The sequence below is a fragment of the Myotis daubentonii genome, chromosome 1 (assembly GCF_963259705.1).
Source record: "Myotis daubentonii chromosome 1, mMyoDau2.1, whole genome shotgun sequence".
In the NCBI taxonomy this organism is placed as follows: Eukaryota; Metazoa; Chordata; class Mammalia; order Chiroptera; family Vespertilionidae; genus Myotis; species Myotis daubentonii.
This window is the reverse complement of record NC_081840.1, coordinates 52495017-52706138: the sequence shown is the minus strand read 5'-3', so window position 1 is coordinate 52706138 and position 211122 is coordinate 52495017. Positions and strand designations below refer to the sequence as shown.

The 211122-nt window shown below is 47.1% G+C and overlaps 2 protein-coding genes across 5 annotated transcripts; one reads left to right on the top strand and one right to left on the bottom strand.

The window, feature by feature from the left end:
- Window positions 1–8053: 8053 nt before the first annotated feature.
- Window positions 8054–8482, bottom strand: LOC132211905 (small ribosomal subunit protein eS24-like). The gene has a single exon (XM_059657074.1). It carries the CDS (start codon window positions 8480–8482, stop codon window positions 8054–8056), a length of 429 nt encoding a protein of 142 aa, XP_059513057.1.
- A 9680-nt stretch (window positions 8483–18162) lies between these two features.
- CGNL1 (cingulin like 1) lies at window positions 18163–173058 on the top strand. 4 transcript variants are annotated; one of them, XM_059700025.1, is made up of 19 exons: window positions 18163–18312; window positions 77896–79497; window positions 80470–80564; window positions 82349–82454; window positions 85368–85469; window positions 86049–86197; window positions 87323–87458; window positions 96125–96337; window positions 140396–140599; window positions 141432–141536; window positions 146474–146626; window positions 147028–147198; window positions 151204–151365; window positions 154299–154388; window positions 166558–166641; window positions 167286–167410; window positions 168357–168465; window positions 168879–169042; window positions 170124–173058. In XM_059700025.1, exons 2-19 carry the CDS (start codon window positions 77911–77913, stop codon window positions 170251–170253), a joined length of 3885 nt encoding a protein of 1294 aa, XP_059556008.1. In that variant the 5' UTR covers window positions 18163–18312; window positions 77896–77910; the 3' UTR covers window positions 170254–173058. The 4 variants fall into 4 exon arrangements, with proteins under 4 accessions (XP_059556008.1, XP_059555999.1, XP_059556026.1 ...); XM_059700016.1 differs by having other exon boundaries at window positions 18180–18316; XM_059700033.1 differs by lacking the exon at window positions 18163–18312 and adding an exon at window positions 75457–75548.
- Window positions 173059–211122: the final 38064 nt, after the last annotated feature.

Here is a 211122-nt window from a genome sequence, read left to right as displayed (position 1 = left end):
TGCCAGAAAGAAAGGAAGTGCTCAAAAAATGATGGGGACATGTCCAGAGATCACAGGAGCCAACTTGAAAGAGCTCTCAGCAGCCAAAAGGGGGGAACTTGAGCAACAAAATAAATAACAATAACAGTGAGTCATGACCTGTAGAATAAAATGAATATTTTACTATGAAAGAAGCCAGATCCCCAAAGCTACATATTGCATGCATCCACTTACAGGACATTCTGGAGAAGGCGAAACTACTGGGATGGAAAGCAGATCAGTGGTTGTCGGAAGCAGGGGGTGCGGGGAGGGGTTGATCCGAAGGAGCAGAGGGAATTTTGGGGGCCATGTGACTGTTCTGTTTCATGACTGTGGTGGTAGATACATTTGTCATACCCTTAGAATTGCAGACTCTGAAGAGTGAATTGTACCATATGTAAATTTTTTTTAAAAAAAGCAGGATATGTATTCCCCAAATAGAATACAACTTTTTGCAAATGAAGCCAATACAGATGAATAACTTCACACTGAAGGGGGTGGGGAAGAAAAGAATTAACCTGAGTATCTCAGGAAAATTGGGATTTTTCACTTGACACTGTCAGGCTAAAGGCAAAAGGAATGTACACCCATACTGCACTCCTGGTAAATTTGCTGCTCACAGGGGCATGGGTTAGTAGATCTGAAACAAACGACTTTATGTGCATACAGTATGAGGGCTGAACCAACAAGTAAATATATTCATTCCTGGCCTTGGGCAGGGAAAATACAAGAAGAGCCTAGAGCAGTGGGTCTCAACCTTGGCTGCACATTAGAATCACCTGGGAATCTTTTTAAAATCCTGATTTCTGGGCCTCATCTCGGAGAACCACTGGCCTAGAGCATCCTGAGGCTCCAGAAAGTAAGGAAGTGCTCAAAACAGGTGGGAATAGCCCTAGCCAGTTTGGCTCAGTGGATAGAGTGTCAGCCTGAGGACCAAAGGGTTCATTCTGGCCAAGGGCACCTACCACCGGGCCCTCGTTAGGTCAGGGCTCATGCAGGAGGCAACCAATCCATGTGTTTCTCTCCCATCGATGTTTCTCTCTGTCTTTCCCTCTCTCTTCTACTCTCCCTAAAAATTAATGGGAAAAATTTCCTTTTTGTTTATTTGTTAATCCTGGGGTGAGGATTAACAACAACAACAACAAAAAACAAAAACAAAAGCAAACTAACGAACAAACAAAAACAACAGGTGGGAACACGTTAAAAGGGCATGGGCACCAACCTGAAAGTGCTCCCAATGGCCAAAGCTGGAACAGTTTGTGTAACAAAATAAATAATGAGCCCTAGCTGGTTTGGCTCAGTGGATAGAGCGTAGGCCTGCAGATTGAAGGGTCTCCGGTTTGATTCCAGTCAAGGGCACATGCTTGGATTGTGGGCTTGATTCCCAGTGGGGGGGCGTGTAGGAGGCAGCCAATCAATGATTCTCATCATTGATGTTTCTCTCTCTCTCTCTCTCACTTCCTCTCTGAAATCAATAAAAATATATTTTAAAAAATAAATAAATAATACTAGCATTGGATTATAACCCACAGAATAAAATAAGTATATATAAGTTCATACTCATATAAACAAACAAATGGATAAATAACTCTTCTGTACAGAGAATTTAAATTAATATATGAGGGACTTGCATAAAATTGATTAATTAATTAATGAGGGGAACAAAAAATCACCATTAGACAAACATCACAGTAAACGTTATTGCTGACGCCATCCACTAATGGATGTTAAAATTAATGGGCAACATTTGAGGTAAAACAGGATATTTTTCTTTTTGTATTTTAAATTTTTTATTTATTGGTTTATTAGAGAGAGAGAGAGAGAGAGAGAGAGATTTATTTGTTGCTCCTCTTATATATGCATTTATTGTATGTGCTCTGACCGAGGATTGGACTTGCAACCTTGGCATAACAGGACGATGCTCTAACCAACTGAGCAGCCCAGCCAGGGTGAAACAGGATATTCTCTATAGCTTCAAAGTAGCTCCCCAAGATATTTATTAACTACAAAATGAAAAACAGTAACTTTATAGTGGAGATATCCAGCAGACACCATCTTAACCACGTGATCAAGTTTAACATCATAATAAGACATTACAGCATAATATCCCCCTGACCTGATGCACTGAGGGCTCATTTCCTTTGTGCTATTCCTGGCAAAAATGCATCACCCAAAATGAGGATATTCTACATAATAACTGACCAGTACTCTTCAAAAGTGTCAAAATCATGAAAGTTACTTCTGGCCAAGTAGCTCAATTGGTAAGAGCGTCATCCCTGCATGCCAAAGTTGTGGGTTGGATCTCCAGTCAGGGCATATACAAGAAGCAACCAATGAATACATATATTGGAGAGAGAGAGCACGCACAACTTATTTATTCATTCATCCATTAGTGGACAATTAAGTTGTTTCCTTACCTTGGCTATTATATATTATGTTGCAATGAACATGGGAATACAGTTATCTCTTTGAATCCTGATTTCATTTCCTTTAAATAATACCCATAAATGGGATTGCTAGAAAATAATGGTAGTTCTATTTTTAATTTTTTGAGGAATCGCCATACTGTTTTCCAGAATAACAGAGGCTGCACCAATTAACATTTCCACCAACAGTGCACAAGGTCTTTTCTCCACAGCCTCACCAACAATTGTTAATTTCTTGTCTTTTCAATGATAACCATTCTAAAAGGTGTGAGGTGATAATTAACTCATTGTGCCTTTGATTTTTGTTTCCCTGATGACTACCGATGTTAAGCACCTTTCCATGTAACTGCTGGCCATCTGTATGTCTTCTTTGGAAAAATGTCCATTCAGGTCCTCTGTCCTTTTTTAATTAGATTGTCGTTGCAATTTTGTTCCTTTTTTTCTTTTCTTTTCTTTTCTTTTTTTTTTTGCTACTGGGTTGTACGAGTTCCTCATATATTTTGGATATTAACCCCTTATCAGATATATGGTCTGCAAATATTTCATCCCATTCTGTAGGCTGCCTTTTCATTTTGTTGATAGTTCCTTTTGCTGTGCAGAAGCCTTTTAGTTTGATGTAGTCCTACTATTGATTTTTGCTTTCATTGCTTGTGATGTTGGTGTCATATCCAAAAAGTAATTGCTAAGACCAATGCCAAGGGGCGTTATCCATATGTTTTCTTCTAGGCGTTTTATGATTTCAGATTTTACATTCAAGTCTTTAATCCATTTCAAATTATTTTTTGTGAGTGATGTAAGAGAAGAGTCCATCTTTATTCTTCTGCATGTGATTATTCCATTTCCCCAGAACTGTTTTTATAGTGACTGTCCTTTCCCAAGGAGTATTCTTCAATTCCTTATCAAATATTAGTTATTAATTAAGATATCAAGTATTGTCCTGTTCTTGTTTCATAGCTTACTCTTCTTGGGTTATGAATACCACCCCTTATTTTCCACGGAGGGTTTTAGGAATACATAGTATATGTATTTTAGTTCTTTCATAATGTTATCTACATTCCTACCAGCATGAGTGAGTTCATTAGTTCACTCTCTTTCATGTCCCAGGACTGACTCATGTGGTGTCCTTTTGTCTGAGAGCTCTGTTTGCAGGGGCGTCTTCCTCTTCACTGGTGGGTGGTTTCCTGGTGGCACATTCTTTAAATCAGATCTTTGGTTAATGGCCCAATGGTCCTGTCTGGTCAGAGACTACGTTCTGGCTACTGGGTGTGAGTGAGTTTCCAGTCATGCAAATGCCCCTGTGTCATTCTCCTGGGGTTAGAACCAGAACCAGGTGTGTTTCTGGTTCTAACTCTAAGCAAGTTATATTAGTCCCTATTCTTGCACAGAGAGCTTGGGCTCCAGCCCTGGTGTCGCGCCCAGGGCTCCCAGTGTAACCTGGCACCGCCCTGAGGGAGGTGCCCAGGGCTCCCAGTGTAACCTGGCACCGCCCTGAGGGAGGTGCCCAGGGCTCCCAGTGTAACCTGGCACCGCCCTGAGGGAGGTGCCCAGGGCTCCCAGTGTAACCTGGCACCGCCCTGAGGGAGGTGCCCAGGGCTCCCAGTGTAACCTGGCACCGCCCTGAGGGAGGTGCCCAGGGCTCCCAGTGTAACCTGGCACCGCCCTGAGGGAGGTGCCCAGGGCTCTTGTTCTCAAGCAGCGCAGGAGCCTTCCCCCAGCTCACAGCTGGCCTCAGCTCTCTGTGAGTTCTCCGTGGCAGCATCAGCTACAGCTTTCCATTCTATTTGGGGGCTTTTATTTTTCATTTATTTCTGTGTTTGTATTGGGAGGGAGTGGTTTCAGTCTGAGCTCACTCGGCCATCTTCATTTAACAGGTCTGAGTTACTTTTATGATGAACAACAAATCTGCTTTCTAAAACAAACATGTAAACAAGAGCGGGCGCCACAGGCACGTGCTGTATCGCAGTGAGTAAACACACAGGTTCTGGAGTCAGACAGATCTGGGTTTGAATCCTGGCCCTGCCACAACCTCGGGAAAATTATATAATCTCCGTGTTCCACTTTCCTCCTCCCACAGTGGGCATATCGCCTGGGCCAGCGTCGTGAGCAAATGAGATAGTGATGCGTAGGGAGCCCCAGCACAGTGTCTGGCACATAGAAGCTCCTCCCTCCTCCACTTCCCAGGTCTGCCCGGATTAAAACAGTTATCAGAACCAGGCAGAAGAGATCACGCCGGCATTTTTATTACTGGTGGAGTTTTGGAGAACAATGGGAATATTAGGTAATGGATACCTTTCCAAAAAGTGACGCCTCACATCATCATTAATTCCACTTTCAACAAATTGTGTTATAATATTCAGGTCTATAGACAATAGATCCTCACTTATCATCGGTAGGTTTTGTGGCTTTAACGGAAACAACATATAATGTAACCAAATTTACCATAGGCTAATTTATATAAACAAGAGTTAAATTCCCACAGCACCTCGTCAGTGTTATAACAAAACGACCTTATTTGAGCACCTACTGTAATTTGTTACCACATGCATCATTGCTGCTTCCCCAATAATTAATTGAATAAGAAAAAAAATGTCAAAATATGTCGGTTGCTTTTGGAAATTTTGTAAAATGAGTTTGCTGTTTGTTGGTGTGGGTTTTATCTCCTGGCTGAGGGAGCTGTGAATGGTAGGGACCAGGTAAGACTGGAGGAAAGCATGTCTAGGTGAGACTTACATAATGTTAAGTGTTATGTGACTTTGTGAATTTCTCCCCCCGCCACCCCCCACCGCCATGGGGCTGGACCACAAGGCAGAAACACACTTTTATTGCAAAACAAGGACCTTCGAGTCACCAGGCCAGCAGACCTGGTCTCTTCTCTGACACTGGGAGTTGGAATCTGGTCCCTTCTTGGTCCTCTAGACCTTAACCCCATTTCTATTGGGACTTTGAGTAGGACGGTGGGTCAGTGTGTGTTGAGGGGACAGGAGAGGTTTTCAACATGGTTATATAATCTGTCCGAGGGTCCCCATGTGTCCCAGCTTACTTGGTTCCCAGCTCTGTGTGCATAGCTGCACAATGGGGGTATATCTGTATTGGGGAGAATTTGGGGATCAGGGTGCTTGGAAGGGGTCCTTGAAGGCTGAAGGTGCGAAGGCCAGGGTGTGACTGTCTCAGCGGGAAGATATCTGGGAGTCAGGACGAGACCATGTGTGAGCTGGCTGTGTGGCCCAGTGGTTGGGAGAGTATGGCTGGTGAGTCACATGCCTGTGTAATGGTGTGGCCCCTCGGGGGCTGAGGACAGTCTCTCTGTGAGGCGACATGGCGCAGGAAGGTGCATGTCCCCTGCCCCAGGCTCCTAGAGACGGTGGTGCTGTTTAAGTGTGATGAGTGGAGAGGACTTGTGGGCCGTGAATACCGTGGCTGTTTTGGTGGCAGCTGAACTCCCACGCACGGGTTGTGAGTCCAGGGGACTTACGTTGTATGCAAGTTGGTGGGTTATCTGGGCATGTGGTTATGATTCCAGAAAGACTAAGTTTATGTCTATAGAAAGCTTGCGTAGCTGAGTTGCCTTGTGGTTGTGTATGGGTGTGTGATTCAGTGAGTGTGGCCCTGTGGACGAGTATCTGTGACTGACTCTCAAAAACAATGACATTGCCCTAACCGGTTTGGCTCAGTGGATAGAGCGTCGGCCTGTGGACTAAAAGGTCCCAGGTTCGATTCCAGTCAAGGGCATGTACCTGGGTTGCGGGCACATCCCCAGTAGGGGTGTGCAGGAGGCAGCTAATTGATGTTTCTGTTTCTAATTCTCTATCCCTCTCTCTTCCTATCTGTAAAAAAACAACAACAAAAAACAATAAAATATATTTAAAAACAAACAACAACAAAAAACACAATGACATGGGTGTGAATGTGGTTTCCTGTAGACTTATGACTCTGGACACAGCCATGTCCAGGCCCCAGGTCGAGCTGCTACCTCCCAATACCCTCTCCTTCATTTGTTCCACGCGATGGGGTGGGGTGGGGTGGAGGTCAGCGGGGCCGAACTTGCAGCTGGAAGGTTGGGGGGTGCTGAAAAGGCCGCTGACAGCTGGAGACCCACGGCACCCCCTGGGCACAGCTCTTCAGGGAGAAGTTGTGAATTTCTTTTCTTAACACAGATAATTAACTTGTAATATTTTATAAAGTAAGACCCAGGCTCAAATTTTGTCCATTACTTGGTGCCTGTATTAGCCACACACTTAAACATGTACCCATGCTCACAATTTAGATTTCCATCAGCTGGAACACAACCAGAAAACTCTTTTTAAATAAATAGAAATCATCTCCTCTTTTCTATTTTTGCCATATGCGCGCGCGCGCGCACACACACACACACACACACACACACACGATCAAAACCACAAACACACTGTTTTGGTGGTCTCCCCCCCCCCGCCCCCCCCCCCCCCGCCCGCCTTCAGTGATCTGGACCCAGGGTCTCTTTAGTCTGTTTAATTGTGGTAAAAGCTACAAACATACAACTTACCATTGTTCACTATTTTTAAGTGTACAGCTCAGAGGCATTAAGTACGTTCACATTGTTTGTTCAACCATCGCCAACATCCATCTCCAGAAAACTTTAACTAAACTATAGCTTTGGAAGCTATCAATTTTGTTAAGGATCTCTCATTCAAATCGTAACAGTTGAAGAAAGAAATGCTGCTCTCAGCTGCTGTGTTTCAGAAGTAATAGAGTGTCCCCTTTAAAAAACCTCTTCCTGTTTTGTCATTCCTTGCAAATCCCTAGCAATGTTGCTTTATGAAAACAAAATTTAAAATAGAAAATGAATACTTTGTCCCCTGCTGGTATAGAACAACCAAAGTTTATAACAAGGTGACTATGTTATAGCCCTCTGAGCTCATTAAAACTACATGCTTCCTGCTGTGTTCTGTCTTTGGGACAGGTGTGTAATGAAGATGGATGGTGTGTGACCCTAAGAGCCCCCTTACCAGAGAGTATCCTGGCCAAATTCTGTTTGTTACATTTTAATGTTATTTGATATGTTCCTTAGCACCATACTTCTTCGCTGTCTACATAACATCAAATGTAAGTCACCTTCCTTCCCCAAGTGCTTGAACCGTTGTTAGATCATTAAGGAAGTTATAATTATTCTGTGATGTCTGAATTTTATTGTTGACTGCATAGATCTCTTCCTGGTGTTAAGTGTGAGTATTAAGGCCCTGAAACATAAATCAAATTAAGTTGGTGGGAGTTCTCGTTCTGTCTCCTATACTTTCTAAAAGTTTGGTAATGCTACACAACTATGCCTGGCCATGAGAGCGTGGTGCCCAGAGCTCCGTTCTCCTTCTGGGGCTTAAGAATATTGTAAAGTGGGTATGCATTGCCCAGGATCCAGAGAAAGGGCATTTGCAAAATCTCTGGCATGAATGGGCATCCCCCTCCGAGGTAGTCACCAGGCAAAGGGCTGACTTCAGAGGGAGGGAAGAGAGACCCCTGGCACGTTTGGGGCAGGCTGGCATGGAGCTGCCTAGCTCCGTGGTGCTCCCTTAAGTCCTCACAGTATTTTTTTTAAGTTCTTAGTTTATTAATCCTCTCATGAAAAACTTGCACACTCACCATGGATAAAAGCACTGAAGATCTTCACTCCTTTTTGCAACACCAACATCGGCCTTTGCAGTCCGTCTGCCTTTCTTCATCCTGCTCTTGCGTTCCTTTGGTGGTTTTCTTGAGGCCTTCTCAGACACGCCATGTCCTGCAGGCCCACGTTTAAGTTCATTTTTTCGTGCGTAAGCCAAGGAATCATAAATCATGCCAAAGCCAGTGGTCTTGCCACCGCCAAAATGGGTTCTGAATCCAAACACAAAGATGACATCTGCTGCGATCGCGTACATTTTGGCTAGTTTCCCCCGAATTTCTGCCGTGGGTACTGTTGCCATCCCAAGGTGAAGGACGTCAAAGACCATTTGCTTCCGCTGGAGTAGTCTGTGGGTCATGGGCTTCTTGGTCCAGGGAGTTACACTGGCGCCCATGATGGTGGCCATACTTCAAGCAGCCAGGGAGGAAAGGACTCTTTTCTGGTTCCCCAGAATAAATCCCGCACGTAAGCCCCACATTTCCCAAACGGTTTGGTCTGGGCCTGGAGACCCCCAAGCCCAAGGCCTTTGACACAACCTGTCGGAGATTCCGTTCTTTTCTGCTTTCCACCCTGTCCCTCTTGCCTCCAGGTTACAAGCAAACAGCAGGGGCTTGAAAAGGAGCCAGAGAGCAGGAAGGGGGGCCTTTTGGTTAATACTGCGAAACACTGTCCCTATGGTGATGGGAAGAGAGTGGATTTTCTCCAATAGGATACACTCACCCTTGGAAAGCTGATCTGCAGAACAGTGGTCCCTTTCCAGGCTCAGGATAGTCTCCTTAAAAAAAAATGCAGTAAAAGGACTTGCTATTGAAAAACTTAAGATCTTATGAGAAATATATTATTAGAGCCAGATCACAATCTCGGCGGCACGTTAGAATCGCCTGGGAGAACTTCTAAAATGCCAAGCGCAGGACACCAGGGCCCACCTCTAGCGACTCTGATTTAATTGGCCTGGAGGGGGCCACACGCAGAGCTAGTTTTCAAAGTTTCCTAAGTCTTCAGGGCAGGGCCGGAAGCCCTCAGCACATAAACAGGACCGGCGCACCCATTAGACTCGGCACAGAGCCCGCACCCATGATTCCTTCAGGGGCCCACAAAAATGTGTAATTTATTGTAAAAGCAGAGGGGAAATGCATACTTGGGTGGAAGAGCATGTTTTACTACATATTTACTACATAAACATACATTTATGCTGATGTATTTGTAAATTATAATTTTTAATATATTTGTATGGAGGAAGCAACCACCACACAGAAGCGCCCGGGGCCCACAGAAGTCACCATGCGGTATGAGAGGGACCAGTGTGAGAGGCGTCTCTGGATGTCCCCACTACAATGACTGTTCACTTTAGGAGAGCGCACTGAAGTACATCCGCAATGTCTGCACCTGCATTGGCAGCCACGATGCCCACATTCACTTCCCTTCATCGTGCCTGTTCATGCCAGGTGCTTTGGAGTGGTCTCTACTCATTCTCAACGAGCTGCCTGGAGGTTTTGCTGTGCTGCCTGTGATGGCCTGCGAGGAGTTTTGAGTGTTTGGTCTTCTGGTTAAAGACCCAGCGCCACCTTTGATTCGGAGCTGCCGATCCGGTTCCTGTGGTTTTCAGAGGCAGCGTGGGTTGAAGGCCTCGGACGGAGGAAAGCAGCGTTGGCCCTGAGCGAGAGGCCCTGCCGGTGTGGGGCTCTCTGCCTGGCCATGCGGGCCTCTGACGCTCAGCTCGGCTCCTGCCCGGCCCCTCCTGAGGGCAGAGATTCCTAAGGCTGAGTTACATAAACCTGTGCTTTCTTTCCTAACCCGTATCCATAATTTAAAAGTCATTTTCCCCATGTTGGCACAGACTCTGGGATTCTCATGGTCAGGGCAAGGTCTGTGGACAATGATCGCCGTGTCCTTGAATTTCGCCGAGGGCACTGGGGCTGGGAGGGATTGACGTGAGGGGAGGGAACGTGGGAAGACACCCCTGATGCCTTTTGGTTGGCCACCCTGTGCTTCCCCAGCAGAGCTCTGGCTCCCACAGACGCCAGAGCAGTGGAGGCTGCTCCCTACCTATTCATAAAGGATTGGGTCTCGGACAAGTTGTGTGGGTTTTCTGAGCCTCAACTCCCTTATCTGTAAGATGGAGATAAGAGCATCAACCTCCCGGGTTGTTTTGAAAATTAAAGCATTGAATGTGGCTCGGTTGGTTGGAGCTTACACCAAAACGCTGCGGTTTGGTTCCTGGTCAGGGCAAATGCCTAGGTTGTGGGTTCGATCCCCGGGCGAGGTGCTTACGTGTGGCAGCTGATCAATATTTTTCTGTCTCTCTTTCTCTCCCCTCCTCTCTCTCTGAAAACTCAATAAAAACATGTCCTTGGGCGAAAATTGAAAAAAAAACCCTACAAACAAAACATTGAATGTGAGGTTCCTCAAATTGCCCACGAAGTCCACATTCCTGCTGTAATTGCTGGCACCTTGACCCTAGGCCTGAAGGCAGAGGGAATCGCCAGTTTGAAGACCTCAACCTGCTCTTGAGTAGACAAGTTCCCAAGCCCTAAGTGTTAGGAATATAAATTGTATCCATTTCTGCAAGATAAACTAAATTCTCGTTCTCATTATTTCACCGAATAGTCCCAGCGTGCTACTTTTGCTTTAGACATATCCAAGAAAAATGTGTTCTGGAAGGAGCAACCCCTCGTCAGAAGACTCTGGCAGTCCTGCATGAACAAAAATGCAGCATTTAAAACATGGGATCTGGGTGTCAGGTCTCATCCATGACCCCGTTGTTCTGAATACAGTCTGAGAATGTGGCCCTCAAGATGGCTTAGACCATCTATGAGCAAATAATTCAACCCCCAAATGGTTAATTAATTTGCTACAGAGAAAATGTAGCCCCAGAGTCAAAATTTAAAATTTTTTTTAAAAGGTTTTGTTTTTAATCTTGGAATTTGAGCTATCCTGACTTTGGCCAAAGATGATAGAAAAGGCTTTTATATCCTGGAGTTGTTTCAACATAACGAGGGACGCTTTGGGGATAATATTGAACAAATGCATCTTTGTTGAATTCGTATCCGTTGGTGGTTTGGGGATGACTGAGGAGACAGGGATTGTAAACTTGTGCTGTTTCTAGAAAATTCCTCCCTTGGCCGTTTGGCTGAGCATTGCCATTTCTCCTCTTGTTTTTCAGCCTCCAGACAGACAGGCCAAGCTTCCAGGAAGTCCAGCCTTACTTGCATCCAACTGGCCCACAGAAAGTACATAAAAGCCTTTGACTCTGCTGGGTCCCTCCAAAGCTGCCCTTCACTCCTCCGGTTTTTAACCTAGTGTGCAGTTGGTACACCTGTGGGGAAGTCTGTGGGCCCTCGTGCCTCACAGCAAATCCTGGGAGGGCAGTATGGAGTCAGTCTCAAGTTTTGATTGCTTTTTTCCCCACTGAGAAACTTCACTCCTCTTTCAACATTTCCAACGACACGATAGGGTTGCCCTACCTATAAAGCAAAGAGAACATAAAGGAAGAGGCCCTGGCTGGGTAGCTCAGTTGGTTAGAGCATCCTCCCGATACACCAAGGAGGCAGGTTCAATCCCTAGTCAAGGCACACGCAAGAATCAACCCGTGGATGCATGAATAAGTGGAACAACAAATGGATGTGTTCCCCCCCCCCCTCTCAAATCAACAAATAGAAATTTTAAAAAAATGATAAAGTGGTAGTGTCTCTAATTTCCTGTCTCCCACAGAATAAGAATGTTAATGGTACACTTGGCTTCATTACCTTCCTCCACACTAGTCACAAACACATTTGTTTTTCCAAAGGCTACTGAGGACCTTTACATAGTAATTAGGCTCCACCTCTTCCCTGTGAGGTGCATGATTATCACTTCCCTTTCCAGACTCCGGGATCCAGGCCACGGGGAGCTTAGGTTACTAGTCCAAGGTCTTGGGCAAGTCTTTGTTACAACTCAGATAGGTTGAGCCATTCCCTGGCCTGGACACGAGACCGGAGCTCAGAACCTGTTCTCAGTGGCATGTTCTGATGACGCCTGTGTGCACTGATGAGATTGTGTTTGTTCATTCATTCATCAAACATTTACTGGCCTCCGGCTCTGTGCTCGTGGCTAGAGGAGCTGCCAGCTGCCATCTGCTGTGGGAGGCAGGGCCTGGGGGAGCCTTACGCACTGTGAGAGCCCGGGCAATGGACACGTGTAGCTGCCAGGACAGTTCCATGCAAACTCGGCATCGCTTAGGGCTGACAGCTTCCCAGCTTGAGGGAGCACTGCAGTATGGAAGCCGGGGTGGGGAGTGTAACGCCGGGGCCTCCATGCTGGAGCCTTGGGGAACTCCTCCGGCCCCGTCCTGTAGGTTGTCAGTCCTGGGGAGCGTCCGGCAGCTTCTCCAGAGGCCCCTTTGCACACAGCGGCAATCTCAGTGACACACCCTAATCATGGCTTCCGTCTTCCCTGTCTCAGGCTTCCTGTTCCCTCTCCTGCGTCCAGGGGTTCCCCAGCTACATGCGCCACCTGCCCGAGTTCCCTCTCGGGCTTACCGCCAGGGCGACCCCAGCTAAGGCAGCCTCTTCCAAAGGCTCCAACCAACAGACCTCTTTCCAGGGGCCCTTCCCAACCCCATACTTCTCCCCAAGCCCACTTCTCCACTTCAACCAGGTGAAGCACGGTGCTGTTTTTGGCTTTGTTCACTGCCTCCCGGTTCCTGTCTTGTGTGTCTGACTACACCTTCCCCGAATGCCCTTCTGCTCCAGCAGTTACCGGTGGTCACGGCAGCCTCACAGTGTGGGCCACAGGAAGTGTCCACGGCGCAGCTTCCCCCTGTGGCCCCTGCCGTGTTCTGCACCCTGCGATGGCTTGTATGTCACGGACGCCATAGCATTTCTCTGAGTATTTCTGCATCACGTATTCCACGCACACAAAATCTAGTGGAGAAAAGAGGTGATTTTTTTTATCTACTCTTCCTCCTGAAAATTTCTCTTCTGGCAAGTTGTTGTAATTGACAAAAAATAATAATAAATAAAAAAATCTTCCTACAGGCTCAGTAACAGCAGCCAAGGGAGGAAACTGATATTGAATAAAAATAAAAAAGAAATGTGTTTCAAAATTTTAGAAGCTCTGCCTGGGGGGGGGGGGGGGGGGGTTACTTTAGGCCCAGGCTGAAGCAGCTTGAGCTTGAGCATGCATTTTGACACTAACTGCAGCAAAAGCAGTTTCTCTGATAAACTAATCTCCCCTCTGCTCTCTTCTTGCCCCCAAAGACTCTCCTTATTTATTTTTTAATATGTTTTTATTGATTTTAGAGAGAGAGAAAGAGAGAGGAATAAATAGAGAGAAACATCCATCAGCTGTTTCCTGCACACCCCACACTAGGAACAAGCCCGCAACCTGGCCATGCGCCCTGCCTGGGAATCAAACCGTGACCTCCATCCAGGTTCATAGGTCGATGCTCAACCACTGAGCCACGTCAGCCAGGCCCAAGTGAATACTTTCTATGCTCCTTGTGTAAGGGTCTGAGGGAGAAGCAGATTAGTGATGTCGGGCCTTCCTGCTGCCTCCCACAGGCCTTTCTCCTCTCTCAGCTGGTGCCCTCCGCTTCCTCAGCCCAAAGTGAGGACACTTCCCTCTGCTCTGCTCTTCTGGCACCTGGTCCAGCCCTCATGCTCCTTGGCCTAGGCTTGGATGCTGCCCACATCTGGCCCTCCACGGCCCAATCCCCCTCCACTCCCCCCTGCATACCCACTGACAATGCCATCATTACCTCACCCCCTTCAGCAGCTCTCCTTTATTTCTTAAATATGTTTCAAACAAACCATCCCAAGCCATCAGCCTGGAAACCTCAGCTGTGTCTTTACCTTCTCCAGTCCCTCACTGCACACATTTGGTCCTCAAGTCCTAGGGGAACTTTTTGGAACTTTCTTACTTCCCTGTCCCTCTGTGCTGCAATCCCCCCTCATCAGTTTGCGGGTTCCTGGGCCGTAGGTTTCTGCCGTCCCGGTCTCCAGGGCCCTTACGTGCCCTCTGTAAGGTGCAGGTGCCGTTCCGGCCGCTTTGAGGTGTCCAAGTATTACTGTTTGGTTCGTTTGAGCACCCTCACTTTGGTATTAGATGCCTTTTCCACCATCTGGCCCCATCTCCTTTTCTAGTATGCACCCATGACCCCCTCCAGGCAGCCTCCATTCAGGAAAGACCATCCTCTGAACACTGTCTCTGTTAGGGTCGCCTAAGGAGGAACACACAAGGCCAAAAGTGGTAAAGGCTTATACATTTATTAGGTTATCTGCATATCAGGTGGGTTGAGCCCCCAAATGGCACCAGTTCCCAGGGATGGGGAGTCCGAGGTTTTAAAGGACTCGAAGTGGGCTTTTTCAGCAGGGAACTCTCTGGGCGGGTCCAGATCCTAGGAAGGTCCAGAGGGGAAATGGTCTTAGCAAGTGGAATGTGGTCTAAGCGAAAGGGAATGTCGGTTGTGAAGTGGCCTAAAGGTCAGTTCCCAGGGGAAGGGGGGTTATTGATTCAATTATTATTATTATTTAAATATATTTTTATTGATTTCAGAGAGGAAGGGAGAAGGAGAGCGAGAGATAGAAACATCAATGATGAGAGAGAATCATTACTTGGCTGCCTCCTGCACACCCCCTACTGGGGACCGAGTTGCAACCCTTGACTGGAATAGAACCCAGGACCTTTCAGTCTGCAAGCCAACACTATATGCACTGAGCCAAACTGGCTAGGGCTCGATTCAATTATTTGAAAAAAGACCTAATAGTCACCTTAAATGTCCCCCTGAACACACCAGCACCTACATCCACTATTTCTAGAATAGTTTGTCCGCTTCCTCTAAAAAGACTCCTTTGACCATTACTGCCTCCCTTGGATTCTTAAGTAATATCACCCCCCTCCCCCCATCACTATTCCTTTAAAAAATTTGATTTTTTTGTTTATTATTGAGGTATAATTGACATATAACAGTTTCAGATGTACAACATAATGATACAATATTTGTATATATTGTAAAATGATCCCCATAGTTAGCATCCATTACAAAGATCTTTTGTTTCTTGTGATGAGAACTTTTCAGTTCTCTCTTAACAACTCTCAAATATGCAATAAAACATTATTAACTGTGGTCACCATGCTGTACATCACATACTCATGACTTACTTACTTTAAACTGGAAGTTTGTACCTTTTGACCTCCTTCACCCGTTTCTCCTACCCCCATCCTCTGGCAGCCACTAATCTGTTCTCTGTATCGATGAGCTTTTATTGTTTGTTTGTTTTTTAGATTCCACATATACATGAGATCATATGGTATTTGTCTTTCTTGTCTGACTTATTTCACTTACCATAATACTCTCAATGTCTAATCATGTCCCAAATGGCAAGATTTCCTTTCTTTTAATGGCTGAATAATATTCCATTATAGTATTCCATTCTTTTTTTTTTTTTAAACTAACAACAATTGGGTTTATTCGGGAATAACAGAGGAATTGCAATTTGAGAAATGCATGCGGTAGCAAGCTACAGGAGAATCCATTGAGGCTTTGGTGGGGAGAGGGGCTGTATTTATGGGCAAGGAGAACAAAGACGAGGAATTCCAGGCAGAGTCCAAGCATATTCCATTCTTTATCCATTCATCCATTGATGGACACTCAGGTTGCTTCCTTATCTTGGCTATCGTAAGTAATGCTGCAATGAACATGGGGGTGCACATATATTTTTTGAGTTAGTGTTTTGCTTTCTCTGGATAAGTATCAGAAGTGGAATTGCTGGATCATATGAAAGTTCTATTTTCAATGTTTTTAGGAACCTCCATACTGGTTTTCATAGTGATTGCACCAATTTACTAGTACATTCCCACCAAACAGTGCACAAGGCTCCCTTTTCTCTGCAGCCTCCCTAACACTGTTACTTTTCTGGTCTTTGGTAATAGCCATTCTAATGGGCGTGAGGTGATATCTCACTGTGGTTTCCATTTGCACTTCCCTGGTGATTAGTGATGTTTAGCACCCTTTCACGTACTTGTTGGCCACCTGTATGTCTTCTTTGGAAAATATCCACTCCAGTCCTCTGCCCATTTTTAAATTGGAGCATTTGTTTTTTGACATTGAGTTGTATGAGTTCTTTATATAATTTGTATATTAATCCTTTTGCAGATATATGATTTGCAAATATTTTCTCCCTTTCACTATTATGTTTTAAAGTCTTTACATTGTTATTTTAAGTTATTGAATTTTCAAATGTCTATTTCATTCACTCAGTGGGCAAACATTTACTTATTAAGTACAGGTTATGTGACATTTCCATATGTTATATGCTGGGGTCCAACTCCAGCAAGTTCAGGGGTCCCCAAAGGTGTAGACGGAGTCGGCGAAGAAGGAACGACACAGAGGCAGCGTTCAGTTGATCAGCAGCCTAGCCAGGATCTCTAGCCAAGTTCTGGTCAGGATCTCCAGCGAAGTTCTGGTTAGGCTCTCCAGCCAGGTTCTGTGTCCATGTTCTCTTGCTAGGTTCTCCAGCCAGGTTCCCCAGGTTCCCCAGCCAGGTTTGGTCACCAGATTCTGTAGCCAGGTTCTTCAGCCAGGTTCTGGCTAGGTTCTCCAACCAAGTTCTGTAGCCAGGTCCTGTTCAGGATCTTTTGCCAGGTTCAGTCACCAGGTTCTAGTCAGGTTCTCTTGCCATGTTCTATCCAGGTTCTGTAGCCAGGTTCTGTCTCTAGGTTTTTTGTCAGGTTCTCTCGCTAGGTTCTGTGTCTAGGTTCTGTGGCCAGTTTCTGTCCAGGATCTTTTGCCATGTTCTCTCCAGCGAAGTTCTTCTGTCTCTAGGTTCTGTGTAGGTTCTGTGTCTAGGTTCTGTGTGTAGGTTCTGTGTCTAGGTTCTGTGTGTAGGTTCTGTGTCTAGGTTCTGTCTAGGTTCTGTGTCCTGTTGTCTTGTTACATCTGTATTTATACCAGTTGATTCCAATCCTATCAATCTCTATTCCAAAGGTTAGGGCGTTTCTTATCTCCATTCCAGGGAGTAAAGATTATGTATCTTAAGCATGATTGTTCGTAGTTAAAGTGATTAACTACCCGCCTGGCACTTAGTTAAGGGGTTTTATTCCCCCCCTAGCTTCAGGGGGAAATCCCTACCTGGGGAAACAACCTTTCTCGGAGAGGTGATCTTGGTTAAAACACATAGCGCCAAGAAGGTGAGCAAACATATTAAGAACAGTATGCCATATATGCCAGGTCCCTTGAAACAGCAAGGATGGACCGGCTCCTGGCAGTTATATATTTTTCAGGCAATCTTCACAACATGGTGGGATAGGTATCCTGATCTCCATTTCACACATGAAAAGAAAACGTTTTTTTCTTGCACAAGCTCTGACAGCGGGTCAGCGGTATCCTGCTGTTTCCATTGGAATGGGCCTAACCCAGATACCAGGAATCTGGCTTCTACTCCCAGCTCCCACTGCCATCAGCGATGTGGCCTTGGGCCCCTCACTCCCTGCCTTCCTAACAGGCACAGGCATTGATTACCATTAGACTGTAGGTGGCGACTGGAACTCTGTACCTCTCCACCAGTGTAGACATAATAGGTGCTCAATAAGTATTTGTAGATTTGATTGCGGTAGAGGAAAAGCTATACCTTAAGTTTCTCACTAGTTGGGGAGAAAAAGTCTGCACGGAAGGGTAAGGCAAAAACTGGGCTCAGAGGCTGTGGGGGTGGGACAAGGGGGTGGGGTGCGCCATAGGGAAAGCTTCCCGGAGAAGGGGAATTTGGCAAGGCGGGCTTGGAGGAGAAAAACACCCGCGGATGGCGGGGAGGGGTCGGTGGAGGACATTCCGATCTGGGAAAGGGCGAGGACAAAGGGGTGCTGGAGAGGAGTGTGAGGCCTGAGTGTGGGGGGGAGAAGTGCTGGCGAGGGGCGGAGGGAGGCGCGCGGGCCAGCCCGGGAGGGTGCTGGAGGGTGCCCGAGGGGCGCGGGGCGGGGGCGGGGCGCGGGGAGCGGCGGCCAGCGGAGGGCCGGGCGGGCGGCAGGAGGGCGTGGGGCGGACTGCCCGGGAAGGGGCGTCGGGCGCCTCCCTACCCTCTTCGGGCGGCGAGGCCGGCGGCCGCTGGGGCGGGTCTGGCCCCGCCCGGCCCCCTGCCCCTCCTCCCCGGGGCGGGCGGCGGGGGCGTGGCCGGCGGCCAGGGCCTCCCGGCGGCGCGGCGGCCCCTGCACTCGGCCGGGCTGTGCTGGCTGCGGCAGGAGCGGGACCCGGTGGCTGCGGCGGTAGGTGAGCCAACGCGGGAGCCGGGGTGGGGGTGGGAGGGTTGGGGGGCTGCGCCCACTGGGACCCGAGGGGCGAGGTGTCTCCGAGGGCCACGCGCCTGGGGAGGCTCGGGCTGTGCCAGGTGCGCCGCGCTCAGCCCGCGTCTCCCGGAGCAGCGCAGCGCCCGCCGCAGGCGCGGGTCCCGGCTGGGAGGTGCGCTCCTGGCGCCCGCAGCGCCCCGCCGGGAGGCGTGCGGAACACGTGGCGGGGGTTCGGGCGGCACCGCGGCGGGGCTGGGGGTAGGAGGAGGCTCTCCGCGCCTCCCTCCAGTGCGGAGGGATTGGCAGCCTTCGCACCCCTACCTGTACCCGCGGGCCCGAGTGACAGCTAGGAGGAAGCCGCGGTTCCGCCGGGAGCCACACGGAGCGCCCAGCCCCTGTCCTGCCCTGTTTCATTTCATGTCCCGGGTGCCCGTCCAGACCGTCCCTGGAAAAGCAAGGGCTGGTGGCCGCCCCTCTCCCTGGCCTGCCCGGCCCCGGCAGGTAGACCCCGAGCGCCCGCCTCACTTGCAGCAATAGCCTAGCTTTCCCAGGGACTTTTCCAAGTTGCATCACTGTTTGGCCTGTAGACAGGTGCTTGGCTGTCACATTGGAGTTAGTTACACGGAATTTTAGAAACCTTTGTACAGATGTGTGTACCTCCTCCCCCCAAGGAAGCATCGCCTTTCCGACTCGGCTCAGACACGTTGGGGATTCTTTGGGGGCCTCGGTTCTCAGACTTGGCTGCGCATCTAGTGAGTTCTTACAGATACTGGTGTCTAGGTCCCATCTCTAGAACCCGGACTCAGGTGGGCTGGGGCGCAGCCCGGGCAATGGCATTCACAAAGCCAGGTGGTTGTAAGGCGCCGCCACCTTTGAGCAGCTCTGCCCCGGGGCTTGCTCCCACAGTCACTTCCTGAACTGCTAGAGGTCAGTCCCCAAGCAGGACTCATCGCGGGCACTTCTCTCACTTTCCCTCCCTTCATACTTGGTCCCTGAAAACCACCCTGATGGGGCATCTTGGCTCTGTCATGCACTGGACAGCCTGCTGGCTGGGGCCTCCCAACCTGAGACCACAGAGGGTGCTGGTCCCTGGAGTTCCCTTTGTTTCTACTCTCTGTTTACAGTAAACGTAGGCGCCTGGGCATTGTCTGCCCAGGTGGCGCGAGTGTGGGGATTGAAGCCATGAAGTCCTTGGGAGGGTCAAGGTGATCACACGGGGTTGTCTTATTCGGAGAAAACCAAGTAAGAGTTGACATGTCCTATTTGGAAAGGATTTCAGATTAAACGGAGGAAATGTACTTCAGGAATCCAGCTTTTGGAGACCCTCTGCCACCGATAATGATTTTGCATAAATGTGGAGGGTTTTCCTTCAAGAAAGCAAGCTCACAAGATCCGTAAGGCGGATATTGTGTCAAGGTGGGCGCATTTGTGGCTAAGCTTTATTCCCAATGGTTGATCACACCCAGCAGATATAACACAGTGTATGTTTCTTTTTGATAGACTAACTCCATGGTCGGCAAACTAAGCCTTAGGAGTACCCTAATTAAGTTAATAACAGTGTACCTACCTATATAGTTTAAGTTTAAAAATTTTGGCTCTCAAAAGAATTTCCATCGTTGTACTGTTGATATTTGGCTCTGTTGACTAATGAGTTTGCCGACCACTGGACTAACTTGAGCTTGGGACTTAGTGCCTCACAGTAAGTAGGTGGCACCTCTGAGGTGAGACTTCAGCCACTTTTCAGATGATCTCAAACATGGTAGTGAAATAAGATTAAGAAAAAAATTGAACACACACACGCACACATACACACACACACATATATAATTTGATTATATATTTTATTAAGAAACTGTGTTTTCCGTGTCAGTGCTATTATTGTGACAGTCTCTTGGAGTCTTGGTTAGCTTACTGCTGTACCCAAGTACGATGTTTGTATTAGACTCCCACCTGGGCGTTGCCACTGGCCACCAATCATTGGATTTAACTTTCCTTCGGTGGGGCCTCCATATCGCATTGTTATTAGTACGTGGGATGATGTACTTTCAGAGGAATGCCGTCCAGAGGGGGGAGCATTGTGTTCATTTCTAGCCCCTAGCATGAGGCAAAAGAATATTCACTTTTCTTGAAAAATAAAAATCGTGGAGTTGGCTTTTCTCTTTTCCCAGCTTCGGCTGCCATGCCCTGCTCCTATGGCTGTATCCAGTTGCTGGGAGTGGGGCCACTGTCGAGCCCTCTTAATTGTCTTGGCTTGAGAATGGAGGTTATGTGGAGTGCATGCTCTCACAGGGTGGCCCCTGACCCCAGCCCTCAACCTTTGGGGAACAAGACCATATGGAAAGTGTTTTCCTGTGTCCCCTGCCCCCGCCCCCCCCACCCCCAGGCCAACAAAATGAAACTATGTTATTAGCTTGCTAATTTTGTCTCCATTTTGGGGAAAAATCTTTATTTGAGGTTGCTATTGAACTCTTGGTGTCTGAAAAGTTGCACCCGAACAGCAATAGTCACGCTATGGATATAATAGTACATTTTGGAAAGAAAGGAAGAAAAAGTGTATGTAGCTATGGGCCTAAAAAGATTTATTGGAACATTTCCCTCTCTGGGGTAGCAGCTCTAAACTTCTAAAGTGATTAGACGAATGTAAGTGAAGAAAAATAAAAGTTAGGGCCTCTAGCAGCAGTTCTCAACCTGTGGGTCGCGACCCCTTTGGCGTTCGAACGATCCTTTCACAGGGGTCTCCTAAGACCATCCTGCGTATCAGATATTTACATTACGATTCATAACAGTAGAACATTACAGTTATGAAGTAGCAACGAAAATAATTTTATGGTTGGGTCACAACATGAGGAACTGTATTTAAAGGGCCAGAAGGTTGAGAACCACTTATTTAGAAGAAGGGAAGACAGCATTCAGAAGAGCGAGCTTTGATTCCTGTTAAGACTAGACTGTCCTATTGGCTTCCTTTTTTTCCTTCTAGTAGAGACAGTTAATATGTTGTACAAACGGGTGGTTCAAGAAATTTAATGGCCTCCTTAACTCCCTCTCCCCTCGAAACCCATTTCTTTAAGAGATGCTATTGACCTTTTAAAAAAACACACACAACTGATATTGTGCTTTTCCTTTCTGTCCCTCCTCTGACCCTGGCACTAAAGGGCATTGAAATGGCTGAGAGGTTGGCATCACAGGAGAAAAACAAAGTTCAAGGGCAATTGAAAATTGAGTAATTTTCCCTGAATGACCAAGCGCTTACTTTATTCTGTCATGTGACATTGCTCTTATCAAGAGACAAGTTGTGACATGAAAACCCTGAAAAAGGGGGTGGGGGTGGGGATGGGAATAGCACCAGGGTCGTCTTGCTTTCACTTGGGGTGAGCTCATTGGCGTTTTCAGCCAAACACCCAGATTCCAGCACCCCTCCCCCGTACCTTCCTCCTTAGTGCACTGTTATCTCCCAAACCGCTATTCCTGGGAGAGGGACTGCCTCATTTTAAATCCACACTAAGTTTTTGTTGTTTCATTTCTTTATTCACTCATTTAGCAAGTTCTTACAAAGTCCCCACTCCTACCAGAGCTCTGCATTCCTCCAGGACTTCTTGGGAAACAGGGTAACAGTCCCTGACCTTCCGAGCTTGCAGTTGGGTGGGTTACGGTACTTTGAGAAACTCAGAATAAAGATGAGCACAGAGAACTGTGGGGGTAGCCGGGTACCCCCTGGCTAGCCGCCCCTGGATAGATACCTACTCAGTTCATTGGTGCAAGAAAAACTTCACTTCAGTTTGAGTTAGGATTTATATTAAGTCCCTCCAAGTTTTACATGACTGGTTTCAGATACTTTTCTGACAGAGGAGAGAGAAGGGTGCAGCCACTGATCACTCCAAGAAGTGGGGAGTGAAGAAAGATTCAGGCAGATGGATTTTGCTCAAGGGGTATGCACTTAACCAAGTTGTGCAAGGGTCTCTTCCCGGGGGGTGGGAAACTGGTGGAGAATGTGGCTGGATCTGTTTTTGGCAAACGGTAACTGGCAAAATAAGTTATGAGTTAGCAGGGGCGGACATTCGCTCTCTATCCTACTGTTGTCACTTCAGCTCAGGTTTCCTTGGAAAGACTGAAAACTGGACTTCACACTGTTTTTCCCTTGGGAGGGTGGTTTCCAAATAGCTAAGCCATAGGGCTAATCACCCAGGGTTAGATGAGTTGTTACCCTTTGTTTATTGACTGCCTTCCAAGTGCCAGGCAGTATGCTCAGCGCCTGCCTCCCATTCTCTGAATCCGAGTGCTCCTGAGAGGCAGGTGGCAGTGGCCTCACTTTACAGATGAGGAAACTGAGGCTCAAAGACAAACCGGATCTTGTGGCAGCTCACAGCTCAGAAGTGGCAGGGTTGAGGGATAAGAGAGCTTGGGTCTGTCTGAATGAAAAGCTGAGTTCTTCCACTGCTCCTTATTCCTCTTCAGCAGAGTTGATTGAGAAATTGAATTTTCAGTGCCTCAGGTCTGGGTTCACTTACTGTTTTCCTCTACTTGACGATGTGGGCTTGTCATCCCAAGGGAAATTTTATGAAATCCCACTTTTCATTTATTTATTTATTTACTTACTTATTTGATTGATTGATTTCAGAGAGGAAGGGAGAGGGAGAGAGAGATAGAAACATCAATGATGAGGGAGAATCATTGATTGGCTGCCTCCTGCATGCCCCCTACTGGGGATGGAGCCCATAGCCTGGGCATGTGCCCTTGACTGGAATCGAACCTGGGACCCTTCAGTCTGCAGGTGGATGCTCTATTCACAGAGCCAAACCAGCTAGGGCTGTTTTTTGTTGTTGTTGTTTTGTTTTGTTTTAATTGAGAGTGTAGATTAAGCTGTTCAGAAAGGCTCTGAATGGATCCCAAATCCTAGGTTAGAGAGACATTATCTCCATATTTCTTCAAGCTCTGCAAACCTCTAAGTTTCTGTAGGTAATTGGTTGTTGGGTAAGTGATTAAAAACAAAATTCACTGTTGAACATGGTGGAGCAAATCCACGCTGTGCACATCCAGTTCCTATTTATGGGGTACTTGAGACAAAAACAAAACTGCGCTGCATAGTAATTACCGCAAGCTCTTAAAATTACAGGTGGGAAGGCCTCACAGGCTGAGTGAGCTATAATTAGCCAGGATGAGTTTAAGGCAGGCTCTCCGAGTGCGTGTTCCTTACTACGGTGGGCTCACTCACCTGAGAAGGGTCAGCGCCAGGGAACATTTCCAAGGGACTCTGTGGAGGGTCGTCATGGAGTTGGAGTGTTTGGGATTAGAGCACTGAGTGTTTGTCCTGAGTGGGGACTATGCCAGTGTCTTTGTTCGTAGGGTGGCATATATTCCCAGCCACCCAGTCACAGGGATCCCTGCTGCCTTAGGTAGAGTCCATAATGGTTAGGGCTGTGGATTTTTAGTTGTTTTTTTGTGTTGTTTTGTTTTGTTTTTTTGTCTATGAAGGCCCTTTATTATTAACAATCTTTCACTGTTGCTTATCTCTTTGGTGGAGGATTGAGACCAGATGACCAAGACTTGCTGGTTTTGACTTCAATAATTTTCTTGGCTTTTACATCTGACTTCCCCTGACTCTCTATCCTTGTATTTTATAGCATTTGAAACAGCACTCTTTTCCTTTGAAAATGTGTGGTCCATTCAGGGAAGAGGACCTACTGGGTCCAGGACCCCTCCCGGGGATCCTGTGGCACTGGCGTTAGTCTGGTTTTCCAGGTGGGGGCCCTGGTGAGGTTCCAGCCCAGGCTAAGTGGGAGTTTGGGACTTCCAGCTCAGAGTTTCAGACTCTAAATAGCTGCTGTCTTTTGATTTTATTACAAAGGAAAAAGAAATGACCTGGTTTTGAAGTCACAAAGAGGTTCTAGTATATCTTAGGAGCTATCGTTGAGCTTCATTGTAGCTGAATTAATAGCTTAAAAAATAATATTTGATTCTTCACCATTTTTGCCTGTGCGACTTTTATTCTCCTTATTAAAAACAGTGACTTGCTCAGCATTACACAGCGGCAGCTGAAAAGTTGGTCAGCTTCTCTCCTTGCCCTAATCAAATATCAAAAACCTGGAAAGTTTGCTGAGAGTGGTGATTACAGTGAAAGCTTTAGGAGTTGGGGAGGAACTGATAGAGAAAGAATGAAGGGAGAGATAACAGGGAGAATAGTTTGCAAAGGGACTGCAGGGTGGAGTTTACCAAACTTAAGATTTCTTTGACTTGTGAGTTTCAGGTTTGGGGCTTGAGTACCTTTGTTCCAGTTGCAGCCAGTTCAGCTCAGCTCTGTCTGCACTGCCCTGGGCCATCTGCAAGGTTTTTTATTTTTATTTTTTTGGTGGAGGGTAGGGGGATGGGTGAGTGGGTGGATGGTAGGGTGAGGTGTAGGGTGGGCGAGAGGAAATAGAGTGCGTGGGATGGGATTACTGCTTACCTGGGTCTTCATGTCCATTCTGCTCAGGGCATGACCACCTGGCACTACAGGTCTGGGCACCTGCAATGAGTCCAGCTTTCTGGGTGTGAGGCAGCTGGGTGGCGTACAAAAAAATGAGAGAGAGAGAGAGAGAGAGAGGGAGAGAGAGAGAGAAATCCTCGAGGGCACTTCCTCCAGCCCTGCTGAGAGATTTAACCTAGCGACTCTGTGGGATAAGTACCATGATGAACCCATGTTACAGGCGAGGGGAAAAGGCCATGAGGACACTGGGTAGCTTGTCAGAGTTGTGCAGCTACTGAGTGGTAGGATCCCAGGGTTCAAACTTGTCTGGCCCCAAGCTGCGCTGTTAACGACTTAGCTGGCTCTCTGCACCGGAGCTCTGGTGCTGGGCTGGCTCTTCATTCATTCTCTCAGTTCACCCACTCATTCATTTCTTCCCCAGGTTATTATTGACTGCTTGTCAGTGCCTGTATCTCGGCAGTTAGAACCCCATCGGTGCCCTTTGGTGCAGGTCTGGACTCCCCCACATCTGCAAACCTAGCAGAGGACGAGCTCTCCACTGCCCTTGTTTCCCTGGGTCTAGCAGAAAGGAGGTGCTCAGCAAAGCTGAAGGATGGAAGCCCGCTGGCCTTTTGAAACTGGACATGCTTGTATTTCGTCTAGCTGTCTTTCTCTGGCTGCCACAGAGATTTCTAAACAGCAAAACGACCAGTGCTAAGAAGGCCGACCGTGGGGGGAATGTTTCACAAAAACAATCAGATAATTCTTGATAAAGTATGTTTTCAAAAGTGCATTTCAAGTTCTCATGGCCAGTGTGTGTTTGTGTTTAATGCGTTTATTATGTGAAGGGCTCGCCGACCCCCAGCCTGCAGATTATTGTGAGGAAAGGAGTCCTTTCAGACTTCCAGGCATTGTGGGGCCTGCTTTTGCCAGCAGAGCCAGCAGGGCATGCTTTCTTTGGAGTTAAGGACCACACGTCATTGGAGGGTTCCAGCACCCGCCCTCCATTTCCTAGGGCCAGGTGCCGTGTAACGTTGAAATACACCACCTGGTAGAAACCAGTAGTTCTCTCTCGTGTTCTCATTCTTTCTTCCCGCCATCTCACCTACTCGGATTAGAAGCCATGTTTGTCCAGCACTAGCGTGGGGCAGGTTCCTCTTCCTTTTCGGGTTTGTTTCCTCATCTGTAAAGTGGGGATGTAGTGCTTATTATAGAGTATTGGGCCACACCTCTGGCAGAGTCTAGTGGCTCTCACTGGGGGACACATTCTTGGTTGTCATGCCTGAGGGTGGTGGCTACTGGCATCTCGTTGGTGGAGGCCAGGAAAGCTGCTTACAGTGTGCAAGGCAGCCCCACAGCAAACAGTCTAGCCCTAGTGCCAACAGTGCCAAGACCGAGGGCCCGGCTGTGGGACCTGGAACAGTGCTGGCTGTTTTTAACATCTTTCATCTAATGGAGCTGTTGGCCAGTGACAAAGGGCCCTCCTTTCTTAAGTAGAATGTGTGTGTGTGTGTGTGTGTGTGTGTGTGTGTGTGTGTGTAAGGAATTTAACTTTTTATTGGTGCTTCTGGATTACCCCACAGGTGTCCCTGCCGCTGGGAAGAGCTACTTTCCTCTCCTAGGAAAGCTCCTTAACTTCATTTGTAATTGCTTGCATCTATTTACATATAACTAACACATGCAATTTACATATAAATAACTTATATGCTAAACAAATCCCTTAACATCTCATGGTATTTAAACCTGACTCCTCAGGCAGAAGGCGGAGTGGGGCTCTGGAGAAGAAGCCTGAGGCCGGTTACATACTGTGAAGCTTGCTTCTCTCCTGGGTAAAAGGACAAGTAATCACATCACCCTCCTATCTTATGTTGTTCCCAGGACTAAATTCAGCAAAGCTGCCCACGGGAAATTAACTCTGTGTGCACGAGGATAGCTCTACGGGTGTGAAGGGATACTGTGCTTCCTAAGGTGTGTCTTTTGAATGTGTGTTTTAGAGAAGCCTGTTTATAAGTGGCCACATACTGAATGCCACTAAAGAAGGATCAGTGTTCAGCAGACAAAGGGTATCCTCTTGTGGGCAGAGTAGTCAACTGGCCCAGAGGACATTCCCGCTGCTTCGGAGGAGGGAGGAGGAGCGTGGGTGTAGCCACTGGCCACCTTACCTCCGTGTATCCTCTGGCTTTTCCTTTGTGTGTGACCCCGGGCAAGCTCCTTGACCTCTTCACACTTTGGCTTTCTCACCTGTAGAATGAGGCCAATGGTGACAGTACTGCCTCCCTGAGGTCAGGTGTGGGGGAAGTGATGTGTCCTTGGGAAGCTCAGCTTAATCAAGGAGTTGTTATTAGTAAAATAATATTATTTATTACTTTGGCCTACAGAATACACTGAGTGGCCAGATTATTATGACCACCTGACATTTGTAGGCAAATTAGCTATAATTTTGCGCTGAAGTTGCTAGAGGGCCAGACCATTATAAATAGGGAAGCAGGTTGGATACATCTATATCCCACGTTCAAAGATATATATACATCTATATCCCACGTTCAAAGGCTGTTAAATTGCATTGTTTACCCATATCTTCAGAAAAAAAAAATCACTTCTACTGTCGTGGTAAACAACCTGCTTCCCTATTTATAATGGTCTGGCCCTCTAGCAACTTCAGCGCAAAATTATAGCTAATTTGCCTACAAATGTCAGGTGGTCATAATAATCTGGCCACTCAGTGTATATGTTTTTACTCAGGTGAGGAAGGGATTGCTCCTGGGTTAGGGGCTGAGAAAGGATTTTTCTGGAGTTCCTGGTATCAGGAATTTTTTTTAAAATTGCGTTTAAAATATAGATGACATAAAGTCAACAGTTTAACCAATTTGAAATGTACAGTTCAGTGGCATTAAGTACATTCACTGCGTTGTACAACCATCATCACTATCAAGTTCCAGAACCCTTCATCATCTCAGAGGAAACCTGCACCCATCCCATGGTCACTTCACATCCCTCCCTCTCCCGGGCCCTGGCACCCACCAGTCTCCTTTCTGTCTCTGGAATGGACTGACCTGGATATTTTACATACAGTGGAATCACACAGTATGTTCCTTTTTGTATCTGGCTTCCTTCACAGTGTAATGTTTTCCAGAGTCATCTCTGTGTTATAGCAGGTAGCAGCACCATTCATCCAAGCCTCAGCTTCCTCTGGCCTGTGGTCCCATGTTATGCCTTGTTTTCAGGCTTGAAAATGCCTTCATTTATTTTGGTCCTTTGTGGCCAGCCTTATTTTTTCCACTTTTCCCATCCAGTGATGCTACTGACCCTTGAAGTGAATATTGGAATGAAGCTCTCCCGCCAGGTCCTTGGTGCTGCCGGGGAGTAGGTCTTACTCAGTGTTTTATTTCTGCTGAAGAATCAGCGGCAGGATCACATGCAGGGGCCTTGAGTCGTGCTTCTTTTCCCCAGGACAGCCAGCCAGCGTGGCAGGTTTTAAAAACAAGTGTCTGGAAAACACCCACAGGCCCCTCATTTCTCGGTTTAAAAGCTTTCCACAATGAGAAGTGGCCCTCAATTAAGTCGTTTAATAAAAACCTCCCTCTGTTTTAAAGCATTCTTGGGAAGTGTTTACATTTAACGCCACCACGGGCTTCTAAATGAGGAGCTGTGGAGTGAGTGATCCTTAACCTGTGACTTTAATAAGATGCTTTGCTTTGGATTTCCAGGTGGAGGCCTGGGCCAGATTTGTAGCTTGTCATTGATGCAGACAATCTTGACCCTCCCCTCTCCCCTCCCCCAGCCACTCCTGGTAGAAGATTCAGAGAGGCCCAAAGGTCTTAGAGATGTAAACTAGCTGTTTGGGGAGAGACTACACTGAAAGAGGTGATGCCTCCCTCCCTAGCAGCTCCCCCTCATTCTGGCCTTAGTAACAGGGTGGGGGCCTTGGTAAGAAGAGATGGAAGCATTTAGGAGAGCAGCATGGGCTTCTGAGCTGCTGGGTCCTGCTGGAGGCCAGGCCTGAGCTTTCGCCAGGATGTGGAACTTTCTTGTGCTCCGGAGGCTGAGGGCCCTGAGGTGAGGAGGCTCTACTTTTGCTGTGATTTTGGAGGTGAGTAGGCCTCACAAGAGGAAGCAGGATGTTGGCAGCTTAACGGGGTTTGCTGAGGGAAACGGCAGGCTTTGTTGTAGAAAAGCTGAGTCTTGAAATAAAGGATGCTGCAGGACGGCCGTCCTTTGTGCCGCTTTCCTGGGGATCCTAGCCCGAGCGAGGACAGGAGGGCAGGAAGGAACCCAGAGTCACTGGCAAGATTGGGATTTACAGACAGGCTGCCCGGTCTGGCTGTTCTCGGTCCAAGTCCTGGCTCCCTGAAGGGGCAGCAGTTACCCAGGGCATGTCCTCTAATGTTATAGTTCATGCTAGAGGCCCGATGCACGAAATTCTTGCAAGAGTAGGCCTTCCTTCCCCAGGCTGCCAGCACTGGCTTCCCTCTGGCACTTGGGACCCTGGTTTCCCTCGCAGAGGGAGGCCCCGCCCACCTGCCACAGGCCGAGGGTTGGTGGCCTGAGCCTCCTTCTGTGGGGCGATCATGGGGTGATGGCCGGACCCCTGACCAGTTGCACTGCACCTGCCTTGGCTGGCCTGGTGCTAGTGGGTGTCATAGCATTGTCCTGGATGGTCGTCCAGATGGTTGTTCCGCAGTTTGGCCGTTGGGTCGATTTGTTTATTATGTTTTTATTATATAGGATTATATAGGATGTCTAAAGTGCTTAGAACAATGTCTGCTTGGGAGGGTGTGTATGTATGCCATCTCATTATTCTGACACTTCACTTTTGTGAATTCCCAGCAGGAATCATTAGAACCACTCCTTGTTTTCAGAGCTAATCCACATCTATACCCCATAGGTTTGGGAAAGGCTGATATCACTGGACCTTAAAAATACATGACACAGAGATGGAGAAGTCATATTTGATGAGTCTATTAATGTTCTCTGAGGGAGAAGATAAATGTGGGAAGAAGGGAAAACCAGTGGATATAATTTGTTTAGACTTTTAAAAGACCTTTGCAAAGACTGTGTGCCAAAGGTCATTAAGTGTTTGAGCCTCCAACAGCTCTCTGTGTGGGGGTGAGTGTAAGAAGCAATATGGCCGAAATCCATCTTCTGAATTGTCTCAAAAGTTCTTTTTATCTTTTTTTTTTATAAATATATTTTATTGATTTTTTTTAATAGTTGATATAAGTAGCATTTCTTTTTTTAAAACATATTTTTTAATTAAATCTTTATTGTTCAGATTATTACATTTGTTCCTCTTTTTTCCCCCCATAACTCCCCTCCTCCCAGTTCCCGCCCCACCCTCCGCCCTCACTCCCCACCCACTGTCCTCTTCCATAGGTGCACGATTTTTGTCCAGACTCTTTCCACATCTCCCACACCCCTTTCCCCCACAAGAATAGTCAGTCCATTCCCTTTCTATGTCCCTGATTCTATTATGATCACCAGATTATTTGTTCACTTGATTCTTAGATTCACTTGTTGATAGATGCATATTTGTTGTTCATAATTTGTATCTTTACCTTTTTCTTCTTCTTCCTCTTCTTAAAGAATACCTTTCAGCATTTCAAATAATACTGGTTTGGTGGTGATGAATTCCTTTAGCTTTTCCTTATCTGTGAAGCTCTTTATCTGACCTTCCATTCTGAATGATAGCTTTGCTGGATAAAGTAATCTTTAGGTTCTTGGTATTCATCACTTTGAATATTTCTTGCCATTCCCTTCTGGCTTGCAAAGTTTCTGTTGAGAAATCAGCTGACAGTCGTATGGGTATTCCCTTGTAGGTAACTGAGTTTCTTTCTCTTGCTGCTTTTAAGATTCTCTCTTTGTCTTTTGCTCTTGGCATTTTAAGGATGATGTGTCTTGGTGTGGTCCTCTTTGGATTCCTTTTGTTTGGGGTTCTCTGTGCTTCCTGGACTTGTAAGTCTATTTCATTCACCAGGTAGGGGAAGTTTTTTGTCATTATTTCTTCAAATAGGTTTTCAATATCTTGCTCTCTCTCTTCTTCTGGCACCCCTATAATTCTGATGTTGGTACGCTTGAAGCTGTCCCAGAGGCTCCTTACACTATCTTCGTATTTTCGGATTCTTTTTTCATTTTGCTTTTCCAGTTGGGTGTTTTTGCTTCTTCGCGTTTTGAATCTTTGACTTGATTCTTGCGCTCCTCTGGTCTGCTGTTGGGTGTCTGTATAATCTTTATTTCAGTCAGTGTATGCTTAATTTCTAGTTGGTTCTTTATCATAACATCGAGGGTCTCATTAGATTTCTTGAGGATCTCACTACATTTATCGGCGGTCTCACCAGTCTTTTCGAGGGCCTTCCTAAGTTTATCGGCAGCTTCTAGACAGTTCTTGAGAGACCTTAAAAGTGTGGTTTTGAGCTCTATATCTTCCATTTCTGACATTTGCGCCCTGTTTCTTTGTCTCCGCATTTTTTTATCTTTTCTTGGTGCACCCCCTAGTGGTCTTTGTGCGCAGTCTTGTAGTTAAGCCTTGATTGTTGTCGGTAATACCAGGGGTGATTTGACCTCCAGGCTAACTGGCTATGAGAGTCAGCTGTGTCTGCAGTGGGAGAGCTTCTGTGCTGGATCTCTCGGGCGGTGCTAATCTAGCCTTTGCCTGAGGCTATCCGGCAAATGGTTCTGCACAGGGCTTGGGCAGGGCGGGTCCCCTGGGATCTACAGGGCGGGCGGAGCGAGCAGTTATGGCTGCTCTCAGTTCCGTCCCTAGGGTCTCTGCCTCTCAGAGTCCCAGCAACTGCTGCAAACCTTGGAGAGAAAGCTGCCTTCGAGTTCCGACCAAAGCCAGACAGTCCCGCTTCTCCCGTTTGAGTCTGGGTCCCTAGAGACTCGCCTGGATCTGGAGCTCAGAGTCTGAAACTCCCTCCTGATTGAAAACAACAACCGCGCCCTCCGCCGCCAGCCCGCTCCGCTCGCACTCCGCACCTGAGTATTTCACTTCAGCACTGTGCCTCCTCTGAGTCTGGGTATGATATTCTCTTTCCTCCTAGTTGTAGAATTTCCACTCAGCCAGCCTTCCTGTGGTTCTGGATGATGTCTGTTCTGTCCTTTAGTTATATCTCTGAAGTGGTTGTTCGAGGCAGCAATCTCCGGTGTTAACCTATGCCACCATCTTGGTTTCTCCTCTTTTATTGACTTTTTATAGAGAGGAAGGGAGAGAGATAGAGAGTTAGAAGTATCGATGAGAGAGAAACATCCATCAGCTGCCTCCTGCACATCTCCTACCGGGGATGTGCCCGCAACCCAGGTACATGCCCTTGACCGGAATCGAACCTGGGACCTTTCAGTCCGCAGGCCGACGCTCTATCCGCTGAGCCAAACCAGTTTCGGCAGTTCTTTTTATCTTAAAAAAAAATAATTTCTGGTTCCTAACTGTCTTTTAAGTAAATAGTATATTTGTAGCAGGACGTAAATTCCACCACCAGTCAATATAATTCCACCATTAGACAATACCTGTGGAGATGCTGAATTTTATCCCTTCTGCAATTTGACCGAGGACAATAAATGAATGAATGCATGAATGAAATGAAATGAATGGAAGCTCTGTCGACAGAGATCTCTCTCCCCCAGTAGGATTTAGGAAGCTTGGAGTTTTGCTAGAGTAAAAGGACACATGCAGGAGTAGGTTGCCTTTGTAGCTTCATTTTGCTCAGCTCCCTGTGGGCCTCACACGGTGTCTCATATGTAGGAGTGCTCTGTGTGTGTTTCAACAATGAATGAATTATGAGCTCTTTAAAATAGACATGAGCCAAAACCGGTTTGGCTCAGTGGATAGAGCGTCGGCTTGCAGACTGAAGGGTCCCAGGTTCGATTCCGGTCAAGGGCATGTACCTGGGCTGTGGGCACATCCCCAGTAGGAGATGTGCGGGAGGCAGCTGATCGATGTTTCTCTCTCGATGTTTCTAACTATCTTTCTCCCTTCCTCTCTGTACTCTGTAAAAAATCAATTAAATATATTTAAAAATAAATAAATAAAATAGACATGAATATTTTATTATTGCATGTCTATTATGTGCCAGGCAAACTTACCTTTGTATTTGCTCTTACGACGTTGGCATTATTTTTTTGCTGTATAATACTGCTGGGTAACAAATGATCCCAAATCTCATTGCTTAACAACCATTTATTTTCCCACTTGCTCATCTGTTGGTTGGGAATGGTTAGGTTGACTTAGGCTGGGCCAGGCTGGACTACAGGCTTCTGTTTGGCTTCAGGTCTCTTTCCCATGTGCTTATCCTGGGACCCAGGCTGAAGGGGCGTCAGTTACCTAGAGCATGCTCATCTCCTGGCAGATCACAGTAGCATAGGAGGGCAAAACCTCTTAAGGCTTTAGCTCATAACCGCTGTATTGTCATTTCTGCAGACATTCCACTGGCCAATGTGAATCACATGGCCAACCTCAGTGTCAGTGAGGTGGGGCAGTATAGTTGGGCCATTCTAGTGGGAGGTACTGTAAGGTCACATGGCAAAGAAGGTGGACATACAACCCCATTATAGGGGACTGAGGCCCTGGGAACAGGGCTTCAATCCACCACAGCGGTAGAGAATGAATAAGAGAAAAGAGGGAAGAGTGGGCCAAACCAGCCTTTTGGGAGCTTGTTAAACCTAGGCCATCTGGTAGCGCCTAGGCCTTAGTAGGACTGTAAATTAGCCTGGCATGGCCTGACCCTTGGCCGGCCGAATGTCCTGTGTATTCATTCGCTGTGATGGTGCTTCTGGGGGACTGTTCATCGGCGGGAGGAGCAGGGCGATGGGCTGGGTTTTCTTCTGGTTAGCAGCCGTGACCTGACATGCTGCCCACTGTGGTGGCAGCAGAGTGACAGGCAGAGAGCAAAGTGGACAAAGAGGGCCAGAGTATCCCGGGAGGCCAAGGGCTTGGCTTACCCTTCACACGGTCACCTCTTAGGGTCGGTCTTTGGGAAGTCAGTGTAAATCTCACCTTTAATAGTCAGCGACAGTTTATCATCAGGACCGTCACGCACCCTGTCCCCATCTTTATTAGGATCCTGGGCCTTAGTTTCCAGAGCTCTGCTGTCATATCTGAAGAAACAGGCCTTGGGAAGTTCATGCCTTCTCTTCAGCCACCCCCCTCAGATCCAAACTAGGTCGCCCAGTTCCCAGGGCTTGTTTTTCCACACGTTCCAGCCCCAGCCCAGGCAGAGTGTGACTGAAGGCGTCCCGGCCTGTGGGGACGGGCCTCTTCCTGAGGGAGCCAAGTGAGCCTTTGGCCGCACTGTGGTGCCTCGGGGGGAGCAGAAGGGACCTCTCTGCAATGTGCCCTTTTAGTGAGGACTGCTAGACTCCGAGGAAGAGAAGGCTCTGGCCAGTAAGTAAAAATGCACTGAAAATCGATGGAGACGAAACTCCATGAAGCTCAGGGTGGGAGGGAGGAGCAGACACTCTCACATGCTCTGGGGGGCAGGGGGTGGGGGTGGGGGGCGTTATACATCCCCTGGACTTCTTTTTGGAGAGCAGTTTGGCAGTAGGGATATTTCACCTGCAGATAACCAGAACCCAGTGAAAAGTGATTTCAGTAGTAAGGACATTTATTACCTCATGTCAACCAGAGTCCAATGTTAGGGCAGTTTGGGAGTTAATTAATGGAATACGACATGCTTCTCCTCGTAGCTCTTTGCCAGGCTCGGTGTTTGATATTAGTGCTCAAGCTTGTCTCATGGTGCCTGTGTGGTTGCAGCTTCTCCAACTCATATCCTCACTCCCAGTGATGATGGACACCTTCACCAGGAGAGCCTGGAGAACTTTCATGCCCTTGAGGCATCAGACCCACACGTAGACCAGTGACTGGCGTGGGGAGATGGGGCTTCCATAGCTCACGTAGGTCACTCTGGGGCCTCGATAAGGGCCCAGCCTTCCCTGCAGTGCGTGGGCACTGGGAGGGGGGACAGTCCTGGGGCTTTGCGGGTTGGGGGGAGGGGCAGTGGCTATAGGTGGCCACTGGTGGTGTCAGTCACAGCTTTATCTTTCAGAATCAAGAATGTACATAACAGCCCTTAGTTAGGAAGTTATCTTTTTTTTTTTTTTTTTTTTTTTTTAGGAAGTTATCTTACAAATACACCTGTACAAGTGTGGTGGCTCACATACAAAGGTATTTATTGCAGCATTATAATAGCAAACTACTGGCAATAACCTAAATATCTCTCAGTAGAGAGCAGTTAAGTAAATTAAGGTACAAGCATAATGTGGAATTGGGCAAATCTGTAAATATTGATAAAGAAAAAATTTAAAATTATACTATTAAGTTTTTTTTAAAGCAAAATACAAATCAGTACATATTCTGAGATCTCATTTTTGTTCAAAAAATGTTTTAATTCTTGATTATAAATATAAATTTCTGGAAGATGTCCCAAAAAATGTGGTTATTTGGGCTGTGGGCATTGGTGATGTGGTTGGGAGGGATGTTTTCTTTTTCACTTCATGCCCTTCTTGACTGTTTAAATTTTATAGGAATCACGGTATGTATTACCTTTATGATAAAAAGGAAAAAAAAAGATATTTTATTACTGTGTGGGCAGGGGCTTAAGGAGAGGAAACCGGGCCCTCTGTGTGCCTTCTCAGAAGCATGCGTGGAAGGGGATGGGAGTGCCATTTCGCTGTGTGATGTCAACTTGAGGGGAGGTTGTGGAAGGAAGAGTGTCCAGGAGTGAAATAAGGTCAACGCCATTTTCCATCTCTTGGTACTCGGCACCGTTTCTTACACATGATGGAGTCAGGTACACATTTGAGGAATGAATGGCTGGATCAGTCAAGATCCAGAGCAACTTAATGAAGTGCCCAAACCAAACCAAGCAGCTCAAGTCGGCAAGAAAGTAGGTTCTGTGGGAAATTTATGTTGCAAATGAAATATGGCTGCTGTTTCCTACTTTTTCCTTGAGCTCCCAGAATCTAATTCATTGCTGGGAATCAGTGCAGCATGCAATTTTCTGTTCATCATCCATCTCACACCGAAGGCTACTGTGCCAGGTTCTGGATCACAAAGCTGAACAAGGTTATACAACTAAGGGTAAGAGCAAAGACAGGAGCCACCATCTGTGTTAGCTGTGTTTGCATGTGACTTCAAGGGAGAGGTACCTGGAAGTCCTAAAGCTGTTAAGGATAGAATGAACAAGGTTTTTATTATTATTATTATTTTAGCAAAATAAGGTTCTTTGATACCTGGTCTAATCAGAAAATTGTTCTTAATTATGCCACTCTGATAATAGGGAAAAACCCCGGTTAACAGTAGTGAGTAGGGATTTTTGGCCAGGGTTGGTAGAAAAGTATGAATCTGCCGATTGGCAAAAAGAATTTTCTGTAGTAGTATTTTCAAACATAATTCTCTTCTGCATAGAAAAGCAAAGGCATATGAGTAGTAAAAAGCCTTCTTATTAGAGAGGGTGGGGGAAAGGGAAGGAGGGTGCTACCCTTGTGTTGAGCTGATATTCTTCATAATTCCTTTGCTTGAGGGTTCTCTCTTTCTGAGTTTGATTCTTGTAAATCAAAGAAAGAATGGTGTGACTGACATTTCCATTGAGTCGCTTTTAACTTTCATATCGTTGGGTTTTAGCATTTAGCTCGTCTGTAATGGCTACCGGATGCCCACTCTATTCAGACGATGATATTCTTGAGCTAATGGGTAAGATCATTTCCTTTGGAACAAAATGAAAAGCTTTTTGTGCTCACAATTGGAGGAAAATATAAAATTTTAGTAGGCCTCCTCTGCAGGTTGAAAAGAGTCCATGTTTGAACACCATCCACTTTGCAGCTCAGCTGTGCCGGGGACAGGCTCCAACGTGTTTTCACAATGGGTCCTTAGAAATATTTCAAAAAAGAGTAATAGATCGTTGATACTTTTTACTCTAGAGTGATTTAAATTATGAGAGAGGGAGAGAGAGAGAGAAGAAAAAGGAAGAGGAGAAGGAGGAAGAGGAAAAGGAGGAGGAGGAGGGAGGGAGGGAAGGCAGGAGGGAGCGTTTGTATGTGTGCATGTGTATACATACATACATAAAACTAAATATTCTTGTTCATGTGACATAATCTTAGTACACATCCTCCTCTGGTTTCTAGGTACTCTCTTCTATATCTGCAAAATATGTGATTATAATTTTAGACATATTCTGCATCTACATCAGGAAATATAATAAAAATAAGTAATAACACTAATATAGTACTCAATAGGGCTTGGCTCTGTTTTAAGCACTTAATATTTATTAACTTATTTAGTCCTTATAATAACCCTATTATTATCCCAATTAACAATTGGGGAAACCAAAACGGAGAGAGATTAAAGAACTTGCCTAGGATGATATAGCTAGTAAGTGCTGGGTCTGTGTTCAAGTCCAGACAGTCTGTCTTTCTTTAGTTGAAAGCAAATTAAAATTTAATTGAAATAAAAATTTATGAGACATGAGTCATTCCTAAAGCTGCAGGTTAATCTTGAAAATTGGAGATTATTCTATCAGTGTGTATAGTATGTCATTTAACTGAAATAGGCTTATAAAACCTGAATTCCTTGTTTCATGACCAATATCCTAAATTGCTTTCCATAGCAAGCATATACATTAAAAATTATTTTAGATATAAATCTGAAATACATGAAAGGGCAGTCAATTTAGCCAGTCCGCATGAAAAACTTTTCACAGAGCTTTTCTTGTCTCCTCTCTTTCCTTCGGGAAGAAAGATGAGCTCTTTCAGTTCCCAAATGACTCCTCAATTTAAAATGAATTATTCCACCAGAATAAAATATTCTTTCTCCTCTTGCAGCAAAAGCGGCTACTGCTTTCAGAAGCTAACATCATTTTTCTTCTCAATAGTCTGTGATTAATCCTGATGCCTGACTCTGGCCAGTTTCCATTCTTTGAAAACTCAGCAGCAACAAAACTAGTGATTTTCCCTTCTCCTTGAAATAAGTGCTGTAGCTGGTGTTCTACAGACTTCTGTGCGCCCAGGTCACAGCCCGCACTTCGGGCCTCGAGAGATAGATAACAACAAGAGCTGGGGAGAAAGCTTAGCGTGAGTACTCACTGCCCGGCATCCAAGAAGACCTCAGGGGTCCCTGCCCCCGCTTCTGCTGCTATTGCTATGCATTGTGTGTCTGCCCTGTGCTGGGTTTTGTGGTAAACACTACCTGCATTGCCTAATTTAATTCTTATCACATTTCCATCAAGTCAGGGATGTTTTTGTTTTTATCCCCATTTACTGATGTAGTAAAGGGAAGCTTAGAGAGGTTAAGAAATTTGCCCAAGGCCATACAGCTAGGAAGTTGTTAGAGCTGTTGTGCAAACCCAGCTTTTTTTTTTTTTAAGTAGAAAGGTGAAGAAATTATAAGTGTACAGAATCTTTCAGAAGTTTTTTGTGCTTCCTCCCAGTTCTATTCCTCAGCAAAGATAACCATCACCCTTTTTCTACCACTATAGGTGAATTTTGACTGTTCTTGAACTTCATTAAATAATATAATCATATTCATATAGAACATACCCTTTAGCACCAGGTTTGTTTGTTTTTTCATTCAGCATTATGTCTGAAATTCATCTATTGATGTGTATGTAGCAGTAACTTGTTCTTTTTCATTGCTAAATATGTTGCTAAATTTATTATTGTCTATTTTATAAGTACTAGAGGCCCGGTGCATGAAATTTGTGCATGGAGGGAGGGAGTCCCTCAGCCTGGCCTGCACCGTCTCCAATCTGGAACCCCTCAGGGGATGTCCGACTGCCCTCTTGCAATCCGGGACCTCTGGCTCCTAACTACTCGCCTGTCTGCCTGTCTGATCACCCCTAACTGCCTCTGCCTGCTGGCCTGATCACCCCCTCACTGCTCCCCTCCTGGCTGATTGCCCCCTAACTTCCCTCCCCTGCCAGCCTGATTGCCCCCAATTGCCCTCCCCTACTGGCCTGATCGCCCCTAACTGCCCTCCCCTGCTGGCCTGATCACCCCTAACTGCCACTGCCTGCCTGCCTGCCTGGTTGCCCCTAACCGCCCTCCCCTGATGGCCTTGTTGCCCCTAACTGCCCTCCCCTGCCGGCCTGGTTGCCCTTAACTGCTCTCCCCTGCCGACCTGGTTGCCCCTAACAGACTCTGCCTCGGCTCCTGCAACCATGGCTTTGTCCAGAAGGATGTCCAGAAGATGTCTGGTCTAATTAGCATATTATCCTTTTATTAGTATAGATACCTTGCTAATCGAGTAACTACTATTGATGGACTTTTGATTGTTTGTAGTTATTGGCTGTTATTAATAGTGATACATTTTTGTATATGCATGTAAATTCTTTGGGTATATATCTAGGAGCAGAAGTGCCTGGGTAGTTATATATGTGGAGTTGTGGTCAATATTGTGAAACAGTTTTCCAGAGTGGTATGTGAGTTTCATTGGTTCCAGTGTCAACATTTGGTATTGTGTGTCATCTTCATTCAGTTATTTAGTGAGTGTATAGTGGAACTGTGTTGTATCAAACTTGGTTTGACTCAACAGCTGTTTATTGCAAAACATTTGGAAAATACAGGAAGTGTAAAATGAAAATTAGAAACTGTTTTCAATTCTGTGATCAAGATATACAGTCATGCCACATCATGGCTTGGTCAACGATGGACCACATATACAGTGGTGGTCCCATAAGATTATAATGGAACTGAAAGATTCCTATAACCTAGTGACATTGTAGCGAGCTGTGGAAATGTGGTAGCGCAATGCATTACTCTGTGTTTGTAGTGATGCTGGTGTAAACAAACCCACTGCATAGCCAGCTGTATAAAAGTAGAGCATATACAATTATATCTATATATATAAAAGCCTAAGTGACTGTTACAATGGAACAACCAGAATGACCGATTGCTATGACATGCACTGACCAACAGGGGGCAGATGCTCAATGCAGGAGCTGCCCCCAGCCCACAGGCTCTGATTGCCAATGGGACTTGCTGGCCAACCACCTGGTCCCTACCCCCGGCTGGGCCCCTGGGCTGGGATGGGGAACTGGGGTGGGTAGTGGTGGATGCAGGCAGTGAGGGAAGGAGGGGGGAGGGAGGCGGGGAACTGTGTGGTGGCAGCGCATGGACGGCAAGGGAAGGCGGGGAATCTGATTGGCCCTGATCATGGCAGTGGTTGGCCCCTCCCCCTGGTCAGCAGGCCCCGATCACTGGCCAGGCCTAGGGACCCCACCCTGCATGAATTTCGTGCACCGGGCCTCTAGTGTAGTACATAATACTTGATAATAATAATAACTGACTATGTTACTGGTTTATGTGTTTACTATACTAGCTATTATTTAGTGTACTCTTTCTATTTATAAAAAAGTTTGCTATAAACGGTATGCCATTTTATGTTGGCAGTAGGTTCATACATACATCTCATGTTTACTACATCTCTTGATTGCATTATTTCTCTTGTGCTTGATTTAATCTCATGTTGTTTTGTACAGAAACATGCTGTACAGGCACATAGCCTAGGAGCAAAGGGCCAGACCATATAGCCTAGGTGTGGAGCAGGCTGTACTATCTAGGTTTGGGTTAGTACACACCGTGATGTTCACACAATGACAAAATCACCTACTGATGCCTTTTTCTGAATGTGTCTCTGTTGTTAAGTGGCTCATAACTGTATAGCTGTTAATATTTGGGTGTATTTCCTTTCCTCCTCACAGCATGTATGTATGTATATATATGCTAAATACAAAATTGGAGTTGTTTCATGCAAGAACGATACTGTTAAAGGGGGTATTTTGGGTGCCCATGTAATGACATAGGAAAGCAATGAGTGGAATGCCCAGGAATCGTCTTAGCGATATTATATGTGTGCATTGTATTGCTGTTTTCCTATTATGTTTGGCGGCAGAAGGAAAGAGGGGAGGAAGTCAGCGTTTATTGTGCTGCCGCCATGCCCGGGCACTGTGGTGCCGGGAAGCGATACACCCTTCCAGAGCAGACTGGGGCGCCGTGTGAAAGTGTAGCCTATGGCAGCCAGATACGTGCAGCATGTTTGAAAAATAAGTCTGTTTCACACGGAGTAACCGAGCCTGTTGGAAAACGGCTTGCATCATAGTGTAAATTGAGTTTCATTAAATTGGTGGTTGTTTGCCCAGGTGTGAAGGCACACATTCCTCTATTGTTTTAACCCACTTGAACATTAACACTTTGAATGGAGAATACTTCATTACTTAGTGCATAGGCTTCACATTTTAAAACAATTGCCCTGTTTCCTTCAAATGCATTCAATCCAGTTGCTGGTTGTTCAACATTGATTCTAATCTCAAAATCCTAAGTGTAGTCTATATTTGAGTACTTGGCATTATTGGCTGAATATTCGTGACAATCAGTAGAGATCTCTTGGTTTTCTCTTAAGACCAGAGGGTACGGGATTTTTGTATTGAGGATTGTTGACCTAGGTAAAGTTCTCTCATGAGTATAAGTTAATTTTGTGTGTGTGTGCATTACTTTTAAGAATAATGAATATTGAATCTAATGGCTTTTAAAAAGAAAAACCAGAATTCATGAAACCTAATTCAGTAAATACAACCTAAGTAAAAACAGTAGCTTAGTTATATAACACTAGGGGCCCGGTGCACGAAATTCGTGCACTGGGTGTGTGTGTGTGCCGGGGGGGAGTGTCCCTCAGCCCAGCCTGCCCCCTCTCACATACTGGGAGCCCTCAGGTGTTGACCCCCATCACCCTCCAATCGCAGGATCGGCCCCTTGCCCAGGCCTGACGCCTCTGACAGAGGCGTCAGGCCTGGGCAGGGGACCCTCATTTCCCCCCATCACTGGTTCTGCCCCCAGCCCAGGCCTGATGCCTCTGGCCCAGGCATCAGGCCTGGGCAGGGGACCCCCATCACCCTCTGATCACCTGATCAGCCCCTTGCCTAGGCCTGACACCTCCGCCAGAGGTGTCAGGCTTGGACAGGGGACCCCCATCTCCCCCCGATCACTGGCTCTGGCCCCCGCCCAGGCCTGAGGCCTCTGGCCCAGGAATCATGACTGGGCAGGGGACCCCCATCTCCCTCTGATCGCTTGCTCCACCCCCCGCCCAAGCCTGAAGCCTCTGACCCAGGCTTCAGGCCTGGGCAAGGGGACCATCATATCCCCCGAATCCCCGGCTCAGCCCCCCGCCCAGGCCTGATGCCTCGGCCAGAGGAGTTGACCCTCATCACCCTCCGATCACCAATCACCGGATCGGCCCCTTGACCAGGCCTGAGGCCTCCGGCAGAGGTGTCAGGCCTGGGCAGGGGACCCACAGCTCCCCGCGGTTGCAGGCTCCGCCCCTGCCCAGGCCTAACACCTCTGGCCTAGGCGTCCGGCTCGGGCAGCGGGGACCCGCAGCTGAAGTGGCCCTGTGATCGTGGGCTCCGCTTTAGGCCCAGGCAAGGGACCCCTAGCTCCCGGGACTGCCAGCTTCGACCGTGCCCAGCTCCCATCGCTGGCTCCACCCCTACTTCCTGCTATCACTGGCCAGGGCGGCAAAGGAGCCTGATTCTCTGATCATGGCTGGGGGGCAGGGCAAAGGCAGCCCCAGGGCCGCCTTTGCCCTGCCCCCCAGCTCTTAGCTCCCCCCTGGGTTTCCGATCACTGTCAGTGGCAGGGGGCTTCTTCCTGCTTTCCCTTTTGCCTCCTTGCATTGTGCCTACATATGCAAATTAACCGCCATCTTGTTGGCAGTTAACTGCCAATCTTAGTTGGCAGTTAACTGCCAATCATAGTTGGCAGTTAACTGCCAATCATAGTTGGCAGTTAATTTGCATATAGCCCTGATTAGCCAATGAAAAGGGTATCGTTGTACGCCAATTAGCATTTTTCTCTTTTATTAGTGTAGATGTTGGGCAATTGGATATTTCATATTAATTCATTTTTTTTGTGTGATTTCTGAAATTTCTTCAAGTGGTAAGATACATGTATGTACTCTACTTTTATATAACTGACTATGCAGTGGGTAGGGACACATTTCCTAGACACTGAATAAAATTGACCATTTTCGTTCTTATTGATCTTACTTGTCATGTGGAGATACCTTTAGAGGCTCTGGGTGCGCAGATCCCCTTGTTCCTCGTGAAATAGTTGTGGAAATTGCTGTGCCTATGATTCTTGTGGCCGCTTTCTGTAGTTCTTCTGTCAGCGGCTCCCACAGCAGCTCACACTCTGTGTCATTGCTTCCACGTCGCTTTGGGTTAGGAATTGTGACTTCTGACTGTGCAGGTTGTGGGAAGGAAGAAAAGGAAGAAGGAAGCGGATGTAGAATTGGGTTACGTGTTGGGTGCTGGGTTTGAGACAGCCTGCTGCCTAAAAAGGAAACCACGGGCTCCCCAGCATCACTGTTTTACGTGTTCAATGGCCAGTTCAGCCTCCACTGATTTTTTTTCTATTATAATAGTAACTTGTTTGAAATCAAAACTGAAACACTATGGAAATGTGTGATGTGAGTTGAAAGCATCCTATTTTGTCACCTCCAGTCATACTTACTCTTCAAGAAGCTGGTAAACTTTTTTTTTTTTTTTATAAGTAACTATAGAAATGAGACTACACAATAACTACATACATTATTTTGATACTTAAAAAAAAAAAGTATCTTGATACTTTCCATGGTCGTGTGTATATAAATCTTATTTTTTAAAATGGCTTCCTGGTTTTCCACAATGTGGTTTTATCATAATTTAGCTAACCTCTTATTAATAGACATTTGAGGTATTATAAATACTTTGTATGTAGTCTTTATGCACTTAGCAGTGTATTTGTATAATTCTTCTGAGTATGGTTAATTATTAGAATTAAACTGCTGGGTTAGATGGTGTGCACATTTTAAATTTTATATTGTCTGCAGTAAATGTGCCCATTTCACTTTTGTCCTTCACCCTTATAAAGGCCATTTATCCGTATTTCCTGGTGTTTTCAAAGCACAAACTGGGAGTCAGAAGTGTCAGAGGAGGCATTTTGGAGCTTCAGTTTTTAGTCAAATGAGAGAACTTTATTTTCTGGGTATAAGAGGCAAGAAGGAGGAGAAATGGGTTCATCTTTGTCAAGATGAGAGACATTCAGGGCCCAGAGAAGGAGTAGAATAAATAGAAAGAAGAAGACAGCAGGGAAAATGCTGGTCTTCTGCCAGAAGCCATCCCTCCATGCCCTTTGGTCTGGGCATGAGGCAGGTTCTGGCCTGGCCCCAGAGTCTTCCTTAACTCTTGTCACCCTCCTCACCATTTCAGGATGACCTGCATGAGTAACCACGGGGAACGGGAACTCTCCTATTTCCATGAAGATATCAATCACTGTTCTTAATTTTTAGCAACAGAAACTAACCCTGGCAGATCTAAGTGGAGAGAATATACTGGCTGGGAAGACATTGTAAGGCTCACAGGATTTCTAGAAGGTGGGAGCCAGGCTGTGGCAATGGGCAGGAATGGAGGGAAGTGGGGGGGTCCCACCTCAGGCACCCTCTGATTAGGCCATGCCACAGGGGCCAGGCTGAGGCTGGCACTCAGGTCCGCTCCCTAGCTGCTGGAGGGGCAGAGGTGAGACATGGGCCTTTCCATTCCTGCTGGTTGATGGTGGAGCCTGCCTCACTCGGGGACTCGTAGGAATGGTGGGGGTTCCCCAACACAGGAAGGGATTGCGTTCAGATACTGACTGAAATACCCATCATCTCCAGCCTCCCTCCCTGGGATCTTTGCGATCTCAGAGGAGGGGGAGATAGATGTAGAGATAGACCTACAGATCCATGCACACGTACATATTTGTTTTAAAATCACCCCTCAAGCACCCCACTTTAGGTGGCTTTGCAGCACCCAGAAGCACACTGTCTGAAGGTGCTGGGTCTAACTGCTGGGGTTGGGATTCTGCCGGCGGTTGAACATGTGTGCTGGTGGCGAGGTGAGTGTCATTTCCTTAGAGATTGGATCTAGCCTGGAAACTAACACTCTTGTGCAGGAAGACCTGGGTAGGATGATTGGATGGTCTGATTATTTGTGTTTGGGAATCTGCAAGCCCAAATTCAAATTTCCCAGAGAGGTGATTTCAGGAAAGAGAGGCCTGGATTATGGGTGAAATGACCTGGGTTCTCGTTCTAGTTTCACCTAACAACTAAGAGGGACCCTGGACAAGTCCCATGACTGTTCCTGTTTCCCCATATTTGAAATGAGAGTTTGGGTGAAGTCACGGTTTGTGAACCAGGTCATCCACCAGAAGAATTACCTGGGTTGCGTGTGTGTGTGTGTGTGCACGTGTGCGCATGCAGAATTTTAGGCCTCACCCCTAAACCATTTGTCAGACTTTCCAAAGTGGGCCTCAGGAATTTGTATTTTTAAAAAGCTCCCAGGTGATTCCAGCGGAGCCACAGTCCTAAGGAGGCCTAAGAAATGTTACCAGCTTTGTTTCATGAAATATGAAATATGTTCAACTCAAAGGTAGATAGTTTGGGAAAATTGGTGTTATAACTTATTCAAAACACCTTCAACTTAATGAAGTTTTTAGTTGTGTCTAAAGAATACTGTCATTTGAGCCTTCATCCCTTAATACTTTTTTCCCCCAAATATATTTTTATTGATTTCAGAGAGAGGAAAGAAGAGAGAGAGAGAGAGAGAAACATTCATGATGAGAGAGCATCATGGATCGGCTGCCTCCTGCACGCCCTCCACTGGGAATTGAGCCCGCAACCCAGGCATGTGCCCTGACTGGGAATCCAACTGTGACCTCCTGGTTCATAGGCCAACGCTCAACCACTGAGCCATACCGGTCGAGCGTCAATACTTTTTTTTTTTTTCCGTACTAGCAGCTCTTCTGATCTTAGGGAGAGCTCCAAATTGCCTCATCCTGCATTGTCTTTCATGCATTCTGTTGGCAAGATTGCTCCTTCCTGTCTTCTCCTTCAGTAACCAAAAGCCTAATTTTTTTCGTTTTGAGGGTGCAGCAATGTGCAAAGATAAGCGACTCTATATTTCAACCTCTCTTTCACCTGGATAGGGGCCAGTGACGTAAGCTCTAGACAATGAAAGGTGAGTGTTAAGTGTGGGCTTGTGGGGACGCCCCAGGGACCGACTTGTACGGACAATGCTTTTGCTCTGTCTTCCTACGTACCGCTTGGAACATGGACATGACGGCTGAGGCCCAGCGGCCACCTAGGTCATGAGGTAACCGTGCAGATGGAAGTCATGCTCTAAGCAGGTGGAGCTCAAAGCAGGAGCCTGGATCCCCAGTGGCCATGGAGCCACAATACCAGCCCTCCACTGCTTACCTCCATACTTCCTTCTTACTGTTGGAGCCAAAGTTATTTTGTGTTTTCCAACATCTGCAGCTGAACTTAACCTACCCGATACCCTTGCTGTGTTTTCCACCCCATCTTGAAGGTGGCTTGTCCATAGTAGGTGCTTGGTAAGTGTTTGACAAGTTTAATGCCCAGTGGCTTTGTGGTGGGGAGTTTAAAGGCTCCAACTGCTCTGACCTCTGTCCTTCCTGCCTTCGATTACATTTCTCACAGGGACCTTTTGTTTTTCCTATTCCAACTGCCAGGAAGGTATTTCTTAGTCCTTTGTTCAGGGCTTGAAGGCTACAGGCGCAAATATTTTACAAGGCAAGTGGGCAGTAGGCCTTTGAGATCCCAGCTGCTTGCACGCACTATTTCAAATGAAAATCTAAGGGGGGCTGGGCACTCTTTCTGAACCTTCTCAAGAAAGTGGAGGTGGAGGCTCGAATGATGTCAGACAAGCCCACTATGGAATCCTGTGCTTTCATGTGGAGGCTGTGCTTTCCACAGCACCTGCCAGCAGCTTGATGTCAGGGGCGTCTTTGGAGAGTTAAGGAGCCTTGGTTGCCAGCTATGGACAAGGGGTCTGCCTTCTCAGTGGCAACCTGGAGGTGGTCTTGGCCGGCCTGCCTGTCCCTGACTCATGCTGAGCCCCGTCGGCCAGGCTGACACGCCCCTCGTTGGGGCCCAGGACAACATGCTGGTTTCCTGGAAGCATTTAGGCTAAGACTCTGCCTCTCAGAAAATGATACTGTGTTTGAAAGTATGCACTAATGGGAGTGTGTTTAAAACTTTTTCTCCCTTAAGAGGAAGCCCTTTTCAAGAGAAGACGGGGTTAAAGAAAAGCCATCCCAAACAAAAAGCAAAACCTGGGTGGTGAGTTAACTCTTCACGGATCCCAAGGAGTTTATTTCAAAAATAGGTTTCATCGACTGCAGGGCTTTGGGTGGCCGGCCCCTGTGTGCACTTGAAAAGCAGAGGGCAGTGGTGGACCCACACCCCGTTGTGGGGAAAATATGAATTCCGTAGCAAACCCCAGTGGCTCAGGAGTGTTTGCTTGTCCTGGAAATAATTACAGAAATGCGCAATCCTTGAAAGGTAACATCTGGCGGCACGGAGACAAGCTGGCACATACTCAACCTAAATAGATGGAGGTGACGCTGTGCAGAAGGAAAGGAGGGGCCTGAGAAAAGGGCCAGTGAGTTTCAGTGCCCACGTCCAGAGACACCCCTGCCCTGTCCGGGGCTTGACTTTTCCCCTGCGGGTTACTCTTGTCTTTGTACTGCCCGGATGCCCAGCCCAGAGCCCAGTCGCCTGCCGCCTCCCCTTCCGAGGCTCCCGTGGAGGAAACGGGACCTCCCACAGCACCGGTGGGAGCCCAGAGCCAAGCTGTGCTTGCTGTCCAGGGAGTGTCCTGGGCCAGTGCTGGGCGGTCAGCCTGGATTTGCCATCTGCTTCCAGTGCAATTCCAGGTGTTGATTTAGATCGTTGAATGTCTCTGCCCCTCAGTGCCTCCTCAAGGCAGCCATGCGCTGCTTCTTACTCACCCCGCCCAGACCTGGGTGCTCACAGCACGGCCAGGCAGTAGCTTTTCTTTCCCTTCTTACTGCCCAGGGAGGAGGGCCCAGCTTTGGGCCTCTCAAAACCCCAGGGCAAATCCCTTTTTCTCCTCTGCAATTTTGCATCTGGTCACAAAAGCAGAACCGCATCTTCATGGATTTATGACCGGGGAGGTTTTTTTGCCTTCTTTCTTTTATCATAGCATACGAGGCATTTTCAAGTGGAGAATACAGTTCTGATGAATCCAGTGAACCTGTCGTGGGTTTTCTGAAATCCAGTTTCTAGGAAAAGCTATGGTAATAACATCGTGACGGAGCTTACTGAAAACATGGGCCTTTAGAGCACGTTTTTGCAGAGGATGCATTTCACATGAGATGTGTTCTGAGGCAGTTCTGTTCAGGTGTTTTGCAGCCTCTGGCTGTGCTTTTGCAGGGCCCCGAGGCAACATTTTTAAAGGCTGGAGTTTGGCTTCTTTTGGCCTCCTCAGCGTTTGAGCACTGCAGGAAGACCACATTTCTTCTCCAGTCCAGAGGCCGTAGATAGATCCCTGGAGGAACGCAGGAGGAGCTTTGAATAAATAGTCATTAGCATAACATGGACAAAGTCCTGTTAATCACATTGGGTGGGCACTCACGTTGGCGCTCCCTCGCTCCTTGGGATGTGAGGGGTTGGTTAAAAGAGCGAGAGCCCTTGGAGCCCTAAGTCCCCTGAAGTTCCACTTGCGTGCTGTGCAGTCTTGGACAGAAAAATCCCTTGCCCTCTCTGAGCCTCAGTTTCCTTACCTGTAAAATGACACCGCCCGCTCGGTGACTTTTTATGTGAATCCATAAAGGCACGTGGTGTGGATGCTTTCTAAACTGTAAAGTGCTCGCCTGGCTGGCATGCCTCAGGGGTTGTGCCTCCACCTATGAACCAGGAGGTCACAGTTCGATTCCTGGTCAGGGCACTGCCCGGGTTGTGGGCTCAATCCCCAGTAGGGGATGTGCAGGAAGCAGCAGATCAGTGATTCTCTCTCATCATTGATGTTTCTATCCCTCTCTCCCTTCTTCTCTGAAACCAATAAAAATATATTTAAAAAAATAAAAAGGATTTTCTTTAAAAAATGCTGTAGAGTGCTTAGAAATATTAGTTATCAAGATGATGGTCCTTTTTCCACTGTCGCCATTCCACCATTGACAGAGGCGACATCACCATCACTGCTCCCCACTCCCTGGCGTGGACATTGTCTCTCTCACACGTGTGCAGTGTGTCGTGTGTCGTGCCCTTCCTGTGCTGCTTTCTGTGCTGGCCCTGATTTGGCAGCTGGGACCTTTACGTTTCCTGCTCTCAGGTAGTTTTTCTCTTTCCCTGTCTTCGTATTCTGACTCTGTCTAGGCTCCTGTTTTCTCTAGCATTCTTTGCCTTGTCATTGGCAATCGTCAGCTCTTTCCTATTTTTTAAGGGAGTGTGGGGGGGAGGGGCCGACTCTGTTCTGCTGATGAAGGGCTGGGAACCCCTGAGAAAGGGACCCACTAGCCTGACTTTTTCTGTGCTCCCTCCACGTTCCCCTCTCCCCCAGGGTTCTGAGAAGATAGGAAAGCTCTTAGAAGGTGTTGGCCATTTTTAACCCTGTGGGGCTACAACTCACATTTAATACAAATGCTTTTTATTCATTCATTCATTCAATACAGATCTTTACCAAGTGCCCACTCTGCCAGGCCCTACATTACCCCCAAGGATACGGCAGTATTCTCAGAGGAAGGGTAGCACAGCAAAGGTCCCACTGGTGGCAGCTTGTACTGCAGTGGGGAGACCTAGTGGAGGAGAGGCCAGTAAACACACCAGGGCATGTCGGGGGCGATAAGAGCTCAGGGAAGATGCGGTGGATTGTGAAGGAGGGTGGGGGTGGTAGCGAATCCTGCTTAATGGGGGAGGTCTTTTCTATGAGAAGGCCAACGAGTTGAGACCTGAAGGAAAGTTTGGAGTGTGGCTGCCTGGGGGAAGGGCTTTGGGAAAAGCGGCCCCGCCCCAAGGCACTGGCTATAAGGGGGCAGGAGGGTGTTTTGGGGATCGCAATGAGGCCAGTGTAGCTGGAGGGGAGTAAAGGGAGAGGTCTGAGTGGGGGTGATGGTGGGGGGGGGGCAGAGCATGCTGGCTCTTGCAGGCATCTTGAGGATTTTATTGTGATGGGAGTGGGAAGCCAATGAAGGGTGTTGAGAAGTGGGGAGGCAGGCAGCCCAGTTAGGAGCCTAGTGCAGTAGCCAGGCCTTCCTGTGGAATTTGTTCTGCAGTCATTACAGGTGGCCAAGGCTCAGTGATGTGGAAGAGCAGGTCGGAGGAGGCCAGGCCCCGAGGGCGGGAGCGCAAAGCCGGAGCGAGCACCTCAGGAATCCAGACGCCTGCCTGGTCCAGAGGGTCCTCATTTAAAAAATGTGTTTTAAACTGTCACTTCTAAAGCTGATTTTGGCTCAGCTTCTATATGGAGTTTCTTTCTTTTTTTAAAAAAAAATTAAACTCACATGAAAATGCTTTGTAAATCCAAAACATTATTAGAATGTATACTGACCTACTGGCCAGAGCTACCCATAGTTCTGGGCTCAGAAAACATTCTGAAACAAATATTTTTTCTTGCATTTATTTATCAAAACATTAACTGAGTGCTTACCAAATGGTAACCTAATTCTTACTGTACTGGTTGATACTAGAATTTATGCCTGGTCAGTTCACAGGCCACTTGGGAGGTTGGGTCATCTGTCTCTTTGGAATGCGTTTTCCTGTTATCTGACGTGGGTAGAATTGGTAACTGTTGAATCACTTGGTTGTTGCTGGCAGAGCCCGGTCATTAGCCGCTGCTCTTGGGAGTGGACTTCCAAGTGGCTCTCTGTGTACGTGAGGAGTGTCAGGGCAGCTGCCATGGCAGCGAGCACTGCATTTTAGTGTTCACAGGAGGTCTTGAGTCACTTGCTGTAACTTTCCTGATGTGTGTGTCTATTCTTTTTTTCTTTGTTTTTGGAAAATATGATGAAAAAAAGATTCCTCATCCCCTTTGTTTACTGAGTTGCTTCGAGTCTTACCATCCTCCCAAAATCTTTAAAGAAATAACTGAAAAGTAGGCCCAGTGTGGGTGAGATTTCTTATCAGAAGCTCATTAGGGTAACATGGAGTCTTTTTGCTCCTGAAAACAAAAGGTCCACTTTTGATGATATTTAAATTGAGTTCAGAAAAGGGGGTTCTGTCATTTTGTTCCATGTCTGAAAGTATTATTATTCTGTTTAGTATCTTCAAAGACATGGGGTGAGAGGGTGGGGTGGGGGGGAAGTTAAGGGAGTTAGGTGACCTGGTGAAATTAAATTTCTGCATCCTGTCCTGTTGAAACCTTTCAGCAAGGGGATGCTCAGAAAGAAAAGAGTCCATCCTAAGAAGTGGCTCCCAAAAGCAACTGGGAACACACCCTCCTGTATGTTTATTTTGGAAAAGGGAAAATAGAGCTCAGTTTCCTGGGGCTGAGCATCAGGGCCGATGACCACAGACATTCATAAGGTGAAATCATTTCCTTTGATAGCGACCTTTGCCCCGCGTGCCTCCGCCGAGGCGAAGCTTTTCTCAGATGTGCGTGGCCCGGTTGTTCCCCTTGGACTCACAGAGCCGATTATTGAGACAAGGTTTGGGCAGTCTTCCCAGAGCCAGCCCTCTGGAGAATCTGCACTTTTCCAGGCTCGGAGTCTCCTTTAGAATTTGAGCTTATCTTCTTTTTTAAAAAAACATATTTGCATTGATTTCTGAGAGGAGAGATAGAAACATTAATGATGACACAGAATCATCTATTGGCTGCCTCCTGCACAGCCCCCACTGGGGATTGAGCTGCAACCTGGGCATGTGCCCTGACCAGAATCGAACCGTGACCTCCTGGATCATAGGTCGACGTTCAGCCTTGAGCCACACCAGCCCCACTGAGTTATCTTCTACCAGAACCAGGAGACCTGACTCGGCAAAGCTGCCATTCACGCATTCTTTTATTGGACCAGTGGTGCTCTCACCAGAGAGCCAAGACCAGATCTGGGTGTCCTTGCCCTCGGGGACCTTACAGGTTAGCTCTTCTGACATTGCTGCCATGTGCTGTTCAGCTCTCACTAGTTTTCTCCATTCTCTGATTTGATGTGGGTGTGGACTCAGTTTCTATATGGAGTTTCTTGCTTTTTTAAAATAATAATTTTGTTTTTTTACTTATTGTTCTTAAAGAGAGAGAGGAAGGGAGAATGAGAAACATCAATTTATTGTTGCACTTGTTGATGCATTCACTGGTTGATTCTTGTGTGTGGCCTGACCAGGGATCGAACCAGCAACTTCGGTGTATTGGGACAATGCTCTGACCAACTGAGCCACCGGGCCAGGGCTATATGGCATTTCTTAAAATCTTGTAATACCTCCCAGAGAGCCGTCATGGTGCTTTTCCACCTCTTTCCTAGTCTTGAACTGTTATATATTTTAAGCCATGAGTATTGAGTGCTCCTTGGAAAATTCCATCATGGCTCATACTTTCCGAGCTCACTGTCAGTTGCCCCACTAGTGTTCACAGCCTTTTCATTGACATCCCCAGGTTTCCTTTGGGACGGGTTTGGGTTGACTTCCTTCCTCAGCCATGAGGGCAACCAGCCAATGGCGGTTTTGAGTTTATATTGGGATCAGCCTGATGGCAGGGGTGTACCTTCTCCAGACTCCCATTCATTTCTGGTCCCCACGGGAGTCCCGACAGCAGTGGATGCCAGTGGGTGGACGGACACTCTCATGGCCGAGGCAGGCTAGAACTGCCTCGCTCAATCGAGAGACTTTAATTCCCAGGTTAGTGTTCCGTACAGAGAAAAACGAAGGAGATGATCTGGAGATACTTTGTTCTTTGGTTGTTCTGTTATCCTTTTCCCTCCTAAAGACTCTTCCTGGTCCTTCTCACCCCGGTGTGTCTTATCTTTGGTGTGATGGTCATGATGTTTTTTCTCTGTATGTAAATGGATGGTAGTTACCAAGTAAACATGAGATGGAATCTGACGCTCAGATTTGGAAGAACCTGCCTTTATTGAGGGGCTGACACTGGAGTCTCTTTTCAAACCTGCCTCCTAATGGGCAGTCCCTCTCACCCCAGCATTCCTCCACTGATGGGGGACTCACTGTCTTATGAAACAACCCAGTTTATCTTCAGGCATCGCTAAGTGTTAGAACTCCCCCCGTAACCCTTCCCCCCCACTCCCAATCCCCACCCCTTAGATTGAACTGGAATTTGTCTCCCTAGCACATCCACTCATTGTTCCTTGTTCTAACCTTTGGATCCACACAGAGCAAAATTGATCCCCTTTTCACATGACAGCCCTTCTGGCATTTATACTTGATGACAGTTCATCGCGTTCTTAGCCCCATTCCTCTCCCTCTGTACCCGCTGTCTTCTCGTAGCTTCTCAGTCCTGAAACCATCCTGGTCACTCTTTTCTTAAACCAGGCTCTTGCTGATCAACCCCCCAGCAGAGGAGATTCCCTAAATCACCAGGGAGGGAGCCTGAGAGCACCAAACAGCGGGACTCATTTGGTTAATGTGGCTGCTGGGCTGGTGGCCTCCTTGTTCTCAGGACTCCCAGTATGCCCCCCGAGGCTGTGTGCCTGGGTGAAAAGACACACTTCTGAAATAGTTGGGGGAGTTGTTCTTGATTTCAGGGGAGTCTACAGTATGACTCACTGCCCTGCCTGCTGACTCTGGAGATATAATTTCCAAAAGTCACAGTGGTCTTTGACAAGCATCTCACAGTGAACTTATCAATGGTGATCCCCAAGCCATTAAAAAAAAGAAAAAAGAAAAAAAAAAGTTTTACTCTGTTCCTCACCCATCCTTCAGTCAAACAATGCATTCTTCAGGCCTTTCTTTCCCCTATTAAACTTCATTTTGTTAGATTTGACCCATGGATCCAGTCTGCTGATCTGTTCGGCTCCTTAACCCCCGCACAATGCACTGTTTCCAATTGGTTCAGGGCACCAGCATTAAGGTGAGAGAGACATGGGTGTAAATCCCATGTGCGGAACAGTGAAGTGTCTTCTGGGACAGTTGACAAAACAGATGAGTGGTGTCTTAGGAGACCCCAGGGCAGGCGGCAGCAGCCTCAGGAAATCAGAATGGGGAAGCCGGAAAAATGAAGGCATCTCATCTCTGCTTCTCTGAACATTTAAAACTTTTTTCTTTTTGGTTGGCTGACTTCCCCTGTCTGCTGATGGAGTAGGCAGAATAATGCTCTCTCCTCTCTCTCCAAATTAGATGTCCATACCCTAATTCTGCAGCCTGTGAGCATGTCACCTTACATGGCAAAAGGGGTGTGATTAAATGAGGACCTTGCGATGGGCAGGCTCTCCTGGGTTATCACAGGTCCTTACAAGGGAAGAGGGAGGCAGGATTTGGAGTCAGGGAGGGGACGTGAGGATGGAAGCAAAAGCAGAGAAGATGGTACACTGACTTTAAAAATCGGAGGCCTGGGCCAAGAGCTAAGACATGCAGGCAGCCTTTGGGAGCTGGAAAAGGCCCCTAAGGCCTCCAGAGGGAACTCAGTCTTGTCACCTCCTTGATTTTAGCCTCCTGAGGCTTGCGATTTCCATTACAGTAAAAATCTATGTGTTGCTTTAAGCCACTAAGTTGTGAATGCCTCTTCGCCTTAGCCTTCCTCCACAGGCCCGCCCTTCTGCAGTAATGAGCTCCCAGCCTCCTGTCTGCCCCACTCTGGAGGCCCTGTGATGTGTCCCTGCCTCCCACTCCCCTCAGCATCCTGGTCTGCCCTGGGCCTGACACAGTGTGGGGACTTGGTAAGTCTGTGGAGCCAAGGAGCCCAAGAGAAAGCTGGTGACGCCTTTCCGAAGCCCGCTGTGCGATTGCGGTTCCTTGGCCCCCCGCTCAGCAGCCCTGCCAGGACAGGAAAAGGCCAGTCCCTCGATTTTCTTTCGTGAACGGGCCTGTTTTTTCACCACGCTCAGAATCACTGCTCTGTGGCCTGTGTATGGTGAACCTACCCACTTTTGGAGACTGAAATAGAGCCATTTGTATACTTTTCAAATATCAGAGGTTAAATTGAACCCCCCACTGAAATGTTTTGATGCCTTCTATTTCTTTAATGACTACACTTGATGAAAAAGTGCTTCCACCTTCACGATCTCATTTATTCCCCATTGTGTCCCATGAAGTTTTCCTTGCGAGGATGGGAGTGGTGATGTCCAAGCTCTTGGCATGTTGGGCTGGACACCTGCCATCCCTTTTCCTGGGTCAGAGCTCAGGGTGGAGACTCGCCCAGTCTCACTTGTGTAGCTAGAAGACAGTTCTGTTCCCAGGGATGTTGGAACCACAGCTCACCACCTCTTCAGAGTTGTCAAGAACATTCCCTTGACAATTCCAAGGTAAAACTCTATTAAATAGTCATTCATTTAAATGTCTTTTCTGGACAGCTTCTTGAGGTTTGTTCTCCTTCTTATTAAGACGGCATCCTCTCATGACCTCCTCTGTCCCTGCTCTTAACATCACCTCTTTGCTGCCCAGGCCTGTAGCTGTCTTCCTTCTGGTTTGAATTGCTGCTCTGTGGCCTCTGTGTGGTGAACACAGCAGGTCTCCCAGATCAGCACCTGCTCTTGGAGGCACCTGCTGTCAGGTGTTCTGGGGCCCCCATCTCATGTCTCCTGCTGGGGTGCACATGGAGGTGCTCAGTTGCTGCTGGCTGGGTGCTGTCCTACCAGCCATGTCCTCAGCCTTCTTTCTCCTCGTCATCCTCTGCAGGTGGTCTCCAAACTACAAACCAGATGCGTTCCAAAGTTTATTTTGCAATTTGTTGATTGTTTGGAGCTAGTATACACCTTCCTGGGGATTCAGTGCATAAATGGTGGTTATGTTCCAGGTCCCCAACTATAACACCTGTTGCACCTGTTATGCAGCCAACTCTTGGGCTTGGAGTCAGATAGGCCTTGGTGACTTCTGGCTCTGCCACAGCTGTGGGGTGACCTAGGGCAAGTGATTCAAACCCCCTGAGCCTCAGTTGCCTGCAAAATAGTGGTAAGAAATACCTACCCGGTAGGATTGCTGAATAATATATAAAAAGTGCTTAGCTTTTTAAGTGATCAGTATTAGTTATTACTAATGCTAAAAGTGATTAGTATTTGTTATTGCTATACTATTAATTACTTATCTAGTCTGTTTAATAGCACCAGATACTTAATCATTATTTATACTGCCATTTCTGTGGCTAAACTGATTCCAAGGTAAAACTCTATTAGTCATTCATTCAGATGTCTTTTTTTTTTTCCTTCTGGCATTCTCAGATTGCTGGGGGTTGCCGGGGAGGAGTCTCTTTCCTTCCTTTATTCAGTTCATAAATAATTACATTATTTCAGGCATTCTCTGGAGCACTGGGGGCAAAATAGTGAGAAAACCAATATTGTCTCTGTTCTCATGGATCTTATGGTGGGGAAGACAGACATTAATTAAAATAAAAAATCATGGAAATGTGAAAATACAGCTACTTCGAGGAGTGGTGCTGGTAGAGGGCATGGGGAGGTGCTGCCCAGGATTTGATGGGCCTCTGGGTTGGATCTGTGCTGTTGGTGGCAGACACTGTCTTCAGCTGGGTGACTTGAGGCTTGGGCAGCACTGGGTTCAGATCAGGGCAGGAGTGGTGGTAGCTTGGGCTTCCGCAGGGGACCGTCCAAGGTGTCTAAGACAGTGGTCGGCAAACTCATTAGTCAGCAGAGCCAAATATCAACAGTTCAACGATTGAAATTTCTTTTGAGAGCCAAATTTTTTAAACTTAAACTATATAGGTAGGTACATTGTTATTAACTTAATTAGGGTACTCCTAAGGCTTAGGAAGAGCCACACTCAAGGGGCCAAAGAGTCGCATGTGGCTCGCGAGCCGCAGTTTGCCGACCACGGGTCTAAGACATTGGAGACACGAGCATTTGTAAGAGAGGAGCAGCTGGGAAGAGCGTTGCTGGGGAGGAAAGGAGACTTTCTGCTTTCCAGTCAGTGAGCTGAGTCTCAGGTGGTGCTTATTAAGGAATGTTTTAAGTGGGACGTTAACTCGGCCACTCCTTATATTCAACCCAAATAGCACCCTGTCCACGCTCCCTAAGGCCAAGCAAGGTTAATTAATATATTTCTCCCTCTAACTGCCTCCATCTCATCTCTCATTATTCACTCCTTTCTTGCTCTCATCTCTTTGTATTTCTCCGTGTTTCTCCTGTTTGATCTCTCCCATTCTGCTCTGCAACTAACTCAGCTCTTTCGTCTTTCATCTCGTTAGTGTTTCTCTCTTGGAGAAGGATTTTCTGTGACTCTGAGATGGAGGAGGAAGGGGGCAGAGTTCTGTCTTACCTAAGCAACATTGGGGTATCGGTTTTGCTTTAAGTTCCCATTTAAATTGTGCTTCTCAGGCAAAGGTGTATCTTGTACTTGCCCTGCTCTCTGCTTGCTCTGCTTCCACAAGGTGCAGTTTGCAAGCGTTTTAGTCATTTAGTTCTACTCTTTGGCTGGTGGGAAACTGTGCACAGCTCATAAATTATCACCGCGTGGAGCATATTCACACCTTGTTCAGTGCTTGGAGCTCGGGAACTGGCTGGCCATCTCCTTGGGTACCAGTGATGTGATGCTGTGCGGTCTCTGGGTCCAGGAAGACGGTTCACCCTGTTCTTCTTGGCAGAGGTATAATCCAGGAAACCCAGGAAAAGTGCTTAGAGCAGTGATGGCGAACCTTTTGAGCTCGGTGTGTCAGCATTTTGAAAAACCCTAACTTAACTCTGGTGCCGTGTCACATATAGAAATTTTTTGATATTTGCAACCATAGTAAAACAAAGACTTATATTTTTGATATTTATTTTATATATTTAAATGCCATTTAACAAAGAAAAATCAACCAAAAAAATGAGTTTGCGTGTCACCTCTGACATGCGTGTCATAGGTTCGCCATCACTGGCTTAGAACTAATCGAACAGGACTGTTTGCCCTGCGATCTGTTGAAGGACATGAGGATCTCCGTTCTGGCTGCCCAACAGGGAGGTAGAATGGGTCAGAAAATGGCAAGTGTTGGCTCTTCAGTGACCACACTGACCACAGTAGTGGGTTTGACTGCTGGCCTTTTAGAACAGTTACTTACAAAGACTTTATTTTAGAATAGCTTTAGATTTATGAGAAAATTGTCAATAGTTGAGAGAGCTCCCGTAAACCCCCACCTAGCTTCCTCTATTATTAACATCATCTGTTTGGTTTGTCAAGCTTAAGGCACAAATGTGGCAGATTATTTTTAGCTAGAGTCCACACTTTACTCGGTTTGCTTAGTTTTTATCTGAGGCCCCTTTCCTGGTCCAGGATTCTCTCCAGGAGGCCACCTCACATTTAGGCGTTGTGTCAGCTAAGGCCAGTGGTTCTCAACCCTCCTAATGCCGAGACCCTTTAATACAGTTCCTCATGTTGTGGTGACCCCCAACCATAAAAGTATTTTCGTTGCTACTTCATAACTGTAATTTTGCTACTGTTATGAATCGTAATGTAAATATCTGCTATTTGCATTACATTCTTACAGACTCTACTGATTTCCAGCGTTACTTAGATCATTACCTTTGTCCCTCATCCACTTCAGTTAGGTTGCTTCATATATTTGTAATAAAACAAGTGATTTATTTTCATTGTTACAAATCGAACATAATTAAAGCATAATGATTAATCACAAAAACAATATGTAATTATATATGTGTTTTCCGATGGTCTTAGGCGACCCCTGTGAAAAGGTCATTCGACCCCCAAAGGGGTCGCGACCCCCAGGTTGAGAACCGCTGGCTTAGGCTCCTCGTGGCTGTGACAGTGTCTGAGACTTTGCTTATTTTTGATGAGTTTGACTCATCAGGTATTTTACCGGATACCCCTCTGTTGGGATTTGTCTGATGTTTCTCTCATGATTACACTGGGGTTAGAGGTTTAGGGAGGAAGATCACAGAATAGTGCCATTTTCACCACAGTGTATACTATCAGTGTGACTTATCCCTGTTGATGTTGATCGTGATAAAGTATGGGCCTGGTCATGCTGTCAGGTTTCTCCACTGTGAACTTATTTTTTCCTCCTTTTGATACTGTCTTCCCTGGGAGGAAGTCACTGCACACAGCCTACACTTAGGGAGTGAGGAGTTACGCTCCCTTCCCTTCCTTTAGGGCAGACTATCTGAACCCATTATTTGGAATTCTTCTGTAACAGAGATTTGTCTGTTCTTCCCATTTGTGTATTTATTTAGTCATTTGCTCATATCAGTGTGCACTCGTAGATTTGTATTTTTAAACTTTGGGTGCTAATCCAATGCTACTTTACTTTGTTGCTCAGGGTATTCCAGCTTTGGTCATCAGGAGATCCATGTCTCTTTGACATATCTCCGTCACTGTGGGCTTGTGTCCCCCCCCCCCTCCCCCCCAGGCACTTCCTTACTTTCTAATACTACAAGATGCTCCACGCTCATCTTGTATATTTCCTGTCCCAGTCTGAGAATCTACCTTTTTTTTTCCAAGTGGCCCTAGTTCCTTTAATTAGAGAATTTATTGGAATTAAGAACCAAGATCTGAGCACTATGTGCGCTCATTGCTACTGGGGTATTGTTGCTACTAAGCTCTCTGGATGACAGAGCAAAGAAACAATGTGTATACTGTATATGTATAAATATTTAATCATGTGTATTTATATTAAGCTAAACATGAATTTATACTGATGTCCCCAACTCTAATCCATCAACGCGTGGATCATTCTAGCCTTCCTTGTCTGCATATCTATAACCTCCCACTCCCAACTGGCTCCTGCCATCCATTTACTTGTTTAATTCCAGTGTACAATCTGGTGGTTTCAGAATTGTTAACTGATCCCTATGGAAAGCATTTTTATCCACCACAGTAAAACACTTATGTATAGTTCCTTTTGCTCTGTTCTTACAGACTCTACTGATTTCCAGCGTTACTTAGATCATTACCTTTGTCCCTCACCCACTTCAGTTAGGTTGCTTCATATATTTGTAATGCAGTTAGATTCTTTTGGTCTGGTGGCTCTTTAAAAGAGAGAAATGGGAAGATGAAGACTCAGCCATCAGGGGACTGAGTTAGAAAAAGTTCGAACAATTAATTTTCATGTATCTATCAAGTGTTTGGTGGCTCAGTGCTGCTATATGACAGGATTCTTGTCATCGTTTCTTTCTCTGATTACTTTTTTTTTCCTGCTTATTTTTGTTCCTACCCATTTGCTATGGTCTGAATATTTTCGTGTCTTTCCCCCCCGCCCCCCCTTCAATGCAAATGCTGAAGTCCCAACCCTCATGTAATGGTATTGGGAGATGGGGCCTCTGGGAGGTAAGTAGGATTAGATTAGTCAGGAGGATGTTGTTCTCATGATGAGATTAGTGGCTTTAGAAGAAGAGAGCTCCTCCATGTACCTGCACCGAGAAAAGGCCATATGAGGACATAGTCAGAAGTCTGCCATCGGCAAGCCAGGACGAGAGCTCTCACCAGGCACTCAATCAGCCAGCCCCTTGATCTTGGATGGCCCACCTCCAGAACTGTGAGGAATTCCTGTTGTTGAAGCCACCTAGTCCATGTGTTTTATTGTGGCAGCCTGAGCTGTCTCAGACACCGTTATATGTGGAAGCAGGATAGGTACCCTGAGCTGTTGAGGAGCCCTTTCTTACACAACAAAGGGATCTCTCTTTCCTCCAAAGCATCTGGGGTAGGAGATGGGTCCAGGTGATGTTCTTAGTGGTGCATTTAGATACGAGAGCTCCAGGGTAAGGCCTCTCCTGGAACTACCTGAAGGTTATCTGATGGGACGCTTTGGGCAAAAATAAATGTTAGGATCGAGGGAATGTGTCTCAGTGGAAAGGTTATAATCACCTACTTGAAGAAAAACATAACCCCTTTCCTCAAACATGCAGCGTCTCTGTGAGAGCAGGAGGGCCTGGGTTCGAAAGCAGGCAGCACGCTGGGAAGGGTCGCCCAGTGCACTCATGGTTGGAGCTGGATTCGAGTCCTGGCCCTTCAGTGCTGTGGGCTGGGTAACAGCGTGTGCTCTGTGTGGGCTGGGGCCCATAGTCGGGTCCTGCCTGAGATGGTGGATGTGGAAGCATTTTAGAAACCATGACCTCACACTCTGGAAGTGAGTGATTGTTCAAGGTCAGTAAAAGGTAGTGGCTTTCTTGATGCAGATTTTCTCTTAGGTGCTGATTGTGGGTTTTTAATGTTTCTCTTGTCATTGTTTAGTGTTTTCAGTTTTCTTACATCATGGTGTCTTCTCCCTACAGCTGTCTGCTCACTTCCTGCAAGGAGAGAAGTCCTAGTCCCTTTCTTTCACTGATGTAGGGAAAGAAAAGAAGCCTGAAGCTTGAGAGAAATGTGTGGCCCTAGATTAAAAAAAAACCCCAACAAAAAACCCTTAACTTCCAGGGAGGGACTTCCTTTCATTGTCTCCCTTTTATGTTTCTTCCTTTTCCTTTTCAGTTTTTTCTCTTTTCTTTGTAGTGATTTTTTTTTTTCATGTTCAGGTTTTTGTGTGTTGTTTTTTTTTTTTTTTAAAGAAAATTACTTTTATTGTCTGTTTCATTTCACAACTGGGCACCTGCCTTGACAGGACTGTCTGCTTCCTGCTGCCTAGGGACAGTCAGAGAGTATGGGGTGAGTTTGTCCAGGGCTTCCACCGTGATTTCCATGGCTCTGACTCAGAGAAAGCTCCTGTCGGAAAGACCTACCGAGGAAAACAAATCGCTCTTTGGTTTTAATATAAGATCTTTTCAAACTGAGCCTCTGGGAGAAACAAGATATTTAGGTATTCTGTCTTTTTTTTTGCAATTTTTTTCTATGTGGTCATCAGTTAACGATCCCAATTAAAGTGTATGTGTTAATGTTCAACGTTAGGCTAATGTCCAGAGGTTAGGTTGAACATTGCAGTTCAGAGTAGGTTAATATTCAATATACAAGCATTTAGAAGACTACTTGGTACATAGTACCTGTATTTAAGAGTTAATTACATTGCTGTTATTATTGCAAATGAAAGAATTGCTCCATGTTGCTTGTTGTGCGATGATAAGACAAAGAAGGGGGACCGAATGTCAGTTTTGGGTGTGGGTGCAGAAAAGTTAGCTGGAACTGTCGTTTTGTTATTACTGCAGGAGAAGTAGTGATGGGGATGGGAATGGATCCCAGAGCTGAGGTTTGGGTTTAAAAACTGGGAACTAGAGTGCTCGAAAGTGGCTCATCTTACAGAAGTCACAGATGGGTTAGAGCAGGGGTCCTCAAACTTTTTAAACAGGGGGCCAGTTCACTGTCCCTCAGACCGTTGGAGGGCCGGACTATAGTTTAAAAAAAAACTATGAACAAATTCCTATGCACACTGCACATATCTTATTTTGAAGTAAAAAACAAAACAAAATGGGAACAAATACAATATTTGTATTTGCATGTGGCCCGCGGGCCGTAGTTTGAGGACCCCTGGGTTAGAGGGTCTCTGAAAGCCTTTCTACCTTTAGAAGGTGATTCTCTGTAGTTTCCCTTCTACCTAGAGTGGGATGGGTGTGGGTTGGGTGAGCATTAATAGGTCAAGGGGTTCTGTAGAGGAGAAGGAAAGGAGTGAGTTCTTTCTTTCCTTTTTTTTTTTTTTTTTTAAGAAAATTGATTATTTGAGAGATGAGAGAGAGAGGGAAAGAGAGAGAGAGAAACATCGGTTTGTTGTTCCACTCACTTATGCATTCATTGGTTGATTCTTGTACGTGCCCTGACCAGGGATTGAACCTGCAACCTTGGCGTATTGGATTGACGCTCTAACCAACTGAACTACTTGGCCAGGGAGTTCTTTTTTTCTGAGTTGGGTTCTTTTGCCAGTGTCCTTTCTGTTTTTCACATTGAAAAAAAGGTATTTCCGTGTGCTTCTGCAAGTGGCCTTAATTAAACATAGGCCATACCTCTTCAGCTGCTCTTGGTACACCTTGCAGTGGTTCTCAACCTTCCTAATGCCACGACCCTTTAATACAGTTCCTCATGTTGTGGTGACCCCCAACCATAAAATTATTTTCGTTGCTACTTCATAACTGTAATTTTGCTACTGTTATGAATCATAATGTAAATATCTGATATGCAGGATGTATTTTCATTGTTCGCGACCCACAGGTTGAGAACCGCTGCTAGAAGCTCAAGTGCAATTCAGGACAATAGGCAACTGCCAGAGAGAGAGAGAGAAAAGTAAGATTACATAAAATCAGGTAGGGTCTGGCTCACAATGCTTTGAACATGAATACCAGGCTATGCGTTTTCATCTGCACCCTCCCCACCCCCACTCCTGCAAACACACCCTGGGAAGAAGAGAACATACAGCAGAGATTTAGGGTGCAGGTGGGATCTAAGTTCTCCATGACTGCCTTTATTTTACTGTTTTAATTTCTGTAATAATTAACATTCCTTGAAAGTTGCTTTCCTTCCATTCCTTTTTTAAAAATAATTTTTATTGATTTCAGAGAGGAAGGATGAGAGATAGAGAGATAGAAACATCAATGATGAGAGAGAATCATTGTTTGGATGCCTCCTGCATGCCCCCTACTGGGGCGGGGGGGATTGAGCCCGCAACCTGAGCATGTGCCCATGGCCGGAATTGAGCCTGGGACCCTCTATTCCATAGACCGATGATCTATCCACTGAGCCAAACCGGCTAGGGCTCTTTTGTTAGCCCACTCTGGTTGGACTCATGCCTCCTCTCCAGTGACAAAGTTCTTGTCAAGGTCACCTTTGATCACCATTCTTCCCAATACAATGAATGGTCTCTCCCTAGTCTTCATCTGCTTCGAAGCTGTGTTTGGCTTATTTGACCGCTCTTTCCTTCCTTTTTAAAACACCAGCTTTTCTTGGCTTCTAGGCAACCACCACACTCTTCTGGTTCCTCCCATCCCACCAGCTGCTCCTTCCCAGTCGTCTCTGCCTGCTTCTTCTCTTGTTGACTTCTCAGTGGTAGAGTGCTAGGTTTTACTAGTAGACCCTCCTGGGGCATCGTTGAATGCAGGGAATGATTCAGAGGGTCTGGGTGGGGCCTAAGGTTTTGCATTTCCATCAAGCTTCCAGGTGATGCTGTTTGGCTGGTCCATGGAGCACACGGTGCAGCAAGGCATTGGAGCTCTGCCCTCAGCTTCTCCAGATGAATTACTTCCTGCTTTAAAGAACCTCGTGACTTTTATTGGTGACTTCCCAGCCCACTTGGGATGAGACCCAGAGTCCTTATGTTACCAGGAAGGGCACCTGGCACTGAGCGGGTCTGCCTAGTGCTAGCCGGTAGTGGGGTTCTTGACTTCATGTGGGGAAAGATTTCACAACACAGGTCTCGGTAACTGAGAGGATGTTTATTAAAGCTGGGGACAGTGAAACCAGGAAGGGCCTAGGAGAGAAGGAGCAACAGGAGAGGGAGTAGGTGGGGAAATGAGCCTAGGCCGGGCTGCTTTGGCTCACTAAGAAGTCAGGGAAAAGGGGGTCTTGGGGACAGGTTCAGGGGTTAGGCCGAGATGAGCTAGCATTGCTCCCTGGTTGCAAGTCTCCTAAGGGTCCTTCGAGTTAGGGAGGTGTGCCTGTTGGGAAAGGAAAGGGGGAAAGGAAAGGCCAGGCGTGCTCCTGGGAGGGAGAGTTCGCGCTGGGACCTTCATTTTGAGGGTTTTTAAAGTTGGGAGTTTAGGGGAGGTTTAGGGAAGGAGGGCAACAGAGGATTCATTAGTTTGATGCTGATGTCCCAAAGTGAGATTTATGCCCTCAGCGTCATTGTGCTGGGGTGTGGTTGGCACAAGTGGCACTAACTGGATTTCTGCTGTCTGTCTCCCTGAGTCGGGTGACTTAAGCTATTTACCTTCTGGTTGGGGAGGAGAGATGCAAACCATTTACTCTCAATGTCCTTGGTTTCGTGACGATTGAATTTATTAGATGGCTGCAAACTGCTTGGCCATTTAACTGTCTGTCTCAGTTTCCCTCTTCCACTTGTCCTGGCTTTCTAGCCTGTCTCACTGAGGTCCACAGGCTCCATGCTTTGGTTCCTGCCCACTGCTCTGCCCTCCGCTTCCCCTGCTCCTCTCCCACTTGTTCTGGCAGAGTTGGCTTTCTTGCTGGCTCTCCCACTTGCCTAGCAGGAGCTCCAGACTTGCTGTTCTCTTTATCTGGTGCACAGCTTGCAACGATCTCATCATCTCTTTCACATCGCACGCTCCCTCCTCAGAGAGGCCTTCCTTGACCACTGTGTCTAACAGACCACCACCGCCACCTCCACCTTGTTCTCTCCTTACCCTGCTTCATTTTCTTTAGAGCAGTCGTCACTGTGGGGGTCACTTGTTTGTTATCTTTCTCTCCCCACTAGAGTGTATGTTCTTTAGGAGCAGGCCTGGCTCTGTAACTGCTGAAGAAGAGGGCCTGGAATGGCGGTAGGCTCTCAGTAAGAACTGGTTAGTGGTTAAATAAAGCATTAGTATCAGCATATCCCGAGTGAGCTGGATGACCGCTGGTCACTACCACTCCTTTCCAGTGCCATGTTTAAATGGTTTGGGTTTCAGGTTATATTGTAATACTTTAATTTTCATGGACTGTTGGAGAAGAACTGAGATGGATTGGACACATAAGTGAGACCATCACACCATGTGAAGACCCAGCATTTTTAGGGCAGACTGCACGCATGAAGGTGTTGTAGGTGTTTGAATAAAAAAGGCTGCAGAAAATTGCACTAGGTATTTGGGTGCAATGAACTCATGAGGATCTGCACTGTAGTGGTAGGTGTCTTCCTGTTCACACCACGCATGGTGACTTAGTTCAGCAAACTTAACATCCTGCATATTAACTTCATGTTGTGAATTTGATTTGTATTGGTTTTGTAATTGTATCTGCATTTAATGTGCAGATTTGTTTTGACTTTATGGTACCATAAAACTATAATAGCTTTATATTTGTACACTATGTGAACGCTAATGGTCTTTGAGAATTTTTTTCTTTAAAGGCACCTGTACATTATACAAACTTGTGAGAAAACTAAAATAGCAATTAATCAGTATTGAAGATGTGGCTGAGGACAGGGACACTTAGGACTAGGTCTTAATTTCTCAAAGGGCTAGTGAAAAGCTATTTCTAATAAAATAAGGAGAGTATAGGCTCTGAGTGGGCTATTACATTTTAGTATGCTTTCAAGACAGTAAAATTTTTAAATGTCTGTATTCATCTATATATATAAAAGGCTAATATGCTAAGTGTCCGACCATCCAACTGGTCACTATGACATGCACTGACCACCAGGGGGCAGACGCTCAATGCAGGAGTTGCCATGATGTGCACTGGTCATTTACAGAGAAGCCGCACTGCAGACCTGGCACCCACAAAGCAACACTCGGCTTTCCCCAAGTGAGACACAGGCCCCGCCACCACCACGGAGCTACAGCCCACCAAATCACAGTCGACACTGCCGAGACCCCGTGGCGCAAAATGCAGCCCACAGTCCAGCCCAGCCCGGAAACGGTGGCTGTGGGTGCCGAGTAATGATGTCACATAGCAACGCCCGGCATCCTCTCCCTAATGATGACTAGCCTCCTTGTAGTTTCTTCAGCTCAGGTACAGGACTTGCTTTATAGCTAGGTGCAAACATTTCACACTTTAATCAAATGTCTGTGAAGTGTTTTCCCATGCCTCATCTCATTTGATCCTCACAGAAGTCCTGGAGTAGGTAGATAGGAGACTCGGTGGAATCCTATTTTCGTTAGCTGGAAAACAGAGATTTGCCCCTACTGAAAAGAAGTAAGAAATGGGGGACCTTGCAAATGACTTCAGGTTTTCTCACTGCGCAGAATATAGTCAAACACTGCTGTAGTTAAATATTTTACCCTTTGTTCTCCCTGTGTGATCTACAGTAATAATCTGCTTCATGTTGATATTTATTGCTGTGCTGCTGACAAAGAGACATTGGGGTGCTTCACTGGGCTGGAAAAATTTTAGCTAAATCAGAAAGCAGGTCTAATTAAGCAAGTTTACCTATATCTATAAAGCTCTCGCTGGCACCAATCGCACGTATGTGTTTCAATCTGTCATTTTTGATCATGAATTTGGTTGACACTTCTGTTATAGAGAAAGGGCGAATAGGGATATTAAAATGTTTCTTCTAATTAATTTCCTTTCAGTGTGCACGAATCCATGCACTGGGCCACTAGTTTGAATATAAAAGAATATATTGACAAACTCTTAAAGGCTGAAATACTTTTGTTTGTTTACATAACTGAAACTTTTGTTTCAGATTACTGACTCAACTTCTGATTATTGAAAAACATCATGAATTGTGAAACTTTCTTACTGGAGAAATCTGTGTAAACTAAAGATATTTAAATATACAATAAAAATAATGGAGTTGATGGCCTTTACCCATCAATGCCAGGGCCGGGGTAGAGGAAGGTATGCAGGTGGAAGCTTCCAATCTGACTTTTGCGCCAGGCCCTTCTGCTGACCTCTGACCCTTGGGAAGGGATTTGCATTTGGGAAATGGGGCCCAAGACCGGAGAGAAGTTCTTGCTTTGAAAGAAGATTTGAATGGTTGTTCCTCACACATTTCATTTGAACATAAGTATTAGTTTACATCCTGTTCACTTCTGTCACAGTCCCTTTGGGCTTCTCTAACAAAATACCACAGACTGGGAGGCTTAGAAACAACATAAATTAATTTCTCACAGTTCTGGAGGCTGAAAGTTTAAGGTTAAGGCACATGCATGTGGTGTCCTGGTGAGGCCCTCTTCCAGGTTCATAGTGTATCTTCACATCTCGGGAGAGACTAGGGATCCCTGTGCAGTCTCTTGTATAAGAGCACTAATCCTATTCCTGAGGACTCCACCTTCATGAGCTGCACAGCTCCCAAAGGCCACCTCCTAATATTATTATCTTCAGGAGTGAGGACTTGGGAGCTATGAATTTTGGGGACTCAAACGTTCAGAACATAGCAACTCCCAAGTATAATTTTAGGCTGTCATACTAATGAGCCCAGCTATGTGGAAGTGTGAAACCAGGAAGACTGGGACTGAAGACAGGAGCAGCTGTGAAGGTGGGGTTGGGTCGTAGTGATTTAGGAAAGGAGAAAGGAACCCAAGAATATCAGGAATGCTTGGATTATCTGGTCTTGGCCAGGTAGCTCAGTTCGTTAGAGGGTTGTCCTGATACACCAAGGTTGTGGGTTTGATTCCAAGTCAGGGCACATACAAGAATCAACCAATGAATGCATGGGTTAGGTGGAACAACACATCCATGTTTCTCTCTCAAATCTTAAATCAATAAGTAAAAATTTAAAAAAGAAGAAGAAATACTTGGACAATTTAAAAGTATGGTCCTTTCTTCAATTACCTGAGCTCCTGGCAACAACAAGATGCAACATGTTTGGTGTGACTTAGGAGTTGGGATTGTCCCCCTCCTCCTGCTGTCCATCTAGAATTCTGGGTTGGAAGATTGAAGTGGGGAATAAGGACCCTGGTGTAATCCAGCTTTGGGGATAATAACTGTCCTGAACAACAGACATGAATTCACACATGTGGGAATCTGCTAGGTTTCTATTTTAGGAGGTTTAATTAAAAAAATTTTGGGGCCCTGACCAGTTTGGCTCAGTGGATAGAGCGTTGGCCTGCCGACTCAAGGGTCCTGGGTTCGATTCCGGTCAAAGGCATGTTGTACCTTGGTTGTGGGCACATCCCCAGTGGGGGATGTGCAGGAGGCAGCTGATCGATGTTTCTCTCTCATCGATGTTTCTAAGTCTCTATCCCTCTCCCTTCCTCTCTGTAAAAAATCAATAAAATATATTAAAAAAAAAATTTTTTGGGGGGGGGGGAGTGACACCACAGCTCGTTTTTTTATGTTTTTTCTTTTTTTTTTAACAGCTACACTGTATGATTTCAGTAGGTTTCTGTGGATGGTTCCAGATACCTGTCATTTATAGCACAGTCTTTCTGGATCTCATGCAAAGAGCTGAGACATTTCTGAGAGTTGGTTGATTGTGAATTGATGTCTGCAGGGAGGTGGGAAGGCTGCACACCAGCATGGAGCCTGCCCAGTGGCTCTGGATTTGGCCAACTTTGCTCTTGACGCTCACTCCTGCAGTGTTTTCCATGATAAGGACAAAAACAGACACGTTTCCCTGGTTTGATCTTGTTTTCAGTGACTAAGAAGAGATGTTTTGCAGACGGCATAACGTATTCCAGAGGAGGATGTTTAGCTTTGGCGTTCACTTTGCAGAAATCCTCTTTGAGGAGGTGCCGGGAATGCACGACTGACATTGTTGGGATTCCACAGTGTCCCTTTCCTCCCTGTAGGACTGATAACCCGGGGCCTGTTTTCTACTTTTGGAGCACACACATCTTGTGAACGTGGTGCTGGAGGTGGGAAGAAAAGCCACAATGGCAAAAATACCCTTGGGTGAGGATTAAAAATAAATAAATAAACAAACAAATAATCACACACACACACACACACACACACACACACACACACACACACACACACCCGAGCCACAGTGATGCTGACGGTCAGGTTCTAGTGTCTAAACAGTGATCCATTTTCCTACTGGAGGGTGGGCAGAGAAGATTTGTTATGAAAACCTTGACTTTAAAAAATAAATACTCATGATTTTTACTTTCATTTAAGATAATGTATTTTTTTCTTATTTTGGGATTTCACAAACAAATAACTTTTTGCAGCTTCAGTTGTTTCTATGTGCGGATCTCTCAGATCTGCTTGTATATTGAGCAGGAAGCTCTTTGTTGAGTTAAGGCTGTTCAAATTGTTAAAACCAAGGGGATCCCCTCACACTGCCATTCCTCTGATGTCATTCTTTTGAAAAAAAATATATATATATTATTTATTTATTGGTTTCAAAGAGGAAGGGAGAGGGAGAGAGAGATAGAAACATCAGTGATGAGAATCATTGATCAGCCGCCTTCTGCATGCCCCACACTGGGGATCAAGCCCACAACCTGAGCATATGCCCTGACTGAGAATTGAACAGTGACCTCCTGGTTCATAGGTTGACACTCAACCGTTGAGCCACTTCAACTGGACTGACCCTTTCTTTAATTCAGATTTTAAAAGGGGATTCAGAGAGCTATGTGCCTAGAACATAGTTTATGAGTTCATCCATTCACTCATTCGCTCAGCGCCTGTGGGTGCAGGACACCTCTGGGTGCTGGGACATGGCGAGGAGGAAGACTCCCTGTGGAGTGACAGTTGCTAAGACCTGTCAGAGCTGCCTTCCTGGCTAGCCAGTGCAGTGGGACACAGTGACGTGTTTTGGTCCCAGCCCTCCCAGTGAACATGCCAGGTTAACTGTACCAGATACTGTGAAAGCAGAACAATGAAAACATGGTCCCTGCTCAAGAAGGAACTTGGGTCTTGGGAACAGAAGGTCTGCCTCTGACTCCTGGGGCCGCCCGAGCCTGGTGAGACCTTGGGGAAACTGACACCACTCAGAGTTCACACATCTCTAGGGGGGAGCAAATAGGATCCCTCATGCAGGGGGGCTGCGAGGATCCTGCCAGCCCTGGGAATATAGGGAAAGCACCCACTGGTTGCACCGTGGAGGAACGCTGTACATGTCTGACTCAGAATCAGTTGTAAAAACGTAAACTGTGGCTCTTGGGACAAAACTGGAAAGCCATGCTATGCTGTGTAGAGCTGACTGTGCAGAGCTGACTGTGTACTGGAATGCCAAAGCCAGAGACTGCTGGAGGAGGTGAGCCTGGAAGAAAGAACAGGATTTTCACATCTGAAGGGAGATCATTTTATTACTGGGGGAAAGAAGTGGAAAGTAGGGGTCATACAAACAGTGTGAAGACAGAAGCTTCTCTTACCAGCAATCTGCAAAATGTTCTCATCCATGCCCTGGTGGGTGTTGCTCAGGGATTAGAACATCGACCTGTGCACCGAAGGGTTGCAGGTTAGATTCCTGGTCAAAGGGCAGGGACCTGGGCTGCAAGTTCAATTCCCCAGCCGCGATCGGAACGCATGCAGGAGGCAACCAACTGATGTGTCTTTCTCACATTGATGTTTCTCTCTCGTCTCTCCTTTCCTTCCCTTCCACTCTCTTTAAAAATCAATGGAAAAAATATCCTCGGGTGAGGGTTAACAACAACAATCAAGTGTTCCCTTCCTCGTGGTGGCCAGATAGAATTGTGCTAATGTCAACAGTGAGAATGCGAGCATAAGATGTTCCCTGAGTTTGAAGGGTTTTCAGTGCTCAAAGTGGACCGTAACATAATGAACGACAAAACTGAGAAGTCTGAGAAGACCTCACTGGTTTTAGGAGGTATTTTACTTTCTTGGCCATTTTGGCTTCAGCACAGGTAGGTTTGGGCAAGTATCAGGATGCATGTCAGGGGTGCAGACAGGCTTTATTTTGTGTCTACACTGACTGGTTGGGATGGAAGGCAAAGGCGCCATGTTGAGGATTCTGAAGCTAGGTTGGGCTTAGGGAGAAAGTGCAGTGATAAAATCAGCCTGCATTGATATGTTTAGGGCTTGGATTCCATAAGGTACAGCACAAATGTCACGAATCTGTTCTCTGGTTAAGATATCTTTCTGGGTACCTGGCAACATTAAGACACGCATGTATTTGGTCAACAATTATTTATTAAATTTCCGCTGGACACAGCACTGTACTTTAACTTTAGACTCTTAGCCCTCTGGTTTCTTAATTAGTTAATAAGAGATTTCAGGATGTTGATAGTTAATGCTGTTTGGTTAACCACTGGGGTTTTTTGCCTCTGTCTCAGAAGTATTTGAAAACATTTTATGATCAGAGTCAGCTTTCTTGTGGCCATAAATAACACATTGAATCTCCTTCATTTATCATTTCCTGCTTTTTATTTAGCAGACGATATATACCTGATTTAATTTTTCCAAGTACCTTTTGAAGTCATCATCAATAATCTGACTGTTGAGATAGGAAAATACTGAGAAATTAAAGAACAATGTGCCTGATTTGACCCCAGTCAAATGGCAGGCGTGTTTCCCGCCCCTGCGCCTGGCTGTGTGCTCCATCACTTGTCTGCAGGACTGCAGACCTCTGCATCTCAGCTCTGCAGTAAGTTCTGGTGGGAGAACTTTCAGAAGTTATTTCAAGGGCAACAGGTGAAAAAGAACGGATCACATTTTCTAAGCATTTTGTGGACCTGAATTCTGTACTTTTTCAGAGACTATGTGGAATATAAAATACCAGTCACTGAATTTTAAGATTAAAGTTGGGAATATATTAACACCAGTAAAAAACAAAACAAACAAACAAAAACAAAACCGGAGTGGGATCAAAACCAGCAAAAGTGGAACAGAGACTGATGTGGTGGGAGACCCTCTATGGCAGTGGTTCTCAACCTTGGCTGCACATTAGAATCACCTGGGAATCTTTTAAAAATCCTGATTTCTGGGGCTCATCCTCTGGAAATTCTGTTTCTTTGTTATGGGGTGAGGCCACAACATTAGTAACAAAGAAACAGAATTTCCGGAGGATGAGGCCCAGAAATCAGGATTTTAAAAAGATTCCCAGGTGATTCTAATGTGCAGCCAAGGTGATTCTAATGTGCAGCCAAGGTTGAGAACCACTGCTCTAGAGGTATTAACTTGTGTGTATCATCTTGACCTGCAGTGGCTCCTCTCTGACCGAGACAGTCAATGCATCCCACTCTGGGGAAATAACTCCTTGGTTGGTGGCTCCTTTCTTATTTCCTGGAATTAAGCTCAAGGCTGCACTGAGGCTCATTAGCTCCCCATTTCTGCTTAGATGCTCTTTTAAACAACGTGTGTGATAAACTAGAACTATTCATTCCAAGCCGACATGCACGGAGACCCTCCCCGGTTCCAGGTGCCATGCTGGTGCCGGGGCCGGCCTACCGGGCAGGTGCGGACTGTTGTCCTCAGGAGGGAGAGCAAGCCCTGGCGGAGTGGTTTCCAGTTGCCCAGGTGCATGTCTGTCGCAGCCATGAGGGCCTCTGGAATTGCTGGGGAACATGCTTCCAGGTCCTGGAGGTGCCATGGGAACCAGAGTGGATGTGTAGCCCAACATTGTGACTAATCTCTGTGCTCAGCTGATAATGTGTGATGCCCAGAGAGAGGCCGTGTTTCTATCCAAGAGCTAAGCTCTTTGTTCTTTCTCATAAACACACTCATTGATCTCACTAACTAAAGCAATTATCTTCATTTAGCGATCTTTTCCAAAAGCATTATTTCCACTCCAAAACACCACTTTTATTTGCCAAGTGCCACAGTGTTACATCCTGGCAATGGGTCAGCATGTACTGCCAAATTATGTAAGCCCTTGGTTGGGTTTAGTCCTGGCTGAGCAAGAGTGTCTGGGGAGTGCAAGCTGGTGAGGTGACCCTGTGGCTGAAAACGGAGAACAGCTGTCCTTACCTTCATTCATTAGCTCGGTGTTTACACTGTGATTGGGAAGGAAATCCACGTTTGCCTAAGACACCAGTCCCCAGCTGAGAAATGTCATACTGTGAAAATGTTGGATTGAGGTTTGTTGTCAAGGAAATATAAACTGTGGACATTTCATGAAATTCAAACATGCGGATTAATTTGCTAACAGGGAGCTAAGATTGCAGTAAACCACACTGGCCTTATTCAAAGATTGAAATGTAATTAGTGTTGACTGTAGTGGCAGCAGCTAATGAAAAGGACTATAAAACCCTAGAAAAGAATTTTATTAATAAAAATTAGAAGAAATTTTTTTCATAGAAAAGTCAGCCTCACTGTAAGAAGAGATTATTGGTGAGTAAAATGACCTCATTTAGTAAATACCATCAAAAAAAGACATCACAGGGAATGAACTTGTTTGTATAGGTGCTCTTCTGTTAAAGAACATTTTTTTGGGGGGGAAACTTTAATGAATGGAGACGCTTCTGGAGACCCAGAATGAAACATGCCCACGTGGCAGGGAACCAGGATCAGGACCCACCAGCCCCTTGTTTCGTCCGTCATGCATTGCTTCCTCTGCCCAAGGCACCCCCGCTGCTCTTGCTCAGTATTGAAGTGTGTCATACATATTATTGGCCTCGTCAAGCTAAATGTTAGCTCTCTCCTTTTCAAATATCCCACTCAAAAGACAGTAAAGGAATAAAAGCTAAACCTGCAAAGACAAAGAATGGCAGTGGGGACTTAGAGGAGAGCTCTGAAGCATATGGAGGAGTGGTGGCTGATTAGCGGAGTGATGGATGCCTCAGCCTACAGTGTGGCTGTGTAGAGGTGAGGGAGTTGGCCTGCAGAACTGCTGAGAGGCTGCAAAGGCACTGGCTACTTAGAAGGCAGGGGGAGGGGCCAACATTCAGGAACTTAAGAGACATGAGAACTGGAGCAGCGCCTCCTCCCACCTTAGATGTCTGGCTTCCACCTTTCCCACCCCTCCCACCCCAGAGCAGACTGGAGGTCTGTTCTCTGGAGAAACTGAAGTGGAATTATGTTGGAAGGGGGTGTGAGTGACTGAAAACAGGGGACGGAGAGCTGGGACCTCTATGCTTGTCCCCTGCCCTGTTCCATTATGCCAGCAGCCATGCCTGTGTACCTGCAACAAGGGATGGGAAGCCTCTTTTCTTGACAAATTGAACAGTTCTGGAAAAAAATGCCCCAGATACTGAAATGTATGGGCCCCTCAGTGAACAGCTTGGCACCGTTTTCTTATAATACTTGAAGCTCACCACGGATAACTCCTCCATGCATATAGAGCCTTCAATCTGCTTTTAGTACTTTGCTCTTAAATAGGACCAGCAGCTAAGGATCTGAGTCATATTAGGGAGGCCCCAACACGACAGACATGGACCAAAACAAACCAGAAAAGAGAAACTTTGTAGAAAATGGAGATGGTGCAGACAGCAGAGAAAAATGTGTTTTTTGAAAAGAGTTATAGCAGAAAGAGAGAAGCGATTTAATGTCTAACATGAGAATAGCACTTATGAAAGAGAATTAGTGATAGTGGAAATAACATTAAATACTTGGATTAAAGAAAACACAGTGAATATATATTTCTCCAAAAGTAGAACAAAAATTGGAGTTGAAAAGTAGATGATATAGAAATGCGAAAAGTTGAAATTCAGTCTAATGACTAATATATTAGATGCAAAGATAAAAACAAAATCAATGGTTCTCTGAACATCATAGAAATAAATACAAGAACATTTCATAGAACTAAAGACTAGTAAGTATCTAACAGTTGTGATGCAGCTGATGAAAGGATTTAAGGATAGAGATACAGAAAACAAGACAAGTAAAAATAGCAATGACTTATTAAGTCTAGAAAAGTTAAAGTTTTATAAGAAAGAAAAGATGACCAGAGTCTACAGTGTGGCTCCTTGGTGAACAATGTGTATGTAGTCGTGATACTATAAAGAGCTGGTTCTTGATTTTATTATTGGGAAGCTAGCAGAATGAGAAATTCATATGTATGTTGTATTATTTACCACATGTAAAACTGGTAAATTAAGAAAGAGGCACAGTACCTAGCAACATGGACGTAAGTACTAGAAGAAACAGCTATACTGTGCAATTGGTTTCCTCTGGAGAATGTGATTGGGATGGGGGAAGTGGAGAGTAAAGGTGTTCATTATATTTCATTTTGCTGGGCTGGCTTTAGCTCAGCGGTTCCTTCGCATACAGAGCTTTCTATATTTCATTTTGCTGTGATTACAAAATAAATTTATTTTAAAATGTAACTGATAACCAGTGAAAATGAAAGTAGGCATAATGAAATAATTGGAATCTGTGAGATAATGACAAATTTTGCAGGTGAAAGTACCTCTCGGAGTCATTCCTATCTGTAAAATAGGTGATGATGTCTAATATGTTTTACATTTAAAAGGATAATCGCCAAGCAATACTGACAGCATCATGCTAGTAGTAGGAGACACATGTAGCCAGGAGGACCCAAGACAAATCAGAAAGACAATATAAGTAAGGATGAGCCATAGCTAAATTAAATAATTGGTAAGGTTGTATTAATGGCTGTATTTTGAATGCCAGGCCTTAAAAAAGAGACTATACCCAGCAGCATCCATTCGACACTGACAAAAATTACCCATATGTATGCCTACAAAGGAAACTTTAATACATTTATTTTTGTTAATCCTCACTCGAAGATACTTTTTCTATCGATTTTAAAGAGAGTGGAAGGAAGGGAGGGGTGGGGGTGGGGGGTAGAGGGAGAGAGAGAGAGAGAGAGAGAGAGAGAGAGGGACATTGGTTGCCTCCCACATGCGCCCCAACCAGGGCCGGAGAGCAACACTCTAACCACTGAGTCACGCCAGCCAGTGCGGTTTAATACTTATTAAAGGAAGAAATAATGGACTTTATTATCTGACTACAGTGCAAGTGGAAATGCACAAAATATAGAAATAAAGGCCCTCCAAGCCAAAACAACACAACAAACCTGCTAGATATGAAAAAACTTTCTCAAAAACAACTCCTGTGTCAAAGACAAAATCAAAACCACAAATTGAAACCATCTAGAAAATAATAATGGAAACATTACTCTGGTGGAGAGCTGCTTTGCCAGTGTCCATTCTTTTCTCTCTTCTTACTAACAGAATATTGATTTTGTTGAGAGTCTCTGACCAGCTAAAAACCCTCTTCACAGGCCTCCTTTTAGTCAGCGGAACTTGGGGGGAGGGCGTGGCTATATGATTAAGGTCTCACCAATAAGATGCAAGGGATTATAGATGGGCGGGGCTTCCAGCAGAGCTTAAAATGAAGGTTGACTGAGCTGTCTAATAGGCCTTTGCATATGTGATACTGGATTAGTCATTCTGTAATCAGAAGGTGTCAATACACCTAAAGGTAGATGAGCGCAAAGATAAAGGTGTTCCTCCAGAATATCCAGGGATCCATTCATCCCAGCCTGGACTTTCTACCTCTTAGGGGAAAAAAATTCTAACCCTTAAGTCGCTATTTTGGGTCTCTTTGTTAGTAGGAACCAACAAAATTCCTGACACACTCACATATCACAATTTATGGAATGTAATTAAAGAATGAAAAGAAACAAATGAAGCATGCCAATCAATAAATTGGAAACAGAAACAACAAAATAAAGGAAAGCAGAAAGAAATGAGGCTCAAAGTGGAACTCGATAAATTAGAAAAACGAAAAAAAGAGGCTAAATCTAAGAGCTAGTTCTTTCGGGAAAACAATAATTTAAAAGATATATAGACATATATATTTACCTGCATAATCAAGAAATAGGTGAAGAAAGCACAAGTAAACAAAACTAGATCATGAAAAATATAGAGATGAAATGATTTATACTTTGCAACACTGTGCAAATAACTTTGAAAATGTGGATCAAATAGGCCATTTTCTTGGTAAACATGCTATGAGATTGACTCCAGTATAGAAAAAGAGACTCAAAGAGACTAGTAACATTGAAAAACATGAGACAGCCTTGACCTGAGACCAGTTCTTACTGCTCTTCTGGCATCTCCTTTGCTGTTGGATTTTTCAGTGCGAGGGAAGTGGATTTCTGGTGAGACCTCCAGTGTGGCACGCTGGTATTGGGGTGCAGCCTCTGGCAAGGGTGGCCACACACCAGATAGGTGAAGGCAGTGATTCTTGGCATTAGGACCCATCCCAAAATAAAGAGCTCCGAGTCTCCCGTTTTTTTTAAATGACATTTTCCAGATCAATATGCTACTCGATCTTTTTTAGTAAGAAAAAAAAATCATTGAAATTGTTTTCAAAATATTCCTTAAGGTTTCAAATGTTTCAAACGGTCTATCCAAATAAATAGTGGTAAAGATTTCAAAGCAGGATTATGCATTGAAAAGGTGGAGAGGGTTGTTTTGACAGAAAAACTAATGGTATAGGAAGAAAGAAAAATGGTGAGCATCGGAACACTATTAATTAAGTTCATGGAAAAATACCTTGTTTTCACATGCTGGTAACTGGAATATCCCTACTGGTTAAAAATAAATAGCATGAAGTGTGAGGAAACCAGTTAAGGGGGAAAAAAAATGAAGCAACCAGAACAGCCGGTCATCTAGAAAGAGAATCATGAAGTTATGCCAAAGACTTCAGATCATTACACCAAGTCATCCACCCCGAGGCCAGGGTTTAAGCCCTGTGTTGACAAACACCGTGGTCGCGTGAGCCCGGGGGCATCCAGAAAGACCTGCTTGGACAAGCATTTGGTTCTGGAAGTTTCCTTGCTGTTTAAAGTGTATTGTTTTCTCTGAACTTTGAAGTTTCCCCACATAATCTTCATGAATTCTAACGTAATGTCCTCTTTTACCCCATCTTTCCCTGGTAGTGGGAGCAGTGAACCATGGAGCTGTACTTTGGTGAATATCAACACGTGCAGCAGGAATACGGTGTCCACCTGAGGCTCGCCAGTGATGAAACCAAGAAGTTGAGGAATTCCCAGCACCCTAAGGCAGGCTCCTACGGGGTCAGTATTCGGGTACAGGGGATCGATGGCCACCCCTACATAGTCCTGAACAACACGGAGCGCTGCCTGCCAGGCACACCTTTTTCTGAAAACGGGCCATCGTTTCCACCGCCAGTGATAAATGACCTGACTGTGCATCCCAGCAACGGGGCTGGACTAGAGGAGGACAGTGCGGACGAGCTGCCCTTTCCAGAAAACCCGTATGCCCCACCCAGCTCAGGGAGAACCCCAAAGCAACCCTCTCTCTTTGAGGGCAAGCATGGAGCTCTAGAATGCAAAGAGGGGCCCGGGAAGCCATCGCAGGTGCTGAACTTTCAGAGGCATCCCGAGCTTTTGCAGCCCTACGACCCTGAGAAGAATGAGTTGAGCTTACACAACCACCAACCTGCGCAGAGTAACTGGCTACAGACCCTAACAGAAGAAGGCACCAACAGTAAGAAGGGCTGGACTTACTTTTCCAAACCCAGTCGTTCCCAGCCCGCCAGCCCTCCTCTGGAAGAGCTGGCCAAGTCCAACGTGACGGCCATTCGCCTATGCAGCTCGGTGGTCATCGATGACCCCAAGAAGCAGACCTCCTTGTGCGTGAATGTGCAGAGCTGCGCCAAGCAGGGGCCGCCGGCGGCGGAGGCCCCCTCCCCGGGCGGGAGGCCCCCACCTGCCCTCGGCCCGCACCCGCACCCCGAAGCCAAGAAAGCCAGGCCGGATGTGCTTCCCTTCCGGCGCCAAGACTCCGCGGGTGCCGTCCTGGACGGAGCGCGCTCCCGGAGGTCCTCCTCCACGTCCACGACGCCCACCTCGGCCAACTCCTTGTACCGCTTTTTACTGGACGACCAGGAATGTGCCCTCCACGCTGACAATGTGAATCGGCATGAAAACAGAAGGTATATCCCCTTCTTGCCAGGAACCGGGCGGGATATCGATACGGGATCGATGCCTGGCGTGGATCAGTTGATCGAAAAATTCGACCAAAAACCTGGGCTGCAGAGAAGGGGCAGGTCTGGGAGGCGAAACAGAATCCACCCCGAAGACAGGAAGAGGTCCCGGAGCGTGGACAGCGCCTTTCCCTTCGGCCTCCAGGGGAACTCGGAGTACCTGACCGAGTTCAGCAGGAACCTGGGCAAGTCCAGCGAGCACCTCCTGCGCCCCTCGCAGGTGTGTCCGCAGCGGCCACAGGCCCCGGAGCACCACCGCGGGAGACAGAGCCCGGGGCACGCCTCCGCCAAGCCGCAGGGGGCCCACCCCAGGCCTCCCCAGCAGAGCAGAGATGGGAAAGCTCTGGAAAGCAAAGGTGGCCAGGAAAGTACCCCGGCGCGTGCATCCTCCCTCCCAGCGCAGAAAAAGGAGGAGGAAATCAAAACGGCCACTGCTACGCTGATGTTACAGAACCGCGGGCGAGCGGCGTCGCCTGACTCTGGTGCCAAGAAGATTTCTGTGAAGACATTTGGGTCCACCTCAAATACCCAGGTAAGACTAGGGTGTCTTTTTCCCCTCCCTTTTTAATTCCTGCAGCCTCATGCTACAGGAGGCTAGAGCAATATATACCTGCATCTGAAGTGGGTGATTGCACATAGATTTTTTAAAAAATATTTTGTATTGTATTTTTTAGAGAGAGAAAGGGAGGGGGGCGAGGGAGAGAGAGAAACATCGATGTGATGTGACAGGAAACCTGGCCATGTGCCCTGACTGGGAATGGAACAGGCAACCTTTCAGTGCATCAATTAACTGAGCCACATGGGCCAGGGCACACGTGGATTTTAAAAAGTTTTTCCTAAAGATATGGCCTACTGCTGATTGTATGGTTTTCTAAGTTAATTCAAGTACAGTTAGATTTCCATTGGGGTCTTGTCTATAAAGTAATTTGTCAAACACTACAGAGAGGTTCGCCTTTACCTTTTGTATGGTTGTGAAATCAGAAAGTAGGTGGAATGTGTTTCCACACAGAGGTTGGGTGCTTAGGTTTGTGTAGATGTGTTAATTATCCTCATGAATTTGAGTGACTGGGCTAATTTCTGGCCTGAGAAAGTAGGTTAATCCTAATTTAAGCTTAACCCTAGTGATGGAATTTATTTAAGTGGTACATTTAGTGTTTTGCTAGACACAATAAAAACATTAATGATAATGATAAAAATGATAATAAGGTTCGTAAGTGTCAGGCACTATTTGTTATATGTTATAGGATGGGCACCAACCCTGTGAAGGCAAGTCCTATTAACCTCAATTTACAGGTGAGAAAATTGAGGTGAGGAAGTTAAGTAACTTGCTCCAGGTTACAGAGCTACTTACCAAGTGCTAGAGCCAGCTGTAATGAGGATCCTTACCTGAGGAATCACTTTTGGAAAGGAGGAATGTGTTTGGAAGCTCCTGCGTCCGGGTTTCGCCTCCTGCCTGGAAACACCGTCTCAGTCTCCAGGGATCTAATGACGCCCTCTGTTCCAGGCCACGCCGGACCTGTTAAAAGGCCAGCAGGAGCTCACGCAGCAAACCAACGAGGAGACGGCCAAGCAGATCCTCTACAATTACCTCAAGGAAGGGTCAGTGCCTTTCCTTAAAGGAGCACAGTACTGTCATTTCTGTGGGGCTCTTCGTTTCCTTTTCTGGGGCCTTCTGCTTTGCCCCCTCCCTCCCCGCCCTGTGTGAGCCATTGGAGGGTTAAGATTCAATGGCTGGAGCTTTCACAACAGCATTCATTTAAATCTTGGGTGGTGGGAAGTGAAGATCAGGCAAGGGGAGTATAGGGAGTGATATTGTACTTTAAAAATTGAATGTATTTTAAAAAATGACTACACTGAATTTGTTGTTAAAAAAACAAAAGACAGGAAGGATGTCTGTTGTCCAGTTTTGAATGAAGTCTGTTGTTACCTTACTTCCAATCACCCCTTATTATTAGAAGTTACAAATAAAAACACCTCCTTCCCTCCCCAGAGTTGACATTGGCCAGGAGCCCCTGCTTCCAGTATTTTTAAAAGCACGTATGAGTCACTTAAAAACAGTGCTTGCCACATACTTATCTTGGAGGTTGAGTGTGCGTAATCTGGTTTCACTCCTTACTCAGATACCGATGGCGCTGGAATTCCAGGTCAGGAATTCGAGGTTCCTGTTTCAGTTCTCTCATCAGATGTGATTAAAAAGAGAAAAAGCGTTACAGTCTGACATGACTGGAAGTCACGTGGCAAATACTCACTGGTATCAAAACACTGTGTTTTTTGTATTGAGCCTTACAATTATTTGTCAGTAATAGTAGACCTGACAAAGTGGTCAGGCTCAAACTATAAGATAAGGGCTCTTTTGGAATTAAAAAACAACAGTAACCAAAAAGATACTTTTATTCTTCTAGCTAAGAGCTAGTTATCAGTGCCTCCCTGTGAAGGGTTTTACCATGTTAAGGTTAAAGTAGAAGAACTTTTGATTTTTAAAATTCTCTAAATTTTTTTATATATATTTCTATTCATTTCAGAGAGGAAGGGAGTGGGAGAGAGAGATAGAAACATCAATGATGAGAGAGAATCATTGATTGGCTGCCTCCTGCAGGACCTCCACTGGGGATCGAGCCCGCAACCTGGGCATATGCCCTGACCAGGAATCGAACCGGTGACCTCTTGGTTCCTGGGTCGACGCTCAACCGCTGAGCTACACCCGGCTGGGCTCTCTAAATTATTATTATTTCTTTTTGTTCATGATCTGAGACAGACTTTAGTGGGAGGCACCTATTTAAGGAAACTTATTAAAAAACTATTTTTTCCCCTAATTGTCAGGTATGTGTGATAGAAGATGTGGTTGAGGTTAATAAGACTTGAGGCAATCATTACCTGTCAAAGTCTAGACAGAGGACTGCTGTGTTGATAGTCTTGGCTTGGGGATTTGTGTTTTTAGACATAGGCTAATCAAGTTAAAGATCACTGCAAATCATTCTTAAGCATAAGATTTAAAAGTAAAAATGTATGTGCGTGTGAGACACACACAGAGGAGAAATTCCTTGTTGGAATGAATGTAATTCATTTGAATCAAACAGCAAATTACTACATTTTCACTGGATGTGTTCTCCAAGCTCATTTAGAATGTTGCTATGTCTCTTTCACATTTGAAAGTGGGAACCTCTGCCTCAAATTGAATGGTAACGTAGGACAATTTATTTGACGAAAAAATACACCATCCACCCTGCTCATTTAACACTGGTTTTGTAAATTTTTGTAAAAACAAAACACACAAGCCTCTTACAATTTGTCTTCTTAAAGGGCTTGTCTGTGTGTCAGGGCACATAAAATATTCTAGGACCAGTGGTTTCCCCTCACTGTTGTTTTTCCTTTGCCTCTTCCAGAAGCACCGATAATGATGATGCCACTAAAAGGAAAGTCAACCTGGTCTTTGAGAAAATCCAGACTTTAAAGTCTCGAGCAGCAGGGAGCGCACAAGGAAGTCACCAAGTAAGTTGAAGTTTTGCATCTTGCAGAGGGCATTTAACACGGGGTGTGGCAGGCACATTGCTGTTTCTTCCGTCTGTACAATGGGTTATGGCACCAAGTGGGAAGTTTCCTGAGGAGTGAGCTGGATCTGAGATGGGAGATCTCGTTTTACATGTTATGAATTTATACTCTGCTTCTCTTTCTCAGAAAGGTTTTTAAGATATTTTATTTAAAAAAACCCCACACCAACATAATGGAATGAAACAAATTTAGAAAGAGGAAATAAGAATAGAAAGAATTAAGCAAGTTAATGGGTAGATTTCATAGGCAGATTTGAAAGGTTGGTGTGAACTGGCTTGGCCCCAAACTTTGGAACTTCAGAGAGTAAAAAATAAGAGAATAAGAACAAGAAACTAGGGAACAGAGGCAGGTGAAGCCAACCAGCATCGGTGGAAGGGAAAGGAAGGAGTGGAGTGGTGCCAAACTCTTTTAAAAAACTGTCCGTTTAACTGATTGTACTGAATTCGAGTTGGGACTTGGAGATTGCTTTTGTTAAAAAAGGATTGGTGTCATAATTGATTAACATCTGCTATATATCACACACACCTTGTACCCTGAAAGGAAGTAGCATTTAAGGGAGACGACTGAACACTTGTTCCTCCGTCCTACGCCACTGTGCATTGGGACCCATTTCTCTTCCCAGGGGAATTCTGCAAAGGCAGGAAAGAGAGGCTACCCAGAGGCAGGTGACAGGAAATGTGTCTATAGCTTCTTTTCAATGTTGGAAAAATTGGATAGAGGACATTTTTAGGCATCAACTACGACTTTTTCTCTACTGCTCAGTGTTCCCTTAGCACTCAGCTAACCATGACTGCTGCTCTCCATCAAATAGAGATATGTATGTATGTGTATATTTATGTGTATGGATGTGTGTATGCATAAATACACATATATACATATATACACACACATATACATACACACATACACACAGGAGTGGGCAAAAGTCAGTTTACAGTTGTTTGTATGGAAAATACAATAATAAATAATCATACAAGAATAAACTGTTGTATACTCATAATGTAAACCCACTTTTGCCCACCCCTGTATATAATATTTATTGTAGTACAAATATATTAACTGTTCCCACTGGGGAATTTTTAGATTATACACTTTGCTTCAGGAGTGCTATGTAGTTCTTAAAATTAGCTTGGGATTTTTTTGCTAAAAGTCTTAAATCTAAATTTTTACTCTGACTCTTACTTTTCATTTGCCTGCATATTCTTAGGGGGAATATATCCTTTGGTCTTTTTTGTTTTGACATGCTTTGGTCTTGATGTTAAGATTGTCATTGTGGGTCACAGACTAGGGGTATCAGGGTAGCCCTTCTGGAGTCACTAACACTAATGGTGTCTCAAAAGATTATAGAATTCTCTGAAAGAAGGGAAGGCAGGGCATTGTAGGCAGAGGGAATGGCACAAGCAAATATAAAATGGAAAGAGGCACGTGTTAGCTCTGTTTAGGGGATGGAGGTAATTTTGTGTAGCTGGAGCAGAGAGCACGTGGGGACGAAGCACCAGGTAGGAAAGACCTCAGAAATCGCATAAGAAGTTTCCGTTTCAGACTGAAGGTGATGGGCCACCACTGATGGGCTTTACACAGGAATGAGTAGCGCCATATTCCTAAGAATTCATTCCTGTTGTAGCTTTCTGAAAGAGGTGAGATTAGAGGAGGGGAGACCAGTTAAGAAGCACTGGGAATCAAGTGCGAGGTGGTGAGAAGGTGGACTAAGGCCCTTAGATTCTGGCTCTGATCGCAGTGCTCTGACGGCTTAATTGCCCATGTTTTCCTACTCCCTCCTCCTCCCTGTTATTTTCTGAATCTGCGTATTCGCTGGCAAAGGCCAGGTAAGTGGTTTTCTGTGAGGGAATGTAAGGCCCCTCTCCCATGTGGACTGAGACCATCCTGGGAAGCGACAGCAAAGCAGGCAGGGGTTCTGCTTGGGACGGAGCGCGTGCAGGTTCCCTCGTGGGTCAGGTTTAGCTTTCTAAAATGGATTGTTCTCATTGTATCTGAGAGAATTGGAAGTCCTGTGTTTTTGTTGACTGGGGGCTCTGGTTAACTTCACAGGAGTAAGTGAGGAAATACCTCTTTCCAGGTTCATCAGGCACAACTCACGCCTGGATTCAGATGCATGAGGGCCAAGCCACTGCCTTTTCCAGCTTTGATTCCTGCTTTTATCCCCCTTCCTCACCATGTAGTTTTCTAACCACTTTGCTATAGTTTTTTAGCCAAATCCTTTTGAGAACATCATCCTATTATTACATCCATGGAAGAAAAAAATGAGATCCATTAATATTCATACTCAATCAGAGATGTTTCCTAATAGCCTCTTTAATCAGATCCCTCTTCATTCTATCTCTCTCCATTATGGAAATGTGACATCTAAAAGAAGACAGCCAGTTTAGCCAGCTTACAGTTATTTACTGCTTGCATCCAGACATATACAGAGTGAGGGATAAAAATATCATTGATGGTGATGGAGCAGTAATTCCCAATCTAATGGAAAGTTTGTAATAGATTTTTACACAAAGGGCCTCAGGAACACAGAGACATGAGCTTTGGGTATTACTTTATGCAATAAATGAATCTTCACAAATACTTATTTTTTATCTTTTACATTGTTTTATTGGGTATAACTTACAGTAAATTTCACAAATCTTAACTGCATAGTTCAAATGCAAGCACCACCCAGATCAAGATACAGGGTACTCTCATCACCCCAGAAGGTTTCCTCGTGCCCCTTCTCTGTAGGGATCTACACTGGGATCTTAAGATTTTAGAGTTACTGCTCTGATTATATTTTGGGGGAAAGAGAATGAAAGTAAATCATCTCGAACATTTCAATGCATATATCTTTGCAATTAACTGTAGGCTTCTAACTCTTCGTCTGAAGTCAAAGATCTGTTGGAACAAAAAACCAAGCTGACCACAGAAGTGGCTGAACTTCAGAGACAGCTTCAGCTGGAAGTCAAGGTATCTGATTTTTCCTCAGTTATATTTTTCATTTCCTTCTTGACTGGTAAAGAATATTTTAAGTACCTTCGGATGCCCAAGTGAATTGAAAGCCAATATTCCGCCCCCCCCCCCCCAAAGAAACATTCCTCTCATCACAGAAGTAAATCCCTGTATATTTGGCTCCTACTGACCAAAGAACTTAAAACAACAACAACAACAAAAAACAACCCAAAGCATATAGCGACTGTTTGCTTTGACAGAGAAAAAGAATCACTATTGGATTCAGTCAGGCCAGTAGAAAACGAAATGCTTATAAAATATAGGAGCTGAGTAATTGAAATAGTACAATGAGATTTAGCTGTGTTTGTTTCTCTTTTAAAAGTATTACAACTCATTAAATATGTAATATTGCTTCTAGTTACACACAACTATGCCTTAATTAAGTAGTTTGATTAATAATTAATGACATCACTAATAATTAATCCTGTAAGTGCAAAGACATGGAGTCCATCAGAGTTTAGAAGGACGTATTGTAAAGTTTCAGCATAACATAAATGTATGGTGGAGGTACTCTAAAATCACATGTATTCATATTAGAATCAACAGAACATCAAAGAAGAGAGAGAGAGAATGAAAGCAAACTTAGAAGAGCTCCAGAGCCAACACGACCACAAGGAGAAAGAGAACTCGGCGCTGCAGCGGCGGCTGGAAGAGAGTGAGGGGGAGCTCCGCAAAAGCCTGGAGGAGTAAGTCCTGGGCCGAGGGCCTGTCCTTCCTGGCTCTTCATCTGATGTGGCCAGAACCTTTTTGTCCATTTAGTACTACCCGGTCTTCCAAATATTTACAGCGGCTGCCCCCTCTTCCTTTTCTCCCTGGTAAGCAGAAAGGTTAATAATTTTAAAATTCATACACCTTAAAGGATGTCTTGTAAAGTTTCAGCCCTTAGAGTGGGTCTATAGTAGGTAAGTGAGAAGCAGGGAACGCGGAGTGGTGATATCTCAGGACTGAGATTTCAAGGGGCCTGGGCCCAGCCTCCAAAAAGCACGTCACGAGACCTCCATAATCTCCCGCTTGTGGCTTCTATCCTGGATGGTGCTGGACTCTGTGACCTGTGTTTATATTTCTGTTGCATCTGCAGAGCTGGGCAGTCAAGCCTGGTGGCCGTGTCACTGTGGCCATGTCTTAAAATCTGTGCAAAAGAGATCTGAAACTGAGGTCGGAAAGGGTGCATTGCTAAGAAGCCCTGTGGACACGATGGAAACTTTAAGCGAAGGTTAGAGCAGGAGTGAAATCTGGAGGGAAATTCAAGAAAAATAGGACATTATGTAGTAAATGCATTTAATTGCCTTGGCAATTTTGATGGTGTAGTTTTTGCTTTTAAGACATTCTTAGAGGTTAATTTTAGAAAAGAAGTTGGTAAGAAAACAATCAGAAAGTTTAGGGGGTAGTAAAGACTTTACAGTATAACAAGGTAGAACCGTTGTGAATTTGATTTAGAGCAGAGGTTGGCAAACTTTTGTCAGATAGTAAATACTTTACAGTTTATGGGCCATATGGTCTTTGTTGGAACCTCTCAATTCTGCCATTGTATTGTGCAAATGACTGTAAGCAATACATAAAAGAATGAGCACTATATTCCAATAAAACTTTATTTATAAAAATGGGCAGTGGGCCAGATTGGCCCATAGGTCATAATTTGCTGACTCTTCTGGTCTACAGTCCTGTGAGGGGGGGCGGGGGATATGGAGGAGGGAGAGTGGGAGGCTTCTTGGGGCTTTAGATGACTCTGCTTGAGCATCTGGAGGTCTGCAGTCAGATGGGATGAACATCAGCAGAGCCCGAGGTCTGTCTGAGGGACTCCTTCTTGTCAGGCTGTTTCAGGTAAAGATGGAACGGGAACAGCACCAGACGGAGATCAGGGATCTCCAGGACCAGCTCTCGGAAATGCATGATGAACTGGACAGCGCCAAACGATCCGAGGACAGGGAGAAGGGGGCTCTGATTGAGGTAAGGGGCCGGTGGGGTCTGGTGACAAGGTAGGCCCCATCTGCCTGAAGAGGGTGAGATGGCGGAGGTGGGATGGGGACTGAGTACCCTGAGCCATATTCTGTTTTGTGCATTTACCACACCTGTGCCTGTGGTTAGATTCTGTAAGAGCATCGTATGTAATAGTTTTTAAACATTGTCTTAGGAAAACTTCCAACATACAGAAAAGTAGACAGGGTACTGCAGTAACTTCCACAGAGCTCCAACCCAGATCCAACAGTTGACAACATTTTGTGATATTATCTCCACTTATTCATCTGTCCATCCATTCATTCTTCTATTTTTTTCATGCATCAATTTATCCATCTTTGCTGAACTATTTCAAAGCAAATTATAGATAACACCATGCCTCATGCCTAAATTCTCAAGCACACATCTTTGAAAATTATGGAATTTTCTTACAACCACAATACTATTATAACACCTAAAAATTTAATAATTCCTATAATATATATAATATAACAAGAATTCTAATACCTGGGCCCTCATTCAAAATTTTCCGCTTGTCCTCCAGACATATTTTATGGTTGTATTCCCCCCACCTCCCAGCCAGGATCCAATCAAGAATCCCACATTGCTGTCACTGTTTTCATTTATCCCGGTACAGCACCCTTCCCCCTCATTCCCTACTGCCTGCTTTTCTCCTCCCATCCCATCCATCTTCTGAGGAGATTAGGCCAATGCCCCTCTGATTTGTCTGATTATTTCCTTATGGTGTCCATTATGGCGTTCCACTATCCCCTGTATTCTAGTAGATTTGTATTTAGATCTCTACACTAATAGATTTAGATTAAACTTGGGACAAAAATACTTTGTAAGTAATGCTATTTATGGGAAAGCATGGAAAATACATTAATGCCCATACAACACTTAGCACAGGTTAAGTTTTTGTTTAAGGCCCACAGGACTGTAAGCTCCAGAAGGGCAGGGTTGGTGATGGCTGGCTCAGCATTTTATCCCAGTGCTTGGTACATATAGCACTCAGTAAATATTTGGGGGTTGGTTGGATGGATCAGTTATGAGTTAGTAAGTGAATGGATGAATGAATCTGTTTGCTGTGACACAGGATGCCCATCTGGCCTCTGCCCATATTAGTATACCCCCTATTAAATATTTAGCTCTTATCAATCAGTGAGCAAATGGATAGATCAACTCTTTCCTCTGCTTAGCATTTGTTAATTATTATGGGGTTTTACAAAGACAGTTATTATTTTTTCCCTGAATTAGATTGCCATCTTGTTGAGATGTTAGATACACACATATAAAAGTGATTAGAGAGCAAGAATAGGTTTTGAACATCTACAGTTTTGGGGAGAGTGAGTCTAATTGAGAGTCACAAAAATACACAAGTGCCCATTTAGATGTTTTGATATTTGCTATAACATTATCATCTGCATTTTTGGCATAGTTTTGAAATTTATTTCCATAATAATCTTTGTTTTGTAGGAACAGTTCAAAAAATAAATGACACAATTTAGAACAAAGCTAAAAAAAAAAAATGAAATAAGAAAGGTACCTTGTTAGTACTGAATTTTTATTTTCTATTGCTTTCCCCCAGGGCTGAGTCTTTCTTTGACCCATTCTTGGGGTTAAAGTTGCTGGCTTTAGTTCCTTGTTAAGTCTCCTCTGTCAATTGTTTTCTCACCCTTTCCTTGTTTGGTTTTGAAGTAATTCCCCCGGAAGGATTTTGGGTCCTGCCCTTTAGAAGTAAGCCTCCCTCTTCCCCATGACTTGGCAGAGCTGAGCCCTGTGACCACACAGCACAGGGGTTCTCGTGAATGCGTTTTCACATGGTTACAGAGGGGAATCATTTCTCTTCTCCCCACACGTCTCCGTCTCTCTCTCTCTCTCTCTCTCTCTCTCTCTCTCTCTCTCTCTCTCTCTCTCTCTCGACCTTTTCTCCTGAGAAGGCTTTAGTCTTCTTTCCTACCACCTGGTATTTCTCTTTTTATCCAAGGATTTCTTAAAAGCCACCATATTCATGGTATTATACTGCTAATCATGGCTCTGTCTTTTTCTCAGAGACAAGGGTATTAGAATGCAGCTTTGAGCATGTGTGAATTTATCACTGAAATATTATTAAAACCACAAAATGAAATTTTAAAATGGGGGTGGGTGGGTTGGTGGAAAAATACTTATTTTCCTAACATCTTAACAACGATTTTTGTTTCTACATATTCTGTTTGCCTCCCTACCCATTGCTGGGTTTCATCCTGCCTATAATGTAGGGACAATTATAGTGTCCCTACAGTTTTGGCATCTGCTTTTAAAAGTTAATGTCAGAAACATTTTCCCTTGTTATACCTTATAGTCTTTATTTATATTTCATTTTTAAGGAGATCAACCACAATATATTTAATTATTCTCCTATGCTTAAATTATTTCTTTTTTTTAATTATGAGAAAATATGGTGAACATTTTTTACATGTATCCTTGTACTTTTTGGAAAAAATATCCTAAGGATAATTTCCCAGAAATGATGTCATTGTACAGTTTCTGGCTTTCAATAAAAATGGTAGCTTCACAAACAAAATTAAATAGAAGGTAAGACATTGCCATATCCCTTGTGTGGACACTTGACTGATTTGAAAAGGGAAAGATGTTATCTTAGCTATAGGGAAGTCCCTTAAGTTGCTGAATTTTCCCAGTAACTGAAACATATAATTGTTATTTTCCCTTTTCCATCTTACTCTTTGTCCTTTTAAATTCTTTATTTTAGCACATTTGACCTTGTTCTATTTTTGTCTCTATCTCTTTCTTCTAGACAGCTAAGTCAGTACCATTTCGTCTTTGCATCTTCCCCCATTTCATGCCAAGCAACAGAGCAAATGAATAAAGTGATTTCAGTATCAAAATTATTATTTAAAAAATATATATTTTATTGATTTTTTTACAGAGAGGAAGGGAGAAGGATAGAGAGCTGGAAACATCGATGAGAGAGAAACATCGATCAGGTGCCTCCTGCACGCCCCCTACTGGGGATGTGCCCACAACCAAGGTACATGCCCTTGACCTGAATCAAACCTGGGACCCTTCAGTCCACAGGCCGACGCTCTATCCACTGAGCCAAACCAGTCAGGGCTCAAAACTATTTTTAAAATGTTACCATTTTAGCCTAGCTGGCATGACTTAGTGGGTGAGCATTGATCGATGAACCAGGTTTGGTTCTCGGTCAGGGCACATGCCCGGGTTGCAGGTTCGATCCCCACTGTGGGGCCTGCAGGAGGCAGCCAATCAGTGATTCTCTCTCATCATTAATGTTTCTATCTTTCTCTCCCTCTCCCTTCCTCTCTGAAATCAATAAAAATATATTTTAAAAAATGTTACCATTTAAAAAAAGGCATATATTTGAAATGAGCTATCTGCTTCCTTGCTTCTTTATCAAAGAATATGATTTAATTAATTAAGTAGTTTACCGGTGAATTTGCAGTGGTCACCAGGGGGAGGCTATGCGCCTCAGTGTGGGTGACGTGTTTTCAGCACAGGCTGGTAATGAGAGACTGGGAAGGGGAACAGAGCACATCTTCTCTTAAAAATGTTCCTGACGTTGCTGGCTTCCTGGTTGTGTCTTTCCTGTAATGGGAGCTATAGCCTCTACTGCGGCCCTTCTGCAGGGTTAGTGAGGGCACAGCTGGCTCTGAACGTCAAGGTGGGGCTCTTTTCCTCTGGAAGATCATCCGCACTGTTTTAAACGCGTTTCCTTGGACTTGTCAGTGACATTTAAAGCATGATCATAAAATAGACTCCGTCTCCTTGTCACTTTCAGTTTCTTCTTCATCTCTTAATCAGAAGCGGCCTGGGGAATTTGATCACAGATTACAGTTGGGGCCAAGTTTTCCACGGCATTTGGCTTAGAACAGACTCTTAAACACAATGAACATTAAACACATTGTGGTATTGAACGATTGAAAGAGGCCGAGGGCCCTGTATTTCGTGAGATGCCCAATGCACAAGAACTTGCATGAAATCTCTTCTAATACGACTTGCCATTTTTTTCAATAACATTGGGTCCCGATGTGGAACCAGTAAAGTGACATTAAGGAAGAATACAGTAGTTATTAGTTTTTTTAAAGGAAGAAAGAAAGAGGAAAATCATCCTGTTTTCTCTGGATAAGCCATACAATTGACCAACAATAGCATGACTTTTTTTATTCTTAAACGACTGATGGTTTTGAAATTTTGTTTTTAACTCAAGTTACAAAAAATGATCATAGAACAAATTTTGTGCCACTTCTTTGTCCAAAAATGTGTTTTCCTCCATTCCGGGGGAAATGGGTACACATGCGCCGTCTTTCTAAGTGCCAGGGCAGTGGAATTTTCTAATTACTGACCGTCATCTTTGATGGGAGCCTGCAGTGCTGACAGCTGGGCCTCCCTCCAGCAGCCGCGTGTTTTATCCCCGGCCTTTGCCAACATGCAAGTCCTTTACGTACCAGTAAAATGTGCTGGTTGTGAAATTGTATTGATCTGGGGATAGGCTGTTCTCAGAAATATTACTGAACATTATAGGAATTTTAATAAAACAACTAAAAAAATTCATGTTTCTCACCAACCCTGTTACATTTTATAGGCCATCGTTCTGGAAAAAATTGCATACTTTTCTGTCAGCTACAGTCTTGATATAAAACCATTTACTCACCCTTTAATTGAACATGGGCCAGAGATAGGGCTCTTATAGAACCGTTGGGAAGCATTTGTGCAGAAGAGGGTTTAGATCAGTATTTTTCTCATTTTGACACGGAATGAGTAGGTGGCATGTGAGCTAGAGCGTGCAGTGGGCAAGTCAGTGGCTGCATTGGGCATTCTGGTGCGTGTGTGTCTTTGTGCACCTGTTGTCAGGACAGCTAGTCCCAGAGCGTACTTCCTTTTTCTCTCAATTTTGCTTCCTTCTTGTCTTTTTGGAAGTGCATGTGTCTTTGCTTTAGTTTGGAAATGTTTAGCACAAGTCTTCTTATGTAGTAAGTACTACACACAGCCAGCTTTTATAGTCTCCCGCACCCGCACACACACATGTATACATGGTTTTCATCTCCTGGCTGCTCTACTGTGTGCAACTGACCTAGGTTAGAATGCACTGATTGTGAGCGGCCAGTGTCTTCCCTTGTTTTCTTTGATTGGAGTCTGTAGAGAGGCATGTTCATTTCTAATGGGTGTTGATTTATGTTTTGAAGTTTACATGTTATCTCTCCATTCTTTGGCTTGATAGAATTGTCAGTCAAGCCTCTGAGGTGATGAAGTGATGTTTTTGAAATCTCCTGTGCTCTTTGCCTCTGCCCTGGAAAACGTCAAGTGCTCTAAGTGCTATGGTGAGGTGTAATCTGATTGGTTTCGTGCAGCACAGTCCACTTAAGCAGCAGCCCAGCCGCAGATAGCAGCTTGTGGGTGTAGCATAGACCAGAAAGCCGAGGTTCTTAGCATGCATTGGCGGCAGTGCACAAAAGGCAACTCAAAAACACAGACACATCCTGGAAAAGATAAGTGTGGGAAGAGGAACTGCCTTATCTCGAAAACAATTGAGAAACGTGTGAGAGTAAGAGCAGGAAACAGGGGTTAGATTCACAGGAGCTCGGATGCAGAGGCTGGCGGGAGGCTCCAGGAAGACCTTCCCGGAGCCAATAGCAGCAGTGATGGCGGCGTCTCTGCTGCCCCTGAGGAGGGGTGGGCGGTGGCAGCAGCAGGACTTGCCCTTTGATACATATCAGGACCAGGACGGCTTATATTGTCATAAGATTTCCTTCTGCTCTGTGTTTGGTGCTTTGGTGCAATGCAGCTCTACCCTGAGACTGCAGAGGTTCCCTTGGTTCCATGGATGTGCATGTCCTAAAGAAAAGGACAGAGATTCCATTGGCAGTTATACTTAAGTCAATAGGAGTATTTTTACCCCCTCACCAGTGACACTTCTTGAAAGTACCTTTTCTCTGAGGTCTCAGGTCCCCAGTACCAACCATTCTGGTATCTCTAGACTCCTGCTGTACTGTACATGTTAATTTATTTACATCCAGAACAGACACATTCCCGTATCATTGATCCATGCATCTAAGATATAGTAAATCAGATGCTGAATGTCTAACAGGAGATAAAAAATAAATATGTGGACTGCAAAGTAAAAGTGTTAAGTGCTGTGGTAAGTACAGCCAAAGTGAGATGGGTATTCAGGGAGGGCATTCAAGGAAGACTTCTTGGAGGAGGTCAATATTGTATGAGTCTTCAGAGATTTTTCTGCAAGGCAGAGGGAGTGGGACTGAGAAGGGCACTTCAGAAGGAGGAAGCCTTGTGGCTAATGTCATGGAGGCCACAGGTGAGAGACTAGATGTAGGGAGCAGTTGGTTGGCTATTGCAAATCACCTGGGTAGGAGGTAATGAGAGTCTAAATCAGGGAGGTGAGGGAAAGGATCAAAGATGTTACAGAACCAACTTTTTGTTGATGGGGGACAAGGATGAGGTTGGTCAGGTTGCTGCCAAGCTTCTGAGCACGTGGTGCCTTCACAAGAGTAATGAGCAAAGGAAGTGGAAAGGAAGGAATATAATAAAAAACACAAACCTATTGAATCTGAGGTGCCCTTGGGACAATCTAGCAGGTTATTGGAAGTGCAGGTCTGAATTCAGGTTAAGAATTGGAGGTAAAGCCCTGACTGGTTTGGCTCAGTGGATAGAGCGTCGGCCTTCGTACTGAAGGGTCCCAGGTTCGATTCCGGTCAAGGTCATGTACCTTGGTTGCGGGCCCATCTCCAGTAGGGGGTGTGCAGGAGGCAGCTGATCAATGTTTCTAACTCTATCCCTCTCCCTTCCTCTCTGTAAAAAAATCAATAAAATATACTTTAAAAAAAAAGAATTGGAGGTAAAGCTTTGGGAGTTATTTACATAGACTTAATAGTTGGAGAAAAATAGATGAACTTGCCAAAAAAAAAAATAGAATGGAAAGGTGCATTCTTGGGGATCATCTTAGCTTTGGGGAAGAGGGAGAGAATAGCCAGAAAAGATTGTCACAGAAAAAATGACCTGAGGGAAGAAAACAGGAGAGTATAGTGCAGGGGTGGGCAAACTTTTTGACTCGAGGGCCACAATGGGTTCTTAAACTGGACCGGAGGGCCGGAACAAAAGCATGGATGGAGTGTTTGTGTGAACTAATATAAATTCAAAGTAAACATCATTACATAAAAGGGTACGGTCTTTTTTTTCAATAGTTTTATTCTTTTCAAACCGGCTGGATCCGGCCCGCGGGCCGTAGTTTGCCCACGGCTGGTCTAGTGTCTTTGAACTGCAAGGCATAAGAAATTTTAAGGACACAGGTGGGGAGGATCAAAGAAGGTCAAGAAAAGTGAGGACTGAGAAGGGGCCATTGGATGGTGATTAAGAGGTCACTGTGACCTTGGAGGGGACAGTCTGGGTAGAGTAGGAACAAAAGCCATAGCGAGAGATCCAGGAGTGACTAGTAGTAAGGTGGTCAAGACACAGAGGCAGTGAACAGAAATTATACTTTCAGCAAGCTTGGTGGTAGCCCTGGCTGGCGTGGCTCCGTCGGTTGGAGTGTTGCCCCGTACCCTGAGAGGTCATGGTTCAGTTCCCGTCAGGACACATACCCAGGTTGCTGGTTTGATCTTTGTCAGGGTGCGTGCAGGAGGCAGCTGATCAGTTTCACTCTCACATCGATGTCTCTCTCTCCCCCCTCTCTCCTTCTCTCCCTCTCTTCCTTTCCCTTCTCTTTCTAAAATTAAAAACAGAAAAAAATATTTGGTGGTAAAACGTTTATATTTTTGTTTTTGTTTCTTTGCCCTTGGCTCAGAGGATTCTTGTGCCCTGAAGGAAAGGACATAGATGCCCAGAAACAGAAAGGAACAAAATGACAAGGGGAGGAAAGAGAGCTGATAGAGTAAGGACTTGGAGCGGGCTGGCAAGGGGCAGCTCGCTGCGAAGTGGCTTTGTTGTTGGGGAGAAGCTTGAAGTTCAAGAACTGGGAGAGCGGAAGCTGAGCTGGTCATGCCCAAGTCCCGCCACGGTTGAAGGAAGGGAGTCTGCAGGAGAGGGTGGGTTCTGAGCTTGGGGAGAGCCGAGCAGGTCTGGGGTGAAGATGGCAACGCAAAAGGAATGCCTGCTGAGCTGCTGGCAGACACCCTTGGGTTTAGGTAATGTGATTTGTAGTGGAACTTGTTGCCCCAGTTTTGTGACTCCTATGAACTTTGAGCAGCTTAGAGAAATGTGGAATCCTTTGCCCTGCTCAGGTGGAAGGGGACTGGGACAGGACTGGGATCGTGGGTTAAGGGTTCCAGTGGGGTGTGACGTCAGTGAGGGCAGCAAGCCATTAGCAAGGGCCACAGACCATGGCCCAGACATGAGGTGAGATGGAAAAGTCAGACATGTCCCCTCAAAGCAACGAAAATTATGTCCGTTTCCCTTTCTCCCTCAAATCTCCAGAAGGCTGAGCTTTCGTCAGATCAAGGGGAATGATGGCCTCTGAGGAGTGGGAGGGCAGGGGGAGGTGGTCCAGTCGGTGCGCAGTGCGAGGAGGGGAATGGGGAGGGACAGCGGGGTGATGGCCGCTCTTCTGAGTGGCCGAACTGGAGGAGAGAAGCGGGGCCGCTGGACATAGTGGCTCATCGGCACCTCCTGTTCACGCTCCCTCCCTTTAGGAACTCTTACAGGCCAAACGGGACCTTCAGGACCTGCTCATCGCCAAAGAGGAGCAGGAAGACCTCCTGAGGAAGCGGGAGCGGGAGCTCACCGCCCTGAAGGGAGCCCTGAAGGAAGAGGTTTCCAGTCACGACCAGGAGATGGAGAAGCTGAAGGAGCAGTACGACGCCGAGCTGCAGGCCCTGAGGGAGAGCGTGGAGGAAGCCGCCCAGGTGAGTCCCCACTGGCAGGTCAGCCATAGCGGGTGTCGGGATGGGCAAGAAAATGTGGCTTGGGAACAGAACAGGGCACAAGGTCTCCCACGCCAGTGCCAGTGGTCTTGCTTCCTGTTCGTTACAGAGCGAAACTTTCATCATGGAAATAGAGCTTACGCACAGAAAGTTCAACAGTGCTGCTGTTGACGACTTTGAGTCTGTAAACTTAGACATTGTTAAGGTCATTGTTTCAGCGCTATTGTACCGGGTGAGATTGGCGTGGTACGGTTCTGGAGCCCCTTGCAGAGCAGAGAGCTGCACCCTCTAGCTGTGCGGGGAGGTCACAGCGAGAGGGTGGTTTTGCTGAGGGCACAGCATGGCAGGAAGCACCCAGGTTTCTGGCATCCCTCCCCCCGCCCTCGCCTGTGCCTTCTGACGGGGAAGCCTTTTGTTAGACATTTCAGTTCTTTTCTCAGCACGGTTGTGAGAGGGTTAATTGACTGAATGGCCCAGACCCTGGCGAGATAATTTTTCTCCTAATTGAATTCTTGGCTCGTACAAATAGATTCTCCTAAATTATGTTGAAGTCTTCTGGTGTGGGCCTCATGTGGGCTGTTGAAGAAGAGAAAAAGCAAAGTTTTGAAGGGGAAAATGCTCTGAAATAATATGCCATCTTTAGGGAAAGAGGGGGATTACAGAGTATCATTTCTTTTAGAGTCTCTGCGATGTATAGGTCAGAGATGATGAAGAAAGAACTCCCCATACGGTTTGTTCATTGTGTGATGATTACAGTGACAGCTCAGAGCTGGTAGGCCCTCCCTCACTAAGCTCCATAGTGATTCACTGATTTTCAGTTATGGCACGGTAATTGCTAATGACAAGAAGTGAAAGATGGGTTTGTTTGTTATAACAAAAGTCTGGGACTGATTGCCTCCCACGTTCACCCCAAGTCTGTTTGGGGTTATTATAACTGAGGCAGTTACCAAAAAAAAGCCTCTTGTTGATTTGCCTATCTTAGATTCTTTGGACATACGGTTTAGTTTGAGGGAGAAAAGTGAAACTGATTGGATTTTCATTGCTTTGAGGTGGTGTTTATTTTTTTCCACCTCATTTTGATTCATGTGCTGCTTCATGGGGGACACGCCCATAGGCTACTGAGTAAAATGACTCTCCTTTGAGCCCGTCTTGTCTGTATCATCTTCAGACATTGCATCAAAGCTTGAGTTATCAAGGTGTATTCATCACAGGGCAGGGAGCTGGGGATGGCGTTAGGCATGTTTGTAGTGGTTTCACTATGAGGAAAATTAAACTGGTACCACACATGGGTCTCTCCCAGACATAAACGGGGATGGAAACATGGCAGGTGAAAGAGGATGTCTCTTTTGTATGAAGTTGAGATATTCTGTAGAGACGTAGGCTCTTGAATTTTGACCTTTTTGAAGGTCAGCATTGTTCATGGCACTTGCATTATGCCAGTTTAAGAGGGGTAACTGCATCGCCCCACATCAGTCTGTGAAAGAAACAGGCAAGTTAGCCAAGGTGTGTGCCATTGGCAGAGAATGTAGGGTTTCAGAGCAGCAGGAAGCGGCCACAAAGGGGTTCCCCTTAGCATCCAGTGGGGTGCGTGCCAGCAAGGTTCTTTGCCCCAGGTCATATTCTGCACTGCTGGCAGGTTCCTTCCCTGAAAGAACAAATCCGGTCATGTCAGCCTCTGCTTTAAACTGCCTTGGCTCCCATTGCCCCAGACTTAAGTTCAAACTTGTGAGCATGGTAGGCAATAGAAGTCCCTTCTTCTTAACCCCGTCTCCAGAAAGTTCCATATTCTTTTAGTCCTCTCACCTTCCCCTTTTCAACTTGAGCAACCTCTCTCGTCCTTCAAAACCCTCCCCAAATGTCCTCTCCTCTCTGAAGGTGCCCCAGGTACCTCCACTCCCCTTGGTGGAGTCAGGTACACCTTCCTCAGGGTTCCTGTTGCACCCTGGCTATTCCTCTACCATGAAGTATTAGTTTGCATCACACCAGATTGTAATTTATCATCTTGTCTGCTGCCTCTATGAGACTCTTAGTTTCTTAAGCACAGGGGCCTTTTTAAATTTATTTTTTAAATCATCACTTGAGTATATTTTTCCCATTGTTTTTCAGAGAGAGTAGAAGGGAGGGAGGGGAGAGAGAGAGAGAGAGAAAAAGAGAGAAAGTGAAACATCGATGTGAGAGAGACATATCAACTGATTGCCTCCCACACTCACCCCAACAACCCAGGTTCATGCCCTTGACTGGGAATCGAACCTGTGACCCTGCAGTACAAAGGCCAACACTCTAGCCACTGAGAACACCAGCCAGGGCACAGGGGTCATTTTTTATCCACTTTTTTTTTCTTAGACCAGAAGTGGCAAACTCAAGTACCTTGGGATCCAGACAGGGACATAAATGAGTGAAGCTCTGGGATTGTTGTTGGGGTGACAGTAGGGCACCGTGGGGACTGGGGCAGGCTGGAAAGTGCGTCCTTTGCTGGAGGGTCAGTTGCTTCTCTCCTACAGCTCAGAGTTGCCAGTGAAGGAATGTGGGGCCCATGTTGCTAGATCTCGCAATTTTTAAAGAGAAGCTGGATAGCTGGATGTTGATGTGAGATCTCCTGACTTTTAAGCAGGGCTTCAAATTAAAAAAAAAAAAAAAAAGTCACATAAAACACACACACACAAAAACACAACCCATCTGGCAGGTCGACAGCATGTGCTCTTTGTCTCTGGAGCTTAGCACAGTGCCCGGCCTATGGTCACATCTGTGCAACGTCTGACGAGTGAAAGTAAGTGGAGGACAGACTCCCCTGTAACCGGGTGTCGGGCCTGGTTGTGGTTCCTGCTGAATTCTGTCCGATGATGATGTGGGAGGTCTTGTAGGAAATCTGCTATTGCTCTGTGAATTTCTGTGCCTTGCTTTTGAGTTTCCCTGTAGTTTTTCTTAAAGAGGACAGTGATGATGTTTTTATACTTTAGTTTTTGCTTCTGAAGGTGGTTGCTGAACAACTGTGCCCGAAGCATATTTAATGGAGAAAGTTATGTTAATTTAGTGGACAGATGCTGCCTTTTTGTTACATTTGACATGCGAGTATTCTCTAATAGAATTTTAAGATGATTCTATTAACTTCTTGGAGGAGAGTGAATTGAATGTACTTTTTAAACTTGGTAGAGTTATTTCTTAAATCTGCACTAGCTTTACCTTTTTCCATCCCTGGGGAAGTACCCGCCCACTCACCGACATTGCATTGCAAAGTTTATTTCCTTGGTCATCCATTTTTCTAATTTTGCGGCTGCTCCAGGGCCTAAACACCCTAAAGTGCTATTTTATTGTCGTCAGATGACAAACATTTCATCCTGGCCTGAGCTTGAGCACTCAAAGTTTTAAATTACTAGAACAGTTGGTGAAGACTGTCAAAGTCTGTTAAGAACATTTTACAGGGATTCCAAGCAGGTCCTCTGTAAAAGTGGTTCTTGTAAACCCAAATGGCCTCACCTTTTTAAGAACAGACTAATTGCTCACCAGAGAAGTCCTGAGTGCCTGGGCTGTGGGCTTCCTGGTGTAGCAGAATGAATGGAACCCCCGCAGGCGGGAGAGGTGCCCATCAGGTGGCTACTTCCATCCCTTCCCAAGGAGATGCGGCAGCAGCTGGAGCCCATGTGCAGAAATGGAGTCAGTGGGGATGTGAGTGACTGCTCTGTGTGAGGACAGTGAAGACTGTCCATAGCTGTGGGCTTCCCTTTTTCATCCCCACCCCATCCGGTCTCAAACTCTTGTACAAAAGAGAAGCACATACTGTTTAGTGTTTTCAGGTTTCTCCGAGTAGAATAAGTTCAAATTCCGGCTCCTCCAGGAACTCCCCTGGTTCCCTCTTGGGCCATATAATTGCTGGACCTGGAATTGCTGGGAATTTTGTTCTTGGATTTCTCTTCCCTGTCATATTAAGGACTGTCATCGTTTTTTCCACTTGGCATCCACAATGTGCTTGACACGTCATAGGTGCTCAGAAAGTGTTTGTGGGTTAGAGGCATGAATAGGCCAAAGGGGAGATGCCTCTGAGTCCCCACCATCCCAAGGCCAGGCGTTAGACTGTTTTGGGGTCTTATTTATGAGTTAAAATGGTTTCTCATGAAAATGAACAAATCTTGTCTGTTGGGATCATAATGTTAATGTTGATCTTGGAAGGACTACTTTTGTGTCTAAAAGAAGCAAGCATTTTGAGGATGATAAATAAAAAAGCCACTGTATTTCTGTGTTGGGTCATAGGACTTCTGGGCCATGGGCATGTTCACAGTGCCTGCCATATAGCAATTAAGCAACAAATATCTCTTCAGTGAATGGATGAAGGGGAAGAGGAGGTAGGATGTGAGAGACAACATTTACCAATTTACTTGCTGAACAGTTGCCAAGTGCATAGCATTGTGCTAAGTCACGTGAGGGTTAGAAAGTTAAATCAGAATATCTGCCTCCCAGGAGACAAGGGGAGATGGGCAACACTGGAGCTGTTACAGAGGAGGAAAGAGCAGCGGCCCCCAGTGCAGTGGAGGGGAGTGCAGAAGGGGAGCTGTGCGCAGGAAGGAGGTGGTGGCAGGCAAGAAGGTTTCATGGAGGGGCGGGGCTCGGTTGGGCTGAGAAAGGTGAGTGGTATTTGGACCCGTGAGCATGGACACTGAGGACATTTTGGGTGCGAGCAGCGCCCTGCAGTTGGGAAAGGGAGGTGTGTGTCTGGGCTGGAGCCTTGTGAAGCAACAGCAGTTAAAGTGGTTCCAGAGTCAGAGGCAGGGACCCAGATCCAAGGCATGGCCCATGTTTGGATCCCAATTAAACAAACCAACTGTAAAAAACAAGACATACTTGAAATCATTGAGGTCATTTAAATATTTTTATTGTTATTGGTTTCAGAGAGGAAGGAAGAGGGGGAGAGGGAGATAGAAATATCAATGATGAGAGAGAATGCATGTCCCCTACCGGATCGAGCCCACAACCCAGGCATGTGCCCTCGACTGGAATCGAACCTGGGACCCTTCAGTCCATAGGACGACACTCTATCCGCTGAGCCAAACTGGCTAGGGAAGAGCACTGTGCTTGCTTGCATTAATGATATATTTGAGAAGCATCTAATAGCAGCCTGTGTTTACATGATGTGTTTACATACTGAGTCTCTGTGCTTTTATCTTGTTTTGCTTTTCATAGTGCACATTCTTTCTAGCATTACACCCATATTTTATGTGCTATGACCTTTGTAGGAATTTTATTCAAATTCAATAACGTTGAAACTTTTTCCCCCTCTAGAACTATTCAAATTATGGCTGTCCATTTGTGTTTCACCCAGCAATTTGGAAATGTCACTCAATCTTATGAACACGGATAGGTGCTTGGGTGTTCCTTTCCCACATGCCTTCTAGGTTTTTCCTTCCCTCTTTCCTGCCAACCTGTGAATGGCTTCTTCCAAAGCGTAAGGTCAGCAGAGGGGCGAGTGAAACCAGAGCTAATCTCAGGATCAACAGAATGGACTCCCTAACTACAAGGCTAATTCAGTGTAAAATCTCATTTCTGTCTTCTCCGAGGGAGCCAGGTTAGCGAGGGAAACTGTTTTTTAGAAAAATCCTAATTTCCTCAGCTTTTAAGCTTCATATAATCGATTTACTGTGAATGACAACTGTTGCGAGAGGGCGGAGCAGCCGGGTTTGCAGAGCAGGGCCCGGGAAAGGAAAACGCCCTTCTCCGCAGACTCAGGTGTGCCGGGAGGGGCACCGTGCTTTCTGTTGGCAAAAGTAAAATGGGGAAGATCCCACTTAAAAAGGGTCCCCTTCCTTTTATTTTTCTCTCTCTCACTCCCTCCCAACGACTGTCTTAATAATTGCAGCTTTTAATGTATCTTTTAGTGATTGTATCGCTCTTCTGCATGCTGTATTGATTTCAAGTAGCAAAATAAGAGGTGTGGTGCGATGTCCCATGATGTTCCTTTTGAGCCCTCCATCTAAGCCAGGGGAGGGGAACACTTTCTCTGCCAAGGGCTGTATGGATATTTATAACATAATTCGCGGGCCATACACAATTATCAACTTAAAAATTAGCCTGCTTTATTTGGTCGGACATTGATTTAATTCACCCCTCATGCCTTGGCAGGGCCGGGCTAAATGACTTCCTGGGCCTTATATGGCCCTCGGGTCGGACCCACCCTGGACCTAAGCCCTAGATGTGCCCTCATCAGCCTCTTCAGGGGCCAGGTGAACACTAAACAGCACATCCTTCCACCCCTCTCCTGGGCTTGGACCTGAGCTGCCCAGGTCACTTGCTGTGGGTTGTAGAAGAGTCCCATTCACTTCTCATCAAGTGTTTGAGTGTGGTCTCTAGCTTTGAGGCTCTTTTACGATCTTGTGGGGAGAAGACAGGCAAATATCACGACGATAAAGTTGAAGGCGCTGTGGTTGAGGCACGTGCAGGGTAGGAGCCCAGGAAAGCCTGACTGCTTCAGAAGACAGCGTCCAGGAGAGAAAGCACATCAGCGCTGTAACGACACCTGACGTGCCAAAATACCGAAGAATTAGAAATGTGGAAGATACTTACTTCTCCCAGAACTGCTTGAGAGTTTCTGGATTAGCAAACCTTGAACTTGCTATCTTTGTACTCAACTCCTTTTAGTAAATTCAGAGTTAATTAGAATTGCTAGGAAGTTTAAATAGTCTAGAGCAGTGGTTCTCAACCTTCCTAATGCTGCGACCCTTTAATACAGTTACTCATGTTGTGGTGACCCCAATTTCATTGTTACAAATTGAACATAATTAAAGCATAGTGATTAATCACAAAAACAATATGTAATTATATATGTGTTTTCCGATGGTCTTAGGTGACCCCTGTGAAAGGATCGTTCGACCCCCAAAGGGGTCACGACCCACAGGTTGAGAACCGCTGGTCTAGAGGCAAGACAAAGAAAGAAGGACGAGTTAAAATAGATTTCATTTATTCAGAAAACCTATTGGATTCCAGTTACAGCCAGGGTGCCCAGAGGGTAGGGCCTCGTAAAATGCAATATTTATGAGGAGGGACTCTCCTTTCCCGATTACGACTTTGAAAGGGCTCTCCTGGCCCTGCTCTTGTGACTTTAGATGCATAGATTTGGCTGTTGCTGTTCTGCGGGGAGCATCACAGGCAGGAGGAAGCGCTGATGACAAATAGCTTTAGGAAGAGTCCTCACGCAGGGATAGGCAGGTGGGACACTGGAAAATTTGTTTTTTTTTAAGTGTTTTTATTGAATTTAGAGAGAGAGGGAGGGAGATGGATAGATAGAAACATCGACGGGAGAGAAACATTGATCAGCTGCCTCCTGCACACCCCCTACTGGGGATTGAACCCACAACCCAGGCATGTGCCCTGACCAGGAATCGGACCATGACCTCCTGGTTCATGGGTCCATGCTCAACCACTGAGCCACACCAGGCACATCTGACGGTTTTGAGTGACAGTACCTTCGAGCCACATGAGCATGGTTAAGCAGGAGGGCATTTCCCTGCAGGCCCAATGGGAGGGGTGGTGGAGAGAGGGCTTTCAGGACACCCAGGGCGCTCAGATGATGCAGAAGTCACCGCCAATTCACATGCAGTATGAAGAGGAAATGGTGAAAGTTCACTGAGTGGAGAAGGAAATAAAAATCCTTGTCTTAGTGCCAGGAAGAGCAACAGAACAGCCTGGTCTAAAAGTCACGTTTTCTGTGCCTCCCCTGACACAGGCTCTACGCCTGCTGGGAGGAGGGAGGACAGTGTTTCCCCCTGGAATGACGAATGGCCAGGGGGCCAGGCTTAAATAACTCAGAGGATTTGACGTTCACTAGTCGGCATCAAGTCTTAGTTGTTAGGAATGGATTCTTGAGGCAATTTTTGGAATCTCCATCCTTGACTAGGTCATTTATAGTCATTCATTAACTAAGCAAATATCTATTGAGCATTTAATTTATGCCAGGCACTGTGCTGGGTTGTTGGGATAAATGGATCAATGGGGTAAGACAGTCGTTATTCAGTTAATCGCATGTATAACTGTGTCAGTTGTGATAGGAGGGAGGGAAGCTTCCTTGAGGAAAATGAGGATGGGGATCTGAAGGATGAATAGGAAACGACTAGATTTAAATGAAACCTCACAGAATGTTCCATGCAGAAGGAACAGCATGTGCAAAGGGCTTGTGGCAGGAAGGATTGTGGTCTCTTCAAGATGTTGCATGGAGGTCCGTAAGGCTGGTCTGTGAAAGGCAATGGTGTGAGATGAAGTAGAGAGGAAGGGCCCAGAGGTGGCAAGCATGGGGGACAGGGAACACATGAGCTGGAACAGCTCATGCAGGCCTGTCTGTACATCTTAGGGATTTTGTTCTTTTTTCTAAGAGCAATGGAAGTCATAAAAGACTTTTAAACGGTGTGTGTGTGTGACACAAGCAGATTTCTTCTGTGGAAAGTAATCTGCTCACAAGTAGGATGGAACGCCCTGGGATGGTTTGTTCATGCTGCCAGTTAGGAGGGAGGCGCGAGTTCTCTGAGGTCTTTTCAGCAATCCAGTTCCCCTTTAAAGGGTTGTTACCTGCCCCTCTGCAGAAGGTCCCACTTTGTTCACGAGGTTTTGCTCTTTGCTGAGTGCTGGAAATACCTTTAACCAATTTTGTAGAAGTTGAGAGAATAACCTATCTCCCCAAATGGAATAAATGTTCTGAGATCCGTGGACACCACCCAGAGTCCAGGGTGCAAGCTAGGCAGGAGCGATGGCCCCGCACTGAAGGCCGGTAACCTGATGCATTTCCAGGTGTGGCTATGGTCAACCCACAGGACTGGGCAGTGGAATGAGAACGAGAGGGGCTCTTTGAAATAGCTGAGGTCAATCGCGGTCACTGTAACATTGCAAATAGTTGAATCCTTAACGTATGGAAGGAAAACCGCTTTAATTGTATTATCAGACATCCTGTTCAATCCGTGTTACGTTTTCTCTGACCCTCTGTACTCTCTCTGCCCTCTGAACTCTGCCTGGCGACTGTTTTTCTAAAGACTTGCCAAGGTCGTTAAGTAGATTTCTGCTTGGTGGGAAAATCTGGCACTATCATGTGATCACTTTAAGCAGAAAATGGAACCTGTCATAAGCTCTAAATCCATTAGATAGGAAGCAGTGTGGAAACAGAAGTATCTACAATGTCAAAGCAAAATTAAGATCGATATATAGGCGTTTACGGGAGCCAGCCTCTGAGATGGCCCCTGCGACCCACTTCCTGGTGTTCTTGCTCCCTTGTAGTTCCTTCCCACGTTGAATAGGGTTGATCTGTGTGACCAATAGGAACTGGAGTGTGAATTCCAAGTGTGACTTCATAAAAGACATGTGGCTTCCTCCTTGTTTCCCTGCACAGAAATGTGTTCCCTGTCCCCTGTGCTCACCACCTCTGGGCCTTTGCTCTGTAGTCCCCTCCAATCTGGAATCTGGTGTGGTGCTACAAAGTAGAGGCTTGCCCTCAGAAGATAGGGGCCTGTTTCCATTGCTTACTAGCAGGGAGGACCTTTTGGGGGAGAACTGTATTTTATTTTTATTTATTTACATATCTGTTTATCCATCCATCCATCCATCCATCCATTCATCCATTGATTTTTAGAGTCAAAAGGAGGGAGGGGGGGGGGGAAGAGAGAGAGAAACATTGATGTGAAAGAGGCAACAATCAATTGTTTGCCTCTGGATGCAGGATTGAACCTGCAACCCAGGTACACACCCTTGACCAGGAATTGAACCTGGGACCCTTTGGTCTGTGGGCCGACTCTCTAACTACTGACCCACATTGACCAGGGCTGGAACTGTATTTTATTTTATTATTTTATTTATTTTATTTAATTTATTTTATTTATTTTATTTTATTTTATTTTATTTTATTTTATGGAGTAATAATGTACATAATTTTTTAAAAATTTAATTCTGTGTGCCAGTTGCCAAAATACCCCCAGTTCTCTCGCCTCTTTTCAATCCCAGCAGCTCCCTTGTGTGTTTTTTGGCAGATCCTCTCTGTCGGTGATTCTCAGCTGGGCGTGATTCTGCCCACTCACACTGGGAGACATGTGGCCTTGTGTGGAGACATTTTACATTGCCACACCTGGAGGAGAGGGGTGGCATCTAGTGGGTGGAAGCCGAGGATGCTGCTAAACATCTCACAATGAGCAGGGCACCCCCCTTCCCCCGTACTCCCCCAATGTTGCAAAACTGGGACCTATGTATACGTGTGTGTGTGTGTGTGTGTGTGTGTGTGTTCCTTCCTTTTTACACAAATGGCTGCTATCTGAGTTTAAACATAGTTGGTGAGCAATAGATAGAATGACTGAATAATTTTGGCAAACCACACCTGTGATTCCAGAATCCTCTTTTCTCAGTTGGGAAAATTACACCCATAGTACCTCTCTCCCAGGGTTGTACATGCTTTAGCCCAGTGGTCGGCAAACTCATTAGTCAACAGAGCCAAATATCAATAGTACAAGGATTGAAATTTCTTTTGAGAGCCTAATTTTTTAAACTTAAACTATATAGGTAGGTACATTGTTATTAACTTAATTAGGGTACTCCTAAGGCTTAGGAAGAGCCACACTCAAGGGGCCAAAGAGCCACATGTGGCTCGCGAGCCGCAGTTTGCAGACCACGGCTCTAGCCTCATCTGTCTTTTCTGACTTGCTCTTCTGTGTCCTCCTCCTGAAATTCTCTCTTCGTGTGGTCCAGCAGTTGATGTACTTTCTCCTCAAGATCCTCAGAGCCTTTTGCCCCTCCTCCACCAGCATTTGTTGTGTTTTGCTTTGCCTATAGGAGTTGTTTATGTAGCTTATGAAACACTGTGTGAGCCTGGGAGACAAGCTGGCCTGTGCCCTCCCACTGCCTCGTCCCGAGTCAGGCAGGACAGTTGATGCTGCTGGTAGGCACGCTGAGTGATGGCATCCAGGCTTGGCGAGGCTTTTACATGGCGGGGGAAGCAGAAATGCAAAAAGGGATGCCTTTGTTCCACGTAGGCGGGCCAGGAAAAGTGCCTGACAGGGGAGGAGGCTTGGATTGAGTCTTGGGAGCAGTGAGAGTTAGCGAGGTGACTGGGGTGGGAAAGGACATTTTAGATGAAGAACTTCAGAAGTCGGAGCATGGGACCTCTTGGATTGTTCTCTTCAGAGATTTTAGGGTGGCCATTTTCCTTATTCATTTGTGTATCCTTCGTAGTCTTACTCCAGGCAGTGCATAGGTTTGCATGTTCATGTCCTCATTCATTCAACAAGTATTTTTGAGTGCTTTCCGCATTTGTGGTACCGAAGTGATGATATAAGTGGATTTAGGCACATTGTTGGTGGCAGATGGATTGTAACAAAAACCATGAGAGTAGCCCTGGCCGGTGCAGCTCAGTTGTTTGGAGCGTCGTCCTGTACATCGAAAGGCTTGATTCTCTCTCTCTCTCCCTTCCTCTCTCTCTCAAAAAAAAAAAATCAATTCAAAAAAGCATTAAAAAAAACAACCACTATTAGAATAGTAGGTGGCTTCTGCAGTGATCAGGTGTGGTTTAGTGAGGTTTGAGCTACAGAGTAAGTCTTGTGAGTGTGTGCACATGGAAGGATTCTGGAACTGTGTGTAAGAATAAGTCAGGAACTCTTCCTGCCCCAGTGACCACTAGGGAACGGAACTCGTTTGAGCCGACATTATTAGGTTGGTTTCGAGAAAGATAAAATAAAGGGCAAGGGGTTTGCTCCGCAGGCCGGTTACAGCAGTGCTCACAGTGATGAATACAATGGTATTTTGTCAGTGGTGGATAGGAGTTGGGTGGGAGAGGTTTGTTCCTTTTCTAGGAAATTCCAGAGTCGTGGATCGACCTTATCCTTGGGGACTTCCAGACGAAGAGGAGAGTACGGCCAAGTGCACATATTTCTCCTTTTAACACTTCCCTTTTTGTTCTTCCTTTGTTTTATTTGTTAAATTTCTGCACATGTTTCTCAAGTGTGTGGTCCAGAGAGAAGAAATACTGGCTGAGTCTGGATTTAGGAAACTCTGAGTCCACTTTAGAAAAAAGGTCTGGACAGGCTTCAAAGCCTTTTTGGAACAAGACTGGGGGGTGGCATCAGCGATGGGTCCGAACGTCTGAGCAGATGTGGCACAGGAGGCTGTGAAAACTCTGTCTTTTCCATCCCCGAATTGTCCGGGAGCCCAGAGACGTCTGCTCTGCACCAGGGGACGTGTTGGCTCCATGACAGCACAGGGAAGACTTAGGTGCCAATTTAGTTGGAAAACGCGGAGTTCTTCGTGGCTTTGGAGCGAGAGCCAAGGCATTAAGAAGCCCTGGAAAATGGGCCGTGGGGCTGTCCTGTCGAGTCCATATGGAGAGGTCTTTTGAGCCAGTTGGGTGTGTAAATATGACCCTTCACTTGAGTTCAAGGTCAGGCCCACAGGGTTCTCCCTGCCTGGTCAGGCATTTGTCCGCTCCGTCGCTAAGCCTGTGACCTTGTGTGAGAAGATTCCACTGCTGCTTCGGTACTTGGTTTCTGCGACCTCAGGACGCCAGGCACCTACCCTGCCTGTTGGGCTTCCTCCTGCCCATCCTGCTGTGAACAGTGTCCGTGCAGCCGTTTCAGTGTCTGTCTTAGTGGCCCTTCCAGGCAGAAGCAGACGCTTGTGCTGTGTACCGTGAACTTCCCGCTGCCCAGCTGGGGAACAAACGTGGCTGGCAGGCGGCGAACTCTGTGGCTGATTTGGGCCCAGCTGAGAACCAGGGTTAATAATTTACTGTACCTCTGGGCACTCACCAGTGCTGACCTTGACAGAACCCTGGTAGAAATTAGTCAAGCCTGGCCTGGCATTTAGCTAACAGGATAACACGGCGCAAAAATAACTTCTTGTTGAGAGGTTAATCTCCTCTCCGAGTTTACAGTCGACGTTTGGATACATTTGGTGCTATTCGCATCCAGCAGTGGGGACCCGTTAGCGTATTCACAGTGTTCCTGAGACCGCAATGTCGCACAAGGTCAGGGGGCTGAGAACAAAAGCCACATTGATGGAGAAGCCCTGTAGGGGAGGCCGGAGAACAGCCTTTGGGCTTGTGAGTGTGGCAGGTGCAGAGGCCTCCCTGGGCTCTTTAGTTTGAAATTCATAGCTCTTTTTCTTGAGCAGTTCTGAATCTTTTACCCCTGGTGCTAAGAGAAGGCCAAACTGCTTAAACTTCCCAGTAAAGCCAGCAGCACTGCTGCCTTAGAAGGCCCTTTCATCCGAGGGGCTCACTCACGACAGAATTTGCTTTCACTTTTCCCTGAAATGAAACCAGCCCCAGGGCACTGAAGAAATCCAGATTGGAGTTCTGGTTAACTGTTGGATGAGCCTGGCCTGCCCACAGGGTGAGCCAAAGGTAGACGCTTCCTTATTAGGGAGGATCTAGAGCAGTGATGGCGAATGTATGACACGCGTGTCAGAGGTGACACGCGAACTAATTTTTTTGGTTGATTTTTCTTTGTTAAATGGCATTTAAATATACAAAATAAATATCAAAAATATAAGTCTTGCCGAAACCGGTTTGGCTCAGTGGATAGAGCGTCGGCCTGCAGACTGAAAGGTCCCAGGTTCTATTCCGGTCAGGGGCATGTACCTGGGTTGTGGGCATATCCCCAGTGGGAGATGTACAGGAGGCAGCTGATCGATGTTTCTCTCTCATCAATGTTTCTAACTCTCTATCTCTCTCCCTTCCTCTCTGTAAAAAATCAATAAAATATAAATATATATATATATATATATATATAAGTCTTCGTTTTACTGTGGTTGCAAATATAAAAAATGTCTATACGTGACACGGCACCAGAGTTAAGTTAGGGTTTTTCAAAATGCTGACACGCCGAGCTCAAAAGGTTTGCCATCACTGATCTAGTGTTAGGAACCAGTGCTCTCTGAAGTCCGAATGCAGTCACGTCCCTGTCAGGAGCTGTGCAGCCCAGCAGCTCCCTCCCTCCCCCAGCCCAGGTGCAGTGACTTGGCCAGAGATGGTTCACACACAGAGAATTTTAGGTTCCTGGTTAGTACTTTTGCCAGTACACTGGCCATCACTGTAATCCAGCCAACAAATACATGCTCTGTAAATACAGGTGTGCTTTGGGGGAAAGGCCGCTGGCTCAAGTTGGGAGGGGGTAGAGGATGGGACCATCACACAGAGCAAGCCGGAAAAAAAAAGAGAGGCAGAGAGGAAGGACAGGACCTGGGAGAGAGAGGGCTGGGGACTGGAACCAGTGCTCCGACACTGAAAAACAGCAGCATCCAAAACAGGCAAGAAGGACAGTAGCAGTTGGAAGTGTGGTGGATGGTGAGGGACACTGGAGGCAGGAGGGCAGGGTGGAAGGGGGTGTGGATAGGAAGTGGTGAAGCTGGAAGCATCACATAAAGTACAGAGGAGTCAGGAATTTGAGCCAAAGATCTAGAGCAGCGGTTCTCAACCTGTGAGTCGCGACCCCTTTGGCGGTCGAATGACCCTTTCACAGGGGTCGCCTAAGACCATCCTGCATATCAGATATTTACATGACGATTCATAACAGTAGCAACATTACAGTTATGAAGTAGCAACGGAAATAATTTCATGGTTGGGTCACAACATGAGAACTATATTTAAAGGGCCAGAAGGTTGAGAACCACTGATCTAGAAGGTAGAGGAAGAAAAGATGGCCCTGAGAGGCACAGGAGGGGCAGCAGAGATGGGGGGTCGGGGCGGGGAGCGGGGCGGGGGGGGGGGTTGGTAAAGCCATGGGCTGGAAGTAATGCCAGGTGTGAGATCTGCTCCTGGCATATTGACCCACACTTATCCCAGATAAAGAGCAGCCAGTGTTGGATTTATTGCAACATTAGAAATACATGGTACTAAATAAATGACTTTTTAAATAAAATGTGAAGTGTGAGAAACTAAAAGAAAAGAGCATAAATGCACCTTTTATCACCTGAGCGGGGTATTCTTTATGCCTCCTATTCCTAGGGATTCTCTGTCAGTAGCTTTCAGCATGGGTGTGAAAATATGCATTGAATTCAATGCTTAAAACTGTTACAAGTGCCATTTATTTGTGGGAAATAGGACCATAGTTCAATAAGACTCTTCTGGTCTTTGGGTAGGAGTTGGAAGAGACACCATTGGAAATAACATCAAAAGAATGATTTAAACCAGCGGTCGCCAACCTTTCGGACCTCACGGGCCACCAGTGGTCTGTGGACCACCGGTTGGTGACCGCTGATTTAAATAACTCAGGGATCATCTTGAGAATGAAACTAATATTCATTTAAAAAATGTATACTCTAGCCGAGAATTTGTATAACCTTCTGAGAGGAGATGGACACACTCTTGGTTCCCAGTGATCCCTCTGTGAGCTATGGACTCTGTGGGTCCAGGACCTGGGATCTCCTGCCCACTGGCCTGTCGCCATCTCCCTTCCTCTTGAAACCAACTTTCTTCGATATGTCTTTGGAGTTTTTCTATTACTCCCTCCAAATCATTCCTTGATAAACAGTATCTAGACACCAGATAAGCCAATATAATATGTTATTAGTTCTCATTTTTTTATTTCTTGGAATTTTCTTCATAGTCAACCATGTCATCTGCAATGTGGGATAGTATTATTTTCCCCTGTTTGATCTGTATGTCTTTGACTCTTTTCCCCCACCTTTTGCTGGCTGGAATTCCCAGTACTTTGTTGACTAAGAATGGTGAGAATGGACATCTTTGCCTATTCCTGATCTTTGGGGGAAACCATTCAATCTTTTATCATTAAATATACTATTAGTTGTAGATCTTTTGTTGGTGCTCTTTATTCAATTGAAGATGTTTTTCTCTAATTATGGTTTACTGGGAGGTGTTTTTTTTTGGTATTTTGTTTTTTTAAAAATCATGAACAAGTGTTGACTTTTGTCAAATGCTTTTTCTGTATCTATTGATATGATCATGTGATTTTTCTTCTAATTTTCAAATATTGAACCAGACTCTTGTATCCATAAAATAAACTCTTCTTGCTCATAGTGTATAATTATTTTTATATATTGCTGAATTCTACTTACTAATATTTTGTTAAGAATTTTCATGCCTATATTTATGAAAGATATTGGTCTTTTTTTGGTATTGTGTTTGTCTGGTTTTGGTATCAGGGTAATATTGACCTCATTAAACGAATTTAGAAACATATCTTCCTCTTCTGTTTTCTGGGAGAGATTGTGTAGGATTGATATTTATTCTTTAAATGCTTGGTAGAACTCTCCGGTGAAACGATCTAAGCCTGGAGATTTCATTTAAAAAATTTAAAAATAGGAATTCAATCTCCTTCATTGTTATAGGACTATTTAAATTATTTGTTTCATGTTGGTAAGTTGTGGAGGATTGTGCTTTTTGAAGAATTGGTTCATGCCATCTTAGTTGTCAGATTTACGTGAGTAGAGTATAGAATGTCCCCATATTCTTTAACGGCAGGAGCACAGCCCACTGGACAATGATTTAATAGTGTTTAGCTCCCTGCTATCTCTTCTGGTGCCTCAGCCTTGCTGAGCTCTCCTAATAGTTTGGCATTCTCCTTCTAGAGAAGGAAAGAGCCTGCCACGGTAAGTCGGCAGACCAGGTCAGAGCCAGGAGGACCAGGAACTCAGAGTTCATGAGCAGCTGAGTCAGGAGACTGGAATCAAAAGTGAGTGTGAGTCAGGACCAGGCAGGCCGGGGTGGTGACCTTGTTGAATCTGCTGCCTTCCTGATGCTCCTGGGCAGGGTTAGGCTCAACTGTGATGAAACTTCATCTCCCGCAGACAGGGCCAAAAGGAATTTGACCCAGGCCAAGCTTCCCCACCTCTCCTGTATTAAGTTCCCTGTCAGAAAAATGTAAACCAAACGTTAGGGTCCTGTGACTCTGTTTCTGTCTGTGAAAATGGGAATAACATCATTGCAAAGGCTCAGGGAAAAGGGAGTGAAGGGTAAGGAAGAGGGGGGTGAATAACTAACAGTGAAGAAGAGAGAAACATAGGATCAGAAAGCAAGTCGGACATTGGGCTCTTGTGGAAGTAAACAAGTCTTGTCACGGTCTGATGGATTCTGCCTCTCAGGTAAGTCTGCCCACTCCTCTACCTCACTTCCACTATCTAAGTTCTTAAATGGGAGTGCCTGCTCACAGCCATGGTTTGATTGAATGGGTGAGAACAGGTTGTCAAGAGTGACCTTCTGATATTTACACTAAGTGACTGGATGTATATGTGAGGCAGTGAGAAATCCAGAGGAGGGCCACGGCTGGGTAGAGTGTGGGGTGGGGTGAGGACTTACATTTTTTTCATATTGTTTTGAGTGGGAGGGGCTGTTGGGACATCCAAGGAGTGGTGTGTGGCCCAACAGAGAGGCGGGGACACAGCTACCGATTTTGGTTGGCTGCAGTGGGCACTTAACAATAATTAAATGATCCTAAGGAAGAGGCTCTTTGAAATCTGCCCGAGTTTCATAGTATTCCCATTGGGAGGGTGTGTTCTAGAACTCCCTACTGATGGCACAGCAGTTGCAGGTCTGGCCCCGCCTGCCATACTTGAGGTACTGGGGAGGTAATACACTTCTTTGTTTTTCCACCCCAGTTCAACTATTTGCTGATACAAGGCCTAGATTTTAGTGAAGGGAAGTGTTTTAGTGGACAAGCAGACTTAAAAGCCTTTCTGCCAGCACAACCACACTAAGCTCTAATTGCAAAGCAGTTAGAAAAAAACCAAGGTCAAATTCTATTGTATGTGTGTAATTTGGGTTTGAGTATCTGCAAATTCATATTTATTGTGAGATCAGGATGACTTCTCTTTGGGAGATGAGCTTCTCCAAGATGGTAAGTGGCTTTCAAAGAACAACGGTTTCTTCTTGAGTTTATTTGGCTTTTTTATTTTGCCTTAAGCCCACATTGCTTATTTTCAGGTGAGCAGAGCCAACAAAAAAAGTTGTTGAAGAAAAAGGTTGGTTTATTTTTGTTTTTCTGGACAGAAATGATACCTACTAGGAACATTTGGCCCGGACTGGCATACTGCATTAGAATACATTCTTTTTCCACAAGTGACTTCAGGAATTTTAAGGCGTTGGTGTTCGCTGGTACTGGTAATAATTTAAATGTCACTGGGCTTTTGCAAATAAATCTATATACTCAGATTTTCTTTTTGCTCAGGTTATTTTATATCTTTTTAAAAGGCCCAAGTTGAGGCAGGTATCTTCATGGGACTGGATGGTTAGAACTGTGTTTAGTTGCTAGTTTTGTAGATGTTGCTGTTTTGAGAATCTTGCCTTTACTGGTTTCTTTATTTCTCATAACATGCAGGTCTGGAAATAGAGCTCCTGTATTCTGACTAGATGAGTAGATTTGGATGCAAGTGTAAAAGCTGCCAGATATGCTATGTAGAAAAAAAAAAAAAGCTTTAAGATAGATTTTCTTGAAAGGAGTAATATGCTAGCCTCTGGATATAGTTTCAGGGTATATGAAGTGGACAAGTTTCTGTGTGGACAGCTGTTTTTACTTATTTAGGGTATGAATCTGGGAGTAGACTCTCTGGACCGTAAGGTAACTCTGTCATGAACTATATGAAGAATTGCAAAACTGAATTTCAAAGTGGCTGCACCATTTTACATTCCCACCAGGAGTGTATGAGGGCTCCAGTATTTCCTTTTTAACACTAGAAAGACTGAAATTTAGTATATACCTATATTGCCCAAAAGCAGTCAAAATGACTGCATTGTGAAAGAATAATATCGGAGCACTCTTCACTTATGTTCCTTAGCTTTTCCAATAACTCACTTCTATTTGACATTTCTTTCATGAATTTAGGGCGTAAAATAAATAAAATAAACAACTTATTAGAACAAGTATCACTGCATAAAGATTCAAATAACAAGTACTAGTTTAGCTTATTGAGCAACTGCAACTTATCAAGTATCGACAATTTATCATGTACTTGTATGTTATCATGTGACGGTAATCGAAAAAAAATGAAAACTGTTATTTCAATACAGAGCCGAACTGGTCATATAAGAAATTTACTCAATTCAATAATAAGAGTCTAAAATTTCCCAAGCAGTCAAAATGACTGCTTTTGGGCAATATTGGTATAACACACATATATATACCAGAAATGAAGGAGGGGGAGGTAACTACAATTATTAATAAACGCATTTATATGTTGTACAAAAAGTCACAAAATTCTAAGACATTGTGTCCTTATATACATAATTGTTTTTCTAATTGAAATTAAAAAGCAGTCAAAATGACTTCCTTGGGCAATCTAGTGTTAATGACAGCCATCCTCTGGGTGTCAAGTGGCATTTCATTGTGGTTTGGATTTGTATTTCCCTGATAGCTAATGATATTAAGCATCTTTTTATGTGCTTATTGGCTATTAGTATATATTTGTTGGAGAAATGTCTGTTCAGATCCTTTGCCCATTTTTAAAACAGGGTTCTTATTATTATTGAGTTGTATTGGTTCTTCATATATTCTAGATACTAGTGCAGCCGTGGGCAAACTACGGCCCGCGGGCGGATCCGGCCCGTTTGAAATGAATACAACTATTGAAAAAAAAGACCGTACCCTTTTATGTGATGATGTTTACTTTGAATTTATCTTAGTTCACACAAACACTCCATCCATGCTTTTGTTCTGGCCCTCCGGTCCAGTTAAGAACCCATTGTGGCCCTCGAGTCAAAAAGTTTGCCCACCCTGGGCTAGTGTCATCACACTTAATTTGCAAACATCTTCTTCCCGTTCTGTGGATTGCCTTTTACTTTCTCGATGCTGTTCCTGGAAGCACAACTATTTTTTATTTTCATGATTCCCAGGTTTTACTTGTGTTGTATCTAAGAAACCATTGCCTAAGCCAGCTTACTCTTCTAAGAGTTTAAGTTTAGCTCTTACATTTAAGTCTCAGAGCCATTCTGAGGCCACTTCTGAGTATGGTGTGAGGATGGGGTCACTGCCTTTTGCATGCAAATGTCAGTTGTCCCAGGACCATTTGTTGAGACCATTCTTTCTCCATCGAATGGCCGTAGCACTGTTCTGTCCCTGTTAATGTGCACTGTCCACATTACCATCCACACTGTTCCCCACAGGGGATTGAAATAGTGCTAACGGCTAAATTCAAATTAGGGTTGCTGCCATCTCAGGCGAGTGAGGGATTGTGAGGAAAACTAGACAGGTTTGGGGGAAAAGAGTGCTGTCTTCTCTGAATATCTGCAGGTAGCATAAGCACATTTTTTACCCTGGTCTGTATGCAGCCTTACTGAGGTCACCTGGTCACTTGGAGAAATTTAGTGATGGACATAATTTCTCACTGGTCTTTCTTTCATATATGGGGAACAGTAGAAACTTGGAATAGTGAGAAAAAGGAGATGAGCTTAAGCAGTGGGAAGCACGGGTTCCTGAGTGTAATGGCTCTATTATTAAAAAGCGGTGTGACCCAGGTACACTGCTTCAGCTTCACTCTCAGTGTTCTCCCCTGTCAAAGGGGGACGCTGGGTTAACAACCCCGGCGGTGCCCTGCCGTTAAAGCTCTTTGATGCTGGTGTGTTTGAAGAGGTTGTCAACATGTTCAGGCTTTGCCGTTTAGAAACCATGCTATAAAAACATACTTGGTAATGCCAGAAAGTAAGGGAGCACTCAAAGGACACACACACACACACACACACACACACACACACACACACTCACTCACACTCACACACTCAGTCACACACCTGCTGCAGGTATAGCAAATTAACACAGGAGCCAACAGAAAGAGCTTCTGGCAGCCAAATCTGAAACAGTTTGAGCAATAAAAGTAGCATTGGGTTATAACCCAAAATATAAAATAAATACCCGTGGATCCATACCGATATAAACAAATAATCGAATACATAAATAAATGGGAAAGTATAGACACATCTCCCTTAAGAAGAATTCCAAACAATTCATATGGGCACTTTGCTTTCAAGGAGGTGGAGCTTAACTCCCCACTCCTTACCTGTGTGCTGTACACAGTGGCTTCATTCTACAGTACGCAGTGTGGAAAGAGGGAATAAAGAGTGACTTTTCTTTTTTGTGTCAGTGGAGAAACATGACAAACACCACCTTAGCCAGGTTATCAAGGTGAATATCAACAGCGATGAACCACATCGATAACGTATATCCTTGATACAATGTGGTGAGAATGACACTTTCCTTCCAGGCCCTCTTCTCAAAGCCCACGACTGCAGTCTAATCATGAGAAAAACATCAGATAAGTCCCAATTGAGGGGGATTCTACAAAATACCTGACCAGTATTCTTCAAACGATCAAGGTCACCAAAACCAAGGAAAGTCTGCGGAGCTGTCACAGCCGAGAGGAGCTTGAGGAGGCAGGGTGACTAAATATCGTGTGGAATCCTATATCGGATCCTGGAACAGAAAAAGGACGTTAGGTGAAAGCTAAGGAAAGCTAGATGTAGTATGGACTTGAAAAAATAAGAATGTACCAGCATTGATTGGCTAATTATGCCAAATGTACCAAACTAATGTAGGAAGAAAATAATAGAGAAGATTGAGTGTGGGGTATATAGGGATTTTATATTAGCTTAGTAATTTTTCTATAGTCTAAAACTTTTCTAAAAATACATTTTATTTAAACACTCCCCTCCCCCCAAGAAAAAAACACACCAAAAAACCCTGTGTGGTGAAACCTTCTGATAGCCAATTTGGCACCTCTTCTGTCAAGTCACCCCTGAGCAACCCGCCCCAATGGCACCACGCTCTCCGCGCACACCTCCTGCATCTGTTACATCACTTGCACACCGCATTGCAGTTAATTTACTCTCCTGTCCTCCCTACGACACGCTGAGCTCCTCGTTCATCTTTATGCACAGCCTCTGGCACACACTCACATGTTTGTTAACTGATAAAGGAATGAGCACACGAACAAATATTTCATGAATCGACTGCATGTCTGACCTTTCGCTGTCTTGGTTCCTGTGCTCAAAGATGCTCACATTATAACTAAGAAACAGCATAGTAATGGGATAATGATGCTGTGATGCAGCAAGAGAAGTAAGTGCCTGCTGTCTGCTTTAGAGACAGCATAGGGTCTCAATGAGATGATGGCAGTAAAAAGGCTCTAAAAATGCATTTATCCCAATGGGATTCAAATGGTACGGGTGGGACCAACTTCCCAGGCCCCCTAGTTAGAGACTTTATTTCTTTACTTAAGGCCTTTACTCTTTGAAATCCTCATGTATGCGGACTAATTTGGAGGAGCCCACTTTAGCAACTGAAGACTTTGATGTCTCGGGCTGATGAAGGCAGCATCTGGGGAACATGGCAGTAAAGCAGGCACCACTTAATGGAGGGATGCAGTGGTTCTCAACCTCAGCTGCACATGAGAATCACCTGGGAATCACCTGAGGCTCAGAAACCAGGATTTTAAAGATTCCCAGGTGATTCTAATGTGCAGCCGAGGTTGAGAACCCCTGGATTAGAGGATTTGACTCTCAGTAGCCCCAGAAAATGAGGCGGGCCTAACTTGATTGACTTCTTCAGAGATGTCATGCACATTTCGGAATTCCAGTCCAATCCTACCTAATAGCACAGTGCAGTGACTAAGGGCTGCCAGGCTGGCATTTGAAGGGGAAATTTCTGTGAGCAATAGGTTTGCAACTTTGTTTATACCCTGGCATTTGTTATGATAGGGTGAATCTGCAGCTACTCACAAAAGCACCTACAATAAAGTAAAAATATATAGCTCAGCCGAGTGTGGTTCAGCAGTTGAGCATTGACCCAGGAACCAAGAGATCACTGGTTCAATTCCCAATCAGGGCATATGCCCGGGTTGTGGGCTCAATCCCCAGTAGCGGGCGTGCAGGAGGCAGCCAATGGATGATTCTCTCTCATCATTGATGTTTCTATCTCTTGCTCCCTCTCCCTTCCTCTCTGAAATCAATAAAAATATATTTTAAAAATAATAAAGTAAAAATATCCTATATAATAAAAGGCCAGGGACCATAAGCGTAACAACCAAAACAACCGCTCGACCTGTCGCCATGAGGTGCATTGACCACCTCTCAGTCCCTCTCCCCCCGGCCCAGCCCCATGAGTTGTGGCTCACACGGCTCTCGGGCGGAGTGGCTCGGGTCACAGGCTGGGGTTGGCTCTGCGGCGGCAAGCTACGTGCACACGATTTCGTGTGCTGGGCCTCCAGTATATTTATAAAAGATCATGGGAAATATAAATCCAAATAGTCAATATTGGGGGTAGTGGGAGCCACGTAGTCCAAAGATCCTGAGGGTGAATTAGAAACGTGGCCCTGAGACTCCTGGCAGTCAAAGGGAAGAAAGAAACATGATGGTCACAGCATTTCCTGTCTATGAGGAAACTAAAAAACTATTTCCTCAGGGGAAGTAAAGCTTCTCTTCACATACAATTTTGAAAATTGTACTCAAATTTCTTACCTAGTCTAGGAGTATGGGGACTCCATGGGCAGAGAGAGGAGGTAGATGTGAAGACCCAGGCATTCCACTGTCATTTGCACATGCCTCAGGCTCACACATCACTGAGAGAGGCACGCTATTGGCCTGGAGTCCTGACCAGCCTCTTGGGTATGAGCATTTTAGCTCCAGATTCTACTTCCTTATAGAGAATTATGTGCGTGCCGCTGTCCTTTAGCCTTGGTGGGAAAAGGGGACTCACCTGGCAGCCATAGATAGGTGTATGAGTAGTCATGATTCTGAGATCTGGTTTGACACCAGGAATAAACAAGAGGCGAGGAAGGTAAGTGTATGAGACCAGGACTAATGCTTTTAGTAGTGAGGTCATGATTTCAAATTTGCAGGAAAGTCAATGATGGTAGCAGCCAATCACATTGATTCCCTTGTTCTTCTTCTGAAAGTATTAAAAGTTCAAGTAAGAGCTGAAGAAAGGGATGATCCCAGGAAGTTAGCAAAAGCTCACTTAGAATCATTCAAACCAGGTTGTCTTCCTTTAGACGGGGTCATTAGGCAAAGAGATTGGGTGGCAGACAGATTTGGAAGGAATTTTCTAGCAACGGATGGCCCTGTCCTGTCAACTTCTTTTCCATGACATCAAGACAGAGAAAGCATACTTACCAAGTGTGTGGGTGACCCTCACCAGGCAGAGGGAGCCCCCTACTGTGTGATAGACACAGATTCAAAGTGGTCTTGGCAGGCAGAAGCAGTGGATTAAAAATCCACTTGATTCAACTGAAAAGAGATAAGTGACAGCTCTTGTTTCTTTCCCCCTCCTTTTTAGGGGCTAAGAATAGAATGGAGGGTCCAAGGCTTAGTAGGACCAGAAGCTCCACTGCATGAACCCCGACAGGCCCTCAGCTCTGGTCACATGCAAATGAACACGCTCTCAAACTTTAGGATCCTCTGAAGTACCATCTCGTGGATTCAGTGAGATCGCAAACTCCTGAATTCTACTTTTTCCACCTGCTGTGGTTTTCATAAGCACCTGGTAACTCTCCTCATTCAGGGCTATTAAGCAAGTAGCAGATTTTTATTGAGCTCCAGTTGTGTTTGTGACCCTGGTCCAGGCACTGGAGCTAAGAAGTGAGACATGGTCTCCATCCCCAAGGAATCCAGGGTTCACTCCTAAATATGTGTGGCCACGGCCGTACCCCACGGCGCCCAGAAGAATCAGATAAGCAGTAATCGCTCAGAGGGAGATTCAAGACCACTGACTGGGGGTGGCAACCTGAATCTCACTTAAAAATTAAATCTCCCCAGCCAAGGAGGTGCAGGCTCCAAAGACCGTCATTTTTATATCCTTTGCTCTTGCCATTTAAAAATTGAACATTTATAGGCTCATTTAGTGACTTAGTGTTTTAAAGGCGTAGCCATCGTATGAACATTTGTAACTGGATAGTGTGTGAATGAGAAGGAGGAGTTGAGCAGGATCTGTGTCCTGGAGGCCAAATAGCTTTATTTATGATGGAAATACAAATGATTCTCTTTCTTCTTCTTCTTCTTTTTTTAATTGCTTAAAGTCTTACAAAGGGTATTACATATGTCTCCTTTTTTCCCCCCGCTCTTCACAATCCCCTGGCCTCCCCTACCCCCCAGTGTCTTATGTCCATTGGTTATGCTTATATGCATGCATACAAGTCCTTCGGTTGATCTCTTACCTCCCCCCCCCCCCCCCCGTCTCTTTCTTCTTTTTTATCTTTAGGTCCCTGCTGTGGTTCTGTTGAAATCCAGGATGTGAAAGAACCCACTTTTGCCATCGCCCTTCTCAGTCCTTTTTCCCCGACTGCACCTGGATTTAGCAGTTAACACCCTTCCCTTGTGAGGGGCTTATAATAAATTACTCATCTACGATTAGGCTTTTAAAAATAGAAATAGAAAAAATTTAAAAGCATTAGGAAGGATGGATTTTGTTTGGGGAATGGACCCAATTCCATGAACTTTCTGTTCTCTCTGTTTGGTCCTGATTGTTCGCTTTAGACTAATTGCACACGGTGCCTGTTACATTTTCCATCCCAGAACAACGGGATTTTATCTTTCTCTGTTCATTCCTGAACCCGGCCACTTGTGATGGTGCACAGAGTCCAGCTGGTAACCCGTCCAGCACATTTGGCCAAGGGTGTTCCCTGGAAACTCGAGTGTCTAGGCATGAGCTCAGACACTGGCACGCCTGCTGTCCTCCAAATAGCTCCATGTGCTTCTTGTAAAAAACCGACCGTAAAGCCAGAAGGTAGCTCCTCTCCTCCTCTGGATGTAATAGCTTTCTCTTCGCTTTTCTCTGAGGGATTTATCACTCCATTCTAGTATGACAGGAGCTGTGAAGATGGCTGTCATCACCTCGAAACTCTTCAAAGGCAGGGCCTTTATATTTCTTTACGTCCTCCTGGGGGCTTCGGAGGTTAGAGATCATCAGTTCATGTAACTTGGTCATACCCTATGGGTCCTTAAACCACGAACCTTCCCTATGGTTTCTGTAGGAAGCTCTTCCTGCAAAGTCACTGAAATACTTGCATACGCAACCCAGAAACCAGCTGTCAGCAGCTCATTTGAATTGTATCATCAGACCCTTCTTGCTTTCTCAGTCAGCTCATCGGCCGCCAGGCCTTCCTTGCCTTGGTCTCATTACCAGCCTCCTCACCGAGTGTGAGATGCAGGGACTGAAACCTCTGCCAGCTCTCACACCTCGAGGATGCTCTGACCTGTCCTTATAGAGGGCCTCCCTTCCATGTCAGGAATCCCCCTGCGTTACCTGCTGGTTTCTTTAAAATCAAACGTAGGGTAAGACCTGTGATGGCCCTCAGCAACAGCCTCCTTTGCCTTTTGACCTAGGAACACCACTGAGGAGAGAAAGGAAGGATGAGGATAAACATCAGCCTGAGGGACTGTGTGTCTGCCCGGGGATAACACAAAGGTGTGGCCACCCTACTGTTTTGGGTTTCTGTAGAGTCGAGCATTGATGAACACTCTGGGCAGGTGCTGACAAACACCGAGAAAGAGTTAACCGTCTTCGTGTGATTTGGATGATGACCAGCATTATTTCCCTAATGTGGATCGATTTTAATAAAGCACGTGTTGGGCCCTGTCCAGGTAGCTCAGCTGGTGAGAGCATCACCCCAATGGGCCAAGGGTACAGGTTCGATCCCCAGTCAGGGCACATATAAGAAGCAACAAATGAATATGTAAATAAGTGAAACAACAAATCTCTCTCTCTCTCTCACCCTCCCTCCCTCCCTCCCTGCCTCCCTACCTCCCTCCTTCCTCTCTCTTTCTCAAAATCAATAAAAAATAAATAAATAAAGCATGTGTGGCAGTCCCGCTGTAGCCTCAGTTAAAGCCAAGTGAAGGGTGAGGGAATTAGGAAGGCATCTATTTTCATAAAAAACCATTACTTTGGAAGCATAGAAAGTGACTAATTGACAAGAAAAATGAAAGCATATTCCAGAAGGCCAAGAATGTCTTAGCAATCCAGATAAATGTTGCTCGTAAAAGCAAAAGTGATAACCAGGAGTGTCTGCAAGATGGAGCCTCCGGAGCTCTGGGGAGTGGAGATAAGATAAATGAGTGAAAGACAAGAGGAGGGAAGTGTGTTTTCAGGGGAAACATTCACAGGGTTGTTCTGAAGTGCAGTTGGATGTGCTCACAAAGGCAGCTGATGCCTTCCGAAGTCAAAACAAAATCCAAACTGCCTCCTGTCCTTTGTTGGCTCTTAAAACCAAAATGTGACTGTTTCCAAGAAATCTGTTCTAATTATCAACAGACTTGTCTGCTGAACAGATTGGGAGTCGCTGGACCTGGTATTTGGGTGGAGGACAGCCTTCCCCTCCTCACAAGTGTGCTTTGTAAGGGAATTTTCAAGGCCCTTGAGAGAGAGGTCCCTGGTTTGTGCTTGGGTCAGACAGCCCCACGTTGATTTGGGGCCCTGTGATTTGGGGCATGTCATCAACTAGAGGAGCCCCAGTTTCCCCTTCAGTAAAATGAGTTTAAAAACAGAGCCACGTTACAGTGAGGGTGAACTGAGCGTGTTGGCAGCCTTCTCAGAGCCTTTAACAATCAGGCCCAAACAGAGAGAACAGAAAGTTCATGGGAGCGAGAGGAGAGGGGGAGGGCCTGGGCCTGATGGCACGCTCACATTCTGGAGGATGCACGTTTCAAGTGATCACAGAGAGGCAGACACCTGGCCCCGCATCCTCCTGGGTTGGGTGGCATGAGGGGGTAGTGGAAATGAAGGCCAGGAGTGACAGTCCCAGCGCTGCAGGTCCCTGGGGTGCCTGGTGCATCTGGTGACTTCTTACAAAGGGCCCTGGTGACCTTGTCACCCAACAGGAAAGGAAAGTCCTGGGCAAGAAGGCCTCTTTGTTTGCTCCTGTGTGTGTGCACCTCATCTCCCTGACAGGCGGAACTAGCTGTTTGTTTTGTGGGACAAAGAACAGGCTTGGTTAGGTTGGGGTGAGAACAGGGGTGGGAAGGGGCAGGGGTGGTTCCCGGCAGGATTCCTCTTGGTTAAAACAAACTCTAGGAGCAGCGTCTGGTCTGCGTCTCCCTGTCACAGACAGGGAATAAAATAAAGACAGACACACACGCTTAAACTTTGATCCAGTGATGTCAGAGCCCACAGAGAAGGGTCCTGAATGGCCTGACCCTCTTCATCTGGGCGTCTTCCTCCGCATCGATAGGAGTATTACTGGGAATCGGTGCTAACCAGGGTGGGATTAAATAAAGAAGAGCCTAGAGTTAGAAACAGGGCCAGTTCCGCAGGAGTGGGGGGTTAGGGTAGGCCATGCACAAGGGCAGGCCCTGCAGAATCTGCAAGTAGTGGCTTTTACGTCAAGGCAATGGTGAGCCGAGCGTGTGTGCTGGGCAGCAAAGATGTGGGCCTGCGCACATGCACACAGGAGGCGCCCTTGGGATCCTGTCCATAGAGCTGGAGGTGTTCATGTCTCACATCAGTGGATACTCATATGCTCCCAGTGCCCTTGGCTTCCTGCTGGAGAGGGGAGTGGAAAGAACTCCCCTTCCCTTCCCTGGAGGATTCCGATGGGGATGGTCCAGATGTAAAGCAGAATCAACCAGGAGGCAACTGGCCCTTGCAAGCTTCTGTACCTTGACATGTGCTGTTCTTCCGTGTCAGCACTGCCTTGCCCTTTCCCTCTCTTTTGGCTCAGTGTTACCCATCATTCCCCTCAGATAGGGTTAAGGCTCCACTTATCTCCTCTCCCATGGTATTTGGTTTATATTTCCATTATGGAATATACTAGAGCAGTGGTTGGCAACTGGTGGTCCAGAGACCACTGGTGGTCCGTGAGGTACGAAAGGTTGGTGACCACTGTACTAGATCCCCAGTGCATGAATTCGTGCATGGGTGGGGTCCGGCCAGCCTGCCCCGATGGGGGCCCATTGGGCTAGGCTGGTGGTGGGGGGGAGGGGCCACGGAGAGTTGGCCGTGTGGTCCCGTCCCCAATCAGGGTGTTGGGGGCCGATCGGGGGACAGGCCGGCTGGGAGGGGGGTGGTTGGGGGCCCAGATCAGGCTGGTTGGCTGCCGCAGTGTGCGTCATAGCCACTGGTCATTCTGGTCGTTCCGCCGTTACGGTCACTGGGCTTTTATATATATAGATTGTAGTATACTTTCTTTTTTCATACTTATTGGTTCAACAATTTCTGACTATTTTCTTTGGGCCAGGTACTGTACTAACTTAGTGAGCAAGCTCAGCCTGCGTGGCTCAGTGGTTGAGTATCGACCTATGAGCCAGGAGGTCACAGTTCGATTCCAGGTCAAGGGCACATGCCCAGGTTGCAGGCTTGATCCCCAGTTGGGGGCATGCAGGAGGCAGCTGATCAATGATTCTCTGTCATCACTGATATTTCTATCCCTCTCTCCCTCTCCCTTCCTCTCTGAAATCAATAAAACGATATTAAATCAAAACAAAACCTAGTGAGCAACAATAGACACATGCTTCTTTTCCTCAGAAAGCTGACAATCCAGTGGGAGAGAGTACAGGGGAAGATCATATAAGTAAAATCTAATTGGAGCTGTGACAAGGCTCATGGAAGAGAGGAGCTAGATTTGACCTCGCCCAGGAAGCCAGGGGCCATTTCCTTGAGGAGGCAATGATTGGGCTGAGCAGAAGCTAATGGTGTAGAGAGGCAGAGGAAGAGCCTTCCAGGCAGATGTGCAAAGGCCCTGGGGTGGGAGGGAACATGGCACAGGAGGGAACTTAACAACAAAAGGCCAGTGGAAGGATGGAGTGGAGAGAGGAGTGTGATATGTGATGGGGCTGGGAAGGTTAGGCAGACTGTGTAAGCCCTGTGGACCGAATTAAGAAGTTTTGTTGTTTGTTTTTGCCTTTATCCTTAAGAGCACAGTTAGACCATAAAAACATTTAAGCAGCGGGTAACATGATCTGATTTGAGATCCAGAATCCTCTCTCCTGCCCCCATGTGTGGGGCATGGATTGGAGAAAGCAGAAGAGGGGATGTGGGTAGACATGCCGGAGGCCCTTGCTGTTGTCCAGGAAGGAAGTGATGGCAGCTTGGGCTGGTGTGGTGTCAGGGGGATGGAGACAGGAAGGTAAATCTGAGATAAATTTAGGAACTCCTGGGATAAAATTAAATGGCTTTTCTTATTACAGGACTTCTCAGAGCCTTTAATCTATAGGTTATAATTCTCTAAGAAAAGACACAACTGTAAGGATTTCTCAGAAGTATGTAACCTCAAAACTCTTTTTTTCATAATTTCTCTTTGGGGTTACTTTCCACAGAGACTTCTGGATATTTTGGGGAATGAACCTGAAACACATAGAGAGGGATTAGCTTGACACAGTTTGAAGATGTGGGCAGGATCAGATTGACTAGGTAGACGAAGTCCATGTCGAAAGGTTGTGGAGGCCAGGCTACGAGGAGTTTGGATTCGGTCTGTTCTGTGATGGAAGTCATTCTGGACTCTGAGCAGAGCTGTGTCATGGTGAAGGTGTCGTTTTGGCAAGACCATTCGGGGAGACATACTGTCCATGAGCCGAGTGGGGAGGTGTGTATTAGAATTGGGTGTCCTCGTGCTCCAGAAGCGAGTAGACGAGAGCCTGGGTGTAGATGAGAAATGCATCTTTCAGGTTGAGAGAGAAATGTAAGACAACTCCCTTCCCACCCTGTCCCCTTGGCGGGTGGCCACTGTCAGGCACAGAAGGCTACACGACAGCTCCGTCTGTGTTTCTGAGGCCAGCCAGGTAAGCACAGGACTTCCTCGGGGCCCTTGGGTTCCCGGCCGGCGCTAGAAGAGAAGGTGCATGTTCAGAACGGCATTGTCATTGCCGGGAGCAAGAGGGGGAGGATTACTGAGTTTAACAGATAATGCGAAGGAGGGAGAGACATTTAAGTCCAGCAGATTCCTGCCGCGGCTGCCATTCCACTGTGTGACTTTTAACACAGCGCTTCACCTCTCCAGGCCCCGGTTTGCTCATTCGGAAGATGAGTGGCGAGAACAGCTGTCAGGCTCTGCCCACGCTGAAAACTCCAGCCCTATCTCAGGGAACTAAAATGCCACGAATTAGCGCAGCCATTTATCAGGTCAAGCAAGACCCCGTGCCTCTCAGAGAACTGTAACTTTGTGAAAATTTGGATTGAGAGCGGGGCCTTTGTAAAAAATGTGAGGAGTGTCCCGTTTCACACATTCCTTTGGAACTCAGACAGCTGTTCTGAGGCAGAGCTGCGCAAAGCGAGGCAGATTCGGTCAGGACAGACTTCTTAGCCATGCAGAGCTTAACCGCGCCCTAGTGAGGGAATCTGCTAACCGGGGGACTCAATGTCGGGAAGGCAAGTGCTAAGACTTATTTTCGTGTCCGCTGCTTGGAAGTTGAAGGAATTTTCTCATGGAGACTTTGTTATACGTTGGGGTTAGGTTCTCAGGCTGGCTAGCAAAAGCTGATCTAGCTCATGACAGAAGAAATAATGTGTTGACTGTGAAAAAGTAATACAGAACAAACGTGCAGTGTGGCAGTGTGTACGTGTGGGGACTGGCACCAGATGTATTAATATATAGGCACTTAAAAACACAGAGAGAGCCAGTTAGTTCACTGAACTCGGGTTGTGAGCACCCTCCGCTCCAGGCACTGGGCTGGGCCTGGAGTGAGAGGCAGGCCCTGCCTGTGAAGAGCTCACTGTCTAGTTTCTAGCCTGTCGGGTTCTCACGTCGGGCCGCCTGGCTCAGAGACTTGTCCTTGGGGATGCGACCAGGAGCTCACTTGGGCCGGAAGTGAATTGAGCCCTGGCCCAGGTCCCCAGGCGTAGCCCCTGAATGAGATGGGGTGGAGCTCATTGGCCATAGAGGGAGAGACGTGTGGGAGGGAAAGGAGACTAAGGGAAAAGGATGCTGTCTCCTTTTCCCCAGAAGAGTTAATAACTTACCAGCAAAGAGAGTGGCATCGGGGTGACAGGCTGAGCCCCTGGGAGCTGTCTGAGAAATGCATGCCAGCCAGAGAGGTGTCAGAGTTACTCAGATCTGAAGGGAGGGAGGGAGGGAGGGAGGGAGGGAGGGAGGAAGGGAGGGGAAAGGTACTGGCAGCCGAAGGAGGGATGGGAGCAAGAGTAGGACCCCGGCAGAGGTGCCCTGACGGGCCCCATTGGGCCCTGCAGCATTGCTCACAAAGCGGGTGAGGGTCCAGGAAGGACTAATGGCGGTCTGTGAGTCTCTAGGTGGACTTGAGTTCAAGCACCAGGTTTCGTCTTTGGCCTCTATGCAGGCACGTGTCTCTGAGGGATCTATTTTAGTTACTGGGAGACTTTGTCTCGGGAAGCTGGGGTGGTTGGGAATCAGGATGATGGCAGACCAGACTCACATTTCATTGACCAAATTTAGTCATATGGCCACACCCGACTTCATGGGGGGGGGGGGTAGGGGGGGCACGCAGGTACCATCCTATATGTGCCTGGAGGGGAAAGGACTGAAATAATGGGTGAGCAGCACTAGTGACCACCATGGGGATTTGTGGGGGCCTCTATGGTGGGTGCCCAAATGGCTTTAAAAACATACTGATGGCCCTGGTCTCGAACAGTCCCGGGCAGGTCTTTGATTAGACATGGTTACTCCACACCCTGCCCCCGTCTCTCCCAGAAATTCCGAGGGGGAAGGTGGCATTTTGCCTTCCCTTCATTCAGGAACAGAGGGACCGAGTGAGACTCGTGCCAGCAGCCACGGCTGGGAAACAATCGGTCCCCGGGGACCAGGCCAGAAAGTCGCCACGCCTCCTTCAAGCCCCTGGCCAGGAGGAGCTCTGTGATTTATGTTCCGCAGCTTCTGGGTGGCTCATGCTAATTCCTTCCTGCATACTGTTTGCATAGTGACGAGTGTTTTGACACTTGGCACTATTATCTTTCATTTTTCTTGATCCATGCAGTGAATGGATCCATAACATCGCCTGTTTTTAAGGAAACCAGACTGCGATTTAGAGAAATTGTTACCCGGGTAAAACCTCAGAGGGCGCAGGTGACCACACCTGGGTTAGGACGTTCCTATTGCTGGCCCTGCGCCCTTGGCTCATCAGTGGGACCTGGCTGCTGGCCCCGCAGGCTGCCCCACAAGGAGGAAGCCAGAGACCGTGGTTTTGCAGGAGCCCGGTCTGCTCACCTCTGTCCCAGGGAACAGCCAACATCTTTAAAAGAGGAAATACGTAAAGGTCACTTTTGTATGTCTTAACTCTGGGGACGGTGGGAACCAGCTTCAAAGCAGGTGAGAGTACTTTCCCAGCCTTTTGCCGCCCAACCGTGTGATGTCAGTTCCACTTTTCTTTCTCCAGATCCTGTGGCCATAGAGGTGGGGGAACAAAGGAAAGAGCTGACAGTTCTCTGCATGGGAATCTGGTCTAGTTTGGAGGTGTGAAGAGGCACTAATGGGAATGGTTATTGGAATGAGAGTTCTTGACCTGAGCATGTTCATTAAAAATTTTTTAAATGGCGTGGTTTCTACAGCGTAGGGTTGATTTCCTCATCATTTACGGAAACAAGGGAGCAGCAAAATGGGAACGTTGAGAGGTTTACTTTCAAAAATAACAAGCTTTCTGGGAAGGGAGCAGCATAGCACGGTGGGCACGCGTAGGAGCTGCGGGCTTCCAGCTCGAGCCTTGGGTTTACCTTGGAGGGGTCCCCACAGCGAGGCAGTGCTCCGGGAACCGCTTGTTTATGGCCTGTCTTCAGAAATCCTGTCCAACCTGTTGGACACGTGTGTGTGCTGACAGCAGCCGATTTTAACCATTTGTAAAGCCATCTGGTCTGTCAGTGACAACGTGAGTCTAACCGGGTGTCGTGCCCCTGCTGCTTTCCTGCCCCCACCCCCCCACCCCCCGAGTTTTCCTGGTGACGCAGAGCTGGTCGCACAGCCGGCAGGGTGGGTCCCTTCCTCCAGCCAGCAGCTGCTTGAAGGGCTGACTGCACCCAGGGGGATGTTGGGCTCTCGAAACAGAACTTTCACTTGCTGGTCAGAAGATTAGCTTAGACGGCGGCCATCATGGTGAAGGAGGTGGTGCCTTACAAATACAAGGGAGGCTCTTTTTATCTGCTGGGAACTGAGAGGATCCAGGGAAACCGGGGAAATTTTCGTGAGAGTTTTTTTAAGGAGTGGCGTTAAAAAACAAAGGCAAAAACATAATTAAAAGCGTGTAACCCAGGGCTCTGTTTCAGAGAAGCTGCTGAAATGCTGTTTTTATGATATACTGCAGATTCCCGCCCCACCCCAAATCAGGGTGTGTGGATGTGGCTAACCGCCCTGGTTGGCAGGTATGGCTCTTCATTTTCCTCCTCTGGGGGGATTTGTCCCTGAAGATGCCATCCCACTTGGGAGAACATAGTAGCCAGTGGCTGAGGCACAGACAGGGAGTCAGAGAGCTGGTGCAAGTCCTAGTTGTGCAGCTCTTGGCTACCTGTGTGACCGAAACATTGCTACACACTTAGAGCATGTTTCCATTCATGTATGGAGTTCTTGACTGCGTGACTGAAACATTGCTACACACTTAGAGCATGTTTCCATTCATGTATGGAGTTCTTGACTGCGTGACTGAAACATTGCTACACACTTAGAGCATGTTTCCATTCATGTATGGAGTTCTTGACTGCGTGACTGAAATATCGCTACACACTTAGAGCATGTTTCCATTCATGTATGGAGTTCTTGACTGCGTGACTGAAACATTGCTATACACTTAGAGCATGTTTCCATTCATGTATGGAGTTCTTGACTGCGTGACTGAAATATCGCTACACACTTAGAGCATGATTCCATTCATATATCAGAACAAGGGTAAAAGCAAGGCTTAGCAAGAAACAAGTAGGCTAGGGGGGTGAGGGCATGTGCGGGGGGGTGGGGGGGGCGAGGGTTGGCCGAATGGGAGGTCAATGGGGGGAAAAGGAGACATATGTAATACTATGTGTAATACTTTAAACAATAAAATAAAACTTAAAAAAAAAGAAAGAAAGAAACAAGTAGGGCCAGTCTGAGTTGGGTTACTCCAAGGCCTAGACCTTTTTTTCTTTCCTTTTTTTTTTTTAAATTGGGATAACATTCATATAACATAAAATTCACCATTTTAAATATACTTTACTGGTTTGTATAATTCACAATGTTGGGCAACCATTACCACTGTCCCAAGTCCAAAAAATGTCCCTCCCCCTCAAATGAAACCCTTACCTTTGCTTTCCCCTCTTCCCCCACCCTGGCAACTACTGGCCTTTTCTTCTTTCTGCATGGATTTGCCTGCTGGGGACGTTTCAGGGCAATGGGGTCATTCCATATGTCAAGGCCTGAACTATTGAGCATGTTGCCTCTGGGGAAGAAACACTTGACCTGTTTAGGTGCAGAGTATTTTTATCATAGTTACTTTTATCCCCAGTGTGAGTATTTCTATAAACTTGTTGTGTGGCTTAAATGAGCACCTATTGTCAATGCATTCTGTGAGCAAGAGTGAGGTATTTTATTAGCATAACTTTTGTCTTGGACCTGTGTCTGAATTCCAGGCCACTCAGAGAGTAAATTTAACTATTTAAAGGGATGTACAGTGACTCATTTCACGAGGAGATTGTGAAGAAAATCAGTCACATTTTTAATCTTTGTAATCACCGATTTATAAGTCTGAGTGAAAGGGAGCATCTTTTAGGTGGTTGTATAAGCAGGAAAATCATCAGTAGGGCAATGAAAAACAAAACAAAAGCAGAATGTGAACAGAACCTTCATTAAGCGTGACACGGTTATACTTGGTGAGTCATGGCAAGTTATTGACAATGGGGGAGAGGAGGAGCTGAGAACACTGCTCCATGGCAGGAAGTTGCTGTCTTTAGAGATGGTCCTCAGCTCGGGAGGCGGTGGCAGGAACATGGGAAAGTGATCTGAGGTGAGTTGACGGCATTTGAAGAGGAAATGGAAGCATACTGGTTGAGTAGAACTTTTGTTGGAATTCTTAGTTTAATTCCATGATTGCCTCATATTGCCCAGTTCTTCAAGCTCATTCTGGAATTCCGGACTTTAGATCTGGCAGAGACCTTGAAATTAGCGAGGCTGACCACTTCAAGTTCCAGAGGAGGAAACTGAAGGCAGATGGAGGTCAAATGACTTGCCGACCGTGCTCATGCCGTAAATTATTAGCAGAGTCTGGTCCAGAATCCACATCTTCTAACAAAAGGAAATGAATATTGACCTCTGCTCCTCTTGGCTTTGGAATCAGCTCTCCCTTGAACTGCTTGGGGTGTTGGTCATAAGCACCACCTACTGCTTTGCCTCATTGACTCCCATCTCTCATGCACAGCTCCCTAGTCAAACACAAGCACACCAGCACGAACACAGACAGACAGACAGAAAGGGCTTATCCAGCTGTTGAACCAGTGCAGTTCTGAACTGCAAATACGTGAGGAAGGAATGGTGTTGGCCCTGGGGAAATGCAGGGAGGGGGTTTTGGGAAACTGATGTCATTCTCAGAATAGGGGCTTGGAAATGATGCTTTTCAGTGCTCACTCCCCCTCTTGGACCAGTCAGTAGGCAGAGGCAACGGGGAGGAAGGAAGCATCGCTGTCCATTCACGTAGTGAGGTCAGCTTTTTCAGGTGTTTATGTCTCACCTTTCTTTTGGATTTTCTGGCTCTTTTAGAGGAGTATTACCTATTATACTTTCTATAAGGATGTGAATTGAGCTCAGAGAGGTCAAGGGCTTGCAGAGGTCACGGTGTGAGCTGTCTGCGAAGCCTTCAGTAGCACCTGTGTCGCCTGACTCCCAGTCCCCGGCACTGGCGTCACACCAAGGAGTGTAAAGGACTCCACAGTTGGCCCTGCCATCTGAGCAGCCTCTCAGCCCAGACCGCACTCCTCAAAGTGGGAGCCGCAGACCAGCATCCGTGACACCACCAGGGAACCCATTAGAGCTACAGGGTCGGACCCTGCCCCATCCTTCCTGGGTCAGAATGGGCGTTTATTTAACGAGATCCCCAGGTGGGTCCTACGCTTATTAAAATGCGAGAAGTCATGGCTCAGAGGCCTGAAGCTATGAAATTCACAGACAACGAGGGAAAGAGACGAAGTGAGTGCCTTATGCCTAAAATATATGTTGTTTCTATTCCAAAATAGTTTACTGTTGCTCAGATGAGGGGAGAGTTGAAGACACAGTACAGGGGACCTGGTTCTTCACACTTCAGAGTGAGAAAGGGTCTTGTGATGTTTGTGAGATCGGTCCTCATTGTGGGAATGAAAGCGGACGTCCGCAGTTGTGATGGTGACAAGGTGGTCACCCCCCAGCAGATGACCTGACCCAGGGTACTCTGTGCGTACCCATCAGCTGAGCTCCTGCAGCCTTAGCACTGGCGTGTGGGGCGGCCAGTGACACGGAACCGACAAACCCACATTCCATTCCCTGGCCTCCGTGCCTCAGATGTTTTCACTCATTCAGCAGAAAAGGGAGACAGAAGGGAAACAAAAGCCGGCTGAGGCAGAGGCCTGGTTAATTAGTAAGACGTGATGTGTCTGTGTCGCGTCTGCATGAGGACACGCCCGGGGAGCCCTGTCCCATGAGGTTACTTGTTATCCATCAGGAGCAAACCTGTGTGAGGTCCGGTCTGTGCTCCTGCAGGAAAAGCTACCAGACGCTCAGGTGTGGCCGTGCATGAAGCTATGGGGGGGTTTCTACTTGTCGTGGATGCGTTTCTCTTGGCCCCAAGGGATGCTGCGAGCATTTCTAAGCGTGGGTGGTAACTCTTGAACATGTGCCTGTTTGTAAGCAGGTCATTATTTGCAGTGAATGGTGGTACTTGGCAAAGACTGGGGTTTTGGTTATTTGTGTGTGTGATAAAGGTATATGTTCTTTCCCCACCCCCCTTAAATCAGTAATTGGAGCATATGGTTAGAAATCGCCTATTTCCGAAGTTGTGGAAATTTAGCCATTCAGCACGTTGAAACATGCTGTTTGTCTGTTTTGGGAGAATATTTTTAATTGCCATTAGTTTACCAGCCCATCCTCGACTGGGTTATGGGGCTACATTTAAAATATATATATATATATGTTTGTATTGGTGTTTTTAAAGAGAGAGGAAGGGAGAAGGAGAGAGAGAGAAACATTGATGTGAGAGAGAAACATTGATCAGTGGCCCCCTGTATGCACCTTGACCAGGGAGCGAACCCACAACCTGGACATGGGCCCTGACCAGGAATCAAACCAGTGACCTTCCAGTGCATGGGACAATGCCCAATCAACTGAGCCACACTGGCCAGGGTAGAGCTACATTTTTTTTTAAAAAAATATTTTATTGATTTTTTACAGGGAGGAAGGGAGAGGGATAGAGAGTTAGAAACATCAATGAGAGAGAAACATCGATCAGCTGCCTCCTACACACCTCCCACTGAGGATGTGCCTGCAACCAAGGCACATGCCCCTGACCGGAATTGAACCTGGGACCCTTCAGTCCGCAGGCTGACGCTCTATCCACTGAGCCAAACCGGTTAGGGCAGAGCTACTTTTTTAACGGATTAGCCAACCAAGAAACCTCACTTGCCCTTGAAATAGCAAGGGGTCATCTAATTTCTGCGGTACAGTTGTCCTGAAGAGACCGTTCAAAGATTTCAGTCTCTAGCCCTAACCGGTTTAGCTCTGTGGCTAGAGCATCGGCCTGCAGACTGAAAGATTTCAGTCTCTTTTTGAGAAACCTAGGCTTGATGTTTACCCGGTAAAGATGTGCACTTTGCTATATGAGGCCAAGTTTGAGGATGTGGGTGAGCCGTGCAAAGCCCTGCCCCTTTGGGAAACGCATGTGGGCTGCATTGGCCTGCTGGTAAAATAGGGGCCACCGTATGAGCCACCACCTCATTAACTAGATATTTCCAATAGCTTCACATCAGGTAGCTTCATCCCCCTTTTGCAAATGAGGAAACTAAGGCCCTGTGAGACCAGGCCGGCTGAAAGGCCCCAGGACCAGAATCGAGGTACAGCTTGAATGAGACTGCTTTTCCTTCTGCGCTGTTAGATATGCATTTTAGGATTAAAACTGCAGAGCCCATTCTTGAGATGATTCATGTCTGTGTTACTCGGGCTGGGAGGTGCGCACGTGTGCTGGGTGGCCAGGGAGGAGAGTGCTTGGCAATGCTCCAGGGTAGAAGTGGCACATTTTCCCGGAACACCAATGACTTGGTATCGTAATATAAAAAGAGACACAGTAGAATGAAAAATGTTCTGGTGTCGAATGCTACATGTACGCATTTTTGAAGGAGAAACCCAGGCCTTGGAGACAGTTCTCTGCAGTCCGTGGATGTCTCTCATCGCCCCACATTTACTTCTCTGCCTCAGGGTTGCTGGGTGGAGGTTTGGAGCAGCGCTTCCTTAAGTGCAAGTCCGGGGCCATCTGGCCCTTTCCACTCTCCCAGCTATATGTGGTGAAAAGGAATTTCTTAACTATGTCAGCCAGCGTGGGAGAGTTGGCGCCGTGCTCTGTTTGTACAGCTGCTCCCTGGGCTCGGGGCTGCCATCTTTCAGGCCGCGCGTATCTGTGAAGGTGCCGGGAAGGGTTTCTGGGGGCTGGAGGAGGTGAGCACGGGGCAGGGGAGGTGGTTGTCCTCCAAGTACATGCCTGTGGCCATGGATAGTCACATTTTTCAAAGAAAACAATATATTTTTTTAAAAAAATTTGATATCTGTTGAATTTCCATAGTTCAGAAGTCATGAGAGGGTTTGCAATGGAATCCTTGCCTCTACTTCTCTCCATAACCCGAATCCCTCCCTCACACCAGTCAGTGTTACTTATGTAGCCAAGTACACACATCTTTATCCCTCCTACTCCCTTCTTATACATACATATGTCATAGTCTGTTTCTTGCATTTTCTTCACTTTCTTTTCCTTTTTTTTTTTAATCACACTAATATAACATGTAGCTAATGCCTGATTAATTGGCATTTAGTTTGTTTTTAATCTTTTGCTCTTATGGTGCTGTAATTAATAACCTTTTTTATATGTCCTTTTGCACACATGTAGGATGAGTGCTAGAGGAAACGTTGCTGGGTCGGAGACAATGCACATTATCGTTTTGATGGATGCTAACAACCTGCCCTCTGGAAGCGCGTATCAGTTCCTGGCCCCAGAGCAGGGCCTGAGAGAACCTGCCTCCTTACACCACCCACACACTGTTACCCAGCCTTTGGCCTTGACTGTCGGGTGGGTGCAGAAGTCATTTCAGTGCAATTGTAGGGGATGGTCTGACCTTGAAAAAGCATGGAACACAGCACATCTGCTGCTTTTGTCTCCGCGGTGCTGACCCAGTGAGGTGCCTTCAGCCTTTTAGAATGAGTGGCAGAAGAATTGAAATTGCTGTTTCTTAACTACTTATGACTGAATAATAGTTAAAATGTTAAAAAGCAAATCAATGTAATCCTTTTAAAAATAGGTATCACATAGGTATCACATGACATGCTAACTGAGTGGTTAGAAACTGTGCTCCTTATGATGGGACCTCCTCTCTAGTCTCAGGACAGGCAGGACAAGATCGAAGAGTCGCTGAAGTGCAGCGCCAGCAGCTTAAGTGAGGTCAGCAGTTGTCCCCAGTGACCTCCTGTCCGAGCAGATCTTGACCAGCTCTGGCCTTAGTGGCCTCCGCTGCCTTTGCCACATTCATGAGACACACTGTAAGCGTTTGGAAGAGACGATGCATAGATCAAAGTTCCAAGTTGCAAGGGCTTTTGGAGATCCTCTCAGCCAGGTTTCTTTTCACTGGGAAGTCGTGGAGTAGAATTGCATGAGGGACTTGCCTTGGGCGAAGGGATATGGTTTTGAGGTGTTTAGATTCCAGGACTGCTGCAGGTGAGTCAGGGGTGGTTTCAGAAAGAGGAAGTTTGTCCTCTGGGCTTTATATAAAATAGTGGACTGGGTGCATGTGGCAGGGTGGGGACAGGGAAGGGGTTCGGGAAAGGACTGTCAACAGAGGCTTAAGTTAATTTATTTGTAAGCATAATGTGGTCTACCGCACTATGAAGGCACAAAGAGAAACGTGTTACAAACGGCCAAAACAGGACTGAGCATCTGAGCACACGCAAGCTCCTGCTCTCTCGCCCTGGGGAGCTGGGAGCTGGGAGCTGGGACTGGAGCCGAGCCCTGTTGGTCACACTGAGGGATCTTCTTGCCTGCTCAGTCCTCTCAGGATCAGAATGTGTCCCACAACTTTCAAACCGAAAATACCAAGTTCTAAACATCAAAACAAAGCATGAGCTCCTTTGTCTAGTGTGTCAGGGTGTCATTTAGGCCCCAGTCCAGGTTAAACCAGATCCGGTTTTGTGTCCTTGTCCTGTTCTTGTAGTTTTAGATCTGTGTTCTTGTACATTTAGGTCTGTGGTCCATTTTGAGTTAGTTTTTGTGTTTGGTGTAAGTAAGGGGTCTGATTTCTTTCTTTTGCACGTGGATATACTAGTATATATCCATTTGTCATAGCAGCATTTGTTGAAGGCTGAAGACTTTTTTCCCCATTGAATTGTCTTAGCCCCTTTGTTGAAAATCAGTTGATATGAGGATTAATTTTTGGGCTCCCAATTCTATCCCATTAATCTGTATGTGTACCCATTTTCCAGTACTACCCTGTCTTGATAACTGTAGCTTTGTAGTGTCTTCTAACTAGAGGCCTGGTGTACAGATTCGTGCCCTGTGGGGTCCCTCGGGCTGGCCTGCACCCTCTCACAATCCAGGACCCCTTGGGGGATGTCGGAGAGCTGGTTTTGGCCCGATCCCTGCAGGCCAGGCCAAGAGACCCTAGTATGCATATAAGATCGTTGGTTAATCTCTTCCCGCCCTCCCCACTCCCCTCTTTCCTCTGAGATTGTTTCATCAGTCTATTCCATGTTTCTATGCCTGTGGTTTCCGCTTCTGCATTGAGCGTCTGCCCCCTGGTGGTCAGTGTGCATCATAGTTACTGGACGGTCAGATGGTCGCTTAGGCTTTTATATATATAGAGAGAGAGAGATGGGAAAGTTAGGGCAGGAATGAGCAATCTGACTTTGTCTTTACCTGGTCTGACCAGTTATTGGATTCTTTAGATCCCTCTCCAAGCTTTCTGCCACACATTACTTCTCCTCGTTCATCTTGTTGGTTTAAGTAGGAGATGATATCCAAGAAGTGCCGAGAAATCTCAGCTGCTGGGCCCCTGAGTTCTCCTCGCCATGTCCGCTAACTGTGTTCTGACTCAGTAGAATGTATAGAATTGAACATTTAGGTTGCGAAAAGATGCAGTGGTTTCTGAAACTCTTTACTTGGTTAAGTTCCAGATAATACAGCTTACTGTACTGCTAAAAGATTTAAAGATCTTTCTGAACAGCTATGCAAGCAAGCAAGCAATTCGGCAGCTAGCTCTCCCAGGTGGGCTGTGACATAACCTTTGAGCTAAACCTCGCCCTCTCTGGGCCTTCCTTTTCTTGCAGGCATCTGCATTGCTATTTCGTGAGCATTCGGTATGCTAATCTGGGCATCGTTGTAGTAGTGGAGAAATGAAAGGTGAGAGATCTGCCGGGAGAGGTGGAATTCTGGACAAGGCCACTTATCATCACTTCAGGTTACTGAGCCAAAAAAAAAAAAAGATAAGTCCATGAGACATCTGGGACTAATAAGAACCATCCTGCTATTGCTACAGTTCCTTCTGTTAGGACTTGTGTGCAGCACAGGCTCATTTTCAGTGTCTAGCACAGTGATGGTGAACCTATGACACGCGTGTCAGAGGTGACACGCGAACTCATTTTTTTGGTTGATTTTTCTTTGTTAAATGGCATTTAAATATATAAAATAAATATCAAAAATAGAAGTCTTTGTTTTACTATGGTTGCAAATATCAAAAAATTTCTATATGTGACACGGCACCAGAATTAAGTTAGGGTTTTTCAAAATGCTGACAGGCCGAGCTCAAAAGGTTCGCCATCACTGGCCTAGAGCTTGCACTATGAGCTATATTGTAATTAAAACACATTTTAGTTTCTCAATTGGTGTTAGACATTATAGAAATCTATACACAGAAACTGTCCTTCACCAAGAGCTTCTATTAAAGGGCCCTGCATATGGTGAGCGGTCAGGGAAGTGAACCCACCGGGGGCAGTGGCCACAGGTTATGGAACAGGTTGTGGATTCAGTCTGCCTGCATGCATTTCCTTCTTGGTGTCAGCATCCTCATCCTCATCTTCTTCAGCTGCCCGTTTGCCTGTAGCTGCCTCAGCCTCCTCATCTTCATCTCCATCCTCTTCCTCACCATCACCTTCCTCTTCCTCCTCCTCCTCCTCCCCTCCTTCTTCCTCTTGTTCACCTACCTCCTTGTCAGCCTCCTGCTCCCCATTTTCCTCATTAGCGTTCCCACCCATTCGCAGGTGCGTCTCTTCCATTCTCTGCCTCCTCCACAACGTCCTTCTCCTTTAAGTCCTTGGTGGTGATCTCGGAGCTGGTGTCCACGGCCGTGTCTGACATGGTGGGGCACGCCGGGGATCCTATGCAGCGGATATTTTTTTTTAAAGCGAGGGTTGGAGGACTCTGGCGAAGAAGCTGCCGGAGTCTGCGGCGGCGGAGGAGGCGCGCGGCGGAGGTGGTTGCAGCGAGCGGAGAGGGAGCCACGGGAACAATGCAAAGATGGCTTTTCAGAGCAGCCAGGGGCGAGCCCTCAGCGTTTACCTGAGCATCTCCTAGCTCACTCTCCAGGGCCCTTCTGGCTTCTCTCTCTTCCTTTCTCGTGCACACAAGGGCCTCCTCCAGACGGCAAGCACTTACACAGGCAAGGGCTAAAGCTTCCTGTGAAGAGCCAGATTGGTAAGTTCCTCAGGCTTCGTGACACCACAGGCCTTGTGGTCTCGGCCGCAACTCCTCACTCTGCTGTGGTAGCAGGAAGGCAGCCATCGGCAGCGTGTCCGGGTGTGGTGGTGTTCCAGTAACACTGCATTTTCCGCGCAGGTGGTGGGCTGGACTTGGCCTGTTGGCTGCAGTGTGCCAGCCCCTGGCTTACGGAATCGAACCCGTGACCCTTCAGTCCGAGGGCTGAAGCTCTAACAACTGAGGCCAACCAACCAGGGCACGTCATGGTTTCTTAATACATGCCAGCTGTCCTCCGAGCTGGGGACTGCCCCTGACACTGGTTTCCATGTTTTGCACAGAATGTGGAGGTTCTGGCCAGTCGGAGCGCCTCACAGCAGGCCCAGGGGGATGCCGAGCGGCGCGTGCAGGCCCTGGAGGAGGAGAACGAGCGGCTGCGGGGCAGCCTGGGCGAGCTGGAGCAGAGCGTGGCGCGGCTGCAGAGGCAGGCTGCTGACCTTCAAGGCGACGAGGCCAAAGCCAAGGACACGCTCAGGAAGTACGAGGTGAGGGGGGCTCGCGGATCCGCCTTCCTGTGTGAGCGGTGTCAGCAGCGGGAAGGGGTGCGTTGCCATCATTTAGTAGGAAAGGTCCAAGCACTCGAGACTGTGTCCTCTCTGCACACCATGCTGTTTGTTCCCCCACAAGTGGTTTGAATGGGGGCTGAGCTTCTAGTGAGGCCTGGGAGCAGGGCGGATGAAGGCAGGGTGGGGCATGCATGGGTAGGCACAGGAACCCTGCCCACACAGATGGCAGACAGTAGACACGCTCAACGTTTGGAGCCGCCCCATCCCCGAAAAGGCCATCTCAGCAGCACCCTCGGGTCTGCTCTCTCTCATCACCATTTATTCTCTGTTAACACACAGTTGATGGTGTTTGAAGTCACAAACCAATTTAGCAAACCAGCTCTGGTTTGCCGGGTTTCTAGAGGTGGGGGGCTGTTCTAAAGAGACAGGCACTGAGGGCCGCTGACAGTAAAAGAGGGGACAAAAGACATGTAAAGGGAGATGCGCTCCAACAGAGGCTCCCCTAAGGTCAGAGTCACCTGGAAGCCTTTTCCAAGACTCTGGGTGCCGGAGTCGGTTCCCTCAGTACCTGCTCCAGGGGCGAGGCTGGATATCGGTGTTTTCCAAAATCCATCCCAGGTGACTCAGGTGTTCACGTCTGGCTGAGCACGGAACTGCAGACAGGCACACGCATCCAGGAGCACGGCTGTTGTGTGCCGCCTTGGCCCAGGACACGGGCTGTGGCTGTGTCTCCTTCACTCCCCTCCTGCACCGAGCCAGCCGCATAGCCACAACACATCTGAGCACACCTTGACCCCATGTTTTGTCGTAGGGGGAAATCCGACAGTTAGAGGAGGCCCTCGTGTGTGCAAGAAAGGAAGAAAAGGAAGCCACGGCAGCCAAAAGGGCCCTGCAGAGTGAGCTGGAAGAGGCTCAGGTAAACACGGAGGCTGTCATCTCCATCCCTCACACAGGGAGCCCGAGAAGCAGAGGCGGAGGGATGTGTACAGATTGCCATTGGCCCTCGCCTCCCGGGTAGCTCCTTTGTAGTAACCACTGACCTCAGAGTGTCCACCCAGACCAGCGGGTCTTCCCTGGAGGGCATTTGGCGGTGTCTGGAGAAAGTTTTGATTCTCACACGAGGGGAGATACCGCTGGCATCTAGTGGGGAAAGGCCAGGGATGCTGCTGCACGTCTTACAGGGCACAGGCCAGCCCAACAGCAATGAAGGGTCTGGCCCCAAAGGTCAGAAGTACCGGGGTTGAAAAACCCTGCCCAGCGGGCATGGCTCCACCTATGAACCGGGAGGTCCACCTATGAACCGGGAGGTCCTGGTTTGATTCCTGGTTGGGGCACATGCCGGAGTTGTAGGCTCGATCCCTGTGGGGCATGCAAGAGGCAACCGGTCAATGATTCTCTCTGATCTCCCTCTCCCTTCCTCTCTGAAATCAATAAGAATGTATTAAAAAGAAAAGTGCTGATCTCGACGTTAGAGAGCTTGACAGCTTTCCCGATATAAACGTGACCTGTGAGAGAAGGCGGGCAGGGCTGTCCCAAGGCCCCCTGGCGTTGATTGGTTCTCTGGCAGAAGCCAAGTTTCTCTCTCCTCTGGGCAAACAGACTCCAGCGAGTGCAGACCTTGAAGATGGCTTTGACAGGAGCCGGAGGAAGTCCTTCCCTTGAAACTAAATAGCTATCTCCATCAAAATCAGTAGGTTCTTAGAAAATTAGCTTTTCCCGCTGGAAGGTTAGAAAGCTTGATGGAGGTGCGTTCTAAATAAAAGTCTGCCCTGAAGTTCTACGTGGACTTTGCACAGTGACCTCCATGTGACCCAGGTGTCTCCCTGCTCTCGGCTTTAAAGAACCAGCACCAACCACCCCTCAGGCGAGCCCCTGAGAAGGTGAAAGCCCCCGAGAAGGTGAAAGCTCGGGTTTTTGAGCAGTTGTCTGGGAGGCGGTTGTTACAGTTTTCCATTAGGAGCTCGAGGACAGGTGGGGGAGGGGCCGTGAGAAGTGGTGAGAGCTGCCCGCAGGCAGCACCCAGATTTGTAGGCCTCATGGCAGCTTTCCTCTCCGCACCCAGTACCCAGTTTACCCCTTGGGGTGGAGGAGAGGAGCCAGGAACTAGGATTCTCTCAGGTCCCTTAACTCAGGGCCCTCAGCCTTCAGCGGTCTCCACCTTCTTTCTGGCTTTTGACAGAGACCTTGACTTTATATATAATAAAACCCTGTTTGTTTTTTCCCCTGACTTTGGTGATCTCAGTGTCCTTGCTTTGGATCTCTCTCTCTCTCTCTCTCTCTCTCTCTCTCTCCCCCTCCCTCCTTTCCTTTCCTTCCTTCCTTCCTTCCTTCCTTCCTTCCTTCCTTCCTTCCTTCCTTCCTTCCTTCCTTCCTTCCTTCCTTCCTTCCTTCCAGATCTTTGTTACAAACTCTTGTTCTGTTTGGTTGATTTTGTGTGGATGGCCATTTCCCTGTGCTCCTGTTTAAGACTTGTGATAGCTGCAGCCCAGCCGCCAAAATGTGGGGTTTCAGTCTGTGAGCCAGTTGGGGACAGAAAGAGGAGAAACGTTAGTCCTCTATATGGACAGAGATCTGTACCTCGTCTCACGCTCTCACGGAGCGCTGGGCACAGCTATTACAGGCCCTCAATCGCATCGTCCTTTGGTGTTTCACACGGAAGGAAGTCGTTCACCAGCAGCGAGTCCAGGCTCCTAGTCAATCCAGGGGAGAGAACAGATGACGGCCTCAAGGCCTACAGATAATGCAGCCACTGCCCCCCGCTCCGCCCCCCGCCCCCAGCTCTGTCCTTGCCTTGGAAGTTATCCCTCACCTGTTACTTGTGTTTGGGCCTGCTTTCCCATGTGGGGAGATGGTGCGGATGCTTCGTGCAGTGTGTGGCCATCCTCACACAATCCAGCAGGGATTTAAGAAGGGCCCGGCCACCTTATCTTTGTTAACCTGAATTATCTGGTCTCGAAAGTTAGTGCTGTGAAACGTTAGTGCACCGTCACCCTGAAACACTACGGCTTCTCTAAACTCTGGAAGCAGATAGGCAGCTCCTCCTTCTGCATGCCTCTTCCCAAGGCTGGCCCTGCAGGGGCTTAGCCCGGGGAGGGAGCGTTTTACATGTCAAAACCTCCTTGCCTTTAGCGATCTGTTGCACCTTCATGAATAATAAATTTATCAAGTTGATAAATTTTCCCCAAGTTTAGACCCTAGTATTAGTCAAGGGGCTTGTATTGCTGGTCTTGGAAATATAGTCACGGTAGCTACAGAGCATTTCACTCCTAACTGCCAAATGCAAAGTTGCCATTTGGGACATGTTTTCTCAGCAGTGATGTGTCGGAACATTATTTCTTAAATAACCAAAGAGGAAAAGCTAGAGAGATGTGCTAACCAGCATCTCTAAACTTCAGAGTATATTAGAATTACCTGGGTCACTTTCAAGTGCAAATTGGTGGGCCCCAACCAATGAGTTTTATTATATGCCTCACAGTGAGTCTGGGTTATGAGATCTACCCAGATAGAAAATCAATTCCTCGCCTTTACAGATCTTACTACCCTGCAAGAGAGGCAAGCATACAAGAAATATTTAAAAATTAATTTAGCGAAAACTATTCTTCTAAGAAAATGTGTGTGTGTTGAGGGGGTGGGTGTTGGCCGGGCCCCAGCCCTACAGCGTGTGCGCCTTGGTCTCCAGCGGTGCAGGAGAGCAGAGTTGGGTGGATTGAGCCAGGGGTGGAGCCGAAAGGCACCCATCACCTGGAGGTTGAATAGAGCCAGGGGCTGACTTGTCTGCTGACTGGAGCCCTGGGATTGGGATCCAGGAGGAAGAGAAGGAGAGGTTGGGGAGACCTTAGGTGCATGGGTTGAGTTGGATCCTGAAGGTTCTATGGAAAGCCGTTGACTGCCCTCTGTATTGGTACTGTTGTTTTTCAAGAATTCACATCTTGAGATACATGTTTCTGAGAGTTTTCTCCCACACAATGGAACCATACACCGCTGACCTTACCCTGTGTGCCCCCCTTGGCCCTAACACCACTGAATCAGCCACAGGCAGATCCCAGGCTCTGACCCCGTCTCTGGTGTGTGCCCAGCTGGGCTGTGGTGGGAAGCACTCCTGCTAATGGTCCCACGCTGAACTTCTGATTACCTTTCCTTAGCACCTTTGTTTCCCCCCAGCCACTTTTGTTGACTTTGGATCCCCACAGCAATTAACTCCAGCAGCCGGCTGGGTTGGCTGATTTTTTGCATGTAGCCAGAGGGGCAAAGACGCCTTCCCAGGTGGCTGTTTGGCCCCAGGTCAGGTGGTTGGCCAGCAGAGCTGTTCACATGCAAACCAGCAGTGCCTGAAGTGATTTGGGAGTGTTTTCAAGATGCCTGAGTTATTGCACGTGACAGCAGCTTGTAAACTGTGAAGCACTGTAAACCTTTGGTGTGCAGCCTCTACAGGGACACAGACTGAGCAGGTCCTCAGCGGTACCTGCACTAACCCACTCAGCCCTCAGCACCTCCCGACATTGTCCGGAGGACCCCCCATGTGTGGGTCCTGCTTCCCCATTCTGAGCTGTGTCTCTTCTTGACATCCTCACACCAGTGGTCTCATCCCTCAGCCATTTACAGAAGCCGCTGTGACCTTCCGGAGATACCTTAGGGCAGCGGTTCTCAACCTGTGGGTCGCGACCCCTTTGGCGGTCGAATGACCCTTTCACAGGGGTCGCCTAAGACCATCCTGCATATCAGATATTTACATTGCGATTCATAACAGTAGCAACATTACAGTTATGAAGTAGCAATGAAAATAATTTTATGGTTGGGTCACAACATGAGGAACTATATTTAAAGGGCCAGAAGGTTGAGAACCACTGCCTTAGGATCTTGTTTTAGAATTGCATGTTTTTCATATGAGGGCTTCAGCGTATGTGAGGTTGTGAGATGAGAGATCCGGGGAAACCCAGGGGAAATGTCGCCCCCCAAGATGCTTGCATTTTAACTACTAATATTTGGTGCTGAGTCACTAGGTAACCACGGGTGCACTTTTTCTGACTGTGCCTCTCCCTGTAACACCTCCTACTTACCAAGTCAACACCCTATGGATTGCCAAGTTCTTTTTCTGCTGGGGATGAGTCCAGCCCTGGATTCTGATGATTACAGCTCCCTGTACCCAGGTGGGCTCTTGGCCTGTGGACAGTGTTCTTTGTCCTCATAGATTCACTGTTAGCTGTAACGATCATCTGCACAGCAGAGCAAATTCAAGAATGTTAGGTGCAACGCTGTAGATCACAACATGTAAATTGCCACGTAGGTTTAGGCTGGCCTCATGTATAACTTTTTTAAAAAATATTTTTTAATTGATTTTTAGAGAGAGAGGAAGGGAGAGGCAGAGAGAGAGAGAAACATCAATGTGAGAGAGAAACATCTATCAGTTGCCTCCCATGTGCACCCCGACTGGGGATTGAACCCGCAACCTGGGCATGTGCCCTGGCCAAGAATCAAACCAGTGACCTTTTGGTGCATGGGCAACATTCAGCCAACTGAGCCGCACAGGCCAGACTCATATATAACTTTACCTCACTTTCCAAGCGTGAGCAGTCAGGTTTTCAGACATTACCCTGAATTGCCACCCCCAGCAGCCTCGGCCGTTTTGCACCCTTTGCCCCTACATGCTTTTGGCCAAGGCAGCTTGGCCCCTGAACTTCAGAAGCAGCAGTATCCTTGTGTCTCTGGGAGGGCTTTACTTGGATCCTTTTCCTTGTTACTGAGGTAACGGGTCTGATCGCTCGGTGGTGTGGTAGTGAAACCCCCTCTGCCGCCTGTTCCTGTGCCTGACCTGGTGGGTTGACGACAACACTGCCCTTTCCCTGCCACCTGCAGGGAAGGCTGAGTCGGGCCACCCAGGAGCAGAAGCACTTGTCCGAGAAGCTAAGAGAGGAGGCTGAGCAGAAGGAGCAGTTAAGGAGAATGAAGAACGAAATGGAGAATGAGCGCTGGCATCTTGACAAGACCATTGAGAAACTGCAGAAGGAGGTGAGGGAGCAGGAAGAGGCGAGAGAGTGGAGGGAGGAGGGAGCACGGGGAGGAGAGGGTGTGGGATCCAGCCCCTCTGGGGGCCTGATGAAAGCTAAGGAACCTGCATTATGTGAAAGCACAAATGCAGACCCCCTGGAACAGCTCATTGGGCTTGTTGAGAATCCCAGATACAGAGAAACAGGTCTAGACTATGCCATCCCCTCTGGATTCTCGGCTTAGCTGCTTCCCAGTTAGAGGTGGCTACACCTGGACAGCCCATGACTAGGTGCTTTGGAGGGTCTTTGGAGAGGCTGTAGGGGAAAGAGGAGGAGATGCGACCTGTTAGATGGACCCCAAAGCTAGCTCCCCGGCTCCAGATGGAGCGTGCAGGTGGGCTCACCCTGTGTCACTTCTTCCAGATGGCCGACATTGTCGAGGTGTCCCGCACATCAACGCTGGAGCTCCAGAACCAGCTGGATGACTACAAGGAGAAGAATCGCAGGGAGCTTGCAGAAATGCAAAGGCAGTTGAAGGAGAAAACCCTAGAGGCAGAAAAGTCCCGTCTGACTGCCTCAAAAATGCAGGAGGAGGTAAGGCCAGGCCAGACCAGCTCATGGTTCCACCTTTATTCAGAGTACCCTTCCAGACTGCACTTCTAGGAAGACTGGGGGTGGATTCTTAAGTCAACATCCATGCTTGATTCCTCCGTCTTAACGCTCTGAATGGTTACATGGGATCAATGGCTTGCTAAGGCACAACACACTCAGGGCCTCTGAGGTGAAATTGACAAGACTGTAACTTGACCATTTCCTTGATGAATCCAAGATTTTCTGCCTAAAAAGATTAGCTGCCATTTATGGAGCACCAGTGGTGTGCCCAGCTGTGTCCAAATGATTCATATGTATTAATGTTTTAATTTAGTCCTAGAACAAGGATTATAGTAACCATGGTGTTCTTTTTTTCTGCCATTCTTACAAAATACAGACTTTTATTGGAGTGGGAGTGGTAGACAAGAGTTTCAGAATAATAATAATGGAGACAAAAAGAAATCTTCAGGAATTTATGAGTATTGGAATTATTAAAACATATTTTTGGTTTTATAGTGAAGAATAATAGAACAAAGTAACCCAAATGTTAGTTCCCTTAAGTCTCGACTTCTAAAGGACTGAGAAACACAAAGGGAATGGTTTTGATTATTTTAATGGAAAGCCAAAGGCTCCGAAATGCACATACAGTGAATGCTGATTGCTATCTATGCTTCTCACCAGCTGCACGACCTTGAGCACATTACCCCAATTTTCTGAGCATCTGTTTGTTGCTCCCTCTTTAAAAATATACAAAATAGTGATGATTTAATAATTAACATGCAGGGCTAGATAGCAAAAAGTCTGTATATCCTGAATACTAACATTATTTTTATTCTAAGTCTTACTTTTTTTCATAAGCAGATCCAAGAACACTAAGATTCCACAGGAAAACATGTTTTTCTTTAAAAAACAAACTTTTAATATCTTTGATGATCAAAGAAAAGTTGCCCGCGAGTCAGTGTTAAGTGTGTGGAAGAACAATGGATACTTATTACAGACGTCTAAAACACGTCTGAAAGGATTCAGGGAGCACGTTCCCTCTGCTGCAGGGTCATAGGATACAGGAATCCAAAGAAAAACTGAAACTAGCTTATTGGCCTCACAGTTCTCTTTGGCATTAAAAACTCATTTCATTCTATAGGAGGTGAATGGAGGACTCCAATATTCACCAGGATAACAACAAACACCTGGTGTGCAGTTTTGATTTTAGAAAACCATAGTGTCAGAGTGACCCTTGCAAACTGCTTCTGTTGCTCTTTCTTCCCTCCTTCCTCCCTCCCTTCCTCATTCCCTCCCTCCCTCCCTCCCTCCTTTCCTTCCTTCCTTTTCTTTTAAAAAAATATTTTTATTGATTTCAGAGAGGAAGGGAGAGGGAGAGAGAGATAGAAACATCAATGATGAGAATCATTGATTGGCTGCCTCCTGCATGCCCTGCACTGGGGATCGAGCCCACACCCGGGCATGTGCCCTGACCAGGAATTGAACTGTGACCTCCTGGTTCATGGTTGGCATTGAGCCACTGAGCTACACTGGCCGGGCACTTCTGTTGCCTTTTCTATGACAGTTCTTCTGCTGGAGTCTTCAGATTGGAAGGAGCCTTAGTGATCTAGTCAGATAAGGAAACTGAGGTCCAGAGAGGGTAGTTAAGGTCAGATGGAGACCAATGTTGTCTATAAAAGGGCCCTAGTGAAGAAAAGGATTCCTCATGATGAAAACAAGATGGCCCTTCTTAGACTTTCTCAGTGCGGAAGCCCTGTGAGACTGTTTCCATTTGAATGGCAGACGGACACCTCATCATTCTGAAAGGAAATGACAGATACCCCGAGTCAAGCTGCTGAGCTCATGCAGTTAAGACAAAAGTGAATTAACAAGTGAAGATCACTCCGGATCCCTACAAACTCAAACTCCCTCTGTTCACCATGCCCCTGCCCCCCAATCCTAAGTTAAAAAAACAAACAACAAAACCACAAGGTCCACCCCAGATGCAGTCACACGCACCTCCTTTGTTTTGAGGGAAATAGACATTTTACTGATTTTGCCTTCGGTGTGGAGCTAGGGACGTTCTGATGCAGGTAATCTTTAGAGAATTAAGACAGAATGTATTATTGTTCAGTTTATCTGCTAAATCTCACTCAACAAAGGGCAGTTTTAACTCTGTGAAGACAGCAGGAGTAGGTTCAACAGTTATTTGCTTACTTGTGATTCCAGATGCTATACACTTAATGCTCTCATGCATGTGCTGATTAAGTGCTCTCAGTATGCCAGAGCCCTCGAGATGTCCCAGGCACATCCTGGTCAGGTGGAGGGATGTACTGGGCTGCACTGGGCATCTCGAAGGATAGCAGCCAGGAAACGCAGCCTGTCAGTCTTTCTGACTCTGAAACCTGTGTTTTTTTCTGGGAATATTTGATTTGATTCTCATAACAGCTCTAGGTTGGTTTTAAAATTGTTTCAGTGTTGCAAATTATTAGGACACCTAGGCACGGAGAGATTATATTTTTAAGACGTTTTGGGGGATATTTCGAATGTTCTGGAGTAGAGTGCACCATCTGTAGCCTAACCCTGACCCTTACCCTAACCCTAGCTCTAACCTTAATCTTAGCTCTAACCCTAACCCTGACCCATCATCCCTTTTTCATGGGACGATATTCCCTTGTGCTTTCACTCACAGTTTCATTTCACAGTCGTCTTCTCACTCAGTTTCCACCAAAACCAGAGTAGGTTTTCACCAGGGGAGGTTTTCATAGAAATGCCCGGTGATCCCATCAGCCACCAAGAGAGGAACACATATCTGAAAGTTTTCCCGCTGGTCTTCCTAAACGAGTCTAACCTATTGGGTCCCCTGACCCTCCCAAGATCATCGTTGGGGCTTTCCCAACTTCCCTGTGAAAAGCTCCCCCAAGCAATAGGATTCTGTCTTGGAGTTTGTCACTTGCCCTCATGTACGCCCTGAAGGAAGTAACCCCATGGTGCAGTCTTCCTAAGACTGTGCTTTCAACCTTCTCCAGGAGGGTAGGAAGTTGAGAACAAAACAGCCTCGGGCTTCACCAAATCGGTCCACACAGATGTTTCAGTAATGCCCAGTGTGTGAGGAGGTGGCTGGTCCCTTCCGGGAGATTCCAGAGAAGTGGAAAACCAGGCCCATCCCTGTGAATCAAACTCTTGTCTGTTGCAGCCTTCAAAGTTGTTAGCTCAGTGCCACCTTGTGGATGAAAAGAGCACTGTCAGTTATGACTACTGATTTTTCTTCTAGAGAACACTGATTTTCACCTCACTGGCATGTTTATGTTATTAGATTTTGTGCATGCAGGTTGCTTTGGAGGGTCATTATTTTTGTTTTTATCTCCCCCTAATTTTAAACCTCTATTGGAATGATGCTGATCCCGGTGGGCAAGCAGTTATCTGCTAGAATAGCACAGTGGCTTTCTGATTATGACCGAAGGGGAAAAATACCTCTTGCATTGCAACCAGTAATACATCCCTACAGATATGTGAATATTTAGTGCAAGAGTTTTACAAAACATTATTTGCTTGTACTCTACTCTGAGTATCCTATATAATAAAAGGCTAATATGCAAATTGTCCCCTCGACTGGGAATTTGACGGGAGTTCGACCAGGGGGCAGGGCCAGCCAGCCAACCTCTCGGGTCCCCTCCCCCCAGCCAGCCTGGCCCAATAGGCCCCAATTGGGGCGGGCCAGCCAGACCCCACCCATGCACAAATTTGTGCACTGGGCCTCTAGTTCTTTTATATTTAATTTTAAAATTCTGGTCAACATCTACTATATTAAATTTATAACCCAATGGGTTGCTACCTCTAGCTGGAAAAGCCCCCCCCCCCCTTTTTTTTATAGAAGAGGAAACTGAGGCCCTGAGTGGGGTGGCACTCACTCAGGCCTGCTGACCTCAGTAGTGGGGTCCCCCCGCTCCTCCTCAGGCTCTGCTTGCGCACTGTCAAGGGCTCCAGGCCCCTGATGTGCCCCAGCTGAACAACCCCTTCTCATTCTAGATGCGCCTGATGGAGGAAGAGTTGCGGGACTACCAGAGAGCTCAGGATGAGGCGCTCACGAAGAAGCAGCTCCTGGAGCAGACGCTGAAGGACCTGGAGTACGAGCTGGAGGCCAAGAGTCACCTCAAAGATGATCGCGGCAGGCTTGTCAAGCAGATGGAGGTCTGTGGGCCACCCGGGCGGCCAGGGCCTGCAGAGAGCGGGAGGGGGACTCACGGGAAGCAGCCTGCTTTTTATTCTCTCAACCAGCCAGACATTAGGAAGGCCATTTCTTATCTTTTGTATGTGCCCTGACCGGGAATTGAACCCACAACCTTTTTGGTGACCGGGAGGATGCTCCAACCAACTGAGCCACCCGGCCAGGGAAGGAAAGTCTTTTCTTGACCTGGGGAAGCATAGTTCATAGACTCATAGGGCATTAGAGCTAGAAGGAGTGATGGAAGTAACTGGTGTCCTCATTGCCTTGAAGGGGAAGCAAAACAGAACCCCCAAGAGGCTAGGTGCTTCCACACAAGGGCACATAGACAGTTCGTTTTCTGTGTGCTGCGTTGGGCTGTGCTGTTGACTACAAAGGAGATGAGACTGCTGCAGATCTGGGGAGGGGCCGAGCGGTGCCATGAGGCCAAACCGCCTACATCCTGGGGACACCCAGACCCCATGCTCCGTCTTGTTTGCCGATTTTGGCCCATTTTCCCTTACAGATGACCCAGCTTGGCCAAAGCTAGCAGCAAACTGGCTCAGTTCACTTTTGGATACACAGTATAAACACAGTCCAAGGCAGTATATCAGAACGTGCTCAACGGAGTCACCAGCTGGGGGTGATCTGTTCACAAGATGAAAATGCAACACATTAGGAAAGTGAATCAAGCAATAGAATCTAAATACGAACAGCCCACCAAGAATGGCAGGAAGAAACTTAATATCAGGCCACCTGAATTTATGGAAAAGAATAAACCTCAAGAATAAAGTCGACCCCAAACTAGAAAAACCCTCCATTCCCCCTCCCCCCATCCTACATCCCACATCCCAGTGAAATTTGTAGAGGGAGAAAGAGAGTTAAACATCCGCCTCATGGGATGAAGCGGGATCTATGGGAGAAGATAAAATTGTCAAGGTTTTGATGAAGGGCAGAGAGTGCTCAAGGCCACAGAGAGAGCTTAAATTTAAAATCAATGAATTCCTGATTCAACTTTGCAAATAAATAGAAATAACTTTTAAAACCTCCAGGGCGCTTAGTAGCAGTTCATATCCAGGGAGTGATGTTTCAGCCATTAAAGGCTTTATTAGAAGGGCCCTTTTTAGAGGCTGGGAGAGCCTGGTTAGTTTTCTAGGATTGCTCTGTTCTGCTGATGTCCTGGTTCTGATTTCATTAGGGGATGTCATTTTAAGGCAAGCTCCATGCATCCCCGTTAACCAGGAAGTAGTAATTCTAGGGCCCAAACACTTTGGTTGAAAGCAAGCTAAAGCCTCGTCAGGCAGTAGACTAAGAGCCTTTGGTGTAAGGACCCTGGGCCTGGCCCTCTGAGGGCTCGGCTGGGTTCTGTACTGAGCACGTGCTAGGCAGGAGGAGAGCCCTGGGAAGAGGTGCTTTCAGCTAAACATTGGGTTGTCAGGTCATCCCTTCTAGAATATTCTAAAAAAAAAAAAAAAAAAAGAGCATTGACTTTTGCTAACTCAAGGTCTGCAAGCAGTGGCATAGCTAAGCTTCGTCTGCCCCTCTGCGATATTTTAGGTATTTCTCTGTTAATTACAAAATGAATGGCTCTCAAGGGTCCACCCTGAGAGGCATACTGGAGGGGTATTTCCTCCCCTCAGAGCCAGCTGGCACGCTGTCTTGCGGTGATAGTATCTTGCCTCTTCCTTCACTAGCATTTCAGCTAATCCTCAGGACTCAAGAGCTCTCTCAACAAGGAGCATTTTCGGTAAACTCAGAAATCAGGTGGTAGGTAGTCTTATGTAAATGTGACCCTGTGGGTCTGTGGTTTCCCAACTTGAGTGAAACTGGCCTTGGAGGAGTCCACACCACTGAACAAATCGAAGGTTTGGTGCAGGATTCAGCTGTAGGTCCTGAGTTGGGCTTTGAGACTCTTGGCTAGTGGGAGAGAGCTGTCCAGGATCCCTACAGATCTCCGTCAGTAACAGGGAAGGCATGCACACACATTTAGTCATTCACACGATTCTGTGACTTTCCTTTTTGCCACTTAGAGAGGCACCCATAGCTTGCCAGTCAACTTAGACGATGGCAGAGACAATATTTATGTGCAGATGCCTCAGACTCTCCTGTTTAAAAACTCTCAGTGCTGGTTGCTTTTCTGTGTGTGTATGTGTGCGTGGCTCTGAGTTAACCCAGACATATGACAAATCGGCTGGTGGTAGTAGAAACATATGCACAAAGCCCACATCCCCAGTCTAGGTGAGGTGGTTTATGTTAAAAACCTTCTTTTTTGTACACAAAGATACTTTGCAATTCTGTTCTCCAAATGCTCAATGATGTTCCATTAGGAGCCAGCGAGGAAGGCAGAAATTACCCTTCTTCTGTGACGGTTCGTTTGGCAGAATGGGCCGTGCTGTCTTTATGTTACTCTGATGCAAATTTGGGACCGCAGAGCGCCACGTGAGGTTCCTTGGAAGCAAGAGGCAGGTGCAGAAAGGCTGTTACAGACTGACTCCTGCAAGGCTCTTGGAAACCCTGAGCAGGAGGAAGGCAAAACATTGTCTTGCGCGTGGAGTATTTAGAGGAATTTGCCTTGGAAGATATCTCATTTCCCACAGTAACTTAGATGCCTTAAGGTAGATCTTAGCGGTTATTGGTCCATAAGGAGGAAAAAGATTTGAAAGAGATGCACTTAAATATCCTCAGTGCTTATGTCAGGGTCTGGGGTGACATTTTTCTCCTTTAATGTGTTTTCTGAATGCACAATTACATTTTACAATATGAAAGCAATAAAACAGATTTAAAATACCTGCTTGGGCAGTATGAGAAAGAGACACATTCTTCCCCAAGCCCTAAGGACGCTCAGCTCCGACGTGCCCGGGGGGCTTCCTTCCCCAGGTCAGGGTAAGTCAGCGGGCTGTGTTTGTGTCTTCTTTCTCAGGACAAGGTGTCTCAGCTGGAGCTGGAGCTGGAAGAAGAAAGAAATAACTCGGATTTGCTGTCTGAGAGGATCACTCGGAGCAGGGAACAGGTACTGCGCATAGAGGGATGATGAGGGGGTTGTCCCACGTGGAAAAGGAAATGCGAGAGGTTTAACCGGATTCAGCTGGAGGAGGGGAGAAAGCTCATGCCTGTGGAAATGGTGGAAGAGTGCTTAGTCGTCACCATAGGAAGCTTCGAGGAGGGAGGTGTCATATATAACGGGAGGCGTAAAGCGGAAGTTTCCCGAGTGGTTGTGGATAACAGCCTATTAGCCATCATCACAGGCACAGTGCTTTCAGAGCTGAAGCTCTAAGAATCATTAGTTCAAGAGCAATTGTGGGAGATTCGGTAGCTAGCACTATGTGTGTGCAATGGAAAATCAATGATATGATGTAGACTTTTACTTTAAGGGCTTTGCACGCTAATTAGCAATATATGAACCTATGAGGCGTTCACAGTGCAATAACACTACCTTCCAAGTGAATGCTTTCTGCAGTTTAGAAAGGAGTTTCACTTACATTTGATCCTTACAGCAACCCCGGGGGCCAGCTGGGCACAGTTCACCCTGTCCTCGCACTGTAGGAAATGGAGCTAATTTTCCAGACTACACTTGGTGTAATGGCAAGACTTTTAGATTGTGTTTCCATTTTTAACTAAGGCAAAGTTCAGAGCGGTTACGTCACATCCTGGAGACGCAGTATCACCTCACTGGAACCTGGTGGCCCCGTCCCCACTGCCTGCCCAAGCACCTGGGAGAGAACGTGTGTAAATGTTAGGATTTTGAGAACTTCTGTTCACTCACTCAGCCTTTCATTTACGTGATGCCCGAGGATGCCTGGAGAAACCTCTCCTGGGACCTACTTTCAGTGACAACCGAGTTGTATGCCTTGCTCCTGAGGATGGTGCCGGGGAAACTGGACATAGACATTTAGAAAACTCTCCACCTCTTGATTTGCTTTGGGCACGGTCTTAATTAAACAGTGCCAACAACACCTAAAAGCCTTGGGTGATGCTGGGTAAAATTTAGGAAATTATCTGTATAAAGGATTGACATAAAACAATCTGAAATGCAAATTAATTTTTGCAAAATCTTCCTTCTCCCAAGAAGCACTTTCCTCTGATCTCTCTTACACCTTTTCACGTTCACCACCTTCCCCCGTCTCAGGGTGACCAAGAACTGTGGTTCCGATGCTGGGGGACAAGTGCCATTCTGAGCTGGCAGCCTCTGCTCAAGGCTGGAGGGGAATCACTGGCTTCTTTTCCATCTGCCATTGTTTCCCCGTTAACCGGTTCTCTGCAAACCAGCAAGGTGGTCACACTATGCTGCTCCTGAGGGTGACGCAAGTTCCAACCGTAGGCTCCATCCCCCTCCGGCGGAGCTCAGCTTCTCTGGCAAGTTCCAGTGCTGTGCTAGCGGCCTTCCCCTGGGGGATGGCCTCCCTCCAGCCCGAGCTGCAGCAGTTTAGAGAAAGATCTTCATGAAAACCTGAAGGCCAGATGGAGAGCCCAACCATGACCTTTGCGCCCTCATAGGCTCTTAGAAAAAATTTATAAATGTTCTCACTGGTAGAAAAGCTGTTGTGTTACCCAACCTGGCTAAGTAGCCACATTACCACAGGGCATTTCGGGATCTGCTAAGCATTTATGATGAGAGAAGAAGTGGCCATAACTTTGTTTTGCAAATGCTTCTTGTGAGCTATGCAAGGAGGAATGGTGGGAAAGCATGCCATCCTGTCAGTAACCAGGCAGTTAGAACAGACTTCCAGGCCCATGGCTTACACCCAAAACAAAACCAGACAGACTGACCCAGAAGGAGGTTGCCTCCCTTGGTTCAGCTGATGGCCCCACCCTCAGAAATCAACCCCAGGAGCAGTTTGCTTTTGGCGCCTTGTCACTCCTCTCTGGGAGCTCTGGGGCCCTGGGGGGTAGAACTGCTCTCCATGACGTGGTCATGGTTGAAAATATTTTCACTGAGCCAAGAACTTGAAGTAAGCCCAGGGAGGATGTTACGGGAACTAACTTGATCTGGGAAGAGCCCTGGGCTGCTCAATATTTGTCAGATTTCTGGAGGTTGTCCTAATTTCTAACATTGAAATGCTGTGAGGTCTTCTAAAACCCAAAGTGTCTGAGTCACCCCCTATTCCCTCCCTGTAGCTGAGTTATATGCCCGAAGAGATGAGTTTCACAGTCTCTAGCCGCTTTGCCCTATTAGCTCTCTTTCCTCTTCTATTTCTCTGTTCTTCCTGCACTCTCTGAGGTAGGGAGGGCGAAGCCTGGTGTTGGTTATAAGTGGAAAAATGGAACATCATGTTCAAATTGAGGTAGGACTTGCTAAAACAACAGCTAAGCAAACCCCTGAGATAAAGTGATGTCTCCTGCCCCAGTGCCCAGGGCCTCTCTTCCGGCCAGGGTCGCCTCGGGTTTGTGAGGAAGGGCAGAAATGGGTGGGCCAAGTACCCGCCTCACAGGAAAGTGCTCCATTCTTAGTCAAAGTCAAAGTGAGACTTATGTCTTGCCCCTGAAAGTAAAAGCTCTGAGGAGAGGGGCCTGGGTGTAGGCAGTTGGGCCCTAATTTTGAAGCTGTTTCAATCCACTTAGGTTAACCTTTAGGGCCATGTGCCTGAGCCTTCCTGCCAGAGTCAGAGAAACGGGAGACGTCCAGACCTAACACCCCTTCTCCTCAGATGCTGACCTGGGACACCTTAACAGGAGATGGGTTGTTATCGCCAGCCTGATTTTTATCATCGAAGCTGAACCCTCAGCAAACTCTAGGCACTGAAAAGGGAAGGCGTGGGGAATTTTATTTTTTTTGGATGTTCTTTCTTTAAATTTAAAAGTTTATGGCTCTTCTTAAACTCTACATTCTCAAAAGCTCCTCCTCTGACTCTTTACTTCCCTCAAATACCTCCCATTCCTTTTCCTAGTCTTAGTGATAGGGCTCAGGTGAAAAGGCTAGAAAGAAAGGGTTTCCAGTAATATTAGCAAATGGCCAGCCTCTTTCACAGAATCTTAGATCTGGCAAGGACTTTGGTGTTCATCTTGCCAAACTTCTTGTGCAAGACAGGAGAGATCTGAGGCCCCACGCCACCATGATCTGGCCAGTTAGTTACAGAGTGGTCTGTCTTAGGTCTCTGGATTCCCAAGACAGTGTTCCATCTAACCGTGTCTAAAATATGATAGACACCTTCTGTGTGAATGGCATTGCAGTAAATGAAATAGATACCTACTATGTGCATGGCATTGCAGTAAATTAGACACCTACTGTGTGCTCGGCATTGCAGCAAATGTGATATAGACACCTGCTGTGTATATAGCATTGCAGTAAATGTGATAAACACCTACTGTGTGCATGGCATTGCAGTAAAGTGTGAAATTATCAAAAGTATGTCCTGTCCTTGAGGTACTGTAGTTTGTTTGAAGAGATGGTGCATGTCTGAAAAATGGATCTAACAAGAAAAAGCAATAGATAACTAAATGCCAAGTGAAGGGTTCAGGCAGGTAATGAGGGAAAGACCATCATAATAAGACTGTGGAAGAGTTTTTAGAGGAAGGTGGACCCGGAGTTATCTTTGAAGAAAGGGTATGATTCAGACAAACTAAGAGGAGTGGGAAAGGAATCCTAGAAAGAACGAATGGTGTGAACCAGGGCTGGGAGGTAGGAGCACGAATAGACGGCTATGGCTTGATCAGGGTTCTGGTTTCCTCACAGGATTAATAGGACCAGTAGGTTGAGAGTTTTGGATGGACTCTATCCTGACAGCACTGGGGAGCCACCAAAGGTTATTGAACAGAACAGTGCAGCGTTCACAGGGATCTGCGAGTCATGTGGCCGGGGTTGGGGTAGGACAGGAAGGGAGACCTGGAGGGGCCTCAACTGGGCTCTTCTGAGGGACAGAGGACAGGAAAGGCAGCGTGAGATCAAACATCCTATCCTTCCCACGTTGTCCCCTCTTTCTCCTGTATGCATCTGGTGCTCAATCAATGCTGGCCACATTATTTCTGAATTTCCAGCCTTCCTAAGACCATTGTTTCCCGTATGTGCTTAGGATATCATTGTTCAAACTGATGCATTCAGGGAATCCTGAGAGTTTTTCAAACCTTTGCATGTTCAGGTTTTGTTTTGAAATCTGACTAGCATGAAGGAGAGGGATGGGTTTGGATTTGGTGAAATGATTTCTTTTACAAAACAAAGATGAGTATTTGTTTTCTCACCCAAATACAGTTTCACCTAATACAGGGAGTGTTTCTGATTGACTTAACTTTGAAGGAGAATTCAGTTAAATAGAGGTGTGTTACTGGCTTTGCTCTGTTTAAATCTAGAGAATCCTTTTTTTCTCTTCTTCCTCCAAGGCCATTTTTGACAGTTACCACCTTACTGAGGATTCCCCAGGTGCTGGGTGCTGTGCCCGGGCCTTGTGTTGGCTTTCAAGCACCAGAGAGGCCAAGGCACTACCTAGGGCAACGGTTCTCAACCTGTGGGTCGCGACCCCTTTGGCGGTTGGAAGACCCTTTCACAGGGGTCACCTAAGACCATCCTGCATATCAGATATTTACATTACAATTCATAACAGTAGCAACATTACAGTTATGAAGTAGCAACGAAAATAATTTTATGGTTGGGTCACAACATGAGGAACTGTATTTAAAGGGCCAGAAGGTTGAGAACCACTGCTCTAGGGTCACACAACGTGTAAGAGGCGGAGCCAAGGTTTGACTCCAAAGTCGACTGCCTCCCACCTGTTCCCATCACCCCAGCACCAGACTGTAAGAGTAACCTCCCCCAATACATTTGGGGTCTCTGTTCCCAAGTTAAAAAATCATGCCATGCAGTCTCTTAATATGGCTGAAGATTTATGTTCACCTGTTCCTCTCCTCTCTCCTCATGAGTCCAGGACCATGGCAAAAAGAGGCCTTGCTTGGTGTGTTTTAAATGAGTTCGCTGTTCTAGCTCCTGGGCACTGCTCTGTCATCGCTGTGGCTGAGTGCACACAGGTAGCAGTGAGCTGGACCTGAATGGAGAGACGTTTGCTTGGCCGCGAAGCAAGGATGACCCAGCCCAGTGGGAAGACGCTTCCTCCCACCCAGGCAGCTGGCAGACAGGATGAAATAGACCAACTTGGGAGCTTCCAGGGGCTGCTCTGTTGCCTTGGCAAAGTCTCGGGCTTCTGCAGTCACCTCAAGGAACTGCTCCCCAGTGCCGGCCCCCACCTGCTCCTTGGTCTGCACCAGGGGTGCAGCCACCAGGGTAGGGGACTGGGAAATATAGGGCTCCTTCCAGGCAGGCAGTGAGTGAGAGATCAAAACGGGATTTCATTCTTTCTTTTCATTAAAATTATCCTATTCCCAGAACTGCCTCCTATGATATCAGCTGTTCAAAACCCTAATGTTTACAGTTGGTTTTGGGTTAATGATCATTTTCCTTTCTGGTGACTGAGTATCATTTTAATACCAGCGAGGAGTGCGGGCTCACCAGCCTTTCCCGCCCAATGGTACACACAGGTGATGGGGTTAAATATTGTTATTAGCAATCCTAAGTACCTCTGGCTTTTCATTAACCCAGAAGGCAGCTGCTTCTAATCCCGAGAGCTGGCCCAGGTCACGGGTGCCTCCGCCCTAAAACCCATTGGCATGCGATGCTGTTATTCTGATCCCAGTGCTCAGGGTGCAGCATTCGCGCAGCCCAGCTATGATGAACGGCTGCCTCCAGCTCCCGTTCCGGTTTTAATTTGACGGGAGAGTTTTCACTTGGTCTATTTAATATAGCTGATGGGTAAACAGCACGTGAAGCGCGGAGCTTATGTAAACCTGTTTTCCCGGCCTCAGAGTCACTTCCCTGTTCCAGAGGAGGAAACTGGTGCGGCTGGAGGCTGCTGTTGTCTTGCGTGTGGGCTCGGGAGATTTGGAATATCCCAGTTCCTCGGGCCGCTCCTGGGGGCCCCGGGATCTGGCGTCTGGTCCAGCCCATCCTTGGGAACATTACCCGTAACATCACATGACGTGCCTTGTACGAGGCTCCGCATGGCAGGTTTATTTTAGGATTTAGTGTCGGGCTGTCCTTTGTGAAGAGTTGCAGGAAGCCTATCACGTTTGCCAAAAACCTGGGTTTCCAAAAGCCTCAAGAGAAATGGGCCGCCTGGTTCTAGGAACTGTTAGGTTTTATGGCTACACATGTGTTCCTTCCCCTTCTACACTCCGATCTACCTGATACTTCCATTTTCATAGCCATCTTTGAGGGGCTGAGCGGAGAGAAGTATTTATTGTTTGTTTTGTGTTTTTCTTTGGAGAGGCGCCCTCTGCCTGGGCTCTCCGCGAGGGGGGGGGGCGGGGGGAGGGGGTCTGGAACCCGTGGAGGCCCCCCCCCCCCCCATGCTGCTCCCCAAGCTCCTCTCCCCCGCAGGCCCGCTTCCTGGCGGGTCCAGAGCTTTCAGTCCAGGCCACTGGGGGAGCACGACCTGGCCAGTGGTTTGACCTCGCAGGGTTTTTCCTGAACCCCGCCCTGGCCCAGTGCTGCATGCCTGCTCTGCGATCCTCGAGTCCCTCCTCGTAGACATGGCTTTCTCTTGGGCTCCGAAGTCCTCGCAGAGCTCCCCCTCTTTGTAGGGGCTGCTTTTCCCGAGAGCCCTGGGCCTGCAGGTTTGCTGAGAGGGAGAAAAGGAACGTAGGACTTTCCGCCAGAAAGCCTGGACTAGAATCCCAGATTAGAACTCCACCGATTCCGAGCCATCCACCTGGAAGTGGGGGTGACCGCATCCGCCTCAGAGAGTGCGGGAGGATTAATGGGCTCCCAGCAGGCACTCCCAGTCGCTCAGCGCCTGTCTCAGGGCCTCTTCCCCTTCCCCTTCCCCTTCCCCCTTCCCTTCCCTTCCCTTCCCGTCCTTCCCTCCTCGGCCCTGGCCCTCGGGCTGGAGCACAGCTGCGGCAGTCACCCGACCTCCAGAAGCAGATGCTGTACAGCTGCAACGAGACCCTTGCCTCTGCGCTGCCGGCCTTTTATGGTCTCTCGGCGTTTTGTGGCTTCACATCCCACAGCAATGAAATTTCTAAATTTCTTTCTCTCTCTCCAGTTCTTCCTTATCCCTTCACTTTTGGGAAAATAACCTCCCTCTCCCTCCTTCCCTCTCTCCCTCCCTCTGAGCCAGAGGAGCCTGCCGCCACCCCCCCCCCTTCAAGCCCTGAGTGCAGGGCCTCTCCCCTGCCACCCCCTCCGTGCCCTCTGGCTGAGGCTCTCATCTTGTCCCCCCACGGGGTTCCAGAGGGAGGGGTCTCCCCCTCTTCCTGCCCAGCGCCTCCCCACCTCTGCAGCCTGGTTCCCTCTGTGCTGAGCCTCCCAGAGAGAACTTCTTGCCCAGCCAGGTGCTTTCCCGCTCCCTCTGCTTGACCTACCTCAGTCCTCGCCCCTCTCCGCTTTTGGGACTGGACGGGTCGTGTCCTGGTTTTCTCTGTCTCCCCTAATGGGGTGGAGTGGGGAGGGCTCCCCAGGCACGGCTCCGGATCCCCCTCCTTCTTCATGCGTTCTCCTTGGTGAGCTCATCTGTCCTGTGGCTTCATGTGGCGCCACCCCGTCTCCACACCTGCACCTGCAGCGCTCCTGGACCTGCAGGGTGGTGGGGACAGTAACTTACCTACTTCCTGGGTGCTGGGTTAAATGAGTAACACTGTCACACTGCTCTAGACTTACTTTAGTAGGTGCAGTAGAGGTGTTCGCTGCTGCCACCTGTGTGTGGGCCCCGTGTGACGGCCCCTGTCTGCCTCCCCCTGATCTCTTAACCTGTGCCCCGATGTTGCCATGACAACTGGATCCTTCCAACTCTCCCAGCAGCCCCTCCTCTCTCTGACCTCCTGCTCCTTCTCATCGGGGGTCCCCGTTTAGAAAGCCGCAGTTCCTCTCCTGCCCCCTTCCCCACCCTGCCTGACACGGACACTCAGTTAGGTCCCAGGTAGGGTCCCTTTCTCTGGAGAATTTGCCTGGCCTCTATGTCTGGCTTGTGGCCACTGCTGTGCACCAGCACCCTGCCCTTCCCATTGCAGTGACACTGACCAGGACGAGCCCGTTTGTCCCCCACGAGGCTGTAATCCGGGTGGGTGCTCTGTCAGTCTCTTTGTCACAGTGTCCCAGGGCTGACAGTACAGTCTGAACAACCAGATGAACCCACCCTGTGGGGCGCGGGTACAGTGTTTTGTCCGGGTTCAAGCCTCGGACTAATGAAAGGACAGGGTCCTCTCATTGCCACGTGCAAGCCCCAGCTGGAGGGCAGGGCCCTCCCAGCACAATTATAGCCAACAGCTGTGGTTGTAAGCTTGAACCTATGGTCTGAACACATAGCCCCACGTGCCTTGTGATAGAGTTCGGGTGCATGTAGTTGAGTGGGGTTGGAACTCATGAGAATGCTGTAAACAACGTGATCACACCCCTGCTTTGCCTCGTGGCATCTGCTATAAAATAAAGACATGGCTTGTGGGCGCTGGCGCTGTCTCCTCATCAGGGAGCAGCGTCCCACCGAGACCCAGCTTTCATTCTCTTGTCTGTCTTTTCTCAATCCTTTCACCCCCCACTCAGGATCACCCTTGGCTGTGCTGGCTCAGCACAAGTGGTGCCCGACCAGGGACTGAGTTCTGGGACCAGGGCCTGAGTTTTGGCAGTAACAAGTGACGCCCGAGCAGGCCCTTTGGCCGTAACACCAGCCATCCTTCCAGGCCACCCGGTGCCAGCACACAGTGTGTGCTCACAAACACTCACCTCTCACCTGGACAGAGCAGGTCTGTTCTGGGGGCCACTCCTGAATGTGTGGAGAGCCTGCGGATGGAGGCAGGGGCCTCTGGCTTCCTCAGAAGGGGAGCTGCCCAGCACCCCAAAAGGGGGAGGATGCTAACATGTGCTTTCACTGTTGTAGGCCAGCTCCAAGGGCCTCATAGGAGGGCCACTGGTCTGGTCTGTTAATTACTTCCCATCACAATGCAAGTTTACCAGGTGGGGACAGGGTGAGCTCATCTTTTACTCGCCAGGGAGCCTGTCCCGGTGGTGAAAATCCAACTGGAGGCCAGGCTGTTATAAATGCTCCCCAGGTCGTTTTAGGAACTAGAAGTCTGCCTCCCAGAGGTGAGATGACCAAGGTCACAACAGGGGAAGGGAAGCTAGGCCACTGGTCTGGTCTGTTAATTACTTCCCGTCACAGTGCAAGTTTACCTGTGTCCTCAGTGAGGCCCGGCCTGTGCCCAGGGCTGTGAACAGAACACTCTCTCCCGGGGGGCACGTCATGGTCCCGTGGCCCAGCCATGCGGACGCCCTCCCTGCGTGGTGTCGTCGGCTGGCTCAGCCACGCTCGGAGTGGGGCTGTGAGCCCGCATTCGTTACCGTGACTTTGTGCTCATACAGCAGTTACAGGCATCCTCCGGCACCCCTTCCCACCATGTGACTCCGAGGGCTCTGGGCCGGGAGGAGTGGGAACGGGCCGCAGGTGAGTTTTACCTGCTCTGCCCGCTGACCCTTGGCATGGCTGGCACTGTGCCCTGGTGTGCACAGCCCGGAGGGGACTGCCTGCCTCCCCAAGTCTTGGGTTGTATGTGGCAGCTGTAGTTGAACCATAGGTCTGTTTGAAGCCCTTTCACTGAGTTGGGTGCAGCGGTTCTCAACCTGTGGGTCGCGACCCTTTCACCGGGGTCGCCTAAGACCATCGGAAAACACATATATAATTACATATTGTTTTTGTGATTAATCACTATGCTTTAATTATGTTCAATTTGTAACAATGAAATTGGGGGTCACCACAACATGAGGAACTGTATTAAAGGGTCGCGGCTTTAGGAAGGTTGAGAACCACTGGGAGAAAGCTGGTGGCCTGGTGGGCAGTGAGCAGCGGGTCCGGCCCAGGTCCTAGTCCTGTTTCCTCCAGCATGTGTATAACTGCCCTGGGCCTCCCTGTCCTCTGCTGGAATGTTCTGGGCCCCCATGACCTGAAACTCTGCCGGGAAGAAATGCAAAAATGTGAGCGTTATATTATTTTTACTTTTTGGACCACAAGGGTACCCTGTCACTCATGGGTAGAGTCCCAGCTTCCCCCTGTGCTCTCAGAGGCCTTGATGTCCGGGCCCTGCCCATTGCCTGTCTCATTCCTTTTGCTCCCTGTCGCCCCCTCTGGGCCAGCCACACCACGCTGGTCAGGACAGGGTAGATGGGAGCAGGTGCAAGCTAGGCCCAGTGTGGTGGTGTCTCCTCGAACTATTTCTGGGACCCCCAGGTCTTGTCTCCAGGTGGGGACAGGGTGAGCTCATCTTTTACTCACGAGGGAGCCTGTCCCGGTGATGAAAACCCAACTGGAGGCCAGGCTGTTATAAATGCTCCCTAGGCCACAGGGGCTCCTACATGTACACCTCCTACCCAGGCTGGACCCCAACCATAAGAGGAAGGCACAGTCTTATTTCCTGGCTCCTCTGGACAGCCCTGGGAGCAGGTCTGAGGCCCCACCTCTGGTGGACAGCCCTGGGAGCAGGTCTGAGGCCCCACCTCTGATGGACAGCCCTGGGAGCAGGTCTGGGGCCCCGCCTCTGGTGGACAGTCCTGGGAGCAGGTCTGGGGCCCCGCCTCTGGTAGACAGTCCTGGGAGCAGGGTCTGGGGCCCCGCCTCTGGTAGACAGTCCTGGGAGCAGGGTCTGGGGCCCCGCCTCTGGTTGACAGTCCGGGGAGCAGGTCTGGGGCCCCGCCTCTGGTGGACGGCACTGGGAGCAGGTCTGGGGCCCCGCCTCTGGTTGACAGTCCGGGGAGCAGGTCTGGGGCCCCGCCTCTGGTGGACGGCACTGGGAGCAGGTCTGGGGCCCCGCCTCTGGTGGACGGCACTGGGAGCAGGTCTGGGGCCCCGCCTCTGGTGGACGGCACTGGGAGCAGGTCTGGGGCCCCGCCTCTGGTGGACAGCACTGGGAGCAGGTCTGGGGTCCCGCCTCTGGTGGACGGCACTGGGAGCAGGTCTGGGAGCAGGTCTGGGGCCCCGCCTCTGGTGGATGGCACTGGGAGCAGGTTTGGGAGCAGGTCTGGGGCCCCGCCTCTGTTGGACAGCACTGGGAGCAGGGCCTGCAGCCACTGCCTATGATACTCTGGGTATTGTGGCTAAAGCCCCCTGGGGATGAGGAACAGAGGTGCGGAATGTCTGGGCTGGCAACTGGATTTCTTTCTTGATGCTGCCCAGTGAGGCTCCTTTCCTGTTAATATAGCAGAAATCCTAAGTAACACGTGGCCTTTGCCAGCTCACCTGGAGCTGCCCTGTGTTCTTGCCGACTTCTGTTTCTGGCATGAGAAGGGGGAAATCTCGCAGCGTTTGCGTGTGCTAACTGTGGAAGCCTTTCTGTGGTTGGAATTGTAAGACAGCAGTCGGGGCTTCGGGAACACCAGCTCCGCCCACTACCAGTTGTGTAGTTTTCGGGCAGGTTGGGTGACTGACTTGTCCCAGTTTGCCTGGGACTGTCCCAGCTTTAGCCTTGAAAGTCCTGTGTCCTGAGCACCTCTTGGTCCTGGGCAAGCCGAGATGGTTGATCACGGTACAACTTGGATCGTGGATGTAATAGGATTGTGCCTGTGGAGTGCTCGGCAGGTGCCTCCATTTTTAGAGCTGCTGTCATAAAGGGCCCAGAACCACAAAAGTTTATTGTCTCAGCTCTGGAGGCCGAGGTCTGAAATCACAGTGTCCGTAGGGCCGTGCTCCCTCTGGACCCCTGCTGGCTGCTTCCTGGCTTCCGGGAGTTTGCTGGCAGTCTCTGCTGTTCCCGGGCGTGTTGATGCCTCATTGTAATCCTCCGTCTTCACGTGGTGCTCTTCCTGCACCTCTGTCCCGGCCTCCAGATTTCCCCTTTCATAAGGACCCGTCATATTGGCTTAGGGCCCACTTCATTTTTACTTGGTTCCCTCTGTAAAGACCCTGTTTGAAAGGAGGTCACAACTGAGGCACCGAGGGTGGGAGTCAGGACTTCAGTGTATCTTTTGGGGGACACAGTTTGACGCACAGCAGCAGGGTTAGCTATGGACTGTCATTGCTATTTGTATCATTATCTTTGCAATCATCGAGAAACAAGAACATGGAAGAAAGAGCTCCTGCACCCAGGAAGGGAAAAGGCAGGAGGTCCCGTCATGTCACAGAGAGGAGCTGGCTGGCGAATGGAATTCCATGTCTGAGCCATTGCAGTGGGCTCTGGGCACAACCCCTCTAACCCCCGGCTTTTGCTGTTTGGTGTAGATGGAGCAGATGAGGAATGAGCTGCTTCAGGAGAGAGCTGTGAGGCAAGACTTGGAGTGTGACAAGATTTCTCTGGAGAGACAGGTGAGGGCAGCTGGCACCGTGAGCCCTCCCCACCCCTCTGCACAGCATGCAGAGATGACGGGGCTCACCTTGCCCAAGAGAGGTATTTCTAAAACCATCTCCAGCGAGAATTTTCTCATAATATTAAATATGCTTGGAAGTTTACAGCTGGGGGAGGTGGCATTGCAAGTGTTTTCTAGATGCTAAAACGGGCTAAATTCTAATGGAAAGGGAAAAATAAAGAACTAGTGTTATCAAACACACGAGTCACGAACCAAGCTTACTCATTATTTCTTTCACATGCTGTTCATGTAAGTTCTTCACTGAAAATGATGTGTGATATTGGGGAAGGGGCCTATTTCTCCTTCCAATAGGTTTATGGGAGGCCAAGGTCATTTGTCTGATAAGAGTCCTAGGCCATGGCAAAGATTTCACTCAGGCTTATACACGAATGTGACAGAATCTCTCCTTTTGGCCTGCCAGGGCTGGGGTGCAGAGCCATTCCCTGGAAACATCCCTGGCTCCCCAGGTCCCCCGGGTCACCGTCCTGGTGGGGGAAGCGGGCTCATTGCAGTCACTGACCGAATGCTGGCTCCACCTGTGATCTGCTCTGCAGAGTGTGAGGTGGACACACAGCCCCTCACTGTCTCCCTGTCTGATTCCAGAACAAGGACTTAAAGAGCCGGATTATGCACCTGGAAGGTTCCTACCGGTCCAGCAAAGAGGGGCTGGTGGTGCAGTTGGAGGCCAGGATCGCAGAGCTGGAGGACCGTCTGGAGAGCGAGGAGAGGTGAGCCTGCCCAGCTGTGGTGCGAGGCCTGGCGGGCAGTGGGCATCACATTGCAGAGTGCTTTACATTTGCATCTTCCCCGAGGCCTTCATGTGAGGAAGGCAGAGCAAGTACAGCCTCGCTGTTACTATTTCCACTTGACACATGAGAAACTGAGACCCATCCAAGGAAAAAGGTAGCCTGGCTGAATATTGGTCTAAAACTCAGGACTCCTGCTCTTCGTCCATAGCATTTCACTGTTCCTTGCTGCTTATTCCTCTCCCCTCCGTGGGACAGGCTGCTTAGAGGCCAGGGGGCTGGCTCTGCCCTGGGGGCCAGTGTACTCACTCCGCTTAGCAGAGGCCGAGGCCATCTGTCAGAGATGGCAGGTCGCCCCACAGTGGGTGGGAGGAACATGGGACCAGGCGACCACACACCTTTCTAATAGCAGGATTCTTTGCAGCTAGTTCTCCCTTTGCAGCCCGAAGACCAGCACCAGGTTGAACTTGACCAGCCTCGGTTCTTACTTGTGGCCCCTCTCCTTCTGGGAGGGGTGTGGGTGTGCATACGTGTGGGTATGACATTTCATATTCTCTATGAGCAGTAGGACTTCCGGAGGCTGGGCTGGAGCAGCCTGTAGTCACTGTCGTCACTGTCGTCGCCTGGCAGTGAGCTCTGTCTTACAAAGTGAAGCTCAGGACAGGAAGAACCCAGGGAGGTCTAGTCCCAGCTCAGCCCCTCGCTGGCTCTGCAGCCGGGGGCAGGTCACTCCCCTTCTTAGAGGCCCTGTTTCCTCATCGGTCCGATGACCAGCCCTTTCCTCCTGTAGTCGAGTGTTCCTCTGACCCTCAGCCCTGAGTGGACCAGGCAGCTCTGGCTGGGGCTCGCCCTCCTGCACAGCCTGGGCCAGGCCTCCTGTGGGGCTGGGCTGAGAGAGCCCTCGGTTTTGCTTCCTCCATCCTTCCAGGGACCGGAACAGCCTCCAGCTCAGCAACCGCCGGCTGGAGCGGAAGGTGAAGGAGCTGGTGATGCAGGTGGACGATGAGCATCTGTCGCTGACTGATCAGAAGGACCAGGTGAGGGACCCCCTGCAAGTTCATTTCAGATGAATCTGTATGTCCCAGGCTGGGAAGCCAGAGGGCAGCGAGGCCTCTGTGGGTGGGCGAGGGAACTATGGTGGACCGATCCGTCTTTCCACTCCACCCCGTTCCCCATAGAATGGGGCCTCTCTGGGCTGCTTTAGTGAAGGTCTCAGCCAACTTCAAACCCTGAGCTTGACTTGTAGAAAGCAGATTGGTCTGTCACAGTGCTTATCTCCACTTTCCCATGAGACTGGTTAGACCCCCCTCCCCCGTTCCCCCTCCCCTCTTCCTGCATATTGTGGTTGCCTAGAGAAGTGGCTGGACTGCTGGCCTGTCCACGCTGGGCTCTTCTCCATCCAGCCGGGCTGGTGAGCAGCAGCACTAACCTGCCCTCTCTCCCTACACAGCTGAGCTTGCGCTTGAAAGCAATGAAGCGCCAGGTAGAGGAGGCCGAGGAGGAAATCGACAGGCTCGAAAGCTCTAAGAAGAAGCTGCAGAGGGAGCTGGAGGAGCAGATGGATGTCAATGAGCAGCTGCAGGGGCAGGTCAACAATCTGAAGAAGAACATAAGGTGGGTGAGTGCGGTAACCCCACAGGGACATTTGAAGAGAGCTCAGTGCTTTTAGGGCACCCTCACTCCTATTGCTTCAAGCCAGTTTCTTGTCGCCTTTTGGGGGTCATAATATCCTACAGAGATGTCTGCCCACTTCAGTCTCCCCACGTGCTCAGTAGGGTCTCACATGTGTCACATGTGTCACATGTGTCATCCCCAGACCAATGCCCCAGTGCCAGCCAGGCAGATACTGTCCCTGTTGTCCATACAGAGAAACAGGCTCAGAGCAGGTAACACTAGCTCCCACCGCCACGAAGGGGGCAGCTCCTCGATCAGCCCTTAGCTCTCCTATTTATACGTAACTTTGGGAGAAATAAGGCAGAGTTTTGGTGTGCATCCTCATGAGGACTAGGATATCCTGGTTGCAGGAGAGAATTGCTTCTGCAGCCCCACTTCGGCGGTCAAGGGGACTGGGTGGGGGGTCGCTTTCCCGGCAGGGTCCCTGCCTTGGGCATTGGGGTTGGGGGTGGGTTAGGTTCATGCCCCTCCATGGAGTGGAGCCTTTCTCGGGGGCTGACTGTGCTGGTGGCACAGGTAGTTCTTTGATCGTGGGCAGAAGATTCCAGCCCCTGGAGAATCCTATCAACAGGGCTCGTCCATCGAGAACTTGGCCCCAGGGCCGGCATTACAGTACAGCATTTAAGGGGGCACCAGAAATCTCAGTAATCAAAAGAGATAATATTAAATGCAATATTTTAAAAAATGCAAAAAAACCCTCCGATGGACAAGATACCAAAAATTTAAGTTAAGGTGGGATCAATAACAGCACCTGATGAGCCATATTGGAGCTTGAGACAAAAGGGAAACTCAGTACCACTGACCTTGTCCCAGCCCCGCCCTGCCCAGCCCAGCCCACCCAGCCAGCGGCTTCCATGCTGAGAGCTGGGCGTTGGCTCCCTGATGGTCAAGGTAAATTCCCATGCTCCCTGCCACTCAGTGGGGTGGAGAGGCGGGAACCCAGCCCCTGCCTCCACCTCCAGATCAGGGTGGCCCCAGCCCCCCAGCCCAGGGCCGGGACTCATGACCGCTGTCCCCGCAGACTGAAGAAGCTGCCCAGCAAAGTGCTGGATGACATGGACGACGACGACGACCTCAGCACCGACGGGGGGAGCCTCTACGAGGCGCCGCTGAGCTACACCTTCCCCAAGGATGCCACCAGCCAGCTCTGAGCCCTCTTCCGGGGCTGTGAAGGGGGCTCAGTGGCCGTCCTTCCAACCAGGGACCCTCAGCCGCCGCAGCAGGAGGCAGGAGAGGCAGCACCCATCCTCCGGCGCCGAGACCTTCGCTGCCTCTTCCCATAACCTGCGATTCCTCCGTGCTCCGCTCCGCTCACCTAGGGGTGTGAGCGAACATAGCTCTCCGGTCTTAGGGAGCTATTGCAGGGTAAAGGCTGAGCCGTCCGAGGCCCGGCAGCCACCGCCCGCTGGGTGCTTTGGGAATATAATTCGTCAGCCCAAGTCCTCTCTGCACCGCTGTCTGCGTTGCTGCTCCTGCCCCCTGCCCTCCCCCGCCAGGAGAAAGGGTCCAAATGCTAGTCACTGTTTAACAGCCGCTGTGCATGTGGGAAGTGATATGCAGCCTGTACATATTTTAAAGCAACTTCTCATGGCCGCTGCTGTTCCGTTTCGGACTGTGACAGGCTTCCCGGGGGCTTGCCTGTCAGGTTCACATGTCTGTATTGAGTATTACTTTTTTAAATGTGAAGTTACTAGGTTTTAAGTATTGAGGAGCAGAGGCAAGAGAGAGAAGGTAGAACAAAGACCATGTGGACATTAGAGCTGGAGAAAAAGAATCGGTCTGGTGTTAAGGGACAGTGAACCCCGAGAAGAGAAACTCAGGTGGTCTCGGTACACAGCTTGCTGACGGAGGAGTCAGAGGGTCACTTGTGTCCATGGCCTTGGTAGTTCATTTTATCTGGAATCTTGTAATTTCTGAACCGTGCTGAGACCAGTTCCCAGGCACCACTTGCAACTTCTTGGGGAGACTTGCAAGTAGGGCTTTCGACAGGTGATGTGGTTTCCGGAACTTGGGGCCGTCCTGTCATTTCTTATTGGTCCTCTCCTCCCTCCGACAGCAGGCCCCTGAGTTGGGCTCTCCCGTCCTTGGGCAGGGTGGTTGCTGGATGGGGAAGAGGAGGATATGGGGTTAAGGCTCATGGATTTAGGGGCGAGAAAGAGGCAGGAGGTATCCAGTGAGGTCACAAGGAAAGGGAGAAGGGAGGAGAGATAAGCAGGTGTGTGCGGGTTTGGGTGGGGAGGAGGAAATCCTTGAAAGCTGGGGGATGTGTAGACAGGAGGTGGATTGAGCAGGATCTCAGGTTTATGTAGGAAAGGGAGGAAAGAAGCTGAAATCAGATAGAGGTGTGTCTGTGCAAACGGGAAGGCTCTTTCCAACTTCCTGGGGGAAGAGGGACATCGGCCAGCACCAGGCACGGAGGGACTGCGGACTGAAATTGGGTGCTGTCTGGGCAAGGCCACGTTGCAGGGACAGAATTATAGGGAGCGTGGCACTGGGAGGATGCAGGGTATCCGTCACTTCCTCCTGGCCTTCCTGGTGTCTCCTCCCACTGTGACAGTCCCCAGGCACACCCAGAGGCCAGGCCCATCACAGCTGGGCTCCCATCAGTCAGGGCCAGGGAAGGAACCCTGTGAGCCGTGGCCATGGGTGGGGCAGAGATGGCAGTGTTCATCTGCTTCAGCAGAGGCCCACGCATCCTAGAGACGGGAGGCATGCGTTAGTGCCACACACACACACACACACACACACACACACACACACACACACACACACGTGAGGCCCCTGGAGCAGGAGCGCCACGCCTTCCTCACCTCTGGTTTGGGGTGTGGAGAAACTCCTCCCTTTAGCAACTGATTCATTTACAAATATTTATGGGGCGTCTATGATATGTCAAGCATGGTCCTCGGCACTGGGAATAAAACAGTAAGTAAAATGGATCAAAATGCAACTCTTCCTGAGCACAGCCAGGGGAAAGGGGTGATAGACAACAGTCATACAAACGGCACAGAGGCCGGGCCCTCCGTACCCAGCCTGGACCCCGCTGTCCTCTCGGGGATGCAACAAGCCTGCAGTTGGTCGCCTGGCTCGCTGGAACTCCAGGGTTCCTTCCACCCTCGGCACGTTCCTGATTCCCCCGCTGCTTCCACCATGTTGAGGAGGCCTGCCTGGTAATGCCTCAGCCCACTCGTAACAGGCTGGGAGGTGAGAAAGCTCTGAGGCCCAGGAGCTGTGGGAGCCAGTGAGAGTTGGTCTTGGTTGGTGAGGAAGTCCCTGCCCCTCACTTTGGCCACTTCCTTCTGGTTCCCCTGGGCTGGCTGCGAGAATGGAGACCAGAGCTCACCATTCAGAAGACTTGCATCCTTATCTAAAAATGGGCTGTTTTACATGCTACCTGTGCCCTTCTCATGGTGTTGGAGCTGGCAGTGAGCTGGGTGCATGCGGGGAGATTGAGGTGGGGAGAGTACTGGCCTGGACATTGAAAGGGGTGTTTCCAAGTCCCAGTTTATCTTGCCCTGGTGATCCCGACGAGGCACATGCCCACAGAGCCCCAGATTCCCAGAATAAATGAGGACCAGGGCCCAGACCTTCCCAGCTCTGGCATGCTCTCATACTTTGATTTTATTATATACACAAGATTTTTGTTGCTTTAAGGACTAACCCTACTCAAGAATATTTTCTTTAGCTAGCTTAAAAACAGAACATTTTATTTAATAAACAAATCTGTGGCCAAATGCAATGCCGAGGAGACAATCATCCTATACCTTTATAATTGCTTTCCTGCTTCTGAGAGTCGTTCGACAACGCCAGGAGGCTCATTCCACTGGGTTTCTGCCTTCGTTTGGTTTAATTGCTTAGATGTGTCATGGGGAAGAGACATTCTTATGCAGCTGCCCTCATGTAAGAACTCCTGGATCAAGCAAGATTGCCTTTCAATAAACGGTCTCACCCGACGGGAATCGCAGCTCTCCCATTATTTGGACTTCCTTGTTTTCTCCAGAGCATGGCTCGGTCTGCCAAGGAGCAGCCCAAGCGAAAGGCGGGAAGCTGCTCCAGGAAGTGAAATACGGCGGCATTCCGGCCGAGAGCAGTTTCTGAAACAGAAGGGTGGGTGTGCGTCAGGGTGACAGAGAATGAGTGTACCCGGATGCTTGTGATGTGCCGAGAAGTCCAAACTGCCCGTTTTCAGCAAAGCGGAAAGTGTGTTAACTGGGAATAAAGAGGCGGCTCCTGTTGATTCCTTGTTCCTAAACTAGTTCTCTTGTCATCAGTTTGCACAAAATCTCTCATCTTTTTTTTGGTTAATCCTCACCCGAGGATATCTTTTTTTCCATTGAATTTTAGAGAGGGGGGGAGAGAGAAAAATCAATTTGAGAGAGACAGATTGATTGGTTGCCTCCCACATGTGTGAACCTGCAAACCTTCGGTATAGGCCAATGCTCTGCCCACTGAGAAACACTGGCTAGAGCGGCACATAATCTCTCTTGATTTATAGCAGGCTGACAGTAGGTACCATGGTCTCCATTTTATAGGAAATGGAAGTTACTTCTCCATGGAAAGGACCTACACTGCTCATTTTCTGTCCTCAGACCCATTTTCTGCCCTGTCCTCTCGCGGTGACCCCTGTGGTTGGGGTCCACTGATGGGAGCAGGGGAGGTGGTGGGGCATGTCTCGGCTGTCACTCCCGGCTCTGTACAGCGTTTCAGGCTGTGGCTCAGTCTGCGGGTTCCCTGATGCCCGCAGCTTCCACCGACGTGGGTGACCACCCCTGCTCCTCATGCCTCCAGTTCTCGGTGGTCCTGGCTCCCTGCTGCTGCTCCTCTGGTCCCTCAGCAGCCCTGGTGGCTTCTTGAAACTCTGCCTGCCCTGCAGGGCAGCTCTTTAAAATTATACATATGTTTTTATTGATTTGAGAAACACTGATGTGAGAAACACTGCTCGGCTGCCTCCTGCAGGCCCCCTACTGGAGATCAAGCCGGCAACCTGGGCATGTGCCCTGACCGGGAGTTGAACCAGCGACCTTCTGGTGCAGGGGATGATGTTCAGCCCACTGAGCCACACCGGCCAGGGCTGCAGGGCAGCTCTTCATTCACCATCCAGGCTGCTGCAGGCAGCTGCTGTTTGATGCCCCCAGTCATGTAAGCATCCCGTCCACCCCACTATCCTATAGCCCTTGACTCTCCTTATTCTGACCAGAGCATCTCAAATACAAGTGAGATTTTCTACTTTTCATATCCTCCCAGCCTTTGCATAATTGTTTAAAAGTCAGGGTTGTTGTTTTTTATAGTTAGGTGTTTTGAGGTATTTTATCCTTTTCAATAAAAGGTGCCCTTTCTGGCATTATCTACTTTTGAAACTGTATGTAGGCCTCTTTCTTTGGCCCCTCTGCCAGGGTCCGGTGGGAGGAAGAGTTCTGCGAGGCCACCTCTTCTCGGGAGCCACAGTGGAAGGGAAGACGCCCTTCCAGGCCTGCAGCGCCTTCCTCCACGCTTTTGGCATTTGTTCTTTGACCGTGAGGACAGTTACAGTGATCCTATGTTTGTTGGGGACAGTTATTAGCCAGAAAGTTTTGTGCTCTAAGTTTTCAAATGGTAGGGAAATGATCAGACCGCAAGGTCCAATGGGGGCTGAACAGCCCCAAGTCCAGAAGTTCCAGGCCTTGCAGAGGCATCAGCCTGACCCGGTCCTGCAGAACACAGCTGGAAATCATCGCAGGCATCCAAGCGCATGGCCTGAAGCCCGCCGGTCTCCATCCGCTGAGCACAGTTGAGTGTGGTCCCCACGCTGGGTTTATGAAGGCTGGGAAGTGCGCAGTGCGGTTCCAAATGACATTCGCAGCAGCACCTCTTCTGTGGGCGGACGTTTGCCAGTTTCCCAGCGTGCGGAGCCTCACGGTCTCTCAGCAGATTGTCAACAACTCCTCCGTGACTCCAGAGCTTTACTGGGTAAACCAAATTAAACAGTTTTATGAGCGGCAGAAACTGGCAGATTGGGAACCCGAGGCTTGGGGGAGTTGGAGTTTCCCATAGGCCACATCTGGAGTAAATGGCCAGCCCGTGAGTTGAAACTGCCACCGAGGGCCGGGGGCTGCGGCAGATCGAAGGTTGAAGCCACAGTAGGACCTTCAGAAGCTCCCAGTGTGATTATAAAAATGATTATTAAGCCAAGTGGATATAAATACTAAGTCCTTCATGTATTTATGGCATACCAAATTAGTCTATTTTTCCTTGTGCTTGGCTAGCTCACACTATGTATAGTCAGTATCACGTTTTCCCTGAGATCATATGCAATTCAGTGGCTAACATGTGGAGCACTTACCTGCCATGTGTCAGGCATTCTTCTAAAGTGTCTAAACCCTTTGCCTGTGTCGACTCACGTGATCCTGCCAGCCACCCCCTGAGCAGGTACTGCTGTGACAAGTGAGGCAGCCCAGGCAGAGGGAGTTACTACCCTGCCCCAGGGCATACATACGGTAGCAGGTGCAAGAGCTGGGATTGGAGTCTGGTTCTGGGGTTCACACTGTACCCCAGGAAGCTGTGCTGCCTCTCGCCTGCACTCACTGCCTGGGAGCACGAAGGTCTCTCATCGGATCTTGTATTAGGGATCTTGTATTGAGAGCTCTGATCCTTCCTCTTTCAGGTCTCCCCTGCAATTGTGGGGTTCTGTCCAACTCAACAGCCTGCTGCCTAGCTCCACTCGGAGCATTGCAATCAAAGGCACATGGAAATCAAGGTTAACCTTTGAAGCCACACACCAGATGGACGTGGCCACCATAGATTTTTAGCTGCTCTTCTAACCGAGCTATCTTAGGTGCCAGTGGCTGCTATGATCTTCGGGTCTCTCACTTCCAATGCCTCTCTGGGGCTGTGCTGACCGAGCTGGGTGGGAGGGCTGCTCACCGGGCCTCCCGCTGCCCTCATGCAGGGAAGGTGGTCTTTGGGCATTACCAGCAGGCCCCTGAGTTGGGTGGGATATTTACCTCCCCAATCCCCAGACTGCTTTGTGATGAGAACCTTCTAGAACAGTGGAGAGGGATTGTGTGTGCAGGTTGGGGATGTGATAGGCATCTGCCTCCCATCCACCCAATAGACGGAGGGCATCCCTTCTGAAACCCCACCCGGGGATTCTACAGAGACAAACCAATGTCGCCCCATGGATGGCCCCGCTGGTCTTTCGGGGCAGGGGAAATGAGTCTTAAACATCTAAAATCCCGTAACAGGGTAGACACTGCAACTGGGCAAAGTCCTGTGGACCAGGAGTCTTTATACTTTACCTGATTTAATCAGCATCCTGCGGGGTGGGTGGTGGTAGGCAACGTGTGCAGAAAGAGAAATAACTTGTCCGAAGTCAGCAGTTAGTAAAGAGTGGGGCTAGGGTCAAGTCCTGGTCTGCTGCTGTCACCACCCAGAGATGCCCTGTGCCAGGGCCATGCTCCCTGCTGCCCATCAGCATAGCCACTGCAGACCTCCCCAGCTGGGAACCGCAGGCACGATGGCAGTGGCTTGTCTGAGGTCAGCGGCAGCCTCCGGGTAGAAACTCTGCTTTTGGAGCGTGAGGCCTGCACGAAAGGAGGGCAGACAGCCTGCCTCTCCCGTCTGCAAGCCCCCCCTGCCGGCCCCCTCTCCTCCTGCCACCCGCCTTGGCCCTTCTGGTCCTTCCAGGACAGGTTTGCTTTCCAGGAAAGGACTTGGAGCTTGAGGTAGAGCAGGGGACTCTGCTCAAATGCCCTCCTGCCTCTGAAAGGACCGACCTGGTAAGCCGGCCAGTCCAGCCCCTTAGTTTGCTGGGTTTCATCTCTGGGCTGGGGCTGCCTGGATTTTCATCGGGTGCGATGGTCCCTGACCTATCACTGGGCACGAATATGGGGGCTCCTTTGAGATAGACATGGGGACCCTGCAGAGCTGGGTAAGGGAAATGAGATCTAGAAAGGACAGGGACAAACTCCTCCTGGGGCTGCCGGCTGCTCCAGAAGGAGGCCGTCCAAGTCTCTGTCCGCCCTCTCTGGGCCAACTGCTCCTGGCGTTCCAATAACGGAGAACTAGAGAACAGCCGGCCTGCAGTCACCTGCCTGCAGCCTCCTCATCTGGCCTCGCTGTAACCCGGCGCTGGCCCTCCCGGGGAGTGATTATTCCCGTTCACACATGGCTTCCTAAACCAGCTTCATTCTCTGACACGAATGACTTGTTCTACCTCCTCCCCTTCATGGCAACGTGAAGGATTTTGTCTGTGTGTTTCATTGTTGCTGGATTCTAAAACCAAGTACAAAATGTTGGTGGGCTTCCTAAGGCCATGTGGCCTTCGCGGGCCTGTGGGAAGGGGAGGGGTGCCCAGGATAACTTGGTCAACCCCAGCGTGGTGAGAGGTGTGCAGGCAGGGAGCATTGCACTGCCCCGCTGGGGGTCACCTGGCGGGTGGACTCTCGGAGGACTATCCGTTTATCCAGCGTTGGTTTCCAGCTGTTAAGAGGCCAGCTGTAGAGTTCGTCCCTGTGACTTTGCTACTAACATCAGCAACAAAGACTATCAGGGAGCACCACAGGCGGGAAGACAGAACTGGGCAAGTAACACAGCATGGCACTGGGTCTCTGAGAATTGCCAGGGAAGGACTTTTGGGTTGTTCTGTTGAGGAATTTGTGCTCCCACCACCAAGAATTAGCAGTGATTAACGTTTGGTCTTGTCTGTTTCACCTTCTTAAATAAAAGAAACACAACATTGGGGATAGGGTTGAAGACTCTCCCTTTGTCCTTCATTCCCTGCCTCATTTGTTCATTTTTTCCATATAAAATAGGGCAACTATATTGCCAAAATCTGGAAAATAATCCCACCAGCCTAATGCAGCCATCACGAGCATGTTAGTGCATTTCCTTCCAGTCTTTTTTCCTGTGCAGTTTTTAAAGATAATTACAGTCACAGTGTTTGTGATTAAGTATGCTTTGTTGCCACTTAACATTAGAATAAGCATGTTTCCTGATAGTAATCTTTATTATGTTTTAAAATGCTGCATAACATCCCATCGAGTGAATTCCATTTGGTTAATTATCATCCCTATATTATTAGATGTCTAGAATTCTAAATATTGACTTCTTACAATTAAAACTTGTGAACTGGAATTCAGCACTAGAAGTGGAATTACTGGATTATCAAGTGAAACACACACACACAACTTTAAGTCTCTATAAATGTTGCCAAATTGCTTTTCTAAAGGCGATACCAATATGCACAGACACCAACAATGTAAACAGGTGGCAGTTCCTCCAGCCGCCCCCTGCCCCTATTAACCTCTTCTTGAATAACTGACCTCTTTCATCAAGTTAACCTCCTTTGTATTGTTAGTGGGTTTTATTTTATAAGATGTCCTTTTGTGATTTGTCTAGTCTTGTCCTTTTAATTATTCTCTATAAGGCTAGTGTGTTTTTTAAGTATCACTAAAAAATACAAATAGGATAATTGAGTAAAACAGTGAAAAGTAACTCTTTCATCTTTGACCCAATTTCTCCAGCCCCTATGCAGACTCAACCACTCTTTCTGGTTTCTCTTATTTCTTCCAAGTCTGCTTCTCGATGTTGCCTGGGCCCCGGAATTTATGTCCCACCAGGTATGTTCATGGAGAAGCAAGTGAAAGCCCCTTGAGGGGATTCATAAACATGGTGAGGTGAGTGGGGCCCTGAACACCCCATCCCCCAGGCCACCCCTCCTGGAGCTTGGGACTGACTGCGTACCAGGAGGGTTGCATCTAGGGCTGGGACTCATGGATCAGGGAGGCGATCCTAAAGGCAGGCTGGGCCATGAAGTTTGGATTTATTTTGGGGGACTGTAGTGCCACATACATGAGGGAGCTTTAAGTTAAAAGGCCAGGGTCTGTCTGATGAGGCCTCGGCCTAAAGGGATCCAGGCGCCCAAACCCCTGTGCCTGGACATCCCTAGGACTCTAGGTGCGGGAGCCCCAGGCCCTGGCCATGTCAGCCTCAGCCGGCTGGGTGGACCGTCCTTTCCCATTTGCCCACTCAGGTTTCACTCTCTTGCTCCCTATTTTGGTGATCATTTTCTTTTTTATTTATTTATTTATTTATTTTTTATTTTTTATTTTTATTGCTTAAAGTATTACAAAGGGTATTACATATGTATCCATTTTATCCCCCCGCCCTAGACAGTCCCCTAGCCTCCCCTATCACCCAGTGTCTTATGTCCATTGGTTATGCTTATATGCATGCATACAAGTCCTTTAGTTGATCTCTTACCCCCCTACCTCCTGCCCCCCAACCCTCCCTGGCCTTCCCGCTGCAGCTCGACAATCTGTTTGAGGCTGCTATGCCTCTGTATCTATTATTGTTCAAAAGTTTATAATGGTCTCTATTGTCCATGAATGAGTGAGATCATGTGGTACTTTTCCTTTATTGACTGGCTTATTTCACTTAGCATAATGCTCTCCAGTTCCATCCATGCCGTTGCAAATGGTAAGAGTTCCTTCCTTTTTACAGCAGCATAGTATTCCATCGTGTAGATGTACCACAGTTTTCTAATCCATTCATCTACTGATGGGCACTTAGGCTGTTTCCAGATCTTAGCTATGGTGAATTGTGCTGCTATGAACATAGGGGTGCATATATCCTTTCTGATTGGTGTTTCTGGTTTCTTGGGATATATCCCTAGAAGTGGGATCACAGGGTCAAATGGGAGTTCCATTTTCAGTTTTTTAAGGAAACTCCATACTGTCTTCCATAGTGGCTGCACCAGTCTGCATTCCCACCAGCAGTGCACAAGTGTTCCTTTTTCTCCACATCCTCTCCAGCACTTGTCATTTGTTGATTTGTTGATGATAGCCAGTCTGACAGGTGTGAGATGGTACCTCATTGCTGTTTTGATTTGCATTTCTCGGATGATTAGTGACTTTGAGCATGTTTTCATATGTCTCTTGGCTTTCTGAATGTCCTCTTTTGAAAGGTGTCTATTTAGGTCCTTTGCCCATTTTTTGATTGGATTGTTTATCTTCCTTTTGTTAAGTTGTATGAGTTCCCTATAAATTTTGGAGATTAGGCCCTTATCAGATATGTCATTGGCAAATATGTTTTCCCACACAGTGGGTTTTCTCGTTGTTTTGTTGATGGTTTCTTTTGCTGTGCAGAAGCTTTTTATTTTGATGTAGTCCCATTTGTTCATTTTTTCTTTAGTTTCAAGTGCCCTAGGAGCTGTATCAGTGAAGAAATTGCTTCGGCATATGTCTGAGATTTTCTTGCCTTTGGATTCTTCTAGAATTTTTATGGTATCCTGTCGTACATTTAAGTCCTTTATCCATTTTGAGTTTATTTTTGTGTATGGTGTAAGTTGGTGGTCTAGTTTCATTTTCTTGCATATATCTGTCCAATTTTCCCAAATTGGTGATCATTTTCTGATTCTCATATGTTTCTCTCTGGAGGATCCTGGATTCTTTACTCTGACTTCGCACTGGCTTTCAGTGGCATCCCCTACCCCAGTTTCAGGGTCAGGCCCAGTGGGTTTCTCTCCCCAGCAGGTCCACATGATCAGAACCATAAATATAGGGACACTTCTTGGGGACCACTGGGCAAGTGGCCTGGGGGGAAAGACATTACAGGTCCACCCATCTTCCTGAGATGGCAACAGATGATTTGGACCAAAGGCTCAGGGTCTATGGGAGGCAGCATTCCCCACCAGGTGTCAGTAGTGGCTGCAAAGGTGGAGTTTTCCAAGGGCTCCTGCGTTCTCAGGTGCAGTCCTGATGGAGCTAAGAGGCTGCTGGGATGGAAGGCTTCGCAGGGCTGCACGCAGTGAGTCCTGGCACAACAGCTGTGGTGGCAGCAGGGGGAGTTGGTGGCCACTTCTGGCCCTGATGTAGCCTGGTAGGTTAATGGAGTCCCAAAGAGGACTTTGGACAATACCAACCTTTGTCTTCCCAGCCTGGCCCAGGCCATCTGGGGCTCCTAAGTTATCCTCATGTTGCAATGTTTGCATTGCACTGATTTTAATGACAACATTCCTTGTTGAGCTGCTATTTTGTGAGAGCCCCAAAGCTATTCATTTACACCTTTCAAAGAGCATTCACTGTGCCCCAACTCAGCACCAGCCTGCACTGAGATGAGTAGGACTCAGCCCCTGGACTCAAAGGAATAAGACATGTCCACTCAGGACTAAAAATCAAGGGGCAGAGTCCAAAGCTCTAAAAGAGAGGTATAGATTAACTGTGTGGTGGTTCATGACGGGAAAGGTCATTGTAGGCCCGGGCAATTGGGAGAGGGTTCATGGGAAATGGTGTTTGAAAGGGTCTTAAAGGTGGGTGCACTGTTTTAGACCCTTTGACTGAAAATTTAATCTTACAGATGGGTGCATCGGTGGCTGATGGAAGGTTCAGAGTGAACACATGGATGAGGCTGGACTCAGAGAATCAGCCATTTGTATCAGAGTTTGGGAATACTTGGAGTTGAGGCTGTAAAATAGGTTTGGGACTATATTTTGGGAGATCTTGACTATCACTCCCAGAAACAGGGAAGCAGTGGATGTTTATAAACAGAAGATTCTGTATAAAAACAGAGGAGTTGGGGTGTGCCTTCTTGTCCTTTTTGAGGAGATAAATAATTTTTTTTTAAAATGGCTAGTGGTGCCCTAACTGGTTTGGCTCAGCGTATAGAGCATCGGCCTGCAGACTGAAGGGTCCCAAATTTTATTCCAGTCAAGGGCATGTACCTTGGTTGTGGGCACATCCCCAGTAGGGAGTGTGCAGGAGGCAGCTGAATCAATGTTTCTAACTCTCTATCCCTCTCCCTTCCTCTCTTTAAAAAATCAATAAAATATGTTTTTAAATATGGCTAGTAAAATATAGCTCTTATAAAGGGCATGATCCTTGATCATCAATAAGAAGAATCAGCTTCTCCAATTGAGAATTCTCTGATAATCCATTATAAACATCCCAGGGTGAAAATCTCCAGTTAGTCTAGACCAGAGATTTAAAAATTACACACCAGAGCCAGCTGGGAAGCACGTCACAATGTAGGCTGCTGGCCTCACTTTCAGAATTTCCAGGACAGCCAAAAATTTGATGCTGATGCTACTGGTCTAGGGACCACACAGAACCTCTGGATTAAACTTCCTACCTGACCTTCCTCTATAAATCCACTGGGTGGCAGCAGAGAGCACTGCAGGCACAACACTGGGTGAGCCTGGAGTCCTCAGGCAGAGGCAGTGGAGGGCTGTTTCTGTGAGCCTTCAATGTAGGTCTTTGCTACCAACCACAGCAGCAAGCTCTCCAACGTGCAAAAATGCATTATAGAAGTGAGTGCTTGGTGTCTTAGATCTTGTTCCTTCTCCTGGATGTCCCCAGTCCCAGCTCTACCGCTAACACCCTCTGCTAGGTCCTCAGAACCCTCCTCAACTAGAAGCGGAGTATATTTGATAATTTTCAAGATCACTTCCAACAAGGGTTCTGTCTGAGTGTCAGGTGACCTAGAGCTTGGAAAGGGAACTGACTCATCCAGAATGGACAGGTTAGGCTGTGGACGTGGGGGCCTCCTGAGGTCCTCAAGCCATACCTCACGGGCACTGCCCACTGTGTCTCAGGAGACCCACCCTGACGAAGACACACGGCTGGAATTAGCAAGGTGTCATCCTGCGTGAGATAGCATCCTGCTACTCCCCACCGCCGCCCTGCTCCACCAAATGTCTGCCATGCCTGCTCCTTCATGCAAGGGCTGTCCCTGTATGCAACTCCAATGGCCATTTGGTTGACATGAACCCTTTCAGGAACCAACACAGAGCTCTAAAAGTAATCAGCTACACATACTACCTGTTAGTTGTTGCATGAAGGACATGATCCCTGCTTGGGATCTGACTATTTAATCCACCAGTAGCCAAAATGGGTGGTACCCAGGCCTCAAGACTCAGCGCCAGTACGAACCCATATGAAGCCTTCCCTGACCCTTCATATCCAGACTGTCCCTTCTCTGGGCTCACACCCTTTGTCCTATTGTAGCCCTTCCCAGATTGTGGCCAGTTGATTACAGTTGTTTTTCTCTGCTCCTCCAGGGCAAAGACTGCCTTTCGTTACTCATCTTTGTGGGAGGTACCTTGTAAATGTGGGTGGAATTGAGATGGCTTGTGTTTGCCTCACATTTTGACAAGTGATCGGGGCTATATTTACCTAAACTTTATGACTTAGTAAACCGAACGCATATTTCTCTGGGCCTTTCTCCTCCTAGACTTAATAGATTTAATGGTTTTACTTTTACATCATAGGGCAACCCTTCACCCGAGGAAGAATAATAAGTCTAATAAGTCTAGAGGTTTCTAAGTTACTTTGTGAATGATTGGAAAAGAACCCACCCTGTATTGATCAAAAGGTGACGAACGGAGTGAACTTCAATCAACAGAGGACAGTCAGACATGCCTTCTGCTAATGACTCCTTATTTTCCCTGTGAATGTTTTTCTCCAGTTCTTTCTAGTCTGATCCGTTTATGATAGTATTTTGTTCTGTTATATGCTTGAGATCAGATACCTGCTATTTTTATCCTAGTTAATTTACTTAATATGGGTAGCATTTTCTGATATTTGAAAGCATGTTCCTAATGTCTTTAAACATTTTTGAACATTTTAAAAAATCAGTTATTCTATAATGTATAAAAAATACACTTTACCTAAATCTATAGGCAATATTTTCTTTGGTATTTGGGGTTATTTTCTGGGAATAGTATCCTCAAAATGGAATTGTGTCAAATGCTTTTTTGTGTGTTCAAGTGAAATCTTTATTAACTCTTTCACTTAAATAACTTATGCTCATTGTAAAAAAAATACAGATAGGTAAAGAGCAATAATAATAATATGAATGAGAGGGAGAAGGGGAAGAAGTGGAGGAAGAAAGTCACCCTTGGTTTTAATATCTGGAAATAAGTATTTTATGTATATTGTCTTGGCTTTTGTTTCTCTCTATGTATGCTTATTTTATAAAATTTGTAATCATACTGTTTATACTATTACATAACCTGCTTTTCAAATTATCTTGACTTTTTCCATGTATAATCACATATTTCCTTGACATGGTTTTAACAGTTACACGATATTCCCTGGAATAATAGTTAACATTTATTTGGTGCTTAGTATATGCCATACCTAAGCTCATTTAAATCCTCACAACAATCCTCTAAGATAGGTACCATTATTCTCTGCATTGTAGCAAAATATCCTATCTAATAAAAGAGAAACATGGTAATTGGCATACGACCGCTACCCTTCCCATTGGCTAATCAGCGAGATATGCAAATTAACTGCCAGCCAAGATGGCGGCCAGCAGCCAGGCAGCTTGAAACTAACATGAGGCTCGCTTGCTTCAGTGACGGAGGACTCCAACGTTCCCCGCCTGCCTTGCCAACCTCTGAGCCTGCAGTTTAAGAAACATTGTAACAAATATAGACGCTAAACAAAACCCCAGAAACCTGCTTTCAGCGAGCCAGAGATCTCAGAGCTGTAGTTATACATCGTTTCGATTATAGAACCAAAACAAACCAGATACCTGCTTTCAGCAGTGGAAACCTCAGAGCTGGAGCCAGAGCTAAACCTGGCCCAGAATAAAAAAAAAAAGAAAAAAAGGAGCAGTTGGGAGCTTCAGTAGGCCTGAAAACAGCCCTCAGCCCCTCACCCAGACTGGCCAGGCACCCCAGTGGGGACCCCCACCCTGATCCAGGACACCCTTCAGGGCAAACCAGCCAGCCCCACCTGTGCACCAGGCCTCTATCCTATATAGTAAAAGGGTAATATGCCTCCCAGCACCAGGATCAGCGGAGCCCTGAGGCTTCCCGGCACCAGGATCAGCGTGACAGGGGGCAGCGCCCAAACCCCCTGATCACCCTGCGGCTCTGTGTGTGACAGGGTGAGGTGCCCCAACCCCCCCACCCCCCCACGGGCCCTGCTCTGTGTGTGACGGGGTCGAGCCATAACCTCCCCATTGGCCCTGCCCTGAATGTGACAGTGGCGGCGCCCCAACCACCTGATCGGCCCTGCTCTATGGGTGATAGAGGGTGGCGCCCCAAGCCCCTGATCCGCCCTGCCCTGAGTGTGACAGGGGGCAGTGCCCGAACTCCCCTATCGGCCCTACTCTGTGCGTGACAGGGGGCGGTGCCCCAACCCCCTGATTGGCCCTGCTCTGTGCGTGACAGGGGGTGGCACTGCAACCTCCCCATTGACCCTGCCTTGAGTGTGACAGGGGGTGGTGCCCCAACCCCCCAATCGGCCCTACCCTGAGCGTGACTGAGGGTGGCATCACAACCTCCCAATCTGCCCTGCTCTGTGCATGACAGGGGAAGGCGCCCCAATTCCCCAATCGGCCCTGCTCTGAGCCTGACCAGGGGCTGCACCTAGGGATTGGGCCTGCCCTCTGCCACCCGGGAGCAGGCCTAAGCCAGCAGCGCATTATCTCCTGAGGGGTCCCAGACTGCGAGAGGGCACAGGCCGGGCTAAGGGACCCCCCCCCTTCCCCCCGAGTGCACAAATTTTTGTGCACCGGGCCTCTAGTATATAAATAAATAAAATGCAGGCATAGAAAGATTAAATCACTGGCCTAATTATAGGAATATCATAAATGTCTATGAACCAATAGTCTGATGTAAGACATTTGTTCCTTTTTGTTTGCTGTCTGAGCGATGCTGCTATGAATTCATTAAACAAATATTCATTCAGCTCCCACTTACGCTGGGTGTTTTGCTAGATGCTGTGTATACAGGGGTGAAATGGTCAGCAGAAGGCAGGATTGGTTGGGAGAGATCATCTGAAAGGCTTCTAGCATCGGAGTGGGTTTCCTCCATTCTGTCTCCACACCTGGCTGAGGGGAACTGGCTGGGTGCGGCTCTGTCTCGCCCTTTACCACCAATGTTTCCCCGTTTCTCTTCCTGCTCCACACACCTGCCAGGCAGGTCCTTGTGAGGGTTGGCCTTCCTCCTTCCTGAAACAGGCAATTAAAGCCACAGGTGTAACCTGGGGGGCTGGTTCTGCACCTCTGATTCTGCTGTTTTGTGTGGGATGAAAATACCTAGACATGCTCACGATCAGTTATTAAAGAAAACTGGCTTTGGCTGTTCCACAGTGGAGTAGGTTACTCCACCCTGCTACATCTCCACCTTTTTGTAGGCTATTTGCTGGTGCATATTTAGTACACTGGGAGGGAGGCTAAGACCTTTCTGGGAAGCAGATAAGAAAAAACAAGCAGTGTTTGGGTTTTCATGTATTTTCTTTTAGTAACAGTTTTATTGAGCTATAATTTCCATACCATACACTCCACCCATTTAAATATTCAATTCATTGGTTTTTAGTACATTCCTAGAGCAACCATCACTACTATCTAATTCCAGAGCACTTTTATTACCCCTAAAAGAAACCCCATACTTATTAGCAGTCACTCCTCCCTCCCCACCCCAGCCCTGGTGACCACTAATGAGCTTTCTGTCTCTATGGATTTGCCTGTTCGGGAAATTTTAAATAAATGGAATCTACAGTAGTTACAGAATCAGTATTTGAATCTGATTCTGTCTGAAGCCAAATCTCTTTCTAGTATCTCAATTTTTGCCTCTCAAAATGAATACTTAGTATTGACCTACCTTTAAACTCTGGTTTTCTTCAGAGTCTGACTTTAACTGAGCACAATGTTTTCAAGGCTCATCCATGTTGCAGCATGTGTTGGTACTTCATTCATCTTTATGGCCGAAAGTATTCCGCTGTGTGAATAAACTACACTTCTTCCATGAGGGCAATTCCTGTTTGTGAGCCCTCCTTCCTCCTGGTCCCTGAGCCGGGTGTCTTCACCTGAGAGAGCATTCCTCCCACCCGTGGCTTCTTTAAAGGGACAGCCTGTGCAAAAGACTCTTGTCAAATTGACACCAAGTGTCAATTCAATGGGCCAGAGAATGGTGTCACCTACAATGACAGTGAAAGAAGCTTGAAATATGCAGAATCTTCTGCAAAAGGGGTGCAGATGGGGCTAAAAATAGGATTTGTTGAAAGTTCGTATATGAAATAGTTAGATGCCCTTGATCCGCTCCCTCATCCTAGAAGAGACTAGAGGTTGATTCCCTGGTGTTGCCGGCTTTGAGCAATGACAGAGCTAAGGACAGGGGCACTCTGTTCTCGCTGAGTGGTGAGCGCACCTACCCGCCCTCCACAGGCTCCCGGAGCGCTGGCAGCCACAGGTTGCTATCTCCCAGGCCGGAGTCTGAAGGGTTCCTTTCTGGAGAAGATGGATGGCCCAGGGACCCTACTGCCACACAGAGGGCTGCCCACAGCTACTTAGCACCCCACTCTTAAATGGGAGCCGACCATGAAGGCTCATCAGGCATTTGAGAGAAACCAAGAGAGAGACAAAAACAAAGAAAAAGAAAAGGCCAAGAGGAACTTGGAAATCAGTAGGTTAGGCAGCAGAAGGAAGCAGACACCGTAGCAACAACAAGGTCCTGTGACTGGCCAGTCCCCAGAGAATACGTACAACCCCAGGAATCATCCTTGAAACTTCAAAGTTTGGGAGCAGAAAGAAAATCAAATAAAAGAGTTCGAAATGAAGCTAAGGAAATCACATAAAAAGCAGAACAATCATATAAAGTAGATGGAAAATAGGAGAGGAAACATAATAAAATTACAAGATCCATCCAGACAGTCTAACATCCAAATAACAGGAGTTCCACAGATAGGAAACAGAGACGATTGAGGAGAGAAAAGTATCAAAGACATAATTCAAGAAATTTCCTTATGTCTGAAAGACATGAATGTATAGATGCATAAAAAGGCAGGCAATCATGAAATTTCAGACCACGAGGGACCATGAGAAGACCCTAATAACTTCTCGGGGGTGGGGGTGGGGTGGGGCAAACAGGACATCTGGAATTGGAATGGTATCAGCCTTTTCAAATAAAGCAACACTGGATACTAGAAAACCATGGAGAAAGCCTTCAAAATTCAGAGAGAAAATGATTTTTTTTAAATACCTAGAATTCCATAATCAAACCATTAATCAAGACAGTTTCAGAGATGCAAAATTTTAAAAACTTTAATTTCTGTTTAGCCTTGAGTATGATCCTCCTAAATTAGGAGATTATCCAAGGAAGAAGAAGACATAAGATAAAGGAAGCAGGTGATACATGCAGAGAAACGCCAGGATGTTGGTCAGGGCAGTCACTGGGGGGCACTGTGGGGCTGCCCCAGGAGTGTGAAGGGCTCTGCAGGAAGTGGGTGGGTGCTGTCTCCAGAAAGATGGGCTGGCACAAGACCCAATGAGTGTTGTCACCCAGAGAGACTGCTACTTTGGAAGGAAAGTTAGTGATGAGTTAGTAATAAATACATAGAAAGTTAAATAATGAAGAAAAAGTGGTAATTGTTAACTCCAGGAAAAACAAAAGGTGTGCAAGAAAGAAAATATTACTATATAATGCACTTCCTGGCCTAATGATCATACAGCAACAGAGGATAAGCATTGAATATTGATTTAACCAAAGTTTTGATGTAGCTCTATTTGCAGACTGGAGGAGGGGAAGTGGGCAGGGAGATTAAAGAGACCAAAATGTCAGCTTCCATATGGAAAGTTGATAGATACGATCTAAAATAAAACAAAATCCAGATAAAGCCATATAAGTGTGTTGTTTGAGTATACAGTAGTTCCCCTCTATCTGTGGTTTCACTTTCCATGGTTTTAGTTACCCTCGGTCAACTGTGGTCTGAAAATATTAAAAGGAACTTTCCAGAAATAAACAATTCATAAGTTATAAATTGCATGCCGAGTAGTGTGATGGAATCTTTTGCCACTCTGCTCTGTCCTGCCTAGGACATGATTCATTCCTTTGTTCAGCGTATCTGTACTGTATACGTTCTTGTTAGTCACCTAATAGCTGTCTTGGTTATCAAATTGGTTAAGAGAAAGAGAGAGAGAAAAAGAGAGAGAGAGAGAGACCACATTCATATACATTTATTACAGTATATTGTTATAATTGTTCTATTTTATTACTAATTATTTTTCTTAATCTCTTATTGTGTCTAAGTTGTAAGTTAAACTTTATCGTAGATATGTATAGGAAAACATATATAGATAGATATAGATAGATATAGATATAGATATAGATATAGATATAGATATAGATATAGATATAGATATAGATATAGATATAGATATAGATGATTCATTACTATCGGTCAGGCATCCATGGGAAGTCTTGGAAAATATCCCCTGAGGATAATGGGGGCCTACTTTATAGAGATAAATAAGAGAAGAAATAGCTAAAAGACTTCAGTGGTTATGTCTAGAGAGTGGCAATCAGGGTGTAGAGGATGAAGCTGGAAAATGCTAATTTTCATTACAAAGCTTGTAGAACTGTTGGACTTTTAAAATCATGTATATAACTGTGATTTCTCTTTAATAAGGTCAACAACTAGTAGTTGTGGAATCAGTGTTTGAATTCAGTGTGATTAGATGGTATCTTGTACTTTAATGATTGGCCCAAGGATCCTTCTTTTCTGTCCTCCCTTTCTGCCTTTCTCCTTCTGTCCTGTTCTTCCCCCGAAGAACACCTACTACTTGCTAGGCTCAGCGAGGGAGGTGGAGGGGGGAAACTGGAGGGGAAAAGGTAATTAATGTCGCCCTTGCCATCAAGGAACTCACAGCCAAGTAAAGGAGTTGGGTATGCAGTCAACTTCCCAATTAGAGCGAGGCAGCAGGAGGAAGAGCTAAACATGGGACAGGAGAGGGGGTGGGAATGCAGAGCGAGGAGCACAGCATAGCATTCCAACTGGGGATCAGGGAAATCTTGGTGAGCAGCTTGAGGCTCGCAGGAGAGACAGAACTCTGGTGTGAGGTGGACAGGACAGAGGCACCCAGAGGCCGGAGTCCTTGATGCAGGTACAGAGGAGATAGCCGGAGCTTGTGAAGTATGGCAGCAATTATCTTAGGTGGAAACTGTAGTTTAACTCTAACCCTGCTGTTTGGTTTCTGTACTTATTTGCTTGCTAAAATAATAGAAAATTTATTTTAATTTTCTGAATTATATAAATCACCCCATTCGATTAAATACCCTATTGATTGTAATGTGAAATCCCATTGGTTGTGGTCATACTTGTCTTAGCACATTTTTCTTTAGCTGGGAAGGACAGCACAATTATCCCAAGGTCAGAGGGCTCCAGTTAACGTGTCCCCGTTGACTCAGTGTTTCAGAGACCCCAAAACTGTAATTGAGATAACATGCTTAAGTCTGACCAGGTTCCTCATTCCAGACCGGAGGGCTCTAGATAATGTGTTTCTGTCAATTCAGTGATCGGGGGACCCAAAACTATAATTTAGATAACATGCTGCTTCTGCTTCTGTAAACTGCTTTTTTGCGAACCAGGTTCCTCATTCCAAACCCTGGGATGTAATCAATACCTTTGTGATTAAACCTGGTGTTGCGGCCATCTTATCACTGCGAGATTTGGGAGTGCGAAATGCCCCCTCGTAGTCCCAGATTGCAATAAATGTGACTCTTTAATTCGACTTCTTGAGGAGTCCTTCTGTGATTCGCAGGGTACATTACAACACTTGGAGCCCAGTGCTTTCTGCAGAGCATCCGGAGGGGAACTGTGTGTCCTTCTCTGCCCTTCTCCCTGAAATGGGCTTGGAATGAGACTTTACAAAATCCCCAGGAATGCTGAGGGGGTGTGGGGAGCATCTGGGGTGACCCACTGCCATCTAGAGAGGAACCAGAGCAAAGGTCACAGGTGCCCAGAGCCAGTGGCTCCTGCCAGACAGGAATGTGCTCCGTGGCCTCTGGCTGAAGCTGGGCTGGAAGCTGCAAGCACTGAAAACCCACAGGGATTACTGTGAGTGACAAGGAGAACTGGTTCTGGGGTCGGAGGGACGTCTCACAGAGAACACGGGACAGGAACTTGACCAGGGACTGGGGCACCGTAGGGAACCCAGAAAGTTCTTTCTCTCCATTGCTTCTCTATGCTTCCCTCTATCTGTACCTGCTTTGTTTGTCTGATTCCCAGACAAAGTAAAAAATAGCCACTGAGTTTGCACCTGACAGAGCAGCTAGACAGACACTTGGGAGGATGAGATAAATCCAACAGGAGAGCCAAGTTCTGCAAAGTCGAAGGGAGGTCCCGTGGGAAGCACACGCTCTTTGTGGAGTCAAAGGGGCTCGTGTGGTGAGTGGGGTTGAGGCCCGTGGGTGCTGGCTTCCCCGAGGGGCTTTGCTTGTGCTGGGATGTCCCCGCAGACCCCGGGCTGCACCAACAGGCAGCCACCCCCGGATGGGGGCCCGGCTGGGTGATCTGTAAGGGTATCTTCAGAGAAGTCATTCCCTTGTCTTGGAACAAACATAGGACTCGTGCCGTAGCAGGGACGGCACTGGGGCCTGAGAAAGGCATCCCAATTCTGGTCCCCACCCTTGTTAGGTGGGCTATGAGCATTTGAAATGGAGCCAGTCCAAGTTGAAATATGTGGTGACTGTAAACTACGCACTGGATTTTGAAGACTTAATACCCCCCAAATAGAAAATATCTCATTACTATTTTACTATTAGCAATAGTAACCCTGATATTAATGTTGAAATGATAATATTTTGGCTTAAATAAAAACATATTATGATAATTAACTTCACTGGTTTCTTTATACTTTTAAAAATATGGCTCTTAGAAAAATTAAAAATTACAAAAATAGCTTTCGTTTTATTTTGATTGGACATCACCAATCAAGACTCTAGATCAGCTGTGGGCAAACTACGGCCCGCGGGCCGGATCTGGCCCGTTTAAAATAAATAAAACTAAAAAAAAAAAAAAAAAAAGACCGTACCCTTTTATGTAATGATGTTTACTTTGAATTTATATTAGTTCACACAAACACTCCATCCATGCTTTTGTTCCGGCCCTCTGGTCCAGTTTAAGAACCCATTGTGGCCCTCGAGTCAAAAAGTTTGCCCACCCCTGCTCTAGATCTAATGCATTCATTGCCTTTATTGAAAAGAACTAAGTCACACAGACTTGGCACTATCCTAGAAAGGTGGGGAGAGGTGTTAATGCAATCGCAATGCCTTAGCCTCCATTTAGTAAATTAATTTAGCAGCACCTTGTCCCCTAGGGTCCCAAACCTTGGTCCAGTCCACGGCTGCCCCAACCCTCTGCAATAAGCCAGCCCTAACCAGAGGGGACAAGATGAGGACAATGCTCCTGACATAAGGTGCATCTACCCTGGGGGCCTGCAGGTGCACTCAGGGGACTCCGCAGAGCTTGACAGAAAGGCATTCTACAGCTTCCCAAGTTCGGCTGCTTTGGCCAATGAGATCAGAGTTTCTTGACTTGGGGCTTCTAGCAACCCAGCCAGGCAAAGTGGGTGGTCTCAGCTGATCAGAAGTTCTGACGTACTATTGTAGATCGATCTGATTAATGCAAACGTTGAAGACAATCGAATCACTCATTAAGATGTAATTGGTGATGGAAAGTTTGGGAACCACTGACAGAAGTAGTTATATTCTTCAGGGTCTGGTTCTTGCATGTTTTATCTTCACATTTGGTTGGTGACAGAGTTCACCTTAATGTTGCCCCAGGAATAGGCCCTTGGCATGTACATGCCTCCAAATTCATAGAATTTTGAGATTTGGAAAACTTCAGTCGTTTCACCCTCTGGGATGATGAGCAACTGTCAACACTGTCCAGGCCCCATTAACAATCCCCATGCACTTTGTTCACCCCACTTACTCACACCCTGGAATGTCCCAAGCTTTACACTGTCCCAGGAGTCATAACCATAAATTCCCTCATTAATGCTGTGGCTCTGCACGCCACTGTCATACTCACAGAACCAGTTCTTCACCCTCAGTGAGACCACAGGTGCCTGGGCCCTCCCAGTGGGCTCACTCCCACTCTCCTTGACCTTCACCTGTGTCTTCAGCCCCCACCTGTAGGGAAGGCAGCCCTGACCAGGAGGGAAGGCGTGTGCTCAGGGGCAGGCTGCCTGGGCTGAGTCCCCACACCTTCCTTACAGCCTGTAAGACTGTGGGCAAATGTTTAATCTCCCCAGAACTCAATCTCCTTAACTGTAAACTAGGATTTATGATGGCATCTACCTCATTGAGAAGGATGTGCTGTATAACTATATCTGTGTGTGTATACACAATAAGATAATGGGGGTAGAGCTTTCTATAGTGCCTAGTTCACAGATGCTCTCAGCAGCCATTAGCTATCTAATCAATCATTATTGGTTCTGTCTTTTCACCTGCCCATTAGGGCTGCTCAAAGAAAGCTCAAGAATCAGACTTCTTGTCTGTGCCTCAGAGTCATCATACTCCCCACTGGACCTCCCATGGCCTGGCCCTCAGTGTATGTGTGTGTGTGTGTGTGTGTAGAAGTTTCATCCACGAATGTGTGTCAGTATGTTTTTTCAGTAACATCTTTATCAAGATATAGTTCACATGCCATACAATCCACCCACTTCAAGTGTACAAATATATAGCCTTTAGTTATATTCACAGAGTGGCACAGCTATCAGCATAAGCAATTGAAGAACATTTTCATGACTTTCTAAAGAAACCTGATACCCTTTGCAGTCAATCTCTACCCTCCAGGCTCCTCAGCCCCAGGCAACCACAAATCTACATTTTTCTCTCTATAGATCTGCCCATTCTAGACATCTAATATAAATGAGACCAGACCATATATGATCTTTTGTGACTTTTTTTCCACTTAACATATTTCCGAAGTTCATGTATGTTGTAGTATATATTAACACTTTGTTCCTTTTTATTATAAAAATAATATTCCATTGTATGAATACACCACATTTTGTTTATTCATTTATCAGCTGGTGGATGGTTTTTATTTTTTGGCTATTATGAATAATGTTGCTATGAGCTTTTTTGTACAAATTTGTGAATGGCCATATGGTTTCATTTCTCTTGAGTATATGAGTAGCAGTAGAATTGCTGGATCCTATGTTAAATCTATGCTGAACTTTTGAGGAACTGCCAAACTATTTTTCAAAGGGGTTACATTCTTTTACATTCCCACCAGCAGTGTAGGAGCCTCCCAATGTCTCCATATCCTTGCCAATACTTGTTATCATGTGTCTGTTTTATTATAGCCACTCTAGTGTATGTGAAGTGGAACAGTATCATATTATGGCTTTTATTCGCATTTCCCTAATGGCTAATGATGTTGAGTAGCCTGGCAATCATTTCATCCATCATTTGCTTATTATCTCTTGAGTCCCTATTGTAGGTATTCGAAAGATTTTCCAAGCATTTTCACGAGGTTCCAATTCCTCTCATCTCCAGAGATTCCCATCTCCTCTGCTACTCTGAAACATCTCCATGCTCGCATTCATTCTTCAACAAATATTTATCAGGCTCATTTGTGCAGTGCAGGCTAATGGCTGGGGACACAGAACAGAGTGAACCATGCTCTTTGCCCTTATCTCTCACTTGTTCATAGCGAACGGGTACCATTTACAGTCTGCAACACTTCATCGTGGGACTGCTCTGCTTACTATGTACGCTTCAGTGGCATTTTAGAATTTGGGATAAAATTTAGTGACGAAATTTATGGCAACCAAGGTTCTGTGTATATCTGAGTGTTAGGCCAGCCCACCCACCTTCCTCGCCATTCTCCCTGCCTCACATCTTTCCTGCCATCCTAGGATCCATGGTTCTTTCATGCAGCCTTATCCCTGTTCTCCACACCCCTCCTAGACTGTAGCTTCTCCAGAGGAAGGGATCATTCCCACACCCCCTTGCATTTCCCACGGCCCAAAGATAATACTTGGCACATTAAAAGTATTCGCGATACAATACCATACAATGTTCTTGACACATTTGCCATTGAAATAGTAAGTGACTAGATGGCAAAATAAGTGAATGAATGAAGGTATGCTGCTCTGCTAAGTACGATTTATTTTAGTTTTTAGTTGGCTGAATTGGGGCTCTATTCTGATCCTTATTTTGAACTGACCTGAATGATATGCCAGGCCAGCTGAACTGACGAGGCTTTATTTTAGTTAAGTATTTATAACAAATAGTGCTGTCTTGCAGAGTGTGTGTGTGTGTGTGTGTGTGTTTGGGAAATGGGAGGAGGTTCACATTTTTTTTAGGAACTGAGTTTGTGCATTGCATTTTTGTCACACTGGGTATTAAGTTTCTACAGATTCTATTATATTAATTTTTAAAAGTTATTATTCATTGATTTGAGAGAGAAAGAGAAGCATTGATCTGTTGTCCCATTTATTCATGCATTCATTGGTTGATTCCTGTATGTGCTGTGACTAGGGATCTAACCCTCAACCTTGGTATATTGGGGTGACGCTCTAACCAACTGAACTACCTGGCCAGGGCCTATCCTATGGAGTTTTAACTCCTGGCACATTTGGATTTGTTTGCATCTGTAGGGTTTTAAGCACAATGAAATAAAACGACATAGCATAAAAGAAAATATCCAACATCCAATATAAACATGTGGAACAGAGTCATGTTAGAGGAGGCTGCGTCGAACTCCGCAAGGAAGCCCGGATTTAGAAGTGTCTGGTCACGGTGTACCTTCCCTTTCACCCTCCAGAGGCAGAGGCAGGACAAAGATCTCTCTCCCTCCAGGACAGGAAATATCTCTCTCCTGAATGGTTTTGTTGAGGGAGGGAATGGAGAGGGCGGAAGTGGCTTCCGGTGGAGTATCCGCCAGGCCCCTGGAGACAGGATGCGGGGACCCGGGCCCTCCAGCCCCTGTACTTGGGCTGTTTCCTATTTCCAGAGGTGTAGGTGGTGGCCCCTGTGAGGCAACGGTGATAAATGCATTGTCCTGAGATCTCAACTGGGGAGGGAGGAAACACCTGGCATTTATGATTATCTGTCTGCTTATTCTCTGATATGTTGTGTGGGGCAGATAATGACCACAGTGGAGCGAGTGTTTTCAGAGGCCTTTGTGAGTGTAACGTCCCGATAAAGGGCTAAGTCGTGGGAGACCTGAAGCAGGTCTCACAGCCAGGCTAAGCTTGCCCCTCGTCTTCCCCTCCGCTTCCCTCCCTCCGCTTTGGGGTCTTCCCAGTTGTCCATACTCTAACTACCCCACCCCCAGCTACTGGCCTCGTTCCCCTCGCACACACACTCTCAGGGCCATGGCTCCCCACCAGTGCCTCTCAGGGCCACAGCTCCCCGAGGCTTCCTCTTTCCTGACTCCTCGCCTCCCACCCACTCCTGGAACTGGAAAAGCACATCTTCGCTAATCGGCCAGGGAGAAAAGGCGACAGGAGAGCCCGCCCTGCTCCTTTGCTCTTAGTCAGTACTTGCCGCGTGCACGTGTTTTGCTCATACCCTTCATTTAATACTAACAATCTAAAAGGCAGTGATCATAGCCATTTCCCCCACGTTACAGGTTGAGAATCAGAGGCTCAGGGAGGGAAATTGACTACCCTCCTCATGGGAATCCCAGGGATGTGAAGTCATAGTGTGATGCGGAGACCTCCCTCTTACTCAGTACATTCTGTTTCCTGCTTGCTACTTCCGCGCACCATGTGAATGTCTGGGGCAATGAGGTGCATAAGGCAGCCCTACCCTTGAGGAGTTCCCGGTTACACAAAAGCTGGGGATACACTGGGAGAAGCACAGACCAGCAGGGACAGGAGGGAGTCATGGGGAGAGAGGGACGGTGAGGGAGGAGGCAGAGGCTCTGTGGTGGATGCTGCCCACAGCCCTCTCACTGCCCCAGCTGCACGGAGGGGTGGATGCTGATGGCGCCCAGGAACTGCCCCATGTTAGGCCCCCTTCGCAGGGGAAGCTGGGTGCCAAGGCCAGCCTCCTTGCCTCAGATGAACCCAGCTCTGAGGGCCACCAGCTCCAGAGCACCCATGGGACCGACCGAGTCCTTGGGTCTGACTGCCCCTCAGGCCAGCCTCCCTCTACCGGCCCTGCTTCCCTTACTCCGGGCCTTTCTGCACACAGGCCACCCTCAGATGTGTGTCCCAAGGAAGCAAGAGGCATGAAAGCATGAGGTGTGAAGGTACACAGCATGCTCCAGAGTAAAAACAGGCCAAGGCTGCCAGGCTGCAGGGCGTGGGGGGCAGAGCACACTGCAGGCGGCTCCACCTGAGCAGCCAGTGCAGGGCCCAGCCTGCAGCGCTGCGCGGGGCCCTGAGGCCTGACCCACCCGCGAGTAAAGTGCTCACAGTGGAGGGGAAGTGCAGTTTACGGCCTGAGTAAGTCACAACAGCGACATGTTTGGGGATCACTTTTGTTTGCCGGTGCTTTTGGAATGTCCAAGCTGAAAAGCAGCCTCAGACACATCCAGTCCAAGGCCCTCAGCCGTCACGGGAAGTGTGAAGCCCTGGAGAGGTGGCAACGCGGTGGTGTCAGAGCCACCACGGAACCCAGTCCCCTGGTCTTTGCACCACTCCTCTGCAGGGCTAGTCCTCATCCCTAGTAAGGACTTAAACATGAGCCCGTGAAGGTCCACTCATCTTGGTGCTCCCACAGTGACTTGTCCAGAGAGTGCAAATGCCCTTGAAGAAGACTGCCACCCGCCAGCTACCCGCAAGGACTCTGGCAACTCTCCACAGAGCTCTACACAGTGAGCCTGCATTGCTGGTGCCAGGTGCATTAAGGCTCAGTGCTGTTCTAGAACCTTCTGCACCTCCCCTACTCCCTATCACATCAAACTCAACTGCAGTCAAGACAAATGTGGAAGCCATGGACATCATAATGGCGGCCATTCTACCCACCTGCGCACCTGTTCAGTGTTTAGTGTGGGCTCCGGCCCTGGGTGAGCTGGGCCCTCCCTTCTCTGGGGGAAGTGTGATCAGGTACGCTGACCGCCAGCAGGGGCACTTACTGTGATCAAGAGCAGTCCTGAGCTTCAGCACAGGAACCTCTGAGGAATGGATGGCCCCAGGCCCATCGCTGTGCTGCAGACAGCAGTGCTGTCTTGGCTGTCATGTCCATAAGTGACACTTTGTCCTTCTGTCTGGCTTCGGGGTTTGGCAATTATTTATCCCACATCGTCAGACTCCATGTGAACTTCTCTTCCCAGATTAGGCCCGGTCCCGGAAAGCTGCCTTAAAGCAGTGTCTCCTGCTGGGATCTGCGTGAAGCTAGCTTCCAATGAGCTCGATGTATTAGCTCCTCCACGTGCTGGGGAGGGTCCTGTGGTCATTAAAGTTGGAGAAACATATTTATCTTTGGGAGATGCTCCATCTACTTTAGGGCAGTAAGTCCTATCTTAAACCTGCATACAGTACTTTTGTTTAACTTAAAGTTTCCCAATTTTATTTGGCTACAGAAACTTTTTTTTTGCACGAACATCTTTTAACCTCTTTGAAGGGATCAACCTCATCTCTTTCTAAGACCAGTTTCTCTCCTCTGTCCTGGTTCTTACAACTGTGCTTTCTGTCTGGGTCACATGGTTCTGCGTCTCCCCACTGTCCCTTCTGCACGCTAGGGTCTGGGTTTGTTCCTGTGGCTTGGCTCCCTGCTTCTAGACTCTGGTTTACCTGGGCCTGATGGGGTTTCCTGGGACATGGGACCTCCAGTGCTGAGGGTATCCCAGGCCACCCCGGCATAGGGGTCATCTATCCTGAGCTCTGCTCTGCGCCTGCAGCCCCTCAGCTCCCTGCAGCCACTCTGGCCTCTCCTGGGAGTCCTGCCCCTGGGCTCAGCCCACCTGGTGGAACACACAGCTATTTCGCTTTAACTCTCTGCTCCTGATGAATGGTCTGGGACTGTGATCACAAGTTGCTTAAATGCCCATCCCCTCCCTAACTTTTCAACCATGCAGTCTCCTTATCATCCACAGCAAGGGGCAGATCCTGACGTTCCCTTGCTACCCTTCTGGGCAGAGTCTGACCCCATCCCACCACCCCACCATCCCATCCCATGCCCCCAACAGACTCGAGTAATCATAGCACTAGGGTGCCCTGTGCCTCTTGAGAGCCACTCAGGCACCAGGGGAGGGACCTCAGTGGAGAGGAAGCTGGTGGGCCAGGGCTGCCCTGGTATGTTTGTGTGGAAGGGAGAGAGAGTTCCCGAGTCCAGAGAACAGAAGCTGCAGCCTCCCAGCCCCTCCCCCACCTCTGCCCTGTCACTACATTACGCAGGGTTTGGGGGACTGGCATCCGGGATCGAAGGCCGAGTCTCTGGGTGAGCTGAGCACACAGATGTTTGCTCTGATGAATGAGCAATCTCTGACGTCAGGGGTTCACTCACAGGGGTGGAGGGTGATAGGGCATGGGGACAAATGAGTGCGATTAGTGTTAAGACTTGTCAGAGCACAATTGGTAGGGTGATTGATTTGTCCCTGTTTTAACAGCTGTAAATAGTTTTCCTTATTCCCTGGCCCTTGCTCGAGCCTTTCTGTTCCCTTGTTCCAGGGCCCTTCTGTAGGTCCAATCAGGAGTTCCTTCCGTTCATTAAAGCCCTAACTAATTGAGAGACTGGTGACATTTATTCTGGAAGGGGAGGGGTTAAGGTGACCTGTTGCAGTGGGGAGGCAGAAATAACCACATCAAAGGGAGGTTTGGATCAGAACTAGATGTTTTTCTAGGTTCAGCAAGCAATGGGGCCCAACCCTATCCCCCATCCAAAGGTGCCGAGACCTTGGATGGACTGATTTGAGCATGCTGTCACCCTGGGGGCCATGGCAAAGGACCGCTCATTCATTCATTCATTCATGAACGAGCTACTGGATGTCTATTCTGTGCCAGGCACTGTTGTAGACTCTGGGATTAGAGGAATGAACAAAATAGATGAACACTCCTGCCCTCGTAGATCTTGGATCTTGATGAGGGGAGATGAGCACAAACTAAATGCAAAAGACTTGGGCTTTGATCTGAAGCTGTGAAGCCATTGGAAGGAATGGGTTTAAAAGGATCACGGCAGCCTCTGTAGTGTGATTGGACTCTTGTGGGGCAGGGGCAGGGGCAGGGGCAGGGGCAGCATGACCAGTTAGGAGGCTGTTTCTAGGGTCCAGGGGATATCGGTAATAATGACTTAAATGTTGGTAATGAAAGTGTTTAGATGTGAGACATGTTTTGAGGTGAGGCCAGATAGAGGAAATGTAGAGTATGAGATTAAAAAGAGGAATCAAGAATGATTCCAGGGCCCAGTCAGTGTTGCTCAGTGGTTGAGCGTTGACCTATGCACCATGAGGTTGCTGGTTCAATTCCCAGTCAGGGAACATGCTGAGTTGTGAGCTTGATCCCCAGTAGGGGGCGTGCAGGAGGCAGCTGATCAATGATGTTTCTCATCAATGTTTCTATCTCTCTCCCTCTCCCTTCCTCTCTCTCTAAAAGCAATAAAAATCAATTAAAAAATATTTTTAAAAGAATGATTCCAAGGATTTGGCCTGACCTACTAGAATGGAGTGACCATTAACCAGAGAAGGCTGTGGTAGAAAGTGTTTCGGGGGAAGAAGGGGGAGGGGGTCTTGCACAGAAATATCAGAGTTCCCATGCCCCTTTTCCAGGCCGGCCACACCAGCCTATATGGGTGCGTGTGGATTAGAAATGGCATCCCTTTCTCTAGTAGAAGCAGCCCATGCTGGGGGTACAGTTGACAAGGGAAACAGTAGCTCTTCTAGCCGGAAGCCCTGGTGCTGTGAACAACCTTTACAACCCCATGGAGAGGCCCTGCCTGAAGGGATCAGCATATCAGAAAGACCCCTGCAGGCAGGATGGGGCCAGATGCATACTTGGGGCAGAACAAACTGAACTCAGAGCAATAATTGTTCCTATCCCTAGGTCATGTTCAATAGGAAACTTTGTACTTGCTCAGCAGCTATAAAGGAAGTCTGTTTGCATGAGTTCATTAGAGGTATAAAGGCGGAACCATAATGTTAGGAAGTATTGTTGGTCTTCTTAGGATTAAAAAAAGTGAATGCTGTTTTGTTTTGAAGTTACATGATCCTCTTCCATTACATGATAATGGAAGGTTAGTTCTTTATATTAATCTCTTTTTTTTTAATTAAATCTTTATTGTTCAGATTATTACATTTGTTCCTTTTTTTTCCCCCCATAACTCCCCTCCTCCCAGTTCCCGCCCCACCCTCTGCCCTCACTCCCCACCCACTGTCCTCATCCATAGGTGCACGATTTTTGTCCAGTCTCTTCCCACATCTCCCACACCCCTTTCCCCCCCAAGAATAGTCAGTCCATTCCCTTTCTATGTCCCTGATTCTATTATAATCAACAGTTCATTCTGTTCATCAGATTATTTATTCACTTGATTCTTAGATTCACTTGTTGATAGATGCATATTTGTTGTTCATAATTTGTATCTTTACCTTTTTCTTCCTCTTCCTCTTCTTAAAGGATACCTTTCAGCATTTCATATAATCCTGGTTTGGTGGTGATGAACTCCTTTAGCTTTTCCTTATCTGTGAAGCTCTTTATCTGACCTTCAATTCTGAGTGATAGCTTTGCTGGATAAAGTAATCTTGGTTGTAGGTTCTTGGTATTCATCACTTTGAATATTTCTTGCCACTCCCTTCTGGCCTGCAAAGTTTCTGTTGAGAAATCAGCTGACAGTCGTATGGGTATTCCCTTGTAGGTAACTGAGTTTCTTTCTCTTGCTGTTTTTAAGATTCTCTCTTTATCTTTTGCTCTTGGCATTTTAATGATGATGTGTCTTGGTGTGGTCCTCTTTGGATTCCTTTTGTTTGGGGTTCTCCGCGCTTCTTGGACCTGTAAGTCCATTTCTTTCACCAGGTGGGGGAAGTTTTCTGTCATGATTTCTTCAAATAGGTTTTCAATATCTTGCTCTCTCTCATCTTCTGGCACCCCTATAATTCTGATGTTGGTACGCTTGAAGCTGTCCCAGAGGCTCCTTACACTGTCCTCGCATTTTTGGATTCTTTTTTCATTTTGCTTTTCTGGTTGGATGTTTTTTGCTTCCTCGCATTTCAAATCATTGACTTGATTCTTGCGCTCCTCTGGTCTGCTGTCGGGCGTCTGTATAATGTTCGTTATTTCAGTCCGTGTATGCTTAATTTCTAGTTGGTTCCCCAATATAAGATCGAGGGTCTTATGAGTTTTTGTGTAGAGCTCATTAAGTTTATCGGCAGCTTCTAAACAGTTCTTGAGAGACCTTAAAAGTGTGGTTCTGAACTCTATTTCTTCCATTGACAATTTTGTCCTGTTTCTTTGTCTCCGCATTTTGTTATGCTTCCTTGGTGCACCCCCTAGTGGTCTTTGTTCGCAGTCTTATAGATAAATCTTGATTGTTGTAGCTAATTCCAGGGAGGGTTTGACCTCCAGGCCAAGTGGCTATGAGAATCAGCTGTGTCAGTAGTGAGAGAACTTCTGTCCTCTAGGGAGGTGCTAATCTAGCCTTTGCCTGAGGCTATCTGGCAAATGCCTCTGCGCAGGGCTTGGGCGGGGCGGGTCGAACAGGATCAACAGGGTGGGCCGGAGAGAGCAGTTATGGCGGCTCTCAGTCCTGTCCCCAGGGGGTCTGCCTCTCTGAGTCCCAGCACCCGCTGCAAAGCTCGGAGAGAAAGCTGCACTCGCTCTGACCGAAGCCAGACAGACCCGCTTCTGCCGTTTGAGTCTGGGTCCCTAAAGACTCGCCTGGATCTGGTGCTCAGAGTCTGCGACTCCCTCCCGATTGAAAACGCCAACCGCGCCCTCCGCCACCAGCCCGCTCCGCGCACTCCGCACCTCAGAATTTGACTTCAGCACTGCGCCTCCTCTGAGTGTCCGTATGCGTTTCTCTTTCCTCCTAGTTGTAGGACTTCCACTCAGCCAGCGTTCCTGTGGTTCTGGGTGATGTCCCTTCCGTTTTTTGGTTTCACTTTTGAAGTAGTTGTTCAAAGCAGCAAACTCCGGCGTTAACCTATGCCGCCATCTTGGTTCTCCTTTATATTAATCTCTTAATAAAACAAATCAAATGTAGGAAAATAATGGCTTTTATAATGTCTTCCATTGGCACTGGTAAGGAACACAATATATTTGCTTTGAAGACGCTATCCCAAATCTAAAGAAGTGTTCCATCCTCTTTCACACTCATATTACCCCAAAATAACCAGACAAACCATGGTTTTCCTTAGAAGGTTCCTTACAACATATTATAGTCATTTGACTATAATAGTTTATACATTCATAAAGCCTCAAAATGACCCTGAGAGGTGGGTCAATTACCTCCCATTTTGCAGGTGAGGAGAATAGGGTTGGAAAGTGGAAATGACCTTCCCAGGACCCTTCAGCTAATATGTGGAAGAGCCTCAATATAAACTCAGGTTAGTTTGGCTCCAAAGCCTATGATCTCTATTAAACAGTGTTCCCTAGACTGCCTGCTCTGATGAGAAACCTAGCATTCCCCAGTCCCAGGGCCTCTGATTCTGGAATTTGTAGGTAATCAATGCATCTACTCTTTGCTCCCTCCTCCATCTGATTCCTGAGGTCTCTCTAGTCATCCTTGAGGAGATGTCTTCACCAGTGGTCCCAGAGCCCGGTCAGAGTGCAAAGGCTGGATGATGCATAAGGAAAAATTGGGAAAGTCTATTAGAATATAGATTTCCGAGTGTTATCCCAGGTCCACTAAAGGAGAATATCTGTGGTTCAGGGCCCAGAAGTGTATTGTTAGCAAGTCCTCAGGTGGCTTTGGTGTGGAGTTGGGCATGGGGACCACTGATAGAGCCTCATTCCAGTGATGGGAATGCCCTGCCTGCCTCTGTGTTAGCCCTGCCCATCGTTTCCACCCTCCTCACTTTCTTTTCTTTATCCCCTCTCCTTGGTTAGCTCTGGCGATTAAAGTATTGCTTAGATTGCACTGCACTCCATCTCCCTGTAGCTTTAACCTACTGGGCCCCATTCTACACTTTGGGTTACACAGAACCCTTCTGCCACAATGACAGTCCTTCAAGAATTAAAGTCACCTAAAAAGTTCCCCAGTCTTTTCTTCTTTAAAACAATATTCCCAGCTCTGTCACCTACATCTCCCATTGGTTAGTGTCAAGTTTTTATACCATCTGTGTCATATTCTTCTGAAATTATTTGGGCAACCCATACCCTTTTAAACCAGGGCATCCAGAACCAAAGGACACATTCCAGGCATGGTGGGACCCATACCATATAGAAGGGAGTTTTGCCTTTCTGGTTCCAGACTCTGCCTCTCTCTAAATGCAGCTTGAATAGGATGATATGTTCTGGTCACTGAAGGGTGGGCTTCTGTGGAGCGACTGGCCGGGCTGAGATCCACAGGTGTCCGTGGCACATGTCACTGCTGAGCTGGTTCTCCCATGTCCTCCACTGGTGCCCCTATTGACTTTGGCCCCCGGGTGAAGACCACAGATTTATTCCTGGTGATTCCATCTTGTCAGATTCTGATTCTTGCTCCAGATTCTTTTTTTGGATGCTGTCTCTTCCATCAGTAGGTTGAATGTTCCTCCCTCTGATCCTTTTGGACTGTTTTGTACCAGACTCTCTGGGCCATACAGTGGTCTCTGGTCATTCTTGTTCCAGCCATCATTACTCTGACAATGACATATTACATACCCCTTGGTATCTGTATGCATATCCAGATTTTATCCTATACTAGGGGCCCAGTGCATGAATTCGTGCACCTTGAAAGGAACTGTGGGCCATGAGGCTGCAGTGGGCACAGGGGCGGGTCTTGGCCCATCCTTCATGGTCCTGCCCGGCCCCTCCTGCTGCGGCCCCCTGGTCCCCTGTCTGCTGGTAGACTGGCTCCCGCTGCCACAGCTCCCATGCACTGATGGCACTGGCCCCGCTCACACCTGCTGATGGCGCAGAGCGATTGGGGCTGGCACCAGCAGCGGGTGCAAGCAGGGCCAGGGCCCTCAGGGGTGATTGGAACCGGTAGCTGCTGCTTACATCCGCTGATAGTGCCGAGCGATCAGGACTGGTGCCGGGCACCAGCAGTGGGTGTGAGCAGTAGCTCTGGCCCTGGCAGCAGGCGCGAGCACCAGGCAGGACCTTGGCACATGGGAGCAAAGAATTTTCAGTAACCACCAGAGGCTTGCCCTGATGACAGCGACTGGCGCCCAACCTTGGTCTGACACCCCTGCTCACTTGCTCCACCATCCTGCAGCGGCTGACGCTCTCCATAACCCACACTCTGCTGCCTGCTGCTGAAGCCCGCCATGTTCCATGTGTGCACCCTGGTGGTCAGCACACGTCATAGTGACTGGTTGTTTGGTTGTTCCACTGTTTGGTCTATTTGCATATTAAGGTTTTATATATATAAATAATAAAAGGCTAATATGCAAATTGACCTAACCAGGAATGACTGGTCACTATGATGCGCACTGACCACTAGGGGGCAGATACTCAATGCAGGAGCTGCCCCCTGGTGGTCAGTGTGCTTCCACAGGGGGAGCACCATTCAGCCAGAAGCTGGCTCATGGCTGGCCAGCACAGTGGCAGTGGTGGGAGCCTCTTCTGCCTCTGAGGCAGCACTAAGGATGTCCAACTAATGGCTTAGGCCTGCTCCCCTGAGGACTCCTGGGCTGCCAGAGGGATGTCTGATTGCCAGCTTAGGCCCAATCCCCTGGAGAACAGGCCTAAGCCATCAGTTGGACATTCCCCGAGGGGTCCCAGGCTGCAAGAGAGTGCAGGCTGGGCTGAGGACCCCCTCCACACACACACACTGCCCTGAGTGCATGAATTTTCATGCACCGGGCTTCTAGTATAGATATCATACAGAGATGTAGTGGACACAATTGGTGCCCACCCGAAGCTTCTCAGTCCTCTTCTACCAGTTCTGTGTGTCTGTTTCCCAGCTTTTGTGTGATTTGATGCTAATAGTCTGTGCCTGTGACCTTCAGAGGATGTTCCATGGGCATAGAGATCCCTTGCCCATGAGGTATACCTCCCCTGCCCCCACCCCACACCAAGGAGTGACTGAAATCAGGAGTGCAGACACGCAGCTTAGTGTCCGGAGGCTGCACTCAGGTGCAGCTCACACCCTGGAACTGCCAGGGGGATCAGGCTGATCAAGAATTTTGCTTAAGATGGTGCCCTGGCCAACTTCTTCCCCTTCCTGCATCTCTACTCCCTTCCTGGTTTCTCTTGGGAGCACCTTCTTAATAATCCCCTATGCATGAGTTTTTGGCTCAGAGTCTGCTTCTGTGAGAAGCTGACATAAGATGGTAGTCATAGCATGAAAAGATGTATCAGGTGTTCTACGTGAATATACATATATAAACATTTCAGGACTTTCTGTTTTTAAAAACCAAAAAATTCCCCTTTATAGATTAGCCATTCCATTTTCGGTATAAATTCAAATACAGGTATTACTTATATGTTAAGTGGTCCAAATGGGACTTACTGACCAGTCACCAATTTGGATGTTTCAGAAGGAATCTCCTAAATTACTGAAGGAAGCACCTGGGTGCCAAAACGAGGTGTTCTTGGTGCCACACTGCTCAGGAAAGCCCCTCATTCCTTTACCATTTCTCATCTGCCTTATTCCTTCCCATCTGTGCTTATTATTATTTTTTTTTACATTGGGTGGAGCCTACTTCCTCTTAAAGACAGTCACCAGTTTGTCTTCCTGAAAAAATACATACATAATAGTACGCCTTTGCACCTGCACATGTTTTACTACAAGCCCATTTAGCTACTTGGAAAGTCAGAAGGATGCCTTCCTCCAGCTGGATGTCGATTTGCCCCTGTGTGCTCAGTGCATGACAGAGGCCCAGGGCTGAGGAAGGATCACTCGTCCTCTTTCTTTCTTTCTTTCTTCCTTCCTTCCTTCCTTTCTTTCTTTCTTTCTTTCTTTCTTTCTTTCTTTCTTTCTTTCTTTCTTTCTTTCTTTTCTTTTTTTTTTTTTCTAAATATGGTTTTATTGCTTTTAGAGAAAGAAGAAGGGAGAGGGAGAGAGAGAAAAAAAATCCGAGAGAGTGAAACATTGATTGGCTGCCTCCTGCACGCCCCCTACTGGGGATTGAACCAACAACTGGGGCTTGTGCCCTGACAGGGAATCTAACTGGTGACCTTTCTGAGGATGGGACTGCCTTAGTTCAGAGCCTCTTTATCTCATATCAGTGCTATTTTAGTAGAAGCCAACGTACTTTTGACCCTTGGGCAACACGGGTTTGAACTTCATAGATCCACTTACACTCAGATTTTTTAAAAAAACGATGGTAAATGTATTTTCCTTATCGTATTCTTAACATTTTTACTTTAGCTAACTTTATTGTAAGAATACGGTATATAATACACATATCATACAAATATGTGTTCATGGACTGTTTATGTTATCAGTAAGGCTTCTGGTCAACAGTAGTTGTTAAGTTTTAAAATATATTTTTATTGATTTCAGAGAGGAAAGAAGAGAGAGCGAGAGATAGAAACATCAGTGATGAGAGAGAATCACTGATTGGCTGCCTCCTGCATGCCCCCAATGGGGATTGAGCCCACAACCTGGGCACGTGCCCTTGACCGGAATCAAACGAGGGACCCTTCAGTCCGCAGGCCGATGTTCTATCCACTGAGCCAAACCAGCTAGGGCTAGTAGTTAAGTTTTAGGGGACTCAAAACTTACTAGTATACACAGATTTTCAATTATGCCGGGGGGAAGGGATAGGCACCTCTCACCCTGCATTGTTCAAGGGTCAGCTGTACTTGGCCTGCAGTCTCTGCCTTCCTTCTGTACTCTTCTCTCTGCAGCCTGATCTTGTCACAGCCCTGGTTGCAAACCTTCAGGAGGTATCCATCACTTGCAGATCGATTCTCAACTTTATTCAAGGCCTTTTGTAACCTTATTCCACACCACTTTGTCTCTGGACTTTCCCTCCTGCCCTGAAGTTCAAGCTAAATGGCTCACACACATTTCCCAGACCCTCTGACCTCACGCTTTCCTGTGGCCCCTCACCCGCTAATGCCCCAACTTTTCCTCCTCATTTTCCCAGGGAGCCTTTCCTGTCCTCTGCTGCAGCCGCAGCTTGGATGCCCTCCTCCGGTGTCCGTCACAGTGCTCTGGACATGCCTCAGGTCTGTGCCTAACCCAGACCAAGAGGTGAATAGTCAAGTCCATAGACTCTGGAGCCTTCTGGCCTGGGGCTGACGCTTAGCTTCACCACTTGTAAGTGTTGGTACCACAGGCAAGTCACTTCAGCTCCCCGGACGTGATTTCCTCATCTGCAAAACAGGGGACATAGTGGCCTCTTCCTCACTGAGTTGCTGGGAAGATTAAATTAATTGATGTCTTTTCAACCTTTTGCACAAAGTAAGTGCTGTGGAAGTGTTCACTATCATTTTACTAAGTACACGTCTCTCTTCCCCAGTTGATTGTGAACTCCTAGAAAGCAGTGGCTGTCTTACTCATCTCTGTGTCCCCACACCTGGCACACAGTAGGCCCCTGGTCTGCATTTGTTCAGTGAATTGGCTTCTTATTACCCTGCCAGTAGTTCATGTGTTCCAGGGTTAACCGGTGAGCACAGCGCTATTTTCAGTGGTTCCCCAGAGTGGTTCCAGCCCCTGTGTCTAGACAGGTTTTCAATGCCGTGTATCTGGGTGGCTTGGCCAGGGGATAGGGTTCCTCTCAGTCTGCTTTCCTTATCTCTGCTTCTCAGACACCCGTGAATACGGGCCGTTTCTTGTTCTACTTTATCCAAAGAAGCTTTGTAATTCAACACCCTTGTCCTTGGGTTGGAAATGTGTCCTTTTTTCACTGTGAAAATCTGGTCTCTGTTTGGCATTCAGAATAGGAGAATATGCCAGGGCTTTGTGATGCGGTGACAGCTGAATGAAGATGAAGGAAAGGGAAGCCTCAGAAACGTAAGAGAGAAGAGGGCACGAGTAACAGGAAGCCTGGCATCGCTTGGGCTCACCTACTCTGGGTCCTTGTCCAGCAACTCAGTTCCTGATTGTTTCTGCCAAGAAATAACGATAGTCTTTGCCGGTTTGGATTTTGCTGGAGAAATGGGTCCCTTTATAAGCCCGTCAACTAAAGATGCCAATGGAGAACTCAGAGGGGGCTCAGCAGAGAGCAACAATTCCGCAGGCAGAGGGTGGGAGGATATGAGAGAGAAATCTAGGATTGGGTGAGAGAAGGAGGTGCACCAGTGACTGGATTCAAGAAAAAGAAGGGTGTTTATACAGACCTCTAGCATTGCCTGCAGACCTGTGCTTTAGCCGAGAGACTTAGGACAGATCTCAGGACTACGTGGCTATTAGTGTGGATGCAAAGGGCTGGCAGCGGAGACAGCTGCACGCTCCCGTGCCCTCCAGCCCAGACAGTGCGATCCTGTCACCAGTGCTCACTGGGGCCGGAGTAGACTGGGGCAATGTGGAAGGGGAACAGGGTGACCTGCCACACCAGAGCCCTGTCCCTGTCAAGTCTGCCCCTCCCGACCCTCATTTCTGTGGACCATGGAGGACTCTGGACAGGGTAGAGGTGCTCAGCTTTTGATTCCTCTTTCCAAGAGTCAATTCTTCCTTTTTATCTCCCCCCGAGAACTGTTCACAGAAACCTGTGACTATGACTTCATTTTTTACTTTTTCTTTTCATTCTAGACCCACCTTTTCACTGATTTCTCAATCCCTATTTATCTTTCCATTTTTCCCTTCTCCTCCTTTCCACTCTCCTCTCTCGTGCAGTTCCTTATGCCTTGGCCTGGCAGAGAGGGGCTGTGGCATAAGCCAGAGCCTGGCATCTGTCCAATCCCGCCACCCACAGCCCTTAGTGACAGCCCGCATGGGGAACTTTCCTGGCTGGGACCATCCTGGGGCTCTGGCTGCTTCAGCTGGCAAGCTGCTCGGAGACCCTCCCCCCGCCCCCCCCAACCCCCGCCGCCGCCCCCGCCCCAGAAGCTGGGTTGAGAAGGATCTTGGTTTCTGTATTGCTTGATCATAAGTGAGTTGAAATGTTGCTCTGTAACATCATTTCTTCATTCATTCAACACTTACTGTGCACTTACAACATGCCAATTACCGTTCTGAGTACTGGGCAGGAAGATATGTAAACAAGACCCAGCTTCCACAAAGAGCTCACACGCAGGTGTGCAGCCTGCTGCTTTTGTAATGAACCATAACACACTGTATTATATTAACAATATGAAAAAGACTTGGGTAGATGGAGGAAAAATGAGTCCATGGGCCGCACTTCCTCTCAGAAGCTGACTCCGTCTTGGGTGGTTGCCATAATGTAAACAAATATGGATGATGCCATGCTATTTTGACTCTGTCTGAACAGCAGCCCATTTCCTCTCTCCTCAGGGCAACACAACAAAACAACAATAATCATTAGCCTTTTTCTGCTGAGGTAGCCATGCAGATCTTTCTAAACCATGTTGGCTTTCAACAGCCACATTTTGACCACGTTTTATTGAAAGCAGACCCACATTTTAGTCTTGCAAAAGTCTCCCACGAGTAGGAGCTGCGTGGAAGTACATTGCAAAGACACCCCCTCATGAAGGACCTCTTTTTAGAAGAATGGCTGGAGGGGAGGATGCAGGGAGAAGTGTGGTAAAAAGCAGTAGACCTGCAATTCGAAGGCTAGAGGTCTAGTCCCAGCACTTCACCAATTATCCTAATGTGCCTGGGCCTCGGTTTCCTCATTTGCAAATGGGGATGATAACAGCATCCACCTTGTTGGGTCATGCTGAGAATTGGTGAGAAAATGCTTATAAGGCACTTAGAATGCAGGCACAGCGGCAGTGGTAATGATGGCCTCACTTCCTCATCTGCAGAAGGAGCAAGTGTCTGTCCAGCAACATTTGAGCATCTTCCATATTGGTGCCACACTGGAGGTTGAGAATGGTCCAGCAGCTCACCATTGTGAAGGGGACACACACACACACACACACACACACACACACACACACACACACACACACACCTCTAACAGCTGCTGGGCTCATGAGGTTGGGTGTGCAGGGCAGGAGGGTCCTGGAGAGCTTGTTGGGGAGGCAGTGTTTGATCTGGGCTTTGAAGGGTGCGTAGAAAGAGATTGTCTTTGCAGAAAAACACATCAAGTTCTTCCTGATCTGCCTGGACTCCCTTCTGCTGCTTCTCTACCATGAGCCCCTTACACTGGGATATTTTCAGTTCCTCAAAAATAGGCCATACCTTCTCTTGCCTTCTACCT

Bases quoted from the DNA above. Each gene is read 5' to 3' on its own strand.
- CGNL1 (XM_059700025.1), top strand. From the start codon at position 77,911: ATGGAGCTGTACTTTGGTGAATATCAACACGTGCAGCAGGAATACGGT. The intron at 146,627-147,027 runs GTGAGGGAGCAG...CACTTCTTCCAG, and splicing joins TTGAGAAACTGCAGAAGGAG to ATGGCCGACATTGTCGAGGT. The intron at 166,642-167,285 runs GTGAGGGCAGCT...GTCTGATTCCAG, and splicing joins AGATTTCTCTGGAGAGACAG to AACAAGGACTTAAAGAGCCG.
- LOC132211905 (XM_059657074.1), bottom strand. From the start codon at position 8,482: ATGGCCACCATCATGGGCGCCAGTGTAACTCCCTGGACCAAGAAGCCC.